Below are 286,470 nucleotides of genomic sequence, written 5' to 3' on the forward strand. Positions count from 1 at the left end.
GTGGGGCAGCCACAGCTTCTCTGGGCAGCCTGTGCCAGCGTGTCAGCACTCTCACAGGGAGGAATTTCTTCCTCCCTTCTTTTAGTATCAAACTATTCTCTCTTGTCCTATCGCTGTCTGCCTGTGTAAAAAGTCACTCTCCATCTCTTTATAAGCTGCCTTTAGGCACTGGAAGGGGCTTTAAAGTCTTTCTGGAGCCTTCTCTTCTCCAGGTGAACACCCGCAGCTCTCCCAGCCTGGCTCCAGAGCAGAGGGGCTCCAGCCCTTGGAGCATCTCCATGGCCCCCTCTGGACCGGCGGCTCCAAAACCAAACCCCAGCCGGTCGGGCCGTTCCCAAGCTGCACGGGCTCCTGTTCTCTGCTGGTGCCGAGCCCCACAGCGCTGGGCTGTGCCCCCGGCAGTTCCCCTCCCGTTCTCCGGGCTCCGCTCCCGGCAATTCCCGGCGGATCCCGGGCGCTCCGCTGCAGTCCCAGCTCCCGCCGCAGGAGGGCGCTGTCCCCGGCGGGCCGTGCCCTGCGCGGCGCTCTGGCCCCACGGCTCCTCTCGGTGTCCTTCCGGCCGCGCTTCCGGGCTCCACTTCCGGCTTCCGCTGCCGGGCCGCGCTTCCGGCCGCGTGGCGGGCGGGGGGTGCTGAGGGAGGGTCGGGGACGGGGCCGTGATGGGGCTTGGGGGGATTTAGGGTGGGGACAGAGGGGTGCTAGGGGCGGGGAGGTGGCTGGGGTAGCCTGGAGTCCTGGGGGGCAGAGTGTGGGGTACAGGAGGGGCTGCACTGGGGGCTCCGGGGAAGCGGGGGTCGGCGTGGGGAGGCCAGGGGAGACAGGGTTGGGGGCTGGAGTGCTGGGGGATGTGGGGAGGGCGTTTGGGATGCAGTGGAGGTGGGTAGCGAGGGTCTGGGGAGCAGCGTGTGGGGCTCTGTGGGGCTGGGGGAGGCGGCTGTGGGGGCTGGAGCTGTGTGGGGGTGCAGGGGGGTGTTGGGGTGTCGAGGGGGAATTGAGGGCCTGGGAGTCCGAGTTCCCCGGGGGGTTTCAGGGGGGGCTGGGGGAGGCAGGGTTTGGGGTCTGTGTGGGGGCTTTGGGGCAGTGTAGGGGGTCGGTAGGAGCACTGGGGCGCTGTGCAAGGACAACCCGGGGTGTGGCTCCTTCCTAGGGGACGTGTTGGGCCCACAGCAGGCTCGGGGAGCCGGGGGAGAGCTGAGTGGGGCCCGTGGGGTGTAAGGAGTGAGCCATGGGGTGGGGAAGGGGCTGCAGGGCCAGGCCAGGGTGTGCCCCAGGGCCAGCAGCCAGACCAGGACTCTGTTTTTGCTGTGACTGTCCCAGAACTTTGTGTGTCACAGGATTTCCTGCCGGGGCTCAGCCCCAGAGAAGCCACAGCCGTGGATGGTCACAGGGATGGGACTCAGTGCTTCCATCCCTGAGGTGAGGAAGGACCAGGTGAGTTGTGGGAGCCCCACGTGTCCCTCCTGGGCAGGGGTTCGGGGTCTGTGGGCTGGGGAAGGGCTGCTGGGTGGTACCAGCCAGCCTCACCCGTGCCCGAGAGCAGCTCCCAGGTGGGCTCCGTGCTGGGCCTCACCTGTGCAGTAACAGGTGTGAACATTCATGAAGCATTTTGATGGTCATGTATGATACTGCAAACAACAGCTGTGCCCCCAACCCAAGGAAAGAGAGGGGTTAGATTGGGGTTTTTAATGTATACTGAGCCTTCTTCTGAAAATGATTTGCAAAATCAAACTCTCTCAGGTATGGAAATCAGAACCTGGGTACTTGCTTTGTCACTAGATGCTGTTTGAGTTGCAACTTTGTTCCCCACGTAGGAGGGAATAGTGATAAGGTGGTTTCTGCACTCGAGCAAGTGTAAAGCTTTGTTGGAAGTTGTGTACTCTGCTCTCTTGTTCTGTGTTTGGTTTCTCTCCTGCAGCAGGGGGTTCACCTGGGGACAGCTCAGGGGACTGTGTGCCCTGGCAAGCGTGGGAAGGGAGAGGGAGAGGGGAGGGCCCGTGCAGGGAACCTGGCACCACAGTGATCCCAGCTTCTGGCAAAAGTTCCTTGCCAAAAGAAGAAGTCCTTTTCCTGTTTGTTGTTGCTGTGGGATGGGTGATCTGGCTCTGGTGTGCTTTGGGAAGTGCTCGTGGTAGAGATGCTTTTGGGAAGGGCTTTAGGGAGAGCTGGGGGTGGGATGATGCTTCAGTTAGCACTGCTCCAGAGGAGATGGGTCTGTGTCGGACAGGGGACTCTGGTTTTAGCTGCATTCCTGGGTGAACATCTTGGTTATTTCTTTTCAGGTAGCTGGACCAAGAGGTGGTTGTGCAGGATGGTGAGAGCTGCTCTTACTGTTTGGTTATACCTGTGTGGTTTTTTGGGTTATCACAGAATCATAGAAGGGTTTGGGCTGGAAGGGACCATAAAGACCATCTCCTTCCACCCCTGCCATGGGCAGGGACACCTTCCACTGTCCCAGGTTGCCCCAAGCCCTGTCCAGCCTGGCCTTGAACATATCCATGGATGGGGCACCCACAGCTCCTCTGGCAACCTGTGCCAAGGCCTTGCCCATCTAATTCCCTAATACCCCTTCTGCCTGTTGAAACCATTCCCTCTTGTCCTGGCACTACATGCTCTTGTGAAGAGTCCCCCTCCAGCTCTCCTGTAAGTTATAGAAGGCAGTTTTGCCTAATTGGATGGTGAACATGAATAAAATCCATTTCTCAAAGTTGACTTTCTTTCTTTCTTTCTTTGTATTTGATACTCTTGTGCCTGAACAAGGTTGGGAGGTGTTTAACTGCTGCAGGTGGCTGTGCAGGCAGGCAGAGAACTGACCCCTGCACTGACCCCTGCACTGTCACACCCTGCAGGTGTCACACCCGGTCCTGCTTGGGGAGCTGCAGGGCAGTCAGATGCTGAACTGAGCTCCTCGGCAGTGCTGTGGGATTTGGGAGCATCTCGGTGTGCCAAGCTCCCACCTCCACTAGAGGGTGTGAAGCTCCACAGAATCCTTTTGTTTTCACGGAAACGGGAAAACTGGGAGTCCTTCTGTAATCGGATGCACAGGCAGCCAGGCCATGGTGGGATTATATCCTCGGGAGATTCCTGCTCTGTGCCCTGGCAGCAGCCCAGGCTGCTCGTGCATTACACAACTGCCAGCCGGGCTCGGAGCATTCCAGGGGGTGTCCCTGGCCAGCCTGCAGCCAGGAAGAGCAGCTGGAGTGTGCAGGGGAGGCAGCTCTGCTGTGGGTTTGATCAGGTACTGCCCACCTCCTGGATGAGGTTGCTTGGAGGGTAACTTCCCCGTGCCAAATTTTCCCTCTCCTTCTGCTTGGGGAGCAAAATGTAACAGCTGACAAATGTCTCACTTGCACAAGAGCCTGGCTCCTGGGTTTCCCTTCCTAGAGGGAATTTCCACTGGGTGTGCAACATTCCCCAGCCAAGCCCAAGACCAGTGTGCTGTGAAATTCCATGAGCCCGTGCTGCTTGCTGGGCTGTGTGTGCTCCCTGTGCTTGTAGGATGTGCTGTAGAGGCTGCTCAGCTCGTGGTGGCCACGTTGGCTCCTTGGCCAGGTACAGGATTTCCTCCTTGCTAAATTCTGCCTCCAAGTGTCTCGTTAAGAATGAATTCCTGAGCAGAACTGGAGCCAGCAGTGCTGCCTTTGCTCCAGCACTCAGTGCTTGGGGGAGCACCCAGAGCAGGTGGCTGGGGATGTGGAGGAACACAGGCTCCTCTCCAGCTGCTGGTCCCGTCTGGGTGTGCAGACATTTAGGAGTTGGATCTGTCTGGGAGGGAAGCAGCTCCACAGGTGGGTGGGATGTGCAGCTCTGCGGGGTCAGGAGGGCTCCATGTCCTGCCAGGGTTGTCCAGTCAGAGCCCTGGTCATGGGGAGGGTGAACTGGCCTCTCCAGGGACCTTCCTGAAAGAATCCCATGGGAATGTGCCCTAGAGGAAAGAGGGATCCCAGAACTGGGTAATATTCAAGGAACACTTCTTCCAGACTCAATAACATCCCTGTGGGCAAGGAATGGAGCAAAAGGGGCAGGAGAGCTGTAGGAATGGACATGGAACTCTGTCAGGAGAGAGAATGAGGTGGAAGAAGGGACAGGCCATCAGGATGAATATAGGGATGATGTCAGTGTGCTGTGCTCATCCACGGCCAGGAGTGCTGATGAGAGGGAGGTCAGAGACTGTGTCCCCCAGTTCCAGATCCTGGTCCAGAGCCAGCTGTGGAGCAGCAGCCAGGATCATAACCCAGCCAAACAAATCCTCCATCAGCTGAGCATGAAATGGATATTTATGTGTATAATGAGGAAGCAGGCAGAGGTGTTTGCACAGGCACCCATGTTTTACCTCAACTGCAGCCAGGCCAAATCCTGAGCACTGGGGCTGGGCTGGGATCCTGTGTGGGAGATGCTCAGGCTGTGGGGAACAGAAGCTGGGGGCAGCTGCCAAGGTGGGGCAGGTTGGTGAGCAACGAGGAAACCTCTTTGTCCTCCAAAGCACAGCCCAGGCTGAGGGCCTGGCTGTGCCTGTGGTGTCTCCCCTCACACTAAGCCCAGCTCTGTTCCAAGGCTGCCTTCTGCTCTCCCCTGCTCTGCTCCTGGTTTGTGCTGAGGCTGGAAGAGCTCTGAGCTCTGTGCCTGGCTGGACCTTGAGCTGGGGCAGCAATCAGCTCACGCTGTCTGTGTTATGTAAGGGTTTGACCTTTGCCTTGTTGGAAGCGGAAATGTCTGGACTGCTCTGATCTCTGCAGGAACTGCGAGGGGCTGTGGCCACTTCTGCTGGGTAAACAGCCAGAGAACTGCCTGTTTTCCACCTTTCCTCTCCCTCCACCACCCACTGAAACTGCTCTGGCAGCTCTCTTGGAGTGTGACACCTGGGAATAGTGCTGGCAGCCAGCAGTGCAGCCCAGACCCTTCCACTCGGCATCGCTCAGCCTTGGTGAAGACTCACCTCTGCTAAGAGGCTGCTTTTAGCTGTTCCCTCGAGAGCTGGTTTTAGGTCTGGCTGTAGCACTGCTCTTCCTTCAGCAGCAGCTGAAGTCCTTTGGGCACAGGCTGCAGGAAGGACACGTCTGGTGTCTCACTGCCCTGACCCTGGGGAAGGACGAGGCTGGGGCTGGGCACAGCTGAGCATCCTTGGAGCTCACAGCTCCCACCAGAGCCAGGATTGCGCGGCAAGAGATGATGCCAGTCATTCTGCTGTGATGGTGAAGGGAGCAGGCAATCAAAAAGGCTTTAAAAAAAAATTATTTTTAAGCTATAGCTAAGAAATCTGCCATGGCTCCAAGTTGGACCTTGCAGCCAGAGGTGAGCAGGCTTAATTTGACAGCTATTTCTTAAATATTTCAAAAGCTGCCTGGAATAAACGGAATGCTTCCGAGTAGTGACCTAAATTCCACTTGCTGTAAATTTCATTAGAAAGTGGATTTGTGTGCCTGCCAGGCTGCTTTGCAGCTTCATTGATCTGCCCAAACCATGTGCTGTGCAAGTGCCTTCCTCAGCAGATTTTTAAAGAGCTCACTGCTGTGTGCTGCCAGCCCAGAATGTGACTTGTTTTCTTCCTTTTCTCTCCTCTTCCTCTTTTTTTTTTTGTTTCCTGGTGCAAATGCATCATTTGTTTACTAATCATGTCACATCATTAGCTGCATGGAGTCATCCCACCAGCTGTGTGGGCACGGAGGGAGCAGCTGGGAAGGAAAATGTCACTCTCTTCAGCTTGCTTGATGTGCTTTGCTCCCAAATCCCCATCCCACGCCATGAAGGCCAAAGACTTTTGCAACCCCGGGAGCTGCCAGCAGCTCTCTGCTCTCCAGCACTGTCACCTGTGGTTCTGACATCCCCCAGAAAAAGCCTCCTCTCCTCCTGCTGTCCCCAAAGTGCTGTCTATCCCTGTGCAACCACAGCTTTAGATCTTGTGGAGAGGTGTGATGGTAGCACAGATGGCACAGGCTGAGCCTTACCAGGGAAAGTAGCCTGAGGAGATGTGGGACTGCCACACCTGTGGATGCAGGAGCAGCCTGCACCTCGTCAGGCCTGAGCAGGGTCACAGAGGTGCTGCCGAGTTCCCTTCCTGTAGCAGTGTGTTTGCAGCCCACCTGCTGGGGTTAAAGGGAGTGGAGAGGGGCTCTGTGCAACACCACAGCTGTCTCTGTTTGGTTTCTCTCCTGCAGGGGGGGAGTTCACCTCCTGTGTTGTCAGACTTGGAGCAATTGCCTGGTTGGGCTGAATTACTGGGTGAGGGGAAGGTGTGTTCCAGTAGCCCTGAGGTTGGGTACCCAGCCCTGCCTGCCCCATGGGAACCCTATTCTGGGGCTGTCCCTGTGCCCCTGGCACTGCTGTTCCTGTGGGGACCCCCAGCCCGGGGAAAGGCTACATGGCAGTACGAAACCCAAGTTTGGGAAGCCCCATGGCCTTGCTGTGGTTCGGGGGCATAGGACACCCTGGGCACTGTGTGTGGAGCAGGCAGACTGTGCTGGAAATAAAGGCCTAGCCCACAACCCCATCCTTCAGGAATGAAGTGCTGGCACCTGGCAGGAGCTCTGACAGCTCTTCCCAGTTCACAGCACAAGGCAGAGCTGGCTTTTGAAGAGGAGCTTTCCTACCCGAGGACAGTCCCAGCACTGCCAGGCTGGCATGGAGAACAGCCCTGGCAGCAAGCCCAGGGGTGGGTTTGGGCCAGGAGGGCATGCTCATGTTGAAGGGATGTCTAAGGGGATTAGTAATCATAGAAATGGTCTCCAAAGGGTGAGATTACAAAACATGGGTTTCCCTCATCTCTCTCCAGACACAGAGCCTGTGCAGCTGGGAATATGGGAGGGACTGGAAATACCCCAAACCCACCCAGAGAGGTGTTTAGTGTCAAGGATGGAGGTTGGAGAGAAATATCCCACTCTTCTAACCACTCTCTATGAGTGAACATTGTGAAGAGACATCTGGAAGGGGGGTTTGGTGCTCCTCTTGCTGTGTGGGTGATGAAAGTGGGAAGAAATCCCTGTCTTGGAGCTGTGGAACATGGGACTGTCCTGCCTCCTGATGAGGAGGGGGCTTTCTTGGGCTGAGTTGTGGCATCCGAACAGCAGCAGCCTTTCCACTGCCTTCCCTTCCCCTTTGGCTGCCAGCACAGGGGATGCCGAGTGCCGGGATCCTGGCTGTCCTCTGCTCTGGGAGAGGCGCTGCTTCAACTCTGCTGTACAACCATGACTTATTTTTGGAAGTTAAACCTGAAGTCTGACAAAGACCCCACAGCTTGGGCCAGCAATATGGGCTGTCCTAGAGGCAGGGCCTTGCTGGCCAAACTAATTTCCCATAAATCTGAAATGCTCTGCCAGTTTCCCAGGTTCTCAGCATCCCTGCTGGAATTGCCTGTTTATTTATTTCCCTGAGTCTTCGATGTACAGTAGGTTTTGTAGAGGTGATGACCCACGTCCCATCCCCTCCTGCTGTCAGCACCCACAGCCTTTCCTTATTCTGGCTCTTGATGAGGGGTTTCTCTTGTGGCCCCAGGTGGCTTCAGATGTCCCCAAGCCTCATCTGTCCCCAGCTGCAGGAAAGGCAGGGAGGAAGGAGAGTTGGAGGCAAGAAGTCTCCTGGCTCTGTCCTGCTTTGTTTTGGGGCAGGGTGAGTGTGAGTGGTTCAGCCCCTTTGAGGGGAGGGCTCTGCAAGCTCACCCATCCATGCGTGGCAGAGAGGCACTGGGACTGTGCCAGCCTGGCTATGACTGGGCACTGGGATGGCACTGGGAGCTTCCCTGCCTCGGTTCCCTGCCCAGTGCAGTGAGGTTGAAGCAAGTGCAGCTGCACTTGTGAATGCTGAGCAAAGGGCTGGTCAGGGTGGAGCTGCCAGGGACAGCTGGATTTAAGAGTTGGGAGTGTCACCAAAGCAGCAGTTTCTCTCTGCAACCCATGGGGGCTTAAGTGAAAAATGAAACTTCTGTCTATCCCCTTCCTTGTGCTTTCTCATCTCCGCCAACGGAGCTGAAGATGGCAGAGGATTTTTTCCCCTATATTTAGCTTTGGAGAAATTGCTATAACTAATCGGCTTTAGGATTCTGTGTTCTCTTTTTTATTTTATCTTTTCCTGTCACTAAGACCTTGTCATGTGGCTGTGGACTGCAATTCGCTGGCTCTCTGTTTGCTGGGCTTTCATGGAGTCAATTAATAACCCGTAAAAATAACACCTCCAGCTGTTCCACTTGCAGCTGCCAGGCTGGAGTCTAATTACGGGGCCTTGGATCCCAAATCCTGCTTTGCATGTAAAAGTGCCAGTGAATAGGAAGAGCAGAGGAGATGGCAATGCAAAAAAGGAATGTGGTTTGGGGTCTATTTTTAGCCTTTTCAAGCCAAATGTAAAAAGACCCTTAGGCTGCTTGTGTCCTGCTGAATGTGATCACATGCACAATATTGTTCCCATGGCACAGCGCAGCAGCCAGGGTGGGTTGGGGGTTATTTTTGGCAGTTAGCTTGCCTACACTACAAACCTCCTTCTGGGTTAGTTTGCACAGTGCTGTGTTGTGGCTCACATCCATGTGCTAATGGGTTTATTGCAATCAGCTCCAGTTCTCTCTATGTTCCTGAGTGTGTCAGTGCAGTGGTGGGGAGAGGAGGCACACAGCTGCTCACCCAGTGCATCACACAGAGTGGTTGGTGGTAAAGGGGTGCTCAGCCTCCCTCCAAAAGTCTTTTCCTGCTGACTGTGATACAAAATTAATTTAGCTGGGGCTCTGGTGGATAGGTGATGGTCTCCCTTCCATGTCATCCTGTCTGTTGTGCACCCTCATCTGCTCTCCAAGCTGGATGTCGTCTCTGGGTGAACTGCTGGGCAGATTTGTCCTCTGCTTCTCTGGAGACTCTGCTGGGCTGGTTCTGCCTCAACTCCCACCACTGCCATATTCACCTGCCTCTTGCCTCCTCCTGCGTGCTCAAGACCACTCTCTTTTCTTGCTCCCCACAGAAGTGGGCAGTGAAGGCCCATGAGTGCCCAGGTGCATGGGTGGTGTTGGGGATGGGGAACAAAGAAAGCACTGGGCTCATTTCCAGTCTCTGTCCAGGGAGTTGCCCATGGCATGTCAGTCCTTTCCATCACTGGGCTCTTGTTTAATTCAGACTCAGCCTGGTTGTGACCAGAAGTCACATTAGTTCATTAGTTAATTTAAATACTTGGTGGTCACACATTAGTCTGTAGCCACCAGCTTGAGACCATGACTGCAAGTAGGCTTCTTTTGCTGGAGACCATCCCCTTTGTCAAAACAAGTTACTTGGAGACTGATATTGGAACCTGCCCTCAGAAAAAACTTGACACATCCCACTTGCACAGGGGTTGCAGAGACACCCCTATGGCAATTCCACCTCTTCCTTGTCTGCTCATGCTCCCCCTGACAACCCCCAAAGCCAGGAGGTGTTAAACATCTCTCTCATCCCTTGGGCGATGGAGCCACACTCTCAGAGGGTGTCCCTTCAGTGGAGCTCTGCTACCAGTTCACTCATCCAGGGACAGAGTATGCTATCAATCCATCCAGTCTTGCCTGGCAAAGAGATTGCAAACGTGGCTTTCCATCACGTGCTACATTAGCCAAATTAATTCCAGGACTGACAGCCAGCAGTGCTCGAGGTCGAGACAGATTAATGCTGCATCCGTGTCAGAGTCAGCAGAGCTGCTGCTTGCACTGTGCCAGCTCCCCGGCTGCAGCCAGCCCTCTGCTCAGCCGTGCCCTCTGCCTCACACCTCTCCGGAGCACTGAACTCTGCAATCACTGACACAGACAATTCAATTGGAAGGAACATCTGTCTCGGAATTGTGTTCCCATTCAGACTGCCGCCGCGGCGACAGGGTGACATTTTTCATGCGTCTTGCCTGCTTTCTTTAATCTCCTAAATACAGGCATGGCTGTGGAACACAGGAAGGTTCCTCCCCCGTGAGAAGGAGAAAGAAATTAGCCAGCAGATCGAGCGTGTATAGCAAATAATGAGATTGCCTTGGATACAGAACCGGAATTCATGTAAAGAATGATGCTGATCGGAGACGATAAGCGGCATTTCTGGGGTCCGCAAACAGCGTCATGAAACTTGCATTTCTCAAGTTCTGAGACACGCGTGGATGAAGGCTGCCAGCACAGGCCTGATCCACAGACTGTGAGTTAAAAAATAAACCCTGAAATAGCAATACTGGTAGTTATTTTGGTGTGCAAGTGCCTCATAATGCCTCATTTTCCTCCAGGCACAGGAATAAGCTGTACAGACACAGGCACTGTGATGCTGGCAGAGCAGCAGCCACAAAGGCAACTTGTCCTGACAGAGCTCCACTGAGACGTGCTGTGTTTGCCCAAGGGTGCAGACCCAGCTCTAGTGGAGTCAGTGTGTCCTTTAAAAGGAGATGGATTTGTCCAATACTTTCAATAGTAAGTGTTTCTTTTTACTCCTCTCGTATTAAAAAAACCAATAATTATCAACGTGTTAGAGGCAAATAGGGACAAAGTCTCTACCCAGTGAGTGACCCAGCAGCTTGATTCAGTGCTTGTGGAAGCAGCTGAGAGTATTTATACTGTCAGGCTCATTAAAAGGAGGGATGGTAAACAGCCTTTGTTTTTATTTTTATAGGAAATTTACTCATTGTTTCTGCTGAGCCTTTGGCTGGGACTCCTATTTTTCTAAGGATTGAGTGATCAGATCCTGGCAGTTCTTTAAGTCATTTAAAGAGACAACTGGAAACAGGCTGCTCCCTCTGAGGCAGGTACCAGGCAGCTCCCAGGCAGTGGCACAAGCACACAAGGGCTGTTTCCAAAGGCAAGTAGAAAAGTTGGGCGTTCCCAACAGCCCAGCGAACCCTTCCTCGCTCACAACTCCAGCTCCCTGTGTCATGAGCTTGACATCTTCAGCAACAATGAAACACCTCAGCAAATCTGCTATTATCCAAGTGTTTTTCCCTTTATTCCCTTGACCTTTATTTCCTTTACTGGAAGAAAGCTCATGGGGGTGAGTTCTCTTTAGCCTGTGCCGTCTCCTGATGTCTGGGGGATAAAATAACCTGGTGGGAGCCCCAGAGGGGGTCCCCTGCTCCTCACAGTCCCCCCAAAAAACAGTGCTATCAGGCTTCTAGGTGTTACAAACATCCAACACAGGTATTGGAATGAATGTTGGATCTGATGCTTCATCCAGAATATCCACTCCACCAGCTCCTCACATTCAATTATCTCTGTACGAGCAGTCCCCCCTGCACCACCTGCTCACTTCTGTTTTAGCATCGCACGGCTCCTGAGCAGCGACACGGAACTCGAGGCAGGGAGCCTTGGATGGATACAGGCTTTGCAGGGAGAGCATGGGAATAAGGGCTGGGATGTGTGCCACACGCTCATCCCCACTCATCTATTTTATGAATCAGGACTCAGTCCTATTTGCTAATGTTTGTCTGTGTAACCTTTGCTGTCAATGGCGCTGGTGCTCTGATGTCAGCTGCTGGACTCCGAGCGCTGGCAGCTGGTGTCCCTGGCCAGCTCCCAGCCTACAATTCAATTTTCCTACCAGTCACTTGAGAAGACAGGAAAAAACATGTTTCTGCCTGTTTGTGGCATCAAGACATAAAGGGCTCCAGTCTACAAGGTCATTTATGGCTTTTCTACAGGAAAGTTCAGATAAATCGAATAGCGGTATAAAGTTAATACACCCTCACTTATGGTACAATAAACTACAGTAAGCTAAGGCTGGTTTAATCCTGAGTAAAAATCTCATCACAGAGTTTAACACCTTCTAGATATCGTACATTAACATTCCCTCTCTGAACACAGACCAGTCTGGAGATATTTTACCCTTATCCCAATCTTGTGAATAGTGGAAAATTACTGCAGAGCTAAAAGTCGGGAGTGCCTGGGAATAAGGGAACCACCCAGGAAGTGAGGAGCTCTGGTCTCCTTTCTCATGCTGACTTACTGTGTGACTTTTCCTGTGGCATTTTGTGAACCTCAGTATTTATACCTGCATATTGGGATTATTAGTGTCTTCCCTGCCATTATGAAGGGCTTTAAGATCTCCAGAGATACATGGAGAAATGTTTCCTCCTGTTCACTGTTTACCCAGTATGGGCTATCCAGGGAGCTTACAAAAATATGTACAGCTGTAATGGATGGGCACATTCAGGTCTGTGTCTGGAGGGCTGAACTTGGGGGTCACAGTTACTTTTAAGAGAAAAGGGGTGAAGGAGTTCACACATCCTCACATCCAGCTTTACCAGTTTGTCTCTCCCTAAACTGACAAGGGAAAGGAAAAACGGTGACACCTGGTGAAATACCTGTGATGGATTAAATAAAAACCCTCTGTAAACCAGAATCAGTGTCCCCAGGGCACAACTCTGTTCCATTAACTGTTTGTCACTCATCATGCTTATTATTATTTCCATCATGCTGGCAGTGTTATCATTTGGGACCATTTCCATGCTTTTAAAGGTTTAGGAAGCAGGTATTTATTTCAATGCAGCCAGTAGTACATAAAAAATTCCACTGTTGCAGACGGGACTGATTTGTTAGGGAACAGCTCTTGAAGCACTTCAGTGTGTCTGAACTCAAACTCTCATTCCTTTTCCACATATTTTAATAAATGTATGGCTTAGCAGCAAGACTTCGAGTGACCATGTTCTCTCTTGTTACAAACTGCTGACAAACTCCTCTCTTTGGTACAACAGCTCTGAAGATGAGACTTGCTGGACAGTAAGGAGGCAGAATCACTTCACTTTTCTTCACTGCCTGGGATGCAAACAAAAGAAGCCAGAGCAAGTTCCTGCCTGCTGAAATTCCAGGAGCTTGAGCTGCATTCCAGCACGGCTGAGGGGTGTTTTGAATCTTTTCTCATATGCATCAGCCTTGCACGGCTCCCAAGCAACTGCACTTTCAGTTAGTTACTATTAATAGTAAAGGATTGACTACCAATAGTTCTCATTAATTTCCATGGCAATATTGCCCGAATCAAGATAACAATTGCCTCGAGTTGTGTAACCAAAGCTCATAACGTGAAGGAATGCAATCCAGGGAAAGTGCTCAGATGGAGGGAAGTGACCGACCTTCCATAACCTCCCTAAGGCCAAACTTCCCTTCATATCTAGCAGGCTGCATTCCTAATTTTCTGAAAATATGGAACGGTTTGCACTTTCAGGCTGTGTCCTCTGGGCTTCAGTCTCTAGCATGCCTCACAGCTTTCCTGAAACATTGCACCCACACATTTATTCCTTTATATTCCTCCTAACGATGCATGTCTGGAGCTTCCATAAGAGAAGATGTAACAAGAAAATAAACACTAGAAAAATTTAAAACCGTATTGCTTTCCTCTTCTTTGTCTATCTTGCTAAGATTGTTGTTTCTGCAGAAAACAGCCGAGACTACAATTGATTTAGATATTAAATTATGGATATTCACTCTATCAATAAACTCCAAATACCTTTAAAAGTCCAAATAAAGCATTTCTGATTTCCTGGCCATTTGGTTAGGTAGAATAGTGGTGGTCAGTAAGAATTAAAACATTTCCCAGAATCTAAAGAGGGAAATGTTATGAACAAAGAGGAATCTGAGTGGGCATAAATTCCTCCCTGTGCTATGCTGGTAGGATTATATCTCAGGCTTTCAGAGCAGGAAAAGGATGTTGCAGGCATAATGGCATGGAATATCAATCAGATAACTAAATCTAATTACAGTTAGCTAGTTAACTTCAGCTACATGAAGGCAACTGGCCAAGTGCCACAACAGAAATGAGATTCAGAGGAACAATTTCTCAACACATTAAACAACTTCTTGTAAGGACTAGTTCAGATCAGACAACAGGCTATGCTTGATTAACTTCAAAAGATACAAGGTTTGTGTAAGAAAGAATGGTAGCATAATCCCTCATTAGTGGTAACCACAAATTCAGCTTTCCCGGAGGAAGAATTGCATCAAAATGTCAGGATATGACTCTGAATTTTAGTAGATTTATATTCTGAGGGAGCAAGCCATTAATAAAAGATATTGTGGGTAAACAAAATGTCTCAATAGTGCTGATGAAGGGAGCAGAGTCATGAGCTCCTAACTTTAAGTCCTTATTTTAACACAGTTTGTGATACTCTGATACTGTAAAAAACACCATTGTATTTATTTCTTGCTTTTAGTACATCACAGTAAACCATGCATGGTGTGAGACAGAGCTCTTTGAGGCATCCTAAACTGCAATACCCTGGGCTGGGTAAGTGCTGGCTGATTATGGACACGGAGGAGAGGCAGAAAGATGCTCCTGCGGTGACAGAGGCAGGTCCCTGTGCTCCCACAGCACCACGGCCCTGGAGCACTGAGTGACTCTGGCACGGCTGTGCTGACTCCGGGCTGTTCCATTGCCCTGAGCTGACCTCACCCCTGATGGTGCCTGAAACCCACCCAGAGCCCCCCAGAACCCTGTGCCGAGGGAGCCACGGGGGGTGTGGGACCACAGGATGCTCAGGAGGCTGAGGGGAGCTACCTGCAGAAGGTGCCATGTCCCGCTGTCCGTGTCCTCCTGCCCCTGGGGGGTGCGTACATAACTTGGTGTGTGCACATGGCTGTGTGTGTACATGGCTGCGTGTGTGTGCATGGCTCTGTGTGTGCATGGCTCTGTGTGTGCATGGCTGTGTGTGTGCATGGCTGTGTGTGTACATGGCTGCATGTGTGCATGGCTGTGTGTGTACATGGCTGCGTGTGTGCATGGCTGTGTGTGTACATGGCTGTGTGTGTGCATGGCTGTGTGTGTACATGGCTGTGTGTGTGTACATGGCTGTGTGTGTACATGGCTGTGTGTGTACATGGCTGCATGTGTGCATGGCTGTGTGTGTGCATGGCTGCATGTGTGCATGGCTGTGTGTGTACATGGCTCTGTGTGTACATGGCTGTGTGTGTGTGCATGGCTGTGTGTGTACATGGCTGTGTGTGTACATGGCTGTGTGTGTGTACATGGCTGTGTGTGTACATGGCTGTGTGTGTGCATGGCTGTGTGTGTGCATGGCTGTGTGTGTGCATGGCTGTGTGTGTGTACATGGCTGTGTGTGTACATGGCTGTGTGTGTGTGCATGGCTGTGTGTGTGCATGGCTGTGTGTGTACATGGCTGTGTGTGTGTACATGGCTGTGTGTGTACATGGCTGTGTGTGTGCATGGCTCTGTGTGTACATGGCTGTGTGTGTGTACATGGCTGTGTGTGTACATGGCTGTGTGTGTGCATGGCTGTGTGTGTACATGGCTGCATGTGTGCATGGCTGTGTGTGTACATGGCTGTGTGTGTACATGGCTGCATGTGTGCATGGCTGTGTGTGTACATGGCTGTGTGTGTGTGCATGGCTGTGTGTGTACATGGCTGTGTGTGTGCATGGCTGTGTGTGTACATGGCTGCATGTGTGCATGGCTGTGTGTGTACATGGCTGTGTGTGTACATGGCTGCATGTGTGCATGGCTGTGTGTGTGTGCATGGCTGTGTGTGTGCATGGCTGTGTGTACATGGCTGTGTGTGTGCATGGCTGTGTGTGTGCATGGCTGTGTGTGTGTACATGGCTGTGTGTGTACATGGCTGTGTGTGTGCATGGCTGTGTGTGTACATGGCTGCATGTGTGCATGGCTGTGTGTGTACATGGCTGTGTGTGTACATGGCTGCATGTGTGCATGGCTGTGTGTGTACATGGCTGTGTGTGTACCTGGCTGCATGTGTACCTGGCTGCATGTGTGCATGGCTGTGTGTGTACATGGCAGTGTGTGTGCATGGCTGTGTGTGTGTACATGGCTGTGTGTGTACATGGCTGTGTGTGTGTGCATGGCTGTATGTGCATGGCTGTGTGTGTGTACATGGCTGTGTGTGTACATGGCTGTGTGTGTACCTGGCTGCATGTGTACACGGCTGTGTGTGTGCATGGCTGTGTGTGTCCATAACTCAGTGTGTGCACATGGTTCTGTGTGTGTTCATGGCTGTGTGTGTGTACATGGCTGCATGTGTGCACATGGCTGTGTGTGTGTCCATAACTCGGTGTGTGCACATGGGGGTGTGTGTGTGTACATGGCTGTGTGTGTGTACATGACTGTGTGTGTCTGTAACTCAGTGTGTGTGTGTACATGGCTGCATGTGTGCACATGGCTGTGTGTGTGTCCATGACTCGGTGTGTGCACATGGGTGTGTGTGTGTGTACATGGCTGTGTTTGACAGGGACGCTGCCTCTCTGCCCCGCTCAGGTGAGACCCCACCTGGAACACCGTATTCAGCTCTGAGGCTCCTGCACAGGACATGGACATGTTGGAGTGAGTCCAGAGGAGGCACCAAGATGATTGGAGGGTTAGAGCAGTTCTGATATGAGGAAAGGCTGAGAGAATTAGAATTGTTCAGGCTGGAGAAGACTTCGGGGTGACCTAATTGCAGCCTTCCAGTACAGAATCACAGAATCACAGAGTGTGCTGAGTTGGAAGGGACGCACCAGGATCATCGAGTCCAAGTCCTGGCCCCGCACAGGACACCCCAAGGATCCCACCATGTGTCTGAGAGCATTGTCCAAACGCTCCTCGAACTCCAACAGGCTTGGCACTGTCACCACCTCCCTCGGGAGCCTGTTCCAGTGCTCAACCACCCTCTGGATGAAAAACTTTTTCCTCATATCCAACCTAAACCTCCCCTGACTCAGCTTCATGCTGTTCATGAAGGGAGCCTACAAGAAAGATGAGGGGAGGGTATTTACCAGGGCATGTAGTGGCAGGACAAGGGGGAACGGCTTCACACTGACAGAGAGTAGGCTTAGATTAGTTTAGTCATCATTCCTGGAGGTGTTTAAGAAAAGACTGGATGCGGCACTTAGTGCCATGGTCTAATTGGCAAGGTGGTGTTAGTTCGTAAATTGGACTTGGTGATCTCAAAGGTCTTCTCCAACCTAACCGATCCTGTGATTCTGCGATTACAGATTTGGAAGAAATCCTTCCTTGTGAGGGTGGTGAGGTAGTGGAACAGAGCAGCTGCGGCTGCCCCATCTCTGCAAGCGTTCAAGGCCAAGCTGGACAGTGCTCGAAGCAATCTGCTCTGTTGCAAGCTGTCCCCGCCCGCGGCAGGGGGTGAAGCTGGATGACCTTTACGATTCTTTCCCACGCAGACAACTCCACCACCCCACAACTCACTCTCCCCTCACGCCCGCCGCGCGCCCCGCGCCGCCCACCGCGCATGCGCCCGGCCCGGCCCCGCCCCCTCAGCACCGCGCAGGCGCCGGGCCCGCCCCCGCCCGGCACCGCGAACGACGGGCGGCGGCGGCGGCGGCGCGCCCCTCCCGCGCAGGACGGCGCTGCCCCGGCGGCATGAGGGGAGAGCGCGGCCGGCTCGGAGCGGTAAGGACGGCGCGGAGCCTCCCGGGCCCCCCGCCCGCGCCCCGCGTCCCCCAGCCCCGCCGCCGTGCCCCGCGGCAACTTTCCCATTGTCCGCTCTCTCCCCGCCGGCTCCTCTCAGCGCTGGCCGCGGGGAGCCCCGAGGAGCGGTCGGTGCTGCCCGTGATGGACGGGGGGTGCCGTAGTAATGATGGTGGTGGTACTGGTGATGGTGGGGCGGGGGTCGCGGTCCTCGGGCTGGTCACGGGCGCCCCGGGCAGGCGGCTCTGGCCGGGTCCCTCCAGGCAGCGCGGGGCTGGCACAGGTGTCCCGTCCCCTCTCGGAGTGTCCCGGAACCCACTGGGGCAGTGCGGGGCTGTCAGCGGTGTCCCTCCATCCCGTCCCCTCCCGGGGTGTCCTGGATCCCTCCAGACAGCGCGGGGCTGGCACGGGTGTCCCGTCCCCTCCCGGAGTGTCCCGGAACCCACTGGGGCAGTGCGGGGCTGTCACGGGTGTCCCTCCATCCCGTCCGCTCCCGGGGTGTCCCGGATCCCTCCGGAGCAGCGCGGAGCTGTCACAGGTGTCCCTTCCCCGCCCGGGATTGTCCCGGTGGCTGCGGGGCTGTCACAGGTGTCCCGTCCCGCCGTGGGCTGTCCCGGATCCCTCCGGGAGACCTCAGGGCTGACACAGGTGTCCCCCCCATCCCGTCCCTTCCCGGGCTGTCCGGTTCCGGCGCGGCGGGAGGAACGCGGAGTTTCTTTGTTGTGTAACTCTTTTTGTCCGGGGATTAGAGAGCGTTTGCGGCTGTTTGTGCTGATTCAGGTGTTTTGGGTTTTTTTTTAAAAAAATGCGGGGTAATCATGGGTAAATTCTTCTCGGGGCTGGGAGGCCGGAGAACTTTCCTGTGGCTCGGGGGGTTGTTGTTGGCTCCGGCCGGGGAGCCGCCGAGCCCCGCTGCCCCAGCCCCGGGGCCGGGAGCGCTCCCGCAGCGCTGCGGGGACGTGGGAGCGCCTTACGGACAGAAAAGTGAAGCGAACTTGCTGTAGCGAACCCATTTCTCGCTAAAATGAGGGTGACTCGCAGCCCGCGACTCATCTGCGAGTGCTACTGCCAGAATTTTTCAGTAAACGTAATTGCAGTCGAGAGAGTTCGGGTCAAGCACTTTGCCGGGTAGAGCAGGCACGAAGCCTTCGGAGTAATTCCTCTCCGTGTTGCCAGTGAATTTTTTCTGGTCGCATAGTGGATTTTTTCTCGAAGTTTTTTTTGCCGGCTATCTCATAAATTTCTCTCTCACAAGTTTCAGTTTTTTTGAAGATGATCAAGGAATGCCCTTGATCATCAGTGTGCTTTAATAATCCGGTTTTTTTTCCTTCTTTCTGAAAACAAGCATTTTTAACACTTATTTTTTTAACCTCTTTTTGTGCTTTCTGTATTTCTTTCTTGTTTTGCTTTTGTTTTTTTGGGTTTTTTTTCCCCAGTCCCTGTTCTGAGCAGGGCAGCCCACATACTGTGCTGGGGTACTGGGAAATGCTTCTCTGCCTGTCGCTGGGATGTGTCAGTGTTTGGTTCTCAGCAGCAGCACAGGAAGTCTCACCACCCTGACAAAGAGTCATAAAATATGTTGAAGATTTGTTACTAAAAATGTGCTAATTTTATGTTGTCTTTGGGAGAAATGATAAGTCATTTCTGACAGAAATATATATATAGCTTTTCAGGGCCCTGTTGAGTCTTAAAAAAGATTGTCAGGGAATTGTGAAGGATTTCCTGTGGAATTGCTGGCATGGTACCACGCACAGACTAATTGCAAGAGAAAATTGAAAATGGCTTCCTACGTCTGACAGATGGTTTTAAAAATTTCTTTTTCAGGTTTGAGTTGATCTCACTAAACTGCAGCCATGGTGCAGAAGTACCAGTCCCCTGTACGGGTGTATAAACACCCTTTTGAGTTAATTATGGCTGTAAGTATTAATTTTTGCTGTAATTTTCTTCTTGCTGGTTCCTTGTGTTGCTGAGTACTTGCTGAGCTTTGATAGATACTGTAGAACATACAAAGCTGAAAACAGTATGCAAAACATGAGAGCTATGTGTTTCAGTGTTTCTTTTCTTTCAGCGTTTCTTTTTGAGAGTATTTTCTTAACATAACGTGCTCTCCTTTTCTGTCAAAGCTTAGATACAGTTTCCAGATGTATTTGAAAGTTAGAGCAGAAGTAGGATTGAAGTGTACTGGAAGTTGCTTACTGGGGGCAGACACTTCTAGAATGGGAGGAAATGTCATGTACGCTGATTAAAACATTGTTATGGTTTTGTCTTCATCGGTGTAGAGTGTACAGGATTAGAGAGCACAGAGAAGGCCATGAAAGCAAGGATATGCCTGAATGAAAAGGGAGAAAGGACTCTGGTAACATTTTGAGGGAAGGGAAAAAAAAACTTGGTAGGGAGGCCAGAGAGATGAACAAAAAGCCTTTTGGGTGCATGCTGCTAATTTGTGTGATAGTGTTACAAATAGTAAAGAAAAGAAAGAAATCTAATTAGGTTCCCTTTTTTTTCCTCTCCCTCCTTCTCTCCCTCCCTTTTTTTTTTCCTTTTCAAAAACGGAGTGGAAGTAGGTATTTGACATTTTAAAGTATATTCAGTTGAAACCACAGCTGTGGGGCTCTTGTGAGTTACAAAGAGCAATTAGGGAGCTTTTCCATGATAAAACCAGTTAAAAGTGAACTGTAATCGAAAAAATAATTGTTTAATTTCGCTTGCTGAAAATACTATGTTTAATGGCTTCAGAGGAGAGTTTTAATAGTGCTCACAGTGTAAATATTTAGATAGATCACATGGTTTGGAGTGCAGAGTTCCTTACAGAAGTGTTCCTTTGCAGTCACAGGGCAAAAAAGGATTCGATCACCCTACAGGGAATACTGGCATTTCTTTTTATCTTGTTCCTAAGGCTGCCTCCGCTGTTACACATGTAGGTCTTGCTCTTGCAAACACTTCAAGGCAGAGAGAGTGGTTATTTTGCTGAGCAGTGAAGAATCCAACTATGATATGTGTCAGGTCTTTTATGACTTCAGTAACTCTGACAGCTGGGCTTCAGGTGGTCTCTCAGTGAAATTTGATGGTGTCTGTAACTTAAGCCTTCAGTGAAGTTGTACTGGCTCTTAGATCAATCAGCCAAAATTAGGTTCTTAAATGAAATTCCCTTGCTGTTTGCTAAACTGATGAGTCTTTCCCTTGCTGCTGAATTGAAGGCAAAAATTCTTCCCTTGGGTTATTTCTTCAAGGATATTTTGAGTCAAAATGCTGACGTCAGGATTGTCCACAACGCTTTGCTGGGTGTAATTAGAAACACTTCTGACTATTAGTATTTAACAGAGTTCTCAAACGGTTCTGTGTCTTGGGGATAATATCTGAAGAAGAATATTTAACAAATATAAAACCTTCCCTTACATTAAAGCTTTTCTTTAGAAGGCAAGAGGCTATCCTAGGTATGCACCTAGGATAAAATAAAAGTTAAAAATTAAAAGTGAACTAAGAGGAGAAGAATGCTCATAAAAAGAAACAGCCCGACAGGATCCTTTCTGAGACTGGAAGTTTAGCTGAGCAATAATACATCTGATTTATTTAGTGTGTGTCAGAACAGTGGGTTATCACTTGTACTTGTTCAGAATGTGAGCACTGGATGAACATCTTCCCCCTGCCATTTCGCTGCTGTTACTGATTTTTAAAACTTGTTAAATTCCTGCTGGTGATCCATCAAAACTGTCCCTGCATTTTCTGAGGTGTGTAGAGGAGTGCCTCCATGAGCCAAATTCTGTAAGGAATAGAAACAGTATATGCTGGCTTGATGCTTTTTGGTACTGCTTTGTTACTGTTTCCCCTTGGTTGAATAGCGATTGCATAAGTTGATGAAGTATTTCTGGAAGGAATACTTGTGTCAAATTTTGGGCTCACTAAAGTGGAAGCACTACGTTGCACATTCTCAACAAAAAAAGTGCTGTAATGTTATTTTAGCAGTGCCAGCAGCTCTTCTGAAATGAGGAACAGCCTGGCATACACCAAGCTTGAATTTAAAGCACCCAAGAAATGACTGATGTGTTTGATTTTCCTTTGTCCCTCTCTTTATATTTGCATGCAGCCCTTGAGAGAATGTGTCCTCAAACAGAGGTTTAAACCCACACCCCAGAGATACTCATCTGTCAGTAAAAAAATCTCTTGAGAACACTTTGGTCAGTGTGGCAGCAGGGTTCTGTGTGCTGAGTTGTGTAACAAAAATCCCTGTCTCTAGCCTGGGTCTTGGGTGGGATCTCATCTTTGTCTTCAGGTGCTGAGTACTTTTAAAAATTTTGTTTGGCCAATTGTCCTCCCTTCCTTGGGCGTTCTCTGGAACTCCAGAGGTAATTCTTTCTGTAGAGTAGTAATGAAGCTCACCAGTGTCAGTGAAGCCTGTGTGCACTGGGAAGATTCCCTGGATGATACTTGTGGCAATTGCAAATTGGAACTCATTAAGTCAAACTAATATTTAGCCTTCAGATACAGAAATCAGCATTAATTATTCTTTTCTAGAAGCCACTGAGTGAATGCCACTTGCAGAGTGGGTCATTTACAGTGCAAACTTCCGATTTGCCCACTTTCCCCTTCCTGGGTTTCCAAGAGGTACTTGAGGGAGAATGGAGCACAATCAGCATTCCATTCATGCAGCTCTACTGTGTTCCCAGGGAACATTGTTCTCTGGGAAGGGTGACTGCAGCTCTATATTAAGACAAAAAACGGAATTTAATTCCACTTTGATCTAAGCCAAGATTGACAAGACAAAAGTGTTTTGCAGGCAATTACGATATAAAGACTTCTAAAATAGACAAGAGTCAAAATTCTTTTCCTAAGTTGAATTGGTGTTGAAAATTAGTTTCTCTGTTATGCATCCTCCACTGAAATCTAAAACTCATCTGTTGAACCCTAATGTGTCTCTATGACACTATCCTTAAGGCATGACCTCTTATCTCCCAACTGGGAGTTGGTGGGGTGCTGAGGCTGGGAGAGAGTCGGGACATCCATCACTTCCAACTTCCTACATTCCCTCATCAATAAAGTCCAGCTATGTAAAATCTAATATAAGCTACTTCCCTTGAAGATTTCTTTCTACTGGCAAATTGTGTGGTTCCAGATAATGTTTAAGATGCAAGTCTTTTCATGAAACTACTTCCTGAACTTGAAAAGATTCTAGAATCATAGGCTGTAAATTGCCACACTTTAGTCTGACACACCTAACACAGGCAAGATGATTTCACCAAATAGTTTCCGAAGCTGACATGATGATTTTTGGCCGCTCTGTGGAATATCTGTCATAATGAACTTCTTGGAATCTCTGTGTGTCAGTGGATATGTATTTTAAAAAGCACCCAGGGCAGCAGCTTGCACAGCTGTTCAGGAGACTGAATAGAATCTCGCTTCTCCTCCTGTTCAGAGTTTACGTAATGCTGGAAGCAGCTGAAATGTGGAAAAATGGCTGTTTACTTAGACTCACTTGTCAAGTTACCAAGGTTAAATATACTGGAGAAAAACTGAGAAGCTGCTTTTGTAAAACTTCTAAAAGATTACAGTTTCAAATTTTTTATATTGGCTTAAAAAGGTTTACATTTAAAGTAATACAGGGACTTTGCTGAATAAGTAGTTCTTAATATTAAAAGGCAGTTAAGAACTTGAATCTTCCTTAACACACATGAGGCTAAAATTAACTTTGGAGATTTGCAGCTCATTTTCAGTCTGACATACTTTAGATAATTCCCCTTGAGTTTAATTTCCAAAGTAAATTTAAATAATGAATAATCACTTGCAATGGCATTCCAAGGGTGGAATTTATGTAAATGGAAGATAAATAAGATTTTTGAAAAAGCACACATTGGATTGAACCATTGACCAGCGGGGTTTTTCCTTTTTCTTCTAAGTTTCTGAAAGCTCTGTGGAAAATGTATTGGTCTTCAGCCCATTTAGAAAATATCCTATTTACAGTCACAAATTACTTAGTTTCAGAAATAATGTGAATTTTAAAAAATCGATCTCACATTTTCCTATTGTTCTGATGGAATACCTGAAGTATCTCAAGCATGAATCTCTCCTAATAACTATAATGTATAATGCCTTTGATTATATTATCATTTTTATGGTTCAAATTTGCTGCTTTTGGACAACAGGCTGACTCTCTTTGGCTTTATAGATCTAAAAAATAGTTCTTAAGGTATATCTCATGAATTAAAGTATTCCTAAATTACAGGTAAGTAATAAGACTGTAAATGGGATAAACACACTTCAGTGATAGAGTAGATTAGAAAAAAATTTATCTGTTTTTTCCGATTGACAAATCAAAGTATAATCCCTTGATCTAGATTGTAATGGCCTTCCTGATCAGGCAGTACATTGTTATTTCATTATAAAAGTTATTACTTTAAAAAGCCATTTAAAAAAATTCAAACTGTATCAAGCTAAATGCCATACCTGCTCATAAATCCTTGCCATTTTTTTATTCCTTCTAGTCTCTTTTTTTTTGTTTTTTCCTGGAAAAAATGCATTTCACACGTCATGTGAAGAGGAGCTGAGAGGCTGGTGAGAAAAAGGAAGCTCTTCTGCAAGTGCTTTTGAAAGCACAAAGCAGGCTTTAAATATATGGAGAAGTACTTTATTCCCCTGATGCAGTGCACTTTCCTGAGAATTTGTCTTGGATACTTAAATCCTGGAGAAGGGAATAAACTGAGTGTCTGCTCCCAAAACCGCTGAGCTGTTTTCCCTTTTGTTGTAGAACTCCCGGAGTCTCATCTGCTTTGCTTCTTGTCTTTGTTGAAAACTCAGCCTTATTTGCTGTTGGAAATGTGTTGGTGAAGCTGTGGTGGAGCAGAGCCTTGTGTGGAATTTCTGAATTTATATGAAGTGCCTGCAGTTTCACTGGTGGTTGATAGTGGTGGTGGTTCCTGTGTTACCACACGGTGTAAGAACAAATGATTGTTTGGCCACTTGTTTGGAATGAGCTGTGGGTAACAAATGTGAGAGTTCACTTGAGCGAGAGGGAAAAATATTGACTTAGCAGCCTGCTAATGGTGCAGTTTGTGTTATTTTGTGTTATTTTGTGACGTGCTTAGCTATTTCCATGCTTGGTTTCCTGTTGGTGTTATTTTTGTTGGTTTTTTTTTTTTTTTTTCTGGGCAAACACATGACCTGACTGTAGCTGACAGCTGCAGTTCTCTTGTTCACCAAAAGCTTTGAGTCAGTTTTTAACAAGTCCTTTACACTTTAAAAGCTAAGACACCACTGCTGTCACACTCTGAAAGGTGTCAGAAGAAAGAAAATATGTATCAAAACAGTTCTTGTGTTGTGTTCTGAAAGCACTCCAAGCTTTTCACCCTTTGCAGGTGATTTAGCTCTGGTGTGACGTGCTGCTCCAGGATCTGTTGATGCAGCCAAGTGATGTTGGCTTTGAGTTAAAACTCTTAAACAGGTGGGGATCTGTCAGAAAAGAAGTGGTTACACATCCTGCAGAGTCCTGGACACTCAGGGTTCTACAGTTAGAATCTGGAGAAGGTATAACTCCATGCTCATGGTCTAAGGTGTGATTAGACAGTAAGAAGTATATGTAAAAGTCTTCAAAATCATGTGGGAAAGAGATAATGGTGAATTCTTTTGGGATTGATTAAAAAAACATACCCAGTGAAAAGCCAGAGGTTGCTTAGAGGTCAGAATGACGTGTTTCCATATGGCTTGGGCAGTCCGTGCTACCTGAGGACTTCCCAAAAAGCACCTTCAGTGGGAGTCCAGAATCTGGAACCCAGAATTGAGGGGATATTTGTCGTAGCCAGGACCACTTTTGCTTTGAGCTCAGTTTGGAGTCAGTACATTCCTGGAGGGAGGCCGGCGATGGAATCTTCAGGCTGTTGCATTCTGAATGTGGAATGAATCTTCCGAGAATATGCAAGGAAAGCTGTTAATTAGCTCAAGTTGAAATTAATTACAGGTTAGTCTTAAATGGTCTATTTCATTTTCTCCCAAGTGAATTTGTCTTCCAATTTTTTCATGGAGTTTAAAAATGCTGTGCATATATTCTAAATTAAGAACTAGGATGTTAAGCTGAATTATTTAACTCTTTCTTTAATTTTTGTGATACAGTTAAGACAGGTCAGGTTAGCAGCTCATGTAAAATGTTAAATAAGGCCTATTACAGGTAATTCAATAATTTGACTTTCTCACAGTCAAATTGCAGCTGGTTTCAGCCGTCCCCAGTCAGTCAGTGGTGTTTGAGGTCAGAGCCCTGCCAAGGACCTACGCTGGTGGCACAGCCGATGGCAGCATGGCTAGGAGGGGAATGCCTGGCATCATCTGCACTCCACTGCAGTGTGGGCCAGCACTGCCAAAAGAATACAAGCCAGCAGTGAGCCATCACGAGTTGAGATCAGCTCTCAAGTTCTTGGCTTTTCTCTGCATAGCTTTTGTTCAAGTCACGCTGGTTTCAGCCCAGTCCACAAAGGTTTTCAGCTTGTGGTTCATGGACTCTGTCTAAGGGTCAGAGAAATATCACCAATATGTGGTTTCCCACTGTAGCTAAGCTGGTGCACCAGGCTGCTGCTCTTGCTTTCTTGCAAAGATGTGTTCGTCAGCAAGCCAGCTTAGGAACACAGGCTGGTCCAGAGCTGTCTTAGAGAAAAAGAAGATAAATTCCTTGTCAACTCAATTTTCTCACTGGGTTCCCTTAAGGCTGCTGAGCATCCCTGTGGGAGCAGGTGCTTGTCCCCCCCATGCTGTGGGTGAGCTGATGGCAGCTGGCTGCAAGAAAGAGGAGTCAGCAGGGCATCTGTCACTAAGGTTGCACTCTGGGAGCCCTCCATTCCATTGGGAAATAATTAGGGATGTCCAGTTTGAAAAATGCAGAAGCTGCTTGCTGTAACAGTAAATGAAGGGGCCATTAGAAACCTGATTCAGCAGTCTTCAGGTATTATTTAGCAGTGCAAAGTACTTGCAAATCGCACTTAATGGCTTGGAGTTGTGGATTCTGTGAGTTGCTTTGGCATAAAGGGTGTTCTGTCCCTGCTTCAGAAAAATGAAAATTGGAAATGTCTGTGTTGTGTGCTGGAACATGGTCACGTGTGAATGGAATGGCTGCCTGTCTTGCTTTGTATTCGTGTTTAAAACTTCATATTTGAGCATTTTCTATCTTGGACTCCTCTTGCATTTTACTTTATTATAATTAGTTTTGGGTTCTATATATCAGCAAATTTGAAAATAAAAATATCACTGAGCTGTTAGAACCTACCAGCTTTAACTCTGGCAACAGCAGAGGGATCGTGGGAGGGAGCAAAGAGAAGCTATTTTTTTGCATTAGAAATGAATTTTTGTTTGAACTGTTTTAATTGTTAGTTATATATGTTTGGGTTCTCTTGAATTACTGTTTCAATATTGTGTCATGGTCAGATTGATTAGGTTAAATATCTAAAGCTGTGGGGTTATGTATTACTTACTGGATAATTACAACTGTTTTCATTTTGTTGGTATTTATGTTCTCATAACTTAAGTATGGATGCTTCTTGGAATATATGCAGATCAATTTGTGCAGGAGTTGAAAGCTACACTGCAAACCTCACCATCTCAGCCTGTCTGATAACTTTCTGCCTTGCCTGCTGCTGCTGTAATATTAGATCATATCACTTTGACAATAATAGATCTCATTTTGTGAAAAAGAGTATTTCCCTGGTGATGGTCAGGGTGGCAATGTGCAATTTAGAGTTGTTTATGCCAGAACAGATGGGAACAGCTTCCTGATGAGAGCACTTCCTTTCTTGAGTGCATTGTGTCCTTTCATTTAGTGTAAAATTCAAATGCCATAGACATTCAGTCCAGTTCAGGCACATCAGGCAGCAGAAGCCTTTCCAGAGGATGGCTTCTTCTGGCTATTTCATTCAGTGTGTAAATTATACTGTATAATTTGCAAAACTCTCTTTGCTGTGCAATTCATTGGCTTGTAGATAAGTTCTGCATTACTGAATTCAAGGTTCTATGAAATCACTTATTTCTATTGAAGTGTTTCATGGTCTGCGTGGTGGAGCTACTGAAGTTGTAATGAACAGGATTTAAAGCAATTTCACTTGAACTTGTTTGTTCTGTGTTGACTAAACTGATTCATGCTTTTGTTTGCCTTTCTTTGCTGTAAAGGAGGGTGAAGAACAAAGAACTGCTTGTCTATAATCTATGAGTTTAACTGCCTTTTAGAAAAGAAGCAGATGACTCTTGACTGTTCTTCTTTTATCTTTTGAAGCTAGGTGGTATCTTTGTCTGTATTTTATAGGGGAGCAGATGCAGGGGTGCAGAAGTTGTACCATCCCACTGATGGCTTTACACTGGTACTACCTGGTTGGTGAGATCTGGATGATCTTTATTCTGTCTCTTAATGAGAAGCACAGAACTGAATTGTACCATGAGGCCTCTCTAGCTAGTGCTGCCTTTCAGGCAGTGGCCAAGGGCAGTATCTGCCTCTAGGGGAGAGGACAGGAATGAGATAAACATATGGTAACACTCTCTTAGGACACTCTCTCATCCTCCAGCAATGTGTCTTGACAGCCCTTCTGGTCCAGAATGTGCCGTTGTGAGGAATAACATCTCATGTGCTTGATTTCTTGTGCTCCCAGCTCCTTTCTGGAGCCCAGTGAACTGTGTGGTGGCACCTTCCAGCAGGAGTTGGCGCTTCATGACACATTGTCAAGAGATGGATCCTTTCCCTCGAGCCTGGCAGAGCTTGCTCAGCCTCACACCTCCTGCTCCTTGTGTCAGAAGAGGCAGCACAGCCTGACTCAGGCTCTCTGTGCTGCCTGCCCTCTTAGATCTGGCAGGTACCTCCCTCAGCTCTTAAATTGCTAGTTTTCATGGTGGTGATTTTAGTTAGTTCAGTAGTTTATGATTTCACATGAGGAACTGCTCTTCTGTACTCCTGGTTTTTCACCATCAGTTTTTTACCTTTTTGAGGGTTTCCTGATACATCCATGTCTGATGTAAGGTATTTTTTTTGTTATGCTTCCTAGCTTGAGGTAAGTAGTGTGCAGGCTCCAGACCCTATCATGCTGCATTTTGATGGCACTCCATTGGCATTAGTGAATGGTCAAGATTTAAAATTACGTACTTAGGAAATTTTAATTGGTTTGCTTAACAGAGTATGGCCGCTCTCTACCTGGAAGTTGATATTTTGCTGGTCCAATAGCCAAATCAAGGCCTTGCTGTTTATCTTGAATTTTATGTTCTTCTGGTGAATCTCACTGTACTAATGATAGTCTTGGAAGAGTGAAATCAGTGGTGCAGTGCTTAGAGGCCAACTGCCTCTGGGCCAAATGAAAACCTGGTGGGTGAAGGCTGAGGCAATGAAGTCAAACCTGTTCCACTGAACTTTCATGGGGAGGGAAAGTCTGGAGACTTTTTTCCTTGTGGCAGTACAAGTCTGTTGCCTCCCAGGCAATGGTTTAATGAGGAATTCTGAGCCCATACTGTAGCAGTGCTATAGTCATCCTGTCCTCCTCCACTGATAAATTAGATTTTGTCTGCACAGTAATAATTTTATTTTAAATAGCCTAACATATTCCAGATGTTAAACATGTTGTAACAGACCTTCTTATTGAAAGTGTCTGTGATTCTAAGACCAAACAAGTGACGAATACTAATTATAGGATTCATAAAAGTGAGACTTAAGCATGGTACAATAGAGCAGCAAGGAATATTTGACTGTTCTAAAAATAGATCCTCAGTGGACACAGTGGGACTGCAGCTGAATTTTAAAAAACTGACTGCAGAGGAACCAGACATGCAATTTTGTTAACTGGAAAAGGAAAGGGGAAGCCAAGTACCAAATTCTGCTTTCAGTGTGACAATACCCCTTGCCTCTGAAATGCCTGTTGGCAACACGGAGCGTGGTTGTGATTGTTCAGCTGCTGTAAGACAAGGAATGGTAATTAGAAGAAATAGTAGGACAAGCTTAGTGATTTACAGTTGGTTTTATGTGTGTCTCTTAAAAAATTCACGGGAAGATATGTTCCTGTGTTATGTAAGGGGCCGTGTGTTGCCAGTGTTGCAGAGAAATAGGAAATGCTTGGGAATAGCTCACATTCCCCAGTAATCACATGTCGGTCTCCAGGCATTTAAGCTTTCCCTGGCCTGTCGCCAGCCTTTGCTGTGATGCTCTTTTGGAGGTCAGCTTCTTCTCCAGACTGCTTTAACCTTGAGCCAAAACAGTCGTGTCCTGTGCAATTGGGGTCAGAAGCCAAGTTTCCTCTCTTAGCAACTACTGAAGTTGACTTTAATTGCAGGGCACATCCTGTCAAACAAAGCCTTGTGCCCGGAGCTATGTGGCTCCTGGGCCAGACTGATTTCCATCTGTCTTGCTTGGAACACGGGCAGGGCAGGCATTTTTCTCTGAATATAGAATAGTTTTGCAAATGAGTTTGATGTAAGTAAGTTACGGTGAAATTGCGAGTCCATCTGGGATTGCTGTTGCCCCCTCTAGGTCAGCTAAGATCTGTGTATGTTGAAGAGCAACTTGGAGCAGCACAGCTGTAAAGTCTGTCCTCAATGTTCCACCTTCACTCTAGACCAGAGCAATGTCAGTTGTTTTCTAACCAGCAATTTGATCTTGGTCTCTCAGTCATAAGCCAGCCTAACCTGAATGATCAGGCTTTCCCAGCTTACTCCAAAGGAAAGGAAGATTAAATTTATTTTATTTGCATTCGGCGTGGTTGTTGTTGGGTTTTCTGTTCTTAACCTTTTGTTTTTCTTGTGGAAGGAGTGCTACTTGCCCAACTTCCCTATTCCAGCTTCTCCTTTTAGACATTTATGTCTCAAGATTGTGCAGAGGCTGCAGTTGAAGTTTGTCTTGCTCACTCTTTACTGGAGTGGCACTTGGGTGCTTTCAGGCTCTGTGGACTTCCCAAAGGGAGGAAGAGAATTAATGATTCTCTTGTGTGTGCCTGGAAGGCAAAGCAGGTGTAACTCAAACTCCTACACAGGCTGTCCACCAGCTCCTCTGTCCTGCCCTCATATTAAGGTGTCCTCTGAAGATGGACGTTGAGGCTCCCATACAAGAATCAATTCTTACACAATTCCACCTGTGCAAATTTATTTAAGCAAACCACAGATGACTCAGATCTGTTTTAAAGTAACCACTCTTCAAATTAAAGTCCTGTTGAGGCATGTCTGTGGTTATTGAAGATCATCTTTTACAGATAGAAGATGGAATGTTAGCCCTTGTCTTCAGGTCCCATCCTTTATCCCCAGTTTGTTCTACCTGCTGAATTGGTGTACCTTTTAGCATCAAAACTTTGAATAAAATTACGTTAAATCATTGAAGCTTTAATTTTTATCTGGAAGAAGATGGAATCTCTGTGTGTAGCAGAGTGGTTCTTAAGTGGTTGTGAGCCAGTTCCCTTCCAATGTCGTTCCATGCAACATCAGGCCACTGTAATTTTGCTGGTAAAACTTCTCTCTGAGCACTCTTCTGAAATGAAAATGCCCAGGTGTTGGACAGGAAGGAGGTACACTGAGGGGGATAAAGTAGTGATCTGTGTAGGAAGAGCCTGCATGGGTGGCTTGACTGGTGACATCCCCGATGAGAATGGAGGTTTCTGTGTCTGGCTGTTTCTTTCTGGTTCAGGAAAGAGGCTCTTTGCTTGGTGACTACAGCTGAATAACTCAACAGTGAACTACCAGTAAAATTGCACTTACCTAGGAGATTGCTTCATAACCTGTTTTGAATCTCCTGCTTTATTTATACGGCCTAAATTATTTTAATGAAATACTAAAATATTAAAGTAACTTTGTTCATGCTTGAAAACACTGAACACTGATGCTGAGATTCCTTAGCTCTGTAGCCAGCACATTTGTGCTGCCATACAGAGGAGGTTTGCTGCAGACCTTCCTGTCCCCCAGTAACTCCTTTTTTTTTGCTCCTGCCTTTTGCCTTTTCTTTTATTCCCTTCCTTGCTTTTGGTTTTGGCCTGTCTCAAGCAAATCTATGCTTTTTTTAGTATAACTCAAATTTGTCAAGAATGCTTAATGAACATATATTGTCAAGTATTTCCTTGGCTAAGCAGAGAGTTTTACTGATATTTATTTAGTTTTACTGATATTTAGTTGCAGGTGCTGTCTAAATGGAGCATTTGTGCAATAAGCTGCCTGAAAATTCCGTTTGATTTCTAGTTTGTGTGCTGGTAGAAAAACAAGCACATCTTTGCTTCACATTTACTTTGCAGAGAATGTAAACTAAAACTCTGAAATGTGTGTAAACTTTTTTAATTACTGCAAGGAAAGGTGCTTTTTTTCACCTGAAATTGTTACTCTTTTTGATAGTAGGCAGGGTTTGATGTCTTCTGTAAGCTAGCAGCAGTAAAAAATTAGTTCTAAATCCTCTTCATGAGAGTGATACTAATATTCATAATCCTATCTAGTTGATTCTTAGCCTGAATTTCTCCAAAACATTCTGTGCAATAGCTGCCAGGTGATTTTGTTGCAGTTTCCTGTGATTGGCAGCTGAGATAATGTCCCAAAGTCCACATGGTTTGGGGTCATGTTTTGGGCAGTAAGAATGTTTTGGTTTCATTAGGACTCCTGATGCTTTCTCTGCATGATGACCTCAAAGGAAAGAAGTTTAAGCACAAGCAAGACAAACAAATATAGTACCAAAGTTTGGGAAGATGGTGTGGATGCTGTGATGAGTTTCCTTGGAGATCTGTCCAGTTTCAGTGACTGCTTTTGCAATGACCTGGAGGATGCAATGAGCACTGTGGTATTTTCAGGGGTGGACTGGGCAGTGCTGGGTTCATGGTTGGACTCAATGATCTTAATAGTCTTTTTCAGCCAGAGTGAGTTTATGATTCTGAGTGCATTCCACCTCACAGGACTCAAAGCCAGGTTACAAGAACTGGCCTGCAGGGTTGCCTTCAGGGCTGTTTAGAATGCCAGGCTAGGCATTTGGTCTGGATTTGGAATGTAATTAAACCCAATAAGTGATCAACACTGTAACCATGGAAATGCTGCCTGAACTATAGAGAGGAACAGAAATGTCAGTATTTGTGTGTTGGTGCAGTTGCTTTCACTTGGAAGTGCTTTGTAGCAGTTTAACACATGAAAGGTGCTGCTGTCAGAAATCCGAGGTGGTGTGTGACGTGTTGTGTAAGCAGCACTCTGACTGTGAGCTGTCGAGCTGCAGTTTCCTTTGTAACACCATTTCAGTGGTATTTTGTGATTTTTGTGATTGGCTGTGTGTATCAACTATGGTTATGCCTGACATTTAAGATGAAACTGTTGCTTTTGCACTGCAGAAGACTTGGAAAAGATTAAATAGGTGTGAAATAGCCTGGATTGTGTCTGCAGAGCTGTGTGGAGATAAAGCTCTGTTCTGTCTCTGTTCTGAAAGGTTGTTTTGCTTCCCCAGGCGCATCCCTCGTGTTTTGGATGAGTGGTGGTAAGTGCTGTTTGAAGCCAGGAGCCAGCAAAAAATTGTCTCTAAATTTTTATGGTCTCCGAGTAACTCAGTGGAGCCAAAGCACAAGAATAACTTCTCTGCTGTTTCCTGTCTCCATAGAGATTTTTAATTTACTGAATCAAAGCCTTTCATACAAGATCACAAAGTAGTTATTGAATTTGAGTTTAGTCTGTATACTGGGTTATTTTGTAGTGGTTATGGGCAATGTCCTCATTGTTTTCAGGAATTTGCAGACTGGATGTGAAGCTGGGAGGTTTCTTGCTGTGTTTGTAGGATTTGAGCAGCAGATTGCCTGCTTGGCATGTGGCAGGGCTGTTAACCTATTTGGTAGAACAAATATGTATTGTTTGTTCAGTGGTGACATCCACTGAAGACAAGATCACTTTAACAGGTAGAGTGTATTTGAAATGTGCAAGACACTTAACTGGGTGTTTACTTAACTTGAAAGTACCGTGGGCTTCTAATACAGCTAAATGTAAAATTGGACAGAGCAGTCTTGCCTTCTTTTTGTATGAAGTAATAAAATCTGAGGCTTTATATAGTTAAGCTAGGGTGAGTTTAAGTGTGTTGGAATAAATCTGCTCATCCTTTCTTCCTCTTTCTTTATGGACATTTGTAAGGCACAAGTGGGTTATTCATAGCGATGCAGAGCCTGAAATCCTTTTCAGTGAAACCTGACTGAATCAAGAGAAGCCCTTAAACAAGTATAGGCACCGAGAGAAGACAAGGACGAGTAGGGATTATGCTCTTCTGTACACCTAATAAAGCCTTTTCTTCCATGCAGGACTCTTGAGTGACAGAGGAGCTCTCAAGGGCAAGAATTAATGGCTTTGGCAAATGCCAGGAAAGGAAAGGTTTTCTTATTGACCTCTGCTTACAGATGGCTTAATTTTCCTCAGTTCCTGGTTTCATGGAGAATTTCTCAGTAATTTCATTTCCATTCCACAGGAGAGGTGAGCTGAGGAAGCTCAATTTGCTGGCTGCTGAGCCCAGTTATGCTTTCAGATGCTTTCCCGAGACAAGGATACTGTAAAGAACAAGTCCTTGTAGCACTTGATGATTGAGCAAGGCCCAGGGAAGCCCTGGTGGTGTTAATGAAAAGGCTTCTGCAGTGATCTTCAGTGTTTGTAGGGTGTAAGGGCAGCTTAGAGCACTTAATCAGTTACTGAATATTAGTATTACTATTACTATAGTATTACTATTAGTTACTTAATAGCTGTGGGTCTTGGAAGCCCGGGGAGAGCTTAGAGACTGTGCAGGGTCCTGTAATGTGTATGAGGTCAGGATTCATTCAGTGAGGGAAGTCTCTCCTGGATCTTCTGAGTAGAAGAGGCGTAGACCTGGGCTGTAAATCTGAGCACCCCTTCAGTGCAGTATCATAAATATGGCATTTGAAGAATCTGAATATCATGCTGCAGTAAGTTTTTTGAACCACTGACAGTTTCTCTTCCCAGATACTCTACCTGAAAGCTCTGATCACTGCCTTGGAGAACATCCAAGGTTGTTTTTCAAGATTGCTTCTCTCTCTGTTTGAGAAATAATTAACCTTCAATTACAACTCATGAACAACATCTGTGCAGAGTAGATTCTTGTTAGTACTTGTCTAATTTGTATAATAACGTGTTTGTGTGGTCTATTAAAAAAAAAAAAGACAAGCCTCAGAACTTCAAAAACAAAAAAGCCATTATAATTGTAGTTCAAGGATTTAATGCATAATTATATAAAACTTTCACAGCCTCCTTTATGAAAATTTTAGACTAACTCCATTGTTTATGAACTTTAAGGCAGGAATGTACTCCTGCAAAGTAGAGGGAGTTGGGCCGTTTTGGACAATTACTTGGGAATGCTTTGCTTTGGAAGGCTGGATATGAACAGTGCTGTAAACATACACTCTTAATGCACTAAAGATCATTTAATTTGAAAGTTCCAGGTCACTTCTTATGCCTGTGTAGTAAAGAGGAGCTCTTTAGCCTCTAAAATGGAGCAGAATGTTTGTCTTACTGATATCGACTTGCCCTATTGATTTTTTTCGGTGTAACTTACAGAAGGGTTATTTATTTTATCTTGGATACACTTAATAGCCATCATTAATACTTGGATGGCCAAATTTCGTCTTGTACCAGGGAACAGATGGTGAAGACAATTTATCCTGTTATTGAATGACTTGTGCCACTACAAGGTAAAATGCTTTTGGACCGTAATGGAGGGAGGATACGAGAGGGACAAAGTGAAATAAGGTCGGCATGCAGTTGTAGGAAAGTGTGATGAGGAGAAAGGAGAATTGTGCAAATTTTTTTCCTGTAGCTTCAGATAAGGGGCCACTTGCATTTACCAGGTGAATGTCAGCTCTCATTTTGGGAGATCCTTGGGAATGCATCCCAGCACACGGTGCAGCCGTGCCCTCAGAGCCACCTGCTCTCTGCTCTTCACACCCTGCCCAAGTACGGCCCTGCTTGGAAAGGCAGGATTTTCCTCTCTCGTGCGGAATTCTGCTCTGTGTGGAGTGGAAGAGTTTCTTCCTGTTGCAAAATGAATATATTAAAACAAAGGTATATTTGAATGTGGGGCATTGTGATTTAATTTCTTTTTTAACAAACGAAGATGGAACAGAGCCTTCCTTTTTAATGAATGCTTGCTGCCTGCTTCATTTGTCTTAATTCTTAAAATCTCTGCAGTGGCTCTGTTTCAGGTGAAGAGTTACAATTTTTAATTCAAATTGCTTCCACACAAGGTATTTCCTGATGTCCTTTCAACTTGCTTAATCCAGTTCCGTGATAAATTGTTATGCAAACATTTTGTTTGTTGATCTTGCTCTGATAGCCAGCAGCTTCACCATTGGTGAGTCTTGCTGGAAAAGCTATGGAGTAGTCTCTTTGTTCTAGTTCTAATTTTGAACACTCTAAAATACTTTTTTAAAGTAGAAATTACAGTGGAAGGCTTAAACTCTTTTTTTTTTTTTCCATTTTAGAGTAAGTCATAGTGTTCTTTACACTCTGACTAGCCATATCTTGATGGCATAGACTGTGCTAGGATTTAGAGAGAAGTCAAAGGACTGTTAAACTACCTCATATTTGTCAAGAGCCAGAAATGGTACATGAAGGAAATTTTTGTTTAGATGAGACACAGCCATTCACTGTCAGGTCTGACCCTGCCCCTCCTGCTGGGTTGTCTGTAGTCCCCACAAGCCTCAGCTGTAGTCTGTGTAACAAAAGCCTTCTCCTTCTTTTCCAGAGAGAGTTCTAGAACTGAGTGGCTGCCAAGCAGCCTTTGTTTCCCAGCAATAAGAGAATAACTCCTCTCTTCGTAAATGAGAACATTAAATAAAGTGGAAACACGGCAGAGAGAATAACCACTTAAGCCTCCTCTGAGCAAGGGCTGCTGTGGAGAGCTGCTCTGAGGGGAAGGTCACTGCACGAAGCCGAGGGGAACGTGCTGCTTGGAGCAGGGGCCTGGCTGGGACTTGTCCTTGGAGGACTTGTCCTTCCAGAGCTGGCTTCACAGGAGAGTTTCTTCCCAGAGAGCTGCCTACCTGTATGTTAAAGATATTTGTGCTTCCCCAATGTGCAGTTCGCGTCACGTTCCCTCTTCCCGGTGCCTGGGAGTGTTACCTTACCAAAACCCCTATTTCTGGAGCTTTTTGAGGTGTAGCCACTGTAACCATCTGCTCTCTTGCACACACGCCCCCGAGCTGATCACTCCCATGTGAGCTAACATCCCTCAGAGACACTGGCACTGAGATCACACTGCTTTGTTCAAGTCTCACGATTTTTATACTGCTTTGAACAAGTGTCATGATTTTTATACATATGTATGAATTGCAAAGGGAGTGGTAGAGAGCTCTGAACAGCAGAATGCAGGGCATGAAAAGTTATTTGCTGCTCTCTGAGAGTTCATCCAGAATCGTTTCTTTCCAAGTTCAGCTGCCAAGAATTTGAAACCTCTTGGTTGCCCTCCCATGAGTCGCTGCTTTTCCTATTGATCTGCAGTGCAAGAGAAGGAAGGGATGCAGTGCTCTGCAGGAATGATCAGGCTGCTGGAATGCAGCCTGTTGAGCCAGGGCAGCATCCTGCTTGAGTGACCCTTCTTGTTTCTTGTGTTTATGAATAATTCAGAAATCCCCCACGGTGGGAGTGGATAGGCGAGCACAGTGAACGTTGGTATGCACTTGCACATTGGGACCCACACATGATCAGGTGCTGCAGGCAGAAATTAAAGTTAGCACCGAGTGCTGCAGATGAGATTGGACTGCCAGGATGAATCTGTTCGTGGGTTCTCTTGAGGTGCCCTTGGAGAATGTGGTGCTGCTCTTGGAATGCTGCTCTGCCAGCAATTTCAGACAGAAAACATCAGAAAGAAATAAATAAAACATCTTAACGGCTTGATTCATGCTGTTAAGCTGTTAAAGCACTCAATATGCTTAATTTTCCAAGTGGTAATTGAAATTCCTCCTTATGTCACCAGGTTAGAATTCCTGTTTGGAGGATTCACCTACTAGAACAGCACAGCATAAAATTGCTTGGAATATTTTTTTTCCTCTTTTAAATATAGAAGTTAGTTTTGAGTCATATAATGGAAATACTAAATAATCCCTATCCTTGAAGCAGGAGACTGGGAATATATTAATCTGGCCAGAGAAGCTGAGTAATTTCTTTGCATAAATGACAGGCTGTCCCCACTGACGACTGAGCACATGCTTATTATCAAGGTATTTTATTAGCCCTAGGCATGGTTTGAGAAGGAAAAAGCCAGAAGTCTTTAAAAACTGGGTTGGGGTCATACCTAAGTGCTGTTTTAAAGATGGTATTTTGAAAAGAACTCATTATTCCTGATATTAGAATTCCAAAATCTAAGGGCAGCGGCAGCAAGTACAATTCCCTTGGCTGTGAAAAACGACTGCAATGGGTTTAAAATAGTCTGACTTCTGAATTGCTTTCATGTCTTCACACTCAGCTGAAATACTAGCAAGGATAAAAGTGGAATAAATCCTGTTATTTTGACTCTACTCTGAGCATGAGTTGCTAAGGGAAGCAGTTGGAAAAGAAGCTTTATTACGGTGCTATTTTGGTTGAAATTATGCTTGTCAGTGCTCTTGCTGTTAACATGCATTAAGAAAGTTAAATTTGCAGTTCAAGCTGCTTCACCAGACTGTGTTTTTCTTGATGCACAATGCAGCTTCTAATGTATCAGAGTACACAAACGTTCCAGAGGCTGGTGGGAAATGTAAAAGTACGTTATTGAGGAACTGCAGAATTGCAGGATCAAAATCACTTTTTGAAAGATCCATACACAGGTGTCTCAGCCAAGGAGGTGGTGTGACTTCATGTCAAGCCCAGCAGCAGCTGCAGAGTTTTGAGGATGAGCACATCCGTGCTTTTGACTTGTGCTCCATGTCAGTCTCCACACACCCTGTGTGTTAAATGTGGTGGGGAAAACAGTGTCAGTGTCATGTCCTTGCAACACCGTTCATGGGTGCATTTAGTGCTATAGCAGCAGCATTTCACTCCTGCGTGGAGCCCTTCAGGATTTTCTGCAGCTGCTTCTCTTTTGAGGAACTAATTGTCTTTGATTGTATCTGTACAGTGAAATTGGAACACTAAGACAAAGGTGTGGAGTATCTGATTTTATTTGTAGAGAGACCTATCTGTCCAGGTTTAACCACGATGCTGTCAAACAAGGTAGGGGCAGCATTTTATAATGAACTCCATTTTATCAGCCTGCTGGAGGAATACTGCATAATGCAGTTCAGTTATTTCCTGTCTGCAAAGCTGGATTTTAGACAAAATTTCTGGTTCAAAACACTTCAATAACGCAGCAAAATCTCTTCAATGTTACTGGAAAATAAAGGCGGTGTTTGATCTTTCTTTAATCTTCTCATGCTCCTTTAATTGCTCCAGTCTTGACCATGCATGTGCTGCTCTGACTCACGTGGCTCTTGCTGTGTTGTACCACAAATTACAGGTTTTCTTCCTGTGCTGCGTTGGTTCGTGGTGGAAGATCTGTCAGTGTCCTGTAGCCTTCAGCAGCTTTTTCCTGCCTACTCTGCACTGTGAAAGGCAGCAGTTTGTCCCTTGTGGAAGACACAGCCATGCTTGAATCAGATTGAGTATTTTGATGTGGCCATGCTTTGCTCTAATCACCTTTTATTCAAACAGGGCTGTGCTGAGAAATGGTGCATTACAAGGACATACTGGCAGTGGGACATAAAGAAATAAAACCAGCCTAATTTAAGAGCCCAATAAAATTGACTGTGAACGGTTTTCTGTGTGTATGTTCTTGAGGGAGAAAGAATCCTGAGTCGCTCTTAATCTCTTGGAAGCCCTCAAGTACTTTGCTGTAAGCATTCAGCTTGCCAGCTTCTGGCAGATAATTATTTTGTTTTCTTCCAAATTGAACACATTCAATTCAGTCTTGCCATTTGAAACAACGCATTCTTCTTGGGCATTTTTTTGTTCACAGTTCAGCAAACACCCAGGAGCAGGGTTCACAGGGCAAGCATGAAGTGTTTGGAGGAGTAAGATGAGAAAAGCATCAGTATGTGCAATGAAGGAGACTTGCAAAGGCTTTGGCATAAAGGGGGTTGTTCAGATGGGGAAAACTTGTCATCCAATTGTAAAAAGGACTTTGAAAAAAGTGAGAAAAATGTTAGATAATTACTGTCCCTGCTCTCCTGTCTGTAAAATAATTATAACATTAGCTCCATAGATAAAAGTGTCAAATGAAGCAATCTGAAAACCAGAAATACTTTTAAATTCTGCTTCTTCTAGGAATGTTTAACAGCGTTTAACTACAGTCAGTGCAGTTAAAATAGAGATTAATTTAGAAAGAATGCTGAAACTTTTTCAGGGAAAGGACTGAGATACTCATGAGCAACTCAAATGTACAGCCTTCTGTCCAGAACAAGAGCCTCATAAAAAAAATGAGAAACTTCTTTGCTGTACCAACAGGACAAAAGAAACTTCTTATACCGTGTTAATAGGACCTATCCTCCCTTTGTCTTGGAGCTGTGAAAGGTTTTCTCCCTCACTGCTGACTATTGTGTTAAAATACTAATGCTCTGTCACTGCTATTGTGCACACATCTCTGAGCCCAGAAATTATTGCTGTTCTTCAATCAAACCCGACCAGCTGTGCACAGATGAAGTCTGAAGAAGGGAGTGTGTGTAACCCCTTCCCTGGCTGCGCTTCTGCTGCTTTACAGAGGAGCTTTATGAACTTGGGACAGTCATGCTGCAAAAATGGTTTAAAAATATGCACAAGGGGAAAAAAGCTGACACTGTTTTAGTGCCTTACACCACTGTCACCATAGTAACACTGCCTTCAAACTAGGTTTGAACGCTGGTAATAAACTGAAGTATTTTAATTGTTCTAGAGGGAGAATTCAGAGACCTTTTCTGTTCCAGCCCCACCATTGCATACTTTGTGCAGCTGCTGCTTGTTTTGTTCCACACCCTCTCCCTCTTGGTGCTGCAGCCCAGCTGTTTTCAGAGCAGTTGAAACCATCTAAAAGGACAGAGTAGATATTTTACCTCTTTTAAAGAGTTGTTTCATGATGTTCTCTCAGATTTACTTTATCTAAGCTTTCTTCTGCATTGAGACACCTTGCAAAATCCGACCTCTTCACCAAAACCAGTGAGGTTCTCATAACAGCAAAAATGAAGGAATTCACAATATGGAAAGCAGGCTAAAGAGTTAGTTGCTTAGTTAGTTGTTAGTTACTGCTACCCCATGAGGAAAAAAAAATAAGAGCTGTCTTGTATTCTTCAGCCAGAGTGGTTTTAAAATTAAAATCCAACAAGTTTACTAATGGGGATAAACACCCATTTTCGTCTTTCTTGTTTTATTGATCCCAAATCCTTGACTATCCTGTCAATGTCTGATTTAATACCATCTTCTCTGTGTGTCAAGTATTTAAGAGGTGAAGTTATTTACATGACTGTGTTCTTTAACCCAAATCAAAGCTGTTGCTAGCTCTGCATTATTGCAAGAAGTTTTACATTTTCAGAAGCGTGAAATGAGCTCATTGTCTTAGACTGACTGTTGTTGGACAGAACTGTGAACTGCTAAACTGCAGTGAAATCATTAGGAGGACTCTGTGCCCAGGGAGCTTGAGAGCTCTATTAGCTTAAGAAATAGCTTTAGAAATGTTTTATTAGACCTTGGGGAGCTGTATGAAATCCCTCTAGATAGCTTGGTGAAACACCGGTAATTAGTAAGTGGGTTTTTTAAATCCAAGGCATAATTGTTTTGTCTTGTGCTATTTTAGAAGTAGAGTGTCTGATTTTCCTGTTCCTGTTATCAAGGGGGTTGTCATGGTACAGAATGAATAACTTCCTTTTCAGAGGGAGGGGAGGAATGGGTTATTTTCTGTGGTTTAAAAATTGCCTTACTGGAAAGGAATTAATATTATTTATATTAATAAACAGATTGTTTGGAATGCTCTGTGACTCTTTCAACTGTAATGTGGATTCAGGAAGGTTCAGCCCCTTCCATGGAAGCTCTGAAGGAGCCTCCAAATGGTGATGCTGACGAAGGAGCTCTGCACAGCCTCAGGAATCAACGGTGATGATTGTTTGTTCTCTTTCCATCGTTACAGGCCTATGAAAGAAGGTTTCCTACGTGCCCTCTGATCCCCATGTTCGTAGCCAGTGACACTGTAAACGAGTACAAGAGTGAGGACGAGGCCATCCACGTGATCGAGCGGCGCTGCAAGCTGGACATCGATGCACCGCGGCTGCTGAAAAAGGTGATGAGCTTGGAAGTGCCTGCTTTGTACTTCTGGATGTCCCTTCACCTGAGTACTGTACCTTAACAGAGCCTGTGCATCTTCCCCAGATTGCAGGAGTGGACTACGTGTACTTTGTCCAGAAGAACTCTCTGAACAGGCGAGAAAGGACTCTGCATATAGAAGCCTACAATGAAACCTTCTCTAACAGAGTCATCATTAACGAGCACTGCTCCTACACAGTGAGTAACAACAGGCCCTTGCTGGGGCTGCAGATGGAGCTGAGGCAGTGTTTAGATCTCAGGACTCAGAACTGGGGTTGTTCCTGGCTTTTGCCTTGCAAGAAAAAATAACCAGTCCACCGCCCTGAGTGATAATTGTTACTGTTAAATGGAACACGCTTGCCTCAGGAACGGAGACACGTGTGGCACCCTCTTGCTTGAGCATCTTCTCAGAGAGCAGAACACAACATAATTTGCTGTGTTTGACAGCTCTGTTTAGGCAAATCTGTGCTCTGTAGCAGCAGTGTGGGACTTGGTGAGGCTGATGACACCCTGACAGAACTGCCAGAGGAAAGTTCAGCTGATTTGCCTTCTGCTCAGCTCAGACAGAAGTTCACTGAGTCAGCTACGTTTTAACCTATCTTTTTTTCATTGTTCTTGGTCTTCAGTGCAAATGTTGATGCAGAGGAGTCTGGTGGCAGGCCTGCTGCTCTGCTCTGTTCATGGTTTATTTCTGAATGGCTCAGCCCATCCTCATGGGCTCTTACAGCATGTACTGTAGCAGTAGAACTTCAAATTGATGTTAAAGGTCAGATCCGAGCTAACAAATGTAACTGATTTATCTGTATTGTAGCACTCTTTTTATGTGCAGGTCGTAACATTTTCTGTCGTGTTTAACCTGTGGTTAAAAGATCACTGCATGCCAAACCCACTTGACACTATTATCTAGTCTTTTTGTAATTATTTCTGCCCTAACTTCCAGGGCATATTTAAAAATACTCTTCCACTTACCTGCAGTTTTTATGTGAAAGCTCTGCTTAAACAGGGGAAATGCTGTACAGAAAAGTGCATGTGGTAAATACATACAAAACACAGCACTTCTCTTTGCCCGTTTGCTCTACTCAATCAAGAAGTTAGGTAAATACAAAACCAGGTTTTTAATGGAAGAAGAAGTTGTTTCTAAAAGTTCATTTTTAGTAAAGGTAACTTATAATTGAATTTATGAAAATACAGGAAGATTCTTAAGTGATGTTATGATTTGTACTTAGGCTGTACAAGCTATTCTTGTACCTCCCATTCCCTAATACAGAAACAGAAAATGAAGGGAAAAGGGTTTTTTTCTGTAGCTGTCTCCTTATAAAGTGTTGATCCTGTTCTTAGCCAAATTTAGCATGTTTTGAGGGGGAGGGGAACCCTAAGGCATCAGGCCAGTTGCATGCTCAGAAATCCAGCCTTTCGTGATGTTTTTATAATGACAAATTCAGAGCCTGGCCTAGAAATTGCTTGAACAAATCTATTTTATCCAAGAGAGTTTAAGAAACAGCTTTTTGTAACAGTATCAGCATCAATCATGAATTGTTTAGGTTGGAAAAGCCCTTTAAGATGGAGTCCAACTAAAAGTCTGTTTCAGGATCATGTCAGTAAACCAAGAGATAAGCTAAGAGGGAAGGTGTCAGCTGAGTGAGGAGTGTGCACTTCTGTCTGTGGCATTATCATAGGAGAACAGGCTAAAACAGTTTTCATTCTACAGAAGGCTAAAGTACCTCATGGGTCAGTCTGTTGGCAGTCTGTCTGTTGGAAACATGTCTGGACTGCAGTGCCTGGGGATGCTGCCCCTGTCCTTGCTGCAGGGCTCAGCCTGGCTGAGCTGGCCCTGGGCTATCAGCCACAGCAGAGAGTTCCTTGTGGAGGCTTTTACCCTGTTCCACAGACACCCTGCAGTCCCAGCCCTTATCTAGACTGAGACAGTGTATAAACGTGCAGTCCTCTGGCTCGTGGCTTGTGCACTTGTGTTTCTCCACCCTTCCCTTTCTTGTTAAGACAAAAAAAAAGCTGTGGGACCATGGAAGGACTTTTCAGCTTTTTGTCTTTTGGTGTTGCCTCTTCCCAACCGTGTTTTGCAAGTAAAGCAAGACACTGCAGATTCCACTTAAGCTTTTGACTGTGTGAACCTCTAAAATAAGAAACATTTCAAATATTTCGGGGGGGGGGGGAACCTAAATGGATAACTGAGCTGTGTGATCTTTTGACTTGCAGGTTCACCCTGACAATGAAGATTGGACCTGTTTTGAACAGTCAGCAAGTCTGGATATCAAATCTTTTTTTGGTTTTGAAAGCACAGTGGAAAAGATTGCCATGAAGCAATACACCAGCAATATTAAAAAGGTAAGCCTGCAGTTGGGAAGGATGTGCCTGGCTCCAAGTTACCAAAAGACACTGAGGCTGCTGCTAAGTAACAGGCTGCTCTGCTCAGGGAGCTGGGCTGCTTTGCTAAAAGCCTGGGGCAGTGTGTCTGTGTAGGGCTGTTTCAAGTGGAATCTTTAGAGGTCTGATCACTTAATTGGGTTTTCACCCCAATCCTTTCTGTGTCTAAATGGGTGGGTTTTTCAGTAGCTGAAGTAAATTTTCTTTTTTGAAGGGAAAAGAAATAATAGAATACTACCTGAAGCAGCTGGAGGAAGAAGGAATCACTTCTGTCCCTCGCTGGACTCCTCCTGTTGCATGTAAATCAGAGAGCAGCACATCCCACCCAAGGAGACCAGTGTCACCTGCCATTAATATCCCAGAGTCTGCCACAAAGGAGGGCTTGAACAACAAGGAGATCCTCAACAGCTCCAGCAGCCCCTCGGAGCCCACCGCAGGAACGCCCGATGGTATGAGGGTCTGATGTGTTCTACTGGGATGCTTTCTACTAGAGAGGCACTCAGCAGTGGGCAGCTTCTCCAGGGCAGCTGAGGAGCTCCACGTTGGCTCCATGGTTGGGGACATGCAGTGTTGAAGTGTGGGCTCACCAAGCAGTGACACATGGCAGAGCTCAGGGAGCTGTTCTGGGCTGAGCTCATGAGTGGAGGGCAGGTATGAGCAGAAAAACTCTTTGCTGTTCATTGGGTTGCAGATGAACAGCCTGCTGCTTGCCCTGAAATTCAGGGATGGGTATAACTATAGAAATAATGGGTTGAAAACAGCTGAAGCTCCTCTAGATACAGTCTTGTGGGAATTGGGGAAAATTCTTGCACTGGGAGATCAAAGCTTCCCTAAATATTTTTAGAAGCAGTAAGCCCGATGGTGCTGTGGATTGATGAATCTGAGTATACTGGCAAAATGCTTTTACAAGTGTCTGCTTTTGCTCCTTCCTTAGTTGCAGAAGGGTAATTTTATCTTCTTCATGAAGATGACTGTGTTTGTTGCCTTGCTCACCTTTTCATTGATTCAAAGGAGCTTTATTCAGTTCTGACTGTGCCAAAGACAGCAGCCACTTTGAGACAGCAGCAAATCAGATCACTTGGTGCTTGGCCTAGGTCAGTTCAGGACCACTCTGATCACCTGTAATCTCTTTTTAGATAAGCTGGATGCAGACTACATCAAGAGGTACCTGGGGGACCTGACCCCGATGCAGGAGAGCTGCCTCATCCGCCTGCGGCAGTGGCTCCAGGAGACGCACAAAGGCAAAGTGAGTTCCTGGGGGTGTCCAGAGTGTGTGACACACAAGGTGGGCCTGAGGAAACCTCCTGCCACACCCCCTGGAGCTTACTCTTTCTGCTAAGTGGCCCTCCGTGATCAAAACCTAAATTTAAGCAGTTGCAATAGGAGGAGTTCGTTGTGACTGTCCAGCTGACTTTGCAGCTGAGGTGCTTCAATAATTAGCATGAAAGCCTCTCAGACTGTCAGTTAAACTGCCACAGGGCAATAACATCAGTTTTATAAGTCTTCCTGGTTTCTACAATGACCTTATTTTCACATTTGTTTGTTTTGGCCAAACATCATAGTCTTAAATACTGAAACAGTGGTAGCAGTGGAGCCAGTTAAGTCACTGATAGCAAAGCTGGGGTTTTTCCAGTGCCTTGTGATTTGCATGTGTGTCTCAGCTTCCTCTACCTTAACAATAAAATACAGTCTGTGTTCTGTCCTGATTTATTTAAATTGGACTGACTTGGTATGGTCATGCAGGTGGAAATGATTACATTAGAGTTCATGAAATTTTTATATCCCTTATGAAGGTAGCTGCAGTGCCTGATAGGGCTCATGATTTTGTTTCAAACAAAGGCTGATTTCCTTGAGTAACTCCCGGTGTTACCCACCATCCTCTTGCATTGGTGCAGGGCAGCACATTTTTCAGCTTCTTTTGTTTGGGTTTCTGTTCTTGTTTCTAACCTTGAGTACAAAATTTGGTGTGGTTTTTTTAATAGATCCCAAAAGACGAGCACATTTTAAGATTCCTGCGTGCCCGGGACTTCAACATCGACAAAGCAAGAGAGATCCTTTGCCAGTCACTCACGTGGCGTAAGCAGCACCAGGTGGATTATATTCTGGACACCTGGAATCCTCCCCAAGTGCTCCAGGATTACTATGCAGGAGGCTGGCATCACCATGACAAAGGTATGGTTTCAGTACAAAATATGTATTGAACAGCCATTTTACATTTTGAATCAAAGGTGATTGTTGTCCCTCTGTTAGCTAGAGGTGGCTGGTTAGAACTTCTCAGTTGTTAAGTACTAAAGACACTTAAATTCATAGAATATTTTGGGTTGAAGGGAATTTAAAGTAATCTTGTTTCATCTCCCTGCCATGGGCAGGGACACCTTCCACTAGACCAGGTTGCTCAGAGGCCCATCCAGCCCGGCCTTGAACACTTCCAGGGGCATCCTCAGTTTCTCTGGGCAGCCTGTTCAGTGCCTTTGCCAGCCCTTAGCTGCTGATCCAGGAGGCAGACCCTTGGATCAGAGTCTTTCTGACTAATACTGACATACTTAAGTCTGCTTTGCCAGGACCTTAAAAAAATTGATTAATTGCACTTCTGTAGTGCTCTGAGATGCTTAAAAGGGTGTTAGGCAAATGCTGAGTGTGCTCTTTCAGTGATTAAAAGATGTTTGTAAATAAGTGTATCTTTGTAATCAATTTATTTCTGATGTTGTATAAGTCTGCTGATGGCATAAATTAATATTTATTTGGCATTACAATCAGCTTAATGATAAGAAGTGGAATGTTGAAAAAACATCAAATAGAGCAGGTTTGTTTAAGAAGAGAAGCAGCTTTGACTGAATTCCCTTTGTACTGTGAGCCACAGCCTGACACACTCCCCTGTCCCTCTGCTTTATCGTGCGCTGATCTTGTTGCTAATACATACATAGAAATGAAACACCTTGGAATTTGTGGTTTGAGGCAAGCTGGGCTCTTTAGATAAGGAAATGATCTCTTACTGTGAGTGATCTGTGCTCTGATTGAGTCTTTTCCCACCAGGCACCATTGTTTCTGCTCAGCTCTTCCCTTTTCAAGCAGCATATGAAACAGGGCAGGATGCTGTCAGCAGTAGTGACCAGGAGACAGGGAGGACGCAGCAGAAGTTTAATCCCAGAGCTTGAATGGCTCTTCCCTGCTGCTCTGGGTTTGACAGACCTCAAACTGAGAAAATGGAAAATGAGAGTGTGCCTGTAAGGATTGTAGGGAAAAAGACCTGTTAATAAGTTCTCCCTTTCAGCCCGTTCCTTATCTGTCCTTTGCAAAGACTTCCTCTGTCAATAGCACACAACTTGGTCCTGCCAGCGAGCAGAAAGGTGCAGAATGCATCAAAAGCTTGTTTAATGTTCTGCTGAGGAGTTCTTCAGTCTTGTGGTGAACTTCATGCCCCCTCCCTTCCCCTGCAGTTCCTTTGATCTCTCTTGCAGCATGCCCACAAGTACAGCATGGCTTTGTCAATAATGGAAACACGATTTCAGAACTATAATTTATCAGTTCTCTATAATTTAAAATTTTACAGCGGTAGGTGCTTTTTTTAAACCATCTTTTCTAGTATTGCTCCTTTCCTCCTACAGATGCTAAATGTGCCAAACTTAAGCTGGGTGAATGCTGTGTGGCTTTTAGTGCTACAGCAAAGGCAGCAGTGATAACGAAGCATGTTGTCTAGAATGAGCTATCAGTGCTAAAGAATAGAAGTTATTATTTTGGCTTGCAATTAGCACAGTTTTCTGTACATCTGCGTGGCTTTTATTTTGACAGGAATGCTTCAATCTAATGTCTTTTTAAAATCACAAAGCTCTAATGGAATATAAATTGTACAGTGATAGCACTGTCAGCTGAAACTCTCCTTCATGTGTCATTTGGGTGGACCAGGGTTACTGAGCTGTTAGTTTGGGTTTGGAGGCATCTGTGTCTGGGAGGGAGGGAGACCTGCTGTGAAGCTTAATAGCAGTTTTTGTTTAGTGTTTCAAAAGCTAAACAGTACATTCCAAGATAAGTGTGTGCCGATGTTAAAATAACATTTTCTTTTAGTCCACCTGATAAAACATAAAACACTGTGAACTTTCATGGGGGCAGTGTCTTTGCCAAATAAATAACTTGCCCTGACTCTGTAGTTTTGGTTGGTTGGTGGTTTTTTTAATAGTGTATTTTTTGCGGTTTCTCCCCTTGTATCTTAAAGGACTTAATGATAATTTGATAACCTCCTTTGCAGCTGTTGGAGGGGAGTGAAGCTGCACAGACCACAGGACTTGAGGGAGATTTTTACGTAGAAAGCTTCCTTTTTCTCTTCTTTTTATATTGTATGCTAACATATTCACTTTAATAAGCTGGTGATTATTTAGCCTGTGTATTAGAATAGATGAAGCAAAGCTTAACAAGTGCATCACAGCTTTAGGAGGAGGCTGGGAGCTGTTTTGGACAACTAAGGGCCAGAGATGCAAGCTCTGATTCTCAATTTCGGCCAACACAGTAATACAGCTTAATGCCTGAGTATCCTGCCAGTGTCAGGCTGCCCCAGTGTGCAGGCAGACTGTGGAAAGGCGGGGCTTTAATGCAGAGGGTCCAGCTGAAGCTGATCTCTGGAGCAGAGTCTGTTCTCACCAGGCTTACCCTGCATGAGCGGGGCTGTGTGCCAGTTCTGCACAGTGACAGAGCTGGAGTGTGGCTCCAGCAGGCTCCACGGAGGGCAGGCTCTGGGTTAACACTTGGTTTCATTAATTCCCACATGTCAGGATGGCTATTTTTCAGGAAAGGTTACTGTAAACTCTCCAGAGCAATTGTGCATCCCATGTGATAAAAGCCTTACAGCCTTCCTTGCAGCTCTGCAGTTACAGGAAAAGCTTCAGTTCATTGGTGTACCTGAGCTGTCCTGGAAGCTAAGAATAGTCTGTGTCATTAATTGTGTATACCAAGGTCTGGAGTGTACTGATGTACTCAAAGTCCTTTGAACTTTCCATGAAGGTCAGGGAGCTATTTTTGAATCAGGTTATCTCCATTTTGCAGCTCGCTTACAGGTAATCTGTTGGTGTGGCTGCACAGTCACTTTTATGTTGCCATCTGCTCCTGACTCTTCCTCTTGCAGGGAAGGTTTAACTGTTATGGTTTGTTTCCATCAGAATTCTTTAGAAGTAGCTCTCTCAAATGTCTCTTGCTGTGTTGGGTGAGGGTGCTGTTGGTTTGTGTCTCTGCAGACGGGCGCCCGCTGTACGTGCTGAGGCTGGGCCAGATGGACACCAAGGGCTTGGTGCGAGCGCTGGGGGAGGAGGCCTTGCTGCGCTACGTGAGTGTTCCCAACACTGGGTATTTTAGTTTAGAAATTCCCTCTGCCACAGCATCCATCACTGGCTATTCTCATGTGCTCTCTGGCCGTCAGTTTTTGGTTGGAATATGTCTGAAAGCTCCTGGTAGCCGTTCCTGGTGCTTTCTTTCCCACTGCAGGCTGATGGTGGAAAGGTGGAGTTCCTGGCAGCTCCCGTGGTTATTGATTGGCATTTGCACAGATTCTTCTGCACTTGTGGAGGGCTTCAATCTCCAGTCTCTGCTCTTGTACAGAAGAGAAAATGCCACACTCAGGTTTTTGTCAAGCCTGTACTCCAAGGATAAGAATCATTTATTTTTAAAGAAAAAGTGCTTGCCTGTAGTTCTGCCTTCTCTAAAGGCATCACTCAGACTGTTGGCTGTGGATCTGCTCAGCTTCCAAGCAGAAAGCTGGCAGAATTCCAGGTTTGCACTAACTTTTTTTGACTCCTAGTAATGACAGGAGCAGCCATAGTGACTATTAAAAGCAGGGGCTGGATTTTACTTTTCTCTCCTAGTGGCGTTTCCAAGCAGACACTAATTTTGTTTGCTTGCCCTGGTTCTGTTTCAAGGTTACTTTCTGTGATTTCAAAAGGGGTTTTAATTTCTGAGTAATTAGGGATAATTGTAGTGATTTCTAGTTCATTCTTTAGAGGAGGGAAAAGTTTATGCTGATTTGATCTTGTAGTTTTAATTAATCTTTGGATATAAACATATTTTCTTTATCCCACCTACTGAGCTTGAGGCTGTCTTTTCTAAATCCCACTCTTTCTTGTGCAGGTTCTTTCAATAAATGAAGAAGGGCTGAGGCGATGTGAGGAGAATACAAAAGTATTTGGCAGGCCAATAAGGTAAAATCTGCTCTGTGGGAATTAGCTGCTTTCATGGGGTGTGTGGGGGGAATGTCAGGCAGTGGAACAAGCAGAGGACAGGCTGTGTCTCACATGCAGGTGCAAGCACAGGTACAGTTAATTGAGAGCCTCCCCAATTAGCGCTAGAGGGACTGTGGCTGGGGAAGCCTGAGGGATGCACAACACCTGCCCCAGCAGCCTTTGTCTGGTGTTCATAATGGTTCTGTTGGGGCTGGTACTCTTCAGCTCTCTTGTACTGCTGGATATCTGCAGAGCAGTGCAGCCCAACTCCCAGATCTGTTTGGGAGGGGATTTTACAGGCATTGGTGCAAGCTGCCAAGAAAGCAGGCCACGATAATATCATGAGTAACATTTCCAGGAGTTTGAGGTGTGGCTTCCATGTCACTTGTTCATCCATAGTCCACTCCAAGGCTCATTACACTCAGTTCTGGTTTCATTCTCCATTTATTATATGTGGCTACTCAGCTCTTGATTCAAGGTGAGGTCATGAGGCTCCTGTGAAACCTGGGATCTGATTTTCCAGGTTCTGGCATGACTTCATGTGAAGTTCAGTCAAAAGTGGTTTGCTAGCCCATCTTTAAGTCATTGTAGGGGTCACTTGTGAAAGTAGCCAAATGAATTTAAGGGCATGGAACGAAGGCAGAACCAGCCTTGAAAAGATGCCATGTTTCTTGGACTCTCTCCAGTTTCTGCCTCCTTCCCCTAATCTGTAATGTCCAGGGATGTGTCTGCTTATCCTGTCCCTGTTAGAGAACTTGCTGCCCTAGCTCTCCAAGGGAGGTCAAATCCAAGGAGAGGTCTCATGTGTGTAACAATGGAATGGTGTTGCCTGCTGATCTTCATTTGTAGCCGTAATCCTAAAGGGCTGCATATTAAACATTTAAAGTGAAACAAAGAAGGGTTTGGTGTTTCATAGAAGCCTTATGCATAATGTAATGGCTGCTGGCTGGTGCAGCACAGCTGTAAATCTTGAATTCCTGCCCAGGGTGAGACCTGAACTTGGAAGGAAACTGAAACACATGCTGCAGCTCAGTAGTTAGTATTAAGAACATATCTCTTCCTATAGAAAAAGCTTCCTTCCCTGAGATCTGACAACAGAATTAGCTTTGACGTGTATTGGCACCGTTGTGCACTGTGTTAGTAGAAAATCTGCACTGTGAATGTTAAATTGCTTCAGAGCAGCAGCGTGGCCACTTAATTGATCTCGCAGTAAAAGCAGTGCTTTAATGTTTGGGCTGACTGTTGACAGGATCTTTTTTTGGCTTCATATGAACTGAACCTTTATCTGGAATCTGAAATGTCTGTGGGAGAATGTGCAGGGTGTGCAGAGTGATCATTGCACACCCCTTAAACTCCAGTGTCTACGGGCAGCACAAAGCAAGGAGGTAAAACAAGAAGCCAAAACGTGCAGAGGCTCCCCACATTTCAGTATGTTGGGCACTTGCAGAAGCAAGGAGAATTTTGATGCTATTGAGATTTTTCTTCTTGTCTTTCTCAAATTCAGCTCTTGGACCTGTCTAGTAGACCTGGAAGGCTTGAACATGAGGCATTTATGGAGACCTGGTGTCAAGGCCTTGCTGAGAATCATCGAGGTGGTTGAAGCTAATTACCCTGAGACCTTGGGTCGTCTTCTTATCCTAAGAGCACCTCGAGTATTCCCAGTTCTCTGGACACTGGTATGTGTGTAATCCAAGGTATTACTCAGTTCTCTCAGTTTGTGAAAGCACTTCAGAGATCAGGGTGTATGTGCAGCAAATGCTGCCATTTGGAAACATGTCCTTTATGTAGGATTCCTGGAGTGGGTTAAAAACCACCACCTAAGAACCTGCTTACATAGTTGGTTAATTTGGCTTCTTTGTGGTGTGAGCTTTGCATAACCAGGATGGTAACACCCAATGTGATCAAAACTGATTCTTTCAAAATTGACTTGAAAACAATGTAAATTGACTTGAGAAAAATGTGAGGGGCTGATCTGTTGTGTTTTTCTTTTGTTGTAGGTTAGTCCATTCATTGATGACAACACTAGAAAAAAATTTCTTATTTATGCTGGAAATGACTACCAGGGTCCTGGGGGACTGCTGGATTACATCGATAAAGAAATTATCCCTGATTTCCTCGGTGGAGAGTGCATGGTATGAATATAAACTATTGTGTAAAGCAACTTATTAGTGTTTTTTTTATTTTTCCTCTCCTCTAAGCAAAGAAGTCTGTAAGCACAGAGTGATTCCTGCTGTGGTTTGGAGGTGGGGGCTATGGTGTAGGATTCCAGGCTCAGTGCTGTTTTCTACATCCACTTTAATAAGAGCAGTACAATGCTTCTCTAGGATGAGTATCAAATTCCTTATCAGAACAGCCAAGCACAGCTAAAAGCCACAGTCTGTTCCCTGGAAAGTTCAGGCAAACATGGTTGCAGAGCTCTGAGCAAGAGTTGTCACCAGCAGCTGATCCAAAGAGCCTGTGTCACCTGAAAACCAATCCCATAAGGAGCCCGTGGGAACATGTGGCACATAAGAGGGCTCAACAAACAGCCCAGTCTCCTCACACAGGGTGTGCAGTGAGCCCCAGCAAACCAGAAAAACACTTTTACTGCAGGATACTGTAATTTCTCAGTCCCTTGTCACATGCCTTAATAGCTGTTTCCTGCCTGGACCTTGGGTGTCAGTTGGATCTGGCATGGTAACATCTCACTGACAATACTGTAAGGTTTGTTTCACCTGTAATGTTTTTGACAACACAGGTTCGCTGTGTTTTCAGCCCCTGTACGCTCTCTAGATTAATTTCTGTACCATTCTTGAAAATTCATCTGTGTCTGTTCCAACAGAGCCTCAAATGATAATGAAGTACAGTTAGATGTGTTGGAGTAGAGCACGTGTTTATCTCCAGTGCAGCTTTTTGCTGCAGCAGTAGCTTTCAGTGTCCTCTAATTTGGAGCTCAAAGCTGGCAAAATCCACTGCTTAAGTAAGCAAAAGTGAATGTTACCAGGAAGCAAATTGCTACAGTACTTCCTGCCAGTTACAGGCAGTGGCATTCTCTCTCTTCTTCTTTACTTCTGTGTATTTAATAAAAATGACTTCTCTGAGATCTTTTCAATTCTCTGTTGTAATTCAGTTACCAAACACTTTTACTTCCCCAGACACTTCTGTGGAACCTGTTGTCAGCTTCATTGCTGCAGGCTTCTTAGAACAGAAGTTTGCTTAGGGAAGTTGTGTAATCACTTCCAGTACTGAGTTATCAGACAGCTGTAACTTCAAAACTGTTAACTTTTCCTGGCTTCAGTGTCCTTTCACCTGCTTGGAAATTTACTGTATCTCCCACTACCCCTCATTAAGTTCAGCTACCCCAGTTCTTTCAGGTCTCTGTAGCTCTATTTTTTAGACTTAGTAACCATTGCCACTTCCCTCAGGATTCTGAACTGTCTCCCATCTTTCTTCAGTGTAAGGTGGTGTAAGTGATAATTACAGCCTTTCCACAGTCCCTTTCTGGAGTGGTGGCTGTTGTGAATGTACAAGATCTGTTCCCCTGGTGTCCAGTTCTGCAAACATCTCACCCAGATCACTGTAAAAAAGAGCTGCATGTGTATCATGTACAAGCTGTAAAACTACTTTCAGACTGTTCCCTTCTCCAGAGCATTGCTGAATGTTTGTTTCTGAAGCTGGCAGACAGTGAACATGATGGGATGGTCACAGGAGATAATTTTTAATGGGTTTCTTTTTGTTTTAGTGTGAAGTACCAGAGGGTGGGCTGGTTCCCAAGTCCCTCTACCGGACAGCAGAAGAGTTGGAAAATGAAGACATCAAGCTTTGGACTGAAACAATCTACCAGTCTGCAAGTGTCTTCAAAGGAGCTCCACATGAGGTACAGCTCCAGCTGCCCTTTGCTTTCATCTCAGCCCTCTGCTCTGAACCCTTGTCTCTTGGCCTGGGAATGGTCTACTGCTTGTTTATTTAGTTGCTGTGCTTCCACCTTCTGTAGCTGGTGCACGGTGATGCTTTAGTAGTTGAAGTTTGTAACTGGTCCTCCTGTTGTTTTGTTGCCATTTAGGGAATATCGCTGGTTTTCATTCTGTTCAAAGCTATGTTCTTCTAAGCAAAGCAAGCAATATTCTCAGAAGCTGTTGGAAAGCTTCTGAAAGTCTTGTGTTAAAAGAGACACCCCATCAGGAGGGAATTTGTATCCGTAATGCCTTTTTTTGACTATTAAAAAGCCTTTTTAATAGTAGAAACTAAGCCCAGCAACAAAAAAGCTCTGTTCTTTGTCTTTTTTTCCTGTAGGAATTTGCCTTTACTGAGCAAATTGCTGTTGTCTAATGTGTCTTTCCTGTCTCAGGTTCTCATCCAGATCGTGGACGCCTCGTCTGTGATCACATGGGATTTTGATGTGTGCAAGGGCGACATTGTTTTTAACATCTTCCATTCCAAAAGAGCCCCACAGCCTCCCAAAAAGGACTCTCTGGGAGCTCACAGTATTACATCCCCTGGTGGGAACAATGTCCAGTTGATAGACAAAGTCTGGCAGCTGGGGCGTGACTACAGCATGGTGGAGTCTCCCCTGATCTGCAAAGAAGGGGAGAGTGTGCAGGTGAGAGAGGAGAGAGGCAGATGGAGCCAAAGCTGCCTGTTCTTACTCACAGCACTGACGACTGAGTGGTGACTCAGTGCTGGGCTGGCTGCTTGCTTTTGGCCAGCATTTCAGCTGCTGTTCAGGCTGGGTGCTGCAGGGAGCAGGGATGGGATTTACGTGGGATCTGCTGTGAGGGGAAGTTGCCATCAGTCCGGTAGTGACTGAGATGGATCAGCAAGGAACCTGGGGAAGCCACCTGAAACAAAGTGCACATCCAGAAAGTAGCAAAACATGCTTAGTGCTGTAATTCTGACAGTTATTTTCTGAAGCAAACAGTCTGTTTGAGGAGTATCACAGTGCCTGCCCTCATTAATGAGAGAGGGCTGGAAATCAAGTCAGAGCTTCTGTGCGTTTGTCCCTCTAATGGGCAGCGTAAGAGCTCCTGATGGCCAAAGCTCCTGAAGGTTTTTTATGCCATTTACAACCTGTCCTTTAATTCCAAGTTCGGTATAACGTGCAGCATGTTTACAGTCACACGCTGCCACTGCTGTTCCTGTTCACTTGAAATGAGTCAGCCTCTGAAAAAGCAGCTCCTTAAGTCACCAAGATGGAAGTGTTAAACTGGAAATACGGGCAGTGACCTCTTGACTGTGAGGCAGGAGCCTTGACTGCTCTTTTCACTGTCTCAAAAGGACAGCTGTGAAGGAAAATAAATGAAAAAAATGGATATTGTTTTAAAGCAGAACTTGTTCTTTCAGTGTATTAAACCCTAACCCCTCTACACTATCAAAAAGCTGGAGGAACTGCTGGTGTTCCATCCCAGCTTTGATAAGGATGTTGTGTGGGGAGAGTCTCCCAGCACTGCCATTTGCCTTAGGAGCTGAAATATTGGCATTGGGGAAAAATTCTGGGCATGTAGGCACTTTTTCTAAGCTTGGAAAAGAAATGTCAAGCCTACAAATCTCTATTAACCAAGTTAATTTTTGATTTTTGTTGTGTCTGCTTGCAGGGCTCCCACGTGACCAGGTGGCCTGGCTTCTACATTTTACAGTGGAAATTCCACAGCATGCCTGCCTGTGCTACAACCAACCTGCCTCGTGTGGATGATGTGCTGGCGTCTCTACAGGTGTCCTCTCACAAATGTAAAGTGATGTACTATACAGAAGTGATAGGATCTGAAGATTTCAGGTATGTCTGGCCAAGGTCAGCCAATGTCAAACCTTTCCGATTATTTGGATGATCAAGTCAGTGTCAACTTCATTTAAATACAAGTAAATTGTGAGGGCCTTAAAAAGTTGCACTGAGGGCAACTGATGTATAAAAGGGGTTAATCAGTTCCCTGGTGGTAATCATCACTGGTCACTTGGCTCTGCTTTGAGAACTTGTTGGGCTTGGCAGGTTGTCCTGTAGAAGGGGGTGCAATTCAGATTCCAGTTACTGAATTTCATTTTCTGCCAGTGGATAAACTTGACTGAAATTAAATCTCTGTCTCTTTGAACAGCATCTGGTTTTTTGAAAGGGGTGCAGTGTCCTCATTATTTTATGTGGTGAGGCAGAAAAGCTTTTGAGTATCTGCACCAAAGCTGTTACTTGCTTTTTATTCAGTGTGCAAACAAATATAGATGCAGAGCAGAAATCAAAATCTTCACGTGTTCCGAAGCTTAAAACTGCTTGCTTGCTTTTTTTTCTGCAGGGGATCTATGACCAGCCTTGAATCAAGCCACAGTGGATTCTCCCAGCTCAGTGCTGCCACCACCTCCTCTAGCCAGTCCCATTCCAGCTCCATGATTTCCAGGTAGTGCCACAACAGCTGAAAAGCAAATGGATGTGATGGCTGGACCCTCGCCCATGGCAGCTGACTGCAATACAGCATATTCAACTGGCAATTGTGCAAAAAAAACCCCACCCCAAAAAGCCTTTTATAGATAGTAAAGTAGCTGTTTGAATTTTACACTTAGTGGTTTTGGTCTTTGTTAGATCCAGCAGCTTGTCTCTTAACTTTAACCCTTTTTCCTAACTCAGCCATAAATATTTTTGCAAGTGTGCTTGCACAAATCCTAACTCTGAACACAAGGGCTCTTACTGAAAAGGAAAAACAACCAGTGCATCAGTTAAGAATGAATTTTTTTTTTTTAAACTCTGTAGATGTTAAAAAGCAAAAAAGAAAAACCCTACCAAAAATGCTCCGTAGTGCATTAGAGATCAACTGCAAGTCTCCTGTCAGGACACTCCTTGCCATCCTGAGAAATCCCCTGTGATCTTCCAGTGCTGTAAACTGTTCTCCTGTTGCCACTAATGATGTCCGAGACAAAGAACAGCAGTTGCTGGATACTTGACTTTGTGAGTCCATTTTTTTCAAAGCATGCCCACAGAGCTGTGGCCAGGCTGTAACACTAAATATAACTTTTGTATGAGCACATTTCTGGGGAATTTGAGCTCTGCATCTTGCTGGGTTGAAGCAATTTGTTCTTTCCTGAGATGTGTGCGTGGAGCACTGCAGAGAGAGGCAGAGAGCAGGCTCTCCCTCACTGTGTCACACTGGGCTCATCCAGGGCTGCTCTGAGCTTTTGTTCCCAGCTCTGTGCTGGAGCTTCACTCTGCTTCCTTAGTGCATTCCAAGCAAATTGATTTTACTGAGATTTCTCTTCTTGTCAGGAATTTATGCAGAGTTGCAGCTTGCTGCTTAAACCAGTCTGAAGGAGGTGTGGCTTCCATCCTTCCTGAGCACTTCTCCCTCCTTGGGGCCTCCTGTTCTTCCCTGCACCTGGCAGAAATAGAGCACCTGAGTTCTGATCAGCCTTCCTGTGGGCAGGGAGCTCAGGGATCTTCCCTCTGAGTGATACAGGAGAAGATGCTCTAGGGATTTTCTCCTCCTTTTTCACTACTGCCACTGCCAGAGGTGACCTGCCATTTGGGATTCTGTCCCGGTTTCCCAGGCCCAAGTTGGACTCCTGCTGAACTCTGTCCAGGTGTTCTTCCCTCTCAAGCCCTCTCTCTATGCACAGCAAAAGGCTCTAAAGACTGAACTGTCAGGCAAATACCACACCTGGCAGTGGAGCAGAGAAGATTTTGGTCTGAAATGCAGCAGGATTTGCACAGTTAGACCCTGCTTGGTCTTTCCTTACCCTCACAGAGCTGAATTGTCCATGCAGGCACAAGGAGCTTTTGTGCTGGCTGCAGTCCCTGCTAGGAAGTGGGGTAGGCTCTGGCTTGGGTCAGTGGTGGAGGAGCTTATGGAGGTGTTGCACTTGGAAAGCAGAACTCACTTGAGATTCTGGATCCCGTGCCTGAGGGAAGCTGGTTCTGAACTCAGTGCAAAGCTTTTTTATGGCTGCAGAGCTCCTGAGAGGCAGGTGCCAGACCCCTGACAGCAGCTCTGCTGCAGCCCCGTTCTGCCTGTGGCACGTGGCAGAGCTGACAGGTATTTTGGTAACAGAGGGCCTCAGAGACCAGCCTCCTTAAGCTGAACCAAACTGGTCTATTCTGGAGCTTTTTTAGGGCTCAGAAGCTGAAGGTTAAGCTGTTACTTAGGCTGCCAGAGTGGGCTGTTGTGTGAGACAGGTCTCTGCTTTGGTGTCACACAGCTCCCACCCAGTGTCTGCACAGGCTGTGGCTCCAGGGCTGCTCCACCCCAGTTGCTGACACCAGGAACCAGTATTCCCAGCGCAGGGAGTGCAGCTGGAGCACAGTGAGGTTCACCTGCTGACACTCATGGCATTTCTTCCCATTCACCAGGCTGTAAGGGCTGAAGATGGACCCCTTTCTCTCTCTCTCTCTCTCTCTCTCTCTCAGATGGCGATTTTGCTGACAACTGTAAAGAATCTGCTCCATTCAACACTCCACATCTGTCCAGGTGTCTGGCTTTGTAGAACTTTTTGAGTTGCAGTCCCTTTTCAAGTCTGAAGATTTATATTTTTGTTTTTCACTTGAGCTGGCTCAAAAGTGGCACTTTGGGTTTTTCCTGCTGTTGATCTTAACACATCTTTTAGAGCTCAAAGCACATGACAGCACAAACAGCTGGGGAGATAAAATTCCAGAAAAACAATAGTTAATCTTCCTCTAAGCAAAGTGCTGTGGCAATATGACTTGATCACTGCAGTCGAACTAATTAATTTCCCATACCTTGGTCTTTCTTTGTGTGATACTGCTCTTCTTTCTCTCAGCCAATGACTCTTCTGTTGGCATCTTTCCTGTTATCAGTGTCCTTCACTTCCCTGTCCCTCCTCATGAACTGCATATCAAATTCTGTAAATGTTTTGTATACATAATACCTCATTCTTGGTAATAAAATACAGATAGTCTTTAAAAGATTTTTTTATTGTTATCAATAAATGTGAACTGTTTGGAAAAAAAAAAAGTGCGGGGCAGTCTCTTTATTTCATTCGTCTGCTGCAAAGCTTCCAGGTTATTTTATGTGCTGGATTCAGTGCTGGGTGAGGGAGGGGCTCCCTGGCTGCCCCCACCACTGACACCTCAGGCAGGAGGCCGAGACAATCACACTTGGGAAATGACGGGCTTTAATTAGTAGAAATAGACTAAGCTTCAGCTATTTTTAAAACAGGAGCCAATAAACGTCAAACTGTGGGTTTTCTAACTCCTGAAGCTGGAGCAGAGGCTGCAGCGTGTTTATGGTTGGTCTTTCAAATTTGATCCAAGCTGTGAAGCTTTTATAAATGAGAATCTTTAACTGTGGCCGTGGAGGTCTGTCAGCAAGACCAGATGGCTGCCTGACCTACTTCAAGCTTTAACATGTGGTCAGTATTTCTATGCCAGCACATAATAATGGACCAGCTTTCTGCTGCTCAGGACCTTTCTGAGTGCAGCAGCCCTAGACAAGGTGTTGTACAAGGAGGTGGCTTTGCTGGTCAGCTGGGCTGTGCCTGGAGACGTGGGGGAGCTGCCTTTGTGGCCAGTGCCCTTCTCTGAAGTGGCAATTAAATAAACCTGAGCCTCAGCCCCTGCTTGAGCTGGGCAGGTGATTTCAGTGCAGGCCAGGGCTGCTTCAAACAGCTCCTCTGGGAGAGGTGTCAGTCTGGTTGAACCCCGTGGTTTGGGTTCGTTTGTTGGTTTTTTTTAATGTGGATTTTTATGAGACGAAATAAAATTCCTGGAAGAAATTTCACCTGGTTTTTTTCCCACCTGCATCCCCTCCTCCCCACAAAGCTGAGGGCTCCCTGTTCTTCAGGTCTCTATTTGCAACCTTGGCTTGCCAGCGAGCCTGTAAACTCTCAGCCCAAGGGAAGGATCCTGAACTGCCATTCCCGAGTCTCCCCTGCTGGAGCAGGAGCTGGCTCTGCCCAAACAGCAGCACCCAGTCCCTGCAGGAGCAGCCAGGGCCGTTTGCTCTTCCATCCCTTCGCAGGGTGGGCTGATTCCGTGCTTGGTGTAGGCAGGCGAGTTAAAACGGTGATGGAAGGAAGAATTCTGTCATGCTGGGGGCACCCAGGCAGTGCAGGGTCACACAGAGCCCTCCCCTCCGTGCTGGCCGTGCCGGCCCCATCCTGCATCCCCACTGCCCTCCCACAGCTGCGGGGGAGGGTGCGAGGCCGGCGCAGCATCCCAGGAAGCTGCTTCCCAGGGTGGGGGCTGTTTAATGCTGCCGGGAGAGACAAATCCTCGGGCGGAAGCGTTAGGTTTTGGCTGGCTTTCCAAAGTCATCAGCAGCCAGCTCTATTATCCAGGCTCTTAAAAAAAAAATTGCCATCTCCTGGGTTTTCTTGGAAGGGTAGGAAAGCATTTCTTTTATTTCGCTAACTCATGCCGGTGGTAAGAGTTTGGATGCTGAAAAATAGAAGGTTGGGATTTTGCACCTTGTTTTTCCTTTTTTCCCTTTCCTATGACCACTGCTGAAGTCATCCCACTTTGTGCCGTCAGCCTTGGTTCCCTGTGGTTCTGTGGCAGCCACAAGCCAAGGGGAGCAGGGAAGGGAGCCTGGATTTGGGGCCCTTTCCCCTGTGCACAGGAGGGGAAATAGGGGCTAAGAGGGGCAGAGCTGGGCCTCCCCCAGCTCCTCCTGGCCTAACAAACACACAAATAAATAAATCTCAGGCTTTTCTCTCAGGCTTTTTTCTGCTGGTGGAGCCTTCCCTTGTGCCATGGGGTGACCTTAGTGGGGCAGTTCTCCCCAGGATGGGCAGCCCGAGGGGAGTCCTGGATCCCAACATCCCTCAGGTGGGGCTTGGGATGGTGACCCCAGCACTGCCCCTCACCCGGGGACTGTGCTTTGAACTGTTTGCAAAGAGAAGGGGAAATGAAGGAGAGGAAGGAAGAGGGGAAGAAAAAGGGAAAGAGAAAAAGGAAGAAGGAGTTAACATCACACACCCCTTCATTCTGCCACTACCCAGCAACAAAAAAGGTGCAGGGCAGCCCCAGCCCCCAGCAGTGCCCCCAGCCCCTGGTTTGTGCCCCCCTCACTTCTCCTAATGGCATTTTGTGCAGGGAACATCCACCTGGGTGTTGAAGAGCAAGTGCAGGGGGGACCCTGTATGACCCCCCCAGTCCGGGCTGTGCTGGGGAAGATCCACAGCCCAGCCCAGGGTGTGGGGTCAGTGGCTCACCCAGGTGTCACCCCACAGCCCAGTGTCCCCTGCTGACCCCTCGGACCCCCATGAGGGTTCCAAGCCCTGGGGTGAACAGGGTGAGGCCAGGGCAATACTGAGCCAGTCCAGGGGGATCCCAGCTCTGCAGGCAGCCCCTGTGCCCCCAAATCCACCGCCTGGCACCATGGGGCACGCAGGGAGGGATATCGGCCACAAACCCACCCAGCCAAGCCCGGCGTGTGGCACTGAGGGCACAGGGCTGGGGGAGACCCCCGAGGGGGAACCCGGGGCCGTGCTGGTGCCCCGGGGACAGGGCAGGGACACGGGTGGCCGCAGCACGGCCGGGCCCCGCACAAACCCCACTAGATGGTGCCAGCAGCCCGCGCACGGCCCCGGGCACCCGCCGCTGCCGGGGGGCCACTGTCCCTGCTGTCCCTGCTGCCAGGGGGAACACTGTCCCTGCTGTCCCTGCTGCCAGGGGACCACTGTCCCCACTGTTCCTGCTGCCAGGGGGACACAGTCCCTGATGTCAGGGGGGCCACTGTCCCCACTGTCCCCGCTGCCAGGGGGCCACTGTCCCTGCTGCCAGGGGGGCCACTGTCCCCACTTCCCTGCTGCCAGGGGGGACACTGTCCCTGCTACCAAGGAAGGGATACTGTCCCCTCTGCTGGGGTGGGGGGACGACGACGACGACATTGTCCCTGCTACAAGGCAGGGACACTGTTCCTTGTGCCAGGGGCTCGGCGTGGAGCTGGGGCTGCCCTGGTCCCCCCGGGTTCTGCTGCACCAGAGCACTGGTCCCCACTGGGAGCCACAAAGAGGGCAGGGGACCCCTGTGTGACCCCCCCAGCAAGGACAGCACATTGTGCATGGAGCAGCCGCCACTCCAGACCCACGGGGTGGCTGGGCTGGGACACCCCCGGCCCACCCAGACCCTGTCCCTGTGCCCTGCGCATCCGAGAGGATGCTCCACTCACCTCCAGGCTCCATCCTGCCTGTGGGTTTGCTCTCCCACTGCTGAGAATCTTCCTAAACCGTCACCATCTCCCAAGAGTCCTGAGAAACTTAATCACGGCTGGAGGAAACCCTTGAGGATGTGCTAGGAGAAACGCTGTAGAAGTGAAAAAATATCCTCCTTAATTCTTGGCTCCAGTATGGATTGGCCCACGAGCTGCAGTGGGCTGTATCCAAACACTGAATTTTAATTATGAGCAGGATTTCACCAGGGAAAGGGAGATGGGAAGAGGAGCAGCCCAGAGAAAAAGATGGAAACCAAAACCACAAATTCTCCCAAAAAAAGATCCTTGAAGTCATGGCAGAACAAAACTTACGTCAAGCCTTTTTGCCTTTGCATAGTTATTTATTATAATAACATTTATGATTATAACATACTGCCTCTTCTTGGAGGTGCCAAAACAGCAGCAGAGGGGCTGGAGGACTCTCAGGTCCAAAATGTGTGTGGCAGAGCGGGGAGGGCAGGACCTGCTCCTGTCCCTATGGCTGGCACTGGCACTGCCAGGTCCTGGCCAGGGGCTTTTCCAGCCCTGGGGAGTGATGGACAGGTCAGTGCAGCCCTCCTCGAAGTTTCTGCCATTCCCTGCAGCCTGGAGAGGCCACACAGCTCCAGCTGCTCTGGCCACATCCCTGCAGAGCCCTCACTGGGCTGTGCTTGCTCCAGCGGGTTTCCCTGGCGTCCCTTGCCAGGCACTGACGGATGTTCCGTAACAGCTCCCAGAGACTTCTCCCGCCACGGTTTGTGCCACCAGAGCCTTGCCGGGCTCACCACACCCCAGCTGTGCGTGCAGCCCCTGCCTGGCTCCAAAGCTCGCTGTCCCCAAGGGTCAGGCCTGCCCAGGGACCTGCCAGGACAAGGTTGCCAGGACAAGGTTGCCAGGACAAGGTTGCCAGGCCAGGTGTGGCGATGTCACTCGCCCACTGGCATCAAGCCCAATGCCATGTGCCCGCCCCGGGCTCAGCCCCCCCCCCCAGAGCTGGCATATCTGGGGGTGGGGGGCCCTGCAGGACCCCAGCACCCATTGTCACCCAGAGCAGCCTGAAGATTTTTCCTGCTGGGCTTCAGTCACTTGGGGGATGAAGGCTCCCAGGGCAGCTCTGACCCCACAGAGGAGCCAGCTGCAGATGGAGGCTGCCCTCCACATGGTTTCCCCTAAAAAACCCTATTTCCCGAGCAAGGGAAGGGTGCGTCTCTCCATGACCCATCCCGGCAGCCCCTCTGCAGCAGCCCTGCCTGCATCTCTCCCCCAGGAGCAGCTGGCACACACTGGCATGGTGACACTGATGGCCTGAGCCAGCCTTGGGCAGCCACGGAGCCGGCTGTTTATTCATCCTTCACAAGAACTCAACAAGAAAGGAAGCAGGGAAGGATCATGTGAGCTCCCCGCGAGGAGGGCTGGTGCTGGCCAGCACTGGCAGGGACATCACCCAGGGCAAGGTCACTGGGCCCCTCCAGTCCACCCAGTAACTCTCCCCTGCTTATCCTGATGGAGCTGCAGCTCCTGGGGCCCCACAGGACCGGCAGCATCTGAGGGGTGCAGCTGCCTGAGCAATTCTCTTTGAAGATATTTGATGCTCTGCTGTGCCTCAGAGAGGAGGAGCCGGTTCTCCACCGGCTCTGCTGGGCCCTGGATGCTGCTGAGAGGAGCTGCAATGAACTGAGGAGGAGGAGGAATGGCAAATCCCTCTGCTGGGACAAAGAGACCTCTCCAGATGCAAGCAGCAGCTTTCCCCCCCTGGAATGAGGCCGGACCTTGGCAGGCATTGTCTGGTGCTGCTGCCCAGGACTCAGCAGGAGGCTGGAGCATCCTAACCTCCAGGCAGAGCCCCGGTGGTTGCCCTGTGGCTGGCACTCGGTGAGAGCAGCAGGCACCACCAGAGCCATCCCTCACTGGGGCCAGCGGGGCACTGGTGTGAGGGCAGACGCTCCAGACTGGCCCAGCCACCCCTCCTGGCACCGTGGTGGTTGTCCTGCAGGACTTGGCAGTCACATTTCCAGGCCCTTCCCTTGGGGACACGGAGCAGTGACACTGAGCTGTGCGAGCAGATGCCCCAAACCCCACTGAACCCCGTGCCATCCCCCATGGGACACGGGGGAGAGCTGGGGAGGGATCCCAGAGTGTGCCATGGATCCCAGAGCGTGAGCATCACAGTGCTGGGGCTTTGCCTCCTAAAACAGAAGAACAAACCTGTTCAGGCTCAAGGGCTGTGCTGTTGTTCCAGGTTTGTTTTGCTTCCTCCTCTATGGGGCAGAGAGGCGCCTGTGGGTGTGAGTTAGAGCTGTGGATCTGGAATAGCATCCCTGGGAATGGTGCTGGGCCCCCCCTGGAGGAGCAGGGCTCTGCCCTGGGGGCCAGGGAAGGACTGCTGGGACTTGCACAGAGCCTGGCACAGGACCTGATGTGGAGCTGCTGGATAACGAGGAGGGGAGGGGTGTTAATTAGTGAGGGAGAGTGGGAAGGAGGGAAGTCAGGGGAAAACACACGGCACCTGGTTCTTGGAAAGCTGCTTTTGGAGGAGTTTGTGTCGTGTTGGGGGAGCTGGTGGTGCCTGCAGCCACCCCGGGGCTCTCAGTGGAGACACCATCACCCCCTCCTCCAGCCCTGCCCAATAGCAGCACTAACCCACCCCCAAGGATGAAGAGCCCGAATAAGAAACCAAGGAGCCACTGGGGATGAAGAGAAAGGCCGTGGGGACCTGGGGTGACATCTGGCACACCCAGACCAACCTCCCCCAGGAGGGCCAGGAGAGCGTGGGCATCCCAGGGCGGGCAGGGCCGCATGGGGACGGAGCAGGCAGGGCCTCGGGGCTCTGAGTCAGGCCAGGGCCGTCATGGGCTGCTGGATCCTGCAGTGCTGGCAGCACCAGAGAGCCCTCACGGCAGCCCGGAGGTGCTGCTGGGTCAGTGATCCCTGGGAGGGGCTGAGGGAAAGCTGCTGGCAAGGACCTGCAGAGTGCAGACCCAGCGAGTGAAGGCAGAGCAAGGGGGAAAGCTGCTGCCTTCATCCCACAGGGTTTGGTCTCCTGGTTCAGGGAGGGGGCAAAGTCATAAATTTCAGCTGTCTGTGGTGTGCAGCTCCGTGGGAAGTGCTTCCCAAAGAAAGTGTTTTCAGCTCGGAGATGAGGGCAGAGGGCAGTGCCAGGCTGCAGCAGGACTGATTGGGGTAAATGTAACCCCTCGGCAATGTGAGTGCTTTTCCTGCCCCTCTTTATAAGGAGTTTTGCAAGGACTTAATGCCTTCTAAAGTGCAGGCTCCCAGGGGCTCGGGCAGTGAGTTCCTGTCACCAGCACCCCTCCCTGGGCACAGCGTCCCCCCCAGCCCTGCAGCCTTCCCTGTGCTGGGTGGGGGCAGGACAGCAGCCGTGTCTCAGACACGAGCTTTACAGAGTTCCTGTATCTGCCCTGTGCATAAAAACACATTTATAGGGGAAAATGGGGAAGTGGCTTTAAACAAGGCAGCACAGAGCAGGCAGCAGTGAGAACTGGCTGGAAGCTTGCTGGGGGACATACCTGCAGCCCAGCCTCAGCAGGGTGCCCTGTCCTGCCCCGTGGCTTTGCCATCACGGTTTTATTTTGCAAACCCCGTGCACAAACACCCCCAGTGCGTGCAAACACCACCCCTCGCTCACAGGTGCGCACAGCCCCCAAACACCCCTTTATCCCAGTGCTGGAGGCAGAAGCAGGCGCCAGCCCTTGTCTGAGGCTCACCCCGCACCCGTGCCCCCCTCCCCGGCACCGGGGCACACATTCTGGGCCATCTGGAGCGTGACACGGCGGCAGCAAGTCCAATTTGTGAGCCGGAGGACTGCCAAGCACATCTGGCTGTGTCAGGTCACCCCGCACCGCTGGCGCTGTCACACGGATCCAGGACAAAGCCTCGCCTTTGTTTGCTCCTGTTCGGGCATCACGAGCGTCCTGGGCACCGGGGGGTGGCAGCTAGGGAGCATGAGCTCACCGTAGGCTTGGTTTGTCTTCATGCTAAACCCTTCCTGGAGATGTCAGCTGCCAGAACGTGTCATTTACGCTTCACGGCGCTGCCTCAGCGCCGCACGGATGTGACAGAGTGACAAACAGCAGCATCCTTGAAGGAACGGCTCAGTCTGGGTGATTCTTCTCTAACAAACAAGCGTGAGCTGAGCTGGGCTGGGCTGGGCTGAGCCAGTCACTCACGGTGACTCTGCAGGTGCCGGGCTGCCCGTGGAGGTGGCCGTGGTGGTGGGGACCTGCTGTGAGCTTTCCTGACACAGCCTCGGTCGCTGGAAGGTGATCCCGAATCCAAAAGCAAGGCTCGGGCTGTCACAGCTCGGCGTCAGACCCGGCAAGTGCGGCGGGATGCTGCCCTGCCCACCTCTACATCCCGGGGTGCTGCCTGCCCACCTCGACATCCCGGGATGCTGCCCTGCCCACCTCGACATCCCGGGATGCTGCCCTGCCCACCTCTACATCCCGGGATGCTGCCCTGCCCACCTTTACATCCCGGGGTGATGCCTGCCCACCTCTACATCCCGGGATGCTGCCCTGCCCACCTCGACATCCCGGGATGCTGCCCTGCCCACCTCTACATCCCGGGATGCTGCCCTGCCCACCTCTACATCCCGGGATGCTGCCTGCCCACCTCTACATCCCGGGGTGCTGCCTGCCCACCTCTACATCCCGGGATGCTGCCCTGCCCACCTCTACATCCCGGGGTGCTGCCTGCCCACCTCTACATCCCGGGATGCTGCCCTGCCCACCTCGACATCCCGGGATGCTGCCTGCCCACATCCCGGGCTCCAGTGACTCACAGCACATCGCCCTGGGAAATAGGATGATACTGGAGGGAACTGGGTTGCTCCTCTCCGTGCAGTGGGCTGGCTGGAATGGTAGAGTCAGCCCTGGGAAATGAAATCCTGCGGGTTTCTGCCTGTTGTAGCTGTGTTTGTTGTGCTCATGGGGCTCCTTCTCCCCATCCGTACCAGGAAAGTGCTTCAGCAGTGTGAGCCCACCCCCAGAGCCGCCACCACAGCCCTTGTTTCTGGAATCACAGGCTGGTTTGGGTGGGAAGGAACCTCAAAGCTCACCTAGTTCCAACCCTCTGCCAAGGACGGGGACGCCTTCCACAGACCAGGTTACTCAGAGGTTACTCCTGGAATTTGCCTCTCTGATCCTCCCCAAGCTGGAGCAGGTTTCCCAGAGGTGCTGCTGCCGAGTGTGGATCGGACCAGGGGACCAGTACAGAGCTGGTCCAGCGGGTCACCCCCACTCTCCCCAGCAGGTCAAGGCACTGAGGAGGGTTGGGGGGCAGTGGGGAGCATTGAGGGGCAGTGGGGGCCATTGTTGGGGGGCAGTGAGGTCCAGCCCAAGCTGGCAGCCCCTGGGGACATCTGTGCACTGCAGCCCAGGGGACAGTTGGCATTTTGCAGCTTTGCACTTTGGTGTTCACCTTCAGACAAGCTGCTCCAGGAGGGGGGAACACAGCAGTGCTTCACCCTCCTTGCCTCAGTTTACCTTGTGAAAACAAATCTCAGCTCTCCGCCCTTGCAGCAGGTCCCGCAGAGGTTTTTAGCAGCTCCCAGCCCAGCCTGCAGTGCTCCGACAGAGGGATGGAGGTGAGGAACTGGAGCTGGGGGTTGAAGGCTGGGACTTTTCCCTTCCCACATCCCTGCTGTGAGGCCAGAGGAACTTGGCCAGCACCAGCACAAGGAGCCACATCCATCAGCGCCGGGTAAATAGAGCCGATTGTTCCCAGCGCTGCAGGAGGGGAGAGGAGGGGAGCACAGCAGCACCCACACGGATCACTGCACAAGGAAAATGCAGGCAGGGGGCTTGAGAGGGCCTGGCTGACCCACGGCCCAGCTTGGGACATGGGAAGAGGTATCCAGGTCCCGGTGTTAGAGCAGCATCCCCTCCCCTCGTGGTGCCACTGGAGCCACGCTGGCCTTGACAGAAATGAGACCCGAATTTGAGCATAAAGCAGCTGCACAGGGGAGCTCACCCCTGCCAGCTCCTCTCTGCTTCACACCAGTGCTGGAGAAAGCTGATGGAAGTGAACATCATTGCCCATCTTCAGAGCCAGGGAAGAGCCACAGAGCTGTGCTCAGGCCCTTGGGAACAGCTCTGATGCCAGGAGCCACCACAGCTCAGCCATTCCCTCCAGCCCTGCAGGGAGGGGGCACTGAGCCCCCCTTTCCTGTAATGTCCCCAGCTTGGCAATGTCCCCTGCCCTCCAATCCCTGCAAATGTGACTTTGGGTTCTTCATTTTTTAATCCCAGAACATCACCTGAACACCCTGATCTGGTGGGTGGCCAGGGCAGGAGGTTGAAACGAGATGATCTGTGAGGTTCTTACCAACCCAACCCGTTCTGTGACCCCATGGTTCTATGATTCCATGGTTCTGTGACTCTGGGGTCACTCCTCCTGGCTCAGCTGGCAGCCTGTCCTGCTGGGGACAACGTCTCTGCTCACAGAGGGACACCCTTGCTCAGTTACCCGTCCCAGGAGGGGACTGGAGCAAGTTTAGAGGTGACTGGAGTGTCCTGCAAAGCTGAGACATGGCACAGCTCATCCTTTGGGGCAGGGAGAGCCCCACCACAGCAGACTCCAACCACAGGCAGCCAGGGCAAGGTGCCGCTCATGGCTCACCAACACCACTTGGATTCCTTCCAAGTAAAAACCTGGGGAAACCAAAAGCTCAAGAGCTGTGGGGACGCCAGAAGTTGTGAGCCAGCTCGGAGCCAGGCGTGTGGGGCTCAGCAGGGTGGTGCCCCTGGGCACGGCCAGGGCTGGCTGCTGCTGATGCTCCCTGACAGGAAATCTGTCACGAACATGCCATGTCCTGACAGGCGGCGGCTGCGCTGGAGCCCCCGGCAGAGGCTGTGGAGCCGCCACGGCGCTGCCCGAGTGGGGCTGTCAGGAGCTCTTAGGGTGACAGTGGCATCGGGGAGTGGGGGTGGGCAGAGGTTTCCTCCTCCGAACCCAAGAGAGGAGAGGTTTTGGGGGCAGCCAGACCAAAACGCTGAGACTCCACAGCTGAAGGATCAGTCAAGGAGCTGCCGGCCCATCCCCTGGCTCGCAGGTCATGCAGCCCACGCTGTGGGGCCTGGGGCACTCTTAGGGAACACCAAACTCCCCTGTGAATGGATGCAAACCTCATTTTATTTGAACCTTGCTTTTGGCTGGATCCGTCCTTTGCTCCCGCCCTGAAAAGGAAGGAGCAGTTTGACCATAAAAGCGTCTAGGGCAATAATCAGCTCAGATCCAGGACAGCACTGAGGTCACTTCTGCCCCATCATGTGAAGTTTATTCAGATATTTAAGGACAAGAAGTCACTGGGGAAAGAGTTGGGAACTGTGGCATGAAAGCCCAGGGAGTCAAGGCCAAGCAGAGAGCGGGGAAGGGCCCCCGTGGGCAGCGACAGGCGGCCCCGGGCAGGCAGAGCACTGGGGGATGTTTACAAAATGACATTTTCATACACTCTGGAAAGGAAAAAATAAAGCAGTTTCTCTTCAGGATGAGAGCATCTCGTCTGCCTGGCTTTGCATGACATGGAGCACTGCTCCCAGCAGGACACGGGGCAGGGGAGGCTTGGCTGCCAGCGCTGCTCCGGGTGGGAGCACAGCCCGGCTGTGGGAGCTGAGCTGAGCTGTGGTGATGGGAGCAGTGTCCCTTGACAGCCTCGGTGAGAGCCTGGCAGGGAGGGATCCTGGCTCAGTCCAGGCTGCAGGAGCACCTTGGATGGGTGAAGACTCCCTTCTGTGCTCCTGTCTCCAAATCTGGGGTCTTGGGCATCTCCTGCCAGCACCAGACCCCGCTGCACCCTGTGTTAATGCCATGGATCTGCTGAAGATCCCTTCTTCTCCCGACACTGCCATGAGAAGCCACATACCCACTCCTGGCTCCCCAAATCCCTGCAGCCATCCCCCGAGGGTACCAGGCTTTCTCCAAGCTTTGGAGTAGCTCCTCTCTTCACATTTAAATTTCCTGGACAAGAGCAGGACCCTATGGTGTATTTCAGGGTTGTTCTTACCTAATTTGCCATTTTTCTCCTGGAAATCCCTTGCCTTTAGGACTAGTAACAGTTACCCAGAGATGCACGGCCAAATGCACCCTGCAATCCTGCCCTGGTGAACGCTATTACGCTTTGTACCCTTTCTTTGCATCCCTCTTTCACATTCAGCCCCACTGATCTGTCAGCATCCCTGTTCCGCTGTCTGCTCCTGGCTCCCCACTGAAGCCAGGACAGCTTGATTTGGGGTTTTCATGCCTGCAGTAGCATCAGCCAGACAGCCCAGCGCCTCCTGTCTCTGCCTGCACTGATTTAAACTCAGTGGCCAAGGGTGAATGGAGGGATGGGCACAGCATCCTGCTCATCCCCAGCCTGTGCACCGCTGCCCTGGGCTGAAACCCCATGAGCAGGAGGCTCAGGGTTCAATCCCACATGGAGAAGGCTCAGGGTTCAATCCCACATGGAGGAGATTTAGGGTTCGATCCCACGTGGAGGAGGCTCAGTCCCGCTCGGAGCAGCGTGCAGAAAATTGGCTAAAACTGTCTGCCCCTGTACCTGCTAACACCTCACCAGTCTTTACTGGCTTTACCAGCCCTCCAAGTGGATCAGCACTAATATTTAGCCTTATCTTGTGTCTGGAGAGGTTAAGGCACGTGCCAGCGCTGAGCTTCCCTCCCACTGCAGCGGGCAAAGCCAGGCACTGGGACCACTGCAGCCACACTGGGACCTGCCTGCTGCAGAATGGGGTGGGCTGGGACTCTGCTCCCCCTCAGCACCTCAGAGCTGCAGGAGACCTCGGCATCACACATTTCATCTCCTGGTGACCTGAGAGCTCTGCCGTGTCACCCCATCTCACCCAAGGAAAAGCCATGAAGAGTGGTGAGCTCTTTGCTCCAGCCAATAATCCAGCCAGAGCAAGATAAGAGATGTTATAGAAACTCCTCTGAGCCCGAGAACAGCTACACTAAATCCCTTTAGTCCTCGGCGAGGTATTTGTTTACCGGGAGAGAGGATTTTATTACCCGAGGTGGTTCAGTACAGGCTGTCCGTGGCTCCCTGCCCTCCCCGGGGGGAACAGGGGCTGTGACAGGACACGGGCCTGGGGTCAGGGCGGGGTTTCAAACCCCAGGTGGCCTCTTTGGCATGGAAGAGGTCATCTGCAGGAGGGGAGAGCACCCATGCCAGGGCCAGCTCCCAGTGCCCCTATGCCTAAAACTGGGTGCCACAGCCGTGACCCCGGGGCTGAGCTTCCTTGCTGGTGGCAGCACAGGTGACATCGGCTTCCACGAGCCTGGCTGTGAGCTGGATCAGCAGGACGTGCCACTTAAGCTCCCCTGAAGTGATGCCAGCAGGGATCTCCTCCCATACCTCCTTCAGTGGCACTGGAGGATCCCAAAGCCAGGCCCCCTCTCCTCCCTGCCCACCGGCACCCACCGGGGCTATGGGCAAACCCCAGCGCTCCCCTCTCGCAACCAGCTCCTGCCTCTGAGCCCAGCTGGCCCTGGGGGTCACCAGGCAGGAGTTTGTGTGACCCCCAGGCACCCCCCAAGCGGGGCTGTCCCCCCTCGGAGCAGCAGGGGCCCCGCGGTGGCCCCAGGGTGCCGGGAACAGGATCCGTGCGGCGCCAGGCTGTTCCAGACAGCAGCACCACGTATGGCTGATCCATCTATGCATCCTGCGGCCCCCTCCGGACTGAGGGTTGGAGATGTAGGGTTCGGATTTCTCCTCTCACCTGTCGCTACATCAAAGGCCATTTGGATTTAATCTCCGGGAGAGGCAGGTTTAACCCTCTCGGGTGCAGCTTGTCCCCACGCCGGGGGGGGAGGACCTGCCTCGCTGACCCTGTCGCTTCCTCTGTCTCACACAGCCCAGGCTGGCCCTTTGCTCTGCCCACAGCAGGCAGCAGCTTCTCCTCCCCTCTCCTGTTTTCACCTGCTGTCCCATCCAGGGCTCATTCCAGGTGGCAGAAGCGACGATGCACCCCACGAGGCTGTTGCCCGGCCACTGCCCGAGGTAAGGGCCAGCGGCTGGGGACACCCGGCAGTGCAGATGGAGTCACTGGGGTTCCTCATGGCTGCCCACTTCCTTCTCAGCACCTCGGCTGGGGACACCGGGAAACCCAGCTGGAAACGCAGCCAGCCTCGTGTCCCCCATGAATTCATCCATGGGCAGAAACAGAGGCAGGGGCACGAGCGGGTGGTGTGGGGCGGAATCACCCCCCAGGCTGTGCTCCCTGCCCCTGTGTGCTGTGGTGGGGTGCAAAGGCGCAGGGTGCTGAGGCACTGGGTGCCCATCGCAGGGCTCAGCACTGCAGCAGCTCCCAGAAGCTGGCTCGGGCTCCCGGGAAGGCGTCACGGTGCTGCAGACTGCTCACCACCACCACATTCACAGCGATGCTTCACTGCCTGTGAGCAATGGGCCAGGCCCAGGGCTCTGTCACCCCACGCGTGACCAGCGGTGCTGATCTGGGACGCCGTGTCCGGGACTGGAGCAGTGCCCAGCACCAGCAGCTCCAGAGCTGAGAACATCGGAGCTGCCGTTCCCTCGGAGCCGTGGCAGCCGAGCACTGGGACGGGAGCTCCCCAAAGCACATCCAGGCACAGCACAGGCTGTTCCTGAAGGTGCAAATTGTCCTTCTCCCATCTGGGAGCAGCAGCAGAGCTGGAGAGCGCTTGGTCAGTGGGAAGGGGTCCTGTGTTCTTTTGGCTTCCCCCTCACTCAACCACTTTCAGGCAGCAAACATAAGCTTAAAAGCAAAATAAAAATGAATGTTTGTAAAAGACGTTGCAAACCTTGTCAGGACATCAGGATGTTTCTGAGGGGAGCTTCACTCACGCCCCTCCAGCAGTGGAGCTCTGTGGGCTGGTTCAGAGACAGAAGAGGCACCACAGAGTCCCACACACCCGGCTGCAAACAGCCCTGTGAGGGGAGCAGATCCCAGGGTTTCTCCTGTACTGAGGGCTGTTGGCTTTTCCGAGGAGCAGGGCTCCAGCCCCCTCCTCTGCCCTTGCCCCTGTGCTCCCTGTCCCTGCCCCAGCTCTCCCCCAGCAGCACATGGTGGAAGCAGCAGCCCACACATCATTTTCCAGCATTTTGACCCAAACTGCCCTCTCCTGACTGCCAAAGGCTGCCCGTGGGGGCTTTGCTCAGGCAGCAACCATGCAGCATTCCAGGCTTGGCTGATGGCTCTGCCTGAGCCCTACACTGACTGGGACCCTGGGGACCATCCCTCACCTCCCCGGGGTGCCCCACTGCTCCACGGCTGTTGGCTCTGCAGAGGGTTGGCTGTGGGGTAAGGATGACCACAAACATCTCCAAGCACCCCTGGCTCCAGACCGGCTTGTGAACGTTGGGTGTGTGACTCCACCTGCCCCAAACCCTCCCCACAACTCACTCCTGTTCCATCCCAGCCCCAAACCCTCCCCACAACTCACTCCTGCTCCATCCCAGACCCAAACCCTCCCCACAACTCGCTCCTGCTCCATCCCAGACCCAAACCCTCCCCACAACTCGCTCCTGCTCCATCCCAGACCCAAACCCTCCCCACAATTCGCTCCTGCTCCATCCCAGCCCCAAACCCTCCCCACAATTCGCTCCTGCTCCATCCCAGCCCCAAACCCTCCTCACAACTCGCTCCTGCTCCATCCCAGCCCCAAACCCTCCCCACAACTCGCTCCTGCTCCATCCCAGCCCCAAACCCTCCCCACAATTCACTCCTGCTCCATCCCAGACCCAAACCCTCCCCACAACTCACTTCTGCTCCATCCCAGACCCAAACCCTCCCCACAACTCGCTCCTGCTCCATCCCAGCTGCTGCCCAACACTGCTGTTGTCCCTTCATCCTTCTCCTGCTGCCTGCCCTCCTCCCTGCCCTGCTCAGGGCTCTTTTCCCTCCCTGCTCCCTTGCAGGCAGGTCGCTGCCTCCCTCCCTCATTCCCTCTGTCCCTGGGGCGTCACGGTCCCCTCTCCTGTGGGGACAGCCCAGGCCACGCTCTGGTTCAGCACTGGCAGACGCTTTGCCCCTGTCATGCTCCAGTTCCTGTGGGTGCAGGATCCAAACTCCACCCGAATTATGAAATCCCACAGGATCCTGGTCACTCCCACGAGCCATCTCAGCTCTACTCACCACCCCAGTGGGTCCCTGCAGATGGATGCTCAGTTCATGGGATGCAGGGCTTTTCTGTAGGGCTCATCCACCACTGTCCCCATCTCCAAGTGCCCATAAAGGCCCTGTGAGTCTTTCCCTCAGGGAAACACAGACTGAAGTAATTTTTTTATAATACCTGACTCAAGCTGGCCAGCCTTGAAAAATTCAGTATTTAGGGATATTACTCTGAGCACAAAGGGCTGCAGTGGAAAACAAGTCACTGTGTTCATCCTCCCGTCTCTTCCCTTCCCTGCTCAGTCCCCCTGTGCTTTGCTTTCCCCGCTGTCAGGGGCCATAAGCTCCTAGTGAACGAGCTATCCATGCAAAAGGCCTTTGGAAATATTCATTGCTCATCTCCTAACAAGATTACCCTGAAATCCTCCATTGCTCTGAGGGAGATTTAAAACCTTTCAGGCTCTCGGTAACCATAGCAGCACAGATGTGAGAACCGAGGGGAGACAAGTGATGTGAAAAATCATTGGGGATGCAGAGCCTGGCTGTGTGTGATGTGTGTGATGTGTGTGATGTGTGTGCCCACAGTGCCACAGCTCTTTGTCTCCCAGCCCAGGCTGCCCCTTCACCCTGCCCACACCAGGCAGGACACTTCCACCTCTGCAGAAATGACCCAGACCGAGGACAGTGGCCGTGATGTGACCCAGTCCTGGCTCCCACAGCACCAGGATCCCCTTCCCAAGCACAGCTTTGGGATGGCATTGCTGCTTGGCATTTGCCAGCAGGTCCATGCTGGCTCCTTCCCTGGGTGCCAGCAATAAAGGGGATGGTTTAGATCCAGGATGGGGTGCTTGGAGCCTGGGGTTCCCATTCCCTCCTGCCATGGGCTCCTCCTTCACCCTGGGCATCAATTCTGCACCTGTGAGAGAGACGCTGGGTGTTGTGAGGTTGAACAGATCCATGTTTTGAGGCCCTTTGGAATGAAATGCTGGGAAAACGAGCAGCAGCAGGGGCATCACAGTCCCCCAGCACATCCTGAGAGCCTGCAGAGTTTTGCTGTAGCAGCTGGGAGGGACTGTGGGAAAACCTTTTCATCTCTTGAAAACCAAACACAAAGAAGAATGAACCAAATTCTTTCCCACTAAAAAATAGGGGGCTGGCTTTAAACATCTTCCAAAGGCTGGCTGGAGGTTACTTGTCCTGCCCTGCTGCCTCGCTCTCTTCAGCTCCTCATCTCCACTGGTGCTGATGTCACACCAGGCACCAAAACCCCGTCACTGCTTCCTTCATGAGCCCTCTGCTCATCCCCCCCTTCTCCTGGTTTTCAGCCTGTCAAGGTCCTACAGCTCTGCCATCAAATCTTCTGCATCCCCAGCTCCTTCCAGCTCCCACAGCTCAGTCCTTGGCATTGCCTTTGGGATCTCCTCGTGGCTCAGGAAGTGTCCCCAGGAACAGCTTCATGCTGGTGAGTGAAGGTGGATCACTTCACTTCATGCTGTGGGTCACTGGACACCAATCCCACTGTCAGTCCTGCTGTAGACCCAACCTTTCCCTTCTCCCAGGGCAGGCTGACACCAGGACAGGACTCTGCTCATCCTGATATAATCTCTTGGCTCTCCTGATAACGAGATTAGCTGGGAAAGCTCCTAACATGGCTAAAATGTAACAATAAGTGGAGAATTAAAAGGCAGGAATAATTCCAGTGAAAAGGGTTTTGGAATCAACAGAACAAATTCATCCAGAACTAATGCTGGAAGTGGTACTTGGCTATGGAAAGAAAACCAACTGCATTAAAGCTCCAGAAAACCCAGATCCACAAATTTAGGATAGAAACTTATTTGAACTTCTGAGCAAGTTCCCTTTGTATTTGCACTTGGCATAAATCAGCTTCTCAGACAGCTCCAGCATGGCATGGAAGGTGAGTGCTGAGCAAACACACCTGGACAGGGCAGCCTGCACCTCTAGAGCAACCTCACTGCTGGGTCACAGCCGGTTCCTCCCCAAGGCTCCCGGCATCTGCTCCAGAGAGCGCCGTGCATCGTCTGCATGGAGATTTTATTTCCCCCTCTGGTTAAATATTTCACAAGAATCACCGGATAACTGACAGCTGAATGAGGAGATTATGACAGACAGGAAAGCTTATTCTCCCCCTCCAGCCAAATATTTCATCGCTTCACTGAAGACTTGGGCACATTCGCAGCAACCCCGTCTGCAAGCGAGTCCCCAGCCCCGGGAACGCCGCAGGTGCCGCTGTCCAGCCGCTGGCCACGAGCCACCCCATGGGTGGGGATCGCCACTGAGTGTCCCCGCTGCCAGCGAGCCCACGCCAAGCAGCTCCCGGTAATCCGTGAGGAGCTGGCGGTGCTGGGCAGCCCCGGTGCCGCCGGCTCCCCGTGCTACCGGCAGCGATGCAGCGCTGCTGCGCTCCAGGGCTGGAGTGGCTTTCCAGTGCTGAACTCTGCGGATTGGCCCGGAGCACCCCGCTCTCCTCCCTCCCTGCCCCCCCTCCTCCAGCACCCACAACCCACGGAGATTGGACAGCTTGGTGCCACATGGCAGAGAGGGACCAGGATAAAAAAATGAGCTGGACTTGGGGATTGTAGAGTCCGCGGCAAAGCAGGAGGGAGAAGTTTGCGGAGCGGTGGCATCAACATTCCTGGGCTGCGCTGAGTCAGTGCGGGGAGGACGGACAGACGGACACACCGGGGCTGCAGCCACCCAGGGACACCTGTGGGGTGAGCACCAGCTGCGGAGCATCCTGTCCCCTCTGTGCCAGCCATGTCCCTGGTGGTGAAGGAGAAGAACCACGTCCGGTTGGTCTTCCTGGGAGCCGCCGGCGTGGGCAAGACATCGCTCATCCGCCGCTTCCTGATGGACACCTTCGAGCCCAAGCACCGGCGCACGGTGGAGGAGCTGCACAGCAAGGAGTACGAGGTGTGTGGGGCCACGGTCAAGGTGGAAATCCTGGACACCAGCGGCAGCTACTCCTTCCCGGCCATGAGGAAGCTCTCGATCCAGAACAGCGATGCCTTCGCCCTGGTCTACGCCGTGGATGACGCCGAGTCCTTCGAGAGCATCAAGAGCCTGCGGGAGGAGATCCTGGAGGTGAAGGAGGACAAGTTCCCTCCCATCGTGGTGGTCGGCAACAAGGCGGAGAGCGGCGGCGAGCGGCAGGTGCCGGTGGAGGACGCGCTGTCGCTGGTGGAGCTGGACTGGAACAGCCGCTTCGTGGAGACGTCGGCCAAGGACAACGAGAACGTCCTGGAGGTGTTCAGGGAGCTGCTGCAGCAGCTGAACCTGCCCAGCAGGCTCAGCCCCGCGCTCTGCAAGAGGAGGGAGACGCTGCCCAAGGAGCAGGCGCTCAGGCCGCCCATGAACAAGACCAACAGCTGCTCCGTGTGCTGAGCCGGCCGCCCGGGCCCCAGGGAAGGCACCGGCTGGAAACTCAGGTGGGCTGGGTGGGGACAGGCACTGCCTCAGCCAAAACTACCCCTGCTGCCTCCCAGCCCTTCCCTCCTCTTCCCCACCCAGCCCACGGGTGCGGAGAGGGTTGGAGGTGACAAGGAGGAGGGAGCTGGAAGGGATGCTGGTTGCTGGAAGGGTGTGGGGAGAGGGGGAATTCCCAAAAAAGTAGGAGGCTTACCTGGGGAACAGCCGTGGGTCAGCCAGGGCGCTGTGTGGGGGCTGGCAGGCACGGGGGACAAATGCCAGGGCTCTGGCAGATGTGGGCACCCTGCCAGTGCCACTGTCCTGGGGCACATTCGGGTCCGGTGTCACCTCGTCCTCAGCACCCACAACTTCCCAGCACAGCTCCGGCACCCACGGCACTTCCAGTGTCCGAGCAGTCCTGAGTTTGACCTGGTGTAGAGCATGTGATAGGGTGGTCTGTACATCAGTCTGGTTTTCTCTATTCCCTTTTTGTTTGGTTTTTTTTTAAGCATTCCCAATAAATAAACTGCTGCAAAGTGGAGCTGGAAAATGTCTCGGTTTCTTTCTCCTGCGTTTCAGGTGCTGCAGTGCCCGATATCAGTGTTTTATGCTCTTATCACTGCATTTTGCTTTCCCTCTGCCATGCTCCAGCCTTATGTGGAATGTCCTGGCACTGGGGGAGCCTCCCCAGCTCTCCAGCCTCCCCTGGCAGTGTCAGGACATTCAGAGTTATGATTTTTCTAATAATATAACCGCACTGAAGTTTTTACCAAGCAGCAGAGACCAACAATAAAACACCCTCTTACCTCTGAGTGCAGGAAATAACAAGCAGCCATTAAAAGACAGCTGATCCACTGAAATAAAAACACAAACATGCTAAAAGGGGTAATAAACGGCACAGGGGGAGGCACAGAAGGGCTGTGTTTGCTGTGCTGAGCGTGCCCTGTACTGATTTACTCTCTCCTCACACAGCCCATCCTGGCTGTAATGAGCACTTAACCTTCTCAGCAGCCACACACACACACACACACGAAGAGATATTAAAGCCTGATGGATTAAAGAGTCACCCCCCAGATCCAGACCCAAAGGAGATGGGCAATTTGGGGTCTGCAGCTTTCAGAAGCCCAGCCCTACAGGATGGTGGGCCCCTGATCCGCTGGGGAGGCACCTGGGGGTTCCAGCCCCTTCCCAGAGGAGCAGGTGCCAGCAGGGAGAGCTCAGCCTTGCCATGGGCATCACTTGCTGGGGCACCCTGCTGCCACCTCTCCCGTGGGCACTGGAGCCACGACAGTGACCTCCAGGCAGGCAAAATCCTCCTCCTGGAGTCTGGTGTGGGATAAGGCTGGGGACAGGCAGTGGAGGGGGGGACAGGCAGCAGAGGGGACAGGCAGGTGCCACCAGGACCTGCTGTGGTGGCCCAGGTTGCCCTCACCTCTGTCTCACAGCCGTGTACCTCGTGCTGCCACCACGACGCTCTGCCAGGGTGTGTGGCTGTCCCTTGCCAGCGCCTCGGTGACACACAGAGCTGCTCAGGATGGAGCCCTGCCTGGGGAAAAAGAGAAGAAAACAGGTGAAATGGCTTTTCCTTCCCTCCTGCCTGCAGGGAATGGAATATGAACAGCTCACTTTGGGCAGCAGCGGGGCTGGGTGTGATGGGTGCAGCCACAGGGATGTGCCCACCAGGCTGGCTGTGCCTGCCAGCCCTGCCCACACTCAGCCCTGGCCAGGGTAGCCCCAGCCACGCAGTGCCTCCATGACCCCACCTCTCACTGACCAGCTGGCCCTGAAGGAGCCCCACACCGTCCAGGGAGGGTTTGTGTTCGGTTTGGGTGATGCAGGATCAGGAGCACCAGGCCCTTTGGTTCACAGCCTTGTGCTGAAAGCAGAAGGAAATCCCTCTGCAGGGTAGAAGGAGGAAGCTGGGATGGGCAAGGCTGGCTGCCAGCCCCCTCCTGTGAGACCCCTGGTAGGGCCTGGAAACAGCCCCTGCTGAGGGGTCCCAGCGGCCTCCCCAGGCTCAGGCTGGCAGAGCCCCACGAGCTTCCACGGGGAGAGGCTCCCCTGTGTCCCATCTCTGCCTTCCCTGGGCAGAGCAGGAACCCTCGGGGGCTCCAGGACCCCAACTCCCGGCCAGCCCCAGCCCAAGACCTGCGGGGTACAGCAGCCACTGCTCTGTGGATGAGATGCTGACCGAGATGCTGCAGGTGCAGAGACCGAGATGCTGGAGGCGCAGGAGCTGCAGAGGGAGGTGCGGGAGCTTCGGACACAGGTCCTGGACCCTTTCCCCGGGCTCACCTCCTGCCCCGGCAGCGCCGGGCTCCAGCAAAGAACAGAGCCATTGGCGGAGCTCTCCAGCACCAATTGCCCCTCGCCCAATGCCTGCCAGCCTTGTACAGCCCCTCCCGCCCGCTCCCGGCCCCCCCGGGGCCGCCCCCAGCCCCGCTTCCCCCAGCCAGGCGGGGCAGGGGCTCGGGGCAGCGGACGGGGGTGGCGTAAGGATGCAGGGCAGGGATGCTGTGGGAAGGAGGTGCAGCGGACGGGGGTGGCGTAAGGATGCAGGGCAGGGATGCTGTGGGAAGGGGGTGCAGCGGACGGGGGTGGCGTAAGGATGCAGGGCAGGGATGCTGTGGGAAGGGGGTGCAGCGGACGGGGGTGGCGTAAGGATGCAGGGCAGGGATGCTGTGGGAAGGGGGTGCAGCGCTCCCCAGCCCTTCAGCCCCCACCTGCACAGCCCTCTCTGGGCATTGGGGATTTGGGGGGTTTGCGTCGCTCCCATGAAACGCTGTGGCAGGGGCGGCTCTGCTGGGGTTGCGGTCACCTCGCTCGGACCTTGGGGTCAGGCAGCTCTGGCCGTGCAGGGCCGTGGTGTGGGGCTGGGGTTGGCCGTGCAGGGGCTGTGGCAGGACAAGAGGTATGGGATGCCACCGTGCTGGGCTGCAGGGGGGTTGGAGAGCAGCTCCAATGTCCCAATGCACCCAAAGCAGTGCCCGGGGCCTGTCCCACAGGATCTGTGCCAGGCACAGCGAGTGTGAGCCCTGTCCCAGCCTCTGCCTGTGCCCATCGCCGTGCTGGGCCTCCAGCAGTGCTTCTCTTGGCCAGAGCTGGGCAAGATTCTGCTGAGTGGGGTTAAAAATAGGCAGGTCTGATGTCTCCTGGCCTGAGGGGTCTGTGTGTGACCTGTGCTCAGGCTCAGCTTTAGCAGGAAAGTGCGGATCAGGGAGGGTCAAGCCCCTCTGGGGTCTGGAGCCAGCTGTGCCTCTGTGTGCACCTGCAGCTCCTTTTCTTTCAACAAATGGCAACAGGTGAAGTGGCTTTTCCTGCCCAGCACAGAGCACAGGTGCAGAACCCAGCACAGTGCAGCCCAGGCCAGGGCATGGAGGGGTAGCTGAGCCTGCGCTCACGGCTGCTACAGCGGTCCCTGCAGACGTCACACAGCCACAGGCCTAGGAGAGGAGCAACATTTGCCCTTCTGCTTGCCCTGCCAGGAGGAGAGGGCAGCTGGGGTTTCAGGGGAAAGCCTGGGCAGAGCAGGATCCATTCAAACATCCCCCAGACTCCCCCTGGCTCAGCCCTGAAGCACTCGGTTGTGCAGAGGAATTATCTGTAACCCTGGGCACTTACAGCTCCTGTGGGTCGGGGGAGCAGTAGGTGGAGGAGCTCTGGCAGCCTCCAGAGCAGCTGCTTGAGGCCTCTGGCACACAGGAGATGCAGCGTGTGGAGGGGAGCACTCCATGGATATGGCCTGGGGCAGTTGGCTGCTGGGGGCTGCTGCAATGTCCAGGGGCACAGGATCCAGGGAAAACCTGTCTCCAGTGAGCCACGCACGGGCACTGCCTGGCTGTCCTGGCACGGCAGCCCAGGGAGCAGTGGCTGCTGTCCCGATGCCACCTCTGGGGCTGGAGGGGTTTCTCTGCCTGGGCTCTCGGTGGTCAGCTGAGGTTGGAGCTGCTTTTCCGTAGGTGGGCTGCTGTTATGTCCATGTGTGGAGAGGGGGGCCTGGTACCTGGGATGGGAGATGTTCTGCAGGGGGATAAAGGCACAGTGGGACAAAAGCTCTGCCTCTGCAGGGTGACCGTGGGTGTTGTTCTCCCTGCACAGGGATGCTCTGGAAATCCCAGCCCCACGGAAAGCTGTGAGGGCTGGGCCGGGACACACCCGGCTCCCAGTGCTGCTCTGGCTGGTGCTGAGGTCCCTGGTGCTGTTTTCTCTACAAAAAACATCGCAGCGAACGCTCAGAACCGAGGGCTGCTCCTCCCATTCTCAAAACACCAGAAAGATCTGGAACATCTTCCCATCGTAACTCTTCTTCCCCTTCCCCCAGCTGCACCGCTTCGCTCCAGACTCGCCTCCAGCGCCGACGCCAGCGCTGTCCCCACGCTCACCCCGGGAGAAGAGCTCCGTGTGATCCCCCCTGTTCTGTTCCACATCATGTAGCACATCCCATCAGACCGCCGCGAGATGCTCGCGCTTAATTTGTGTGCACAAACAATCGGGGGAACCGGGCTGGCGGCCGGGAGCCGCACCAGGGCCAGCGGCGGGCAGGGAGCAGCTGCCGCCCGGGCTGCCCCTAATTGGAGCTGCAGTTTGCTCAGGCCCTGATTGATGCGCGGCCGCGGCACGAACACCCACGCCAAGGACACTCGGCGGGAGAGCAAAAAAAACGTTTTGAACCCAAAAGCGGCACTTACTCGTTGAGGGGGTAATTAAGGGTGTTTGTCTTTAGGAGCTTTGGCCGAGTGAGGCGCAGCGCCGGGGAAACGCTGAGTGCTCTGGAGAGAGCAAACCGCATCACATGAGCCCCATTAGGGCTCTCCCGGCGGGCTGGGATTCGGAGAATCGTGGAGCTGTTTAGGTTGGAAAAGACCTGGAAGGTCGCCGAGTTCCCCGCGCTGGGGAGGGCAGCGGGAGCATCCTCAGGGCTGCACCCTGGACATGCAGCTCCCACCCGGCTTCAGGCTGAGAAATGCCGCAGTGGAGGCTGGAGCCGGGGGGAATCGGCCTCTTCTCCCAGGTAACAAGTGACAGAATGAGAGGGAACAGCCTCAAGTTGCTCCAAGGGAGGTTTAGATGGGATATTGGGGAAAATTTCTTCTCCAAAAGGTTTGTCCAGCCCTGGCACAGCTGCCCAGGGCAGTGGTGGAGTCACCATCGCTGGGGGGATTTAAAAGACGCGTGGCTGTGGCACTTGAGGACATGGGTTAGTGGTGGGCTTGGCAGTGCTGGGTCAATGGTTGGACTCCATGGCCTTAGGGGTCTTTCCCTGCCTTGGTGATTCCATGACTGAGTCCACGCACAGGCCCTGGTCCCGGCTTGCCCCACTCTCCTGCAGCTCAGCCACGGAGCCAGCCCCGTGCAGCGCGGCCCCAGCACCCCCTGCTCTGCACCCCTGCGGCAGAGCCGCCGCCAGCACACGGAACTCCTCCGACACCAGCCCGGGACGCAAAATCCGCCTGGAATTGTGGCCAAGCAAAGAATTGGGCGCCGGAGCAGCCCGGGGCTCGGAGCGGCTCCCTGGCGCCACCCTGTGGGGACACCGCGAACTGCAGCGGGGACAGGGGCGGGGACGGGGCTGCGCGCGGGGCTCGGTGACCCCCGTGACCACTGACCCCTGTGACCACTGACCGCCGTGACCACTGACCCCCGTGACCACTGACCCCTGTGACCACTGACCGCCGTGACCACTGACCCCCGTGACCACTGACCCCCGTGACCACTGACCCCTCTGACCACCGGCCCCTCTCACCAACGACCCCTGCCACCACTGACCATGGGACCATCAGTCCCTTGCCAACACCGACCCGTGTGACCACCGGCCCCTCTGACCACTGACCCCTGCGGCCACCGACCCTTGTGACCGCCGACCCCTGTGGCCACTGTTCCCTGTGACCACTGATCCCTGCAAACACCAGCCCTTCTGACTGACCCCTGTGACTGCCAGCCCCTCTGACCACCAACCCCTCTGGCCACCAGCCGCTGGTGACCGCTGACCCCTGTGACCGCCAGCCCACACTGCTGCAGGCACGGGGCCACCGCAGATTTCTTCCCCGGACAGAACAGATTGCAGGAGCTCAGGGAACCACCCACTGCAGGGCTCGAAGCGTTTGCAAAGAGGATTTACAGTCCTTTGCCTTTTAATTGACAGCTCAAAGCTCTGCGTGCTGAGCTTTGCTTGATAAAAAGGCTTTTCAAAATCCAGAGGCTCCAGTGAGGAGCCCCAGCTGCTCTGTAAACACCTGAGTTCGTGCCCTGCATCCTTCGGAGCTGAGGCTCCAGGCAGCCCTCAGGAAAGCTGCGACCCCGTAGGCTCATGGTCGTGCTTTCACAGAACAGGGGTGCTGCAGAGGAAGAGAGGAAAAGCGGGGTTTGTTCCCCTGACACAAAGCTGTGCCTCGAGCCGTGGAAGGGCAGTGCCTCCCCTGAGCCTCGCAGGGCAGACTGGGGCCAAAGGAGCCAGGCAACGCCTCCAAAACCACAGGAATCTCCACTCTGAGCAGTGACTTCCCAGCTTTTCACTACAGAGCTGATCATCCCCATTCTGGCTCTGGCATTAATCCCAGGGCAGCAGAATCCAGCGTTGTTTGTGCTGTAGAAACCCCGACGTCCCTTATGCTGCAGTCTTGTAACCTACGGGGAGATGCCAAGGTGCTGGTAACCATTTCTTGTTTTGCAGACCATGAACTTTCAGAGGTTTCTGTGATAAATATGTAAAAGAAAAAAAAAAAGGTAAAAGACTTGATAAATCCTCTGATTTGGTATTTCTGCTCTCAGGTCCCACAGCAGCTGGACACAAGACTGATCCCTCTGTGGTCCCACTGACAGTGAAACCAGCAGAGCACTTTTAAGAACGCATCGATTCTTGCTATGCCAAGGGAATTCTGCACTTTAAATGTCTTGTATTGACAAGAACTCTAAGAATAAACCCCTTTGAAAAATGTGATATTTAACCTCCTAACTTTGTTAAAGGTTCAAGTAGAAAAGGAGACTTCAACCAATTCCCTTTAAACTCACTTCAGAAAGTTTCCCTTTCTCATCTAAAGACGGTGCCCGCTGTGGGTTCCAATGTCCTAGAATACCTGGATTCTCTAAAAGAGATCAAAAAATCAGTGTTTGAGCTGTAAGGGCATAAAGATCACTGTCTCTACCGTGAGATGTCTGTACTAGATAACACAATCTCCCACCTTGTACTGGGTCCTGCTATTTTTTGATACTTTGCTTTTCCTTCTGTTCCCCCCAATTAAGGACAGAGGCAGAAATTACCGACATTGTCTCTTAAATTTCATATTATGAGGGTTTAGCGTTTTGTGCTTAGCTTCCACTAAATAACAAACAAATAGTTTTGTGCTGCTGACAGAGTTTTAAAGCTTTATTCTCCATCAAGCCCAGTTGGAGTCTCTGAATGTCTGTGCTCAAAAGCAGCACCAAGGGGTGTCCAAAGACTTGTCCTAGGCTGGAGTCACTGGGTTCCTTTGCTGGTCCCAAGTGTCTTGTGTTGTGTTTCTGAAAAGCCCCCAGAAAAAGGATTTTTCCAAGAAAGGTGCTGAAGCACCCTGGGGAAATGAGTTTGAAACTACTTCCAGCTGTGCTCCCAGCCAGGCTGCTGTGGAACCTGTAACTCCCAAACCAAGAGCAGAGAAAGCTGATGAGCAGGAAACAAAGGATATGAGTCCAACACTGAGTTGGACACAGCTCCAGAACCAGCTCACTGCATGCTCATATTTACACAGTGATGCTGTAGAGAAATGCATCACTGAGCCAGCAGGGAAACCAAGTTTTTGTTGTTGTGGGTTTTGTTTTGTTTTTTTTTTTATTTGAGCCATTTTTAGCTCTTTCAGAAATGAGACTCCCCTACAAATCACACAGATCCCTGTGCAATTCCTTCCAGCCCTGTCCCTGGGCTCTCCACCCTCCTCCTTCCATGCTGCAGGCTCAGGCAGCTGGGGAAGTGTGCTGGGAAACACCATCCCAGCAGTTTTTGGGAAAACACTCAGCAATTAAGGCATCACAGGGTAATCAGAGCTATTTGCAGCCTTTTCCTTCGGGAATTTGTGGTTATCCCAGCAAAGAGGCAAGGGCTGCTTAGCTGTGGGGACTGATGTGCATCCCCTCCTATGTCTTTCAGGTGTTTTATGCTTCTGCTCAATGTCCCACTGGGATTACAGTTCTAATTAGGCAGTTTACAGACTTCACAAATGGAGAAGCTGCCATTCTTTACCTGCGGAAAAATCACCTCCTCTGCCTTAATCAGAAGTTCCCTGTTATCTGTAGGGAGGGAAGAGACGGGAAGGAGAGAGACAAGTGACAGGAAAAGGCAGAAAAAGTGGGTCCTGCTTGAAATCGTACAAAATGATGAAAAAATGCGAGTTTTTCCCAGTCCAGTGAGGTACTCCTGTGAGTAAAATGTAATTGTAAAGCCTGAATATTGCAACCCAAACAAGGAGGCCTATTGCAGAAATGGAAAGAGAATCTGGTGCTTTCCAACACTATCAGTCACACAAGTCTGCAGCCTGCAGTATAAACGAGGAATAACTTCAGATAAATTAAGAAGTGGGTGAAGGATCCAGGAGGTGGAACAACAGAAAAATTATGGAGGAATCTGCCACAGTTGTGAATATTATCAAGACCATCCCTTGAACAGAATGAACATTTAAAATCATGAAGTGTTAACTTGGGACAGACAGATGGGGGACACACACACCTCTCCCAGCAGTCAGCAGCCCCACAGGCGGGTCAAGGCCAACCCCCTTTACCAACAACCACATTTATTGAAAGCAAAGCAACGTCCCAGCTCATCGTGTTTTACAACATTTTAATAACCCTGAAATCATGACTGCACCGGGACCACGTTTTCATCAGAGTAAAATTTACAAGCGACTCATTTGCAATGCATCGGACAGTAAAAAACAAACACGGGGGGCACACACAGGACAAAAAAGTGTCATCTCCATGTCAATGGAACATCCTCCTGGGACAGCAGGGGCGGTGGGGACAGTGGTGACCGCGGGACTGTCCGTGCAGGGCCGGCCGGCGCTGCGGATGGAGCTGGCAGAGTAACCTGAGCGATCGGGTGGAGATGCCGGGAGCCCACTAGAACATGGGCGTGAGTCCGTCCTCCCTGGGAAAGCTACGGTGGGGTGAGTGCTGGGGGGCCTCTCCCGAGTTCCAGGGCACACGGAGGGTGCTCCTGGCAGAGGCGGCCCGGGAAGGAGGGGAGCTGAGGGCACAGCACGGCCGGCTGCCCCGCAGTTAAGGTTTCACGGGTGCGCTGCCGCCGCCGAGGCGACACAAGGACGTGGGTGAGACAGTCCCGGGACCCGCAGGGACCTCCCGATCCCGCTGGAGCCGAGGGCACTTCCAGCCCTGCCGGAGCCGCGATTCCCCCCGGGCAGGGCACGCCAGGCATCCGTGCGGGTGGCACCGAGAGTTCCTTGAGCTCCGTGTCCCGTTCTCCAGCGCTCCCCCGGCCGGGAGCGGCTCGGCGGGACGCGGGGTTGTACATTCAGAGCAGCAGTTCGGGTGCGACATCAGGGGATGCTCAGCTCACCTCGGGTCCGCTGGCACAGGAGAGCTCCACGCTGTAGCTGCCCACAACCCAAATCCTAAAGGGTTTTCCAATTCCATTTCCAGACTCTTCCAACTCCAGTAATTCTTAACACATACAGATAGCCATATACAATTTTTTTTGTTTTTAATTAAAAAGCTCCTTCACATACACAATCATATATTGAATTAGCAAGAACAATAATATATTTCTCGGAGAATAGCAAAACATCTGCTCTGCCAGTGCCACCCACAAACTAGACAAAGAACTAAGAAATTTGACAATTTCAGACCACTTGGGAAAGAGAAATTCTCTTGGCCTAAAGGCAGGGAGCCATGCAGTGAAGGTGCCATGGAGGGTACAGCAAACGCAATATACAGAAAAACACAAAGTGTTAAAAATGTTTTCTTGTAAAGATTCTGCAGCCAGAGGGTGAATCCTGATCATCAGGAGTTTTCTTTACAATTTAAGAAATACTGGATAGCATCGAAGCAGAAGAATGACACTGAAAAAAATAAAGAGCTACAAAAATGCTAAAAGGTTGGTTTTGGCCAAAAGCTGAAATTTCCTTTAATATATTGGGGGGGGGGGCTGTTTCTAAATTTTAAGAGTGGATCTGATTTACAAAAAGTCATTGCTGCCAACCTCATGGAAGAATAAAACACCTGACCCCGTAAGGGGCCTCAATGTCTTGGCAACAAAACCCAGAGACACCAAAACTGAAAGCCCTCCTTGCCAAGGACAAAATGCCCAACAAAACACAAACCAAAGAAAGAATCACAGAAGGAAAAGGCAACTCTCTTTTAAGTTCCACGACAAACTCTTGGAAGAGAAAAATATACAGGAGGTGGGAGGGGAGGCAACTTCCAGTAAAAACCAGCTGTGTGACTTTGGGGCCAGATCAATAAAATTGGCAGAACAGGCTTCAGACTGGGGATTTTTGCTGTTTCCATAACAGAAGTTATCCCAAAGCTGGATTTGAGTATTTTGAACTGTATCATATCTGCCAACACAACTCAGACCCCCTGCCCCACTGGGTCTTTCTTCTGGAATTGTGGCTCATGGACAATCCCAGTGAGAGCATGGGTGGTGGCTCAGGGCTGGGAACATTCTCGATAATCCAGCTGCTCATGGCAATGTTTTCCTTCCCAAAAGGATTGGGGGAATGAGCTCCACTGGACAAACTCAGACCCCTGAGACCTGGGGCCAGCCCTGCTGAGCATCACACTCAGCACCAGTGGCCCCAGTGCCAGTGAGGGGCCAGGGACTGGTTTGGGGGAGGCAGGAGGAGAACACCCAGTCGTGCTCAGCCAGGGAAGGGAGCAAGGCTGGGGTCTCGCCATGAACCCTCAGCCCTGCATCTCCTGTGCCTCAGGTTGGCATCTTTGGGTAAGAGAACCTTCAGGTGGTTAACATCTTCCTAAACTCAAACCCTGCAAGGCCAAACATGAAAATATTTTGTTGTTTCTCCCCCTTTTTAGGGGCTATTTGCTCACCTCCAAAACATCAGTGGAACTGGCACTTTATATATAGAGACATCCAGCCCAGAAACTGGGGTGGAGCCAGGGGAGCCCCCAGCCTGGCTGGAGGGGGTTACAAACTCACCTACTGTGGTACTAAAGACATGGATAAATGAGAAGAACAGAACTGGAACACAAAAATGGGTACTGCTGCTCTTGGATGAGACGTGCAAAGCGTTGATGGAAAAGCTCATGAGTGTCACCAGCAGAGAGCAGAGGGGTGAGCACACGCACAGGAGGGGTTTGTCTGGCTGTACACTGCATTCTCATTCAAAATTAAACTTCTTCCTTGAAATACCTTCACAGATTTAACAATATATATATATATTTAGTATCCCCTGCATAAAAGAAAAATACACATTATTTCAACAGCCAAGAAAAAACTGCAATTTATTAAGTTTCAAAGAATCTTCGTACTCTTGAAAGCAACTTTCGGTGCATGTTCTTTTAACAATCACATTCTATGAGGAGAATAAACATTAAAAGCCACAATTGTTGGTTTTCTTTTTAATCTCAGAGTTACAGACATCTTTAATTCAAAAGGAAAGGCAAAAAAAAAAAAAAAAAAAAAAAGCCCCCCCCAAGAAACAAAACCCACCCAGCTCCCCCCTCCCCAACCCCTCCAACAGAAATTTTCATTCCCAATTTGAAAATATCAGGAGTTTTTCTACAACTCAATGCTAAACTTCAGCATGGAAAAATTGTATGTAAACACGCACATACACACATACATATTTTATATAAGTGTGTGTGTGTATATATATATATAAAATATATATGTAGGAGGCGTGTAATGGCAATGAGATGCAATTACTCTGAGGAAAGGTTATTCAGCTAAATACACTACTAAAACTTGAGGAACAAAAAAAAAAAACCAAAACAAGTCTTGAACCCAGTTTGTGCATAGTTCATGATCCTCTATAAAACCAGCTTTTGTTAATTTGCAATCTTGCAGGACCCTTTAAATCTGATAAAACCATTAAAAAGCTAATCTTCCAAAAAAAAAAAAAAAAATGTAATGCACAAGTTTCCTGATCCAAGCAGGCAGGGAGCACAATGTTCATATAATTTTTAAAACATACTTGAAGTGTATGTTATTCCATTGTCTTTCTTCCTTTCAAAACAATCAAAAACATTGATCTTTTTTTAAACATAAAGCGATTTTTTAATATATAAAGCACTCTTCAAACATCTATTTCTTTTGAGTCCATTATTTGGTAAATATGTAACTGCTACACATTAGATTAGGTATTTTCTTCTTTCTTACTGTCTTTTTTTTTTATTTTATTTTGTTTTTTAATAATATCTTCAGTGCTAGGAGTTGGGTTTTAAAAATACATGAAATGGTGTGGAGTTGCTCCTCGGGAAACCCGGCTTTCCTGAGACATCTTCCACCATGTGCAAGATAGTGATCACAAAGTTTTCGCCACTTTGACGAAGAGGAGGAAAACAACAACAAAAATAGTACACAGCAATGGCCAAAGAAAAGGATAATACAACAACACTGTTCAATCCCAGAGCTCTGAAGTAGCATATCTTCATTCTGAAAATAGTTTTCTTTACGATGGAAGTCTTTTTTTTTGTTTTTGTTTTTTTTTCTCTCTTTTTTTTTTTTTTTTTTTTAAATTCCTTTTTTTATTTTAAAGTTTGAAGGAGAAAAAAAGGTCTGTAAACAGGTGGGAGCCAAAACTCCTGGCTCCTCCAAAAGCAGTCAAAACTTATGTCCAAGTGCTTGTTTCTGTTCCTGCTTGCAAGGGAACTATCAACTCTTTACAATTATCTATGGCCACAGTTCAACAAGAGTATTTTTTCTTTTTTTTAAACTTTATATTCCGAATGGAAAAATGGTGCAATACTCCGGTAATAATTTTCTTGCATTAGTCCACAATAAAAAGCCGCTAAAGGTAGATATACATATTATTCTCCAGAGATACACACTGTAATTTTTAAAATGCAGTAAGAGTCCTTGAGTAAACATTTACACGTGAATTGTCGCCGGCCCCTTCTATCAGTTTCTTTCCTTTTTTTTTTTTTTTTACCTTTTTTTTTCTTTTTTTTTTGTTTTTTTTTTTTTTTTTGTGTGTTTTTACCATTACAGGATTAGCTACAAGAAGGGCTGCGGACACTCAGTGCAAAGTTAGAAGCTAATAACAATTAAACATTTGACCAATGAGCAAATAAAAAGCATATACTGAACCAAAGGAGAAAACTTCACACGTTGAGTTAAACCACACGTGGGCACACGCACACACAGGCACACACACACACACACACACACACACTCACATCTGTCCCAACAAAAACATAGAGTCTGAACTTTAAACAAAAAAAAAAAATTCTTAGAGCCTGTTTTTTGTGTACTGATGCTGACCTGGAAGTGTAATAATTCAACTCAGAAAGCGTTCACATTTTGTTATTGGCCTGCTGGATTCAAGTATTTGCATGTTGATATGGTTTGTTGCTTTTTTTTTTTTAATTTTTTTTTTGTTTCTTTGTTGATTTTTTTTTATTCTTTTTTTACTTTTTATATTTTTTGGGATTTAAAAAAATGACATGAAAAAGTAATGAAACAAGGGTAATGTGCATAGGCAGATCCATGGGAGTAGTGGACACAGAGATACCCCAACCCTGCCCTCCCTCCCCCCCCTTCAACCTGTACAGTCCAGAGTTGCCACTCGGATTCATCACTTTTCTGTACCAATGGTAAATATCACACTTCACCCTTTCTGATTATTGGGTCCGCCTCTGTAATGTGCATAATAGTCACAGGCTCATTTAAATAGGCTTTCATTTCCCCCTTCCCAACCCCCCCCCAGTTGATAAAATAACCCTTTCCAGCCCAAATTCTGAAAAGTGCCCTTCATGATAGACCTATTCTAAGCAGCTTTTATACTTGGTTTTGAAAAATCACCATACAAACATAAAAAGACGACGTAAAACAAAAAAAAGCCATGAAAAAAAAATAAAACCTGTCATTAGCATGTGACACTGACCAAAGGAGCCCATACTGTTTCAGGAACAGTTCACAAGGACTTCTGCAGTTTCGGATTCGATATTGGACAGAGGTACTAAGGAGGGCTGCCAGTCTCATGGGTTAAAGCTGGATTCTTCATCAAGCCCGGGACTGGAAAGGGTTACCTTTCTCTCTCTTTTTTTTTTTTTTTCCTTTTTTTATTATTTTTTTTTTTTTAATTTTTTTTTGTTTTCCTTTAGTGCTGATGATTGTTATTTCCATTTTGTTTTCTCTCCTCTCCTAGATGGATTCCCCGCTGAGCAGATCCCCCGGCAGGAGGGTGTTGAGGGGCGTGGGGCTCCCGATGACTCTGCCGTCGTCGGCGCTGGGGGGGCCCCAAAGGCTGCTGGAGTACTGGGGCACCCCCCCCCAGAGCAGGTCGCTGCTGCCCTTGCCCCCCAGGCACGGGGGGTTCCAGTGGCCGGCGTCGGGGCGCACCAGCCCGTGGGAGCTGCCCGAGGAGCCCAGGCGGCTCGGGGTGGATCCAGTGTTGGACTGCCAGCTGGAGGTGGGCGGCAGCGCCTGCCCCTGCGCCAGGAAACGGTTCACTTCTTCCTCACCAGCAAACTCCGCCAGGATGGTAGTGTTGCCCAGGACACACCTGAGGGCACGAGCAAGATGTGAGGTGTGGGGTGGCAAAGAGTGCTTTTGGTGGATATTCTGTCGGGAAAGGCTGTGAGAATTGGGATTGTTCAGCCTGACCTAACTGCTTGAAGGAGCTTACAGGGGAATGTGGAGAGAGGCTATGGACAAGGGGGAATGGCTTCAGACTGACAGAGAGTAGGGTTAGATGGGATATTGGGAAAATACTCTCCACTGTGAGGGTGGTAAAGCCCTGGCACCTGGAAGTGTCCCAAGGCCAGGTTGGATGGGGCTTGGAGAAACCTCGGACAGTGGAAGGTGTCCCTGCCCATGGCAAGGGGTGGGACTGGATAAACTTTAATGTCCCTCCCAATCCAAGCAATTCTGTGATTCTGTGATAGGGATCCATCTTCCCCCAAGCTGAAATCGAGGTGAAGATTTCCACCACAGCCACTCACTTTGAGCAATTCCTGTGTCTTTGACAAAGCCTTCTCTGTCCTGTTTTCTATCCACCTTTCTACACCCATCGACACCCAAATCCACACATGTGGAGACCACCTCCTCTAACTGACACATCCTGGAGCCTCAATTCTCTTCAGGAGTAAGGACAGAAGCTCACCAGCCAAGTGATGCTCCCACTACCTCAGTGCTTTCATTATGCTCAAGCTATAACCTGCTGATAAAGGGAATTGCTTTCCAACCCTAAACACCCAAATATTCTTTCCAAACATCACTCTCTGTATTCTTTATCCTCCCAAATGGCACGGATTTTGTCACTCCAATTCTCCAGCCCTTATGCCAACTGGAGTGCCAATTTGTCACTCCAATTCTCCAGCCCTTATGCCCATGGATTTTAGAACTCCTAAAAAGCACATTTTGTTGTCATACCCTTCTCTCATAACTCCTTTTAAAAAAGGTGACCACCATGAACACATTCCTTATTTAGCATTTTTTTACCCTCTCTGTTTCTCTCTAAAGCTAAGACCGTGTTCCTGTGCTCTCCCTGAGCTTCCTTGGGAATCCTTATCACGTCTTACAAATTCTTTGTGGCCTTACAGGTGACAAGTCCTAACTGAGGATATTATAAACAAAGTTTCGTCATGTCCTCTTATTCAGCACTACATGAGTATCTACCCCCAGTTAACTTTTCTGTTTCTCTCATTAGGTAATCTTGAAAATCAAGATTAAAGTAACTAGTAACTAGGAAAATATTTTCTGAGCTAGAACTGACTTTGTAACAGAAGAAAGAGGGCGCAGAAACATACATGTGCAGAGACTTCTGGGCCTTGGCTGCTTCCTCCTTGGAACTGTATCGGACCACAGCATTCCCTTGGGTCAGGTTCAAGTGGAATGTGATGAGAGGGCCGTGCTGCAAACACAGTGTCCGCAGTGTGGAACCATCGATCTGGGAAGAGAGGCAAGGGCAGGAAAGGTTACCTGTGGTATTGTGATCTTACCTTAAATGCTTGTTAAACAAGTGTTTAAAAGCTAAAGAGTGAGTTCAAGTGAAAGGAAAAAAGAAGTACTTAATTACACACTTATTGCTCTCTGCATTGAGGGAGACATCCTGTCTTTTTAAGAATTCCCTACAGTCCAGGGCACAAATTTTCCCACTTTAGGTTATACAAATTGTCTTTATCATTAGAAGTCCATAGAAATCCAGAAATAAGTCAAAGGAAAAACACACTTCATAAATGTAATTAAGTTTTCCCCAAGATTAATTTGGATGTCTGCATCCAAGGCTTTGTGGCTTATGTTCTTCCTTTGGAATGACACTGTGAAGGACAAGTAGAGGATTTGACAGACATATGAGAAAAACCCAAAAAACCCATAGGAAAAGCAGATTTTACATCTCTCTATGTGCTTTACGTCATCATTCACCTCCAAACTTACACAGCAATGGTGCCCACTGAATGACTAATTACAGGCTAGAAAGTTCATACTTGATTTGACAGCACTTTGGAAACTTAACAAATTCCCTGTACAAGACAGATACTTGTCATAAATGCAGAATAATTATTCTTCTTTCAAATAAATCAAATAGCCAAGGCTGCTAAATGTTGTTCTCATCATCTCTTAAATGTTGTTCTCATCATCTCTTAAACCCAAGTGTCTTTTCCTGCCCAGCTCTGTACAATTCCAGTTACCTGGGGGGTGAGGTTCCTAAGAACCAGCCAGCTGCTTGTTCTCCCTGAGCTGTCAGTACTCCATGCAGAACCTGCAACACAAATTCCACAACAAAACATTTGATCACGGTCTCTGGAGAGCATCTCACAGGCAAATTTATCTGGAATCACAACACACTAACAAGCCTCAGTGCTGCTGAAAATAAATCCTACAGCAGTTGCCTCACACCTTGATTTACTGTCTCCCTTGGAATGAAAGGTTGCTGAATGAAAAGCTGCTCTTGTTACATTTCAAAGATCTGTGGCATTTTTCATACTCCCACAGTAACTATTAGGGAGCTAACAGATGCAGGTATGGCAACAAACTGGATCCTCAGGATGCATTAGAATTAATCTGGAAGACACATTTTAAAAGCAATTCTGATGTCCAAGCTCAGATTGCTGCTGCTAATAACGATTTTTATGGCACTGCAGCACTCTGCTCTCTTGCCAGTGACAGATTAATGTGTATGACTTATTCAAAACAGGTATTTCTGCACTGACAAAGTCCTGACTGAAGATACAAGGGCATAACCAACAGAACCTCTCTGCCAACCTCAGCCTGGTGCTTTACAGCTTAGCAGTTTACAGTAAGAAGCTGTACAAGCTTGATAGTTATGAGAGGGATTTGAGAATCACAGTGGATCCTGTGGGTGCCCCAGAGAGAATCCTGGCAACAGCTTTATCTGCCCTTCCAGGTGGGGTTTTGGTGAAGAAACATCCAAAAGAAATGGCAGGAAGATGGAAGAATATTTAATTCTCAATTTAGTGTAAGTAGATTATTAAAACAGTCAGCTTTATAAAAAAGGAGTAACACCTGCATATATATCTATTATTTATACAGATAGAGATATCTAAATATAGATATATATACAGCCAGATCCATGGTTTCTCATATTTGTATTAAAGCAAAACAATGGCATCTAAAAAAAAGGCTCTGTATGAAAAAATTCAGGTATTCCCTGAGGGCCCTGCAATGCCATCAGGTCCTAAATGCTTCACATCCATGTGTTCCATATTAAATTTCATGGGCTCCTCTTGAAGCCTTGTGGACAGTCTTACATCACACCACAAGACAGGACACATGTTTAAAAGACAGTTTTAGAAATTAAGGAACTGGGGAAAAAAAAAACCTAGTTGGGAGCTAAATACATTGGGCAGTTCCTATGTAAAATTACCAATATGACCAGCTGAAAGATGCTTCATTTACAATTTATCCAAACTGAAATAAAGAGACAGGACATGCATCCCCAGAACAGACCCACTCTAGCTGTGCTGAAGCTCTGGTTTCTGGAGCCTCACACGCAGAGTGAAAAGCAAACAGTGCCAAAGAAGAGGCAGAAGAGAGAGCTGTGAGTACCAGAGGAGTAAGAGCTGGTCCAGCCCAGGGGACTGGCACCCCACGTGGAGGATGGCTTGGTGTTGGTTAAGCCTGGAGGAGGTCTTGTCGGAGCTGTAGTGTTTCTGGGTACCTTCCAGAGTTCGTGGGACAGAGAGGCTTGGGTGTGAGAGATCGGGCCAGAGGACCACGTGGACTTGATGTCTGACAGTTTACCTGCAATAGAAAACCAATGCATTTGTGTATTCTTCATTCATGGGTATCATGGGCTACATTCTTCCAACTTCTCAGGAGGAAAAGAACAACTTCTTGTACCATCCAGTGCTATAAATCCTGTATTCTTTGAACCTACTTACACCTGTGTTCACAATTTCAAGTACTTTTGTGTTTAGTGAACTTCACACTGTCTGCTACATACACAGCTCCCTTTGGAAAATCTATTGTTTTGCTTTCTATAAAAGATGATACATGGAAAAAAGTTCAGAAAATGGACATAGCTGTTTGAAATCTGATTTCACCAGAATTATAATGAAACACTTCAAGATTGTCTCTCTCAAAGGTTTAACAGGACTTAAACACTTTTTCTTGCACAACTCATTTTATCTAACATTAAGAATTCAGTATGGTCCATATGTTCTTCTGATGCATTATTAAAATTCTTAAGATCAAAGGCCAACAAAAACTTTATTTCTGAATATTTGAAGTAACCTATACTCTTTTTTCCAAGTATCTTTGAGAAAAACTAAGTCTCCAGAAGATCAGACCATATCACAACCTGTCAGTCTTTATAACTTTCTGCTGTTGCTTGTTCTTTCCCTGATCAGTTTTCAAACTCTTACTGCTGTTCCTGCCAAATCAAAGTTTTATAAAATAACACAAACCCAAGAACAGCAAACACAAAAGCACCCAGAGGGGCAGACAGAATTGGTTTAAATAATGATTAACAAAACAAGTCTTTATTCACCTTTAGACTTACACATCCCTGCCTTTCCTCCTCATACCAACACGTGCTGTGCAATTAGAGCCCAATTTCCTTGTCACAGCACAGTTACCAACACTGGCAGCACATGTAGGGCTGGAATGGACTGAAAGGGACACAGTCCTGCACCTTCTGCCCCAGCAAATGATGCTGTGACTGCGCTGCCCTAATGCTTTAATGCTGATTGCAGAGAATAAGAAAAAACTTGGTCTGACAAAGCCCAAGATGCAAAGATCTTGTGAATTTTTATAAAACTAGAACTGGCAGATATAAGTTTACACTGGATCAGTACTTTAAGGCATCAGGCAGCCACTGAGTAATTTTATGAGTCCTAAAGCCAAATTTACCAGTTGCAAAATCACAGACTCAGTTACATACACACACACTCCCCAAATTGCCTCAAATTTATCTAAATCATTTAACTCAATTATTTCATATTGAATCATAACAATTTAAGTGAAAGGGCAACCACTCTCCCATCTTCTGACAAATTGTAGCAGCAAAAATAATTTGACAATGACAATGAGGACATCAATGAGTGTTAAATGGTGGGAGGAGAGGAGCAAGTCTGAGTTTGAGAGCTCAGAGCAGCCCAGCCTGTGATGGGGCACCCGATACAGGCACAGCACCACAGGTCAGATGTTGCTATGTCACTCTTTCTCATGGGGGTAACACAAACATTAGATGACACTGCAAAAACAAAAACAAAAAGGCAGCAAATAAAGCAGAAATGCATGGCAGATAAAGAAAAGCGAGCCACTCCTTTCTTTTCCTTTCACTGGAGGAAAACATCCCAAACAAGCCCTTTTTGTTTTGCATTCTGCAGCATGACCCAGAGGCTGCACCTTCAGAGAAGTGGAGGGTTTTCAGTGGATCAGCATTTTCTTTTCTAATCCATCTATACAGCCCAACACATTTTTATAATGGGAAAAACTGGATTATTGAGGTAGCTAGCTTGCAAGCAAAATTTCCGTGTTTTGCAAAAAGAAGATCCAGAATTTAGAGCTCATTAAAGAAAATGGGGTAATTAGTTAGCTCACCTATGAGCTCAGCCATATAGGGGTGCATCAAGCTTTGGCTTGACTATTAAAAGACACTGAAGAGCCCCAAACCCAACCCCTCCAGAGCCATGCAAAAAGTACCTCCTGGAGGCACTTCTAAAGCTTTTCCTAAGTTGAAGATGTTTCACTTTTAACAGTGAGTTCAGTAACACAAATTCAACATCAGCTCTTCCTGGAAGGGTCTGTTCCTGCTGAGGCCCTGGGCAGTGTTCCTCCCCCCCAAAGATCTCGATGCCGGCATTGAGTGGCACCAAGTGGAATAAATCCATTTCTCCTCAGCACAATTCCAGGCACACCATCCACCACTCCCCACCTCAGAGCTGACAGGAGAGCTGCCACCTAGCACAGGGCTACAAACACACTTCTGCCTGGGGGAGCGCTCCTGGAAGCACTGGGAGAGCACTCTCTAGGGCCTTTTCCTGGGAATGCAGAAGCTGTGGAAGCAGAAAGGCCGTACCTGCAATGCTAGGTGCAGATGCAATGCTGCTGAAAGAGCTACTGTAGCCGGAGGCACTAAGCGGCCAGGCACTCGATGAAGGCAGCGTGGCATTCTGAGATGATGTTGGGGATGACCCTGCAGAACCAGCAGAGAAGCAACTAAGAAAGATGGGCATAATGATGTTTGGTGTGACATAAGCAAATCTCTTATGTGCAAATACAAACCATGCAAGGCATTCTCTTTCATCAGCCCGGTCTCTGAAGTCTAGGAATGAAATGTTACTGGAAGCGTGATAAAGTGGGGCAGAAGTCTTTAGAAGGAAAGAGAAGAAAGCTGGCCCAGGAACAATTGTAGTGCAGAAGGTAAATTCTGCATTTTCTTTAAGATACTCAAAAAATGAGTGTTAAAGTGTTTAGTCTCAAAGGAACAGGCTTCATTTTTAAAGGTCCTCTGCCAGCTGACTTAGGCAATGGCAACTGTAGATGAGCAGAGATGTGTATGATAAACTAACCTCTTACCACGGGTGATCTGTCCTAAATTACTCAAGGTAAACACTTCCCCTACATCCTAATGCCCACAAATATCTTTAAATTTTTGCAGACTTTCAGTAAAAGCAAGGATATATTTAAGCAATCTCATCTCAAACTGATAACATAATTGAAACAGCACGAAACCACCTCAGTCAATCACTTACAATCTGAGCAGCTATCTAAGCCTATGTACGATTTCCTTACTGGCAGCAAATGAAAGAAACTGAACATAAAATAAAAAGTCTTCATTGCAAAGACCAGGAGAGCTGGAAGTATTCTCTCTAGCCACCAACAAAATCAAGTGTGTATCCTGGGTGACTTATCATTCCTGACACACAGAGATGGGCTGTGATACTGAAACATCTTTAACTGACTAATAAAAACAGGTGAGCTCTGTAGCAAAGAGCACTGTGTTGAGGTAGAAAGGAGGAATTAAAAGGACAATCTCATCCTTCACAGCTCAATAAAAAACACAGGCTTTGTTTTCAACTGGAACAGCAACCAACCAAACTTTACCTTAACCAGACTCCCTGTGCTCCAAGGGACACCAATACAGGCATCAGTTTCAAGCAACAGAACTCTGTATCAGGCCTTCTCTGGAAATAATCTATTCCCCAGGCAGGAACTATGGAATTTTAGCAGATTCAAAGGCCCACAGAACTGAAACTGGTCCTGATTCCTCACGGCTACAACTCTCAGCTCATAGGAGCTGACCCTCCAAAGCTTCATTAGCAAACAGGGCAAAGAAAAATCAACGAAAACCCTTAAGTTTTGCCTGTTTTTAGGTGCACAGGGCAAGGACAGCACACCCCACAGCCTGACCCTCTACCTGGGGAGCAGCTCAGTCAGCACAAGCTCTGTTCTTCAGGCTGCAGTTATACAAGCATAAAGAAACAGATTCTGCAACTACAGCTTGTATTAAAATTCTATTATTACCAAGCTAAAAAGCTAATGAGGAAAGGCAGCACATGCTAACCCCCCCCACCCCAGGCACTGCTTTTCAGAAGGTCTGAGCTCTTGAGGGCCTGTTTACTTCTGTAAAGGCCATCTCTGCTGACCCTCTTTAAGAAGAGGAGTTATTTCTTCGTTCCACAGGCAGATTATGCACCAACAGAGCTCATGTTCCTTCTCAGCAAGACCTGTAGTGGGTATCATCTGATTTACAGGTACAGCTCTGTAGGTTTAGGCTTCTGGCCTGAAGGGTATTTCTTGGGTGCACTGTATCTGAAGTGTCACTGAATTACATCTTTATGCTTTTCTTTTTATAACTTCAAACCTGCCTGCCCCCTTGAAGCACTTTGGAGTCATTAGAAGTTAATTCAACCTTACTCATTACTCAAATACTCCATGTTTCAGCTGAAAGAAAGGCTGCTTCCTGCTAAGAGGCAACTAAAAATCACTGCAGGCAATCAACACTCTGGATTCCCTGCCCTCATGTCTCACATCCCTTGCCTGAGGTAACAAGCCCAGAGCTGGACACCCACTTCAAGGACAGTCCTGATTTACAATCTGTGCTGGTACCACACATGTAACTGGTAGAACAAACCCCACATTTTTAATCCTGACAGGCTCTTCTGGACAGCCTGATGATGCTATTCCTGTGCCTACTGCAGTGCTCTGACAGAGTGCAGATAACCCGGCTATTTTGGCACTCAGATCACAACCAAGCCACCTTTCCCCTGATCAACTTCCAGCACATGTAGCTAACAAGTAGCACAGTCACAATGCTTTATCATTTTAGAGAATTCCCTTTTTATTCTGAACTAAGCACTGCCAGAACAAAAGGAATGGAAATAGCACTGGGAAATACTAGTTTACCACTCAATTCCCTTTTTTTCTTTTACGGCTTTGGAGATAAAACAGTTCTAATTTGTTTTGTTTATTGATCTTCTAACAAAGCTACAATTAATTAGTGTACCAGAAGCCTCCTGCCTCAGCAACAACTGTGGAACTTTTGTATTGTGTCTTCTGAGAATTTCACAAAGTGTATGCAGGAGGGTGGGCAGTGTGGAGAGCAAAATCTTGTTCAAAACCATGTGATACAGGTTAGAAAAACTTCCAGTGACCACAGAAGTTTAAATTACGTCTGACAGCCTTTTCCAACATAAAAATATTTACATTCCCATGGAAAACACGAAACTTCTTAATCCCTCCTTTAAAACAATTATTTCTGGATATTCAGTGACAGTTCAGAGCAGAAGCATTATTAGGTTAGGAGCACATGCAAAAATACGCTGTATCTGCACCAAATGAGGTCAACTTTTTGGGAAGGGAAAAGAAAGTATGCACAGATGTGGAAGCAATTTGTGTGTTTACCTCCACTCTTGAGCAGATAGCGATTCACATCCTGTATCGTGGTGTTTATGGTAGGCCCAGTTGGAACACTGCCAGGAGTAACATCGGGGTCATTTTCAGGATCAATATTCTGCAGTCCTTTCCATGGCACTCCTGGGTGAAACTCTGTGTCAAACACAATAAAAAGAGAAGTGTGTGAAGTCGTAATTCTCCAAAGCTCCTGTGCATCAGAAGGACTCAACAAACCCACCCAGCAACGCGTTTTAGGGACATCAGCTCAACACCAAGGCTTTGGGTTGTGTTACCTGGTGGCCAGTTTATGCTGGAGCCATTGGAAATCTTATCACTATCGGATTTGGCACGTGACCAGCTGTGAGGAACAGCTACAGGTGGGCTGGCAGGAGACTCACTGTTCTGGATCAGATCATAGCGGCCGTAGGAGTCATCGAGGGAGGACTTTCCTGGAGGACCAATACTCAAACCTCCAGGGATAGCACCTGCAAGGAGTGAAACGGGGATTTTGGGTATGGAATTGCATCAGGATACATTTTGTTATTATTTTCTTTCTTTTTTTTTTTTTCTTTTCTGTATTACAAAGATAAAAAGAAAACTAAAATGCAAACACAGTAAGCCAAGCTTAACAGCATCTGAAGCCTTAGCAGGGATTACAGCTGAGAGACACACTGCTGGTACAATCTAGACACTCAAGTTAAAGAGTTCTGCATTAAATTCCTGCCAACAAGAGACTGAGTAATTCAAACCATCACACTGATGGTAAATAGGAACTTGCTGAGACGGCATACCAAGGAATATCCCTCATCTCATCCTTCCCTAGGCATTCAGCGCTGACAGGATGGATGATTTGAAATGGCTGTTCTCATGTTCCTACAAACTATCAAACAACAATTTGGCATCAGCAGTGCAGCTACTTGCAGAATAAAAAACTGCTGTAAAGAAATAATTTATGCTGCTCATAATAAAATCCAGGATATAATAAAGTTAACAGAGCCCCATGTTCTAACAGAATACATTTGGTACAGGAAATAAAGGAATAACTGGCTCAGGATACTGGAGGCGTTAGGGATAAAGGTGTTCAAACAGATTAGCAATCACTTCTGGAAAAATAAGAAGTTTGTGCCCCTAACTCTAGGCTGGGTAACTATGTAATCCATCATTCCCTTGTGCAGGGAAAGGCTGATGATACTGGAAAAATTGTGGGAGAAAGCCAATGTAAAGTTTTTTTGGATTGAAGGTATTCAGGTCTGGAATAAGGAGAAGACTGTAGGACTTGTTTTGCCAACACTAAAGGCTTGTTTGACTTGAACTCCATGTTCTCAGCAACAAAATTCAACAAATGAAAAAACCATTCCTACATTGTATGCAGGGAGTGACAGCTGCAAGCCCCTCACTGCAGAAACCATCTATAAAATCTCACGGGCTCAAAGGCGCTCGGTACCAACCATTTGTGAGCGCTTACACAAGAAAGGAACATGAGAGAAATAATTCCAACTGCACTGTGGGTGGAATCACCAAAAGCCAGGCTGGCAGGGGGTCCCCAGGGGACATTACCGTGCTTGCTGGAGTTCTGGTCAAGCGAAGAAGCAGCACTAGACAGATTATCCATTGAGTTGGGGTGTGTCCACTGAGGAAGGCGAGACTGGGACTGAGAAGTGTCCTTCACTGACAAACCACCAGTAATGTCCATGTTATTTACATTCATGTTCGGGTTCAGTCCAGCTGGGGGGGAAAGAGATCCTTAGATATCCATAATATAACCGAGGGATTGAAAAGCTGTGTTTGAAAATCCAGCTGCAGGAATTACTGAACATTGATTTTCAGACAGCTGTATGCATGTGGAGCATTTACAATGCACATTTTCAAGAACTTTTGCTTTTATAGAACACCAATAGAAGTCCCATGAATTCAGAAAATGTTAAAACCTTGCTAAAAAGGGGAGAAAAAAACATGCAGGGATAATATTTTGAAGCTGTAAGTGTTTCTACTTGCAGTCTCTTGTCTTGGAAGAATGCACTGGAATTTTGTGTTTAAACCAGTTTGCAGCATTCCATGGCTAAGCCAAAATATTCCTAATGTCTCCCCAGCACCCCCCCATGATGTCTGCCACTTCATTTTGCTAATAATGTTTTAAAAATCCCCGAAAAAGCAACTAATTAAAGGTCAGACAAAGAGCTGCTGTTCATCAGAGCAGGTTCTGCACTAACTGGGCTTCTATTTTGTATACACAGAGCAAAATCACTCAGACTGTTATTTAGGGAATAATTTTGACATGCTTCTGTGACACGAATCTGGGTCTTTTCTGATATATAATCCTGAATGTTAGCAGATCACAGAAAGCTGAAATATCCTAAGAACCTCTTAGACTTAGGCCTTTAATTCACAAATTCTTTTGCCTTCTGATGCTCCCAGCCATAACAGCTCACCACAGCAGTCAGAATTACCTTCTTAACTGCTCCATGGCAGATAAAGCTTGGCAATACTATTGTACCCAGCATAAAGAGAATCACAAAGAGATTAAATTAATTCCTTTATGTCATAAAGGAAGTCTGTAGCATACATCAAACAATCACACAGCAAACAGGTCTGAAAGGTTGCTCTGTTCACTCTGTCTCCAGGCCCAACAATTTATTTTGACTTCAATCATATTTGACAGATCTATGTCTAACCTACCACAAAATGCTGGGGCAGATTTCAGGAACTTCCCAGATAATTTATACCAGTACTCTACTCTGCTTAAACCATGTGATCCTTACTGTCTAACTAGATCTCCTTCTATGCAACTCAAGTTTATTACCTCTTGCATTAGGAAATGAAAGAAAACTTCTTCCTAGCTCTCCTTTACATTTTTGAAGATTCTTGCACGTCTCTTAAATCTTCTCTTTAGACCAGTGAGCAGAGGATTTCATTTTTTCCTTAAGTTGTGTTTTCGATTTGTTTAATCACCTCCACTAGAATATTCCTGCATTTCTTCACACTGATCCACATATTTCTTGAAATACACTGACTAAAACTGATGCCTCACCAGTGCTGATTACAGCAGAAAGATGACTTTGCACAACTTTCCCAGATGATGCTCCTGTTTATCAATATGACATTTGTGTATTTTACAACATAATGCTGTTAATTTATATTTAGTTCATAAATAGCAACATATGTAAGCAGTTAATTAGGCAAATTTTCTGCTCTGATATTTTGTAGGCAGAACACAAGTGAGCAGATACAGCCCACCTGAACAGCTACCACATAGGTACGGTGTTGTTTTGGCATTTCAGTGCTATTTAATAAACATATATAATACTTATATCTGTATTTGTTACACTGTGGAGCAAACTACTGAGATGTGAATTAAGGAGATGGACCCCTGTGTGGAGCTGCTGCAGGAGGGCACTCACCAAGAGGGTAAGGAGCAAAGGTGTTCGGTGAAGACTGTTGCTCTTTGGTCTGCAGGTCAGGTAGGCCGGGAGCCTGGGGATGGGGTGAAAAGCTATCCATGGCTGATTTGCCTGCAGAGGGGTGCAAAGATAGATGTGGAGGGGGAGGCTGCTGCTTCATAAGCAGGGCCTGGGCCAGCTGGCGCTGGTGCTGCTGGATCTGCTGCTGCATGTTATTGATTGTACGTGCAACCTGCCGAGAGAGAGCCAACAAACAACTGTCAGTTGTCATCCACCAAAACACAACGCATTTCTATGCTTTTCTCTACAGTGAAATAACACACTGGACCTCCTTACAAATAAAAACTCCACTAAGGGGTGAAGAGCTTTCCTCCAGCAAGGCCTGGAGTAGCTTTATCACTCAGCACCTTCCCTGTCCAGCGCTCAAGCCATGCACTGCATTCCTGATTAAAGGATGCTTTAGCTGCTTTGGTAAATGTCACTCAGCCTCTCTAAGCTACTGAAACCAAACTCTAAAGCAGAGATTGAGCTGGCAGGGACACCTACTTGCTGCTCCTGTTGTCTCATGGGTCCGGAAACGTTACGCTGAGCCTGTAACATCTGCTGCTGGATTTGTAAACGTTGGTACGCCTGCGGGGACAGGGACAGGTCAGACACAGCACACACAGCAAGCTCAGCTCCCTTCAGCTGCTCTGCTGCACCACAACGCAGAAAAGGCAAACTCTGCAATGTTCTGAAAACACTCCATGAAGCAACAGTAATAATCCTGTCACAAATGTATTTTATAATACGTTTATTTAAGTCCCATGTTCATTTTTCGTGGTTTTAAAAAAAAAAAAAATTTAGTAAGTCCACATGGCAAAAAGTGGTCATTAAAGATAGGAACCTACCTTTTTTCTGAAAAAACTGTAACACAAGGCAAAAATTAAACAGGATAAATACCAATCATTATTTTTGATTTGGTCATTTTAAGTTCTGACAGCACTTTGGAGTTAAATCACTTGTGCTGCTTTAGTCCTGAAAAAAATCCACAATTTTCAAGTGGTTGGTTTGGCAGCAAATTTTTTTACAAGGTAAGTTTTTCTGAAACACATGAATTCAAAATCCAAAGGAATTCTATACAGGTATTTTTCAGGTAGATGGGTACTGTTCAATTATTATGAGAATAATGCTGTGCTCCTCAAAACTAGGGAAAATAATCAGAAATGAGTTTGAGTAGCACACTGAGACCAGCACCTGAACTAGTCTGTCATCTGTAATTTTATGTTTAACCCTGGTCAATACTGAGTTCACATTACCTCTTTATAAAATATTCTTTAAATTCAATTAAGTATTTTCATATGCATAAAAAATAGAGATGTAAAATTTGCAAACACACCAAAAGCACACAGAAGTAAGTCGCTCTTATCACATGATGTGTTTAATATACGCTCCATTAATTAAAGGAAATTTACCCTACACTTGCTTTTTTTAGTGAGGCAAGTGGAGAAGTTCTGTAGGTAACTCAGGTGACCAGCACTGCCAAGATTTCTCTCGTTATGTTGTGACACACGTGTCCAGTTTAAACAGTTCTTCCTACTGCCATGTAACACACAGACCAGTGCTGTTTGAGTACACTGTTATTATACCAGTAGGAACACAACTGACTTTTAGTTCCGCTGATCAGCTGTAAAGGATAATTATTCTGCAAATTACTATTTATAAAGCCCAAGGCAAAAAATACAAATTTCTGTCTTTAAAAAGAAACTTCACCGAAGAAATCAGCAGCTGATTGTTTTGAGGATCAGTCATGTCATTTAAAAACTTAGTTAGTCATTCTCCTATTTTATCTTCATGCCTTCAATTCTGATTTAGAGCTTATCTGCCACATCTTTTAACTTACCAGCTGCAGCTGATAGAGCTGGTTCAACATCGTCATATGCTGAGGATTATTAATTGGCGAGGTTAACTGTGCAGGGCTGAGACCAATGTTTTTTGCTGCAAACTGCAAAAGCTGTGCTTGAACCTAAAGAAGAGAAGAGTATTAAACATTGTACATTTACTTTTAACAGTGGCAACTGTGTGAGCCATTAATCAGAGTGACATCAGCTGGAAAATGTTACTATGACCAGAAGTAATACTGTGAACTATCCAAAAATTAACAAGAGGCTCTAACAGAACCTTAATAACCGTGCTCGAGTGCTCATTTATAAAAAAAGAGATGAGAACAAACTCCTCAGAAACACCACTGTGCAAAAAGGAGCATGGGAACGTGCTCTCAGAGGTAATTACAGGACACACATGTGAGAACATCTCAGCCATGCCACATCTCCCTGCCTAGGAAAGAAATAAATAACACGGACACAGCCAGGCAGCAGTGGCTGCAAAGCCTCAGGAGCATGACAGAGCACCTGGGAAGAGTTCCAGGGATAGGGAAAACATATGAGTGAGGTGTTGTCTGACCTGAGGGGATAGAAACTGAGGCACTTGAGCACGAAGACTAGGCTGGGATGAATTAAGAGGTTGCACTGGCGGTTGCTGCGGCTGTTGCATGGTCCTGGCTTGTGCTGCTCCGCTATTGCCAAACATACCCAGATTGCCACTCGGTATCTGCAGCAGGACAACAGTGACACAGGCACTTAATGACATCACTCAGCACATCACCTGGATGTTACTTGTTTGTGCAGGCTTTATTCTTAGTGATTACGACAGGCACGAATCAAGAGACCAGCACATAAGAGACTGTACTGAAAAACAGGTTTAGAATGAGGCAGGGCAAAGATTGCCATGTACTCAACATCCCAAACCTCCAGAACTTTGTACAGATGCCTGAACAAAAGGCAGCAGAAGTTGAAGATGGCTTTTATAAGGATGCAGAACCCTGGAGGGTCACAAGATGAACAACAAAAAGTACTTGCCAAAAATGCTTGTATTTGTATAGCAAGGGACAGGAGAATTGAGGCATTAAACTCACAGCAACCCCATCCTCCAGCTGGCTAAGCAGTTTTTTTACTTAGTCATTTTACAAAGCTACTGATAATGGACATGTTATTAGTGGAGACTGCTTGGAAAGATGTGCTTAATGGGCTGGAAGTGCTGGACAAGTATTGCCTTAAGAAAACTAACTTTGAAACAATATACATAATAAAGAGCCACAAGAGAATGATGAAGTTTTTCTGTGTTATTTTGTATCTTTGCTGGAACTTCAGTTTGGTGGCAAAAATAACCTGGTCACAATCAACAGTACTTTATGGCTTCTCACTCTCATGGTGGTTATCAGTTTCCCCCTGCTTCATCTCCTTTCCTTTTCTTTCCCTCTTAGCCTGTTCTACTCAGGGGCCAAAACACTCCCCTTAACTCGATGCTCTACCTGAGCCAGATGCTGGAAGCCCAGTTTCTTCTTGCCACCTTTTAAAACTATGAGCTGCCTTGACACTTGGAGCAGGAATAAAAAATCATTTCTCCCCCATCTCATCACAGAATAATTATATCAGGCAGGAAAGATGACTTAGAGCAATCTCACTGCCTTACAGTCTGTGACAATTAGCAACGCCTCAAAAAAAGAGATTTCCCACCAATGAAGGCAGAGCCACACCAGTGTTCAGGGCTATAAATCCATAACACTACAGTCTCTTCTTGATGGATATGGGTCATCAGCAGGCTAATTACAACTAAGCAGTTGTTTTCTGTCTGTAAGGTGAAATGTTTACACAGCAGGTAGCTCCTCCTCAGATAATTCACGTGAACAAAGCTGTTGCACTTCCAGTTTAAACCCGTTTTCCCTGGGCAAGTGGCTGACGGGCACTAGTGGCTACTCCAATTCCCCTTGGGATCTCCCCCAACAGCCTTACCTGTCTAGAAGAATTCAAGTTTTGCATGCCCAGCCCTGAGGCAATCCCGCCCAGGGTCTGATTAGGGAGTGCACTGTTTGAAAGGGGGAGCTTCAGGCTTGGTGAAGGCAAAAATGGTGAAGTAGTGGGCTCTTCCACTAGGCCGCCATCCTGATTGGAGAAAGAAAGGGTGAGCTGTGTGCGGTGCCAGGAGCCCACAGCGCACAAAGCAGTGTCCCATGGAGACAGAAAAGGGCGTGGATGAATAAAAAGAGATATATAAAAAAAGGTATGAACAACAGGGAATGAAAAGCATGGAGTGAAGGGAGAAGAAAGAGAGAAACAGGATTAAGGTACTGTTTTTTGTAACTTTGTTGCACTTCATCCCCAAATGCACAATCACCCTCGCCCACCTTTCCAGAGGAAAGGAGAGATTTTAGCAGCTGATTGCAGAGCTATCATGTGCCCATTGCCTCCTCCCCACTTAAGTTTTCTCCATTCTTCTCCACCACGCTGAGAGGCGGAAAGGGGAGAGGCCCAGCACTTTTCAGGGAAGCCCTCTGTCTGTCTGGAAAACTCCAGCAGCAGAGCACACACATAAAACAGCGCTTTAGCAAACCCAAAACTTGGGAAAGGCCACATCAGCTTATTTGACACCAGTCTGGATTTGGTTCCACATCATAGCTCTGCTCTTAAAAAAGCATTTTTGCATTAACCCTCTTCCCTAGCTGAGACACACGAGCCTCTTTTAATACTCACATAGCGCTGAGTTATTAATACCCACTCTGAAACATTACACTGTGAGTGAGGCACCCAATGAACACAAACCAGCAAAGCCAGTAATGACAGCATTGGCTGGGCAGCCTTCCTGAACATCCCCAGGAGGAGGCAGATTTTAGCAAGGCAGGAGGAGCCCCCTCTGCTAACTGTGCTGTGAGGAACCACGGCTGAGCGTGGATCCGATGCACAGGAGGCAGCCCCCACAGGGGGCAGACAGCAAGGCAGAAAATAAAATAAATTTAGAGAAGCCCCAAACAAACAGGTAGATCTCTGCTCGTGTTTCAGAAGGGCACCGAGTTCTATCTCAAACTGTGCTTTGATGTCTGGGAAGCCTGCGGCAAGCATGATCAAATAACACTGTGTACAAAGTAGGGCTCCAAAAAAACAGGCAGAGAGAAAAAGCTTTAATTTGCAATGTGCTGGGCTGGTGTTTTTCAGGCAGTATGTTCATTGCAAGGAATGGCTTTTTAAAAGAGGTGAGGAGCTAGCTTATTTCAACCAATAAATTCAATGCCCCAGAAGATTGTGAGACACTGGTGAACCTCCTTTGTTCAAAAAGCAGCCCAGTCTGCTTACCACATACCCAAACAGATGACCTAATGCAGCAAGCATGCTCAGTGAACGATATGTTTTAAGTTAATCCTGAAAAATGCATTTTCTACAGCTCTCCTTTGATGCAAAGGAAAAGTTTCTTTACTATCAGGCAAAGTGACACTTGACATGCTATCTGGCTATCCTGAGGGGGACACTGACATTTTCTAATGATATCCCCAAGGCCTTTCAGCTCGAGATATTTTACATTCTACTGGACATCAGTCACACTCCACAAACAACTGCAGCTTGCATGACAGTAACAGGTTCAAGGATTTCTCTTTAGATCACAGACATATGTTTACAATTCTACCCTTCCCCCTTCAAAGAGAAAATAATTTCAAGCTTGGTGCTCGCTCTCCCCTTCAGATGCCATTGTTTCCTATGTGAACAGACCTACTGACCATGAAAGACCCTCCCTGCCTCCCAAATTTATTCAAGTCTTGTCTTCCTGACATTATTTTTTCTCAATTTAGAAACAGGCAGTGCCAAGGATGGTGGAGAAGCCACACTGGAGACTCAGGCATTTCATTTCCAGACTCCTTCACAAGTGTGTTCCTTGGCTGAACTGCAGCAAATGGCTTTTGTGTAAGTTGTTTATAACACTCGGTTCATATTCATTTGGTTCTATTTTATTTAATTTGAACTTGTTGCATTGCACTGCACAAATCTGTGCTCTATAACTGAACTAAAATCAATTCATTTAACATGAAGTATTTTAGCTGGTCAAATTAAAGCACCCTTTAGCCATTTTAAAGCCAGACTAGAGGACGCTTTTACTGCTCACAGTGGTTTCTGACCTGTTATTTCTCAGGATCCTTTATGTAATGATTATTTCCTGAAGAACAATCTTTTCTACCTCATCTTTCCTCTTCGGTGATTTTCTTACAGACTTTTGTTATACTTCTTCCTCAGGCTACTCAATTAAAAACTGAATCATCACATTAATGCTCAATCCAGCACTGCTTTTCAATTTTTTGAAGGGACTTGGCACACCCATAAAATCCTACTGGTAGCAGTGTTTCCTACTACAGTTATCTAACACAAAGCACCACAGTGGTGTTTTTTAGGACTTTGAGAAATCTCTCACTATAGTCTCAAGTACCAAATGTGACAGAATGCAAGTAGAATTACTCAAAGATTTTTAGCCCTGTGAGATATGGACAATTTAGCAGAGGATGCCTGGACACTCTGGCAGTCACCCGCCAACAACTGCCACTTCATGAATCAAAATGTCTCAACAGACAGATGAGAGGCTGATGAATCTGTCAGAGGTCTTTATACAAATTCAGTTACAGAAGTAGCTGGCAGAAAATACACACTGACTTCTTAAAAAAAAGATTGAAAAAAAAAAATTCCTTCCTAAAAGCGGAAGTTAAAGTAATAAAATCTCATCTAGAAATAAGTTCTCTTCAAATCAAACAGGAATTAGGCAAAAGAAACCTGGAGGAAATGCAATACTCAAAGAAGTGCTCATCATACAAGGGATGATGAAAATGATTTCAGTCACTGGATCACAGGTAACATAGATGGAGGAAAGAAGAATTTAGAAGTTAACCTTAAAATCCTAGTGATCATTATCAAATTGTGACGGGTGCAGAAGAGTTTCTCCACGATAATACAATATCCTGCTTGTTGTTCCAAAGACAAAAACCAATCGCAGTCACCAGAGATTACCAGGCTCAGAACATGAAGGATGAGGATGAGAAAACCCAACAAACACTATGTTCAAATCAGAAACAAAGAAAAGGTCTAGTCAGAAGATTTTTGGAAGAACAGGATTGCAGCTAAGAGGCATCAAGGCTTGTAGACCTGGATTTTGCAGTAGTAGAGAAGAGGAGCTGATCACTGACTGGGAGGGTAGGGAAAAGGAGACTTCATTTGCAAGGTGAGAATTTCAGAGTCCCAAGCCAAACTCTATGCTCGGAAAAAGATCCCTTCTCTAGGCTTATTTCTGGTATTTTAAGGATGCTTCCAGGAAAATCTCACCTGTTTTTCTTACAAATCTGATGGCTCCAGAAGACACCAGGTAACATCTTCAGGCAAATCTGACACCTAAGCACAGCATGTCTGCCACCAAGTGTAAGATAATGTGGTTGAGATCACGTATCAGGGCTGGATCTTTATTCCCTCAAGGCCACTGGATTTTCTCCCTTCGCCTTTCATGGTGCTAGACGTCAAGATAACACCCTGAGAAATAATAAATTAACAAAGCACCGAGTGCTGAAGATTGACTCGGTGTGACATGGAATAAAGAGCACCTGCAGCAAGCAGAGAAAGCAAACACTCAAAGGTGATGTTGAATCACAGACCACTCCTGATCCAGAGAGAACAGGGAGTTCAGTGGGTCCAGAAGCAAATGTCAGGGTTGGAAATTTTCCCTCCTCAAATGTATAAAGTTAAAAAAAATAGTAAGTGCTGGCTTTAGATGTTTAGAGAAAAATGATGGGAGTCTCAATGCAGGTGAGCTGAGAGAGTGGTAACAACGAGCACACCAACCCAAAGTACAACTTCATGAAGAAGAACCTTGCAGAACTTATTGAAGACTCAGCAAAGCCAACAAAAGGATAACAACTTGATAAGGCAGTAAGTAAAACAAGGGATATTAGCTGGAGTGCTCTGTCCATCTGTGTGGAGAGCTTGTTCCTCACCAAGGATGATCTAAGCAGAAACACAGCAGCTCCAGACTCACGCTCTGGAACAGCACCTCAAAGGGCAAAAAGGTTTTGGAGGACTTGCTCTACTAGCATGAGCTGTAAATCTGGAAAGAACTTCTTTGGGGGGGAAAAAAATTCTGTTCTTAGAGTAGAAACTATATTTATTTAATTCACTTAGCAAGTTGCTCAACACTGTGATAGCTAACAAATACAGTGTGGGATTATTTCCTTTGTTAGAGCAAAGTCACTGTGACAGACTATGCCTAGACTGATAGATTTTACTTGCTGTATGAATATTAATGATTTTAGTACTCCCTTCTCAATAGTTGTGTTTAACATATGTTTCCAGAATTATGCATCATGCTGCACATAATGCACCTCTCTCTCTGGCAAGGATTTTACTGCTGAAGATACTGTTATCCAAGAAAAGGAAAGGCTAACTGGCATGCATGCATCTTTTGTGGCCTTCAATTAACATACTCATTAAAGTCTGCCATGGCTAAGAATGAACTTTAGCTGAGTGGATATTATTACTGCCTCACACCCTGTACACAGCTCATGTGAAAAATGAATTGGTTTCAGCACAGTTTGTAAAAAGCACTGATTTCTGTGTTTAGAATCCTCCACCACCCATCTATATGAACCTTTAAACAACCTGTGAAATACAGAATGACATCTGAGATTCTTCTTTCCTTATCAATAATTTTCAGGGGGATTCTTAGGTGATTTGCTGAGTTTCTGCAGGACTTTCTGTCAGGCTGTAAATCTCATTTTCTACTGAAGACCTGGCTGCACTTTTCCATATATTCTTTTCTTTAGTCACTTTGAATCCTGGACACCGCAAACTCCTGGAGCCTTTTCCTCAGTCATTAAATAGTGCTGGAAAATCTGTCATATATGATGACAGAAAGAGCAGCTCATTGGAGAAGCTATTTATGACTGTGTATGTCTGCTCTGAGACTTAACAAAAATACCTGAGTTCCTCATTCCTCTTTAGGTACTGAACTTGCACTGAAATCTCTAAGAAGCTCAAAACTAGAAGAAGAGAAATTAAGAGCCTAATTTTTGAAGATTTTGGCTTTGGTCCTGCCTGATTGTGAATTTGGGCAAGGGTCACTGACTGGACTCTCTCACAGAGTGACAAGACTTCTGTGCTTCATTTTTTTGCTCTTTTTTTTCCCATTTCTAGTTCCACTGTGTTACTGACTCCTTAGCAAGTTTTGAAGTGTAAAACTGGGGATGACCATTCTTTATTTCTATGTGAAAATCAAATCATTCATCTTTTCCACAAGAACTGAATTCCCCACAAGATTGAAAAAAACCAAGAAGTAAAGCCATATCTACCACATTTCTTTCTGTGCTTTCTAATCAGACAGTGGAAATCATCATTATTTCTACACTGTGCACATTCTGGCTCGTGCAGATTTCTGAACTTACCTTGTCAAGGAAGGTGGGGCGGTCCATGGAAGACTCTTTGGAGATTGGTGGTGGGCGGCAGCCAAGGGGTTTGGTGACCATTCCATTATAGTCGGTCACTCCCATTCCACGCTTGTCCATTTCCACCTTCTTTTCCAGCAGAGCACCTGCACAGAAAGGGGAAATATATTGGAAAAGGTGAGGCAGTGAGAGTCAAGCTGCCAACAGCAGTTCAGAGAAATACCTCTTGCTTACAAAAGCAAAGTAAGAAAATAAATATTATCCAATTGGTCTGGACATAATCAAATGCTCTGAATCATGTTTCATCAAATTCCTGTGTTGCTTTAAAGACAAAAAAATTACTTACACAGATACTTACTCATGGCCTGATCGAGATTCATACTGTTGCTCTTCAAGGCCTCTTCTGCTGGCTCTCTCTGTGAAAAACAGGAATTATGTTAAGAGGAAAAGTAATCACGTTCACATGATTTCAAAGTAACCTGAGAAAACAGACACATCTCTTAAATACTGGGTTTAATATTTACTCAGCAGCCTAAATAACGTCTTTGTGGGGTTTTTTCTGCTTTCAGCAATTTCCATAATTCAGGTATTTCAGTTTGTCAAGGAAGGACCAGCTCTACAAGGTGAAACACACTGTTGTGTTTAAACGTCCTCCTGTTCTCCATGAACTACTCAAATATCACAATGATACGACCTTCTCTAAGAAACAACCCAACTGTACTCTCATTTCACCTGTTTAATAAAAAAAAGAGGGAACGGGAGGGAATTATTACTGCAGTTCAAAGCAACACCTGTTGTTATAAAACTATGAACTTCAAAACATTATAAATGTCCTCATGGAAAGTATATCCCCAGCTTATCTCAGAGCATTCTAGAGACTTAGAGCAGATTTCTGAAACTCCAGTATGTGTTTAAATGCAGGTCAGAGCTACTTCTTGGCCCGGAAACTGAAGATCTTGGTGTAGCTACAGTCTGAAACAGCCACAGTCAGAACTACAAGCTAAAAGCTAAGGCACAGTGTGCTGGCTGAGCACTACTCACAGGGAAGCCCATGTCTGTGAGCTGTTTTATCAGACGGTTCATGATCCAGGCCTCATCCTGCTTGCTAGATGTCTTCATGCCCTTAGTAAATAAATGGGAGATTCCATTAATGGGCTGGTTTCCATGTTCATTGTGGTGAGATGTACACAAAAGAAATGGTAAGTGGTTTTTATTAATAACACATGCTACTGAAAGACGTATTAGTACATTAATTCAGAAAGTATTGAAGAACCCTCCGAGCAACGCGACTACGATTCTCTTCCCCCAAAAGTGTAAAATTTTATCTCAGCTGAATAGGTGTTCAGTGTACTATTTAGTATTTGATTTGCTGGCCACTGAATTAAAGCCACCTTTGAATTTACATATTTCATTTTAATCCTTGGCAGAAAAATATAATGAAATAAAGCTGAAATAGTACAACACTTCCTGAAAAACATTCCCAAAAACAAGTTTGCAACCTTGAAGTTAAGAATGTTACTCAGTGTATTTTCTTAAAAACAAACAAGAGCGTCTAGATAAACACCTTTAAAAGATCTCTGTGCAGCTTTTCTATCACAAAATCCTTAAGAAGTCTCTTCCTTTCAGTTCTCCAGAAAGTACCAAGGGACAAGCGCGGATTTGTTTTGGGCTGCGGACAGTACAAGAAACAACCATACTTGATCAAATCACCGGCCTAACTGTTGGCTAATGGAATAACAAACAAAGTGGCTAAATGCATTCCCAATTCCTTTAAGTTACAGCCTGGCCTTGTCCTGAAATAAAGACTGTGCAATGGAAAATTTCCTCACACAATTGTCTATGTTGTTGGTTGAGTGCAGCATTAACACAAGTTCGCTTTGTTCTCACACACACACACACCGTCCTCACAAATAGAAAACAGCTCTTTTTGTTAAACAGCTCCATCACAAACTACTGTTTGCTTTTCCACCACCATGGCAAGTGTCTGAAAGCCCCCTTAACACCTTTTCCTCCTTCTGTTAATACATTATCATTTCTTTAGAATACATGGAAGCTTACAAAACTTAAAGAAAACAAAGGCAACAACAACAAAACTCCCGAAGCATCTGACATGCCTAAATTCAAAGATCTCCCATTTTCCCCTGCAAACAAGGTAGGCTGTACTTGAACCACTGTAGTGGCAAGCTGTGCTTGTGTTCAGGTGTCAGAGGTCTAATTTCAGGTGTAATGCACCAGCAAATTTGTGACAACTTATTCTACAAATGTTATACTAATTCCACTCTTGCCAGAGAGTGTCTTTATTTTTGTCTTACCTTTTGAAGTCCTTTCTTCGGGGCATTCCCCCAGGAATTACAGGAGGAGCTGCTCTCTTGTGAAGCAGTGTTATTCCACATATCTCCTTCTTCATCTTCCCACTGACTAGTACTGAGATTCACTTCATCCCCACCACTGCCCCAGCCTTCTTGCATAGATTTTGAAGCTGGAGGGAAAGAGGGAGAAGAAAAATGTTATTCTGTTTCTAGAAAATTTTACAGAAATATCTTTTCGTGTCATATCCAGTGTGCTATTTTCAAGAGAAAAAGAGGTGCATCAAATAGCTTAATTGGCATTAAAATTATAAGAATGCCTTCTTTGAAGCTAGCAAAAAAAAGGAAAGTTCTCTAAATACTTTGAGAAGAAAAAATCCAGGAACTGCAAGTCCTGCTTTTCCCAGAACCAGTAAGATCTGTGGTCATGGCCATTCCACTCAACAAGGAAGCAAAGTATGAGCACACACTTGTTAAGTGTTATTTTGCTTTCAGTGAATCTCACCATTTTACCTGACACATTCTTCCAAGAACAAACCCAAATTTCGAAGTCATTAACTTTCAGAAAGTCATTCCCACCTCAAAGAACGGAATCTGAAAGGAGCTCGTGGGCTGCAGGGAACATTTTACATTCAGTGACAAGGTCGTGTCACCTTAGTCTGTTTTATTCTGTTTACTCTGTTTAAAGCTGGGATTACTCATCTTAAGAGCTCTCATTCCTCCTTTTATGTTTTTTGGGACTTCTAACTACATCTCACTACGGTATTTTGCAGGAGTGAAACTCTAGGCAACCTCCACAGCCAAAACAGGAGTCTAAAGCAATTACTGTGGCCCTCTGGACATTCAGAGATGGAGGATATTGATCAAATACCATGAGTTAGGAATCACGAAGCAGGAAGTGGTTCAGGATGTTCCTGAACCTGGCAACTGTTTTAATGGCTGACGAAAACACCCACTCACTCAGTTTAACCCAACATGAGGTTGTTTTGATTAGTTGTTCTCAGGTGTTGCTTTTCCTACCAAAATCAATTCTATCTTGACTGTTCTCCACTGCTTCTCATCCCAATACAGGTTTCTTTTAGACACCAAGGGTTTAAGTCCTAGTCACGTTCTTCTGCAGTTTCAGTTTCCTGCACCTCTATTATGCTGCTTTCCAAACACACAAAACTGCTCTCCTTTAAATGTACAGATTGATGCACTATGTTCGTATTTTTTAATTCACTGAGTATTTGGAATAACGTTGTCTTGTGACAGCTAACGCGGTTTTGAGAATGAAATCATGAAGGCAGCCTGTGACTGAAATGCACAGAAAAGCAGAAGTGGCAGAAGCAAACCCCCTGCCCTGCCAGGACAGTGATACCCCCGTGTGTACCTGGTTTGCACAGTGCTGGGGCAGCAGCTGGAGCGTTTGTTCTTCCATAGGTCCCTGCCGGCTCAGCAGGATTCTCTCCCCACCCGGTCCCACTGCTGGGGGGCTTCCCCCACGCCGAAGTGCCATTATCAACTGCAGCAGAAGGGGAGGAGGGCTCTCCCCAGGAAGCTTCGCTCTTGGTGTGGACAGCAGGCATCTCTCCCCAGCCTGCTGGAGCAAGGCAAGCAGAACAGTGATGAGAGGAAAGGTTTCTTCAGCCAGTAATTCCAAAGAACTTTTAATTTTATTCAAGTGTTTCTCTGGAAAGAGCATGAACCAGTAAGTACACACAGTGATTCTAGTTAAGTGTGTTAAAAAAAAAAAATCCCTTAAATTTGGTCTCAAGAGTTTTTTCTTAATTCAATACTAATGCCAAGTTGTCACACAGAAAGAGGGTTTTTCTCCACAGCCAGAAGCAACCAGGCTGCCAAGTGAGCACCACACCTGGTCCCGAGGAGGAGCTGCTCACAAGTGCCCAGGGCTGGCATTCCGGAGACCAGGACCCCAGTGTGAGTTGGGCCTTGCTTCATGGAAAGATTTTAACCTATTTTAATTCATTTTCACTATTTACAAACTATAAAATCCCTTTTCTCATGCCCTGGCAGTAAGATGCTGTTTGACTGTTCCCACTTTCTATGAAGATTATTTTTGCTGAATGTATTCCTTAAAGCTCATGGTTACCTACCTATCCCTCATCACTGACCCTCTACATTATAATAAATATTATTTTAAGGGGAATTAATCAAGACTGCAATTAGGATCCATAATCAAACCATGGGGAACAGCAGGTAGAAGCCATTGTTTTCCTACAGAGTATTGCATTAACTCACTGAAAGACGTAAGCTACTCCAAAGAAACAGCCTTAGTCTGCCTCGGCTTGAATGTAATGCGCTTAAATCCATCTGACACGATTTTAGCCCTGCAGCTGAACGTGGCAGGAGCAGCCACAGGGCTCCTGAGCCTCCAGAGCAACACTGACCAACGCAGCAAAAGGTAAATTGAATTTACAACCATTGTTACCAGAGATTTTCCAGAGAGAGGACTTGGATCACAGATGGAGTTCAAAGTACTTTTTAAACATGCACAAAAAACAGAGGCACGACAAGCAAGAAAACAAAGTTCTTACAGACCCCTGACACTAACCTATTTTTCTATAATTGTAAAAAAAATTACATCCCATGACATGACAGCTGAGATCTCAACAAATATTGTAGAATTTAGCTGGCTTAAAACTTCCACTGGTAATGAGGCTGTTAAACCAGGAACTTGTTCTCTTTTCATTGGAGATGAATGTTATTAAGATGAGTATTCTGTAAGTAAATGAGCAGATGCTGCTTTGCCACAGCAGTATTTCCTTCTTTTGCTCCACAATGGTATCTGTAAAAATACTCTGGAAAGGTTTCAAAAAGCAGGAACAACATTTTCTCCACAAACTGACACCCAGAATAGGTAGGCAATGGCAAGGGAGCTGTGTCTAACAGTACCTTGAAATACACTGCAATAACCAAGCAATAATTCTGCACTGAGCAACAAGTCCTTGCAGAACTCACTGATTTCCACAGAATTCCCGTTACCAGAAACTGCAGCAACATCCATTGCCAGTAATTACTCAAACATTGCCTGGCTGAGAAAAAAATTCAAATAGATGGGCCCAGAGCTGTCCATCGTTCCAGTGTTCCTGCATTACACATTTATTTTAGATTCTATTCCTTACAGCCACTGCAGCTCTCTCAGACACTGATCCAAGTGCAGATGGCACAAGCCAGGGCCAAACTCTCCACTGGCATATTGCAGCTTCATAAAACTCCTTCTCTACCAGCAAGAGGCACTGAGTTTAAAAGCAAGCTCCTGAAACCACCCAAAACGTCACTGTTTCATTCAAGTGATTTCCATTTGGAACAAAAATCCCATGGTTTAGGCTCGATCAACATACCTTACATTTCTGGTTATTTTAAGGTGTGTAAAGAAGATAAACTGGCAGATCCACAGATGTACCTAAATGAACCTGTACTTAACATGACAGCTTCCTTGGTGTTGCACCTGACATGCTTATTTCAAGGTTCCTGCTTGTATCTTCAAGCCAACTTTATTTAAAGGCGGCTTTATTTGAATTTCTGCCTCACTACTCAGGAGGCAACTGGCAGACAACTGCGTGTATTTAATCATATTGGCAGCTGAGAAAGATTAACTGCAGGCAAATGAAACAGAAAACAAAACATCTCCACAGCACCAACCAGACTACAGAGACAGTGCAGAGCACTAACATCTCCCTGACTTCATGCAACCTCTGCTGGAAACTCTACCTAATTCAATTTATGAAATCATCCTTAAAACACAATTCATATATTAAAAAGCCAAAGTGTGCTGTGTTATAGAATAAAAACCTCAAAAAATCTGGTTCTTCTGTTGCTCTTCGCTATAAATTCAACAACTTTGACTAAAGGCCACAGATGTGGCATGTCCAAATTATTTTAAGTGCTTTCAAATGCACCGAGCAGGAAATAATATGGGATTATAAATAATGGGGGAATCAGCCTTTACTAATAGAAAATAATACAAGTACATAAAAGCCAACAAAATAAATCAACAAAAAGTTTTCCAAACTATCTTAACGGATAAAATTAAGCGCAGGAAATAAGTAAAAAAAACCTAAGGGTTTCTGGAGAAATGACCTGTGCACTGCAAAAACTAACCTGTCTGTAAATTCTGGAGCACTTCTCAATTGCAGACCTGTTTCCCTCTATGTAAATACTGCTGTCTCAATGCTACTGTCTCTGTGCTACCTTTCTATGATTCTGTTTTCGGAAGTTTAAAGGTGAATAAAGTTACATTTTTGAATGAATGATGCAAACTCTACACAGCTGTTGGGAAGGCAAACCAAAGCCTTTGAGCGGTCTCAAAACCTGAACCTGCCAAACGTTTACAAAAATTCTGCTTGGAGAAAACTTAAGTGTTTTCTGATGAAAATAATACAGATTTAGGCTCTCCTGGTAAAAAGATCCTTAAAACCTGCCCAGATCTGCATGGATCTTGTTTCGCAACAGAACATGCTCCACTTAAAGGCTCCTTTGGCAAGAAAGTGAGGTTTTAGTACTGAAGTTTTTAAACACTGTTAGAATTGCAAGAAATGAAAAGATCACAGTGAGTAATAAACACGGACACATTGGCAGAGCTTTGTTTTATAGAAATAAAAACATAATTAACATTGGGCCACGGCCAACAGGAAATCCTCAAGGGAAAGTGAAATGTTAACTAAGCCGTGGCAGGATGCAGTTGTTTTCCCTCAAAATAACCCTACAGCCATTTGGATGGCAGAAATTGTTTTCCTTCAAGTTGTTGGTCCGTGATAAATACCAGAGCACATGAATACAATACAGGGAAAGCAAAATATTAGAACCTTATATAGATAAAAAAAGAAATTAGGTAGAAAAGAAGTTGTTTACTAACTACACACTAGTTATTCTGGGTTTTATATATACATTCAAGAGCCACCTCCAACTCTTAACCTTTCAAATCCTGATTTTCTGAAAAGGATTCCAGTTCATCACTGAGCATTCATCTAATTTGGGTTTCAGCAGTGAGATTGCCCTTGTGTGAAAATCGAGGGCAGCTCTCTCAGCATCACTTGGCTGCCCCCCAAAACCTGGCTGTTCATGGGCTGAGCACCCACCACAGGGTTTTAGGTTTTCACATGAGCATCCTAAAGGAGCCCAAAGCTGAGCTGCTTTCAAATCCATTCTGACGGAAGTTCAAAGTAAGAAAAACACTGTCACGTGAGCTGCCACTCAGTGGCACAGGATTATAAAAGGAACAGAGATGTTTGCAGCTTTCAGAACTTCGACCCAGTTCAGGTTTTTAAAACTTAAACTCCTTGCTCCCTAGTAACCACAAAGATCTTAATTTGTGCCCTACAACCCCCACAGGGAAGCCTGTGTTATCTTCTGTTGTTTCTTTCCTCAGCTGGAGGATGGTGGCTGGAACCCTGCCAGGCTCTCCTGACCTAATGAGAACAGGAAAGCATCAAGCTCACTCCTCAGCACTTGGAGGGAGGATATGATGCTGTTTCGGGATCCAAAAATCTCTTTTCATCATTTTGGTTTGCAAAACCTCTTCTTGCTTCTTACTCCCCTTGTATCAAAGCTGCATGAGTTAGAAGTGCCAGGAAGAATCATGCCCAAGTAAGTTATTAAACCCCGATCTAACTCAAACCCACCAGCTTTCTGCTCGTCTTTCTAAGTAACTCACCACTGCCTTGGTGCTTGGGAACAAGCTCCTATAACCAGAAAGGACCGTATCTATCACATTATCTATCCCTTTTCCCCCTCTTTTTTCCCCCTCTTCTTTTCCAATAGAAAATGAAACTCCTTAGAGAGTTTTTCATTTTCATCATGTACCAACATCTGCTTCCCATCAATAGCTTTTAAGTTCTGCCTTCAAAGGATCTGGAGAACTTCTGGGGACGGGTGACAACTCGAATAACAAGACTGTAACTTGGCCTCAATTTCCAAACTAATAAAGCATAAACTTCAACCCCAAAAGGGACTGTTAATCCTTCGTGAACCCCTAACTAGGTGCTGTGCAGCAAAATTAAAATCCACTTCTTTGCTTCCAGTACGTGTGACTGCGACAACTTCCATCTGCACCAACACTTCCCTACTTACACAGAAACAGAATCCATGATTCCTTATTCATTATATTCCCTGAATGTGACAGGCAGAGCACGTCATGACCCATGCAGATGACAAAGTGCCCGTGGTAACCACGTAATTCAAGAGGTGTAGGATTTTAGATGAGCACTTAACTGTGCCCTATGGCACAAGCTCTAACGACACAATCATGCTTTGCATGGAAATGCTGTACATGGAAAAGAACTGCTGCTGGATGAACTTGTGGATTGCAGAAGTCTCCTGGTTACAGGATTCTTGTCTCCCTTACTGCAGAGGCTGGAAATGCACAGCCAAGTGGGAGAGAGAATTGGAGTAGGAAAAAGAGTTAAACAGCACAACTCCAAAGTGCAGGTCCTTGTCTGCGTGGGAGGGAAGACATTCACCACTTGCTTCCCATCTTCTGGCTGTCCCAGATGGGAGGTGATTTGTAGATGTTTCAGGACTGTGTATATTTCCACACAGACCACGAGGATGTTGCTCTGCAGCTGCCATGTGCTGCCTGCACTGGGAAAATGGGGCCTCCTGCACTCCGAAGGGAAGTCACTGGGATCACCTGGAATTGTGCTGCTGCTCTCTGTGTGTGAGATAAGCACAGGAAAGGTCCCTCTCTGGCACGGTCCCAAGTAAACATGAGCAGAGCTCAAGACACAAGGGACTGCTCTTTGCTTCCATTTAGACAAAAATCCTTCAAAGTATTTCCATGTTTGGCCTTTATACTTGTACCTCTGTATTAAGTTTATGGAGCAAAAATACTTAACATAAGGCTTAATTTATGCCTGCTACAACTCGATCTAAATTTTAGTATCAGAACCGTATTTTAAATTGTCTTCACAACTACTCATTTCGTATTTTCTTGCATGCTGACTTAAGTATATTCTGAGAGCTGGCTTTGCTTATCTTGGAAATGTTTTTTAAAAAGAGAAGATAAAAGATTTGCTTATCTTAAAAGATCTTAGAATCTTTCTAACTCACATTTTTCAAGAAGCCCAGCACTCACCTTAACCTGGTCAAGGGGCAGCTTGAGCAGGTTGGTTACATGTTCATAGGCAGTTTCCTGAGCCTATGAACATATTGCTCCAAAGAAACCCTTCTTTTGCTACTGTCCATTCTCCAAAGGAATCACTGCAGATTAACACCAGCTTTTAAATTCCATTTTCAAAATCTGAAGGGCTCAGGACCATAAGTTTGCTTTAAATAAGGCGTTAATTATTAGAATAACACTACCAACACATTGCTGCATATGAGCAGTTTTACAAGCACCAATGTAATCCTCCAAAAATCACTTTCATGAAAAACAAAACTTCACCCAAACTCAACCAAAAATCCACTTTCATGAGACTTCCATTACAATTCAGGAATCTGAATTCTTGTTTCATGGGTAAAGTTTTAAATATGGATGAAGTAAGTTAGTCACATATGTTGGGCTGACCAAGTACTAAGCCATTTAAAGATTTCTCCTTCTGGAGCACGTGTTATTTTATTAAAATAGGTACCTTCTACTGTTAAAATATTTGACCAGAGTAGGGAACATAAGACTATATTCACACAGACATTACAGCAAATTTAAATCATTCTAAAATATCAAAGCGAAATATGATAGAAATGGGAAAACAAATCCCACTTGGACAAAAACGTGGTTAAAAAGTCAGTACTTAGCCATGACCACGACAAAACAAAAACTTGGAAACAAAACTCAGATGGAGAATTTGAAAGAGTTCTGCATGATTAGATTTATTTTGGAGAGGTCTGTGGTTATGATAGAGATACGGGCTGCTAGTGTAACTTTTATTTAAATACCTCTCTTTTAAGAGGTATTTAATTTTTCATGCATTTTTATTTCTTGCTGCTTGTTTACAACAGCACCTTCCCTTTGACTAGAAAAATTCCTAAATGCCTAAAAACTTATCTTTGAAACACAGCTGAAGTTAGGAAAACCTAACTGCAGCCACCCTGAATATTAACATCTTGAACCAGTCCTGCTTTTTGAGAACCACAAAAAATCCAGGATGCCGCCCGTGCCTGAGCCCTGAGGTACGGAAGAGAACAATTTCTTCATAGAAGACAACAAACTGGACAGAGAAACAGCAACAGCCTAAATTCATGCAACTGTTAACAAACATCTGTTGCCAAGAGATGTTTTGCAGAAAAGAAACAGATGCAGACTGTCTAAACACACCGAGCCTGCGCAGTGGGGACAGCAGACAAATAACCGAGAAAACGTTTGCCAAAACCCCTCAACCTCTCAAAGGGTTGAATTAAAAGGTGTTAAGTAACTGTGGAAGAGATGTTAAAATAAATATGGATCCACAATCTAAGAACCTACCACGCTATTGAACAAATACTGTTTCAAGCCTTTCTTACATTCCCTTGGGAATTTGTGTCGGCTTCCATGGATTCCGTCCTCAAGATAAGACTGCTTCAGAGTAAAGGAATAATCCTATTCTGTGATATAAATACAGGATTTCTACCGTAACACAGTTGGTACTGGTATCAAGTATCTCATAAACCTATTTAATGAAATATTTCACAAAACTGTTGTCATACCTGGGCCAAGCAGCGGGGACCGGTTCGGCTGGGCACTTGACTGGTGCGATGGCTGAGGTTCAACCATGTTGGTGTTGATAATGGTGCTAGTGGTGGTGGTGTTGGTTGTGGTACTGCTCTGAATTATAGGATTATTTCTATCCCACATGTTTACAGTCTTGTTGTTGTTGTAATTTGGGTCGCCCCAAGCTGAGGTACCATCATCAATTTCCATCTTGCGGCGAATGGACGGTGGAGATGGCTCTTCCCAGCCAGTAGCCTCACAGTTCTCTTTTTGTTTGGCTGGAACTGGCCCACCAACCCACCCTGACCCCGTCTGTTTTACAGAAGCAGCTCCTCCCCAGTTACTCACATTGTTGTCCTGGGGTTTATTAGCCCAATTTTGTTGGGGGCCTGGCTTTAAAGATTCCCCCCAACTTGTACCTGTATTAGCCTTGCTGTTTGTGCCATTTCCCCACCCACTGGTCCCAGACCTTGTGGAATCATTCCAGCCAGACCCCGATCTATTGTCAGAATCCCATCCAGATCCATTCTTCTTCCCATCACCCAAGTGTCCAGGAACAGATGATGAATCTGTCCAGTCTCCACCTCCTGAAGTCCAGCTTGGATTTGATTTCTGTCCATCTCCCCAGTTTTGAGATTTGGGTTTCTGAGGTTCACCCCAGGTAGGTGATTTGTCCTCCTGATTTGCGGTCCCACTCCAAGCGTGGCCGCTTTTGGCAGCAGCAGCATTATTAACAGTAGTAGAGCTTGCTGACTCTCCCCACCCCCCCGGGCCATTTGGTGCTTTGTTGTTATTGTCTCCCCAACCTGTATTTGTTGGAACAGCTGCCGGTGGAGAGTTGACCCACCCAGATACTGAAGAGGTATTTGTACTGTTCATGATGGACCCATCGTTCTTCCCCCCTGAGTTTGAAGATTGAGTAGCTGCACAACCCCAGGCCTCTGTTCCATTGTCATTCTTCCGTTCAGACCGTGGGGACTCTTCAAATTCCCAGGCAGTGTTTTGCTTTACAGGGGTCTGTCCCCACCCCGTATTGGACAGGACCCTGGGGTCAAGGTCATTTCTTGGCAACTGAACTTGCCCTTGGTCTATCATCCCTTTGTCTCTCCTCCTGCCCTCTCCAGCCCCCTCCCTCCCAGTACTGCCTTCATTTTGACTCCCACCGCTGTCGTTGCTTCCTTCACTAGCCGTGGTGCCAGATGCTGCAGCTTTGGCCCAAGAGTTCATTTGTTCATTGCCCTGCTGCATGGCAGGATTCGGACTGGTAACACTCGAGCTATCCCACCCTGTTGATCCTTTCCCATTGATGTCGCTATTGGAATGCTGGTTTGGGGGCTTGCCCCACTCCCCGTTGACACCGTTGCTGGTGCTGCGGTTGGGGTGGCCCCACGCTCCAGAATGCACACTGCCAACCCCGCCGCCGCCACCGCCCCTGCCCCACGCCAGGACCCCGGGGCCAGAGGGAGGCCCCGAGTCCCACGCGTTCGCTCCGTTTCCTTCCTTTTGCACAGCACTGCTGGATCCGTTTTGTTTAGCACTTAATGCTGAGTTCACAGTGTCTCCATTCCCCTGACTGAACCCAGAATTGCTGTTTCCTGTGGCAGGATTACCTGGGGACATCCCCCACACTGAACTGCCCATTCCTTCACCACTGCCCCCGCTGACTTGAGAAACCGCTGTTCCATTAGCACCAGGAAGGCCTTGCAGGTGGGGCGGGATGATGGCCCCCATGCCCACGGCCATCCCCCAGTTCGGCAGTCCGTTTGTCTGCATTGCATTGATAGGGTTTGGTGAAGAGTTCATGGGGTTAGTGTTATTTGGTCCATCAGTGTTAAGGTTCTGAGGTTGTACGCTGAAAGACACATTCTGAGAAGTGGACGTTTGTGGTTCTGTGCTCTCTTGCGGCAGCAAGTTTCCCCAGGCACCTAAAGTGCCTGTTGGGTTCCCATTCTGGTTGCCCATGTTCTGACCTATGGCACTGACTGGACTGCAAATACTGGAAGGGTTGCCTGCTCCCACAGTTCCTTCATGTCCAAGTACAGGCCAGGCAGCTGGATTGGCATTAGGGTTAAGGTTAAGATTAATGCCAGCATTCGAGTTGGAAGCACCCCAGCAGTTCTGACTTCTACCGTCTCCCATCATGTTGTCCATCTTTCCATCCCCACCACTGGCAGAGCAGTGAGCTAGGCCAGAGCTGGAGCCTGCAGCCACCCCCCACACCCTGGCCGAGCTGCCGTTGCCGTTTGCTCCACCAGCTCCAAGGGCACTCTGGTTAGAAGTGCTTTGGACGAGTGCTCCGTTGGCGCCATTATTGCCATTAGTTTTCTTTGTATGTCCAGTGAAGTTGCCTTGGGCACTCCCTGTAGCCATGCTACTGTTCTCTGAGCCACAGTTGGAGGCAGAGTCAGTGTCTGTAGTACATTCTGAGGCAGACTCAGTCTCAGCTCCGGTAATGGAAGGCCACGCTTCCTTGTCAGTCCTGTCTATTATCACTTTATCCCAGCTGCAGTTGCCTTCACTCCTGAAAGCGGGCTGCTGTCCCCAGTGGGAATTCTCATAATGGTCTCCCAATCCACTGTGGCTGAGATCTGAAAGGATCCAAGGTTAAAAATGAGTCCATGGTTCAAGCACTGCAAAAGCCCTCTATTAAGCACTGCTTTACATCACTAGTTGCAACACTACATTCTGCTAAAATTTAGAGTACATTCTCTAACATAATACAGCAGTTTACCTCACTACAATGGAGCACGAGACTCATATTAATTTGTTTGGGGTTTTTTTTTTTTAATCTGGCAAAACTCACAATTAAAATAACTAAACAACTTCATTTTAGAACAGAGCAAGTGTTTTGTAGCCCCCAGTGTACCAGTAAAAATAATAAGCAGGCAATAAATAAGACCAAATACACTAATCTATGTGAAAAGTCTGAAAAGCAAATTTGGAAAAAAACCAGAAGTATCTAGCAGACTCTTACCATTTCTTTTGACTCAATTCTCATTCTTCAGAGAAACACAAAGAAAGAGCATCCAATAAAAAATGTAAAATGTCTGCCTGCCCTGAGATATTACATACACACCCACATACAACACACTAAATTCATACTTCATCAAGGTTTTCAACCCTTCCTGTAAATAAAGAAACAAATATAGACAACAACTTTTACTCTTAGGTGCCAATTATAAACACCACTAATGTATATTTTAGCAGAGAACTTGGGATTCTCGAAATAGCTGAATTTTGTCAAGAAACTTACCTCTCACAGGCTTTACTTGAGGTGTAAACATCATTTTGCATTTGTACACACAATCCCCTGTGTCCCCAGGCCAATGAAAAGTGATGCTGTGCCTTTTCAGCACTACTGCATCCTCCAACACAGACACTAACCCAAAAAATTAATCAAAAGCTCTTGAGCACCTGCTTGCTCGCCAGGGTATGGCGTTAAACTGGAAGGCACAACACGTCTCATGTAAAGAGCTCAAGCTCTGGTCAAGATCTTGCATTTACTTTCCATGCCAACTGCTCTGTACAAGATTACTTCTCTTAGTTTCTTTTGATAGGAATTTGATAACAAGTATTTCAGTGTGATCCAAGGCATCTGTACAGGAGACAACCTGCAGAAGAGCTCCTCTTAACTGCTTGCACATATCAAAGCAACAAATTTTGGATGTCAGTTATTTTTACCTGCTTTAAATCTGGCTTCTACTCTTTGTGATTTGTGAATAAAAGGAATCTTTTTGTGGGGAAGATGGATGCAATAAATCTCCCAAACAAGTTGTTAACAACAAATGCCTAATATGAATTAATTTAAATCAAAAATCTGTTGGTGTGATTAGCTCCTTCAATTAGAGGTGTTCTGATACTGCAAAAATTACTCCCAAGATCAGAAAAGGCTCTCTCTCTTCAGCAAAGTCTTGTTCACACATTTCACCTATTGCTTTTTAAGGTGATTACTTGATTTCCTTATGAAGATTTTGCAAGATGAAGAAGTAAAGTGATAAACCAACCCAGATTGCTTTTTTTTTTTTTTTTTTTTAGTTTAAATTAATTGAAGCAGAAGAAAGAATTGTAGAGAAAGGAAGGGAAAACATTCTTAATTCATCACCTGTCTTCTCATGATACCAGGAAAAGACCTAAATCACAGAAAGACCTAAATAATCAGAGAAAACTGAATGGTTTGGGTTTGAAGGGACCTTAAAAATCATCTCATTCCACCCCCTGCCACGGGCAGGGACACCTTCCACTATCCCAGGTTGCTCCAAGCCCTGCCCAACATGGCCTTGGACACTTCCAGGGATGGGGCAGCCACAGCTTCTCTGGGCACCCTGTGCCAGGGCCTGCCCACCCTCACAGGGAAGAATTCCTTCCACAGTAATTGATAAGTGCATGACAAATCTGAAAGAATGTGAACGGAGCCACTTGGAATTACCTGGATTCCTTCTTCTACATGCAATGGCTGGAAAGGAAGAAAGCATCCTGTTATTCCTCTATACAGCCAACTGCTCCAGCACAGAGCTAACGAAGCATGTTGAACATTTACCTGGTGATCTAGATTTGCTACACAGGTGTTAAACAGAGACCAGAATCCCAGATAAGAGAGGGAAGGGGAAGGCAGGCTGTGAAATGACTTAAAAAGGGTCAGCAGGGTCAGAGAAATGAGCCGAGGCACATTCTTAGCAGAGTAGGAACAAACAAAGGGAAAAAAGCAGTGGCAGGCCAGGCCAGAAGATAAGAAGTTCAGGCAACCAAGGAATCAGATAAGAGGAGTTATACGAGATTTTTTTCAACCCTGTGGGTGGTGCGACTCAGAGCTGCGTTTGAGCCTTGACAGAAGGATTTGAAAGTGGCTGGAAATACATTGTTCCAATGAAAGGCCTTGTCAGAGCCCAAAGCTCAGCTCTGTGTGCGGGTGCTGGGAGAGAGACAGCGCTGCCCGAGCAGAGCTGTGCAGGGCAGGCTGGGGAAGGAGGATCGAGAGAGCGCCCAGGACGTCTCCGTACTCACAGAAACAGCACCGTGGCCGACAAGATGAGACGAAAGGGAGCTGCTTGTTTAATCATTTCCTTTCTCCTCTCCCCCAAAGATGGTGGTTAAAGCAGTGCTCAAATTTAGGAGCGCTTAGGAGACAGAAAATAAAGGGAAGGGGTGGGATTGAAGATGACAACACGGCTTAGAATGACTGCTGAGAGGAGGGAGCAAAACAATTCGTTAGGTAAGAGACCAGATTTGGAGGAGCAGTAAGAGAAACAAGAAGAAAAGAAAATTATGAGGGAGAAGAACTATAAAACTCAAGAGATGGCCATATTAAGAGTAGAAAATGGCCAAGTGCCTGGGCTTGGCCAAACACAGCTACTCCAGGCAGGATCCCACCAGGAATGCGGGGCTGGGAAGTGCCACACGTGCAGCTCCAAAACCCCTGGGCTTCCCAAGGCTTTGCAAATCCAGGTGCTCCCTTTCCTGTACCATTGGCGCAGTCGCTCTTCCTGAGGTTCAGATGATTCCCTCAACAATAACTACGGACTAATCTGAAAGTGGTGACTTTGGTGGGGATTACAATAATTCCGTGTAGGGGACATGAAATCAGCAATCCCCCTCTGGAGTAGCGGGTCCCTGTGCTGCGCCTTCCCTGCTCCGGAGGCAGCGGGATCCCGCCGGTGCCTTCCACAAGTCATGGATTCAAAAACCAGAGAAAGAATCATGCAATAACCTCATCGTATCCAACACCCACTGGAACAATCGGTTCTAACACCAAAGGCTGCTGCCATAAAGCTCGTAAGCAACAGGACAGATGAAGAGAATGGAAAAAAAATTCACAAAATGAACAGAAACCTGCATAAACTGGGACTTTGCTGTCAGACAAACCAGGAGTTTGAGTACAGATCCTGAAGAGAGTAAGTTTTATATTCTTGTCTCTAGAAGCAAATAACAAAAAGACATTTTTCCATTTTAACTAAAAGGGGTTTGCGCCTATGAAATAAATAATGAATAGCACAGTCTTACTTACTCTGTAAAGACCTTAAATATTTGGGAAAAATAATGAAAGCAAAATATTTTATATGATTACATCTAGAGAACTTTTCTGTTTGTTTGGGGATTTTTTTTGAAAATGCCGACTTCCTCCGACTTTCTAGGAAACTAACTCTTCACAAAAATTCCTAGTATTTTCTTTTCAAAGTTGTTAAGATTGAAATGGAAAACCCAGTTTAAAAATTCTTAAGAATCGGTTCCTCCTTATTTGTGCAAAGAGGTGAAATTAAAGTACTGAGTCCACCAGAAGCATTTCTATCCCTCCTCTGTGAGCTGAGCGAAGACTGTAAACAAGGCACAAGGAACAGGAACCACAGGTATTCCGTGTTAGCAAATCCTGGTGCTGGGACACCACAGAGTGAAAATGATTCTTAAATTAATGCTTTTGTGTTTCAAAATCTTAATTATGCATCTTTTATAAAATACAGTTCCCCTGATCAACAACATTTCTTCGGCCACCAGGAAGGAAATATTAATTGGACAACAATGGCTCAAATTTGTTTTTAACAAGCACAGAACTTCTGTCCAACTGCAACCGTACACATGACCTGAAAAATGCACAGCTCTGATCAGTATAACCAATAGCATAAGGGGTTGTTTTGTTTTGTGTTGCTGGTTTTTTTTTAAATAATATCCTTAATGGAGTGGGAGGAGATTGCTGGTGTTATCACATACTGTAGCCAACATACTTGACCAGCTTCAATTCAGTACTTATTAAAAACAGAAAACATTTTTGGCTGTGTTGGGTAATGAATAATTAGTTACTAAATCAGTTTAGTGTTTACATAGATTGCAAATGCAAAGTATGAGTAGAGTGAAATGGGAGAAGCTGTTGCATGCATTTCTTAGAAAAGCAAAATACTTCGCCTGCACAAGCAGCTGACCCCAAACTTCTATCCTCCTCTGAAAATGTCATTTACAATCATATTTAATTTCTTTTTTTATTCAACTGAGTTAAAAGTAACTGTATCTTCATAGCTTCCATTGCAGTGATTAGTTCAAATGCTACACAGTAAAACCCTGTTTCCCCAACTGTAACACAACATTCAGCTGGCTTTGGAACCAAAGGACGGACAGGGTACGAAACGGCAAAGTCTGGGATAAACTTTTTATGGAACATTATTAATAAATTGTGCTCACCCCATTTTAAATCAGATCTAACAGTGACTCCTCTCTTATTACTTGTTTTATTTTTCAGTCCATGTTCGTCACGTAACAACAACCAGACCCCCTGGCTCGCCCTGTGCTGCCCAAAGGACAGATGACAGACGGTGCTCTCTGCTCTGACATGCAGAACACAGAAAAATCCCAAGGGCCACTGACAGTCCCACTGGGGATTTTCCTTGGCACACAAAGGTTAGTGATCCTGAGTAGGAAGATGAGAAAAAAAGGGCAAATTACTTTCTCCCCACTCCCCCCCCCCCCAAATATCATTTTCAATTCAACATGAGCAGATCTTTCCAATACTATAAATGAGTTTTTCCAAATCTAAATTAAATAGGAATTGCCAGGAACATTTTAAGTGCTAAATCAAATGTAGCCTAATTTCATAAAGAAAACATGACATAAGCATCTATTCTGAAGCACAAAATATCATAAAGCAGAAAATTTGGGCATTGTAGTGCTAATATTTCAGGTTACCTGCTGCATCCAGCTCTAGGCATAGAGACAAATTTGAAAACTGGCATCTATCTGAAGCCCCTACAAAGCTCACTCACAACAAGTCTCATGGATTGAGGAAGCTGAAATCTTGCACAGCACACATAATGTGGAAAGGCAGAAAAGAGATGGAAGCTTTGAATAAAGCAGCTTTATTTATTTTAAAACTAAACCATAGCTAAGCCCACACGGGGGAAAGCCTGTTATCCCCTTTTCATTTTCTGCACTACGACATTCAAACGTAGTTCCTTTCCTCTGATGCTGAAAGCTTTCAAATGCATTCAGAAAACAAGCAAAAATAAACATGATTTTTCATTATTAGTAGAGATTCCACTAAATGCTACCTCTCCAACACAAAAGCAGCAGTAGAAAACACCAAATCATTGCATTTTTCTGCTCAGTGCAACATATCTTTACAAGCAGCTCGCTGCGAAGACGCCATTTTATCAAACCTGAAACGCAGCCAAAAGCTCAGGACGCTGTGCTGCTGCTCTCTCGCTGAAATGTTATGTAATAAATTGATTTAACAGAAGCAGATGCTATTTTCTCAGGGTTAGGGTTACTTTCTCTCTTTCTTTGGCTCTAAAAAGGGCTGATGGGTAATAAAATACCTGAAGAAAGGAGCCGCCCAACCATCCTAGGAGACGCTACATTGTGTGCAGAGCTGTTTCTACTCCTGCCTCTACGTTCTCCAGGGCTCCCGGCTTCAATATGTCGGCTGTGTACAGTGTAAGCCTCATCCTGTAGAGCTGCCAAGAAAATCTCTCAGTGCGAGCGCGCGCCCAGACAACCTGCGAGCTCGGCCGGGCCTCGGCTGCACTGGCTATGGAAATGCCCTTTCCACGCACAGCCCTCCTCCCCCTTCCCCTCGCTCCGCTCCTCGGCTCTAGGTGAAGGTATCAACAGAGCAGGATTTTTAAGCTTTGATTATCTAATTGCAGCTGACACTAAACTGATCTTCCTTCCTCTTTAAATTCTTTCAACTGTCACAAAACATTTTCACTTCAGGACCCAGCTACAATTAGCGCCCGTAGCTGCTTTTCTGCCGCTTTTGAAAGTCAGCCAAGAGAAGACGCGGGCGCTGCCGAACGCCTGCCCCAGCTCCTGCCTCCTGCCCGGAGTCCTCCTTCCTCCTGCCCCAGCTCCTGCCCCGTGTCCTCCTCCCCTTCCCAGCCCCATCTCCTGCCTCCTGCCCGGTGCCCTCCTCCCTTCCCCAGCCCCATCTCCTGCCCATCGCCCTCCTCCCTGCTCCAATGCCAGCTCCTGCCTCGTCGTTCTCCTCCCTGCCCCAGCTCCTTCCTTTGCCAAGCGTCCTCTCCCCTGCCCCAGGCTCCTGCCTGCCGCCCTCCTCCTGCCCCAGTGGCAGCTCCCAAGTCCCAGATGTACTCTGGACTTCTGCCAAGCCCTTAATGACTTCCCTGCCTCTATCTAAACCAGCTCTAAGTGGCAAACGCGAGCGCATTAATCAGCGGCGCAGTTGTTTATAGAGGCAGGGAAGAGCTGCCCGAACAATGCGGCAGGAGCGGGCGCTGGCTGCGCCTGCACAGCGGGACCAACCATCTTGGAACACCCTGGGCCGGGAGCCTCGGCTCCCTCCGAGGCACAGGAACATTCAGAGTGAGCAGAACAGGGTCAGCTTTGCATTTTTAGGACCTAAAAGATCATCACCAATTCCAAGATCGCACACAGAGGGCTTTTATCAGTGCACCATGCAAACCTTGAAGGTTAATTCACACTAACTTCCAGCATGTCCAACACACTCCTTTACAATTATTTCCCCTCCTACCTGCCCCAAATACATATTAATGACGTGGTAAATGGGGCACATTTCAAATTTGCTGTTTCAGTTCCTGTCAGTGGCTCATCAGGGCGGTTTGGCCCCTCTGTGCTGGATCTCACACCGATGGCTCTTTACAGCTTCGGCCACACTCTCAGGGTCGCTGCTACTCCACACCGAGGCACAATCACTGCTGCTATTCTTGGCTCGAGAACTGCTCCACTGAAGGACTCCTGAAAATAGTTGGTTTCCTCTTGACAACATTTATTCTCTGTTTCTCTGCAAGAGTCTCTGAATACTGGTCGGGTTCAACCTCATTTCAGAAACAACAGATAAATGAAAATCAAATCTGTTTGGTTTTGTTTCTATTCAGAAAATTATTTCAAATGCACCCAGGAACTAGGCTTGAGAGACAATTTTGTAGTAACAGCTTTAAGTGAAACTATTGTTGTGGTACATTAGATTCCTTTAAAACTAACCATACATGATTGAAATTTCCATTAGTTAAAATAGGTCAAAACTGGACTCCTTGTATTTTTCCTATAAATAACACAAACTTCCTATAATCAACTTCCATTTATGAAGGTAAGTACTTACACAGGGCACCTATCGAAGGGGACTGTTTTGACCAGTGGGGGTACACAGAAAGGCAAAGAAGAATCCCAAGAAATGAGTCAGAGCCCACTAAAGAGCCTGGGAGCAAAATGAAGTGCAGCTTCCAACCAACTGTGCTGGCAGAGCACATCTGTTCCCTTCCCATCTTGGGCCAACTTCGATGGGGAATGTGCCTCATAAACTTGAAATTCGTAATTATTAATACCTGAAGACTAAAAATGGCGATTTGAGAGGCGATGCAGCCCACTCACCTGGTCTAAGGAACTATTCCTGACACACACCAGGTGACATTATCCCATTGCCTCCAGCAACGGAGCTTGCACATTCCCAAGTGCTCTATCTCACACTTCTCAAGACAGCTTTCATATCGGCACAGTTTTCCTAATGTCCACCCTTAATCTTCCTTGTTGAAATTTAAGCCCATTATTTCTTATCTGATCCATCACAGGCACACAGAACATATCGTTTCCTTCCCTGCAGCAGCCATTTAAGCATCTCAGCATTTATAATTCCAATCTTCCTTTGACTCAGGAGCTTCAATTCCTTCCTTCTTTGCAAGGCTTTTTTCCAAGACCTCTACCCATTCCTGTTGCATTCCTCTGCTTCTTCCAAGTGGTTCCTTCTGAAGGCACAGTACCTCCCACTGGAATGTTATCCCACATGTCCCATGGGAAGCAGTGCTGCCTCTATCCCTCAGTGACTGCTCTCTTTTCAACACATTAATTAAATTTACCCTGTGACCACATCCCTTTTTGCAGCATGAGACCCACACACCTGTACTTGGGTATAGAGCTGCTCTGGCCAAAATGAAGAAACTTTCCAATTTCTTTATTTCTTATCCAATTACACAGGTGTGTCACCACTATTCCATACTGTAATTCTGCCTTTCTGTTGCCTTGCACTCTTCTCCAGTTGGTCTCGATCAAAAATTTATTGAAGGCTGTTGTTTATAGTTGAAAGCTTGACTGAAATATCAGAGTACAGATCTGCACTCTCACTCAAAACGTTCTCATCACTGTGCCAGGAAGGACAGCTACTCCCTCCCTGTCTGCACCTTCCCGAGCAGCTGTGACACTTCTTACAATAGCTCCATCTTGTACTTCCCACTTATTTACACCACCACACATCCAGCACGGGAAAGTCTTCTGAGCCACTAGGAAGGGCTGCACAAAGTTGATTTCTAGGACATTCCAGAGTGCCTGTCCCACTGCTGACAGGGAACCACCCCCTTTGGTATAACCTGCTCTCCACAAACCCTGGTGACTCCGCATTTCTCTCCTGAAAAGTTCAACATGCACAGAAATGGCTGCTTTGGGTTTTTTCCCTAGGATCATTCTAACAGCTACTCTGTCTGATTTACACTTCCTCAGTTCCAACTTTCTCACCTCTTAACATTGGTTGGCTTTTTTCTCTTTTGTAGTTTTCATACTCTTAAAGTGACCACATTTCTCCAATCCATCCTCTACTTAGTTTCCTATGAACGTCATCATTTCCAGACAACTGGAAACTCTATTTCCTGGAGTATTTGCTGTAGCTTTTGTTCTAAGTTTACAGATGAAGGGGAAACGTATTTAAAGTATTCCTGATGCCATCCATCAGTAGTTCCCTGTGCCCCCCTGACCTTGCTTCTACTACTGAGTGACTTATGAAAGAGTTAGCTTTTTGTTCTTTGGGGCTTTTTTTCCTCCAAACTACTACAAATGTCTTTATTTCTTTCTAGTAGCACTATATGTAATTCCTGTTGCTGTCGACCTTTTACTTCTCCACCGCCAGGACAGGTCCTGCTACTTGGGTCTCTTCACATGCTTTGTCAGAAAACGGCCACCTGCACATTTGATGACCTTGTCAGACTGTTTCCTAACCTTTCCTTCCCCACAGACACCTGGGCAGTTCCTGTCCCTGGCAGCACAGCCATCCACAGTGAAGCTGGAGGAGATGCAGCTCTGCAGCTCCTGAAGCAAAAGCAGCCACCTGTGAGCCATCAAGTTTTTGCACAGCCCTACTCTTTGAAAGTGAGGACAGCAAAACTACAAAAGCACCTCAGTTATTTATCCTTCCACAGATTTTTATTTTTCTTTCTCCCTGTGAAAAATTCTAATCACTGTCAAAGAGATTTGAAGCAGCAGATTTATTTTTCATGCTCTGCTGCCTGATGTCAGATAACGTACACAATACAGAAAAATTTGTTCCAAATATTAGTTTACTGATGCGGTTTTTTACCATAATTTTTCATTCCTAATGCCTGTATTTAGGCTACACCGAGCTTGCCACCTCCCTGTATTCAAAGCATTATATGGAATTTTTGAAAATTTAGATGGGAGACAAAACTCTCCATTAACTGAGACTCACTTCCCACAACTTTTCTATCACTGCAGTTCAGAAAATGTTCATCATCCTGGAGACAGCACCATGGGTTAGATCCCTTCTGTGTGTTACCTGCTACATTTTTGTCCTTGTGTGATGTTTTAACTTCCTTTTGTCTAAATATACACCTGGCACCAGTGACCTTTGGCAACACTCCCTGATTTCCAGGGCCACACATCATACACCGAAGTGCTACCAGATAATAAACAGAGCCCTGAGAAACACTACAAGAAGACAGAAACACTTATCACCTCTTACACCTGAACATCCCCTTAGAGTGCTAATTCAGTGAGACTACTGGCAAAAAAAGTAATCGAGCCTAATTCTGGTAATTTTTCCATGGTTTGATCCCACTAGCAGGAAGACTTTTCCACAGCCACATTACAGAAGTGTGTGTACAGTGATGAGCTGTACAGTGAATTGCTCTGCAAATCGTGGCCAACACCAGTGTGTAAGGATTGGAGCTGTCAGGAGTTTTTGGCAGGATAGAATTGTGTGTTTGTCATATACAGTCACCTTCCACTGAAGTAGCATAAAGAGCCAATTCCTGTGTTTCTAAAGAAACATCACCATGCTGCTTTCTTCATTCAAGATCAACAGCCATGACATTATGAAGCACATCATCCAGGAATTATGCAGAATACTTTTTTTAAAAAGTGTATTTTCTATATAAAGTGTGAAATTATATACATAGAAAGTGTGCAAACAGAATGAACAAATATTACCTAATTTCTCCTTTATAGCTTTTAGTGTTTTAACTATTACATATGAAAAACTCTGCTCTGGGAGATCCAGAATGAATCCATTTCTAAAGTTTCTGGTTTTAATTGTGTAACTTTCCAACTAAAAGCAAAAACACAGTAATGTTTTGCCAGCAAAGATATGCTGCTAATGAAATTGCAGAATATGGGCCCAAAGAGGTGAAGTTCAGCAAATCATTTCCATAAAAGCACTTTTCACATGTGCTTTGTTTGTCAAAGCTCAGCCTGTTTGCAGTGCCTCCAGGAGATCAAGCTAAATCTTTTTTCAGACTTTTGAAATTAAACTTTATTAATGTATTTCAGAACTGCTTTGGCATGTGCATGCCTCACCTACAGCCATCACAAATCACAATGAGCTGAACTGCTCAAGCTGAATTCCTCAAGCATGACTTTTGCAGAAAGGTCTCTATTACTTTGCTGGATCTCATGAAAAAACTGTGTGTCAAAGCTTATCAGTGTTTTCCAACTATATTGACTGGCTTTAGAAGGCATGATGTCTCTCCCTAAAACTTTTCTCCAAATTTGACTTTACAACCATATAGAATTGCCCAGTTAGAAGGAATTCTGAAGTAACATCAGTTAAAGGGTTGGATGTTTGGAATGAATATTGTCAGACATGATTTTAACGGTAACCAGCATATTTTAATCTTGCTTCCTAAAAAATTATCAAATCTAAGGTTAATGCAAAGAGATTATAAGAAGAGTTAACCTGTCACACAACAGCACTCAGCAACTTGCAGCTGCCCACTTCAAGGTGCACACCATACCATGCATGAATCCAGGAGCATGAATCTTGAAACTGCAGCTAAAGAAATCTTCAAACACAAAATAAACCTTCCAGCTCCAGGAAAAAGAAGAATAAAGTTCAGCACAAAATCTAGAATCAGCCCACACGAGGAAAATAAATCAGTGTCTGTAACTGCTGTCAAATTCTCACTCCACAGCAAACAACAGATAGAACAAATTAAGAATGTAACTCGAGTTTCCACAAGGCTGGTGTGTTTACTCATTCAGATTACTGCAGGAGTTACTTGCTCTCATTTCTTTCTGGACTTTGGAAACAGATGATAGGGATCTGTTCTGCAAAACACTCTACTTGCCAATAAAAAGATGGGTACAAGTTCCACCCTGACTCCTGAAGGACATGGTAGGTTGCTTTTGAGCTGACAGATGGTTTCACATTGCTGAATTTCAGGCAAGTCAAAGGCATCTTGGAGGAGAACTGATTACTTCTTTTGATCTCTGTTCTTATAATCATCAAACACACTGGTTGCCTGGAGACTCCTATATAAAATTCATCATTCGTAATAAACTAAGAAATCAACATTACTTGGTATTTTTAATCTCCCATGGTACCTTCCAGAAATTATCCTAATTCTTTTAGATCACGCGGCAAAGGACCATTCCATTAATTCAGTTAATGCCTCACACCTTAATGAGGGAAGTTAACTATTCACCTGTTTAGTGGAGTGAGTTGACAAAGAAGGGAGAGAGGGAAGAGATAAAAAGTCCCATCTTTAAGTAAAAATAACAAACTAGACTAGATAATAGAATACTGCTCATAAATCAGAGATACAGCTTTCCTTCAGTGTAACCCTGGAAAGGATTACAGAGGGGGCAGGTCAAGAACAAGCTCTGTAGCTCAAGACAGAAGTTCCAGACAAATAACTATTCCACTCTAAAGCACTTCAGAAATTTCATAACTTCAAAAGTTTCATAATAGTTAACAACGAATAAAAGACTGTTTTCAAGGGGTAAGATTTCTAAAATATTCTATGCAATTTGAAATATTTAAATTCTATTACAGTTTGTCTGGTTAATGTTTTAGAGATTACCTTAAGAAAGAAACAAAGAAGTCCCTACTCTCACCCACTTCACTGATATTTCCAGGTGATAAACCTGACAAAGAATATATTAGTGGCCATTAATTCCCACTTGCCTAACATTGGCAGAACATCCCTTTTAATTCACGACATTGCAGTTAAGTTCTGATAAGTGTTTTGGATAGGCCAAGGCAGTAGATAACAGGGGCTGCTGATAAGAGAATAGAGAGATAAAATAGTGGGATTTTTAGAGTGGAGAGACTGGCAGTGACTCTCTAACAGCATTCCTTGTATCCAGATATTATAAGTAAGGCCTGAAAGGAGCGTGGATGCATAATTACAAATTAACTCTGAAGGGATATGAAGGTATAAGAAGAAATGCTACAGACATGAACTCACATGAAGCTTCTTCTGGATACAAGATGCTCATGTAAGACACGACCAGTCTCAGTAAGATTTCAGGGGAAATTCTTATGTTTACAGGATATAGAACTCCCTATTTTTTTCTCAATCTAACAGTCACTCAGATCCCAACAGCTGAGATGAAAAGGCTTTGGCCTTCCCTACGTACTCTTCCTACTTCTTTGCTCTTTATGTTCAAAAGATGCAAACAAAGCCTGGATCAGAGACTGAGTAACAGTGTGAACATGTACAATTCGTGGCTGCAAAGGTCTCTCAGGAGAGAGGTACTCCTCCCTTGGCCTCCCAGGGCAGCCAGGCACAGAGCTGCTGTCGTTACAAGCCGAGCTGGACTTTTTTTTTTCCCTCCTGCGTCTGCAGTCAGTAAATGAGCTGATGCTCCACCTGCTGGAAAGAATGATGTGAGAGCTCCAGAATTCAGCAAGTCCTTTCTGTGTGGAAAAGGCCATCACTGAAATCTCAAAACACCACCTCGTGTCAGCAGACAAAAAGGTAGCCAAGATGTTGCTTGTTTAAGACCCTGTCCCAAGGGGTCTGTTCAGTGTGCAGATCTTGTGGTGCCTTTGAAACCTTTTGTGTTGACTTTACAGAGTAAACAGCAACAGGACAATTGTGAATCTATGGACAAACTGCTATTGAGTAATTAAAATTGCAGGTTTAGAACTGAAGTGAGAACGAAATTATTTACTCAGAGGGTAGTAAGGCCAGAGGAGACCATGGAAATGCTCCAAGGGCTGGAGCTCCTCTGCTCTGGAGCCAGGCTGGGAGAGCTGGGAGTGTTCACCTGGAGAAGAGAAGGCTCCAGGGAGAGCTCAGAGCCCCTTCCAGGGCGTAAAGGGGCTCCAGGAGAGCTGCAGAGGGACTTTGGACAAGGGATGGAGGGACAGCACACAGGGAATGTCTGTAAGCTGAAGAAGGGCAGGTTTAAATGAAATACTAGGAAAGAATTCTCCACTGCAAAGGTGGTGAGACACTGGTGCCAGGCTGGACGGGGCTTGGAACAACCCAGTCTGGTGGGAAGGTGTCCCTGCCCATGGCAGAGGACTGGAATCAGAGGAGCTTTAAGGTTACTTGAGCTCAAACCACTCCATGACTATGATGGCAAGAATTACTTTTGCTGAGAGTTTGATCTGGGTTTAACTTGTTTGGGGCAATATTAAGCTGAAAAGCTGCTGCACTGTTTCTTTTCCTCTCATTTCTACTAGCTTTTACTGTACTCTGAATTTTTCCAGTGGTAACATGAAAGAAGGAAAAAAATAAAAAGCCCCAAACTAATTCCAACAGTGTAAAACATCTGCTGAGGGTCACCAGGCTGACAAACTACACATACAGCAAGTTAAAATAGGAATGGGGGAAAAAATAAAGCCTGAAGGTAAAAATGCATCTGGCAAGATCAAAGTCAGACAGCTCCTGCTAAACTCTTACAAGCAAAGTTCTTTTATGAGTTATGTTATGATTTACAGTGGACTTTGTTTCATTAAACTCAAACACAGATGCTTCAGAAACACCTATAACGATGCCTGGAAGAAACCTCATCCTCACCCTCAGGCAGCCTGAGCCACTTCAGTTGGCTGCTCTGTGTGTCCCACATAAATAATGATGAGAGGGGCAGCTCCGATCTCTGCTCCCCGGCACCTGAGGGAACTGCTGGAGCTGGGCCAGGAAGGTTTGGGCTGGATATTAGGGAAAGGTTCTTCCCCCAGAGGGTGCTGGGCACTGCCCAGGCTCCCCAGGGAATGGGCACGGCCCCGAGGCTGCCAGAGCTCCAGGAGCGTTGGGACAGCGCTGCCAGGGATGCCCAGGGTGGGAGTGTTGGGGTGTCTGGGCAGGGCCAGGGGTTGGACTGTGATGATCCTTGTGGGGTCCTTCCAGCTCAGGATATGCTACAATTCTATGATTCCAGAATTCTGAAAATAAAATAATAAACATATCTCCAACACAGAACATTAGTCTGACAGTTAACAAACATTTCCCAATCCAGAAGAAGCCAAGAATGTCAGAACCATCCCTGATGAATTGGGATTTGCAAGAAAGATGAGAATGCTGTTAGAAAAGTTAAAGAACTGCTGGGAAATGATTACTTTCCATCTCACTAAAGCCAAATACTTGAGAATACAGAAGCAGAACCTCTTCCCTCCCTAAAAGAACCATTTTAATAAATAATCAATTGCTTCATTTTGCCTATCCAGTTTTGGGTTTCCAGGGAGTAGCTGAATGATATTTTCAAATTTCGAGAACTACAGAAGCTGTCATTTCAGAGAGAGATTATTCTCTTATCTAACTAAAACTTCTAAGGACATCACCAAAGAATTTTCTCTGTTGTAGTTCTGCTCAGCAGCAAAAATAGTGGAAGATTTGCTAATGCCCAAAGGGAAAAGCTGCAGACAATTCAGATCCAAATTTTGTGATGTTTGACAGTGCTAATGAGTGCTAATGAGCAACTCTTGAGATCATACAGAAATGACTAATATTCAAGATATCAAACTCCTCCTTTATGATTTAGTCCAGATCACTTTTTTAAGCCATGGATAACTGTATGCCAGAACAGTCCCTGCTTTGCCTGGCACCCACACAGAACAGAGATGGAAAAGGAGATGTGCACCACCGAGCTCATCTCCACTGCAAAGCTCACACGATCTCTAGCACAGAAGGGCAAATAAGAAGAAAGCTGCTAATTTCCCATCAGCAGCTTCAGGAAAATAAAGTTAGGTAAGAGACTTATTCCTCAACATCCAATTTCAACCAAAGGAAGGCCTTTGTGTCTATCTGAGACCCCACTTCCAGTGCTGCATCCAGCTCTGGGGCTCCCAACATCAGAAGGATGGAGAGCAGGAGAGAGTCCTGAGGAGGCCACAGAGATGCTCCAAGGGCTGGAGCCCCCCTGCTCTGGAGCCAGGCTGGGAGAGCTGGGAGTGTTCACCTGGAGAGGAGAAGGCTCCAGGGAGAGCTCAGAGCCCCTTGCAGGGCCTAAAGGGGCTCCAGGAGAGCTGGAGAGGGACTTTGAACAAGGGCCTGGGGTCATAGGACACAGGGAATGGCTTCCCACTGGCACAGGGCAGGATTAAATGGGATATTGGGATTAAATTCTTCCCTGTGAGGGTGGTGGGGCCCTGGCACAGTGTGCCCAGAGAAGCTGTGGCTGCTCCTGGATCCTTGGAAGTGTCCAGGGCCAGGCTGGATGGAGCTTGGAGCAATCTGGGCTAGTGGAAGGTGTCTCTGCCCATGGCAGGGGGCTGGAAATAGATGTTTCCTAACGTTCCTTCCAACTCAAACCATTCTGTGACCTGCAAAGGACAGAATGAAGTGGTAGAAGTGCCTAAGACACTCTGCTACTTTTCCCAAAGCATTATTTTCCTAAGGTGAAAATAACACTGGAGACCATAAGCAAGCAAAGGCACAAAAAATATCACAACAGAACATAGGCAAAGTTCCTATTCCTTACTTACAAACATGCAAAACACTCTTTAAGGAGCATTCAAATTACCAAAATGATAGGTCAAAACTTGTAAATACCCAAAATTACAATGCTTCTGTAAGAATCATCACTAAATATTTACATTTCCTGAAGATCCATTATAACTATCAAAGAAACATGGAGGAAAAAAACCAAACTGGAGGAAGACCCCACAGGCCTGAGCACGTGAACAAACAATAAGATCTCTTACAAGTGGATGCTAGAAACGGCATACTCTGTCAGAATGTGGGTAACAGCACAGGAGTGGAATTTTCTAACAATCTTAACATCCCGCTGTTGACAAGAGAGGATGCAGCTCCACGCCGAAGCAGCTGCTCCCCGCAGGGTCCCGCTCTTACCTGGCTGGGCCTTGCCGGGATGCTGCTGTCCCGCTGCTCCCTGCGGAGGAGGAGGAGGAGGAGGAGGAGGAGGGCTGGCTCCCGCTGCTGCCGTGCCCGGGGCCGGGCCGGGGGCGCTCAGAGCCCCGGTGGGCAGTGGCTGCCCCCGCTTTAGGAGCTGCTTCTGTTCCTGCTGGCGGAAGCGGGGAGGCACCTCTCGGGGCAGGTATCGGGACGCCGCAGGCTGCTGCCCGTTAGCAGACGCGCGCTTGCCATTGCTGCTGTTGGTGAGAGTGCTGGTGGAAGTACTGGTACCGGTACCGGCAGGTTGGGGCTGGCTTAAACTGGTCTTAATAGGTTCTGGCACTAGGGCAAAAGAAAATAATAATCATTGGTTTAGGATCTGAAAAGCTGCGGGGTGGTTTTTGTTTTACTGTAACTGACCAAACCTAGAAGTTGGCAGTGTGTTACTTTTTGCGTAGGTTTACTTTTTGTGTTGGTATCAGAAGCTTTTATGCCCTACTGAAACAAAACATCTGCATGGTTTAAAACAGGAGGGAGGACAAGAGAGAACTGTAACAATTCAGTATTGGAGAGAATGCTCATTTAAAGGGAGTGGCACACTGCTGCACCCACCTTGAGCCCCCACTGCCTTTTCAGTTCAGCAGTTTTCGGGGCAACCTTGCCAACATTAACATGAAATCCCACAGCCTACAGCCATGAAAACAAACATTTTCAGGCTTCTAATAAGCTCCCAAAAAAACAAACTAAAAGACCTGAGACACCAGCTTCTTCAGCAGTCACATAAACTGGGTTTCTTGTGGTCTTTATCCAAACCTTTGCATCAAACACGTAGGACATCCCAGTCACCAACATCTGCACTCCAGGCGTACATCTGACACCCCCCACACTAACCCAGCCTGCAATGAGCCAGCCAGGCCAGCAGTGCCAGGTCCCTTTGGGACAGGCAGGAGGGAGCGGGGCATGGCACTGAGGGATGGCAGCCCAGGCTCGGCTCACCTGGCAGCAGCTGCCAGAGCTGTTTGGCCACCCAGAGAAACTCTTTGGGCTTCTGGGATGAACAGAATCAAGCACTGCTCCAGCTCATCACAAGCCACATCCAACAAGTGTAAAATTCCAGCTCATTCACAGAGTCACAGAATAGACTGAGTGGAAGGGACACACAAGGATCATCACCCAGGTGCTGGCCCCACACAGGACCATCCCCAAGAGTCACACCTCGTGCCCAAGAACGCTGTCCAAATATTGCTTGAACTCTGTCACGGACACTATAAACCCACACTCAGCCTCTCTCCAGGCTCTGACACACCTGGAAAACTGAACAACTTCCACAGCCACAGCAGTGAACAGGCACCAAGGGAATGCTGAGGGCTGGTCCAAAGCAAGCAGGGACCTGACCAAGCAAAAATATCCCAAAAAGTCTGACAGAACCATCAGCATTTCACTTCTCCAAGATGTTTGCTCTGGAAGCCTACACAATTTCACCTGTGACTCTGTCTGTAACAAAAAAGGAACTCTGAGTATTTAAAAAAAAAAAAAATTGAAGTACCACTAATACCTGAAGAGCAGAGAACAAAGCTTACTTAGCTTTTCAAAACACACAATCAGCTTTGGAAACAAACAGTTTATCCTCACTCTGACAATTTAAAAAGTAGATTTAAAGTGTCATGGAATGCAGAATAATTATTTTCAAATACCAAATCTGCATCTTCAACATGTATGTGAAAACTGTATTGTTTCCACAATACAAATAGATCTGTCGTTCACATGATAGAAAGTAAGTCTGACTTAATTTTAATGGGTTTGTTTTAGCTCCTATTGCTTCTGCTGCTACTGTTACAGCAATGTGAGCATTTACCTCTACTACCACCACCATCACAGAGATGCAAACATTTACAAACGGTGAGATCTGAAGGACTCAGGATTTCTGCAAAGTCATTTACCACAAGGTTCATCCAGAGCACTGCAGACACAGGCTGATCAACCAAAAATAACCCACCATTCCAGCCAGGGAGCTTCTCCAGCTCAGCTGACAGACCAGGCACACACATCCTGGTGCCAGCAGATGAGAGGGAATGCCAGGCAAGAGGAGGAAAAGGACAAGAGAATGGAAACCACTCGCTGGCACGATGCCAGCAGAGCTGGGATTTGTCTGGCCCCAAGATTTTCACGAGGAATATTAATTAATTGGAAACATATTTTAGAGAACAAGACAGGCTGCTTTTAAAAAAGCATTATATTCTCAGTATTGTGTATGTATAAATCACATCTGATACTCCCAAAGTGCTGTGCATGTAGATATATTTATTTTTAAAAAATCACTAATGCAAGTTATAGAATAGACAACACTTTTCACTTTAATGTGAACTAACAAAGGTGTTTCATCACAAAGGTGAAGCTAGAGAAACCCAATTTCAGTGTTAGAGACAACGTTTCCCTCTACATATCTGAATCACAGATGAGAGAAAAGAACAAAGAATATCAAAATATCATTGTACTTTAGAATTAAAATATTTCTGCATATTAATGCTACTGGTCTTTCTTTAACCAACACAGCAAAGTAATTTTTATTTTGTACATCAAAATGTCTTTAAAGAGTACTTAAATGGAAGCTCTTGCAAGAATACTATGTCTACAAATCATAGTAGCTGGAAAAGAACTGTTTAATTACACCAATGACAGGGAATAAAGCGAGAAGAGTGAACAATATCACACAAATGGGCTTGAGCCCTAAATTCCAGCTTCATACCAGGCTGGAATTTAGACTTCAAACACAGCAACAATATTTAGAGAATATATATTACAAAGACAATACCACTGTGTTCTAAAGTCATCCTCAGCAATGTTTAACCAGCAATTTTCACTTGATATGGCACTGTGAGAAATACCAAATGTTCCAAGTGTCTACCCTGCATCTCCTAATTATTAATTGCTGTGTAATACTGGCAATAACAGCATCTTTGTAAACCCTTTAGCCATTCCCCTTGCTGCAGGGCTGCACCCTGAGACGATGGGTACCGCTGGCAGAACACACAGGGTACAAACCACGGGGTTTTCCCCACTGCAGGGCACAAAGGCAGAGCAGCCGGGCCACCGGGAGCTCTGCCTTTAATCAGCCCCAAGGGCTGAGCTGCCAATCCGTGGAGAGCCCTGGCAGCCCCGAGGAGCAGCCTGTCCACCCTTTCACCTGCAAGGAATCCACTGTCACGGCTAATGGCATGTGGGCAGCTGCTGGAAAGCCGGGAATTAAAACACAGCTTTTATGGTTAAATTTGCCTGAATGCAAAAAAGGTTGTTTAAATCGTGTGGGGGAAAGGATTTAACACCCAGTGATTTTCATAACCAGCACGTGATTAAAGAGCTAAAGCAAGAACATTTAAGTGGAAAGCCTCTTGCAAAAATACAATTAAAGGCGTAAAATGAAAGCCTTGAGATGGCTTGCTCTTAAGATGTTTGTGATGGGTATCTGCTTACTCTCCATTCCGAGCTGTACATACACTAAACAATGAGCTTGCTTGTAATAATTATCAGTACTTAATGGTATCTAAACTTCTTAATCCAATTTTACCCAAACAAATCCAATAATTACTCCATATGCTTTTTGATGATTACAATCTCGGGAATCCCAACTGCATAAAAAAGTGTTACGAGCAATTGTAGGTGGATTTTATTAATATAATGAATAGGATCAGTCTAACAGATTTCAATTACAACAATAGCTTTTAAGTACATTTCTACGACATAAGGAAAGAACATGCATAAATGAAAGAAACTGGTTAAGCCACATAATACTGATTTATGGCAGCTTTTTCCTTTCTTTCACCTCATTAACATTTCTCTATATTTCAGAATCCCCCACTCCAGCTCTATAAAACTTGCATTTCTAAAGCCTTCGAGGACCAGACATTCCAGAAGAGAAACAGTTAAAACCCAGAAATGCATTCTTGGCTGCTACTGTGACAGGATTTATTTACAGCTTCTATTAAACACAGCAGCTCCATTACAAAGTGCTGGATGTGAGGAGAATTTTTGATTATACAATGCCAATGCCTCACTGCGTTAAACATATCATGCCAGTGTATTATTTTTTTCCTTCAGCAATTCGTTCAGGTCATTGTTTGATGGGTTTATGAATTCATTACAGGAAACAGATGGATCCCATAATTCAGAGCTATTCTCCCAGCCAATCATATGGGCAATTTTTTTCCTCATCTTGCTCCCCCCTCCAAATCAACCTTAATGAAGCCACTTCCTCCATGGCCAGTTCCCTGCGCACAGACACTGCAGCAGCTCCACTGCTGCTTGAAGCTCCCTCCAAACACTAAAGGCTTTCCAAATGAAGCTGAGCAGGAGCACAATCCCACAGACAGCCCCTCCGAGGTCACACAGAGCGCCAGCAACTTACCCAAGTCGGGTGAAGACAGCCACAAAACACAGCATTAGAGCGGGCAAAGCCACATGTCCTCATTAGTGGGAAACCCATTTTTATTTGCTCACAAAAGTCTGTTACGGGGAAAAATTCTTGCCCCCCGCCCCCCCCCCAATCTACTTTCAAAGGCTGAATTTTCATTTAGCAAATTACCTCCTTTGTCTCCTAAGTGCTGGGATTTGTTATCCACAGTGACATCTGCTGGCAACAGCAAAGGTGCTCAGAACTATTGCATAAAACCCACTTCTAATGTTTTTACACAACAAAATGTCATTTTTTCTGCCTGGATCATCCCTTCCCCCAAAATCATAAACTTCTGGGGAAAAAAAACCTGTAGAAAAGTTACATTCTAAAGACAAGATAATCCCAAAACTTATTTTCCACAGTTCTTATAATGGCTTTAATAATGCAACCAGAAGCTGCTGTTTGACATCAAAGCCCACACTGAGTGTTATTGTGGCTTTAGAACTTTATCACCATTTATTTAAAGAAATGCCTTGACTTTGGGCCAATTCCTGATGGTATCATTTATCTAATATTCAGAACAAATAACGTCTTTTCCTGGTTTAACTTCATTTCCCCCCTCCATGTGACCTCCCAACTGACACGGTGCAGATTCTTCTGCTTCCTCTCCACTTTCTTCTCTTGTCTTTTACAACATTTCCTTCCTCAGTCTTTCACCATCCCAGTTCTAAAATCTCTTCTGTAACACACTTCTCCTGACAGACTTCTCACTTCTACCAACTTGGGACATTCTACACAGGTTTTGTTTTTTTTGTTTTTTTTTTTTTGGTTTTTTTTTTTTTGCCAGGCAACTGGAAAATCAGAGCAGGAATTAACAGGAAGCTGCAAAGTTCATGGGAAACCTCTAAACCAGTTATTAGGATTTCTCAGCAATAGAAGGTCTTACCTTCTTATCTGCTGGCTTAATGCAAAGGTACGAAATAGAGAAGCGCTGAGGACTTCATTCCCCACCCACCTCCACTCTGACTCTAAAGCAACATATCCACAAACCCAGCTGACCCCTGACTCCTATCCTGACACTCATTTGTTCCTCCCTCCCCTCAGACCCAGGTATTCACCTCAGTTCAAACAACTTCTGTCTGTTTGCTCACATTTCCCACCCGTGTCCCACCAGCCAAAGCTTTCTCTCTATATCTTAACCACGTAATGGCTGCTGAAATGACATTCTTACTTGATATTGTCATAAGCAAAGTGGGGAAATGTGAGCAAAATGTAAAATTGGTTGAAATGTTCTCTGGGAGAATCAATGGCTTGCTGTCAAAACAGAGTATGTTTCAGAAGAGATTCCACGGGGACTTGATCCAAGCCTACGCTGTTCAATATTTCGTTAACAGCTGGATGATGGACTAGAGAATATCCTTATTAAATCTGCAAATGACACCATGATGGGAGAAGGAAGATGGGGGTGGTCAGATCGCTGTGTGACAGGATCAGAGCTCAGCAATGATGAACTGGAGAAGCGATGTGACAAAACTACTACAATTCAATAAGGAAAGTCACATCATGTAATTAAATGCAGAACAGCAAACAACTCGCCCCACAGCAGTTCTGCAGAAAAAGAAGCAATTTTTTAGCAGCTCACAAACCAAAGAGGAGGAAAAGATAATCAAGATTGTAAAAAGCCAGGTGGTATAATGGGATAAACACCCAGCAACCCATCTACTCAAGCTTGGCATCACAAAACCTTCTCTGTCTGTACCCACAGCTGATCATCTCTCTTCCAGATGGAGCTGGACCACCTGGAAAGGGTACAAAGGAAATGGGAATCTGAGAACGGGAACTACCACAGCAGACCGAGGCAAGGGAGCAGTCAGTCTACAAGACACTGTGTACACAAATTTTTAAAAAGATACAAAGGAAGAGGATGAAATAATTTGCTCCACCCCACAGTGAATAAGACAAGACTTGCTGGGTTTAAATAGCAGTCAGGGAGATTTAGATTTACATTTCCAACAATAAGGATGATTAAGGATTATCTGCAGACATGATACAGGTTTGGTGATCTTGTCTCAGGGCAAGAGGATGGAATAAATGACCTCTCAAGAACCTTTAGAGCACATTTTCTACCACTCTACGTGTAAAACAGAGCTCCAAATCCATCTTACTCAGTTCTCCCACTTCCCTCAGCCATGACAAAGAAATCACTTTTCTCTCAGGCTGATAGTCACAGCACTCCTCCCAGCTTCTGCTGATTTTTAAATAAGTTTCAGATGTGGCCTTTCTTCACCAGCCCTACTTGCAGATCCTCTCCATTTTGTTCTTCGTTAATGCAATGTAAATTTGAAATTGTATCAATCCTGAGTGACATTTTATCCCTTCACCACCATGGTGAATCCTCTGTGTAAGCCCAGCACAGCCCACCCTGAGGCAGAACTTCTGTGCAGCCAAGGGTCAGAGCCCAACTCTATTCACAAATTGAACTTTTTTCCTAAAAACCGGAGAAGTTCCTAACAAAAACATAGATCCTTGAGTACTTCAGAGCTCAGACACAAGATTTTGTTTCCCTTTCTGGAACAGCATCTACATTTTTTTTTCTTGCAGATCTGTCAGCAGAGAGGGTGACAAATACTTTTGACAGAAAGACACAAAACCTGTTTTTGGTGACTCAACACGTATTTTTAAGTTTTTTTTCAATCCTATTCTACATTATTCAGGTTGGTTTCACATGCAGCAGTCTTGTGAGGAATACTTATACTTTTAACAGTTTTAATATTTTCCTCACTGCTTTCCTCCATGTTAGCACTGATTATAATTTTAATTTTAAATTCACAATTAATTAGCTGTGCCATTAAAAACCGTACAGCTAATTAGGTTGATAGGTTGTCATCAACAATAGATTGATAATCCAAAGCAAATATGATGCTCTCCCACTGCAAGCCAAACTCTCTCATGTTTATTGAAGGCTCTGAGTGCACACACATGGGGTTTGCCATCAGCTAATTGATGAGCAGAAATTGGACTGTACACATCAGGCCTCAAACTCAGCAGTCCAAGCTAGGAATCAGGACAGTGGGCAATGGAACAGTTAAACTCACTGAGCTGCATTCCTGCAGGACGTGAACTGATAACAGATGGTAACTTTCAAGACTTAACAATTCATCTGTTTCCTTTCAAGCGAGAGCTCTCCAACGGGCAGGCGCTGGCAACTCAAATACCAGTATTAATCACGTACATCTCTCTACACACAGACCTGGCCAAATGCTACTCCTTGTAAAGCAACAGATGAATAAATGAATTCACCTAACTAGAAGCTGCTCTCTGTCCTGAAGCCGCTGATATCTCAGCACAGGTGTATTTCCTTTAACACGTCGTCCTACATTTAACTTGGAATTCAGACCCCTGCAAACCCAATTCCCACCTCCAGAGCAGGGCAATACACTGGCATTAGAAAGAGAACTTGGCTATTCTAAACGAAAATAATGAAGCTATTCGAACTTTTTAATCACTCATATTAATAATGTTAAGAAACAACAGCATTAACAACTGTCTGAAAAGGACAGGAGGGAGATAAGAGTCATTGCTGAGATGAAATAGCTGGTGCAGGAAATTACTACAGTAAAATTTAAGTGAGAGGGCAGCTCTGAATGAAGAGAGGGACTCTCAGCAAGTGTTTAGAAATGTCGGCAGAGTATTTTCAGGTTTCTGATGTAAGACTTTCCTTAGAGTGTTCAGAACTCTTCACAGACAGAGAATTCACATCTTGTATCCCTTCCAGAGTATTTAGGAACTGAACTCCCCCACTAATTTTATAAAGACCCACTAGGGAAACATAGTAAGTTCTATGCCACCAACAGTTCACGCGAGCATCACAAACACAATCTCAGCAATTCAGGAACACAGCAAAGGATCATACCACTGACATGTCAGGAGCCAGCCATGGGCTCCCCCTTTCACCCCCATCTCACCCTGCAAACCCTCCTCAGTGTTGCTCCAGGCAATGTACCCCCAAGCAGGAACTACACAATAAAAGAGTCAGAGAAGACAGGAAACAGCTTAAAGTTAAATTGCACAAAACCAACACTATCATCACCACAAGTACCAGTGGGAAAATTCAAGCATGTAATAACAGATTAAATAACTTCATGCAGAGCCACGTAAGAAGTCTGGGCAGACCCAGGAAGTGAATCCTTCAATTTTAAGCTGACTGTGTACATTTAATCTCATTAGATAATGCTTTACACACAGTTTTCATACGCAAAAGAATTTTTTAAAAACAAATTTACAAATGGCACAGCCATCACACCAGACGTGGTGTTCTTCTTCCTTTCCACAGACCACTTCCAGGCACAGACTGAGGACTAAAATATTCTTTACAGCAGAAACCCAATCGTTAAACCACACACACACAAACAGATAAATATGCAAATTCCCAGTAAATAGTACATTCATAGGAAACTGAAAATGAGGATAGCCTCAGTATCCACTGATTTACTGTATACAAAAGCCTGAAATTTCCTTCACCTTGAACAGTGATGGATCTACAGGTACAGCCCACTCTTCAGCTGGGGCTTGAAGAGTTAATCACAGTGTAAATGCTTCCAGTTTCACACATAAGTGGTTGAGTACTGTAAAGATACCTCATATCCCCATCATTTCTGTCTTGGGTTGCCTCTACAGAAATCCACTCAGCTCTGGTACACAGAGCACAGAGGGTATCACACTTGGAATGTGCGCTGTACCCACGGTCTGTCCATGCCAGGTGGATGTTCCTGGAGTTTCAGGGTGTCTCAGGGTACAGTCAGTCTGGCATCCCACCCAGGACAACTGGGAATACTACACAGTCATGTTACAGCAGGTACAAGCTCTTTTTCCACTTTGATATTTGAGCTGGAAAGAAGGTAAGGACTCACTCTGGCTATTTTCTGGAATGCCTGGAAATTGCAAGTGTGCATTTACAGATCAATATCCCAACATGAGGATAGAGAGATCAGTGTGTGCAGGACACCTCTGAGCTGCTGGGTGTGCAAGCAGCCTGTGTGATTTTGTGTGCCCAAAATCAGTGTCCAGGGAGCCCCAGGCCTGGAAAGTGTGGATACACCCTGGGCCCAACAGCCTGGACACATCACATCACTACACATAGGCACATTTTTCTCCTGGAAACCAGAAATACAGCTCCTCCAGATACTTCATTTTCGTTTTAGGCGAGCAGGCTGCACTGCTATTTAATTCCCTTCAGACCTGCCCATGGAAGCACGCTGTGACTGCCTGCAGATGACAGGGCTACTGCTCAGATATTTAGTGTAATGTTGCCTGACACTGCCTGTGCTGCTGGAATCATGGGACTGGGCACACATGTCACACTGACTAAAGGCCTGTGGAAACACAAAGCCTTGGCCCTCCTGTCATGGAATATTTCATGTGCAACACTAAAACAGCAAGAATTTTGTGAGCAACCAGTAACAGCCCTCTGTAATTTTGGCATAACCCTTCCAGTTCACATTCTATCTCAAAAGAAGACTTAATATGTCTATACTACAGCTCTGAAGATAGTGTAGACTTATCTGAGCTATCATTTTATATCAGTCTGCAGGAAAACCTGAAGCAGAGCCAACAGAGTGTCCAGCATGGACCAGCTTCCCCCACTCCTGGGCAGTGTGGATTTATTCCAAGTTTCAGGTAGCATCACCCTGAGAAACTGTGCATGGAGCCAACTCAATGAAAGGTAAACTTGAAATATTTTGGCCTTAGATGTCAAAATCTTGTGTCCTTATTAGGATAACTGAAGATGTGTTCATTTATACTTCACAAAATTATTTTGAAAATTGTTGCTTTGAGCAAGTAGGTTTTTAACATACAGAACCCACAGGGACACCGTTACCACTTCAGGAGACTATACTGATAAAATTTCACAGATTTTCTATCATAGAAACCTGTTTGGGATTCTACATCCTACTCTGGATGCAGTTCTTAGCATTTGAAAGACATGAAAATGTCTTTCAGAAAGGAGCAGCTGAGAAGAACTTGGAAGTCCAAAATGAAGAGTGATCCCTTACTCAGCTAAACCCAGTTTAAGTCGTGCTCTAGAGATAAAACAAACAAACGAGTGTTTAAGTCTGCATACAGCTCTGCAGTGGGGGAGAGGAAGAAAATACATTGACCTGAAAAATTATATTTCAGTTTTTTAATACTTTCTTTTAAATCTAAACATGACATTTCATATGCAATAGTGGTTTTTCCAAATGAGCTTCTCAATGCTGGCCTCTTTCCTGGAAGGTTTTTGTTTGGAACTAGGAGTTCATCTACCTGACAGCCAAGCCTGGAGAGTCTGAAACAAACTTCATTTCTGATTCAACACTGAATCTGAAGCAAACTCGTCATTAATTCAGTTTAAGCTGAACAGATTTTTTACATCTCCAGTGCCATCGTGCATTAATGCCACATATGAAAAACAGGATTTAAATTACTCAGAAACATGAAGAAAGCAATTCCAGCAGTTTACAGACCTTCTCCTATTCAGGTCCTTCAGGAAAATTTCCTAAAGGAAAGCAGACTAAAACCTGATGGGGATTCAGCGATCATTTCCCTGCAGGTAAGGTGGAACCAAAGAAAAACCTAAGAACAAAGCGAGTTCATTTGCTGAGCACATTTTGCCAGGACACCCCTTCAGTGAGCAGTGCCCAGGGAAGCTCTTCCTGAGATTCCAGCACCACACTGAGCAGGAAGAGCAGGCCCAGAGGAAGCACTGTGGATCCATCCCGTGTTTCCAGCGGGGTTGTTGTCCCAGTGACAGCCCTGGGTGATCGGGCTGTCACCATAGCAACTTTCACCAAGAACTCACAATGCACCCAAACGAACTCCGAGCTAAATTAACTTATTGCATGTCACCAGTGAGAAATGACTGTTCAGAGGTAATTTTCTGTACTAATATGTAATAGAGTTAACTCTCTAAATTGAATTAAATTAATTAAATGCCACTCCCAGTAAATCAGATTCTATTACATGAATGTTAAAAGAAATTAAAGATGTTTTAATAAAGATTACTAATAATAACTTAATATTATTACTTCATTTTAATTCAAAAATTCTGCTCAGTTTATTTTAGACACATGTCTTCCCCTCACTAGGAAGGAATACCTAATTACTGCACATGCATTACACACAGTTACTTCATAGAAATGGGCTTAGACTTAGCTAAAAGAAGCAACACCAGAATTTTAAGAAGAAATACAGCTTGGTTTAATAAGTGGCATCCTAGGATTCTTTCTACCCTCACACTTTGGGTAAATGCCACACTTTCAATGAGTGTGTCCAGGTTCCAGAGTTTCATTTCTGCTTTTTGCAGAAAAAAAATAAAAATGTCTTGCAGTAAGGTCAATTGCAAAGGAAGAGGAAAACGCCATGTCTGGCTAGGGAGGGTACAAAAATAACAGCTCTTTAACGGCTTTGCAGATCTATCTAACAGTGCATTATTATGCTTGTTTTTTAAAGCAGATTCTTGCACTTTGGAGTAGGACAGACAGCTGGGAGGCAAATCTAAGATGTTCCCAGTTGCTCACGTAAATAAAAAGTTAAAATTGCCAGCTGATGGTGTTTGTGCTGTCCCCACGACCCTGACTTTAACTCGTAGCACACTCACCAAGACACTCTGGGCAAAAACGGGGGCTATTTAACAATAATCACTTCTCAGAATTCCAAACCACATTATTCAGTTTTATCCATTATTGAGTTTTCAGAAAGAAGCTGTGTTTGTGCTGAGAAGGCAGCTGGTGACAGCAGAGGGAGCACACGGAGCTGCCACATCTGCCACTGGCCACAGGATGACAATGACGTCAGCCCGAGCACCAGCTCAGCTCAACACTGGAGGAAAGGCAGCATTGCCACTAAAAGAATATGGTAAATAAGGATTAAAACGTTCCCTGAATCTCCAGCAAATGTGGAAAGCAATGGTGAGTTAAGGCTGTGACAACCCCATGCGGTGGAACAAGATGAGTTTTAACATCTCACCTACATCCCAGGTATCAGTAAAATGGGATTATGGATTTAAGTGTTCAGTGTTACAATGCATCTAAGTTATTATCCACAGATTTTAAGTTAGATTTTTTTTTTTTAAAGTCTTGGTATCCATAATAAGGCACCAAATCACAAAGTCTTCCATGGATTTTTTTTTCTGGGAAGAAGAGCTGAACAACTGAGGAGGCTGAATGCGACCTCTCATTTGATTTCCCACTGTGATCACCGGACAAGGTTAGAGATAACTATACAACAAAGACAAAAAAATTAAATTATTACTCCTGGAAACTGGCAGCAAGATATGAATTATGACGGAGCCTATGTCAGAAAGTTGGCACTGAACACATTATTTTCTTCTGTTTCCCCCTGAAGACTTTCTCCTGTTGAGAAAGGAGATGCCAGGTGCTCACATGTATGGCAGGAAAGAACGGCCAGTGCAGGACAGGAGAGCCTGAAATCCCCAGCACCTGCAAGAAGGGTTCTCATGGTTTGTCAGTCAAGTCTAAACAAGTGCAGTGGGAACTGTGGGGAAATTAAAGCAAGGAATATATTTAAATCTATACTTCAGGGGACTACCTGCAGAGGGAAAATGGGTAGTGATTAAGCAGGAGAAATGGGGAGTGAAGAAGAAACTGCAGATAATCAAACTGAGGTCTTCACAGAATCAAAGAAGGCATCTGAAACTTGGGAGCTTCTCAAAGCAAGCTGAGTTTACAGACAGAAAAGTGAAAGAGAAGGATCAGCACTGCTGTGGAACAGCCTGGATTACAGAGGGAGCAAAGGGGGAGCCTGAAAGGCACAGAAAAGAAATCAGCCTTAGGTTTTACTTGTAAACAGCAGCAGGTTACTGTTCCACAGATTAACTCAAAGGCTACTTAATAATTCTCCAATCACACTGTGCTGGTTTTGGCTGGGACAGAGTTAATTTTTTTACAGTAGCTGGTGTGGGGCTGTGGTTTGGATTTGTGCTGATAACCCAGGGTGTTTTCATTACTGCTGAGCAGTGCTCACAGAGAGCCAAGGCCTGTTCTGCTCCTCACCCCACGCTGCCAGCGAGGGGGCTGGGGGGACACAAGGAGCTGGGAGGGGACACAGCCAGGACAGCTGACTCCAGGGAATATTCCACACCAGATGGTGTCACCATATAAAGCTGGGGGAGAAAGAGAAAGATGGGGATGTTTGGAGTGATGGTGTTTGTCTTCCCCACTCGCTGTTCCCTGTGATGCAGCCCTGCTGTCAGGGATGGCTGAACACCTGCCTGCCATGGCAAGGGGGAATGGACCCCTTGTTTTGCTTTGCCTCTGTGTGTGTGACTTTTGCTTTACTTATTAAACTGTTTTTATCTCAACCCACGAGTTTTCTCACTTTTACTCCTCATACTCTCTCCGCATCCTGCCGGGGGGAGTGAGCAAGGCGCTGAGCTCCCGCCTGGGGTTAAACCACGACATACAGATACTGCATTTAAAAAATAATTCTGCACTAACTGGAAGGACTTCTGAAGAAGAAAAACAAATTATTGTGGTTTGAAAAACAGCCTGAAAACACTAGCACAAGGAAAAACTGGATGGGCTGTTAAGTAAAAAACAGGAGACACAAAGCCTCTGCAGTGGAGGGGAAGATCAGCTCTCCACAAACTGGGCAAAGCAGCCAACAAAGAAAGGGCTTAAGTTACAGGAAAGACTGTTCAGGCTGAATTTGAAGATGACTTTCCAACAATAATCAAAATATCTTTCAAGAACATCTGTTTGGCCTGTCTGAGAAAGGAGAGAGGGTTAGAATCATCCTTTTTTGCTCATCGAAAGGGATATATCTAGTCCTGTGACAAGAGACCTCAATGTGGCATTTGAATTTATGGAGTTGAAGAATCACCAGTTCTCTAGCTTACTAACTGATGTGCTTCACAGCAAAAGCTCACGAGAGCCTGTCTGGCCTCCTAACAGTGAAAAGTCTGGCTGGCTCCATAAAAACTGATGAAAAAAAAAGACAGCCACAGCAGCCAAATCAGAAATTATGCCTGAAACATTAAGAGCATCCTGAAAACGGGAGGACAGATCTTCAGGAGACTATGATAAGACAGAGAACTATTTCTGCTAACATGGGAAGAGGCCACCAGGAGCCTGAGTCACACCAAGTTCAGCTGTTCCTATTGGGCAAACAATAATAACAGTGGCTGCCACACCCGGGGCAGCTGAGGAGCCTCTGAAGCATTCGGTTGTGCTGTTAAACACAGGCCCCACAAGACAGCTTAGCATGAGCCACTGCTGCCACCCCACACGGGCAGGATGCCTGCAGGGAAAATCACCTCCTCTCGGGATGCTAATGCACACTGCACTGCCTGAACCAGTTCAGGAATAACCTGAAGGATCAGGTGCACAATGCACACCTGAGCAGAAGCTTTGGAGCATTTACCAGAGTGTCAGCTGGTTAAACAGACATTTTAAGTAGTCCTGTAGGATTTGTAAAGTATGGGCTACCACCTTAACAACTCAGGAAAAACATTAAAATAATCTAGCAAAACACAGGGAAGCCAAGGGTTCTCAGAGTAACCTTACAGAGGAATGTCAACACCGCATAGTCAACAGGAGAACACAAAGTCCCTCAGGCCAAATGCTTCACACACAGTGTAAAAGAATCAAAACCACGTTTTCATTCCCTTCCTCTTCCCAAGATAACCCTCTCCAGAATCTGTACAGTAACTATTCTAGGAGCATGTACTAGCGTTAAGAGTTCAAAGTGGATTTCATCCTTCCCAAGGAAGGGATCAGGTAACCTTAGAAACCCGGCATGTATCTCAAAACAATCATTACCAAAGTGAGCTAATACATCTCCTGATGAACCTCTCTTCAGCTCACAGTTTGCAGATCTTATCAACATTATATTTATATGCCTTACAAGCCTCCTCCAGGTAGCAAGATGATAATCTAATAATGGAAAGTGGTCAGCACACTGCAGATAAATCAAAGCTGATAGGTCTTTTTTTTCATGGGAAACTCTTAGCTGCCTTCTCCATGAAAACCTGCGTGAGCCAGGCCTCAAGGCAGAGAAGAAACTGCCTTTGTGGACATGTTTCTTTAAAAGAAGAATAAAAGTGAACAACAGACTTTAGTTCAGAAAGTAAAGGGAGGAGCAGCACACTGATGAACAGGTGAGTTGTGCTGTAAAGTCACTTCCAAGGAAACAAATCTCAGACCCTGCTGGATGGGGAAGAGGTGTGGGATGGGTGTCTGCTGCTATCAGTCCATACAAAAGTGGCACCTTACAAAGGAAATACTGGGGCATTATATGCTCTGAGGGATGGCAAATATCAGACAACATTCTATTTATAATTGGAAATCAGTTATTTTACAAGCAGACTGACAGAAGAAGAGAGCATTTGCCAATGCCTGAGCTGCTGCAATGCCTAAAATGCAGCAGTTTGACCATTTCACAACCCACATGCTCCACACACTGCACTGGGGAACAGCAGCAGGAAGGAAAGCAGCCACTGTGGGCAGATAAATACCCATAACCCAGCGTGCAGTTTGATCATAACCAACATCATTATCAGTGTGCAGCTGTGTTACAATTTATCTTCTAGAATATCCAGTTGTCAACAACTTTATTGGCAGTTCTGTTGTTGAGAAAGCAAACTGGGATTTATCTGAGAGCACTTCCCACCAAGGGGCACCCTGACAATTAGGCCTAGAGTAAAAAAGCCAGGCTGCTGTTACCTAATCTGTGCTTACTCTCTCTTCAAAGGGTATTCTTGGAGAGATAATGTCCTAGGCCAGAAATGTATTTGACAATGTGAAGAGAAATCTGATGATGCACATGTCGTCCTGCTGCCTTCAGGCAGGGTGTCAACCTTTGCAACACCTAGAGCATTTGAAAAGTGCTTTTAACCAACTGTGTCTAATATTGGAAAGCTCCCATTTTTATCTAGCTCTAAAACTATTTACAGGTCAGGCTGTTGCCATCCTCAATCTGATAAATCCCGATCATTCCTAACTGAGGAAACTGAGAAAAAGCAAAGCAAGAGGAAGACCAGAGCAATATTCTGCCTGTATTTATGTTATGAGCACATGCCTAAATTTGCATAACAACAAACAACAACAGACCATCTCTAAGGGGAATAAAAACTACCTGAGGAGCACTAGGAGTATTTACTTGAGCCCTTACCTACTTTTCTATTCCCAGATGAGGAATCTGCAAAGCTCACAAGGTAAGCACTGACCAGGACTGGAGGTGCTTTACTGGAGCAAAGCAGCAGCAACTCCAGGCAAAGACATTGAAGCACTTCTTAGGGGACAGCTGTCCTGTAAATCCACCTCAGGCTCAGAGTTTTATGTTTGTTTTTCTTTAAGAGATAAATGTTTTTCCCAAAAACCTATTCTAATTGCTTTGGTGTCCTGCTGTTTGAAAAGAGCATTTCTTTGAAAGCTAAGGAGTCTACAGCTTCCTAGGAGCTACAGAAGATTTAAACCTTCAGAACTGTCAGTCCTTGCTCGCAGGGCTCAGGGTGTCCAGCCCTGACAAACCCTCTTTCCTGCAGAAAGACACCAATTCTCAATGCAAAACCCTCCTTGGGCACCTTTGACTTGCAAAGCAGCAAGACCAACACAGAAAGAGCTACAAACCCAAATAAAGTTTACCAAAGATTATTCATGCATTTACTGTTTACCTTAATTTTTTCTCCTTCACTTCACAATGGCAATGTTGAAGGTACTCATAATTCTTGCACTTGTGAGAGCAAAAAGCCTATTAGATACCACTGAACTACTGCCTGTCACAGTCATAAAGAAAAGTAGGTAGGAAATCAAAGTTTTTTTCTCTACTATTTAACTCCAACCCTCCCAGCTCATCCTTCTTGCTTTGTCTCCTTGACTACGCAAATTGTTCCTCCTGTCTGCTCCAATCTTTTTGCATTTTCTACTCCTCTTCACCCAGTACTGGACTCACAAATTACTTCCATCCTCTATTCTATGCAGGCTGTAAAATGGTAATTACTCCTCTATCAGAGAAGTGATATCTCAGTGGGTTTTATGAACAAATTCATGTTTGTTTAAAGATACTTATAATAGCAAAACACCCCCATGATAACGTTTATCAAAAAGAAAACATTTTTGTGTTACAAAGCCTTAACGTATGGCCACAGGTTATCATTAAGTTATCAAGTGACTGCATATTAAGATCTAATTGAAGAACTTATTGCAGTGCTCCCCCTCCTTCTGCAATGATGATTTATGGCACATTTTGTCACTACAATGTGCAGCAGTTCAGTACAAACACAGCACTTAACTAACAAGATGACAGAGGCAGATACTCAAGCATAAGCTATAAATACTCAAATGAGTCAGAGGCTGTAAATCTGTTGTAAATCATACCTGATTTGTAGGCTGGAACACATTTTCTAATCTTATGGAAAAAGGCTCTGCTGGTTCCTACAATAATATGACACGAACCATAAAAACTCAAGACTTTGCTTTTTCAAAAAGACTGATTGTGTTACACGCTGTTGTAATTCTACTTAAAATATTGATGGGATTCTCTAAAAAGTTTCATTTTCCCTTATTTCCTATGGAACCACCACTAAACACCAGTAACATCTACCACAGCCAAAAGGAGCACATTATCAATATACATAAACTGCATTCCTGTATGAGCAGAATGGAGGTTACAGGAAGGTGATTCACACACACAAGCACAAGCAGAGAACATTCTAACAGCCCATTTTGGGCAGAGTAAGTAAAAAAATCAATTTAAAAATACGTAACAATCTACATGGCTGACTTGGAAATGAAAATAACCTGGCTTTGAAAACAGGTATGCTGCTACTTCAGTCATCCCAAAAGAAATGCCAGAGCAGAGGATGGGATCTCAGATATTTTCATCCATTCTTTTTTTCCTTTTAACTCCCCTTTCTAATACAGTGCACCATGTTCCTCCAGGTAAAATACACAGCACTGCTTGTGGGATAACAGATAACCTGAAGGAAGTATGCCAACATTTGTGACACCACAACGGTTTACCGAGCAACCACACGCTGCTAAATGTTTTCTGTTCAGTCCCCCAAAATAAAATGTATCAAAGTGTAAACCTTGGCAGAATAATCTCCCAGTCTGCAGACAACCTCCCTGACTCTGCGAGTTGCATATTAAAATCATCACACACCGAGGAGTCCCAAGGCACACAGCCCAGACAGCCTGGGGGAGGGGACAGCTCCGCAACAGACCACAGATGGAAGGGAATGATGCTCAGCTCAGCATCCACTGCACCACTGGAACAGAGGACGGGCAGTGCTGGACAGGCTGCTGAATCCCAGGATCGCTGCAGCCACTCTGGCTTCTGCAGTCCTGCTTCATCATTCCCCAGCAGTGAGCTCAAGGTCCCACTTTCCCCTTGGAAAGCCCACCTCTCCCTTCCTGGTCCCACGCCATGAACATGCCAGACAGACCTACAAGGATCATGGAGGTCCAAGAGGTGGAGAGTCACCATCTCTGCTTTACAGTAGAGGAATAAAAATATTTTCCAGCTAACATTTCTAATCAAAATATTTACCAAAATACTTTCTACGCTGGACTATTTGTGGTATAGACAATTACTTCTCTGTTTGCAGATTTAACACTTACCTTTATTGCAGATAATGCTGGAGGGTTGGATGCATACTTTGCCCTTCAATTACCAGGGTGGATGTTTAAGTAATGAAACACTTAAGCTATTTTATATCAGCTTTAGGCAAATGCATTCAGCTGACGTGGGAGTGAAACAGGCAAGACACTGATCACCTGTGCTGACTAAACCTGCGGGAGGATGGCTAGAAGAGAAGCAGGCAGCAAAACACACCCTGAGATAGTATTTATGACAAGCACAGCTCCCTTAAAGTCCCTGTAGTTATTAAATAACAGCCATTCCCATACTAGTGACCCTTTACCATACAGAACAGAACTTGTAGTTACAGCTGGATGTTTTCATTAGAAAAGCCTTTATACACAAAGTTTCTTGATCAAGTGCATATAAAGTGGCAAGAGTTTACACATGTAAAATAAACACTAATAGCCTGTGCTCAATAGTCCTGCTCTCAAAAAAATTACCATAAAAGAACAGCAACTTGAATGTGCAATAAAAACCTGCTCATTTCCCACCTCATCTAATTCTGCAGTGCTTCTCTCCAGCTGAACAGGAAGACTACTTCCATTTGTTTTCAAGTAATTGAGAAACATTTCAGGTCTTTATCAGCTCTCCAATCTTTCTTCCTTTCACACATTCCCTAGAATTGTTGCCAACAGCGTATTTATAAAAGATCCAGCCTCACAAAAATACTCAGGCAAACAATGTTGCAGGAAAAAAAACCAGAAACTGAAGGAGCCGTTATGTAGGGAAGACTTAAAGGGTTGGATCACTATTTGAACAGAAAAAATAATTTGTTTCAGTGGACAGAAGAGCTGTGTGAGGGAGCACTTCCTAGGGCTGCACTCCAGCAGCAGCCACATACCTTTCCCCTAAGGGTGGAAATGCGTGTTTATTTTGGAAGGGGTTTGTGCTCCACATCACAAATGGAAACATTCAGCTGGGGCTGAGGCCTCAGAGCAAGACTGAACTGACAACACACCACAAACACACCCCCACAGGAAACCTCCTTCCTCTTACTTCGTTTCTCTTTCCTGAGGCCTCACCAGTGACTGAACCTGCAGCAGCCCAGATCAGCTCAGAGCTACACGTACGAAACACATGAGTTCATTATTGGCCAGGACGGCAACTTCACACCTCTGTGACAGACAAATCAAAACTTACTATTAATTAAAAAGAATTAGACCTTGATCACAGGCTTCTAGCACAGAAGAAGCCAACCCAAAGGGCAAACCCTCCCTCCCCCTCAAGCCCCACCACCTGGCCCTGCCCACCCACTTCAGCAAAGTGCCTTCTCCTGCACAAACACTGCTGAGAGCAAACAAGGAGCTGCACAAACACCCTGCCCCAGGCAGCTGAAAAACAAACTGAAAAACCCTTCCAGATCCCATCTGCACTTGTATGATTTCTTTTTCTCCACTAGGGCCCAACTGGTGCAAGCACCTCGCACTGCCATGGCAACCCAGTTGCAGAACTCACACACACATAAAATGAAGCAATTTTTTTTAAGCTACCACAAACAGCTCCGTTAAATCATATTTATAAAGATCTCACCTACCAAAACCTACATTTTGCAAAACACCCAGTTCCAGTCCAGTTTTAATCTCTGATTTAATACATCCTGCCATTGGCATGCATTACCTGCAGCAGTCCATTCACTCAGTTTTACTGTGCCATCCTGTCTTCACAACTAATTTAATTGCTGTGTCCCACATAGGAAATAAATTAACTGAAGACAATGATAATCCCTGTGCTGCCTTTTAGTTCTAGTAGCATTTGTCACTCAACCTTTTGAAAATGTATCCAAATAAAGCACTTGGTGCAGCACTGCAATAAAGTTTACAGTCAACTCTGAATATTCTAAGAAAAAAGTTCAGTCAAATTTTCCCTCTTACTTAATTTTGTATTAATATTTTCTATATTTTAAGAAATTCCTGCTACCTCTCATAAGCTCATACACATCACTCCTTAAAGATAAGGAACTGGACTATAAAGTGGAAATAAAGCATTTCCAAAGAGCAACCTGAAAAGCAACGAGTAGTTGCCAGACAAAGGAAATTCAAAGAAGGGTCACTTACAGGATTGTAAATAACCCCTGGCCCTTCCCCTGAGCATGACCAGGAGGTTCTCTGTAGGACAGGTCCCCCCCTTCTAACAATGCTGAACTACAGAAAGATGCATCACTGCTTTTAACAGGTGAAACAATAAATGCCAAAGCTGCTTCATTTCTAACATAACTATGCTTATTCACTGCTGTCTTCTTCCTGATTCATATTTTCTAGCAATAGAAGTTGCTGAAATACATGGATGGTGAACCAAAAAAATCGAACAGATGGAGAAATGCAGTCCCCAAATTTGAAAGAAACAAACTCACAAGCATACCTGAAAAACTGACGTTATTAACTAGAAACTTAAATGTGGCAGTTTCAAGCAATTAAAAGCAAAGCTGTCACAACAAAGACAGAAATAGTAACATCCCACAGAGGGAAAGCAGAAGGCTCTGTGTCTCACTAGTAACAGAAATGAAGAGCCACTGCATTAACACGTGAAAATGAATTTAGTTACTCTGACAGCAAAAACATCTGCTGCTGAATTGTGATATTAAAAAGTCATTATAATCCATTACAGAACAATGAAGCCTTTTCACACAGAAACGAGCTGATACAGAGAACAAAACAGGCAATGCTGTGAAAACAGAAATATTCCATTTAGATAGAAACTTCTCTCATGTATCTTAATTCCAAAGTTTTTTTATGTAACTAAGATTTGATGGGACTCATATACTTCTGCTCCCTTCTGAAAGTAAAATCCACTATTATGAACTACATGAGATCTCACAGGGCAGATGCAACCGAATTCAAACTAAAACTTTCTGACCTCTCACTTTCTACATAGGAAAAACTTGGAAAGAAAAGGACAGAGCTTCAATAAATTCCTGTTACAGTGTCTTCATCATGCAGTTATCACTTCATTTTTCTGAATTCATATTATTGAAGTAATACTTAATTTCTGCTGTATGAATCATAAGAAGTGTTTGAAACCTACGTTGTTTTGTCCACCCCTTACGTTAGGCTTGGCTCCTCTCTAATTCTCAGCCTTTGGGAATCTGGGAAGATCCACTTGCCTGTCACCTAATTACCCACCAATAAATTACAACACATTTGAACTGGTTCAGAACTGTTCAAATCAAAGGACAGACAACACAAAAAGATCTGTAAGCCATCAGCTGCAGAAGAGAGACATTACCTTGCCTTTTTTCCTCGCCTTTCTGAAAGCCACAGCTTCATTAACTTTTCTCCTAGGGAACCTGGCAGTCCACTGCCCCCAAAGGGAAGGCATTCCTTACCTCTGCTGCTTCCTGACCATGCTGCAAACCAGCTCCACTCACTTCCCAAGCAGAAAACCCACACAGAAAGAAAAACAGGCAGTGATGGCAGCAGGGGAAGTAGTTTCTCCTAAGCTCCGTGAACTGAGTTTACACATTAAATTGAGTTGAATTGTGCAAGGGGAGAGGGGCAATTACTTGTCTTTGAAACAGATAAATAACTACTAACAACTAAATGGGAAACTACATCTGTCTTGACAAAAGAGACGACATATGCTGTGTTATGGTTCACAGAAAATTAATCCATATATTCTTGTCAAGAGGCTGGTGTAGAATACCCAGCAAGATAAGCCAAAGCTTACGCTGAGAATCCCAACAAACTTCAGGAACATAACAATCCTAGTAAGATACACTCCCCTCATTAAACAGATACAAAGAATAAAAAGTACAAGCACACTTCTAAAACAAGCTTATAAAAATATCAAACATTTCACAAAGAATAAACATGAACTTACCTTTGGTTTTTTGTTCAGCAGCCTGAAAGAAGAGAAGAACAAAACAAATCAACTACTTGTCAATACTGCAAATTATACCTAATAATTATAGGGCTGCAGGCCTAACTTTTTTGCAGAAACTGTACACATAAATCAGGCATTCATTTCATTTAAGGACTAGAGAATGTTAGTTTAACTCCATGTGCTAGGAATGTGAGAATGGCAACCTCTGTCTGACTGAAGCCAAAAGCAGATGCCCAAGAGGCAGTGCAACGCACAACAAGAGATGACAGCAGCCCCATCTACCCACGCAGCCTTCCCTCTCCTGAGGGTTGGAGGCTTTCTGGACCCACACTATATCTGTGAACCCTTTAGCACTCAGCAGAACTAACTTCTGTGGTTTTGTCCAGCATCCCTTTGAATCCACCCACACTACCAGCTTACACAGAAGACCTGTTTATTTTTTAATCTGTTTGGAATCTACCCATTTTTTTTAATGATGCCTGATTTTTATACCAGAAAAGATGGTGATCAATTCTTATTTAAAATTAAAACTAACTGTGCAATCCAGAAAATGAGGGAGGAGAATGCACAGCAGTTAAAATGAGCCTGGGATCCCAGAGTCCCTTCAGCACTGCTGGGACTGACCCAGGTACCTCTGGCTGAGGAATGGCCACGGGAGCCAGGAGTGCGAGCAGCCCCTTCCCACCAGGGCACAGGGAGCCCTGGCACAACTGCTTGGGCAGGGATTCTGTGACCACAGCCTTTCCACAAGCCAGTGGCAATGATCACTTGTGCCAGGCTCACTCCCAGAAGTGAAGCTGCAGCATCAGTACCCACACTCCCATTTAAAAGTGAAGGGATCATTTACAACGAACAAACCTTTTTCTGAGCACCTTCCTTCTTTTTCTTTTCTTCCTGCTTTTTCTTTTTCTTTTCTTCCATCAAATGTTCCTCTTCTTGTGTTTCTTGTTCTTTCTCCCTGATAAAAACAAAGGTTAGGAAGAGCTTTTCAATAAGATGAAGTTTCTCTAGGAAGGTGAATAATCCATATTTGCATTGCTAACTTTCTACATCTCATGTCTAAAAAAGGCTGCTTCTAATGCTGCAATGAAAGCACTAAAAAAAAGCTGTTCCAAAACTGAAACTCACAACAAATAAAATAGCAGGCAGTGAGAATTAAGAAAGGGTAAATTTTATTTCGAACCTCTTTCCACAATCACTCATAAGTACTACTTAATATTAGCATATTCTAGGGAAAGGAAGTTTAAAACTGGGAAAAAAAGGAACAAACCCAAGTAATTAATTCAAGTTCTGCTGGCTTTCAGCAGCTGTGATTCACAATATACCTTGAAGATCATGAGCAAGTACATTATTTTGCAGCTATTTTTCTCTTTTTGATCAAACACATGCTGCATTAATTTTCCATACGCATCAATTTTGTTCTCAAGAGTTGTAAACCAAGGCCCAGATGAATTCCAATAATCATATTTTGTGTTCCTCCTATAAATTCTAGCTGAAGAATTTGCATTAATGCAAAACAAGACTGTTCTGGTACCATCTTGATTAAAAATTAACCTGAATTGTTCCAAATCAAGAAGAAAATCTATTTGAAACCTTCCGATCTCTGCTTTCTATGTCCATCACTGTAATAAATGGTTATAGCAATGACCCTCCCCAACATCCTTTTCAATAAATACCAATGCAAATAATTCATTTACTTCTCTGTAACTCCTTTATCTTCCTCGACAGCTCTTCAGGTCCTGATCATTTATCAACCTTACAGATCTTCTGAGAAGGCTGTTTCTGATGGGCTGAAGCCATTTACTATCACTATTATTAGATTCAATGTCTTCCAATTACTCCTCAAGACCACTTTTAGCCTAATTTACTTTTGCTTTACATTTAACTTGCCAAAGCCTGCAGCCCTCCCTCTCTTTTCTTCGTTTGGATTTTTGCTGTTGTTTAAAAAGAGTTTTTTAGTTACAAAACTCTTTTTTTGGTCACAAGGTGTGAGACTGCTTTTTACCTAAGAGAAAACAACCACTCTTCAGATTTTGCACATTGTGTCTTCAACGTTCCCCATGGAACATTTTGCGTCTTAGCAAGTTTGCATTTTCCTACATAGTTTCCCTTTGTTATAAAAAAGGAACATTGTAGCCTTTTGATATTTTGATTGCTGAAGGATGTTCCCAGATTTGGCTTTTTCACTTGCCTGAAAATACTGATCCTGGCCACTGCAGATGCTTTAACGCTTACACAGATCCTGTATGGAGCTCCAGACCAAATTAAAAGCAGATTCCCTTTCCTTGTGTCACCCCAAACTATAAACACTGCAGCAAGCAATTTACAGGTCTAAACTTAGGTGTTAGTGCCTTTTAAAGACACTTTACAGCACTCAGACTATTTACAGAAGTGAGAGATATGGCAAGAGCCAGGGTCTGGAATAGCAGCCAGAGGTTGGGCACATCTGGAAGCTCCTGGTGCACCACTGGAGGTCCAGACAGCTGAAATGGCATTAGGTGTCTGTATTTTAGATACTGAACCTTCTGTCACGACCAAAAATCCACCACCTGCACGACTGCTCAGTTTATGCCAGTTCCAAAGGGCCACCTTTTAAACACTGTACTGTAAATTGAGGTTTGGAAAACACTCACCCTTAGGAAATGCAGGTGAGTATTTGCATTAGGAGTTAAATTGCACTTAAGACAAAGGTACTTGAAACTGTACTTTTAAATGGCTTCTTCTAGGACTTTGCAAAAAAAGCAATGACTTAGGTTGCCAAAAGAAACTGAGTTGAAACTCAGTCATAGATTTGCCTTTATTCCTGTTAGCTCGGAGGAGAACTGAAGTTCCCAGGATCTCAGTAACTACAAAGAAACAACATCCAGTCCCTTCATTTTCAGTGCTCCCTACCCAAGTCACAGCAGACTCTACAAAGGCCCTGTTCCAGTGAACTCTCCCAAGCTGTCAGACTATTGCCAGAGGAAGTTCAGCCTTTTCGGTTTTTGAAAGCAGGTGAATGAAACAAGCCCATGTAAAATGAGAAACTTGTTGGTTTCCTCTTGCTAGTACTTAAGAAACCCCACGACATTACAGCAATTCCAAACACCACAGTTACATTTAAATCCCCTTCAATACTCAGAGCAGTATTTAAAAACAAAAACAAAAAACCACACACAAAAAAACAACAAACCACCACCACCATCACTTTCCTTAACATGCAGAGTTTTCTTTACGCTATGAAAATACATATTATCCAAGTTTCTTGTTAGGCCTCTTTTTTTTTAACATCTTTCCCTAAAATACCAGATTGAAAGGGATCTTAAGGATCATCTGGTCCAACCTTTCTTGGTCCAGCCAAGCCTTAGAAGTGTCCAGCCCTGGGGATCAACTTTCACCACTGCCAAAAATCATTCCTCACACTGGACTTCACCATGAACTTTTGTTTCCAGGCAATGCACCCTCTCAGTAGATTTTCCAAATCAAAGAAGAGCAAACATTTTGCTCCACTAAGAATACAACATATTTTATTACAGTATTATCACAGCAATTACAACATCAGAGGTAGAAGTGCCACTCCTCACAAAAACCTGGAGTTTGGTTGTGGGGTTATTTTTTCATTTCTGAGATTAAAATAGCCTCAGATTAGCTCAGAAAATGATACTGTAATTTTTAATGGAGTTCAATTTTCAAAACTGATTTACATAATGACACTTCTGAATACATGTGCTTTAAATATGCTTAAAATAGAAATTAAGCTCCAAGCGGCCTCTTAGATGGCAACTCTTGCTGTCACTTTTAGGCAGAAATGAGTCATCGAAGAGCAAAACAAAAGGAAAACAATAAAAACATGGCTATATAAAGTTTGATTACATTGTCAAAGGCATGTGTTGTAGCTTTACTTCCTGAGCGACAATTTAATCTTTATTGCAGGAAACACGCTAAAACATTTATGAATACAAAGCTCATGTTCTAAAGCAGGAGTGTCTCAGAATATCCCTGTAGGAGTTTGCCTTGTTCTTACATATGGATCTGAATTGTGAAGGATTTTTATGAGCAAGGAGTTTTACTACAGAATGAAGTAGTGTTTTTACAGATTGCCTAACCCAAGGTTATCTTTAAAGTGCATGTGCTTGAAAGCTCTCGGAACAGGAAAGCAAGAGGAGCTGCAGGTCATGGCCAGAACAACTGGAGCACTGTGGCTCTGGCCTGTCAGTGCCTGTTGCAGAAATTTTTATTAATCCCTTTAAAAAATTAACAAATTTAGGCTGATTTATTTTTTTACACTAAGTAAGGACTTGAGTTTTCTAGTTGGTATCAGGCATTGGATGGCTTCCACAGCTGAAGGCACAGCTGGTGTTGTGGATCAGCACTGCTGGGACATTCTGACAGCACTCTGCAATTTTCCTTTTGGGAAAGGAAAATTTGTGTTCTTCAACAACCTTCAGGCAGAGTCTATTTGTATTATTGCCCAGTGTTTTAGAGTTCAGAAGTTCCTGCAGTAACTGAGGGCTAAACAGAGACCTGTCTCTCTTGTCATTCTATGTCGCACTGCTCCAAACCTCAACAACCTCATTAATTTTGTTGTACATGCAAGATGCTGAAGGTTTATTTAGTAACATAAGAAAACTGCCTTTTCAACATAGCATTCCTAACCTTTGTCTACAAATGCCTTTGTCTGGTTTAGTGACCATAATTTAATTCCTCTTGTACCTTAAATCCTACTTCATGCTGGAAAAACCTCCCGTGACAGTTGTGGAAGTTGCTCCTATTGACAGAAATCCTACACCTTGCACACAACTGCTCACGTACTGCTCTGGTTTTGACTTCCCTCACCGTACAAGAGGCCATTGTGCATTCCTGCACAGGCATTTTTCCTAACAGTGATGATGGGAGGGGAAAAAACTGGGAAAAAAGAAAATCTTTAAACTAGAATTGTAAGGAACAGGCAAACAATCATCCAAATGCAGGCTGGGGAGGCTTTTTGGAAGGAATTAATACATCCATGCATTGTTATAGGTGATAACAGATAACAGAGGGTCTGGACAGCACAGAGACAAGCTCTCACAGACAAGTTCTCTGAATCTGGTATCATAGAGTTTCAAACAGAAAGGAAGAAAATTACTACTTAGGAAGTTCTTCAAGATCTGACTGTATGAAAAAAGTGACTGAAATCATGAAGGCAGAAAACAGCCTGAAGGATAGCCAGGAAATGGGATGAAATATTAACATTAAAAGAAGAACATCTAACTCCAGAAAGGCAGGCTTTGATTCCTTCAGGACAACTAAAATACTGTCCCACAGGAAGCAGCAGGTGTTGTTGCTTAGAAATCACCAGGAATCTAAATAACAATGCAGATATCCACACGCATGGGACAAATCCTACATAAAGCAAGAGGTCACCAGAGCATCAGCAATCCTTGTTTTCACAAGTGCTGGAACAGATAAACTAAAATTCTGTATTTGTCTAATTTTGTTTCCTGCTTCATCTCTGCACAGCCCAGCTCTGTGACCTTTCCAGAGTAAATATGGGTGAAGGGAAGGAGCTGGTGTGACTGTTAAAGTGCCAGCTTTGTTCCCTTGATATCCAGGCTCAGTCATTAATCAAGAAGAGTCAAGCTGGTCCCTAATTACAAGCTCTCCAATCACCTCAAAAAAGAAAGCAGCACGCAAAACTAGGTCAAATAAATAAGAAGGAAATATTAAAAAACCAGCACAAACACACAGGGACAAATTGAGAAAGGCCAGAAAAAATATGAGCACTGTGCATGTAAAAAGCAACAACAAATCAACCTTTAAGTGCTTCATTAATATGCAAGAGGAAATATTAGTTTTGATTCTCGGTGGGAAAGGGGGAGCAGTGACAGATGACCCTGTGAGGGCTAAAGTGACAGTACTTTTCTTTCTGCTTGAGCCCTCCCTAAAGAGGTCAGCGGGGAACAGATGGCCAACAACCGCCTGCGCTGGTGCGGAGCCCGCAGATGACGACACTTCTCCCAGGGATTTCTCCCAGGGATTTTGTGGGGCTCTGTCCAAGCTGGTGCCAAGGGCAGCAAAGCACCGACAGCCAGGCTGCTCCTGCCCCAGGATCTCCACCTCCACCGCTGCAATGGTCCATTCTGGCTTCCTTCCCAAAAGGGCTGCTGAATACAGCTCCAAGCAAGAAGCTCGAGATGTGTTTTAAAGTCCCTTTTCCCAAAATTTGGGAAGAAAGGAATGATCTGGCTTCTCAGAAAAACTCACATGACCTGGCAGGGAAGAAAACGAGATGGAGCTAAACATTTTACTACTACTCCAAAGAGGAAATCAGGCCAACAAAGGCAAGAACAACTTTAAAATTCCCAAGAGTAATGGGATGTTTCTCCACTGGCTGGGCCTGCTGTCATTTACCACGGGAACAACTGCATCTAAGTCATTGCAGGTAACCTTAAAGCATGAGCAGGTGGATGGATGGCACTCTGGAAGAGCAGCAGATGGCAAAGACTGTGCATAAAACTTACAAGGGAAGAGAGAAAAACATCAGCAAGACCTAACAAGGATTTGTGGAGCTGAAAAAAAGCCTGATTTTTTTTCCTACAGCATAGTACCAGGCATTTTTAGAAAAGGACGAAAGAGAGCAAACCAAACTACATAACTGACTTTTCAATCCACGTGGATTAGTAAGAATATGATTGCTTTATTATTTAATAGTTTTAAGGTACATAACAAAATTACAATAAAAACTCACAAAACCCCTCCCACAAGGCAGAGACCTGATGAATTTTTGTTGCAGTATGCCACATGTCCAGCAGCAAAATTTTTATTAACCACTTTGCTGCTGGAAAAATGGGTACACTTATTTAGCTTCCAGAATATGTCACGTCATGGGGCTGCAAAACAATTAAGGAGGGACAATATTCAGAACACCCTGATGAACTCAAAATGCAGAAAAAAGGGAGAGCGTTATTCAGTGATAAAAAGTGCAGGGTACCATGTTTGGCAGGAAAAATCCTATATAAATATAGCATAGGGAACAAGTGGCCGAACACCAGCTTTGGGGAGGAGAAAAAGCAGGTGGCTACAGCGGATTTCACTCCAAAGGCAAAGCAACAATGTCACAGACGGTCAGAAATTCATCAGCTGCTGCGCTGTGTCCAGTTTGGGACTATCTACAGCAATAGAGACACAGGTCAGCTGGAGAGAGCCCAGAAAACAGCACCACGTAAATCAAAAAAGCACAGGCCCTTGGAAAAAACTTCAGACTTGGATTCACTTAATCTAAAGAGATGGAAACCCCATTATTCAAAAAGGTGTTAAAGACAGAGGTAGAGAAGCATGGAGTAAAATCTTTCTCCTTTAGCTGCGGTAAGTAGCACTGAATTTAAATTGCAACAAAGATGATTTGGATTAGGCATAAAGAAAAATCCTCCACACTGAAGTATTTTTAAAACCCCAACATTAAAATGTATACCAAGTCTTTATAAATATACATTTGAAGAAGAAGAAAAACACGAAAAGAAAATAAGATTTTTTTTTTTTATGAGGCAACACTGATACAAGACCACACTGACTCCTAGACACAAAAAACAATTAGACAGAGAACTGGAGGCCTCTACCCATCCACAAAGTGAAATCCTACAATCTCCTTTCCAGGGAATTAGTGGGGGAAAAGCGCTCAGTCACACCACTGTGGACAAGATAAGTCTATGGAGGAGTTCCGTGCACAGGTGTGATCACACAGCTTGAAACGACACCCTGCAACTTGAAAGTCTGGGTGCAACATTTGTTCCTGTCATAAAGGAATTTCAATGAGAGTTTTTGTTTGATCTCAATTTATGATTTCTTAATCCCATGTTTTCAGGTTTCTCGCTGTCCAGTTATGTCCCTGTCCTGCACTTAACCCTCCTTAACAGATTATTTGCCTTGACAGGGGATTCCTGCCTCTGAAACATCAAGCTATCATCCACTGCTAACAGATGTGGGCTGGGACTTTGATACCTCCAGTTTCTCGTGAACTTATCTTGAAGTGCGTAACAGAAAACTTATCTCCTGAACAGGGACAGCAGCCTGATTCCTGCACTCACTTAGAAATTCCACCAAATTTGAAGTCTCTGCAGGACCACAGTGTAGCTGCCATTCAATTCACCCAAGAACATCACAGCATTAGTTGAGAATATGGTGTGAAAAGCAACACATTCAATTAAAATTGGTGAAACCAGAGGCAGGTTTTAGGTTGTCCAAAAGACTAAATTAATAATCCTGTTCCTACAACCTGTAAAACAGAAATTCCGGGATCAGAAAGAGCTTCTGTGTTCCATACTCTGTCTCAAGGCTGCATTTCCAGCAGTAGCACACAGTGTTTCCAAAAGGCCATTTTGGACTATTGGTTGAAGAGCAATAAAATCCTGGCAGGACCCCAAGGCAAGAAAAGGAGAATGCCAGCTGGTGTGTGCTGCAGGACCTGGACTCCCACTGGAAGTTTCCAGTTCACCCAGTGTTAACTTATTGTGACCCTCCTTTATGTACACGTAAGGTAAATAACCACTCAAGCAGATTAGATTAGAAGAAAAATATAGCAGAATAGGTAGTTACTACCATTCAATTCAAGGTATTTTTCAAAAGCGCACCGACCTGGCCTTGTTTCAGCTTCTACTGGTTATTACCAATGACTAGAAGAGGGGGGAAATTCCAGAGAAGAAAATGTTTCACAAACTAAGGATGCAGATGAACTATGACTGGTAAGCCAGAACTTTGAAGAGCCCGTATTTGAGCACTGCCAAGTCGCAGAGAATGTTTGCAGGACTTGGGAGTTTTTGTGTTTCATTTAGAGATTTCCTTTTGGGTTTGTTTACACTCCAGTTTCTCCTGGTGTGTTTAGCTGAGAGGGATGGGTACTGATTAGAGTACTGGAGTACAAATGGGAATGTTTCAGATGTTTGTTACCCCTTCATTACTAGGTAGTGCACACCAGAGTGCATCTGCAGAGCAAAACTGTCACTGCAGAGGATTTCCTACTCACACCATCCCTGTTTCAGGTGGAGCCTGGCTCCAGCCTGCTCCCATGCAGAAAGCATTAACTGCACCCTTGGAACTCATCATCCAGCGAGGTTTTATTTAAAAGGAATCTGATAACTGCACTCCAAGACACATGACGCCAATCAAAGCACAGCAAGTGAGGACAATCACTTGATCAGTCATGGAAGTTCCAATTCAAATGAAGAGATTCATGTAGATAATCCCATAGGGATGCCACCACACAGGCACATCCCCTCTCCTGTGGAGGTGTTGCTCTCCACAGTGCAGGGCTATTAGTGTACACACAAGCTCCAACATGCTTAAGGAGTCAGTGGGTAAATCCGGGCATGGGCTAGAATACTGTACACCAAACTTCACCCATTTATGCATTTCAGGCACGAACCATACCAGAATTTGCTCCCTCAATCTGCTGACAACACCCCAGCAGACCTTAAGTACCCCATCATGGGCACCACTCAGGCTGTGCAAAGACCAAGAGAAAAAAAGCCCCACATCCCCAAAAAAAAGCTTGCATTAAATTCACCACTCAAAGCAGGCTACAAACAGCAAGAAACATGCTACGAAAAACAACCCTCCTCCCCCAGCAAACACGGACTGATGGAAAAATTAAGCTACACACTGTGAAGAGTGCAGATAACCAGATTTACTCTCCCAGCACTGCCTCCCTCCCAGGCCTGATGATAGCTACCAGCAGTTGATCTGGCATCTGCTCCACAGCTCGTCCCCAGTCTTCCTGGGACATAATGCACAAAGGAAAACAGCTTTGGAATCCAGCAGCTCAGCAAGGGCACAGCATGTTTGTCTCTCCAGATACTGTTGGCTATTTTGGTTTCTGCAAATACTTCAGAAGATGAGAGCTCTGTGCCAGCAGAGGAGAAGCCCCCCTCACTGACCAAGCGTCACTCTTTAGCTGACCCAGGAGCAGAAGCAATCCACGGACAAGCTGCTGGCTCTGTTTAGCTGAACTCCAAGAACTCTTTAGAGGAGCACTGCTTCCTGGGGCAGCTGCACAGGGATACTGTAATGTAGGCGGCCAGGAAACTGGAAGAGAAGCAGCAGCTCCACGGGATGTTTTGCCACGCAGGCTCAGAGCTGACCACTCCCAGGGATGGAGCCTGATGGAGTCAGTCAGTCAGTCAGTCAGTCACCTGTCTGGCAGTACCAGGGTCAGGAGGGACAGGCCACAGCTGGGAGCACTGTACAGCAAACCTTCAGAGCCCTCCAGCAAGCACAGCTAAGCCTTTATGCTCCTCTGTTGAAAAGACTGAAAAGCAAGTTTGCGTAACTATAATGATGCACCGTTTTGCCTGTAGGGATTTCCAGCACACCTAATCCTCCTTTCCCCATTCCATCACAGTTAGGTGCCAGTACTCAATTATTTCTGAGCCAAATCACTTTGTCAGCAGCAGGTGAAAGCACACTGAACTTATTTATTGCCAGAGCTGAAGATCAGATTGGTGCTCTCACATAGGTGGAGCTGGACAACACAACCTACAGCATCAAAAAGTAGGAAACAGAATTTACCCTGAAGACAGATGTGTTTATGGTGCTGCTCTTGTGCTTACTCTGGGAAGAAGGTGATGCTGACATCTTCAGCAAAAAACACCCAGCTTAGAGCAGGCAGAGGCACACAGGTCCACCACTGGGTGTCCATGTTCATGAGTGGTTCCAGTGCAATTAAAACAGGCCCAGGAAGGTGAGCAATACCTACCCTTAGGCAGACTTCCGGCCACAGGCACAGTGGAAAAATGCACACACACTTCCTTCATTCCTACCCACAGGCAGGGAAACTGTACCAGGCATGTCTAAGAAGAACACCACACACCAGCAAGACAGTGAGGAGCAGCACTGACCAGACACACATGTGTCACTCAACCTAAACACTCATCTGCCCATCTGAGATGACCTACGGTCCCCTCCAGGCCAGGATTTCCTGTGATATTAAAATCATACCCCAACTGTGTGGCAGAAGCTGTAGAAGCCAATCTCCAGGAAGCCAGGGGCTGAGCCTCTGCTACCACACCACTGAGATCTCCAGGTGTCACCTCAGAAGGCACAAATGGTGGGAGATACAGGACACTGCTGCAGCCCTGACTCCAGGAAGCTCATGGGGAGACCTGGATGGGGGAGTCAAAGGACAGCGGCCTCACAGGGAAGGGGTGTCTCAAGATCTACGATCAGAAAGAAGTACGGACACTGTTCCTCATGCTGTAGAGCCCAGCATGGGAAGGACGAGGTGCTCTCTCTCCACACCACAACACACACACTGCCTTGGGAAGCTGAAGTCCCTCTGTACTGTGTCACCTCACCATAGCTGTCCCACATGGACAGGTGAGGTGAACGCACAGCTCCTGACACAACAAGGCAAAACAAGATGCAAAAGGGAAAAGAGATGTCAAAAGAACTCCTTGTCTCAGAAACCAAAAGGGAAATACACTTAAAGCAAATACGATGATGGAGATTTAAGTTTTTGTAAAATGTTTATTCTTTTAGAAGATTTCAGAATACACAAACCCATAATTTCCTTCTTCTGCATTTTTAAATTTGCTGAGTGAGCTCATTGAACATTCAAGCTGTTGTCTTCAAGTTTTCCAAATACCATTCTATTTAAAGGCACTGTGAATAGGGAATTCAATTTATCAAATGAGTGAAAGAAGAATTCTTAGCAGGAACCCTGGTGAGCTAATCAAGAGTCACAATAAAATGTCAGGGGTCCTGGAATTCTCGGCAGGAGGTTAACACCAAATTTGATCCAAGTCAAGGAAGACAAAACATACTATAGACTAATAGAACTGTACTAAAAGTTGTGCACTGCAAATACATGAAAATTTAAACGCAAATGAAGAAAATCTACTTGGTTTGTGCACTTTATACACTCCTAGTATTTAACTACAAAAATCAAAACATGTTGTTCACCATGATCATGTCATTTAACTTAAAGACAACACTTTTTGAAGATTTTAATACATTTTGAAGCTAGTAAGTTTTTGTTCCACTGTATCTTCAGCTGCAATGCTGTTTTAAATTTGAAAATTAAGACAGTAACATAATTTGAATAAGATAAGAAACAGTTACTCTGTACCTATCTTTAGGCTGGAAACTGGATTCAGTAAAAGATTTATCCTATCATCCAAAATTAAGGAAACAGCATAATCCACGCTAGCACCTTTCCTTCCACAAACCTACCAGAGTTTAAAAGATCAGCTCTGCAGTGCTGAAAGGGTAATCCTTAAAACTTGATGAACTTAATGGAAATAAACTTCTCTGTTCCTCTACTTCACTTTCCATAGTAAAAGCATAAATTAGAGTATCAGACCCAGCATCAGAATGGGCCATCATCCATTTTTCAACTTAGCAAATGAATAGCAGCTCCGTGGGGGAGGAGAGACAGGGTGGGAGAGAGATCGGGAAAGGAAATAGCCATAAATGATCTTCCAGGACAGGAAAACTAGTTGCAGTAAATACCACTTTGGAAATCAATTTATGGTCAATTATGATCTTAGTAACAACTATTTCATGCCTTCATTTACTGCATGGAACACCCAGGGGAGCAAATATTCTCAGAAGTATATCCAATATGTCTCCAAGTACGTTATCTGACCAGTAGATGCAGACAGAATTCTAGAAAGAGCAGCTCTTGCTTGTCTGGATGCTGACTGAGGGATTGGGATGGGGGAGGATGGAAGCACAATTTCAGAGCAGTTGGACTATCATCACCCCGATAAAACAGATTACATCTATCAGTCTGGGTTGTTGGCTTCGAAAGCAATGAGTTTTGTCATCACTGCAGTATTTCACCTAAAAATTTATGAAGCAAGTTTCATTCTCACAAATGTAAGAAAAAATTAACGTTGAGGGTCTTTTTTTAAGCAAATCATTATGTAAATATCCATCCACTAAGCCAACCATTGCTTTATTCGATTATTACATGTAAATGCAGTAGCAGAGTATAAAGACTGACATCTCTAATGTACTGTTGGTGTAGTGAGACTTACTCGGACCATTCTTTTCCAGAGCGAAGGAGTTGAGTTCTATGACATTGATTAGAAGAATAGAAATAGTAAAAATTACACATTCACCAAGCTCCACCAAGTCCCAGATAATAAATCTTTCACCCAAAACAGTGCTATTTATACAGAGACTCCGCTCCTTAACAGCAGCAGTTCTATTACTGTGAGAGACCAAATTTAGCTCCACACCTGGATCAGACAGATGTATTTTATTATGATCGTACTCGAAAACATTAAATAGCATTTAGTTTGCTACCATGAGGCTCTCCTCCTTCCCTATCAGAGGATGTTACATCTTCCATATTAATTTATTTTTGAAAGACTTAAGGTAAACATATACTTCATTATAGTTTACATCAGCAAAGAGAAACCAACAGGCAGAAAGATGTGAACAGCACACGTATGCCAACAGGTTATTTTTAACTAAAAGCAATTTTTTCTGCATCATGAAACAGGAATGAGGTATAGTACTGGGCACTTCCAGCATTCCAGCCACGACAACATAAGGAGATAAGGATGATTAGATTTGCAGAGATGGGGCATCTTTTGTAAAAGAAAAAATTTCAAGTGCAGCACCCATTTCAAAGCTGACACTGTAGTAAAAATTCAGACAACACAAACACTGGAAGCAATTCTCTCTCCTCTGTTAAGTAAGCTTGTGCACTTGGTAAGTGCAAGTAAAAACACTGAGAGAAAAGGAAAGTTGAGATCTGCAGATCGACAGAATGATGTTAGCAGAGGGATAATGAGGAATCCTGCTCCAGACTGCCTTTGGTAAAACACTTGTGTAAAGAGACTTACTTGATTTACACACATCCCCCCCCCATTAGGTTATGCCTGCAGTGCCATTAAAGTTTTTAACTTCATATTTCATGTGCAGTATCATCCTCAAGGCTACTGTGAACATACACTGAGTTCAAGCAAAAACATTACAAACACCACCCAAGACCACCTTCTATGGCCCATTAATGACCTTGTAGGAACACAGGAAAATGGCAGTCGGCACATTATGCATCTGTACAGCTGATTTTTTTTTTCCCTTGGCATTCTCCCTGAACTGCTCCTTTTTTCTAGAATGGTTTGTGTTAAAGCACTGGGCTGATGCTCTTTTGTTTACCAGTAACCAGCTACTGTTTAAAAACAAGGATCTCCATTGTCAGCACCAATGAATGACGGGAGCATCAGCCATGAAAACACTTTGGAATTCTGAAGAACTAAAAGACCTGAGAGTCGGAGGCTAGAGCAGGACTGAAATCAGACTGACACAACACAGATATCTGGCTGAGCTTAAAATAGACTTGGCAGAAGTCAGCCTGGACTAATAATCGATCTGTGGATGTACTGACCACCCAGAACGTATCCAAGCCACAGCAAGTGCTCCCTATCCCTCCATCAAAACAAAAAGCTCTCCCACTTCCCATCAGGAAGCTTTGGAAATGCAGGATGAGAGAGAAAACTGTAAACTTTGAGCATACAGAACACAGGAAGGGAGGAAAGGGACAGGAAGGAAAGCAGCACATCTCAGAAAAATCAGGTAATGCCATTCTAAGAGACTCCTCTTGGGCAAGACCATAACAAAGGGAGCACCACCAACCCTTCAGAAAGTCAGCACGGGAAAACATGCACAGACCCCACAAAAAAGAAGCTGGGGGGAGAGAATTGGAGGGAAGAACAGATCTGCCTCCGGAAAACACCCATGGGCAGCCACTAAACATAGCCCAGGGTGGTTGTTTTCCTTGAGGTGGAAGGGAGACGGGTGTTATCTTTTCCTAAATGAGCCTATAGCTGGTAGCTGCATGAAAACTATTTTGAGATATATAAACATATTTTTCTCTGGGGCTTAATTACCACAAAGGATGCCGACCGATTTGACAAGTCAATTTTTCTCTCAAATAAAAAAAAAAAAAAAAAAAAAAAAAAACAAAAAAAAAAACAAAAAAAAAACCAACCAAAAAACCAAGCCAACCTGAAAAACCTCATTGTCTAGCAATGCAGAGCTTAAAAAGCAGCCCAAACATCCAAGGGATAAATATTAGGTATTTTCAATACAAAGCAATAAGCAATTGTTACCATTTCTCCTAATCGAGCTCCTAAAACATAGAAGTTCTGGACTGAAATCTAAGTGAATGTACATCTAGCTTACAATTTTTTAAATGGCTGTACATTTCAAACCCCAGAAAAAGCAGGCTGCAGATAGCTGTTTATTACAAATGACTTCCACCTCCTCCACAGCCCTCAAAGGCAAACTATAAAGCTGTGTGCAAAGCCAGACAATCTGGGCACCCAGCCATAAAGCATCACTGCTGCAGCACAGATAACTGTTCTCGCTCTCAGCCATCCTTGGCTGCAAACCCACGGGGAAGAGCTCCAGAAACCAGACCTCAGGACTGTCAGGGCTCCTAATATTTTATGAACTTGAATTACAACTACGTTCAAGACCTCAGTGCTGAAAAATTACAGTGCTGATTCACACCCAGGGTTGAGACCAAAACTCACTCAGATTTGCCTGGTACCCTGAACCTTGAGATGCACGAACAGCCAGTCATTTTACAGCTGCCTCCAGCGACAGAAGCCTTTTTATTGGGAGGAAGAGAGAGACATGCCACACTTCAAAAAAAAGACAAAAGAATCAGATGCATATTTTAAGGTAGTGCTGCATTTTCCACCATCTTTGACATGACCTCAAAGAGCACAGTGACTATTTGTGCAGGAACAGGCAGTTTGTTTAGGATGAAATCCAGAATTTTTTATCTTGGGTGGGAGATTTTCGTGAGGTATTCCTACAAGGTAGGAAGGTGCACAAATGAAGTTTCAGAAAACACAGTTGTAACTGTGTTTGGGAATCCACAGTGAAGTTAACCATGATTAAGTAATGATAAAATAAGCATAAGTACATCTCCTTCTGACACTTAAGATGTACAACTTAGCCATGCTTTCAGTTGACAATTTTCCTAAATAGCACAGATTCCTAAAGGGAGATCAAATAATACTTTGATTCCTCTGCTTTCATACATTAAGAATAACCATCTTTCATTTTACCAATAGCATTTGCCAGTGAAGAGATGGTGCAGAGCACATAGATCATTTAGTAATGCAATTTAATGTCACTTCTAGATCATCTCTCCATTCAATAAAGTATACTTCTCTTCTAAACACTATTTGCCCTGGCTGATATCTTCATAATACAGCTGAAAACCTCAAGCCATTATCACTAGAAGGCATCAGCTGATCCTAAATTGGCTAGACTGCAGCGTCACAGGCATTTAAGAGGTTTCCTTATCATTCATCTTTAATACTGAGGGATCGACACACTCCTACCTGCAGCTCCTAGGCCAAGGGGAAACCTTCTAATGGTATTACCATTATCTTGTAATCTGAATTTTAAACAATTAAAACAATAGCACTTCTGTGTTGCAGGTCTCTACTGCAACCAAAGATGATACATTTTTCATCAGTTCTCGTGTTCAAAGTCTTACATAAAGCACTGATTTTTTTAAAAAGCAGCAATATGCAATCTGCATTGAAGCAGCTGAACCTTCAAAGAGAAGCAGCACTGTAACAAGACACTTAAATTTAAGTAATCAAGAGAGACCATTTGGTTTACTCAGGAAAGGTTTGGTCATTTTATTTTAAATCTGCAGTTCTTGTAGTCAATAAGATCTGGCAATTCTTTCCAAATGAAAGCCTCTTTTTACTGAAGCAGGGGATGGCTCCACCCCTGACCTCCTCCTTCAGCTTGTTTTGGAAAGGGGCCAGATGACAGCATTTGGAAAAGCGCATGTTTATCTCGGCGAGGCCAGCTGCTAAGTTAACATATTACCCGTTCCCACATCCCCCGCTCTTGGTTAAGTCTTCACAGCTAAAACTGAAAGTAAACGCTGCCATTGGGCTTTTAATAAATGTAACACGAAAGAGAAAAGGAGTCTCCATCGCATGGAGCATCTGAACTGTCTGGAGAAGTGCAGGTCAATTTGAGTGAACAGCAGGCAGTAACTCTGTCAATAAAATTCTCTGCCTTTCTGAATGAAGTGAATGAAAAACGGAAAAACAAGTGGTTTTATTTCTAGACTAATTTAAAGCTATGCTTTCTACAAGGCTGCCGCTCAGCAACAGTTGGCTCCAATACACAAGGAGATTATAAGCCCCTGCCTGACAAAACCTTAAACTTTACCTTGTTTTATTGTTAGTCCATACTTGGCAAGGTATGGAACATGGGAGCTTTGAGAACTTCAACATAGAATCTTTAGATTAAAAGTAGTCTTATGCCCAATTATGTTTTTCTCATTTTAAGGAACTTTCATCCCATTATTTTCAAAGTCTTAAAAACCTCTTTCAAGCAAAAAGAGTACAGAATTACCTTACTTCCCTCAAACATCAGTGAAAGGTCTCAACTAATCAAAAGCACAGTGTGTTATCTTATTAGAAAAGACAAATCCTGGAAAAGAAACCAGAAATTAGGCCGGAGAGGTGGGGTTTTCACTGATCCCAGCCAGGTCCAGCAGGCTTTGCAGTGGGCAAACCCATCCACCCACAGGTGATCAGATACAGATTTTGGAAGAAGCCAAGATGCCAGGGCTGAGGGTGAACCTCCAAGTCCCCAAAATGGTTTTTAGCCCAAGGGCAGTGTCCCAGAGCAAACTCCACTCTGCTGTGGCCAGTGGGGAAATGGCACAGCCCAAGGCTGCTCACAAGGACATTCCCAGGCACTGGGACTGACACCCTGCACCAAAATAATCCATGTGCTGTAAAGCTGATGTACAGCACACACAAACCACCCGTGTGTAACACAACAGCTCTTAGTCTGATGGATACCCAGACTTAGATCTATCAATATGGGAATCCACACATAGAACAGGAACATGAATACACCCTAAATCTATCCTGCTGCAATCCAGAGGAGCTCTCAATAAAAAGGTTTGTCTGCCCTGTTTCTTTCATTGCTACAAACAAAACCTTTAAACAAAAGTATAAAATATTGCCTAAAATACAGCCTCTACTAATACCCATCCCTCTTGCCCTGGAGCGAGTCCTGGCTCCAGCAGCTTCCCCTATGGCAGCACCTGTTCTCCGGGGGCTGGACTGAAATGAACCTTCCTCATCTCAGGAAGCCAGGCAGATCACTTCCAGTCAGAAATGATCCGTTCCCCTTTGAAGATAAGGACAAAGCCACACAAGGCTTTATTGCTCTACTGCTGGTGCCCTTAAGCACTCATTTTCCCTAAAAAAAAAAGTTCAAATTAATCTGATTTACTACAGCCTTTTTCACAGGCTGAGTCCCGGGCTCGGAAGCAGCCAGGTTAGGTTACCCACCAGCCGGCATTCTGCAATCTCACCCAAAAAGCACCACCAGGGCTACCCAGGGCAGACCGAGCCTCCACAGGCTGCAGCAGTTTCCTCACTGGGGTATCCACGGCTAACACTGATGCTTTCACGTTCTGGAAAGAATTCCAGAAGCCAGAGCAGGGACGCCAGCGCATCCGGGGGCTGTTCCTCAGCACACCATTTTGAGCTCACAAATAACACACAGGAGCAACCAGCCAGACATCCCAGGGATTCCTGAACCCGAGGAACCGCGGTTGTGGAAAACTCTTGTGATGTGCTAAGCACAGGTTGCACCCACTGCCAAGTCACCTCCTATTTCCTTGGAAAACACCAGGGGAAGCAGTGAGAATCTGTGTGTACCTTCCCACTACTTTCTCTAAATTATTATTTTAAAAAATGTAACATCCGAGAGGAAACTGCATTTAAATTCTCAGTCGTCGGGGAATCCAAAAAAACCCAGCCACCGCACGGAATGAGGGCAGGATTTGGAAGCCATGCCTCGCTCTCCCAGTGCATCCAGCAGCAGTGCAGATGTTCTCCTGCTCCTCCGCTCTGGCATTGTCCTCAGGTCCACAGCACCACCGACACCCACCTGATTTAAAGCTCTGCACCACCGACCAGCCCACTAACAGCGGGATTTATTGGAATTTTAATTACCTTAACCGGCCTAATGTCCACAGCAAATTTCTGTATATAAATTAGCATAATTCACCAGATACATACATATGCAAACGAGAGGGAAAAATATGCAACAGACACGGGTATGACGTCCCAAAGATTATTTCTAAATTTAAACTGGCTGTTAGAATAATTGAATAAATCTCTTCTCGCAGATACACTCGAGTTGTAGCAGAAAATAAACTAGCCACAAAGACCTGCAGTATTATTTTTAATGGGAAAACAGGGAGGAAAACCCAACTGAGTTCAATAAATCCCATAATTGAACCTCCAACTAATTACATATTAAGAAGATTAACCTTTGACACAAACTTGTGATACAAACAAAGAAGCCTAGAACAATTAATAAACTTCCAGTGTTTCAAGATTTCTCAGGTTAACAACTGAGCCCTCCCCATTTTCCTCCCCTTCTGTGTCGCAGTTAAAAGGATAAACTCTGTTTAATACTCTTTCTCCCCCTGGACATTCCAGGTTTAGACGAAGATCTCTCTGTGAATACTCAGGAGAAAATTACTGCAGATCCCCACAACCTCATTACGTGGCGGGAAAGAGGAAAAATAACCCAAATCTAGATATTTAACTTTTAAGAGAAAGCAGCCATGAAGGACAAAGCTGGAGCTCATGTGCTCGCCCACAGGACAGCACCGCTGGCCATGCCAGTTTTCCAGCCCTGGGATCATCTCCAACCCGCTCTGCGATAATTTTCACACGTCTAAGTTCTAAAGCAAGAGCACACGCTCATGCCTTGCAGCAGAAGCTGCCTTCATGTCGTGTCTGAGTAGCACAACATGTTCACAAATGGCACTTTCTGCTCGCTGTTCAGGGAGAAACAGCGATTCCGGACAGAGAAAAATTACGGAATTAATTCTAGCAATAAAAAAAAAAAAAAAAAAAATCCGGAGGTTGATCACATTTTAAAGAATTGTATAAAAATAAAATGGATTTTGAAATGTTTTGGGGGTAGTTCTTGCTTCGCTGACTAATAAGCAGTCTAAAAATAATAATAATCTAGTTTAGACTTGTGAAAAAGGAGGAATGCACCGGCTTTGCAGGTCTCTTCCCCTGCTAACTTCCACCGTGCCCGGATCAAGAGAGGCTCTTACCCCTTCTTACCTTTTAGTCTTTTCTTTATGGGGCTCTTTGGCAGCTTTCGATTCAGTCTTGCTGTAAGGAAACAAGTGAGTATTTTGTCTACCGTGTAGGGGTCTTTCTGACGTGTTCCTTTCTTATTTTTAACGCTTTTTTTTTTTAATTTTTTTGTAAGTGTACCCGTAATTTCACGAATATGAATACGAAAAAAAATCTCACACGGCCAAAAAAATTAAGTTTTTTGTTGTTGTCGTCGTCGTTTGTTTACCCCCCTCAGGGAAAAAAAAAGTCTGCCACACAGGAGATGAAAAAAAACCCAACAGATCAACAGGAAAACACTATCCAAGTAGAAAAGCAAAGAGCTTCAGTGTTATCCAGCCCAGAAGAGAAGCGCAGCAAAAGCAGGTCCAATTCCAAAACAAGCTTTCGATTTCCAGTGAAGCAAAAAAAAAAAAAAAAGAAAAAAAAAAGAAAAAGAAAAAAAAGACAACAAAAAAATAACCAAGACCAAGAAACCAAGACAAAATACACGTTCAAGTCCCCAGCTAAATTTTTGCACGAGTGTGTTTTAAATACAAGTTTGCTTTTATGTGTTGCAGCAAAACCCACGAAAAGCCAGGATTTGGAGTTGATCGGGATGAGTTCTCGTGTGTGTGTCTTGATGGGTTCTCAGTCCACATGGAGGAGCATCTGAGGGCTTTTCAAAAAGTGCAAATCAAAAAGAGAAACTGGGATCCAGAAAAGAGTTTTAAGATGGATCCCCCCTTCAAAATAAAAGGAGGAGGGGAAAAAAAAAAATAAAACACCACCTCGGAGGCACGGGGGAGATGCGGAGTCTCACATGGGGCTGCGGGCAGGAGGAGGATCCCGCCGGGAGGTCCGGGGGGGGCGGAGGATCCAGCGGTGTCTCTGCGAGGGGAGGAGGGTCCGCGGCTCCGCAGGGACCCCGCGGGCGATCCGGGGCGGGAGGAGGATCCTGCAGCCGCTCCCGCAGGAAGGAGCGAGCGCGGGGAGGGGATCCGGGGAGGAGGATCCAGCAAAGTCTTTCACGGAGGGAGGAGGGAGCGGGGAAACCCGACAGTCTGTGTGCCTGGCTCGCAGCGGGATCCGCGGGCAGGCGGGGGTGGGGAGGGGGGGGAGATCCCGCGGCTCTCTCCGTGTCCTCCGCAGAGATCCGGCAGGGACCCGGGTGGGCGGCGGGGGGAGCTGGGACCCGGGGGTCGGCGGGGAGCGGGGCAGCCGAGGCGGCGGCGTGTCCCCGGGGAGCCGCAGCAGCGCCTCGGGCAGGGTCGGTCGGTCCGCCGGGCTGCTGAGGGGGAGGGGGGGGGGGGGACGCAGCGCCTCTCGCCGTCTCTCCCGCTCGCTCTCGCCTCGTCCGCTCGCAGGGCAGGCGGTGCCGGGCTCAGTGCTGCCGGGCCGGTCCCCCGCTCCTCCGCGCCGCCGCCGCTGCCGCCGGTGCCGCCCTGGGGAGCAGAGGAGCCGCTGCCGCCGCTGCCGCCGCCGCGGCCATTTTGTCGCTGACTGACAGAGCCCCGCCAGGCAGCGCGAGACCGCGGGGCGGCTCCGCGCGCGCCCCCTCCCGCGCTGGCCGCGAACAGGAAGTGCCGCGCTCCCCCCTCCCCCCCCCCCCCCGACCCGGCCCTCCGAGCACGTGACGCAGGCGGGGAGGGGGGAGCACCCGCCGATATGCAAATGAGCGCGGCCGCCGCAGCCAAACAGCGACGAGGCCGCGCGCGCGCGCCGCGGGCCACGCCCCCTACTCCGCCCCCCCGCGCCCCCCCCCCCCCCCCGCGAAGGCGCGCGCCCTCCCGCCACCGCCGCGCGCGCAGCCCGCGCCTCGGGGGGGGGGGGGGGAGGAGAGCTGTGCCCACCCCACCCCCACCCCACCCCTAAAGGGGTGCAGGGGGGTCACCCCCCCCGCCAGCCGGGCAGATGGGTGTCGGTGCATTCACACACACACACACAACCTCCCCGTGCAAACGGCAGGTGCGAACGGCAATTCACTAATTCACTAATTCACCCCTCCCCCGCACAAACCCCCGCCGTGGGGGGGTGAGAGAAGGCGAGAGAGATGTGTCCCTCCAAAGGGGTGTAGAGAGGCTGTGCCCCCCCCCCCCCGAAAGGGGTGCAGGAGGGCTTCATGCGCACACACCCCCATGCAGATGGGCGTCGGAGCACCCACCCCTCCGTCGCGCACCCCCGCGGGAGGTTGGGGGGAAGGGACGGGGGAGCTGTGCCCGACCCCCCCCAAGCGGTACAGAGGGGCTTCATCCCCACTGCCGTGCAAATGGGTGTCGGTGCGTTCACACACACGCACACCCCGGGCGAGCAGCATTAGGCGCATTCACCCTTGGGGACGGGGGTGGCAGGAGAGCTGTACCCCCCCAAAGGGGTATAAAGGGGCTGCCTCCCCAAAAGGGTGCCTTCCCCCCCACCCCTTGCAAATGGGTGTCGGTGCCTTCACCCCTCCTCACACGCCCCCGCAGGTTGGGGCTCTGTTGGGGTGGAAGGGGGGATTAAACACGGTCCTGCTGCACCCCGAGTTTCCAGCAGCCCCCTCTCTGACAGCATCCCTTGCCTTAAAGATCCATCCCTCTGGATATATCCGTGCCCTGGCATGAGCAGTGTGCACGGTGTGTCCGAGCGCATCCACCCAGCTGTAGGTGTGCACAGAGCTGTGAGCACACGCGTGCAGGGACACCCCTGGGTGACACTCTCGGGGTATCCCTGGACACCGCCCAGCCCTCCAGGACACCCTCCTGCACAGCCCTGCTGGGCTCTTGGCCATCGGAGGGGATCCCCGTCCTACCCAGGTACCTCCAAAAAGAATTCTGGTGTTTAAAATGCGCTCGTGGCTGAGAGCAAGCCGGCGGAGCCGCCGGGAATTGTGCACCTCGGGGAGGGGAGATGGAAATGTCACATTTCAGAGTGGTAGCGTTGACTTGTCCCCCACAATAACCACATTAACTGCTTCTGTCAGGAGAAAGTCAGGATCTGGTCTCAAAATACCATGGGAAGAGTGGAATGCAAAAAAAAATGAGTCATTTTAGCTAAAAATTGTTGTGTCTGGGTCTTTCAGCAGATCTTCGCCGGTTCTCTCTCCTCTCCTGCCTCCTCTCCCCCTTCTGCAGCGAACGTCTTGGGAACTGCAAGGAAATCCAGAGCCCGAATCTTTATTTGCTCAGGCCGTTCCACTTAAATCTGAATGGAGCACGGGTTACAGAGCAGGGCTGTTACTGCGGCCGGTGGGACGGCACCCACAGCAGAGGATTTGGGGTGAAAGAAGCACACCCCCAGCATGATGCCTGTTGGCATTTGTGATGCCAGCCCCTGGGCAAATGACACCAGGAGCCCGGATCCCCTTGACCACTGGAGGGAGCCCATATTGTGCCAGAATGCAACAGAAACGCTATGGGGAAGACGAAAAAAACCACTAAAATATGAAATACCAGATCATTGTAGTCAGAACAAAGTGTCTTCTCCAGGTCAGACCGTGATCTATAGCGATGCAAAATGTTATAAAAATCAGATTTAAATGTCCCATTGTACTTCATCAGCACAAAGAAAGGAAAGAATTATTAAGAACAAGGCTCTTTTTTTTCCCCCCCACGTTTTGAATGTCAGTCTGGCACCTTTCACCGGGAGTGAATTCATCCGCCAGGATGGTGGCAGACCTGGCTTGGAGGGAAAATGCCTTTGTGTCATCCCAAGGACCAGCTCAGCTTCCCCTCACTCTCCTTGCTTAAATGTAGGTCAGCACCTATAGACTCCTTCCCAACCCGCCCCGGAGCAGCAGCAGCTCATCACTGCTGCTCTCCAAGGAGCTTTTGCTCTCCTGATAAGCCATCCACTCCAGAGAGGCAGAACAGAAGAGGCCACATGCCCTGCTTATGGCACAGCATCCTCATCGTGCACCTACAGAAGGCTGCCCCGCACCAAAAACTCTGCTTGGCAATTGCGCCGAGGAATGTTCCTGGTTCCCTAAATTATGTGTTGTGAACGTTGAAATATTTGTAATTCAAAACACACTTTTAACATACAAATATTTCTGGCTTCGCAGAGTGGTGCCAAGTTGCTGGAGACCCTGAAATGTCAAAATGGAATAAAACTGAAAGTGATTTGTGTACTAATCTTTTTTTCTTGGCCCTGGCAAAATTACCATCAAAAGCATGATGTAACCACAGCCCCACAGACACAGAGAGCCCGTTGTATTTGACACCCGTGTTCTAAAATACAGGTAAAAACACATTCTAGTAAACCTTTCCTATCTTACCTGAGCTCTTTTACCATTGATATGAATACAGGGCTTTATCCAACGTAATTTTGATTTTTTTCCCCCTACTTTGCTCTCCTGCTGGTGTTTTGCCCTCCCACTCCCCTGGTTGTTCTCCTTGGGAGCTTACATAGATCTGGGCACGTTTGCCCCCCCAGCACCATGAGCTGAGGCTCTGTACCAGCTGGTGGCTGCTGTCACCACGGATGGTACATCTGTCCCCTAATTGCCCCTCAGCCTGAGCTGACAGGACCCTGGTAGGGCACAGTCTTCTCCTTGAGCTGTGCTTTTCCAGAGCTGCTCCAGCACAGGAGCCGCTGCTGCCTTTGAAGCCTCTCCTACCCCCAGCGCTCAGGTAGTGGCTTTTTGTCACACGTGAGTAAGAACAGATGTGAGCTGGTGCGAAGGGGAGGAAAAGGGATAGATGATGCCAGCGGTTCAGTGCTCGCAGAGCAGGAGGAATTCCGCTGCTGCCTTGTAAACCTCCACTTCCCCAGTCTGCTTGTGTCTCGGGGAAAGGGCTGTGACCAAAGTGTCCCCACGTTGGGTGGGTGGCTCTGAGCACAAAGAGCCAGGCACTCACACAGATGCAGAGTTTTCTCTGCTGAGAGTGACAAAGCCGAGCTAAGCAAAGGTCTTCACACATTCAGGGCTGTGTTGGGGTGGCTCAATCACACCGAGGCAAAATATTCCTCCACTGCAGGCTTTACACCTCTTGCTTGGTTTTGTATCATCCAACCGAGCACAAAATCATCACCAAGCACTTCTTCCACTTCTTACCCAGCAATAATGAGCGCACACAAAATTAGTGTCAAAGCCTGACTCGAGCACTGGCCATGCTCCAATGGCATAACCTCATTCCTTAAGGACAATCCTGTCTCTGATGCTGAACAGCATTTCCCAGAGCCCACACAAAGTGAAGCTACACCTCCAAGGCTCTCCCTTGTCTGAGCTGATGCTCAGAGGCTGAGTGGGCAAGATTGCACTGGGCAGCCAGGATCCAGGATACCATGGGCTCTTGCCGAGTTTTCCAAGGAGAGTAAGAAAGTCAAAGACATTTGTACAGAGTCCCTCTGAAGGATGCGAGCACATCCCTCCTGGCCACCCTACCACAAATTGTGTCTTTGGGGTGAACACTTAAACAGAATCATAGAATCACGGAATCATAGAATTGTTAAATTGGAAAAGACCTCAAAGATCTTTGATTCAACCATTAATGAACTGTACTGAACTTATACATCAGTTTTTATTGGAAAAACTCACTTTCATAACTTATGTTTCTTTCCCCACACTTTCCTCCCACTTGCTGGGACCATGCCCTGCTGTGAAACCTCCACATCAGCGTGGTTGTACCTAGCTGTGAAATATCCTCTCCATGGCACTGGCCCGAAGCAGAAAGGGCTCCTGAAACCCTGGTACCCGGGTTCCTCCTGTTGTCTGGCCCACACATTTCACATCAGCAAACCCACTGTGGCGAGCATCATCACAGGAGTCTGACAGTTCACCTCTTACCCCTGCCTTGGATGAGCCAGGTTCCCCTTTTTTTGTGTAACAACGAAATGCTTGAAACATTTTCCCAGAAAACACAACATCTGGATTCAATCCCTCCCCAAGCTGAGAGTCTCTAACCTGTATTTCCCATGAGAGAGATGTAGCACGATGCTAAACAGCAATCTGGCAGGGGGGAAAACAAGGTATTTTTCATTCTTGCTCTCCAAGCAGAGCTATTGTACAAACAGGAACACAAGTGTCCTGAGGCCAAAAAGCGAGCGAGAAGCACATGACTCCCTACCCCGCCTGCCGCAGCAGCAGTGATAACACGTTCTGCTTATTATCAATAGCTGTTTTACAATAAATACATAATCCTGAGGGCTCAGAGCCCAGGGTTTGCTTACCCTATAGCTCACCCCATAATTTACCCTATAGGTTGTTTTGGGGGAGAGGAAGCAATGGTTTAGAGGTTGGAAGCTGTGAATGTGGCACCTCGAGTTAAGTCTATAGGCTGGAGGAATGTGCAGGGATGCAAATTTCCCGTTGTGCTTCTGAGAATAAAAGTACTGCCATTAATCAGCCTCTCTTCCTCTGTTTTTTAGGTCATCACTTATTGGTACAAGGGGGCTGGAACAAGCAGAGGGAAGACACAGAGTGTTCCAGTGGCACAGACAGTGCTCATCATCCAGGCACGGCTGCGGATGTTACAGAAAACCCTGGTTTTGTACAGAAAACCCTTGCTGAGCATGCAAACCCCCAGTGAAACACTGGAGTTGTCACCTCTGGTGCTGACAGGGGCACCAAGCCAAGTGTCTGTAATAAAAATCCTGCAGCAGAAAGGGAAAAAGCCCTGATTACCCAGCATTTCAATGAACTGGGAGGAAGCTGCCAATGCTTCTTTGCTGAAAAGAAGCCATTCCAAAAAGGTTTTTCCAAGCTAAAATTCAGCTTGTAGATTTTTATCTTCACCCCACCCAGAGCCTCCTGCACATGTGGGAAGCACTGGAGCTGTTTTCATGATGTGCTCAAATGTCAAGGTGCTTTTGGTTTTCCTACCTGTTTGCAAGTCTCTCATCCTAATGGAAATAAAGCAGAGTTGGGGGCAGGCCACAAAAAGGTTCATTTGCTGCGTATACCAGTCTGATCTTCTTTGGCAGCTCAAACAGCTGCACCCAAGAAACACCTAAGGGATGAAAATTCTTCTGAAACCAGTGGTCAGGAGAATTCCTTCTAGCACCCCACCAGCTATCAAAGCAGTGGTGAAACAATTTGGAAATACTTAATTTAAAAAATAAGCCCCAGTCGTCAGGCCAGGCATTGCTCCCACACTGGTTCTGCAGTGCCTGTGGCAGCCCAACACCATTTCCTTAGGACAAACCAGCCTTTGGTGGGGTTTTGCAGCAGGACTTTTATGACATATGTCAGTCATCTAATGCTGGCAGTGGAACAAGGCAACAGAACAGATTTCAGCCTCCAACATTTCTGCTGGAGGATTTCTTTGTATCACAGGCGCTAAGTGTGGGCATCACCCTCACTCCATCACCTCCTAATCCTGGGAGCTTTGCAGAGTAAAGGATGGCAGAATGGCAAATGCCTACAGCTGCAGCTCCTTTCCAAGCAGTTGCTGGGCCAGCAACTTCAATGTTCAAGGTAAAAATGAGTTATGATAGCCCATATAGATGAGACAAAAATGAGATTCTTGGGCAGTTTTTGTGAGACCAGGTGATGGATCCAGTGGTAAAAGAGCTTTTCCCAATGTCCTGACTGATACACATGGGAATAATTTGACCTCTCTAAAACCTTCCCATATTTTCAGAGGGCTGTAACATCCACTTCTTTCTTTCTTTGATTAAGCTGGGCATCCTGGCTGCTGCCTTCCTTCTCTGTCAGGGGCAGAGAACATTTTGAAAGGGATTGATGCCAGTATAATGTACATTTATTGCCTGCCTTGGGAACTTTGGGTGAATGTCTCTGATGTCATGACTGTTACTCTGCACAGACTCACCAGGTATCAACACTTCGGGTTGGATTGTACCTAGGGCAGCTTCTGTATTCCTGACAGAGCTGATATGACTTATCCCTGGGGTGAGGAGGTGGGAGAGAAAGAATTACTTGTGACAGATACTAGTCATGCTGCTTAATGAAGTTTTGCAAGGTGTTCAGAAACAGCAGGACAGGGTCAAATCAGGGAAGGTCACGCCGCTGGAAGCTGCAATCCTGACTCAAGACCTGGCTTCTCCCCAGAGCCTGTCACTCTGCTCCCTACCCGGCTGGCAGAGCTGCTCAGATTGCAAAGAATTTATTGACACCCACCCACCATCCCTAAAGTTTTATGGCAATATAGATCCATTAGAAATCCATTTTACAGAGGTATTAAAATAATGAAGGTGAGAATTAAGAGAACAGCACACTCCTTGGAAAACCCGCTGATCATAATATACTGCTTTAAAGAAAGTTATCGTGCAGTCCCCTTAAAGAAAGTTATCAATTAGTCACTGTATTAGACATGGGAGAATTGTTCCCTGAAGAGGATTTTAGGAGGAAAGCCAGTGAGTAAGTGATGAATTTATCACCGGGGGTTGCATGGCTCCATGGATTAAGATGACGTGGCACAGAGGGCTCGGAGAGCAGACCGAGATCCTGGTGGCCCTGGGGAGGTTCAGGCAGGAGCACCGGTGTGGGGTGAGATGTGACACGGCTCCCAGACAGGGTGACAGCAAGTTGAGGAGGAGATGTGACACCAGGGGGGTGGATCAGAGCTCCCACATGTCCAGCGAGCTCAGGCCACTGGGCAAACACTCCCACAGCTGCCTGTACCTGCTGCAGTGCTGGCTTGGGGATTCTGCCCCATGCTCTTCTTCCCCACAGCCTTCCAGACCACCACAATGTGCTGGGTAGAATCAAAACACAATGGGTTTTCTGGTACAGATGCCCCACTGAAACCAGGGACATCAGGGCTGATATGAAACAGGCCCTGGTCAGGGGCTGGGTAGGGGAGATTTGTCTGTCCCTGCAGCTGAGCTGTGAAATGCCCTGGGGTGAGCCAGGACAGCAAAAGCTGAAGTCAAAGTACAAAGGACAAAACCTACTTGGCTCCTGCAGCTCAGATAACTGAACATGGAGAGAGGAAGGAGCCACAGGGACATGGCTTTCCTCTGTGGACAAACATTACCTGGTAACATCTAGACAGGATGAGCACACGTGAGCCTGTTCCATCCCAGCAGTCTGGGGGAGACAACACAAAAGAGAGAGGCTTGTCGAATGACAAGGTTGTGAATGTTGCCTAGAATTGGGAGAAATCACAGTATTTCCATGGAATTGGAATAAACTTGCAAAATATTTTGTTTTGATCCAAACCATCCCTGGAAGTATTTAAAAGATGTGTAGCTGTGGTGCTGAGGGACATGGTTTGGTGGTAGTTTTGGCAGTGCTGGGTTAATGCTTGGACTTGATCTTAAAGGTTCTTTCCAACCTAAACAATTCTGTGATTCCATAAATCTACATTTCTCAATGCAAAGGCGTTTTGTGAGCCCAAAGCTGCCCTCCTCTATTGCTGCATGGCTGAAAGGGCTCCTGCAGTGACCACGGCAGTCGCCCGCTGCCCACACCTCGCCCGGCTCAGCCGAGAAGCTCAGCAAAGTCCTGACAAATTGCCAAGCTCTCCTGAGATAAATAATCACAAACAAAAATATTTGTGTTTACTGTGGGGATTTGTCTGTGCATAATTATGCATTAGTCATTACGAGGACTACAGGAGAGTTTTACACATGTAAATATGTTCAGTTAATTAGACAGGACTGCTTTTGGTTTGTTTCTTCTCTGCAGTCTGATCCTGAAGTCATCAAACACTCCTGGATCACGAGGCGGGTTGAACGATGTATGTGAGGAAAACAGGTCTCTCCCTGCTCGTAACGCAGCTCTGGGTATCAATATATACTCCTTTAAAATACTTCTTGTAGCTTCTCTGTTACAGCCTCAAGGTACTGCACACGATGCAGCACAACCTTCACACTGTTCTCTCATGTTCGTGTTTCAAGGGGAGATCAGATGGATTTCTCAGGTGATACAATATAAGACATTATTTTCTTCTGAAACATTTTTAAGTGCAGCAGCTTTTAGTAATCTTCTAGCATCTTCTCCTATGTATGACAGAGTCTATTAATGTCATTTGCATGAGAAGTACACAATAAATCATTCATGCACAGTTTAGTACAGGTTAAGTGTAACAGCCTAACTGTGATTTTCTGTAAGAAAATCAGAGCAGCTCATCAGCTGGTGTAAATCAGCAGTGCTCCATCAAAGCCACTGAGTCACACCAACTAATTGCTTGGCCCAGGGGAAAGATTAGGCAAAAAAGCAGCAGGGAAGAGCACGATTCAGGACCTTCTCCTGAGAGCTTCTCTCCTAAAATCCTTTCCAAAGAAAATCCGTAGGCTGTGGGGCTGGCACAACCTGGTTGGTCCAAGGTCATTGCTGTCCTGCTGACAGCCCTGGGCTCTGCTGTGGCCTCACTCCTGGAGGGTGAGGAGTGTTCAGGGGACCCAGCCTGGAGCAAGGCCAGGAGCTCAGTGGGAAGCCTTGGGCTTGTCCCGGCCCTGAGGGTGGGAGGAAGATCAAATTCCCCAAGAACCTGCAGCTGTCATTTAGGCAAGAGCCTGGAACAACAGCAAAAGTAGTTCCAACGCCTCCAGGTGTGGGGTTGAACTAGATGACCTTTAAGGTCCCTTCCAACCCAAACCATTCTGTGACTCCGTGGTTTAGGACAGTGTGGTGTCCATGTATCGATCTCCATTTCACTGCTGGATATCCTCCATGTTTGGAGCACTGACTCCATTTGCTCATGGGAGGAGGAGGAGGAGGAGGAGAAGGAGGAGGAGGAGAAGGATGCATTCCCTGCCCCCGGGGCAGCACAGCAAACCCCCCTCAGGAGATGCCGATAGGGAAGGGGCCACCCTGCTGCACCCAGCCTGGTCCAATATCTCTGGAAGTGAAAGCAAATTCCTTTGCAGTGATGTGGAATTTGTCACCCCTCTGGAAAGGGGCCATGTGGGCATGAGAGGAGCAAGGGGTCCCTGGAGGGAGGTGGTTAAGGCAAAAATCCATATTGTCCCTCAGCAGCACTGAGAACTGATTGCGTGGCTCAGCTTCGCCCAGGCAGGAGGCGAACATGGGCACAGCTTCACTCAGAAATGAAGATCTTTCTCCTCCCCTCCTCCTGTTTTTTCTCTCTGTTTTTCGGCCTGGTTCTTGTTCTCACTGTGGCAGCGTGTGGGACAGAGGCTCATTGTTCCTGCTGCTCAGGGAACACGCCGCAGGACTGATCTTATTAGAGCTGGGGCCATGCCCGGGCCAGCCTGGGAGGAGCCAGCAGCCAGCAGCACATCCTGGGGGGCACACCCTCGGGGGACATGCTGGGGGTACATCCTCAGGGGCTCATCTTGGGGACACATCCTTGGGGGTACATCCTGGGATAAGTTCCTCAGGGCGCATCCTGTGGACACATCCCTGGGGGCACATCCTCGGGGACACATCATCAAGGGCACATCCTGGGAATACATCCTGGGGGGCACATCCTCAGAGGGACATCCTGGGGGCTCACCGTGGGGTGCAGAGGCAGCCCGTGTCCCCCACCACCTTGGGTCAGTGCGGCCACTCGGCATCACTCACCCAGGGCTTGATTTTGGCTGAGGTTTCAGGGCTTCACTTGTGCTTGGTGCCTTTGAATCAAGCACTGGGTAGCTCCAGTCTAACAGTGAAAATGAAGGTGAAAGTGGAGCGTGCTGCATCCAGGACCTCGGGGGCTCTACCAGGTTGCCATGGCAAGGGCATCAACAATGAGGTTGTTTTTAACCTCCTTGGCCGAGTACATCACACCGGTGCAGTCGTGCTCACGCCTGTTTCTCCCCGCTGCTCCCCGCTCATTTGGGAACACAACGCTCTACAGAGAAGCCAGGAAAAAGTTTAAATCCTACAAATACAGAGGAGAAAAACTAAAGGAGGGTCTCCATGAAGTGCACAGCAACTCAGTGGCTGTGCTCCTGGTGCAACTGAGAGCCAGCCAGGCTGATCGAGATGCATCTTCTAAATGCCCAAACACCAGAAGGAAGTTGCACAATCTCAGGCTATTTATTTGTTACTTATAAAGAGCATCATTTTGAATGCACCGGCTAAATAAGGATTAATTGTGTTAAAAATTCAGGTTAACAAACGCTGTAAGGAGTTGTCTTAGGGGAAATAAAAGGGAACAACAAAAAAATCTCGGGCACTAATGATTAGAACAAAACCCTGATGTTAAGAGGACTTTGTCTCAGTGGAAGCAAGTTATTCATCTTTTCCAGAAGATACATGCATGCATTGCAAAATGTTTATTTTGTACTCTCTGAAGTGGTTAATCTACATGCAAAGCAATGAAAAGGTGCCTTATTAGGCTAATTGCTAATAAAAAAAAAGAGAGAGAGAAAAAAACCCCCAGAACTACTGTGAGCAAATATTTAAAAACAGATGCAGAAGGCTGTGAAAACAAACACAATCTCGTTTTTCCATGAAGTTTTCCCACCAGAAATCAGACAGTTCAAAGAGACGTCCGGTTAATGCGGTACCTCCAGGCTCCTGGCGCTGGAGCTGTTCATTAGCCGCTGCGTAATTCTGTGATGCAGAACTGGATTAATGGAAAGGTGACTGGGAGCCACCGAGGGACCTGCTAATGATACTGCTTCGTCCTTAGAGAAGTCCTCTCTAGCCTTGCCCACGTGCGGCAAAACACACACACCATCAGGATACAATGCCACATTATCACAAGAAAACACTTTGGAGAGGGGAAGAAGATGTCATCACCGAGTGGTGCTGGGAACTGGTGAAACCCAAGATGGAAAAATAATTGCATGCATGTTTTTTAATACAACAGGATTCCCCCAAGCTCATTAAAGCAGATGGAAGTTTTAAAACCTGTATTACTTTAAAAATTAATTTACAGCTGTGGGGCTTGGTGGCCCAGAGAACATTAAAATGATAAATCCGGAAAGGTGATGTGAGCAGAAAGGAGGATTGCTTTGGTCACAACATGGCCTCATGCAGCTGGGAAGGGGAGATGGCACCGTTTTGTTGCTGTCTGACATTTACCTCTGCTGTGCCATTCCTGGGCTTAACCCAGATTTTAAAATACTGTAACAAACCATTACAATTCCCTCCCAAGCGATGTGTCAGCCAGAAACGATCTTGGTGCCTCTCTGCTTCATTAGATACTGGCTGGCCTGGCGAGGGAGCTGATAATGGACATCTGCACTTTGGACCACAGGAGAGCCCTGTCAGGGCTGGATGGTTGCACTGGGTCGTGGCACTGGGTCGTGGCGCTGGCTCACAGCCTGGACATCCACACCAATGCCTGGCACTGGCTCACAGCCTGGACATCCACACCAGTCCCTGGCACCGGGTCACAGCCTGGACATCCACACCAATGCCTGGCACTGGCTCACAGCCTGGACATCCACACCAGTCCCTGGCACCGGGTCACAGCCTGGACATCCACACCAATGCCTGGCACTGGCTCACAGCCTGGACATCCACACCAGTCCCTGGCACCGGGTCACAGCCTGGACATCCACACCAGTGCATGGCACCGGGTCACAGCCTGGACATCCACACCAGTCCCTGGCACCGGGTCACAGCCTGGACATCCACACCAGTGCATGGCACTGGCTCACAGCCTGGACATCCACACCAGTCCCTGGCACTGGCTCTTGGCCCCAGCTTTTCCACCTCGGAGGGCTGAGCGGTGCCGCTGCCGCGCTCCCCCACTGCAGCCCCGGCCTCCAGCCGGACAGCCCCGGCAATGCCCTAATTCCCCGTCTCAGCAGCCGCCTCCCAAGACAAGCCGTGCCTGTCTGAAAGCACAGCAGCGTGGCGGCGTGCCCGGGGCCAGGACGGGGGGGCAGGAGCTTGGGGGCACGGCTGCCGGCACACCAAGCCAGTGCCAGGCGGGGAGTCCTTCACCTTGCACAGCCACCACGCTCAGCTGGGACGTCCCCGGCTCTGGGAAGGGCCAGGGATGAAGTGGTGGGACAAAGCCAGGCAGCTTCTCCGAGCTCCGTGGGGAATGGACCATCTCTCTCCTGCTGTATATTTGTCCGATGCCTAGCACCAAGTGCTGGGATGGGCGAGGTAGCATGGAACAAAGGCTGGAGGAAGGTTGTATTCAGCTCACACCAGCTACCTCTGGCTGCTGGGAAGAAAGGAGCCCTTTGTTTGGAAACAGCAGCTACTCCCACCAAACCACGCTCAGGGCTCTGCACTGCAGAACCCCATGTTACGGACAGGAGGGGTTTGGCACAAAATGGTCCCTGTTCCGCCCTCCCCGTGCTATCTTCACCCTCACGGACCTGTGCAGGGAGCGCTTCCCGGTTCTCCAAAGGTTTGAGTGTGTGGCCAGGCATGCGGACGAAATCACAGCCTGGGAATGCACCCCTCTGCGCAGCCCCCCAGAGCCCACCCCGTGGGCAAACCACAGCTGCTGTGACCGAAGGTGCTGCCCGCCCCTGCCTGCGCTGCAGCCACCGAAACACGCGCCGGGCTCGCAGCCAGCTCGGGCTGACACGGATCTGGGGCTCCGGTGCCAGCCTCAGGGGTGTCCCCAAGGAAGCGCAGCCGTGGATGTGGCTGGGCTCATGCACATCCCTTCACTGGCATCACGCCGCTGCTGTACCAGGGAGCTCCTGTGTTAAGGTGGTTTCTCCCTGCAGAGTGTTCCTGGGATCCCTGGGCTGTGCCCTGGAGCAGCGTGAGACCCAAAGCCACAAGGGACCCCGTTATCCGGGCACAAGGGACAGCCCTCGCACAAACGCTCTTCCCGCAGCCTCTCCGCTGCTGCATTTATTATAACGTGCTTCTCGTTTCCTTTCTCTCACCCAACAAATTAGCTTTAACAGTAAATTAACTTTATTCTGTCGCTGGTCAGCCTGTCGGATGGGAGCGAGGCGGATTTTCCCCCTGGCCGCTCGGGAGGCCCCACGCCCGGGCAGCAGCGCCATGACTCACCGGCTTTCAGGCTGCCTATTGAAGGGACCAGAGCCCGAACAAAGCCCCCATTCACTCCCAGGGCTCGTCTAGTTTTCCTTTGAGCCCTCACTGCTTTATTTTTATTCTTTCCCAAACATTGTTGGCTAATTTCATTGACAAAATTCATAACTCGGGGTTGGAGAGCTCGCTCCTATTCAGCTGCGAGCGCTGGGGGGTTTTGTTTTTCTTTTCCATGCTGCCCATCTTGCCTCATTCTCCTCATCGTCCTGAAGCCAGTTTCCAGCCTGTGCCATGCTGGAAGGAGGGACACGGCTGAGGGACATAGCCCTGCACAGAGAGTTTAGGTGCTCCTCAGTGTTTGGGCAAAGAAGAAAAAGCACCATGGCAAGATCTGAACCTGGAGCACAAGGATGGTTCTGGGGGCAGCATGGACAGGACTGAAATTGTGCACTACAGAACTGAGTGAACCCTGGAAGTACACAGCAAACATTTAAAATCAAAAGCCTGTTAAACTTTTATATTTGCAGTACTCTGCATCCAGTCCAGTTAATTACAGCCCTTTAAAAACATCTGCATTTCATAAAGGACTAAGTTTCCTTCCCCTCATGCTGCCCCTCCTGAGACATCCCTCTCCAGGCTGCTGGGTTACACAGTAATTACAATCCACAAGTACCTGACATCACCACCAAGTGCAGTGCATTATGGTTTCGAAAACAAGAGAAACAATATTGCTCAAGATGGGTCTGAGCAAAAACCCCAGCTCCAAACACCATCATTTTTTTCTGGCAGAGTTGAGAGCCAGAGCCCTGCGTGGCAGCCAGGGCCCCCCTGGAAATGTCACAGGCAGAGAATGGAGGAGTCACTTGGAGCTTTGGTAAGGCAGAGGACATTTCTCCTGCCTGCTGACTGCAGGGGGTTAAATACATGCAGGGCATCACTGGGAGACATGCAGTCCCTCTGCCACCCCTGCCCTGGAGCCAGATCCCCCTCGTCCCATCCAGCCCAGTGTACACAAGGGTGCTGGAATTTGCTGGACCATCATTTTGGGAAGGGATATGGGCTGGACTCAAAGCAGCTCCAGGATGGGAGCAGGCAGCACCACCTGCCTAAGCTGTCAGCACCAGCCCCACACCAGCACAGGCAAACAGCCCAGGGAGGCTGGGGAAGGCACTGGTGCCAGTGCAAGATGCTGTGGGTTTGTTCCCTCCCTTCCAGCTGGGAGGAGGCAGAGTCTGCCTTGAGAGAACCTGCAACAAGCTTATCTCTGTTCTGTACATACATACAAACACACACACAAAACAGATGCACATCATCTGGCTTATGGTCACCAAAGCGCACTCAGCTGGGACAGAAAGCAAAGTCCTTAGTGGTGTTTTATGTGGTAAATCCCTTCTCTCCTCCTCTCCAGAGACAGAGGCAGGTTCTAGGGTGAGAGCAGGGCAGGAGCATCAGCCCCACTAACCTGCAGGAACAGCCCCCATGACCTGCCACCTTCTAGCTTTGCTGAGCTCTCAAGGCCAGGTCTCTTTCCTTGTTCATTTATCAGCTTGTTTCCCTGCAGAGTGGAGCTGGTTAGAGGAGAAAGAGTGTGATTTTCAGTCCACAGAGCAATCAATTTACTTTTTAAGGTTGTTTGCCAAAACCACATTCCTGCTTCAGCTCCCAGTCCAAACAGAGGGGAGGCTGAGATCAGAAACGAGAGTCGGGGACTGGTTTTGCTCAGTCGCTTGTGCTCTCTATGCCTTGTGTGAGAGCTGAGCTCACTCAAGGGTTGAGGCATCCTCTGTACCTTCACATCTGAACAACAAGCAGGGAAAGCAAAAACCACAGGATTTCCTCTGCTGTCAGCAATACCCAATAAATTCACAGCAAGAGCAAGCCTTTAAAAGAAAAAAATAAAACTAAAAATCCCCCAAACCAAACATTTTATCATTTCCTGGTCTAATTGGGGAATAAACTTAATATCTAATTTTAAGGATGGAGTGAAAAGGAAAGGGATGAAAGCAAGTCAAGGTAAGCACTGCACCCAGCCGTGATCACAGGCAGCAGGCTGGGGCTGCATCTCCAGAGGAAGCAGCAGCTCTGCCTTGATGTGCTGCGAGTCAGTGGGGCTGTGGCAGGAGCCAGGCCCTTCTCTGCCCCACACAGCCGGTGGGAGCCAGTGCCTGCCACCACCAGAACCTGGGGAACCATGGAAAATGATGAGCAGCCTCAGCTGGGAACCGCTGGGTGCTGGGAGGAGCTGGAGCACGGTGGGTGCTGGGTGCAGGGGACTGAGCTCAGTCTCCCTTACCTTGGGTGCAGCCCCACTCAGCTTAGTGGGGCCATGCTGGGTGATAATTCATACGCTGTCCCTCGGTCCCAAAGTAGCCTTAAAAGCACCTTGGATGGGCATGAGATGATTTTACACCAGTTAAAGGATGCTCTGGTGATGCAGGGACATCATAAGTGCTGCTGCCTTGCACCTGTAGGGAGCCAGGCTGGGGGTGGGAAGCCTGGCTTGGGATGTAGGGCCTGACCCCTCTTCTCTCACTCCACACTCTGGCTGCCCCCTCGGCTGCCTCTGCTCTCCTGCTGGCTCAGGACCATCTCTCCACCTGGATGTGCCCAGCTGGTGATCCAGGAGTGCCCCTCCCCATGGCTGCTTGGCACAGCCATAAAGCCTGGAAGCTGGGTTACTGCACACTCGGCTTTCCCTCAGCGTCCTCACTGCTTCCCAAAGCCCCACCAGGTCTCTGAGTGTCACAGAGCTCTCTCAGCCAAAGCAGGCTGGGAAATACCTGGTGCCCATGACAGACAGTGTGGTCAAGGGGGTGCTCCTGGGAAGCCCTGAAGAGGTCACCCGAGGTGCTCCCAGGGCTGTGCAGGTGTCCTGTTGTGTTCCCCAGGTTCCATGGGTTTGGTGCCACTGGAGCAGGCCCCAGGGAGAAGTGGCACAGCCACAGAACGTGGGGACCTTGCTGACAGCCCCTTGCAGCTCTCCCTCTGCTTCGAAGTCCTCCCAAAGACATCTGCAGTTCCCCAAATGGGAGCGATTCCTTGAGGAAAGAGAAGTCTGTGCTTGCTTGTCTTTAAAGAGCAGTTTACCAAAATAACACCTGCTTTTTGAGACATGTGCCTTCTTTCCTCGCTTTCTCTTCCACAAACCAGCCCCCCACCTCTGCTGCCTCCAGAGCTGCCAGACCACGTGCCAGAGAAGTGCTCCCATCCCGGGTGCTGGCTCTTGTTTTTGGGTGTCACATCACATCAAGGACAATTAAAGGTACATTGGATGCTGCTCCTTGAAGGGTTTTCCATGTGCATGAAGCTCTGGGTCCTGTAGGGAGGTGCTGTGAAGACTCATGGGTGGGATGAACAGAGTCCTGGCACTCTGGTCCATGCTCTGAAAGAGCTGGTGGCCCCTTCCACCTCTTTGCTAATTATTTTCTCTCCCCATTGCCTTTCCCTTCTCCTGTCTCTAACCCTTCCATCCTGTGTGTTTGGTTTGGTGCTCCAGCCTCTCCCCCTGCACAGGGTGCAGAAACACCGATGGGTTGCACCAGCTTTTGTCCAACCAGGAGCATCCCAGAGAAGCCTGGAGATGCAGGGGGAAAGCCATGGTGCTGCTCAGTCCCTCTCAGAAAGCCAAAATGCCACCCAAGGGCACTAAAGCACCACTGGGCTCGTGCTTCCCCCTTAACACAGCTTCTTAATACTCAAAGAGAAGGTTCCCCCTCCATTTCCACAGTGACACAGGGACAGGGGCCAGAGCCCAGCTTGGCAGGTTGGCGTGTCTTTAGGGCAAATACTTCCTTCAGTGGGAAGGAAAAGGATTTGTCGGTAAAGGATTTGTCTTTCTACATGCAGAGAAGGGATATTTATATTTAAAAAAAGGCTTGTAATATACCAGAATACCTTCCTCCCTCACCAAAGGTCAAACTTAGATCCAATTTCAGTCAGGAGGGAGACGTCTGTCAGACAAGCACTAATCACTATTTAGTATTCATATTCACCTATTAGAAGCTCCATGCTGTAAACATGTCTATGAATTAACAAGGCATCTGGCCTCTCTTATACAATATGAGCAGCTTGGATCATAAAGTGTCTGCAGAAAATAAAAAGTGCCTTCCATCTGTCTCTCCCAAATATCATTGCTATCACCAAAGCAAACAGACCGGCTCTTCCAAAGCAGCGCCGGCCCCCTCCCCCAGAACGTGTTAGTCAAACAAAAACAAGCGTTTCACCGAGAGCACTTGACAGATCTGAAACGGCTCCGAGGAGCCAGGCGCAAATTAAGAACTGGGGAAAAATTAGCTGAAAGATAATCGGGGGGGAAAAAAGCTTCCTAATAACGAGGTCTTTTCTTAGCCCTCTGAGTAATTATCCACAGTGCTGGTGCTGCTGAAGCCGTGGGAAGGTCAGCGATGCCCGGCAGAAGATGCATGGGCACGCCAGGACCTGTGCCAGGGCAGTGCCACCACGGGAATTGCTGTCCCCAGCTTTGGCACCTTTTCAGTGGAGAAAGATGCTGTGGGATCGTGGTGACCTTTGGAAGGGCCAGAGACCTGCCTCAGCCCTGCAGCATGGAAAAGGCAAACCCCAGGTAGCCCTGAGCCATCGGGGAAAGGCCTCGTGCCTGGCTGCCCAGGGCATGGCTCAGCTCCAGCAATGCCACCACAGCAGCCTGGCTGCAAGTCCCATCCCAGCTCCATGGGCTGTGTTTTCCCTCTAATCCAGAGCTCTTCAGCTCCTCGCTCTGTTCCCCAGGTGTCTGCGTGAAATACATGAGAGCTAAGGGTGGGTAATTTGTGCCAGAGGGAGATGGGGCAATTCCAGAGGAGCTGTGCCAGTGCAGGATATCGAAGTGAGCTGCTGGCATCAGCGAGGAGTTGGAGCTGCCCTGCTGGCTGTGTCAGTGAAGGGCTGGGGCAGCCCCCGTGGTGGTCCCTGCTGGGTTAGCAAGGTCAGGGGGGGTAGCCAGAGGCTGGTGGGACAGCAGGAGCAGCCTCAGAGGTGGGGCAGGAGACCTCCCATCCCCACAATATCCAGCCATTCCCCTTGTCTCCGTATTCCCTGCCTCACTGCCTTTCCTTGTCTGCTTTCCCAGCCCACTCCAGATTCCAGCTCTGGTGCTTCCCAGGGAAACCCACTGCTGGCAAACGGGATGGCTTTCTGCTGGCTGAGCTCCTGCCAAGGACTGGATGGGCCTCAGGGAGAAGGCAGGACCTGGAGCAGGGAGATCATCACTTGTGGGGGCAGCTGCTCACCCAAGAGGCTCCAGGTCCCCAGGACACCACTCATACCCTGGTTAAAGCTGGTGGCCTTAAACCAACTCGGGCTCCTCCGTCTCGAGGGAAGGGAGGGTCTGCTCTAAACCCCGGCTTTGTTTTCCGAAGATAAATTTAAACCAAGGGGAAGGAAGAATGAGGTTCATAAATCAGGCAGGCCTGAAAATGAGGCATGAAAAATGAATGAGCAGAGTGCATGTGCGAGTGCTGCCGCCCCGACCTGCCCCGCTGGCACAGCCCACCCTGGCTGGCAGCCCCCAGCCCAGCCCTCCCATGGCCCCCAGCCCTCCACCACTGCCCCAGGCAGGCCTGGCAGCTCCCTGTCATTGCTGCCTCTTCCCCAGCTCATATCCACACAGAAAACACCTCACTGGCCTTTAAACTCGAGCTGCCCGGGCTGTGATGGGCTGGGTGAGCTCCAACCCATGTGCTCAGGCTCTGCCTCACTCCTCTTCCCTTTCCAGGTTTAAACAATGTTTTTAAGCTCTTTGGATTGCATGAGATGTTTAAACTTCAAACCGAGGGAGCAGAGGGAAGACATGGCTTTCTGGAAGTGGTTCTCACATCCCCCACACGCGTGGATGACAGAAAGAAGAAAACCAGGAGGCTTCCAGACCTCCCAGCTGCAGACATCTGAGGCGCTGGCTGTATCAGAGGAGCCTCTCTCAGCTCCCTGCCTGGCCAACAAGTTCTTCCTACAATAGCAATGCAGAGTCTGTCTCCTCCAAATCATCTCCCAGGACAGCATCTCCCTGGGAATGGGGCTGGAGCAGCCTGGCTCTCAGACAGTGGGAGGGGGATCTGCACCTCTGCCCTAAAGCTTTGGTGTGTGAGGTCCTCAACATGCACACCTGGCTCGGATCGCTGAGAAACGCTCACAGTTTGCAGCTCCAAGTGCATCAGGGGTTGTGGCCACAAATATTTGCATTTTGCAAAGGAAAAAGGCCCCAACCAAACCAGCCCGAGGTGGCTGCAGCTGCCGTGCTGGGATGTGACAAGGCAGGTTCTGAAAATATCCACCTGTGTCGTTTGCCATGCAAATAATTCAAATAAGTAATTCAACCCAGGGCTTAGGAAGAAATGGTGAGAGAGTGGCCAGTGGCTGAGGCAGCCCAGAGCAGCCAGTATGGAGCTGGAAAAGGTGGGAAGGAGGGAGAAGGAAGAAGAATGATGGGGAAATCTGGTTTTGGCTGGATGACCTTAAGTGGCCCCATCTGAGGGACCTCTGGCTGGGAAAAGGTCTTATTGAGCATCACCATTCAGAACATCACCGGAACCCTTCATTACATCCTTCCACTGGGGAAAAGCCTCTGAAATATGAGTGTTTTCCTTCCCATAAGGGTTCACCTGCCTCTGTTATACCACGTTAACCACTTGCACTGCTGCAAAAATCTGACACAGAAGATTCCCAGCCGGCTCCAGGGTCGGGCACCACCTACCCAGTCCCACAGGACCCCAGGACAGGAGCAGCTGCTTTTCCCAGCTCAGGGATGGCAGCAAGACCCAGGGCTGCCCTCAGCCACGCTGCTGCCTGACCCCAGTCCTGGGCCACCAAAATCAATAGGGAATTTGTCACCAGCCCCAGTGGGGACAGGATCAGGCTCTGCATGCACAAGGAAACCCCTCGAGCATGAAAGCTAATTTAAGAGGAGCTCATCTCCTGGTGTTCAGAGACGTGGAGCAAGGAAAAAGCATGACAGATTTTGGTATATTTTAACTGAATTATTGTCCACTGGGGATTGAGCCAAGACCACAAACATTATTTCACTTTCTGGAGAGGCTGCAGTGATGAATATGGCTTTCAAAGAAGAAAAGCTGGGTGGTTCTTGTTTCTAATCTTGAGTCATTCCTCCTCCTTTGGAGGCTAAACACCACAGCACAGGGATGCTGAAACAAAGACTCCCATTCCTTAGCAAGGCATAAGGGTCTGCAGGTGAATGCAGCAAGGCTTAAAACACACATATCGAAATGCAACAGAATTTTGCACTAGGCTCTGTTAAAAATATTCTGTTTAATTGATTTTTTTAAAAAATCTATTATGCTGCTCTAGGCATGGCTATTGATCTGCAGTGCTGGAGAAGTAATGAAGAAGCCTTCAAATCAATAAGGCCAAAGTATATCTCAAACTATATCTGCTCCACCAGCACAACAGGGATGTGGCCAGTGAAATTCCCCAGTCAGGACCGGGAGTGTGAACAAACCTGTTCTGATGACTGCAGAGATTTATTTCTATTGGCATAAACATAACTAATGAAACCTCGGCGACTCTTCACTTCCGTGAAAGCTGATAATATATTGTGGTGCTCACAATGAAATGAGCAAGAACACATTTGCAAAGGAAGAAAAAAACCCAACTCCCTCAACCGTGAGCTGTATTTTCTTCTTGGTGCCCTTGATTCTCCTCCACCCCCTTCCCCCAGACAGGGTAATATTTCTTCTCGGAGCTCTCATTCGGGCTTTAACAAGGCTTTTGTAAGTCTCCAAGGCTGGAGTTTTAGGTTGTCTTTTATCCCTCGCTGTCAGGATGGAGTAGGTAGGCAGCTAAAATCACAGGCTGATAATATTGTTTGGGGCTAACAGCCTTATCTTATCTTGTTCCTATTATTCATATTACCTTAGATAAGCCACCTGGGGCCGAACACAAGCAAGATCCAGGGAAGTGACCTCATTACAGTTCAGGTGCCTATTTACTGTAATAAGAACAGCTGGACTAACACAGCCACACTTTGAACTTGGCTGGCACTTTCCATCTGAGGCTTTGACTCGATCCCTTTCACACTTCACAGCACAGAGGAACGGAGGAGCAGGAGTTAATCAGCACCGCCACTTTTCCTCCAAAAGGTCTGGGATTACGGGAGGGTTTTGCCCGCTGGACATGGAAGGGCTGTGGAAGGGTGAGTGCTCAGCATGGGCTGCACCCCCGGAGCTGGGGGGGCTTTTGCCCAGCACCCACGTTGATGGAGAGGAGCTGCTCAGAACACAATCAGCACTTTATTCCCCAGCTAAAGCTGATATGGGAGAGGTCAGTTGGTTCTGCATTTCTGACCCAAACAGATCCAGCACAGCTTTGCCCCTGCACGACGATTTGTCCAGGAATTCAGGCAGGTTTCCATGGGCAGAGCCGTGCCCAGGGTGAGAGATCCTGCAGCCTGAATCGCCCAGGAGGGACAGCAGAGGTGGCACCTCCGGGGGCAGCCCCAGCAGCCACACACTGCTGGGTGCCACGCTGGTTCCACTGAACACTTCAGTCGCTTTCAGCCAGCAAATTAATCTAATTTTTTTTTTTTAAAGGAATCTCCTAAGTTTAAAAATATGGTAATGCAATTAGTGGCTTTGGCAGGCTAATGAAGCCACTTTAAACCCTTGCAAAAATACCATTAAAAGAGAATGCTTAAGAGCCTCTTCAAACTTTCCAAAATGAGAAGTACGTTCGTATTCAGAAGATGCCAATCTAGTCTCCTTTCTCCAAGGTTCAAGATTAATTAGGGACTTGTTTAGTGCATGAATGAGGAAACAAATGAACCCTTGGATCACAGAGCACTGGAACCAATTTTTTAATCATTTTTTTCTTTACAATTACATTCCTATCAAGAAAGTCTTCATTAGACTTTCTGTCACGGGGCCACATCATGCCAGGTAACTGTTACAAGTGCTTGGCTTCCAACCAAAGACTGAACAATATGAGTTTTCTGAGAAATAAATACACATGAAATATATTTAACGCTGTATTTTCTCATTAAAATGTTCTTGCATTTTCATAATAAATACGTATAACCTTTCCTCCAAGACTCCCTCAAAACAAATGGTTTAGAAAAGACCAAAAATATCTTCCCCTTTATGAAATCAGCCTGGGTATTTAAAGATTACCTTTGAGAAATACATTAATGTCTGATCTAAGAAGCTCCACACAATAGGTGGAGATTACTCAGGTAAGGAATAGTAGATGGGAAGAGAAAAAATATGTTTGAGACTAGTTGTTGAAAGCATGGGGTTTGCATGTTTGGTGAAGGATAAAGGAAAAAGTAACTGCTCCTTTTTTTCTTTTTTCAATGAGTTACAATCTGCCCTGGAGGTTTGAGGGGCTGGTTTGGTTCATCCCATCCAAAATGAGATGCATATTTGGATCAAAACTGTACCAAAATTCAGGCATTTTCTGCTCACGGCAAGGATCAGCTGAGAGAACTCACTCCTCATCACTCCCTTACCCCCACACCAGGGTTGTTTTGATGCTGAGAATTTCTCCAGCAAAAATAAAGCGCTAAAACAGATTAATTTGCAGAAAGATACTGCTGTAGTCATGCAGAGAAAGGGAACCAGAACTCCATCAAGGCTGAGCTGCAAGGCACAGACACACAGAGCACGGCGCGAGCAAATGCCAACGACGTGTTTCTTCACTGCTGGTAATGAGCTTTCACTAATTAAAAAGTTTAATTGCGGTTAGGTGAGCTGCATCCAAAACCCAGGTCGCAAAATCCACAGTGTCAGGAACTCCCTGGGAACGAGAGGAGGCCTTGTGCATGCCCAGGTGTGCCTCTCATTTTCCTTACCCAGGTGATGAAGAGGACGAAGGCTCCCTGCACAGCTCGCACCCAGTGCTGGGGAAGGGATGGGTAACACCTACCACGACTGGCAGATCTACTCCCTCCCTCCCATTAGCACCCATTTATCATTAGCCAGACCTCCACCAGGGTGCACAGATAATGTTTTCCTAAGTGGAAAGGCAAGGGTATAATTTTCATAGCTGATTTGTTCATCTCTACCTCGCTGCTGTCCTTGGAGCAATTGCAGAGCGGAGCAGCGCTGCCCAGGACACTCTTCCGTGGGCATTAATAAATGAAAGAGCTTGTCACCTCCTGACCCACCTCCCCGACCCCACTGCTGCCCGACAGCCTAATCAAATCCACGCAATGGATACTCCTGATGCAGGGGCCAGGCTGCAGCATGGATCACACTCATTACCTCCTTAGCATGAGCAGAATTTGAAGATATATGGGATGGGGGGGATTTTGCTCCAAGGGCCTCCGGTCTCTTTGCAGAGTAACCCTGGACAAGCACTGAAATCTAGACTTGTTTTGCTTAGAGAGTCCACAGCACATCTCTAAGAAACCAACAGCAGGTGAATCCACAGGCACCTGAGCAGTGGGGAAGGTGCCCCTCTGCACGGCTCCTGCCACCACCAAACCTCCAGCTGGGACCCTTTGCTGAAAGACCAGGAGTGTTTGTTTCAAAACCTCTCCTTCCAGGATTGTTACATTAATCCAAGTGATTAGATGGGTCCAGTTGCTGATGTGTTACATTGAATGAACAGGTCCTGGGTGCTGCAGCAGCTGTCTGGAGTCTGCTGTCTGCAGCTGGGCACTTCAGTCACGTCTGTGACAGGTAGAGGTGGTAATTCACAGCTCCATAATCCACAGTCCCAGGATGCCAATAACCTAAGGGTACAAATCTCTGAGTGTTCTGATAGGAATGCAGAATAACATCCTGCTTGCCTGAATCTTGTCTTTGCCAAGAACTTGGCATCCCAGGCAGGCCTGAAGCAGCTGTGGGATTCCAGAGACCTCACAGACTTCTGCATGTTTGGGTTGTTTTTGTCTCTCTTCTCTCATACTTTTTACTGCTATGACACTCATTTCATGTAGTGACTCGCATTTCATGTAGTGACACTCATTTCATGAAGCAGGGAGGTGTTTTTGTCAGATTCCCATCTTTCCTGTCATCTGCTCTATCCTTACCAGGGAGGTGGTGGAGTTGCCATCCCTAGAGGTATTAAAATAACATATAGACGTGGCACTTGGGGACATGGGACAGTGGTGGCCTTGGCCTTAGGTTAATGGTCAGACTTGATGACCTTAAAGGTCTTTTCTGACCTAAATGATTCCATTGTCATCTCTGGAGGGCCACACCCCAATGGATCTTAGGTCACTAGAGGATCTCGTTTGTTGGACTTAAAACAATTCCTGGTGGTTGGACTGTCTCTGTGGTAAAATTTGGCAGGTTGCAGCCTCTGCCCAGGAAATTTTAGGCATCAGGATCTATTCCTTTCCAGAACTGACTCACAGAGGCTGTATGAGGAATATCCTCTCTGCCACCCTTAGCCAATATTATCAGGCTGTGATGAGGACCTCAGATTCAGATTTGCATGACTGACCTGCTGGGTAGTTGCTCTGTCTCTCTTTTAAGGTAGAGGTTCTGCATTTCCACTTGTGTTCCAACCTGTCTAAAACTAACAGAGGGCACAGAGGGGGGAAATTCACCCCAAATTGCCAGTGTGCCCAACATCTCCTCAAAAGGGAAACCCCAGCTTTCACCTTTCACATGACTGCTGAGTCTGGTCCCACCAAGGGATGCTGATGCTAGAGCAGAGCCATTTAATTAGGAGGAGAGCCAAAGTTTTCAAAGGAAGAGAAGAAAAGGGTGTGGAATGTTGGTGCAAGGGTTGTGGGATAATGAAGAACTCTGCCAGCTGCCAGGGAGATGCACAGAGCCCTTGCACAGATCTCAGCAAGTCGGTCACAGATCTCTTATTTGCATCAAAATGATGAAATACTTGATTGAAGGAGAAGAAGGGCCATGCAAATCTGCCATTCTTCTTGTCCCACTATAACCCCAGGAGCCTTGAATCAAATTCAGTGCAGCTCTGGGGATGTTTTGCTTTCTTGCAGGTCTAAATTTTGCATCTCAGATCCCTCCTTGCCATAAAATATCTGTTTGCATTAAGTAACTGTTTACCCTGTCCCAACAATAACACTGTAAATCGGAAAAGGATCTAAGAAAAGCTGATATTCCCAATGAGGATGGGACTGTGTTAGCAGCAGTTTGAAGATCAGGATAACGTGAAAGGCCAAGCAAAGGTGTTTTACAGATGCTCTTTCCTTGGTGCTTTATTCTAAGCTGCCTGGATGGGCAAAGTCTGTGCTCACCTCACTGAGAGTGGAGGGGCTGCACTGTCAAAAACCAGACCCAGCGAAGAGAAACTTTGCATTGAAAGTGTCAGACATCAGTCACCAGAGGGCTTGTGCCCAGAACAACCCTAAAGGAGACATCTCTGTTCTGTGCACAGCACCTATTGTCAGCCTCCTGGCATCTTCCAGTGAGGCTTTTTCTGGAGCAAAACCTGGGCTGCCTGGCTTTGTCTTTAAAATGTTGGCTCTTGTCTGCTTCGGTGGGAATCTTGCATCTGTGCTGTGATGTTTTGCTGGGTCTGGCAGTGTTTGATCACAGCAGGTACCGGCAGACCTGCCCTGGGTGTCAGGAGCAGGTTCCTGAGCAATGGGCAGAGAGCACCAAGTCCTGGAAGTGGGGCGTGGAAGGAGGATTTGCAAACTGCTGAGGCTTTTACTCTTTGCAGTTCAGGAATAGGGAGGAACATCTACAGCTGGACTCTAAATAACCAGGTTAACTACCCTCTGCAAATAGACCAAACCTGCTGCCCTGATCCCTGCTGCTCTCATAGTGTTTTAATAGCTCCTGCAATAAAAAACAGTGAGTCCCAAAGGAGAGCTCTCCATTTATTCAGAAAGATGTTGCTAAATTCCTACACACAACACATTCCACTGCTGGAATAAGAGCCTCTTCCCTGGCAGCTCTTCTTCCTGCCAGCCAGGTAAAGGCAAGGCACAGAATTATCTGTGTAATCTGATTTGGAAGGTTAACTTCCCTGGATCATAAATAAGCAGGGATTTATGACCATAAAGGTGCGTTACCTACGGCTTCAAGGGAAAAGCGGCACGCTCACGCCTCCCTTCTCTCCCACTTCTAAAAAAGGGAGAGAAGGATGTGGAGATCCAGAAATTACCATGGCGTAATGGAAGATCCTCAGATAGGCTTGGTTTAATTACACACTTCTATCATTTCCTGAGCGCTCCCCGTCCCATTAGGAAATTACAGCAGTAACTCAGCTAATAGAATCTCACTGTGCAAACAGCCACTGGGCTGCAGGCTCCTGCTCCCAGCTCCTGAACCCCAGCTCCTGCTCCCAGTTCCTGAACCCCAGCTCCCAGCTCCTGCCTCCTGGCACAGCATGTGTGCAGCAACACCTGAGCACGTGGCTCTGTGTGTGGGGACTGGGGGTTCTTACTGCCACAGAGAAAGGGTTTTCTCTCTCAAAGGAACATCCAGATTCCCTGGAGGGAGATGCAAGACCCTTTTCCACATGCAAACAAAACCGGAGGGAGCCCTGAGGTCTGGGGTCTGCACTGGGAAACACCTGGAGGCTCCGGAGGTCGAGGGCAGGTCTGAGCTGGGCACAAGATTTGTTGCACAAGGACAGGAGATAAAGGCTATTAAAGGGAAATGTCACTCACCCCCCCACAAAAAGAAAAAAAATCCTTTTTTGCATATTTCTTTCCTGCTGAAGGTACAAATGTGCCGGCTGGAGCACAGCCTCTGCTCCAGGGCCCATCGTGTGCGATACAATAGCACAGGAACTACAGAGGGAAGGAAGGCGTTAAATCAGGCACCAAATCTCTTCAAACACCGCGTTTTCTGTTCAGCCTTTCAGCACTTCACTCATCCTTGGCAGTGGAGCTGACCTGGTCATTTTTCCCTTTTTACTTCTCACTGCCACTTTCCATGGCATTTTCATGAATTAACTCAGCGGTGTGGTTTTGTGCCTTACAGATGGAAAAAAACCCCCTTTCCCTATTTAAATAGAGACATGTGGCAGCTGACATTTCTTGAAAACACTTTGACTCATATTAAGCTTTGTAAGTCCTTTCATTATCTTTAAAGACTCGTTAAAGGCAGGCCTATGGCAGCAGGAAAAATGGAGGCAGGCAGCCTACCTGGGGGAGGTGGAGGGGCACGGAGATGTTTCTGGCTCCAGGCTCCATCCCCAGCCAGCTCCAGAGCTACTTCTGGGACACCCATCACCTCCTCTTGCCCCAAGCAAGGAGAAGTGTTGGTGGGCACAGCAGCTGAAAAAAGTGACAAAGTGTCACCATCCCCTTTGTCTTGGACTATGGAGGGAGCTGGGGAGGGAAGCACAACCAGGGGAACGAGGGTGGAAGTGGAGGCAGTTTGCTGTGTGGGGGATTTCTGTTTTCCTGCTGGGTTTTAGAACACTCTTCCCTCCACTCCAGGCTGCCAGCTGTGACCCCGAGCAGCACCATCACCCCCTTGCTCCACAGCTGGGGTGGTGCATGTGGGGCCAGCACCTTCCCTCGGTGGGTTCCTGCTTCCCGGCGCTGCTGAGAGGTGCTGAGGGTGCTCTGCTCCCTGGTGCTGCCTCTCCAGGCCTGTCCCTGGTCACAGCAGCTGGTGCTGAGCTCCCCTGGGTTTGACCCCAGTTGAATTCCTGAGCTCTGAGCAGCATCCCTGGACACACTGATGGATCTGGCACTGCTGTGACCCACCAAAACATCCCCTGTGCTGAAAAACATTTGCAGCTTCTCTAAATGGTCACTGGACTCCAAAAAGCCACAAACCAAATTATTTTGAGAAATCAGTGAGGAGTATAAAACTGTTTTCAAAGGTGGTGACAACACCGGTGCCCAAGCAGAGGTCAGGGTGAAGGTCTGTGGCCCCAGCCCATCACATGGGCAGTGCTGAGCTCACAGAAGGAGATGAAACACCCCTGGCCTGGCACAGCCTCACACCCACCTCCTCTCTGAAGCTGAGCAGGGTGTGGGACACCAGCTCTGCTCTTGTGCGTGGGCAGCGCTGCCCAGTTCTCTCCACTGGTCCACTCCTGACTGCAGCAATATTTTATTACATCTATGAAGACACAGGGTGCCCAGAGAAGCTGTGGCTGCCCCCTCCCTGGAAGTGTTCAAGGCCAGGTTGGATGAGGCCCTGAACAATCTGGTCTGGTGGAAGGAGTCTCTGCCCACGGCAGGGGGGTGGAACAAGATGTTCAATTCCCTTCCAACCCAAACCCTTCTGAGATTTCTGTGATTCTGTTCCAAAAACCCCAACGCTTCCCTTCACATCTGCCCCTTATGGCTGTGCTCCACAGGACAAGGCTGCACTGAACCCTTTGGCCCAGGAAATGTGAAGCTCAAAGGGCGGGAGGTTAAATACGAGGAGAACTCTTAGGAGCAAGAAACAAGCAAAGGGGAAGCAGTGAGAGAAGGGGATGAGGAAAGCACTGCCCAGATGGGCTTCTCAGCTCATGGAAAGGCAAAAGTGGCAGTGCTGGTGTGTGGGTGGTGCCTCATTGCATCTACTCAGGCAATGGAAACATCGCTGCTGAGCCACACATGGCGCTGACCTGGCCTCAAGTGAAGGAAATCAGGCACTTTGCATATCATTGCTTTGTAAAAGTAGTTAAAAAAAAAAGTTTCTATCTCCTTGTATTTTTTTTCCCTCCCTCCTTCTGCGCCAGGCTCCTGAAGCTCTCATGGGTGACCCTCCTGCCTGGCAGGGGACAGGAGCCCGTACACTGTGGCCCTGAGGCCACAGCTAAGGTTGGTGGGGATGGTGGTGGGTCCCGGACCGGGGCTGTTGTGGTGGCAGCCAGGACTGTGGCAGTGCTCAGGTGTCACCCCATGGCTGAGAGGATGGTGCACGTAGGGGACTTCCCAAAGGAGCCAGGGTGGAGCCCAGGAGTAACAAGACCCAGTGACACAATCCCCAAATGCTGCTCAAAGGCTTTCCCTGGGCTGGAGGGTCCTGCCTGGGGGTGGTGGGTGCAAGGTGCTGCTGTCCCAGCTCCAGCCCCATTTAACCCCAGCACGAGGCTGGCAGTTCTGCCTTTCCCCTTCCCCACCACACAGCAGACCCACACAGTCATTCCAGGTCGGGTTTTGGTCCCGGGGAATGGCTGCAGACACCCATGACCCCAAAGCACCTCCCCCAGACGCAGAGGACGCTGCTCAGGGCAAGGAAAACCTTTCCATGGCTTTCCCTCAAACCAAACCTCCCCAGAACCACCCCCACTGGCTTTGCACTGGGATGGCAGCACCAGCTAAAATCCCTTTGTCAAACGCTGACCTAGTTTATGGGCAGGATGTTTGAGGCGACCCCAGCCCCTCGCACGTCCCGCGCGGTTCTGAGCACACTGCTGGCATCAACGGCGGCACAAAATGATGAAAGAACACAGATTCCGGCACGAGTTTTCCAAGGGGAACCAATTAAAAATAAAAGAATCAGCAAAACTGTTCAAAGCCTTGTGAAAAATCACTGGGCAACGTCCTTTTAAGAAAAGATCGTCTCACCTTCCTTGTGTGCTGGATCCTGGGGCAGCCTGCCCAGCCTATTGAAGTGGGCATCAGAGGGATATGGACAATTAAAATTTACCTTGGACCAGGCTGCTGATAAACTGAGTGGCGCTGGGGCTGCCACAAGGGAAGGCAGCATGGCAGGGCTGGCTGGTGATGTCCATCTCCACCCTGGGCACTGTGCAGCTCCTTTCTCCCAGGAAGGAACACCTGAGGAAAAAGGTCTGAGCCTCAGCATCTCGTCCCTGCATTATGTGCATGAGGCTTAGTGCAAATCCATGGCCAGCAGAGTTTATTCCAGCAAGGGCTTTGACCCTGCCTGTGCATGGCTTTGGGGCTCCTGTTACCCTTCCTCCAGCTCTGGTTGTGGCTCTGCAGTGTTAAACACACAGGGAACATGGTGTCACTCCCACACAGCCACAGAGGAGTTCGTATCAAAGAGGAGTTCGTATCAGGATCGAGCAGTGCAGGGCTTTTCCCAGTGAGAACATCCGTGCACAGCACTGGCACCCTGCATTTGGGGAGAGGCTCCTCCCAGTCCCTCACGCTGCGCCCCCCGACAGGGCAGCTCAGACCTGGGGTAGAGGGCCAGCCCCCTCCACAGCCTGGGAAAGACGAGGTGGGACTTACCCAAGGAAGGAGCCCAGCCTCCCCCCTGGACTAACAACACACCCAGAGCCCAGCAGCCGCTGAGCTGTCCCCCAGTGCCAGCTCCCAGGAGGGCTCATCGAGGCTGTGACATCGCCCCCAGCACCCCCTGGTACTTCAGTGAGCCGTGACCTGGGCTGTGTCACCTGCAGTGTCACCCTGAGCACTCCAGCAGCGCTTCCCGAGCTGCTGGGAAGCAGCAAATGGAGCTCCCAGCCCTGCAGGGCATCCCATGAGCCAGGATTCCCCCCCTCCCTCTAATTACCAACCTCTGTGATCGCTAAATTCACCACCGGGACATGCCTTGGGATTTTTTTTTTTGGTGGCAAACCCCTTCTAATCTCCATCTGGCTCGGTCCAGGAGGCTGGGATTTGAGGGATGGTTTTTAAATTGCTGCAGAGCTGCGTGTGCCCCGTCAGAGCTGCGGCAGGGCCGTGCCAGCCTGCGGTGCTGTGCCCTGGGCAGTGGCTTCATGTCCCAGCAGGAGCCCAGGAGAGCCTGGCCTGAGGAGACCAAAGCAAATATCTGCAGGGGAGCTGCAATTAGAGCCTGTCCCAGCAGCAGCCCCGTCCTGAGAGCTCCTGGCTGCCGGCAGCTCCCCCTGCCTTGGCTTTGCAGAGGGTGGAGGCATGTCCTGCCTGCCCTCCGGGGAAAGACCAGCCTGCAAAGCTGCCAGAACCTGTGCCTGAGGAGCTGTGCCAGGCAACTGCCATGAGAAAAGGCCAGGCAGGAAAATTAGAGCTTGTCTTTTATGCCCTTGTAAAGCATTTGCCATGGGCAAAGGGCTTAAGAAATTGTTTTATGTGGCCGTTTTGGTTAAAAATTGAAAGCACGATGATGATGATGTTGATTGGTATACATGAAGCTGGAAAAGGGGGCAGCCAACCACTATTACTATTACTATTTTGCGGAGCTGGAAGAGGGGCCCCCATCCTGTGGTGACCTTGGGGACTGAGGCTGCACCATTCTTAGGGACCACCCTTCACCCATCAAGGCCTGGGAGTTCCTCATGGACCAGCACAAGGTTGGCTCAGGACCCATCTGGACTGGGCAGGGCTGGGAGCAGGATCCATGTGGGCTCCTGGAGCTGAGCTGGTGCTGCCAGCCCCTGGAGTCTGACTGCAGTGCCCAGGGACTGTGGCTTGTCCTCACAGCCATCGGTGTGTCCTGTTCCCCCAAACTGTCACAGCAGGGAAAAATCAGCGAGGGTGAGCCCAGGAACCACAGGGAATGACGGAAGATTTGCTGCCCTGAGCTCGTGACATCCCCTCTCTCTGGAAAAGTTGGTGTCCAGCAGCTTTCAGGGCACAGATTTATACCTCGACCTCAACACCCCACCAACAGCTGATGCAGGAGCCTGGCGGGCTGTGAGCTGAAGCCATGGGGACACGGCTGGGCCTGCCTGAGGCTCCAGCAGGACATAAATCCCCCCAAACCTTCCCCTTGCTCCACCACGAACACCTCCTGCAGCGGGGGAGCTGCCAAGCCTCGGGAGCGGGGTGAAGCTGAGGGGGTTGCAGCCTGTTGCTTCGAGGTGAACACCAGAAGTCAAAGGCTTTTGTTGGAAATCTCAGTTTTTGGTTAGTTCAGCAAAGCTGACAGTTCCTGATGGTTCCTGATCTTGGTTTCTGCCTTAGGGGGTGGGATTTGTTTTGAAATTCGGAGCAAAAATAGCACAACAGCTCTCAAGAAGGCACATGGTGAAGAAGAGGTCATTTTAACAACGTGAAAATACTTCCAGGCATTTAAAACCAAATGTTTCTTGCATTTTTGTGGCTTGGAGGAGCAACAGGCAGCTGTGCAGGCACCTCTGCACAGCACAGGCGGTGCAGACCAGTCCCCCCCTGCATCTTCTGTGCAAAATCAGATCTGACAAACCTAAAGCAAGAGCAAATCAAGACATGACTATGAAGGACAATATCAGGCCAAGCCTGTTAAATTATCTCCCCCCTTTCTGTCATGTCTCGTTTGCTCCTGAGCTGTCCAGTTCCCACCCCCATCAGCCAGCTCCCATCACCCTCCCATTTCATTTTCCATCCTCTGGTTTCTCTCTAAGCCAAACCAGAAGGACTCTCCTTAAATGCCTGGAGAGTCACCCTGTCTCTTCTCTTTAAACACCTTAAATTCCTCTTGCTCAGGACACCTGCAAAGATGTGATCCAGGTTGTTTCTCACCCTTCCCAAGCTGCTGATCTGGCAGGGGGGGAGAGAGCACCCCCCTTTGTCCTGCCCCAGCCAGATGCTGCCCTGGCCGTGCCCGCACTGCTCCCCAAATGCTAATTGCAGCAGCCCTCCAGATCCATCTCTGCCACCCCCCTCCCAGGCTGAGGACACCAGCAATGCCATCCCACGCCTCGCCGGGCATTAATCAAAGGGCACAAGAAGCTTTTGATTTATGGCGTGTCCCGGCCTCCAGCAGCGAACAGCAGCACGAGCCGGGAGCTGGGACAGAGCCGGGACAGAGCCGGGACAGAGCCAGCGCTGGGATGCTGCTGTGCCAGGCACCTCCTCCTCACCTGAGCACCCCAGGACCTGACGGAGACCCCACAGTGATTCCCTCACTCCCCTTCTCTCTCCTGCCGCAGCACAAGAACAGAGCTGGTGGCAGCTACAGAGGAGCAGAGATGAGGGGAGGGAAGAAACAACACAAGGAAAAATAACCCAAAGCACCCTCGGGTCGCACAGGAGCAGGGATGGCTCTTCCATCAGGGACCTCCGCTGCTGCTCCCCAGCAGGAAAAATGAAATAAAAGCCTTGCGCAGCTCCGCTTTAATTTGCCCTGAGCAGGATCACAAGCACACAACGTCTGCACATCCCCTCCATCCTCCTGCCCCTCTTCCCGTGTCCCGTTGGAGCCTCAAGGTCGGCATCACAGCAGCTTTCCTACGTGCAGGGATAAGGCAATTCTCAGCCAAGCAGAGCCCCGGGGGGTTTTTACACCCTGCAGCTTCGAATCAGCAAGAGCTGTAGCTTGTTGGAAATGTAAATGTGCTGGAAGACAAGCTTCAGGTGGGGTTCAGCAGCAAAACCTCTGCGCACGATAGCGATCACGTTCCTTAATGTTAATTTCTTATCTCACCTCTCCAAAGTCCTTTGCAAGGATTTTATCCTGTTGGAGGAAATCCATCCCCCTGATTTTCCCAGGCTTATAGAAAAGCAAAGAAAAGTATTGATCCTAATAAGATAACACTGACAAGAAAATGGCAAGAGCCAGTTCTATCTATTTAAAACTAACTCTGGTTTTGACTGGTGGGAAAAATACATGATTATCAATTATCCATGCAGATGGGAGATGTCCAGCCTAGATATCCAGTCTGCTTTTCATGGTAGCCTCCAAATTCCAGCTACCTCTGCAAGTTTTGAATGTTTTTCTTGGTATGTTTTGTTCTTTAAAAAAAATAAAATTAAATTTAAAGAATCCCAAACTGACAGCAGTCCCTTATACCAACCAAATCCCGGAACCACCAGCGCTTTCATATTAAAAGACCATTTGGTGGCATTTTAATCTCTGAAGGTAATGTAGATATTTGTCATTTCTGATCTCCCCTTTCTGCAACTGTCCACAGATGACGAGATCCGTGAAATTGCTACTGCCAGGGAGTGAAATGAGAATTAACCTCGTGCCCATCAGCTGCCTCGGCACCACCCTTTCCACGCCAGCCTTGACCACAGCCATCGCAGAGGTGGCTCTTGGGGCCACGCTGCCGCTCACCCCGCACACCACGGTGCCATCCTTGCAGATAACAAACACCCCCGTGCTCACAGATTGCTCTAAATCCAGCACTTTCTTCCCCGTTCTCATTTGCTTTGCCTTTCATGCTGCTTTCTCATGTATAAAAGGGGAACCGGGGAAAAAAGAAAGAAAAGACACATGAGCACCTGAAAATCCTTTTCATATACCTGCTGCTGCTACCACTCGGTGCTGAATCTGAATAGAAACGGATGGGAGGGAGATGGGGAAGGATGAATAACATTTCATGCCCTGTAGTCAAACATAATTTCAGGCAGGAGACGAGCAGGGACTGGTACGATGCCTCATCCCGGCAGAGAGCTAATGTGCACTTCAGAGCCCGCTCTTTGAAGGCTGGGGTCTAATTTCCAGCCTGCAATTACGGCACTGGAAATAATTTCCCAGAAAACGGGGTCACTTTTTGGGGGTGGGGTAGGGTTGGCTAAAGGAGGGGTCAGTCCCAAGTGCGGGCAGGTTGGCAGGGCTTGGAGTTGGTGGACGTGGCAGTGTGGGCATCCCCCGGGCTGCTGGGCACTGCTGCTGATCTCCTGAGGTTTCAGCACACAGGATTTCTGAGTCCTTCTTCTCATGCTGTCAGCGGGAGCATCTCCCTCTGTTCCCACAGATCGGGATTGTCCTTGCTGTCCTACAGCCAAGGGTTTCCTATAGGTCTGTGTTTCAGACTCAAAACCTGTGGCCTGATTTTCCAAAACTCTGAAGAGTCCATGTTTCTCCTTCCATCAGAGGTGTTGGCCAAGAGCTCAGTGCTTTGTGCAGTCAGTTTCTGATTTTCAGCAGCCCTGCAAGGACAGAAGCGTTGCTGTTCCACGAAGAGCTGCTCCAATTTCAACCAGGCACTGCTCTCATTTGGAATCTTTGCCTTTGCTCCTCCTGGCCTGGAGCTTTAGTCACACACAGCAATGCTCATTATGGGCCAGATTTGCCAAAAACCCCACAGCACAGGGAGTGTTTTGACAGCAGAGTCTCTTTTTGTGGTACCTGACAGAGCCGATGCTCTCCGGGCAGGGCCCACGGGGAAGGCTCTGCCTTGCTGCCTTACCCATGATAAATCTGCCAAAAGTAGAATAAAGCAAAATGACGAAGGACATATGGTGTCCCTCAGCAGGGCTGGGGACCCTGCTGGTTGCCCAGCTCAGATTTAAGCCCAAATAACCGTCTCCAGATGGGATTTGCTGCAATTCTGCTCTGACCCAAACTGACCACACTCCACAGCTCAGACTCACAAAGGTTTTAGAGTACCTAAACATGCAAACAGGCACCTGGCAAAGATTTTCAAAAGCAGCTAAGAAGATTAGATGTCCAAGTCCCATTGGACTCGGAGAATTAGGCACGTAACCTGCTTAGGCGCTTTTGGAAATTCTTTCAGGGATTTAATTGTTTGGGTTGAAACTTTCTGCAGCAAGTGTGTGCCTCTCCAAATGTCCCAGCACCATCTCCAGCCTCTGCAGCCCAGCTGGTTTTGTGGGGAGGATGGGGAGAGTTGTGTTGGCAGGAAATTTTTGGCCAATTTTTCCCGCTTTGGAGGAGGAACTTGAAATGCAGAGTGTGATGGCCGAGGCCTTACCTTTGCCATGTGCTTTTCACTGTGCTGCACAAAGGTGAGGAGGGAGGTAGGGCTGTCCCCTGGGTGCTGGAGACTGCCTTGGTGCAGAGATGGGGTTGGAAAAGAGCCAGAGAAGGGAGGATCTGGGCTGAGATGCCCAAGGGGCAACAACTGGGATGGGACTGGAGATGCAGTGACTGGGACAAACTGGGGAGGTGAAAAATTTGTACCAGACTGACGGGGTCAATATGAAAAGGGCCAAGAGAGCAGGGAAGTGGCACTGTAGCTTATGCCTGCTAAATCCTGTAAGCTCTCCTTGGCCTGGAAGGGAGCCCAGGGCTCCTGCCTGGAGCCAGCACTCCCTGCCAGCAGGGCTGTGCAGCAGAGCCCGCGGGCAGCCCCCAGCACTGCCCCTCGCCAGCCTGTGCCCCCTCTTCATCCCAGCTCCCCACCTCTGCCCCCCATGGGAGCCCTGAGGATGGGGGACATGACAGCCCAGACAATTTTAAATTATAAAGCGCTGCAAAACCCAAAAAGAGCTTGTCATTACAAATAAGCAACCTGCAAAACAAATTGCTCTGCTCTCCCCTCATGCTTCAGCAGCTGCCAGCAGGCAGCGAGTGTGTGCCAGGAGCTGGGGCACCAGTTCAGGTCTGGGTTGAGTCCCTGTTAATTCACAGACTCTCTCCATGCTTTGGACAAGGTGCTTGGCCCCTCTCTGCCTGTCAGAAGGATAAATTCCTCTCCCCACCCGAGAGATGTGCTGCAAGTTAGATCCGCTCGTAGGTGTGCATAGGAAGAGCAATATCTCCAGTGCTTTATCACAGTCAGAGAAGGCTGGAGCCAGCAGGAGAGGGCAGTGGCAGAGCCTGTGTGCAGCTCCCAGGGCTCTGGAGTGGTGCACAGGTCGGAGCCAAACCAGAAGTGCCAGAGTTTGGGCGGCATCAGCCTGCAGCAGGGGCTCCCCTGGGATGCATCGCCCCAGCCTAACAATGGCTAAAAGGGTGGAGTTTTACAGCTGCCACTTTGGAGCACTGCGGGCAGTGAGGAATTTGCCTCAGCCTGGGATAACACCTTGGCTTCACCTCCCTTTTCCGGTCTGCTTCAGAAAGCGGCGAACAGCAAACAGGGGTGGGCTCAGCTGGGCCTGCCTGCTGTGAACCAGGGGCAGGTGATGGTGTGCCTCTCTCAGAGGTGCACTACAGGCAGGTGATGGTGTCACCTTCATGGCGACAACACCTTTGCAATATTGCTGGCACAGGGCAGCACGGGTGGGAGCCACCTGCACATCTCTGTTTGCCCACGGAGTGCCCCGAGGAGAGGGAACCACACTCTCCTGCTTTTCTTATCTCCCTTCTTGTCCTTGCCATTTGGACAGGGCATGCCCTCAGCTCTCCTTGCCCTCCAGCCCAAATAAACCCAGCCCTTTCCTCCTGCCTCTCTGCAGAGCCTCCCTTCACTGTCTCACCCGCAGCGAATTTATCCTTCTCCACTCCGAGGGCTGCTTGTAGTTCATTAAATATATTAAAGGTGTTAATGACTTTTTAAAAGAAGACCCAAACTGTCTGATGTTTTTCCAGCTCATTTCCTGCTGCTATCTCCCCAAATCCGGTGGGCAGTAATGACACGTCTGAGGCAGAAAATGGGATTACGATGAACAGAGTGAACTCTGCTGATATGTGGACAACATTAAACATTTCCAGATCCTTTTCTGTACCTTTCCCTTCAGCAGGTATCTGTATAAGCACATCCTCCTTGCACTGAGCTGAGCTGTGGCCTCCTGAAGGAAGCCAGAGGAGAGATGAGGCAAAGCTTTATGCAAGCAGGAATTTTACCAGGAAATCACTGTTTATCTCACCAGAAGCAACACGTTGGATAAAGCCACATTTTCTCCCCCTGTAAAATGCTGCTTGGGTGCTTCTGGCTTGTCCTTCCACAGACAGATGTTGCAAATACAATATAAGAGAGAGGGACCATCCAGGACTGCATCTTCCAGACCCAAAATATTTTGAATTTTAACAGGCAAAAGCAGGAAGTTGTGGAAAAAAAGGCAAAGTCCTAGCTCTGTTTGGCCAGGGAAAGGCCAAGAGCTTGGGTGACTCACCCAAAGTTCCCCAGCACAAAGGGAGATTCAGCTTGGATCTTCCAAACTGCTGGAATTAAATTTCAAGCTCTCTTAAGTTTTGCTCCGAAGATCCTTCAGAAAGAATCTCAGTCCTTTCCAGAGGGGGAAAACAGGCAAACCCCCTCATTTTGAGAGCCTATATTGGTGTGTATTTTCCAAAGCCTGGAAGTGAGCACCTTCCTGCTGACTATGGCACTGAGGGAAGAGGAGGATTTTTCTGGAGTTGTGTTTTCCCCTGTGAAATGTGTGTCTGGATGAGGGAGAGAATTATAGAAAACAGCTGGGAGTTGAGGAGAAAAATGTATTGGCTATGGTAAGCGTATGATTATCGAAGGTTTGTAACTCAGATGAATCAAATCCAATTTTTGCAGAACAACGAGAAGCAGTTCTCAACAGCAGCTCTTCCCGGGCCAAATTTCATCTTTGGAAACGACACCCTGCAAGTACTTCTCATGTACCAATAAAAAAAAGGGTTTCTTACACTGCCTTGCCTGCTGCAGCCAACCGAACTGCCCTTGCCCAAATATTCCAACTATTCAGCTTTGTAGAGACACCCAAACCTGCAAAACTTCAGCTTGCCCAGGAGATAAATGTGTGAGAAAAGTTATGTGGAAATTCAGAGCAGGGCTTGGAGGGAGCTGGTCCCAGCTCTCTGCAGGCTCCTGCACTCGTTCCAAACTCGTGCTTGTGACTTCCAGCTCCTTAGAGAGGCAACCATTAAGCCCCAAACATCAACCAGTTTGGCACTGGGCGTGTTTGAATCCTGGCCCATTTGCCTTCCAGGTACAGCAGGACAAACAGCAGCAAAGGGGAAAAAAAGGTAATAAATAGACAAGTGGTGGTGCTGCACTGTGGGACAGCAGGAATCCAGCTCTGCCATCCAGCTTCTCCAGGGCAAGGAAAAGGGCTTGGAAAATTGGCACAGAAACCCCTCCCTGGGGCCAGCCTTCCCCACCACCACAGCCCCACGCTGCCCATCTGCATTGTTTTCCCTGCCCACTCCATATCCTTTGGTTTTACTGGAGTTCAGAGGGACACCAGGGAAACTGGGCCAGCCCCGGGCAGAGCTGGACGCTGCGCCACTGGCCAAGAGCAAGGCGGCTTCGCCCCATTTTTAATGGTGACTCCCAGCTCATGTCAAAGCTCAGGGATCACAGGCAAGGACCTAAAACTGCCTCAGTGCTGGTGCAAACACCAGTTCCATTCCCAGCAAGGAGAGACCACCAGATTTGGCGCTCCAGCAGCCCTTTTCCATGCACTGACCAGTGTGCAAAGGTGCACTGTGCCAACGTGCCCTGAACATCATCCCTGTGCTCCCACAGGGACCACGGAGGGAAATAAAGGCTGGGAGAGCTCGGCTGAACCACCCAAAGGTGGGAACACAGGTGATGCTGCTGCTTCCCATCCTGTGCTGAGAACCAGGCTGCTCTCAGCCTCAACACATTCCTTCAGCCAAGCCATTCCTGGGAGAGAAATTAAGCAAATACTCCAAGGCTTGCCACATCAGGCAAATAAATGACTTGCTGAAGTTAAACAAAAAGAAGAGATGTTTCTCCGTGCTTTCTTCATCTCGCCTTCTCCCCCTCCCCGTGAATCCGACCAAGATTACGGTTTTAAAAAGCACTTTCTCTTAAATGTGGGAGGAAGATTGCCTGAGCTCTCATGCGTTCACTGCTATATTGTATTGTTGCTGCTTTTAACATGTTTCGCTCAGTTAAATAGTAACTGATGACAGCTACACACTTAAATCCTTTGGTGTTTTTATCATGGATTTTATATATATCTCTTATAAAGAACAGCACACTGCAAGGCCTCTTACCATATCAAAAACAACAAAAAAGCACCCTATTTTTGTGTAAGGTATCAAAGCAATAACGCGTGCCCGTGCAGCAGAGCCAGCCTATCAGAGGTTTATCGGGTTTTATTGGCCTTGGGCAACTCTGCACATGACGGTCTTTAGAGTGACATGGAATTTATTAAACTTTTCCACAGCCTGACAGTCTTCTCCCATCTCATCCCCACCCCCAAGCTCTTTTCTTTTGAAAAATGATTTCTGCCAATCTTATGCTTTTAACATTTTTTCCCCTCTTTTTTTTTCCTTTCTCCTCTTTTTTTTTTCTTTCTCCTATTTTTTTTATTCTCTCTTTTTTTCTTCTTTTTTGTTTTGTTTTGGTTTTTTTTTGTTTTCGTTTTTGTTTTTGTTTTAATCGCAGCTCGCTGGAGTACGACTCCTCAAGCATCTGTTTAAAGAACACCATTAAGGTCCCGCTGCAACAACAACAACAACACCACCACAGAGAGAGAGGGAGGCAGAGCAGCAGCCACACAGCCCATTTCTGCCTGGTTCAGCCCTATTGCACCACATTACTCGGTATGACAAGCTCTGCACACGTATCACACACACCAAGGGTTTGGGGTTTTTTTTGCCTGTTCCTGGGTAGCCTAATTTAGGCTTTGTGCGGTGCCCTGTAATAAATTTCCTCTCTCAGACAATAGCCCTTCGCCTTCAGCTGCCTGCCCCTTCCATAACCCAGCGCCGATAAAGCATCTCCTTCTCTTGCCACTTCCCATCAGCGCGGCGGGTGATGCCAGGCTGTGCTGACGGGGTTAAGGTGCTGTCGGGGCTTCCATCAGGCTGCAGTGCCCTCCCTCTTTTCCCTGTCTCCCCAAATTCCCGTCTGTTCAGCTCTTCGCAGACATTCCCAGCAGCCCGGGGCTGTGGCTGTGCCGGCGTTGCGGGGGCGATGCAGGGCTGCAGCAAGCGTGCAGCGGGCGGGGCTGTCTGCACACACACACCCCCCTTTATTTGCAAGCTTCTGCCTTCCCATCCCGGGGCAGGCACCCGGAGAAGGAAGGGAGCACATCCAGAGCTTGGCTGCGGGTTGGAAGCAGCCGCAGAGGGTTTGCAGGCTCTGCTCAGCTGCTGGGTTGGTGCTTCTGCTCTCCTGTGCCCAGGAGTGAGGACTTCTGCTTCTGACCTCCCACCTGGAGCTGCTTCCAGCTCTGGAGTCTCCAACATCAGAAGGATGTGGAGCTGATGGAACGAGTCCAGAGGAGGCCATGGAAGTGCTCCAAGGGCTGGAACCCCTCTGCTCTGGAGCCAGGCCGGGAGAGCTGGGGATGATCACCTGGAGAAGAGAAGGCTCCAGGGAGACCTCAGAGCCTCTTCCAGTGCCTAAAGGGGCTCCTGGAGAGCTGGAGAGGGGCTTGGGACAAGGGCCTGGAGTGACAGGACAGGGGGGAATGACTCTAAACTGAACACGCTGCTTACCTCCTCTTAGGTCTTACACTCAGTCTCTGCCATTATCACCTCCCTGTGCTCGTTGTTGCCCCTCCCGAGCGGCAATACGGAACAGCTGCACAGCTCTCTGTGCTTCCTGCCCCGATCTGATGGCAATCTCATTTCTAAATATTAAAACTGAGTACATTCCCTAAGCAGAGTGCACTGCTTGCACCTCACACCTCTAGCTGCTGGGAAGGGGCCGCTCAGGCTGGATCTGGGAGCTGACATTTCCCCTAAAAGAGGCTTCCCCAGCCCTCCTCTCTCAAGGAGGCTCTTTAGCACTGCCCCTGCAGCCAGCCTGATTGTTGGCAAGGGTGAGCAGGGCACAAGGTGATGTCTTCTCTGAAAGACATTGAGAAAAGAGTTTGCTGCTCCAGGAGGGAAGCAGGAGATGCTCAGGCACCAGGACCAGGCTGCTCCCACTGCTGCCCTGTGCAGGAATGACTGTGAACAGTTTCTCTGCAGTTTGCCATCAGTCCCCAAGCTCAGGGATGGCAGGAACTGCACCCTGGCAGCTCAGTGTGCTCAGGATACCTGACAATGGTTTGGGGCTTGGCACTGAGCCCTGAGACAACTCTGGGTGTGGGAGACTGATGCTACCTGGGGAAAACAGGAGTGATATCAGCATCCTTTCCCACACAACAATGCCTCTGGTTCCCCAGGGTGGCTGCTGCCCCCACTCCAGACATGCAGGAGGATCTGCATCTGTGCTTGTCAGCACAACCGCCTTTAGGAAAATGAGCACATTTAAAGCACAATCCATCTGACCTATTTTCTGACATGCACCTTAGGAGGAGCTGAGTTGTGCACTAGCACTGCCTAGCAGCTGCACAGGGAATCTGGAGGGACAGCTCAGCTGAGGATCCGGGTGTCCTAACCCAGGGATCCATCCCAGCTTCCACACAGAAGCAACTGCCAAAATTATATTTATTGCGTTTGTGCTCTTCTGCTAAAATCCAGCTGTCTCACCTTGCACCACTTCACTCGCCTGCTTCTCATGTGAGATGAAGGCGATGCTTAAAGACAAAGCACACCTCGAGGGTGGCTGGCCAAGATGAAAGAGAGAGCTGAGAAGGGGGATGGATGATGGAGTCCCAGCCTGGAGCAACATCACCTCATATGATGTCATCCCTGTGCTGGTGCTGCCAGCCCAGGACATGAATCCAAAGAGCAGTGCAATCCTTTAGCAGTTATCCTGACCTAAAGCAGTTATTCCCAAATAAATGCTCCAGGCAGGAGGACCACAGCCCCTTTTGATTCAAAAAGCAAATGCAGAAGTGACAGTAAGTGACAGCCCAGAGCTGCAGAATCTGCATGAAGCCATAAAGCAGAAGATGCTCCCGAGAGCTCGTCTTCCTGCAGAAGGAAACATACGATGCTTGGCTGGGTAGCTGAGCAAAAAGGAAAATAAATAAAGCAGCAGCATCATTAGGGTGTAAAAAAGTCCGAGGAGCCAGCACATCGCTGTCTGGCAGCAGCTTCAAATGAAGATCTCACTTTTTTCACTGAGCTTCAAAACAAAATTGATAAGATAGAAAATAACCCCCAGTATTTGTGCCATTTCCATGGATTCATGAGTCTGATAGCTGCAAGCAGAGAAACAGCCCTTCCTGGCAGGAAAATGAGTGCTGCTCCCCAGCAGGCCATAATGACACTTTGCTGTGACCATGTCACATGGACGCTTTCCTGCCCGGGCCAGTCCCTGTCTGTGAAGTGCTGTGATTTTTCTCACAGTGTTACATTTCTGTGATTAAAATAGGCACTAATGGAACAGCCACACATTTGGTACAGCAGGTTTGTGTCTGAAATGCTTTCATCGAACAGAAAGGAGCTGAGGCTGCTGCTGGGTGAGATCTGTGGCTGCTTTGGGTGCCCTGAGGTCCCTGAGATTGGGAGCACAGCCTGGCACAGCCTCTCCAGCACTGCAAAAAGCACTTCTGCTCATGTACAGAGCATCCTGACTGAATGCAGTCCTCATGCAAGGCTGCTGGTGAACCCCAGACCAGTGTTTGCTGCATGTTGGGATCTTCCCAACAAGCCCTGAGCCCATTCTCCCTCCCCAGAGGGGTTTGGCAGCAACACCACTCAAGTACAGGGGTGACACCAGCCAGCCTGGACAGGGAGCCGCTGGGAAGGGTGCAGATCCTGCAGGCAAGGACAGATTTACCTGGGGAGGGGCTGTTTGAGGTCTCTTTCTCTACTGAGGGGTTTCAAATGAACCTTGCAAATGGCACTGGAGAAGCACCAGAAGGGGCTGGTCCCACCTGCACCAGGTGGTTCTGTTTGGGAGCCTTTTGCCCAAAGATGCTTCAAGTGCTGGGACATTGCACAGGAGATCACACATTTGTCCCATTTTTAGGGGAGACAGGATGTTTACTGAGACCTGGACACACGAAGAGGAGTTTGGGTGGATGAAGGAGGAGGGGAATAACAGCTACAGTGCAATCACCTAGAGCAGGCAGTGAGCAGGAAAGGGGCTGGGCCTGACTCATCAGTGGATCCCAAGGAAATGGGGGATCCCCAAAACATCCTCAAGGAAGTCTCAGCCCAAACCACAGATGAGATGTCCTACCCCAGCTTTTCCCACCTCCTGCCCTCAGCTGTGCCTCTGGAGGTGGGAGTTCCTTGCTCCTGCCAATGTCCCCTCTGCAGTGTCCCCTCCCAGCCCCTGCCAGAGCAGGAGTATCAGAGACTGAACTGCCTTGATATTTAACAGATCTCCCTCCACTATGCATTTCCTTTATTAAATAAAGAAATAAACCAGCATCTCTTTGCCCTGGAGAAGCTTTCAGTAAGATGGATAAATATATATAATTAGCCAAGGAGAGAGCAAACTCCAGTGAATACAATACACCCTGTGAGACAACCCTCCATTAAAAGCCTCCTTGTTTAAACTTCAATATTTTAGCGATAGTGACAGAGAAACATAGAGAAAAGCATTTATTTTTCACTTTTTATTTAATCCCATCAAAGGGGTTGATCAGATAATTCCCTGCCAATTTCTCATGCCTTGGATATGCCATCCCCTCTCCAAAAATTCAGGTTTTCTCAGTTTTCCTCTCTAAGCTGGAGACCAAAAATCTCTAATAGAGATTTCCTGCTTCTGCAGTCTGCAAAGTCTCTTCCTGACCTCCTCATTTTCACTGGGCTGCCCTGGAGGATGCAGAATAGAGGAGACCATGGGGCTGTATCCTACCAAGGGCCATGACACAGGGATGGTGCCATTAACACTGGCGTGGCAGAAGGGACCTGGCCAATGCCTGCACAGGCTGACAAAGTCCATATATATAGAGAGATATATATTTATTTATTTATGTACCCCTTTTACAGATCTGCTTTCCCAGCTTGGCCAGCTGCCACCGAAACAGCCATGTTCAGCAAAATAGGGGAAAAAATCTTCCCTCAAGAAGAGGGAATCACATCCTGGTGCTGTGCTTGGCTCGTGTGTGCCTGAGCCACGGCGGCACAGGAGCGTGTCCGACGAGGAGCTGGGGCACTGCTGCTCCACACGCTCCTCAAATGCTCTATTTTCCGACCTAGAAAATGGGAAGAGCCCACTGCAAGACAGAAACCAAGGGGTGAGAGCTGGAGAGAGGTTTGGCTTTTGCATTGTTTCCTTGGGAGATGAGATCTGGAGTGACTGCAAACATCTCTGCCTGCTCCCGGGGGAACGCACAGGGCTTGTTCCCCCTGCCCTGGCAAACACCTCCAGCTCCCTGTGCTGCAGAGGCCCCAGCCAAGGCTGTGTCATTACCAGCAGCAGCCCCCTTTTCAGGGCTGCTGTACTGAGCAGGTCCAGAATATTTCCCCAGGGAAGAGCCAGTCATTCATTTGCACTGTCTGCTAATTTAAAAATGTGAATCTCCTCTCAATTCTGCACGCCAGAACTCAGCCTCTGACATTTAGACCAGTGTGAAATTCAAACACAGGCAATGGCAGGGTTCTCAGGGCACAGCAAGGGGAGCAGTTGGTGGAAATGATGCTGCGAAGCCCAAGCTAAAAGAAAGGGATTAGAGAAGTATTCACTCAGTCCAAATAAAACATGGTGATATCTGTGGCCCAAGCCTTGGGATGCACGAGGTCCAAATCAGATAGAAAGAACCTGGACTCTTCTAGAGAAAAAGAGGGATGAAAACCAGTGATTCAAAGCATCAAGGACTCTAGATTTTTTTTTTTTAAAGTGTGGGGTTTTGAGTATAAAATGGCAGCACTGCCACTATTTTAGAGAGAAAACCACAGGTGCAGCTCATGTCTGTGAAGTCACAATGCACACAGTCCTCATCAACCCTTTCGTGCTCTGTTTGGGCTCTGCTGTACATAGGAAAAGGCAATTCCTGACGTTTTAAGATCTCTATATAATCTCTAAGTGGATTACAATCACCTTAATGAAACAGAAGGTTAAGAGCAAATACTCACGTTTTGTCCAAGTTCAAATACTGTATCAGCCACGACCCAGGCTCAGTGCCCCTCCTCTTTTATCTCAGCCTTTATTGAGTAAAAAGTGAACAAAACATGGCATAAAACATTAAGTCCATTATTAGCTGGATTTCTGGTTTAATTTAGTTTACATTCTGAAGGATTTTCACGAAGTTGCACTGAACATACTGCCATTTCCACAACGGTTTATCATTGTTATACTATTGCTACAATTACCTGTCATTACAATCAAATTTATATCAGGACAAGAAAATGATTCCTCAGAAATTAAACAGCACTCCCTGGTGGGATAATTCCTTCTCCTGAACTTTGCAATAATGAAAACTGTAAGTAAATTTGCTGTAATTCAGACCACAAAAGACCCTCCACCGTTAAACCAAATGCTAACGTTTTTACCAGGACAATAACTTGACGTTCAGCAGAAAATCCCCAAAGGTACCTAGAGCTGTAAGAGGGTTCCTACACAAGGTTACAATGTCCCTAAGGAATTCAGGCTCCAAAATCAAACAGCTGAGGTATTTTTTGTGAATTCCTCCAAAGCTTGTACAATGAATGGTCTTTTGCAACTTCGGGCAAATAAATACCTTTGAAAATCTGCTTGTGCGTGGAACTGGAATCACAGGTGTGGGGTTTTCCTGGACGCACCTCCAGGGCTGACTCTCAGGTGCAGATGGACACATGGACAGCCTGGCCTGAGGCTGGTCATGACCACTATGGGTGCCCAGCACTGTCAGGTCACTCTTGGTCAAATAAGACCCAGCCACTGACACCCAGAACATCCCTCTTAGCCTTGATAGCAGCTTATGATCTCCAGAATTTCCCCCTAATGAAATGAATCCAGTGTCTGATCCTCTGAAGGCCATTTTCCCCCAGGGATTGTGCAGTGGACTGCACACTGGGTAAACACCTAAGTGGTGTTCAGCTTCACAGGGAGACTCATGTCATGAGTTTCAAAAGTTGGATGCTTAATTTAAACCTGGACTTGAAAGCTCCACCCCAAATCAGGAGAAATAAGGATCCCTCCAGAGTAATCACTTTGATTTATCCCAGGCTGGGATGAATTGCCCTGTTATTCCCAATGACTAAAGGCAGTCTACACAACCAGCTCACCTTAATGGCCACGTTGCTAAGTCAGGGCAGGTGGATTCAGACTAAGGAGTCAAAAAGGGCCATTAGCCCAGCCTGGAATGAGTCTGCAAAGAGTGGTTTTAGTGCAGACAGCCCCCAGACCAGGAGCCTGTGTGGGCCTCCACTTAGGAGCCTGGATTTTTTGTTCTTTGAGTGCACCAATGATGCTCTGCTGTGCTATTCTACCTCAAAAACCTGCATCCCAGAGGTGTGACAGGTTTTCACAGCCTTCCCATGGTGCTTTATGAAATGTCATTTATCAGATGCCTGGATTTGCAGCACCTCTGGCCAGGGGCAGATCCCTGCTTTGTACCTCTGACCTTCTCCTGGCACTGGGATCACTGGAGGGCAACGGGTCAGGCAAAAATGCAGGGACAGGCAGTGCTCCCACAGGATCACAGCGCTGCTGCCCAAGTATCCGCGTGAGCTGGGCGTGGAGAATGAGGGGACTGACCTCCAGCAGGACAGAGGGAACTGTTCTCAGCTCTGAGCACCGGGGTATTTCCAAGGATGGAAGGTCGCACCCGGCTCAGGGCTCTGGAGTGCCCTGAGGACTTTGCTGACACTCATTTTCAGGGAGCATTGCCCTCTGATAGCCTCTCCTGTCGCCCCAGGGCTGGGTGTTCTCACTTCAAACCCTGCCCGTGGTTGTGGTTGCCAAGGCTTTGCACATCTTTACCCCACAGCACTGGGTGTGCACTCCCACCTGCCTGGCCCCACATCCAGCCCCCTCCAGTAGCCCTGCCCTCCCTGCAGCCCTGCTCCCCTCGGTGTCACTGGGGAGAGCTGTGACACGAGCCCAGCTGTGCTCCCAAGGGAAGAAAACTCAGACTACTCAGCATTTCACAATTTTTGTTTTTTCCTCTGAAACAGAAATTCCCACACCGAAAGCAGAGATTCTCTGTAGGGGAAACAATTTGGGGGAGTCCAAACCTAGAGCAAACCAGAAAGTGAGACTCACTGCCAAACCCACCACTTCTGCTTCAGAGGCTCAAACACAGCCCTGCCCCGGCTTTCTCTGAGAGAAACACACAACAACCTAGGTATTTAACAAAAAAAATACCAAACCCCTGACTTGTACCCAAACAGGACACTCCCCTGCACACACTTCTCCCCCTGGGGAGATGGTAGAGGACAAAATGAACCCGTGTGAGCGCTGCTGGTTGCAGTGCTCAGGGTGCTGCTGCAGGAAGGGGCTGTGCTGGGCTGTGGTGAGCGACCCCACAGCTCCCACACTGAGCCAACACACCGGGATTTGTCCATTTGTGGAGGCACACACAGCCACACACAGCCTGTTTAGGGTTTAGGGCGCATCATTCAGCCACTGTGATTGCAGGAGCCGGATCCCCCTGGCAGAGGGACAGGGCACCCGGGCAGGGATGCACTCACTCAGCATCCCGCTGACTCCTTGGGGCTCCACCTGCACTTCGGGGCAGGAGCAGACCCTTATCTGAGCAAACCTCGTCATCCCCAGCACAGCAAAGGAGGTCACACCAAGCGTTTGGGTGCAGAGCAGTTACACCCGGCCTTTGAAGCTCCCCGCAGCTGGGTGGGGTGGCAGCGTGGGTGGGTGGGTGCATGGCTTTGGCACACCAGCGGCCCCAGGGCAGCCCCAAAGCACTGGGGAGAGCTGGCAGGGCAGAGAGGAGATCAGATAACCTCAGCAAGAGCTCCACCAGCCTCTTAACCCTCCTGCCTTTCATCCCTCATCGGGAGCGTGCAGCTGCCTGCCATCGCACCGGCACCGAGCCTCCATCCCGAGCCTCCCCCCCTCCTCATCCTCAAGCAGAGACCACCTCGGTGTGTCTCCCAGCCCCAGCCTTTCCCAACACCCTGCTGCCGGTGGTTTCAGGCCTGCTGGAGATGCAGCACCTCGAGGTACCTGTACCCCCACGCCCTGCATCCCCGCTGAGCTCCTGCAGCATCACTGCACCACCCAAAACAACACCAGCAACCACCAGGCAGGTGCCCCTGGCCCCAGAGAGATGCAGATGCCCTGGGGAGAGGGGAGGATGTCTTTGTGCCCCCCTCTGTTTAATGTAGCTCTGGGGTGCCAGGGAAATGCCAAAACCCCACTGAGGGAGAGGGTCCGAGGTGTTTGTGTCCTTGATTGTATCTCCTCGCCGCTTGTGGAGCTGGAGGTTCTGGGGCCCCAGGTGCCCTTTCAGGCCTCCCTGAGTGCTGTTAACCCCCCCAGCAGTCTGCAGATGTCCCATGGACGACATTCAAATCCCTCCTGTTCAGTCCCCTCCGGTGCTCCCTGGTTTGTGTCTCACAAGGAAGGGTGACTTCCAGCCCCTGATTTACCTTCTCTGTGCCACTTACTGCCTCCTTTTTCATGCGCATGGATCATATCCCCGCATATTTATCTCATCTTCAAAATAAATGTTCCCCCTCATCCTTCAGTCTCTGCTCATCTGCAAGTCTTGCAGTGTCTCCAATAATTTTTGCTGCCTATCTCTTGACCCCTTCTATTCCTGCTGTATCTTTTTGAGATGGATTGACTAGAAACGAACACGCCATCCCAGGCAGGACCACTGCACTGATTTATGTGCTGGCATTAGAATACTCTCAGCAATCTTTTTAACCCCATTCTTCCTCAGATTTCCTTGGCTTGTCTGGTGGTGGCTGTACACAGAGAGCAGAGATTTGCACGAAGATGTCTCTGCTGATGCTTCTCTCCTCTTCCCAAACATTTACAGCTAATTTAGACCTCATCACGCTCCCGGTGCTCCTTCTCACCTGCAGCAAGCTTTGCATTTGCCTCTCTGCCCATCAGCGCACTGCCCAGCCCTCCAGCTTTATCAGGGAAAACCCTCGGGAGGTTTTCCACCTCTCCTCTTGACAAACCAAAGGCATTTGCAAGTTTTGCTTTTCGCCCATTCACCTTTTATTTTTCCCCAGCTCATAAACAACTGCATTGCATAGCGCCATGTCCCAAGCACATCTCTGTGGTAAACCTGCCGCAAAATTCTTTTTCCCGTTGCCTTTCAGATGGTTTCTCCCCTCATCAGCGACCTCCCCTTCTCCCAGTGCTCCCATTTTCCCATTTTCAGCCCAGGCGGCACAAAGGGCACTGACAATTCCCCTGGTGAGGCCACAAAGGGGAGGCTGAAAGGTTTTCCTTCCTCCCTGGCATTAGAGATTTGAGACAGAACAAAGACAAAGGATGGAGAAGAGGGTGGGGAACGCTAATCTGAGACTCTGGATTTGGGCTCCGGGTTCCCTGGAGAACAGAACCGCAGCACTAAAGCACAGGGGGAAGGATCACAACCATCTGGGGCAGAATAAAGCCACTCTCCAAGGAAAGTCCTTCCATGCACCCACCCATCCCTTGTCTGCATCCAAGCCCGGGCAGCAGATGCCTGTCCACACTTCCACCACAGTCCTGGCCAGCATGGGGGTCCCCGTTCCTGCTGGGCAAAGCTGGGAGCAGAACTGGCTGCTGGAGACACATCTCCGTGTTTTTCCAAGAATTGGAAATGTGTTTCCCCCCTCGCCAGACATGTTTCTATTCAAATCAGCATCAGCCATTCTGCGAGATATTTGCCTTCCTGCATTTATTTCCCAGTAACAAAGCTGTCCTCAGCTTTTTAGAGCTGGTATTTTTATTTTATTTAGTTAATATTTTTAAACATTACTACTGCTATAATAAATGTTAACTATTTGTGCAGAGCTCTCATTGCCTTGGCAGGGGCCTTTATGTGTGCAAAATAACAGCAAATCATAATAAATAATAATAATAAATTATTATGGTTGATTACAAGGGAATGTGCTACATTTTTATAAGCTCTAGACCACCTACAGCTCACAAAATATAATGGGAAACATTAAGCCTTTAACTGGTTTTATACATTCCCTTCCCCCTCTTTCACTCCCCATGTTCTGTAATAGATTTACAAACAGTGTAAGGGGGGAAAAAAAATCTTCCCTTATAAGAATAGCATCAAAATTCTCCTCAGCTTTCCAGCTGCTGAGTGTTTCTGAAGCCTTCAGTGAAATGCAATTAGTATCTTTTACCGCCTGCCTTCTGGGGATACTGACATTATTATCTTATTGCAGTTTCACCTTGACATGCAGATCACAAGGCAGCGAGCTGGATTCCGTCTCCAGACGCCTTGAATTGTGGCATTGCCCCAGCTGGCTCAGAGAGTCGAGAAAGGAGAAGGAGGAAAAAAGGAGAGAAGAGCCATTTTCTCATCCTGTGGATCTCAGCTTTAAAAAAAAAAAAAAAAAAGCACAAATAAATAAAAAGAAAGGGGAGCTGTGGGGGAAAAAAGCGTGTTCTTGCTCAGCCCCAAGGAGGATGGGGATGGCCAAGGGGGGATCTGCTCTGTGCCAGCCCCAGGCTGCCAGCACAGGCCTGGGCTTCCAGCAGGACCTGCTCCCCTCCCCTCCAGCTCCCAGCAGGCTTCAATTCCATATGGACGCAGTCCCAGATCTCTGTGTTTCACTGCAAAGGGGAAGGGAAAAAAGAAGGAAGAGAGAGGACGAGAGAAGGAAAATCCCACCGTCAGAACTGCTTTACACGTGAGGAATGAGCAGAGGGACCCACGTGTCCCTCCCTACCTGTGCTGGTGAGTTTGGCCCTGTCAGTGCCGAGCCATCCAACGGGGAATGGCTGCAGCCACACCTGCCTCTCCTCTGAGGTTTTTCTGATCAGCAGAACGTGACATTAACCTTCAGAATATCCCCCTGAAAGAGTTGGCTTTCCTCTTTCTTCCAGGCAGCATTTCTCCAGCCCTCAGAGCAGTTTTGGGGAAGCCCTGAGTCTGTGCCTCCCCATCCCTGCAGCATTTTGGGTGGGAGCACCAGCCTGAAACTTGCCCTGGAGACCATGAGATGGGTGAGGATTGGAGCCCACCTGCCTGTTCATGGTCTCCTCTAAAGCAACCCAAACCTTGGAAGCTAAAGCTTCCAATATCCTTGAGTTTAAACCAATAACTGTTTAAAAACCCGCTGTTAATCTTACTGAACCCTGATGGATCCATTACCACAGCTGGGAAGCAATATTTACTTGGAATGCACAAAGTGGATGGAGGGAACCTGGGTGGCTTCACCTTCCACAGGTCTGACCCTGGGCAGATGTGGTGACCCCTGTGTAGGTCAGAGGTGCCACAGCTGGAGATGTGGTGCAGGTGCAAGGCCTGGAGCTGCAGGAATTGTGTTCCAAATTACAGATGGAATCAGCTGAAAATCCAGCCTGTTCCCTGCTTTCCTTCAGCCCATTCCTATTACTCTTAATTAACGCTAATTCTCTGCACACAGCTCCAATGGTCTCAAACCTCTGAGAAAGCACCAAGTTCAAGTATTGAGGTCTCTGTACCCCCACGAGGGCTGAGACAGGAAGCCTCGAAGGATTCACACCCAGGGATATCTCTCCAGAACTGCCTTTCTCACTTCAAGTTCAAGTCCTTTTCATTCCAGTAGGAAATTTTTAATCATCCCAACAGCCTCCTCTAGAGTGCCAGTGAGGGCTGGAACCAGCTGAGCTTTAAGGCCCCTTCCAACCCAAACCATTCTGGGATTCTGTGAAAAGGGAAGAGAAAGTTTCCAGGTACTTGGTTACTTCCAGTTCCCTTCCCATCCAAACCCAGAGAGGTGCAAAAGAAATCTCCAGCCTCCCAGTGCCCCTGATGCCCCTCCCCTGTACCTGGCCAGCCTGCTGGCATTGGGTTGACACTCCAAAACCCAGCTCACAGCTCTGTCTGCTCAAGGCAGCAGCATCACACCCGCCTCAAAGCTGCACCTCTTTGCCAGGTTAACTGATTATAAACATAAAATCCAAGTCATATAAATGTGATCTGGACCAAAAGAGAGCTCTCAGCTACTGGCAGAGTCCACAGTGCCTCTCTGGAGAGGACCAGGCAGGATATTTGGTGTTCTAATGCACCAAGAGCACTAACAGAGCAGGCTTGGAAGAACCCAAGCATCACCCCAGCTGCCTTGCCTTGCCCCGTGGTGGTTTCTGATGAACAATCACAATAGCCCAGCCTGTAACACTCTCATTTTTCTGTCCAAATGGGGTTGGTGTTGTAAAAGAGGCACCATGCAAGGAATCCCTCTGTCTCATGGAACGTCTGTACATTTTTTTTCATTTCAAAATATTTGGAAAGAAGGGACGGTTAAACAAAAAAACAAATACTAAATAAACCTCCTTGTTTTTCCGATGCTAGACTGGCACGGGAAGCTTGTAAGAATTAGTGATTCCAGGGAGCAACTGGCTAATTTCCAAGGGAATATGGAGAGAGAGAAGAGAGGAACAGCAGTAATTTACAGCTTAACCCATTTGTATTTCCTCTTTACAGCTCTCATCTGGATTACCAAATGCAAATTATTTATGGTATTTTATTGGCAAACCCTTTTAGTGTGCTGGTATGTGAAATTCCTTCCAAAATCCCAGCTTTGCAGCTAAGGGGCTGCACCCCTCTTGGTCTTACTTCAAAAGGTGAGGATCCCTCCAAGATTTGGGTGGGCACCATCACCTTTACCCCGTCACAGGACACAGCCACCAGCACCACAGCACAGAGCCCATCTCTCTTTGGCATCATCACAAAGACGTCCTGAACTATTGTTTTCTCCTCTTCTTGTGATCATCATGTGGATGCAACATGAATGCAAAAGAACACAGCTGGTATTGAGACTGTTGCTTTCAAGATTCTGGGAGAGGATCAAATGAAGGAGAAAATTAAATTAAAAAAGCAGCACTTAATTATGTAGGCTGCTTTTGTGCTCTCTCCTTCCTCTATGTAGTAGTTTCCACCTGAAAATCTTTGAGCACTTTAGAGCTGGTAATTAAATCTCGGAACTACTGCAGGGAAGGATGCAAGGAAAGCATATGCAGCTCACTTGATTTGTGGGTTTGATTATACATTAACTTTGCATCTCTCCAGCCCTCTGCTCTGCCAGGACACTCCTTGAGTTAACCCCAGGTCTGCACAGATGCTTGCAATGCTGTCCCTCAGCGAGGGGCTCTGCTAACAGGGGAGTTGCACATGGGATTGGGTGGGAGCAGGGATGTATGGATGGTCCTCCTGGGCACCCAGCCCCACGTGCTGGGTATGGGGAAAGTGTTCTGGGGCAACCACAGCGCCAGGAGCCTCCCAGCTCTGGGCACCCCACCTGCACCAGCAGAAAAGTGCTGCTCCCCCAGCATTTCCTCTGTTCCTCTGTGGACCCACCCACTGTGGTGGCAAAACCTGACATGAGGGTGTTGGCTTGGAAAGCTGTGTCACCTCCCTTCCTCCACTGGGGATGTTTGAAACCAGCAGCTAGGTCAGGGTACAACATGAGGGCCACCAAGAGCCGAGTTTATCCCCCATCAAAGCAATCCACAGGATGATACTCAGAAATGCCCAAAAATCCTGTGGACACAGGGCTTGGTAACTCCCAGTTCCAGGGCACAAACCCCCAGCTGCTCTCACCTGAGCTGAGCACCTTGAGCTGAGCTCCTCATGGGCCAAACACTTCTCAGCAGGGAGGGCTCCTCTATCAGGGTGGATCTTTCCCCTGTCAGCAGCCCTGGAGCTGGGATCCACCCTGCCAGGACAGCCTTTTTGGGGATCCACCCTGCCAGGACAGCCTTTTGGCACAACAGCAGCCTCTGTGTCATCACCATGTTGCTTCAGAGAGGACTGGCCCGGTGGCATTTGAGAGAAGCTGTTGAAGAGCGGCTTCAGCAAATGTGGCTGTTGAAGATGTTATTTTCAGAGAGCAGCGAAAGCTCATCTGGCAATCCAAAGCATTAGCAGGAGTCCTGGCAGTGGATCCCAGAGATGACGAAAATTAAAATGTCCTTGAAAGCATAATCAGAGCTGTGGCTGGCACAGATGCTGTTGCAACACCCAGACAGCTCCAAAGAGAGGGATCTTCTGGAAAAGTGCAGTTTCATGGCATGACAAAGCCCAGCTCATGTTTTCAGCCTCCTGATATGAAACCATGTCTGCTTCTCCTGGCTTGCTGCTCGTGCAGAAGCCTCTAGGGAGGCTGAGATGGAGAGGACACCAAAGTGCCTCTCATGTTGGCCCAGGGGCTGCTCTGCAGCTGCCTGGGAGCTGTGGAATCAGCAGGGCTGCTGCCTGAGCTCACAGAAGACACAGCACAAAGTGGAAGGGGACAAGATGCCAGTGAGGGACCCACTGCTCAGTGTGGATGTGACATCAGCCCTCACTGCAGGGTCCCTGCCCACAGGAATCAGCAGCTGAAAGGATCCATTACAGTAGCCCCAGTGTGCTCTAACAGTGAGGAAATACCTTAGGAGTCAAGAGATACTTGACTTTTTAATAGTCCAGGAAGGTTCTATGGTTTTACATTTTGTTTTGGATACCAAAGGCCTGATTTTTTTCCTTATTTGTTCCAAGAAAAGCAGGACTAACCCAGCAACACCAGCTGGTCTGGTCAGGAAGGTGCTTCTCTGTGCCACCAAAAATGCTCAAATGGAGACAAAAGCCAAAGCTTCAGTTTTGTGTTTAAAACAAAATTTAAAAATGGAGAGGATGGCAAACAGCAATTAGTATTGCTAATGAGAGTCTTTGAAAGCTTTTTAAACGTAACTATAACATATTTAAAATCTGACTGTAAAGAAAAAAAATCTAGAGTGGGCTAAGAACGTCAGAACAGATGTTGCTCCTCCTCCCTTCAGAGAAAATTTTGCCAACCGTTTTGAAATGAGATTTCGCTGAGCTCAGAGTAATTCTATGAAAAACTCCAGGTGAATTGAAACAACCTTTTCCCCTGGAAGCTGTTCCAACAGCTGAGCTCCCTGAAGGACCAGCTGCAGCTCTGGAGCCTGGCCACAGGCAGAGGGGCAGAGGGGCAGCGCTTCTCTGCTCGCAACACCTTGGCCAGTCCTTGCAGGAACATTTTTCTCAGACCCACCTTGGCAACCTTGGGCTTGGGGTTTTTAGGTTGGGTTTTTTTGGTTGGTTGTTTTTCCCCCCGCCACTGGCTTCCTGCCCTCAAACATAATTTTCATGCACAGGATCAGTGGAAGGGACAGATCCATCTCCTGGTGCGTTACAGGCAGAGGGACTCGTTCCATGCCTGGGGAACAAGATCAGGAGACCAAGCCTGGTCTCCAGCAGCCCTGTAGGGATCACACATGGTGTGCTCTGTCCTCTTCCTCCACACAACCCCTCAGATCCTTCCCACTCCCTCCTGGGACTGGACTCCCATGGAAAGAATCGGGAGAAGAGTCAACTCAGCCCCACCAGCGCCAGCAAGGAGGGTCTCAAAGAGCAAGAGCCCGTCAGGGTGAAGCTTTGCAGTTTTTGGCCTGCAACTGAGAAGAAGAGGAGTAAGGATGCATCTAACACAGAGAATGAACTCCAGAGTGGGCGCTGAGTTCAATTCCACCTTCACCCTGCCAGCACAGGGTACAGGGAAGCTGCCCACACACTGATTACAGAGCAGGTGGATGGCCCTGGCTGCAACTTTCCAAAGGCAGCTCATCCGTCCTCCTTCCCGGGAGAGCTTTCTGCTGGAGGCTCTGGAGCTGGCGGTGTTGGCCTCCAGCCCAGCCAGATGTGGCTCAGAGAAACCAGATTTCAGTGTGACCAGGGGTGTCCTGTTTCCTGAAAAGGGGGTCCTGCAGTAATTTCTGGTCCAGGCAGCTCAGGCAGGTCTCCTGTGTCTTCGTGATAACATTTGCACAGTTTGAGTTTGAGCTGATAAAGAATCCATGATTTTAAGCGCTCAGGACTGCCGGCAAATATAGGAAATAGGTAGGGCTTATTTGCCAGAGCATTCAGCATTTGCTGCAGAGGTTTCACTCTTTCTCCACCCAAGATACCCGGGAAGAAAAACATTGATAGCGAAGATTTAATCGTTCCCATGCTTAAAGACAATATGCCTTTTAATGCCCAGCAGTACCACCTTGGGAGGCATTTTAATACCAATTACAGCTTTCATTCCGCAGCACTGCCCCAAAACCCCCCTTTTCCCACCACAAACCCTGACGCAATGAGCCCATCTGAGCAGGGCCAGCCCTGAAATTTCCACTTCTCCAGCGAGACCGGCCCCGATTGTGCTCCCAGACTCTCTTGTGATGTTAAGGGCGGTAGATAAAAATAACTCCGACTCCATTGTTCTGCTATTTATACACTGAAAAGTCAACAGCATAAAGGCGAGCAGCCCTTGGGCAGTGCGGGAGTTGATGACCCTGTTCCGCCCGCTTGTCCTTGGAGGTGCCGTGGGGGGAGGACCGCAGGGCAGAGGAAATCAGGATGTTTGAAGATAAAGAGGCTTTTCAAAAGCCCAAAGGGCAGCTCAGCCTGCAGCTCGCAGGGTAAAGAGCCCCATCGGGGCCATTGTGTTCCCAGTGCCAAGCAAGCCCATGACAAAGGCTGGGGGCAGCCCGAGGTGGGGGCTGTGGTCGGGGTATCAGCCCCAAGAGCACGGGGCTTCAGGGCGGCGATGAATAGAAAATCTCCCTCCAAAGAAACAGATGGGTCTGAATACAGATGCAAAGCGACCCTCATCCCAAGGCCATCAAAGAAAACCAGTCTCTCCAGACTTAAAGTCTGGGAGATAATAGGGGCTTTTCAGGCACGTAAAAACGGAATTTCCTCCTGGTCAGGCATTACCCACAGGAAACAAAACTCCTCTGCCAAATCCAGCTTCGCAAAATGCCCCTGATTTACTAAGCAACAGCTTTATATTGTCATTTTGGTAGGGAAACCACCGAATTCCGTGGGTTTAGTGCGGGAAAAGGGACGGGCATGGGGCAAACTGAGCCTGGTGGGAGTCACCCAGTGCGTGGTTCTGCAAAACAACACAACACAACACAACACAACACAAGAGTGTCCAGAGAGACCAAGTGACCAGCCAGGTACATCCGCGGGGTTCTCTGGGGAGAACGCATCACCAAAGTGAGAATTAGGCAGCAAAATTAATTTTCAGAGACAGAAAATACGTTCAGCTGACACAAACACCGTTCAGAATGGAGGGATGAGCTCTGCTCATTTACTTTGAAATTCTCCATTAACTACTGCACGCTAATTATCTCCCTTTCCGGGTTTGGGCTCTTATTTATTTATTTATTTTCCACTGGAAAATTTTGTTCATCTTGAAGCCAAATAAGTGCCAAGAAAATCCTGCCACCCACTACATTTATGATCAAAATAACCATTTCTTTTGATAAGTTCCTGCAGTTACAGTGGCCCAGCGAAAATGTATTCAGTGATTCAGTGAAGATCACTCACTGCTGAATACTTTCCTCACTTCTTCCCTCAAACCGGTGATGTCTTTTTTTTTTCCTTGTATAAACAGGGTACTTTTTAATGGGGTAATTTGTACTACAAACTCCTGAAAACATGTTCTGATTTTATTTTTTTTTTTTTTGTGATTCCTAAAGCCCTGGTTTTGAAACACACACAGATAAAAGTGCTTTGAGGATTTTATTTCTGTGCCTCCAGATTGCTCACTAGAGAGCCAAAAGTCACTCCTCGCCTCTCAATCAAGGCCTGAGCAAAATTTAGACCCTTGCACAGATAATCAGACTTGTCAGGTTACTCTGAAAGGCAGGAAGACCTGGGCCAACATTTTCCAAGATGCTGACATTACACGCTCCAGGTTCTGCAGAACTTTAGGGAGGGTTTAAACACAAATTTGTCTGTGGAAGAGGAAAGTTTTACTCCTATTTCTAAGCAGGGCAGAGTGAGATAAAGGAATGATTTGTTGCTCTAGGAAGGTACCCACCAAAAAGGTGTGAAACTGAGTTATGTAGGGCTGGGCCGAAAGTGTCACCCCGTTGTCACTTCACTCCTCTCATCCTACCAATCTTCATTTGCCCTCCTCACCCATCTGCTCCCTCCCGACACGGAGCAGGATGGATGGCACAGACAGGGGCTCTCTGGCGGTGTTCTGCTCCTGCCATTTGTTTAAGACATCTCATTTGGGATCCTTGCCCACTGCAAACAGCCACACAAAGCCACCCTGAGCTTCCAAAAGAGCAGGACTTGGGGGAAACACTTGAGATTTGGATGGCTGAAACATCAGGATCCCAAGCATGTGCCTGGAAGGTGCTATTGGATCGCCATTTCCATAGCTAAACCCTGGATTTTGACTACTTCCACTTGGAGTCATCCCAGGAGAAAAGGAGTTGGGTATTTGGAGATGCAGAGTGACCACCACCCCACTGATGGGAGCATCGTGGGCTCCTGCAGCCCAGGCCACCAATGTCCCAGCTAGAGGAGCCCTGTGCTGGGCACTGGTCCTGCCCAGCAGACAGAAATGAGGAGAGCTCTTGTTCTCATGGCAGGCCAAATGGATCAAGGATGAAATCAGCTGAGCTGAGGGAAATCAACCATTAGTGGCCCCAAACACCAGAAACTTCCACCCTCTGCAGGTAACCTGGAATTAGAGACCCGAAATGGACGTGAAGAGGCAGAAATACGGATTTTGTATCTGAAACAACGCCAGTCCTGTCTCCCACCATCACGTGAACACCCCAGTTCTGTCACTAAGCACCTCAAATTTCTGCAGGTTTTTAACTTCACTTCCTGTGGACATCCTCTGTCCTTTGGGAATAACCAAACCAGATCAAAGAAAATGCCTCCCCGGTTAATCTTAAAATGTGTTCTCTTCCTATTTCCCCAGGGATCCCTTCACCTCTGTCATGCCCCAATCATCACCCATTGCATGTGGCCGTTGGGAAAGTTACTCCCAAAACATTAATAGGCTTCTGGAAACACAAAATGCGGTATCTGAACCTTGTTGGAAATGATGTAACTTTCCTAATTAATTTTAATTTGTTGTATTTAATTGCAGGCGGTGCCCACCTTAAGCCAGCACTAGTGAAGTTCCCTCACAGGCTCTTATCATTATTTTAATGATTAAATCACCAAAACCTTATGTTTGTTAAAACTAACCCTGACAAGCTTCAGTAAACAAAGCCAAAGTGAGTTGAAGATTGCATCTGAGATCTTAAATTTATGGCCATTCAAGGAGGTTGGAGTAACCAGAAGATACAGAGAAGATGAAGGCCTGGAAAGCTGGAGATTCCTCACCCAAGAAAAAGATGCTAATAGGCCAAAAGAATGTGGAGCAAAGTAGCATGAAGAGTGAGAAATCAATAACCAGGAGAGGATAGAATGCTAATTAATGAAGATAATTATGCAACTTTGAACCAAAGAACATGAATTTCTTTGTTTGTTAAAAATGTATGAATGAGTGAAAGAATTTTGTACCATCATCTGTGTGGAAGCCAGAACTTTGTCAGCCACACACACCCCTCTTGGCCAAGAATAAAGTAGTGCCCTACTCTCTAACATCAAAAAGATGGTTTAGGGAGTCTTATTTACCCCAATGATTTCTGAGGAACTGGGTAACAACCTCAGCCTGACATTCACCTCACCTGATACCTGATATCCACCATTGAGGGTGATGCTGGAGTGGGACCTAGGGCTCCTGACTGGAGGGTAGAGGAGAAATAATTGGACAAACAGTTTAGTAAAAGGTTGTAAAAAACCATCCCAACTGGCCCCAGTACTTTCCAAAGCCCAAAATGGGTCTTTCCCCCTTATTAGGCACCCATCTGTGTCCCCCAGCTCTAATTAAGCATCTGCTCTGCAAGAAGCTAACAAGTTCTTTTGCTGATAATCCCGACCAGCTTGGCAGCATTATTTATAACACAGCCAGGGCGAGCCTCTGCTCCGGCCGAGCCGCTTCGTTGTTGCAGTGAGATGTAGCTATATCATTATTTTAGGAGACATATAAAATATAATCCAATTATGTGGCGGATACATGGAATTCCCAATGATTTCAGAGCACGCTGCTTTATTCAGGAGCGGGGAAAAGATTTAAAGAGACAGGTTGTCACTGGGCATCAAAGGATTTGGGATGATATTTAGGATAACAGTTTATAGACATGGAGCAAATCCTATTATAATGCCACATGGCCATCAGGCTGTCACAGTGGCTGGTACAGTGTGTGTCTGGGCAAAGATGCCAGCCAGGAGCGTGGTCACCTCAGAGGTGTGTCCTGTGTCCTGTGAGAGCTGGCAGGTTTTGTGTGTAGCACCTCGACAGCCTCTGCGTCACCCTCTGCTCTGTGGTGTCCTCCTTGCCTGCTGGATCCAGGGGTATGGAGCACCCTGAGCCTAAAAGGGATAAGTTTGGGTTTACCCTGCGATCCCTCAAGGACATGGCAGGGAAAGAACGGGACCAGAGGAGTGAAAATGGGCATTTACCAAGGCTCAGGGTCTGCGACCATGGAAAGGACCACGGTGACAGCTGTGATGTCTCAAGTTTGGTCCAGAGCTCTCTTTCCAAGGGGTTGAGTCAAATTCTGTGGACAAGCAGCCTCTCCATGTGCTTCACCCAGCTTTGGTTTGGGCCTGGCAACCATGGGAGAAATGGAGAGGAGAGCTGGGAGCTCAGAGAGCCACTCAGAGCACAAGCACTGTTTGGGGCTGTTTTGCACGTGACTCACGATCAACACAACTCCAAGGCCTGTGAAAGCACAAAGGCTGATCCCTCGCCCAGGGAACTCTCAGGTGCCGTGGGGATGAGCTCAGGAAACAGCCTGGATGGCTGGCCACGCCACACCCGTGTGTCAGACCCCACCAGGAGCTGCTGGTGGCACTGCAAAATTCCATCCCGAGCTGCTGTGGCTGAGCAGGGACCCTCAGCCCAAGCTGCTGCACCCGAGGTGCTGGGGGGAACATGAACCATCTTCACCACCCCCTCAGCCTCCAGTCAATCAACAAAAGCCATCCCTGCTGCCCTTTGCTTTTTTCTCTTTGTTTCCTCTTTCCCCTCAGCAGCACTCACAAGTTTCACACTCCTCTGGTGACAGCTGTCCCTCCACAGCAGCTCCCATCTCTGCTCACCAGCCAGCCCTCACACCTGTATTTTGGATCCCTGGTCCTTGGTGGCACATGGGACCCTGCCATGGTGGCACCTGGGTCCCAGCAAGGTGATGCACACCGAGATGCCACTCCACTGTGATGGACGAGGATTAAAGGAATAAAAAAAAAGTTTGTTGAACAGGAGATACTTCCCTTTGTGTGCCATCCCTGGGGAGCTGGGAGGACCAGCAGCAGGAGTACAAGAAGTCCTGGATAGTTTATAAAACTAAAGAGATTCATTAGGGTCTGAGACATCCAGCACAGCAAAATGAAACCCCAGCCCGCTTGTATGGAGAGTGAGGATATCTGCGATTTACAGCAATGACAAGGGTTTTTTTTCCCTTTTCTTTTTTAAATACATGTTAATCCAGCTGGTGCAGTGACAGTAACACCCCAGCATCCTTCCCTGGGGAAGCCCTGGCAGATTTTCCACCTCCCAGCTCAGTCCCCTGTGAGGAGCCCCACAAAGGGAGACAGAGCCCCATGCCCAGGTCATACAGACTCCGAGCTCCAGAGGGTTTTGGGGCCCTGCAGGACCGTGCTGGGGTAAATGAGGTGCAGTGATGTGGCAGCAAGGAGCAGCTCCAGCAGCAGTGACAGGGACATCCCCGCAGCTGCCAGATGGGTGCAATAAAAGGCTCATTAATGGGGATCGTTGGACCTCAATTTCAGAATGCTGGATGAAACCTCCTCAGTAAGTATCATTATTATGGCACTCTCAATCAAGTCAAGCAGCTTTATGACAAAATCAAAAGTTGTGATCCCAGCAGCAGAGGGATGGGGGAAGCAGCCCATTTATTCCTATTTATTTTACTTTGGGTTCACAGCGAGGACCCAGCAGCTGCCAGGACACAAGAATGATGGTCACATCCCCCAGGCAGCTGGGGACAGCTTTAAATGTCATCACAGGCCTCTGCCCTCTCAACCCCAAACTGCTCCACAGTGGGATTATGCAGATACCTCTATGCTGGCCTGTGGCTCCGGAAAAACCTCATGGAATCATTAAGGTTGGAATAGATCTCTAAAATCACCGATTCCAACTGTTAACCCAGCGCTGACAAGCCTGCCACCGTGTCTCTAAGCACCACATCTACACATCTGTTAAATCTCTCCAGGGATGGGGACTCCACCACTTGCCTGGGCAGCTGTGCCGGGGCCAGACCACCCTTTGTAGATACAAAAATGCTGCTATCAAGGATTTTCTTGCTATTTTCTAAGTCTGTGAGAGACTTTTCTCTCTCACAGAAGAGGTAGCAGAGTATATAAACAACCAAACACCTGCACCCTTGAAAGTCTTGTTTATGATACAGTAGAAAAATATTTTGACAACGGATGTTTTAGGATTTTAGCCAATCACCCCAAGGGGTGGCTGATCCTTTGTCCAATTAGACTATGAAGAAAAAAGTCTATAAAAGCGTTTGTAAAATAATTAAATAAATCAATCCTGCTGCACAATTCCTGCCTGCTGGATCTTCTCTCCTCCTCCTCCCTACAGCTGCGGGACATGGTGATATATCCTAGGGCCTAGGCCAGCAGTAATAACCCTTCTTGTGAAGAAATTTTTCCTGCTGTCCAACCTAAACCTCCCCTGCTCTGTCCCTTTCCCTTGGAGAAGAGATCAACTCCCATTTGTCTACAGCCTCCTGGCAGGGAGCTGTCAAAGTGAGAAGGTCCCCCCTGAACCTCTCTTTCTTCCAGCTCCCCCAGCTCCCTCAGCTCAGAGGCCAAACCCAGCCAGACCCATCCAGGGACATGAACAGCAACATCCCAACTTCCTACAGGGCACTTCATGCTGCAGTTACTCCCTAAAACTTCTTCCAGACACCTTTTCCCATCAAACCCCTTTTCATTGATTTGCACTCTCCTGTCTCCATAATCTTCTGCCATTTTCTTGTTCCTCATGTTGCAGTTTTGCTCCACTGAACTCCACAGAGCTGAGATGCCACCAGAGAGAGCCGGTGCACACAGCAGGAACTCCCAGTGCCCATCCCAGTCCCAGCCACTCATTCCTTGGCCGAAGGTCTGATCTGTCTGCTTGTCCTTGGTCACCTCCAAAAGAAGGAGGAGCAGGATGGGTGATCACCAGGCTGGTGGAGGGGGGTAACCCAGCCAGGCTGGTGCCCTGCTGGGATGGCAAAACCCACCATCCACCACCTCCCGCTCACGGCTGTGGGCCACCGACACTGCATGGCACACGAGCACCATTGGGTTTGGGAACGTGACTCTCATTCCTGATGTGCATCTCAAACCATGGGTTTCTCAGCTCCCCTGGCAGCCCAGCTCAGCTGTCATCTCCACTCGAGGCAGGAGGCTGAGATTTGGGGCTGCAGAGCCGCTGCTGACTGGCAGGGAGGGAAGGAGATCAGAAGATCACTCTCTGAAGAATTAAGATCCTAATCTGCCTTAAGCTGCTCAGCACTGCCACGGGCCCTCCTGAGGCAGCAGCTCCTCTCATCCCATCGGCAAGGACAAGCAGACGAGGCAGAGCAAGGTGGAGCCTGGCATGGGGCTCACAGCCACAAAACAGAGGCTGGCAAAGTAAAGATCAAGCCTCAATTAGACTTTGCCCTTCATTATGTAGTTTGCTGTCGCCTGGGCTCATTAAAAGCCAGCTGCAGGTAGGAGGAAGCATCAGAGGGATTATCCAAACCGCAGCTGTGTGAGGAGATCTGATCTCTCTCGGCAGCAGCAGGCACAAGAGCCAAAGTCTCTTCCTGCTCCTTGGAAAAGCCGCCCATCCTGGCACTCTGCAAGGACACGGTGATCCTGCTGCCCTTGCAGCATCACCTGGGGGCAGGAGCAGCCACAGCCTCTTCCCAAATGTGCTTCTCTTCTCTTTTAATGGCATTTATGGCACCAAGGAGATACCACAGCCCAGAGCAAAGCTTTTGAAAATCCCAAGGCACAGGCACACAAGGAGAAAGTGAGTCTGCCCTTGAGCCTCTGGCTGAGCACCCTGAGGCTGACAAAGGTGAGGAATGGGGATGGTATTTCCATGCTGACCCCAGGGAAACAGGGAAGCCTTGCAGGGAGTCACTGGTGCCACCACACTGGACCTCCCTGCCTGGTGGGCACCGACTGTGTGGGGTTTGTGCTTCCTCCAGGGCACTTTCATCCCAACCAGGTTCCATCAGACACCACATGCCCAATCCCTCAGCTGTCACTGCAGAGACCTGGCACTGGGCAGGAAAGGAGCATCTACAGCCTGGGCCAGAGGGGGTGAGAAGGGGCAGCTCTACGTGCCTGCCATGAGCTCCTCACACAGCGAGTGGCCCATTTGGAGGCTCAGAGCTTTAAAACTCAGACATATTTTCCTTCATTACTTCTTCCACCTGGGAGCAATCTCCTGCCACTGCAGCCTGGCTGCTCAGGGGGACCTTTCCAGCCGAGTGCAGCCGTTTCTCCTCCAGCACTGCGAGTTTAGCTCCGTGCCACAGAGCTGTTTGGCTGTTCACAACCTCTCAGCATTGGGATGCTGCTGCGGGGTGCCAGTGGGAAAGGCAGGTTCCCAAAATACACTGAAATCCACACCACACAGTCCCTGCTGTGCAGCGAAGAGGAGGAAGGGAGTCGGTGAACAAATATTTGCCTGGCTACCCTGCTTTCTAGCACAGAGAGTCTGAAGAAACAGAAGCCCAGCTTTCCAGTAAAACTCAGCCCACTGGTGCTGCCCACACTCCAAGATTGTGGCAGCTTGGTACCTTCCCAGTGTTTGGTGTCGTTTTCTATTGAAGAAGCCAACAGAATAAGGGGAAGGAGGTGGTTTCAGAGCACACAAAGCCAAACTGCTGAGTAATAAATCAGCCAACGCCTCCCTTGCTGCTCCAGGACACTGGAAGTTGTGCCAGCTGCTTTTTCTCTCAGCACTGTTGGCTTTATGCCCCCTCCAGAAGTCCCAGGACTGTTCTCACCGTGTGTCTTGAGGCACATCTGGATCACAGGGCAGAGGGTTACACTTGCAGACCAGCCAAGATGGGCCCCAAGGTGGTGGTCACCCGCTGACCTCACAGTGTCCCCTGGCTCAGGAAAGTAATTCCTCCAGCAGGAGCACTGATGAAGCCTGCTCTCCTCTGCGTCATGTCTCACTGCTTGGCATTTTATCCAAGGCAGTCTGTGGGTTCAGCCTTGTAGCAGACACTAAAGAATCCAGAAAGGAGACAGATGTGAATGTCCTGACCGCAGGAGAAGCTTGTGAGATCATCCTGTTCCAGACATCAGTCACTGCACTTAGAGAAACCTTGGTCAGGAGGAGATTCTCTGGTGCCCAATATTTTAAAATGTGGCTGTATTTTCACTTGGGTTTGAGATCCCGTTCCTTAGGTGGGTGCTCTGATGCTTCACACTGCCAGAATCCACTCTGGAGCCCTGCTCAGTGGGGTCTTTCACTGCTCAGGTCTCTTTCCTTTACCTGCTCTGCAGCCTTTATGAAATGTGTAGTTAAAATCACTGAGATCTGACTCTTTCAATCACATCCCAGTGGAGCAAAGCCCTGAGCTGAGCAGGGAATAGGGAAGGCTTGACAGCCACTCTCAGCTGAGCACAAGGAGTGCAATCACCTAAGCCATGCTTCTTTAGGAGCCAGTCTAAAAATAACACAGGAAAGCTGTAGAAGTAGCTCTCGTATTTTTTGGGGTGAAACAAGTGTGGAGTTCTGATATGAATCCTTGCTCTTGCTCTCCTGACATGCTGATATTCCTCTCCCAGCCATGACCACTCTGCTTTGCCAGGTGCTGGCACCAACCAAGGAAATTCCAATGCCTGTGGCAAACTCCAGCTCAAGGCACAGCTTGTTTTCCACTGCCCAGAGCCTGCAAGTTTAAATATGGCCCCAAGTTTGAAAAGAGAGCCCTTGTTTTTCGTGGAAAGCCTCATCCATCTTAACAAATTCCGCTCCATCCAGGCTGTGTCACAGCGTGATGCTTCCTACGACCTGCCCTGCACTGCCCAGGTGCAAAATAAAAATGAGAAAAGGAGCATTGTAAGAGGAAGGCAGCATCACTGGGCTTTTCCTTCACTTCTTTCATGTCCTAGGCAGGGAGATGGAAATATTCCCAAGATTTTGACCTACCCCTACCCTTAGAAATGTGAGGCTGGTTACAAAAGCAGCGACTCGGTCAGCGATGGCTGATGCAGATGAATCCTCCACAGCAAGAGAGAAGAGCAAAACCCCAGCTCCCTGCCCAGAGCAGCACTCTGGGACAACTCTGGAAGTCTGCTGACAGCCACCAGGCTCACCTGGGCTTCAGGAGAGGGAAGGAGACCGGCTGGAGGCATTCTGTGCGTCATGCCGTGATAAACAAGGGGAAAATGATAAATAGGGAAAGACTTGCAGAGCCTTCCTCCTGTACCAAAGCCCTCGCAGCAGCAATTGCCTCTGCTCTCCTGTCACAGCACCGGCAGCTGGGAGAGGAAACGAAGCAGCAGGAGTGGGAATGATGCAGGCACACAGCCCCTGAGCTGGTGCTGTGCTCCGGGCACCCACTGGCACTCGGGAGCTGGCAGAAGGGCACTGCAACCCCAGCCACCGCTGCAGGACAGCCTGGTGCTTCTCCTGGCAGCAGCAGCAGGCACGGCTGCATCCGCCCAGCGCAGAGATGCTAATTGGGTATAAGAGAAGGGGGGAGGGAGAGAAGTGAAGAAAGGAACGGGGGGGGGGGGGGGGGGGGGGGGAAATACTGAAGCTCCGAGTCAATGGGAAAACACTACAATCCAACGCGGGCAGGATGAAACCAGCCCAGTACAACATTGTCCGGTTAAACTCGCAGCCCTGTATTATTCCCAGCTCGCATTAAGTAGCTCTGTAGTGTTAGTGCTGTTCTTGAAAGATAACTTCACCTTTGACCCCTTAAGCTCCGAGACACTCCTAAAAGTACCAGCATGTTATTATGAACAGAAGAGCAGTGTTAATGCTGAAATGCTCTATCCCCTTCTCCTCCCTCCTTGTCACCGCTGGATTTTAAAGCACAACATTATTAAAAAAGGAAATATATGCTGGGGATGCAGCATCCCCTTCCAGCAGCAATCCCTGCGTGTGGAGGAACCCCTTGGGTCTGCACAGCGAGCGCTGAGGGGAGGCTCCTCCTGTTTCCAGCTGTCACTCCTGGGCATTTCTGTTTCTCCTGTTTCTGCTGTCTCCTCCCCGGGGCAGGACAGGATGCAGGGCAAGGGCGATGCCACAGCGGGGACCAAAGAAAGATCCCCTTCCCACACTTGAAAATATCCAAATAATTAAAAATGCCTCGAACCCAAAGCGCTCTGAAGCTGCTGAGGCACAGCTGGGGTGAGGTGCTGGTGCTGAGGGAGCCAGTATTTCTCACCCTGCACAGACTGGGCTGGCGTGGGCTCCATCCAGGCCTTTCCCAAACGCCAGGAGGAACCTCTCCTCTCCCTTTCCACCCTCTCTCCTTCATCATCATCAGCTGCCTCCGTTCTTCCTCCCAGGATCTGCTGTTTTATGTTTCTGTTGCCTTCCTCAGCCTGTAAAGTCTTTTGGGGGCAGGAACAGGCTGTAATCTGTGTTTGTCAAGTGCCGTGTAAACGGCTGGCTAAATGTGTTTGTTTTCAAGCGCTTATTTGTTTTTCGAAGGGGTAGTTACAGGAAAGTACACAGCGGAATAAGTAATTGGTGCAGAGCTGGGAGAGCATGGGAGAAGCGCTGTGTCCCTGTGGAGAGAGGCAGATGGCACCAGTGTGGTTTCCCTCCTCCTTTCTTTCCCCGTCTTCACAGCCAGGGAGGGCTGGGGACAACCCCAAAGACACAAAAGATGTGTCAAAGGGCCTTGGACGGGAGCTGAGGATGCCAGGGCAGGTCACCAAGGAGTGCCCCAGGCCAGCCTCCCCCTGGGCTTTATTCCTGCGGATTCCCCTCTCCGCACTGCTCTGAATCCATGAGGATTTGCACGTCGAGGGCACATATTTTACTGTGTTCTCCTTGACAGCCATACCCCGTGTCCTTGCCGGAGCTGATTCCAGCCCCTCCTGCCCGGCTGGTACAACTAATGAAACTAATCGCTTCCACCGCAGCATCTGCGGGGCTTTGAGGGTGGAACTGAGAGCAGACCATCAGGAAACAGCCTGATTAAAAAGTACTTTGGGGAGGGGGCACTTTGCCTGAGGGTGACAACGTCTCTTACACTTGAAATGAAATATATCCTTGTAGAAGAGTGGGAAAGAAAAGAGAAAAACTTTGGCCCCTGCGGAGGTTCAGAAGCCCTTAGGCTGTTGGCCACTGGATTCATGTACACCGTGCTTTAGTGCTTTAAAAAGCGCCTAAAAAAGCAAGATACCACGAGCCGGTGGACTGTAAAATATCCTATCACCAGCCAGCCATACACAGCGAGGATGTCATGCCACGGGGTTAGCAGCAGTATCATAGGCAAGGTAAAGATGCTTCATTGCATATATTAAAGGCAGCCCGAGCCCTAAATGCACCCTAAAGAAGATGGATCTCCTCGGGAAGCTGAGATCTATTCATCACAATCTGATTCCTAAGTGTCAATTAATCTTACAGCTTGTGTGTTGTTGCCCAGCCCTGACACATCTCTCACTGTCTCTGACTTGGAAGAGTAATGGGAGACAGTGTTTGAGTATATAAAAGATAATTAATAGAAAACATCCTCCCTTTAAAAAACAACCACCAAACCAACCTTTTAGTGCAATACGTCTTTCCACCACCATCCATTTCCACAGATCCAACCCGCGGCTTCTGTCATTTGGGGAATGTTAATTGCTCGGCAGGAAACTAAGTGTTTTAAAAGGGTGAGAAGGACCCTGCTAAAGTATGCGGCCAACACAAAAGGAATGGTGATTTTTTTTAAACGCTCATTGTTCCCCTCTCAGCACCGAGCCCGTCCCCGGCTCTTGCTCTGACATTACAGAAAAGCCCCGGAGCCCCCGGCGCGGTGAGATGCAATGCAATGAGATAATGTTATTTTACTCCTAACGGAACTTGGAGGGAAATAAAGCACGGGGATGGAGCCTGTTGCTCTCAGGGAGCCATCCCGGGGTCCTGATACAGCAGCAGGGCCAGAGGATGGAGCTGCGTTTGCTGCGTGCCACTGATGGGGGCAAAGCAGGAAGGGGGCCCCCAGGGCAAGATTGGAGCACGGCAGGGAAAAGGCCCGGGAATGGGGAAAAAAAATATTCATTTCCTGTGTTAGAGAGCGGAGAGGCTCCCCAGGGGGAAGGGGTTTAGTGAAAGGTATTTCCTGGTGAACAGTAAGGACTGGGTGGAGCTGGGGTGACTGGGATTCCTGCGTGGGTTTTTCAAAAGCACCCAACGTGGAGTTGGACAGGATTCCTCTTGCTCCAGGAAAAACCGCTGGGAAAGCCAGGGAGGGGGTACCTGGATGGGTCAGAGCTCAGCTGAATGTGGATGTGGCTTTGCAGGAACCGGTTTCCTGGGAAGAAGGGTGGAGGAGCTGCGTTGCCACTCAAGGCAGTAACCACAAGCATAAACGTCTCTGCTCTGCCCCCACGGGAATTGCAAAATATCCAAGTTTGGCAGCATCAGCCGGGGTGGATTCTGTCCCTTTCTCCCCAAACAGATCTGTTTGGGCTGGAATATTGCAGGAGCACGGTCCTGGTTCTGGAGGCTGCAGGGATGGAACTCCAGCTCTCGGCTGTGTCCTGACATCTGGAAGTCTTCAAACACCAAATCTAGTCAAAATCTCGGCAGAGAGCCCTGGCAGCTGCGGTGCTGTGGGCCATGGAGGATGGGGTTAGCAGAAAAGAGAAGCTTTCTTAGTCCCTTTTATAATTTTTATAATGGACTGGAGGGTCAGCGAGAGTTCCTAAGGGTTTGTCCTTCCTGCTTTGTCTCCCGACACAATAAAACCTTAGCATAGAGTCAAGGCTTAAGAACACCTGAAACAAACCCAAGAGGCCCATGGAAAGACACTTTTCTGGGAATGCCCATCGAGTCTCTTGGGATCCTTTGACCTCTCTTGGCTCTGGCTGGTTTTGCTGAGTGTTTCTGGGGTGCTGATTCCCAAACTCTCACTGGGGGTTATGGGAATGACACACATGGTCAGGGAGACATCAGAGCTCTGAATCCTCTGAACCTGCCAGCACACTCTCCCAATCCAGTCTTCAAACAAAATCTGAGATTTTTTAATCAAAATTCTGTTTAAAATCAACATTTCCCTCTTGCTTAAATACCCGTTTGCTGAGAGTAAGGATTTTAATATCAACAGTTTTGACTCTAAGTTCTTCACCTTGGTTTCTAGAAGCCACTTCTCAAGTTCCTTTCCACAATTTTTGAGTAGAGACTAATAAACAAACAAGCCTCTCCCACTTTTAGTTCCTGTGAACAGCTTTCCAGACAACACACACAAAGGAGAGCAAGTGAAGCACCCCATCACTGGGACAGCAAAGAAAGGTGCCCCTTTCCTACCCTCACCAAGAGGAAAAAACACCCACAGGGACTGTCCTGCAGAGCAAACCACTCCAGCATCACCCTGCCATGAGCAGCAGATCAAACTCCCTGATCTCCAAGGATGGGAGATACAGTTGTAAGTTTGGAAGTGAAGGCAGGAGCTGTCAGAGCCAGTCAGGTTTCATCAGCCTGAATAAACAGGCTGTGAATCTCATAATTACAGGTTCCCCCTTAGGATTTTGGCACATCTACTCCTAACCCAACCCTGGAAAGTGCAGAAGGTACAGAAATGAAACCTAATAAAGCCTAAATATTATCTCCCATATTCTGAGGCTCAGCAAAGGTTTGATTTACATTCCCAGCAAAAGGTTCTTGCATCTGGAGCAATGGCTTGTATATTGTATTTGTCTAAGATTATAGGTGCTTTATGGCATTTACTGGACCTTGTAAATATTCTGTAAAGCACAATCGACAGAACAATTATGGGAGAGGAATAACAGTTTTGAATCAACTCCTCTTGGAAGAAAAAAAATGGATTTTACCCTTTGCTGCTGCAAATGATCTGCAACTCAGTAATGCTTAACAGCACATATGAGAAGAATACTGTCAAATTTAAACCCCCTGGCTGGTTTTTCCAAAATCTGGCCTCCCAGTTATGCTCCTGGGAAAGAGAACAGGGTCTGGGAGACTCCAGGTTATGGCAGCATGTTGGAAGAATGGGCTGTCCTGCAGATGAGAGCAGCAAACCTCACCCTCCCTGTTCATAACCAAATCTGCAGGCTGGCACCACAGATAAGACCTCTGGCTACACCCCTGGAAATGATCTCACACTCCACCTTCACTTGTGGCCTTTCCCTGTTACTTTTCCAACACAAGCAGCCGGGACAGAGCTGTGGGGCAGCTTGGTGTGAGTCAGTGCCACGTGGAAAGCCCAGCTCTGCCCCGGCTCCTGGGAGAAGCTCTTTCCTCCTGGAAGGACCATCCTCCTCTCCGGTGTGTCTGGAGCTCTCAGCAGCCTGGGAGCCGAGAGAAGAGGCAGCGTCCCCGTGTACTGTGCCACTGGTTGGGTGCTGGTGCTGGAGGGGTGATGCTCACATCCTGTTTTTAGCACAGCCTGCAGCAGGTTCCTGAGCGCAGCTGGCTGTGGGAGCAATGCCACGGTGGACAGGGATGGTAAAACCCCGCACTCAACACCGAGGTAAACAGCAGCTTGCTGGAAAAAAACACCTTCCTGCCTTTGGGAAGCCTCCCCAAACCTCTGCAGGCAGGCAGAAAGGGTGTGAGGGCTCACAGAGGTTTAGGAGTCTCCCATGCCCAGCTTCTCCTGCCCAAAGCAGCTCCCAGCCTCCATCCCAGCTCCCTGCAGGCTGACAGAGGCTCCCTCGGGACCAGCCTGGTGTCAGAGGAGTGCAGAGAGCAGCGAGCAGGGCACAGACACATCCCAGAGACAAACACAGCTGCTCTGGTGCCTCCCCAGGATGAGGGGTCAGCACAGCCAGCTCAGGGATCCCTGGAACAGCTCTGCCGTGTGTCTGTGCGGGCAGAGATCCAGCACACGGGGCCGGAATTGCCAGCAGACCCTGGCTGCCAGCCTGGCCCCAAATCTGTGCTCTGTAGGCACTGAGGTGTCTCCATCCCCACGTGCCAGCCCTGCAGGCAGCAGGAACCTCTGCCAGGCGTCCCTTCTCAGACCCAGAGGGGCTGGATGGTGCTTGGAGGGTGGAAATGTGACCTTCCCTTGCCATGTGTTCCTCATTCTGTGAAATACCTGAATTCCAGTGCTTTCCCACTCCATAAAATCTGAAGGTCTGAGCTCCAGTGCTCCTGCAGAAGAGGTAGGAGGCAGCTTGAGGAGCCCTTTGAGAGGACAGGGCAAAGTCAGTCTCGTGTGCAGTCCATGGAGAATGAAGGTGGCTCTGGGCACGTGGGATTACCTGGCCCATCCCTGCAGCTCTGCATGCAGCACGATCAGAAAGCACAGGCACCTCTGGCCTCAGCTCAGTGACCCTGGGACCCTCACCTGCCTCCCCCTGGACACTGTGCAGCTCTCAGCAGACCCTCAGTGATGCCCAGACGCTGGTGCTGTGCAAAGCATCTGCCTTGTAGTGGGCAGGGACTCAGGGGACGGCCCCACCACCGAAGGGGTCTCTGCCCCAGCCCTGGCTCTTGCCCTGCCTGATTTGAGGCATTAAATTCACCTGATGTTTCCTCTCTGGGGCAGGCAGTGGAGGTGCTTCTAAAGGAATCCAAATGGAGTCACAGAAAACAGGAGGAAAATCTCTCTGCAGGCAACTGGAGTGCAACCCTTTTGGAAAAGTCCCACATGTGTCAGTGGTGTTGGTCCTGACACAACCTGCCTGAGACAAAAACAAACTGGGGAGGGTGGAAGCCCCATGGGCGGCTTTTGGGGCATCACTGGGCCAGAAATGCACCCTCTGAAAACCTTTCCCACCATCAGAGCCACATGCATGGGGACCCCCAACAGCTGCAGCTCTACAGCCCCAGAGGGGACGGCTGCACCCAGGAGAGGACATCTGTCCGTGGCCTGAAGCTGGAGAGGAAGTGCTTCACCATCACTCCCGGCCAAACAAAATCCCAAGTGAACCTTTCTAACAATCTGAAGCTGGGAAACGTTCCCTTGTTTTACAGGGTCGTGTTTTGTTCTGAGTTTCTCCATCTTCCCAGTTTGTCTCCAGGCTCCCTGGTTTCAGGCCAGGTCTGTCCAGTTTTCCAAGGCACACACGGATTGGGGGGTGAGTTTGAGCCAAGTGAGAGCTAATGAATCGTTTTCTGCCTGCATTGTGCAGTGTGAAGGGCCAAGCAGTGATGTGGCTGGGTCCCAGCCTGCTGCCCCTCACCCAGCAGCCCCAGCAGGAGCAGCTCCAGTGGCATCCCATGGACTTGTGTCCGGAGGCACCAGGGCTGGTGGGAGCAGGGCTGGAGCAGGAAGCAAAAGCAGCAGCTGTGGGGTGTCCTGCAGAGCTCTGCTCAGCTCTGTCCTTCACCAGCACCAAAGGGAACACTTCTCCTTCAGTATCAGCAGCAGGGATGCTGATCCCACTTCAGATGAGCTGTGAGCGTGGTGACACCATGGGTTGGCCATATAAACCCTCACAAAGGCCTGGGGGAAGCAGAACAATCTGTTCACTCTCCTGACCTTACCCATGGGCCTTGAGGCACCCCAGTCCGTGTCCTCCCAGTGCAGAAGTGGTCAGACAGTGGTGAACAGACCCTGGGACTGAGTTCCTGTGGGGTTGTCATGTCTGGGCTGATGCAAAAGGACACGTTGCAGTTTCCTCTCCTGCTCCCTTTCAGACAGCAGCCAGGATGGTAAGAGCAGCTTGAGTTTAGAGAGTAAACACCACCGTGAGAACGCCCCCCCCAAATGTCCCAAGGATTATTCAATTATCCATTTCACTGTGGGATCTTGCTGCCTGGAGGTCTCCCCTCTAACCAGAGGATCTCCAAGATGTGAGGAGGCACCTGGAGAACTCTGCTGGGGGCTGGAGACAAGCAGGGCTGTGTCCAACCCCTGTGCTGTCGGGGTTCAGCCTGCCTCTGAGATGCACCCATGGAAAGCAGGCTCCAGTTGTGCACTGGGGAGCTCATCCCTCCCAGGATACCAAACCCACACAAGTCACACCCACAGAAGCACTGAAAGCAATAATATTTTACCACCTAATCCCACTGAGCTCTTGGCTCACCTTTTGTTCTGCCCTTCTCACACAGCAGGAGATTCTGTGTATCCTGTGAGTAGTTTGGGCAATCGGTTGTTCCTTGTGATGCTGGCAGCAGGGAGATATGAGCACCTGGGAAGTTTTATGACATTTAAACCAATGTAAATAGCAAACACCTCCTCTCGAGTCAGGGATTAACTCCAGACTCCTCTGCTTTAATGATAAATATTTTGACTTAATGAGAACAAACTAGTGTTCTTTTTTGACTTAGCACTTCTACACTGGGGACACAATGCCTGCATCTGGCAGTGGCCAGAGGATGAAGTTTAGAGACATGAATCTGCCTGTTCCTCTTATTAATTCAATTTAAATGGATGAAAAAAAGAACCTCCAATAGTTTAGACCACAACAGAGATGCACATTAATGTAAAGACCCAAGAGTCCTGTTAAATTTGAGGTTGTACTGGGCCTTGAACTCGATGATCCTTGGATTCAATGACCCTGATGTGCCTTCCAACTCAGGATATTCTGCAATTCCATGAAAATCCACTTGTAAGATACAGCAGATTCTCAAGGGTTTGGATATTTTCCACTGAGGTGTTTTGTAGCTTGAGCAGAAGCTGTGAGCTTGGCAGAGGAGTTAATGGATGGCATTCTTGGGGGTAAGGTCTGAGTCAGGGTGGGTGAGTCCAGACCATGCAACAACCCATATGCATTATAGGCCTGTCCACACATTTACTGCACCCAGAACTGGGCAGAAATCCCTGAAGATGAGCAATAACTGAGATCATCTCCCACTGCATTCCACTGAGCCCTGGTGCAAAGCTGCTCAAGGAAAAGGCTCTGCTCTACTGCACCAAGAGGAGAAGAGGGATGTTTCAGCAGTAAAACAGAAATTTAAGAAGCAGGATAATTTTGGTTACTTTTTTTTTAAAAAAGGAAAACATAGGAGAAGTGAAAATCCAGTGGGTTCTGTCACCCATTGCTGGTGACATTTCAGAGTGAGGGTAAAACCAGGGGAAAGCACCAACGGAAGGAGAACTCAGCCTCTCCAGGGAAGCCCCACAAAACACAGCACTGAAGTGGAAACAGAGCCAAGACATGAAATACTCACTGAATTCCCAGCTTATCAGGCTTCCAGCATCTCCCCTTTAAAACAGATTAGAAAATCCTGCCACATCAATTTAAAATCCGTCAGAGCTTTCTCCCCTCTCGGGCACAACCAGGTTTGTCACAGCATTTGGGACACCAGCACCACCAGAATTTCCACAGGACACCCCCCATGTCAAAATCACCACGGACTGCTGTGTCCTAGGATATTTATGCAAACCAGGAGGCACGGCAGGATTTCACAGCAGGAGGACAAATTCATTTTGTAAAAGGTATTTATATAGTTCAATAGGTGTGTGCAGTGCTTTAGAGGTATAAAACATGAGATCCCTGCCCTGAGGGGCTTATAATCTAATAACATATACTAGGTAAATTAAAACATACATCACGATGGCGATGAATGCCCAGCCCAGCCGAGACGGGAGGGCATTTGAGCCATATGACAAGGCAGAACTCAATTTTCATTTTAGATTTGTAGTTTGCCTTTAAACAGCCGGCGTTCCCTAACCCCCAAGCGAGGGAGAAATTTATCAGCATTACATCTGGGGGGAGGGAGTGCTCCGACACAGGATCATTTATTAATTGTTATTTATTATCTGTTAAACAAGGACAGTGTGTTCAGCAATAGCATTCCTTTTTCTGGATTAATTGTTGCCGTGTAATTCCTAGGTTTTGTATTTTTAGCAGCCCTGTTCTAGCCTAGCCCACTGAAAAGGGGGGAAAATGGAACAGGCACTCACACAATTAATGTAATGAGAGTAATTAATTTGAAAATAATACCCAGGGGGTGGGAGGGTTAAGGCTTTCTTTTTAAAGAAATAAAAGTCGAACCAAAGCTCCCAAGTCCCTCAGGACTCGGTGCTACACTGACTGCACTCGTTATGTTCGCATTTGAATACTCATTCGAGCACATTTCTCATGCTGTTATTTCACCACTTCCTCAGCCTTGCATAATAGATGCAGTCATTGCCACTAAAGAGCCGGCGTTTACCCGCAGAGGTGAGGAAGGAGACCAGAAAGCAGGCAGGGGGCAGAAATAAAGCTCTCCACACCAGCTCTCTCCTTGGGGCTCGCTCAATCCCCGCAAAAGAAAAATAAATAAAATCAGAACCAAAGCACCAAAACGCCGAGCAATCAGTGTCTGGGGTCCCTTTTCTCCAGGGAGGTGGATGGAGCTCAACGCTCTCCATCCCTCCTCTTCCTCCTGCACATCACCCCAGCAGCCCTGCAGCTGCCAGGACCTGCCTAGCTTGCTCAGGAATGTTTGATTCCATTTCATGTGGCCATTTCTTGCTCTAAAGTCAGGGGAACACAGCCCCGAGGTAGCTGTGGACACAGCACTGACAACGCCCAAGTGGCTCCGCAGTCCCAAGGCCAGCACGGGGCTCACCCTACAAGGAGGTGTCTCATGGTGGTGAAAATATGGAGAAAACCTCACAACGAACCTTTCTGCTCCCTCCAGTGCCACAGAGCCTCGCTGAGATGCTGTGCCCATCCTGAAGAAGCTGAGAGAGGGTTTTGTTTCTTGAGTACCCGCAACAGGTAGCACCCAGACACGTGGGAGAGGCGGGAAACATGGATGGGGTGACGGTGACAAGAAATTACACCATGCTGGTGGCACCATCTCTGGCTTCTCAGCACCCACCACAAACCCTGGGTTAGCTCTGAGGTGCTGCCTTCAGCCAGAGCCTCCCAAATGAATCCTCAGCTCACTGCTGGAATGGGCAAAGAGCCCTAAAAATACCTCTGGTTCATAGCGCTCTACTGCCACACATTTGGCAAAGGGAAATTCAGGACTGAAACCCTTCTCTTGACATTTCTGACAGGTTTTAGAAATAAAGAGGGGCAGGTCTGGTGCCTGTCTGTGCTTTTCTGTGCTCTCCACAAAGTGCCACGAGCAAAGAAGGACAAAACCCGACATGACAAAGAGTAACCCGCCAGAAACCAGAAATTCAAACTTTTTAGAGGTCATCTAAACCTCCAAGTAATTCAAGTTTTCCTTGAAAATTAAAATTTGGCAAAGATACGCTTCTTGGTCCCAACCATGACAAAGCACAGTCTCACCCAAACCAGACCTGGTTTTAACGAATATTTGAAATCATTATTTCGTGGTTGTGCACTGGGTTATGTCAAGTAATAAAGCAAAAGTCCCTGAAGGCTTTGCTGGATGTGAGCAATTCCACAGCAAAAGAAACACATTTTCATGGAATCTACAGTAATCGCATTGGTCACGCAGGCTGGGTAGGATAGAGAAGGATTTCTGTCTTCATTTGGAGCAGCTTGTGGAGGACAGCCTGGAGGGTGTGTGGAGCTGGAAGTGTCTCCAAGGAGCTGGGTCTCCTTCAGTTTGGTATCTTGATGACTGAGCAAAGAATTACGGCAGCATAGAAGATGTTCCAAAATGGAAATTTCAGCTTTCTCGCCACCTCCACGGTAGATTTCACGTGGGGTTTCCAACAAGCTGCTGGATCACGTTGGATCTGGTTTTTTAGTTACTAGAATATTGGCATTTCTCTGAATTAGAGGGGAAGGGAATGAATAGAACATGATGAGGGAATAGAAGTTTCCAAACAGAAGAAGAAGGAACACCCCAGGACTTTATGAAGTCAGCAGCAAACTCCAACTCCCACATGACTCAGGAACACGTATGTGACGTGATGCAGAACCACCGTGGTTTGGTCAGTGGGTGTTTGATTTTTGTTAACTTAATTCCACAGGGAATTGTAAGGACTGCCACAGCCCCTGCCCTCACCATCACATCGGGGAGGGGTGAAGGGCAACAGTCTGGTTTTTAATAAAAACCTCTTCAATGAAGTTAAAATTACAACACGGCAGCGGGAGGGAGGAACGAGCAGCGGAGGAGGCTGCTCGTGCCCCTCAGTCCCTGCCCTGGGTGGGATATACACTGCAGGAGGGCAGCTGGGCCTTTGCTACCTCCATTTGGGGGGCCAGAAGCCTCCACGGGCACCCTCTCTGCCCTTCCCTGTGGCTGGGGATAGCCCGTGGGCACCGGGAGGACCCGTCATCCCCATGTTTTGCAGGGGCAAAGGTGGAGCAGGCAAAGGATGCTGCGTGGATCCCCATCGGGGTGGGGACATGCCGTTTCTGCATGGGGAGGCGAGGCAGGGCCGTTCCACCATCCCTTTCTTTAGCAGCTCGGTGCTGCGTTTTGTTTGGGAGTTTAACTTTTTTCTATTTTTTTTTTCTTTTTTTTTTTTTAATTTTTTTTTCCCCCTCCGGTGTTCGTTAGCAGAAGTGACATTTCTGCGGACGGGCAGGCGATGACGGCAGCTAATGGCTCCCGGGCCCTCTCTCCGGTTTCCTTAGCAACTGCGGGAAGGGAAAACAGAACTTGTCAGATGGAAAATGTCAATTATAGCGGATGCGGAGGGGAGAGATGCTGCGAGCAGAGGAGGCGTGCGGCAGCGGGGGGAGCGGGGCTGCGGCGGGGGGGGGGGGTACCCGGCAGCGCCCGGCCGGCAGCAGGAGAGTGACAATGCTCGGCAGCAGACGGGGCTGTCGGATGCGGGGCTGAGGGCTTTGGGATGTAGGGATGCAGGGCTGGAGGCTGTGGGGTGCAGGGCTGCGAGCTGTAGGATGCAGGGCTGCGGGATGCGCGGCTGCGCTGCTTCACCCGCAGTTTTGTCAGACACAGCCCATCCCCGTGGCCCAGTGGCTGAGTGACCACCCCCCAGCCGGAGCAGAGAGCCTTGAGGTAGAGATGAAAGCAGCGGGAAGGATATAAATCAGATTAGCTAATAAATAAAGAAGAGGGAGGAATAAATAAAGGCGCGGGCGAGCTACGCCCGCATTCCGCCCGTGGAATCCTCACCCCCTCGGTGGATGCGGGGCGGATCGATGCTGAAGGAGAAGTCATCTGCTAAAACGACGGGGAAGGAGCCGCTGACGCAGTGTTAATATTAATCAAAGCGAGTCGTCCCCTGCGCTGCCAGAGAGACAAAAGCAGGCGGTGCCGGCAGCTCGGGGTGGGCAGTGATGCCCGGGCGGGGATGCCCGGCCTGGGGAAGGGGCTCCAAGAGGGATGTGGGTGCCCAGGGCTGCACACCCACCCTGCTGCTGTTCGCCCAGCCCAGCTGGCCCCAGGCGCGGGGACGTGGCACGGTGCTGCACTGCCAGCCAAAACGGCGGCAGGAGGCTGGAAGGAGGCTGAGGCTGAAATCCGGGCTCCCCTCTGCAGTGAAAGCCGGGGTGGCACAAAGTCAGCCCAGCCCTATCCTCGCAGCATCACCAGCAGCGCTGGGAGCTTGAGCCTCAGCACATCCTTCTGCCTCAGGCACCTCCCAGCACTGTTTGGGTGTTTTATCTTAATGGAGCTTCCCATCTCCACCTTGGCGACTATGCCAAAACGCACTTGGTTTTAAAACTAAAAGGGAAAAAGCCAAAGCAGCAGCGACCCCAGCATCTCTGTGGGATGGCTGGCGCTTCCAGCCAGCCCTTTGCACACCAGCAGCTCCTGCTGCAGCACTAAGTGCACCCTAAGGACACCGGGGTTGTTGCTCGGTCACCTTGCGCTGACACCTCCCTGCCCGTTCAAAGCCTTCTTAGCAGGGAGAGTGCTAAATCAGCCTTTACTCTCTTCACTTAACCACGTCCAGGCCTCCTTGTCATGCTGTGACATGGGGGATTCGGACTTTCCTTGTCTTGACTGACATTGATATCCTGCCGGGAGGGAGCCAGCCGGCGGCTCCTGTGCCATGAATGCTAAAGCAAGTGGAATAAAAGAGGAGAACAGCTACCTTGGGAAAGTGGTCACCTGCAGTTGGCTGAAAGAATGAGTTTTATTCTGTTTTAGTCTGTATTTTTTGTTGTTGTTGTTTACTTGGATGGGTCAGGAAGCCTGTGGGTCAGGAGAGATATTTTCTCTTGCCTTGATAAACAAATGCCTCACCTTGCTGGTCACTTAACCTGCTCCATTTCCGAGATCTCCCTTTATCAGACAGCACTTGCCCATCTCTGCAAAGCCCTGCAACATCCTGAGGTGAAAGGAAATAACAGACCCCGCTTAGTTTTCCTCATCCCTTCCCCTAAGTTCTCTCTCTGAACGGGAAAAGCAGCAGATGTGAGGCACAAACCAGAGGTACCCCGAGCTGGTGCTCTGATGAGTCTTATCCTAATTCTGCAACCCAAAAACCCATCCGGACCCTGGTTTGCAGAGCTGGCCCTCTTATCCTCCAAAGACCTGGCACCAAGGTCCATCATCTCCCTTCTCTGTCTCTGGGCCCAAAACCGTTTCAGAGCAGATATTTTTTGATGCTCAGCATGACAAGGCGGTTTCACCTCTCTATTCCCTCTGTTCCTGTCTGTTTCCTGCTCTTTCTAAGTGTTTAATTGCAACCACAGCCTTCTGTAGGCTGAAATAATCACTCCACAAGAGCTGTCCAACTGAGGAGAGGGAGCATCTTTGCTGGAGCCAGGACAGCTCCAGGAACTGTCACTCAGGTTCACTTCTCCTGCACTTTCCCTTCTCACGCTCACAGGTTATTTTTACATTTTCTCTTATGTAACCAGGTCAGGGTCTGCTCTGGTTTCCACTTTGTCTGAAGCCAAAGGGAAAAAACCCACAATGAATTCAAGTAATGGACTTCCAGCTGATTGCTTCTCAAAGTGTCACCCGGGGTCTTTGCTATGGCACCTGGGTGGGAATAGCTCCAGCTTCTGGGGAGCCCTGGGGAATAACAAGCATGGTGTGAGCAGGGCAGCACAAAACCTCCAGACTGAGTCCAAAACGGCTTTAACCAGTCTCTAGTTACACCATTTCTGGGGTTGCTGGGTTTCTGGCCCTTTTCTGTGCCTTCCCTAAAATCACCTACAAACCAAAGCTCCCTGGGCGTGTTACAATCACAGCTCTACCAAACCCCTTGGTCAGGCAGGGCACTGGGCACTGCTGGCGTGTGCCCAGCACCTCTCCTGTCCATCCCAGCACAGGATGCACCTGGAAATGCCATCCCATGCACCCCATATGGGAGCAGGGCTCAGAGCCCAGGCCAGGGGCACGTTTGTACCTCAGGGAGAAGATTTCCCCGCCTGCCAAACCGTGCCACAGCTTCCCACAATGGCACTTCCAAAAGACTTTGTTTGAAAAATTTGGTGCTGTCGATAAATCTTAAAGCAGCAACACTCACCCCATCCATCCATCCATCCATCCATCCATCCATCCATCCATCCATCCATCTTCTCCCCCTCATCTCACACACCTCCCTGAGCTGGTGTGGGACCCCTGGTGCTGCAGGGCTGTAAATATCAATTGTTCTAACCCCGTTAGAGCCTAATAGGCTCAGCAATATGTACTGAGGAAAGGGCCTGACCCCGCTCGTCAGCAGTCATGACATGGAACAGCTATAGCATGTTCAGGGTATGCAAAAGGCTTAAATGCACATTTAATGGTTGTCAGGCAGCAGTTCCTATTAATATAAGGACAGTCACATCCCAGGGCTATGGAAAAAGAGCTGAAAAGCACGGAAGAAAAATGAATTTATTTCAATGGATGTTCGCGTGATCAAGAAACGACTCAAACAGCTAAAGCTGCTCTGCTCCTGACACGCTGAGAGATTGAAACTTGGATAATTAGTACAAAAGTTTCCCTGCCCATGTGACTCAGATCTTCAATTATTGACATTTGAGTTCATTATCATTTATGCACTTTCTTTATTTGTGTTTTGCCCAGGAAAAAGCAGCGCAACTCAGGCAGATAATTTGTTGTTGCTTTGCATATCTGCTTTCCAGCATTAAATTTTTATATCTTCTCCATCAAAACCAACTGAACTACCAGCCCTCTCTGCACCCTAATACCGTAATACAAATAACTGCAACCTCCTCCCACAAAAGATTAACCCCTCACTGTGTCCATAACTCCCCCTCCCCTTAGATTTAAAATGAAAAATCTGAAAATATTTACCACCATTTCAAGACTTGGGTAGAAATCTCCTTCATTCCATTGTGTAAAACACAAATTTTAGGCAAAGCCAAAGCTGACATAATTTTTTAGCACTAAACTGCTTTGTCCAGGAGTGGCAGTTCATCCTCTCTCCTATCATGGTTAGGACAGACCTTTTGTAAAGCTTTGTAATGCCCTAATTTGCCTCTCCTTGCAGGCTGTACAATATTACTAATCTCAAAATTGATAAATTACATACATGAAGGCAGAGCAAAACCCTTTGCATGGACACGAGAAATTATTTCCCTGTCACACGGAGTTCCTTTTCCCCCCCTTTCTTTTTCTTTCATGTTGTCATCTTCATTTGAACAACCTTCCCAAGACTTGAAAAGGTCAGTGCCCTCGTATTTGGGCCACAGGATTAGAGGTGACGAGCTGTGTTGAAAGACATAATTGAGCCTGGGCAGCTGGGGAGATTTCAGCCTGCCCGGGGTTCGGACAGCCCTGGCCCTTTTTGAAGGATCTAAAAGGTGTTCATGGAGGGAATGATGCTGGAATTTCAAAAAGCTTCAGGCGAGCTCAAAAGGTAATTAATAGAGACTAATTGGTCTCAAGGCCCTGGATAGTGGCTCTGTGTGCAGTTCTCAGTGCTGGCACTTTCCCTTTGTCCTGCCAAGGATCCTGCTCAGCTGCTGTGCTCGGGGGGCTGCAGGGAGAGAACAGGCAGGGACAGAACAGGCAGGGACAGGAGGGAGAGGGACAGGCAGGGACAGGAGGGACAGGAAGGGACAGAAAGGGACAGGCAGAGAACAGGCAGGGACAGGCAGGGACAGGAGAGACAGGAAGGGACAGAAAGGGACAGGCAGAGAACAGGCAGGGACAGGCAGGGAACAGGGAGGTGCAGACAGGGACAGGCAGGGACAGGAGAGACAGGAAGGGACAGAAAAGGACAGGCAGAGAACAGGCAGGGACAGGCAGGGAGCAGGCAGGTGCAGACAGGGACAGGAGAGACAGGGACAGAAAAGGACAGGCAGAGAACAGGCAGGGACAGGAGGAACAGGCAGGGACAGGCAGGGACAGGAGAGACAGGGACAGAAAAAGACAGGCAGAGAACAGGCAGGGACAGGCAGGGACAGAAGAGACAGGGACAGAAAAGGACAGGCAGAGAACAGGCAAGGACAGGCAGGGACAGGAGGAACAGGCAGGGACAGAAAAGGCAGAGACAAGCAGGTGCTGTCACTGCAGCCGGTGCTGGAGACAAAAGGCCACAAATCTGTATGTGTGCCTAGTGGGGAGCCTTTGCTAGCAGCCAAAATGCAAAAAAACAAAACCCCAGCCCAATTTAATCAAGAGTGTCCTGACTGAATCCCACCACCACCCTTGGGAGGAGTTGGTGGCCCCAGCTGGGGTTCCCCAGTGCCTGCCCCTGCCAGCAGGAGGTACAGCCTCTCTTTGCTCTTGGCTGAGTACAGGAACAGGTTTTTAAAGTCTCTTAGGAATAAACTTGGCTGATTTCTGTGTTAATTGGACACTTCTGTCCCTGGAAGTGTCAAAGGCCAGCTTGGATGGAGCTTGGAGCAACCTGGTCCACTGGAAGGTGTGCCTGCCCATGGCACGGGGGGTGGAAGTGGATGAGCTTTAAAATCCCTTCCATCGCAACCCATTCTGTGATTCCAACGCTGCAAAGTGGACATGTTGCATTCCCCACACCAATGTTGCCCTTTTTCCCTTATTTCTGCTGCATTAAGGTCCATTTTGGGCATGAGCAACCAGGGACCCTGCCTAGAGCAGCATCTGTCAGCTGGGGTCTGCAAGCCCTCAGAAAGCAACCCAAGACAAAACTGCAAAGAACAAGCAGAGATTCACAACCCAGGTGTGGCCTTTCTCATGCTTGAGGCTCAGGAGCAAATAAAGTGAGGGGAAACCACAACAATAAATTGGTGTTGTGGTTTAGCTTGCTATTCGTTTCAGCAGAGGAAAATCCCTGCAGCAGCACAGCTCAAGCTGACTGACGCCAGGGGTTTTGTTGGATGGGCATTAGGTAAAGGAAAATCAGAAGCATCAACCTTCAAAATTCAGTTGTTAAAGTCTCTGAGAGCAAAGCAGCAGCTGACTTCGGTGGAAGAAGACCGCGAAAAAAGATCCATTATTTCCTTTTACACACCACGGTCAGTGGGTCCTGCTCACCAGTCAAAAGTGGGAAGAGGGAGAGGAAGAAAAGGAGTTTTCCACATGTGGCTGAAGCTGCCCCTTCCCTCACTCAACCCATCAGCAGAGAAGACCCTGAGATACCGAACACAGCCTGAGGAATACGCCCCCTGAAAACAGACCACACAGTTGGGTGGATTTCCCTTCATTTTTTTAATTATCCCTTTTTCCACAGTGCCCAGCCCTCCCTCTTTTCTCATCACACTCTTCACTACACTCTGTCTACTTAGCAGAATAAATGGCTGCACTGCCAGCACCGAGGGATGGGACGGCTGCTGCCTTTCCTAATGGGCTCTGCTTGCCACGCAGCAGCCACGGGGTTAAACAGATCCTGGCAGCTCCAGGAGCTGAGCCCAACAAAGACCGGGTACAGGCAGAGCAGCAAGGGTGTCTCCAGCCTGGACAACTTCCATGGCAATGATCTTTTGGTGCCCTGGGCTACCCACAAGGTACTCAAAGGGCCAGTTCATGTCCTGGCGGTGTTTGCCCTCTGAATTCTCACCCTTGGAGTAAAAGCAGGACCACAAACACTCCTTGTATGTCTTACATTCCTTACCACTGAGTAAAACACGAGGCTGAACAGCTCGTGAATCCATGGCCAGTGCCACAGCTGCTGTATGTCCGTGGCTACCTGGGATGGGAAGAGACACCTTCTGTGGCTGGAAAACCAGGGAGAAGCAGTGAGGTTCCCCAGATGCAGCAGCTGTGAGTGGGGCACAGTGGAGTGCAGGGGAAACCTGGGTCTTTGGTGCCTGCAAGCTCTGCCCCAGTGCCTGCTCCTGCTCTGCACCCAGACTGTGGGAGAAGGAACCCTCAGCAGCCCCTGGGTGCGCACATCTGTCCAGCCTGAGCGAGGGAGGCTGTGACAGCTGGGCAAAATTAAAACACAAAATCTGCAGAGAGTGTTCCTGGGTTATGTCTATAATGATGACAGTGTGCCCTCCTCAACTGAACACTCACTCCCTGTCCACTCCAGGGATTTGGCTTTCCTACCTCTCCCTGTGTCACCACATTTCCTTATAAAGCACAGTTGCTTATTGTAACACTTCTATTTCATTTTCATTTTTATTTTTCTATGACTGCAATGTGCCTTACATAGATTTTCTGGAAGCCAGACTACCCTAATTTGTCTGTTGGAATGACAGCTTTGGGAAGCAGTGTCTGATAGCAAGGATGCTGTCCGGGGGCTGGAGAAAGGCTGTCCTCTTCCCAGTCCTGGCACTGCCCTGCTGGGTGACCCTGGGCAGAGTCCTGCTACCTCCTGTATCGGCCAACAAGGTAAGAGTGACAGCTCTGTGAGTGCAGAGTGAGGCTTAATTAAAGTGGAAAAGCACTCCAAGCTCCTCAGCACAAGCAGTTTTAAATAAAAACCACGACAATAACAAGCTGGTTACAGCATGAAGGAGTCTGGAGGAGGCACAGTGACACACAGCAGTGGCAAGATGGCTTAGAGAGCTCCCTGGGACCACCCACACCTCAGCCTGGCTTCACCAAGGATCCATCTCCAGGTGAGACCTGTTCTCCTTCTGTTGTTGGGGGAAACCTTCCCTTCCTAACAGGGACTACCTGAGCCCAGCATGCAGCTGCTTGGAAAGAAAGGTTTTCCAAGCAGCACTGTGGGGGGAAAAAAGACCTGAAAGCAGCTGAAAACATTTCCTTGTCACTCCCGTGGTCTGTGAGGTCTCTTGTCCTTTTTGTTTTGATGATAAAAATACCCTCCTGGGTCGTGGGGGTGACAACACTCCTGCACAGGTGGCTGCCCTGGTGCCCTGGTGTGATCTGCCGTGGCTGCAGGCATGGGGGGGCAGGGATGCCATCCCATTCCATGCATTAGTGTGCCCCAGGACGAGCCCTCAGGGCTGCTCTGCCCCAGGGCCAGTCTCCAGCAGCGCTGTTGTGCCAAGCTCCTCGATTACAGATGTTCCATATCTGTGTTCTTCTCCCGTATCCTTAAGATAAACATGTCCTTCACTGTAGTCACCTACTCCATCATAGACTCCTATCAAATGAGCCTTGCTAGCTCGTAAATTACTGCGCAAACCATTCCAAACAATAAAGGCAATTTTACTTACTGAACCATTAAATTTACATACTTAAATTAGACTCAACCAGACGTTGAGAGGGGACGTCTCGCGGCCAGACAAACAATGAATTTAGGGAAAGAGCTGCCGTGTACTTCCCCACCTCTCACATGAAATTAATGAGGTGCTTCAATTTAATCATCATTAAAATTACATCTTTATTTAGTTACTTAGCAGAGTTTGACTCACTGCGTGGCGTGGAACATGAGGTAATGCCTGCAACATCAACTCTTCCACAGAAGGAGGCAGGGGGGAGGCCCATCTTCCCAAAATGCCTATACACCTGCTGCAGCCAGAGTGGGCACGTCTGCCATGATCCCAAACCATTCTCCACGGCTTATCATTAAGGTTAGACAATGAGGGAAGAGGAACAGCAAGGCAGAGTAAATTGAGAAAATCAGGATTAGTTTAGGGTGGGTTTGAGACAGGCAAACACAGTCATGTTATTCTTTAGACAACACCAACAAACAGAAGGTTCTTGCAGCATAATCAGCCTCAGAGTTCAGTGCATGTGACAAGGAGAAACTCCTCAGAAAAGCAAGAGTTTGGAACAACAGCAGAGAGAAATGGAAACAAAGAGACAAGACACTTGCTCTCGTGTGCACGTGCTATTTGTTTTGCACTTGCTCCCACACACAGTTGACTCATCTCAGGATGCTCCCAGGCACTCGCAGGGGAGGCTGCAGCCGAGGGCTCAGGGACAGGGTGGGCAGCACTTGTGGCAGTGCCAGGGTGTTGCAGACCAGATCCGGTTGTCACCTTTCCCTGTTGGTCCTAGGGGGACAGCATTCAGCCCTGTGCTGTCCTGAGAGAGGTGAGAGCTCACAGCCCATAAACCCTGCTCAGGGAGGGCTCCTACAGCCACAGGCACTCACTTTGCCACCAGAAAGTTATCAAGAAGTGACAGGGATTTCTGGGGACAGCAGCAAAGCCTGTGAGGGTCTGTGGGGACAAAGGAGGGATCAGACAGTGGGGACAGGCTGCACATTTGGGGAGGTTCAGTGCCTGGGGACCTGCTGCCTCTGCAGTATTGAAGAGTCATGTAAGAAAGCAGAATAAAGAGATTACAGAGCCCTGTGGAAGTGCTGCAAAGGAAACCTGTCCCCATGGTTCTGGAGATAGCACACGGATGGAGTACGAGATGGAAAGCTTCCAAAGGAGAGAGCTCTGCATGAAAGTAGGAGCCCAGAGACAAAGGCTGTTGCTCTCCCAAGGTCACTCAGGATGTCAGAGGCTTGGTGAGGTCTTCCTCAAAAACAGCAATGGGCTACAACAGCACAGCACTTTTCATTACCTGAAAATATTTCCATCCCAACAGAATAATTCTCTGCTCCTCACTTGGGCTGTGGAGCTCAGTGATCTCAGTGACCTCACTCTGGTTTGGTGCTGATGAGAACGAGCAAGATTAGACCTTACTGAGTTCCCTCTGAAGACGTGAAACACCGGGAATCCCTCTTTCCCTGTGGATACCCACAGCTCTGCATGGATGCAGCGTGCCCACGTTATTTCCATCAGAAAGTATTTGCTTGTCTTTGACTCTTTTGATCACTCTTGTTCCAGCAGCAAAGGGAGATGAGCTCCCAACTAGCCCAGACTATGGATGATGCTAACTGGGCAAATGGCAGAAACCATTTGTTAGGGTTGCAAACAGTGTCTGTGTATTCAGCTGCTTCCTGCCAGCTCTGTTTTCCCTTTGATCCCTGCACAAGTCCTGCACTGGCAGGTGTTATGTGCCACCCTGCACCACGGTGAGCAGTTAGAGCAGCTCAGACACTCCCCAAAACCACAGCTCAGGCAGGGTGTGAGGGGCTTTGTCTGGCATCCCTTTTGGGCAGCATCTTTCCTCAGACAGGGAAGATAAATATCAGCCATGTATAGAGGAAGCAGCACTTGCACCTGAAAGCTCGCTGCATTAAAAAAGAGAAAAAAAAAAAAAAAACAAGCCCACAAAAGAGTAAACATCAAACTGCCAACTGCTTTTTACCTTCTGTAAATCAAAACACACTCTGGAAGTAAAACCTCCCAAATTACACCAGGCGAGATGAAACATTAACCCGCCAAGAGTGGGGATGGCAGTGGCAGGGATGCACAGACTGGAGCCAGAGCTACAGTTTGTCTACATTAAAAATGCAACATCAGCAGAGGTGTCTGAAAGAGTCATTTATCAACTCCTGGATTAGAGAGACATCTTAAAGTAAGTGCACCATTTAAACACACATATGCACAAATTGTCTGCCGGGGAAGGAGAGCAGCACTGTGCTCTTTGTGCCTTGGAAAGTTCTCTCCAGTCCTCTGGGTAAATGTAGGGCCACAATGACATTAGGCATGGAAAATAGGAACCTTGCTCATGGTAACAGGGGGTACAATTCATGTGAGCAGCCGGGATGGAAAGTAATCTAATGCTGCAATTTCAGAGAAACAATATAGAGTCGCTCACATACATCATGATTAATGGCTGGATACCATAGTGTGAAAACCATTTAAAAAATGGCATTTTTGTCACTGACAATGTTACACATATAGTAAAGGTCATACATGATAAGAGCATTATCCATATTTCTTCTGCAAACATGCTTAACCTTGTAGAGCACAATTCCCTGGAAGATTGGTGATCCATCTCCAGCTGCAAACTGCGCTCTTCAGAACCTGAGAAGGCCAATTTTACATTTATATCATTCCCATCCACGCACACGCAGGCGCTGTGAAGCCTGCACGAGCCTTTCCAAGCAGAAAGGGATGGAAATGTTTTACAGCAGCACCTGCTCGAGGCTCTCCTCCCTCCACCTTGTCTCCTGCTGTCGCCTCCCACCAGTGCTGATGCTGGGCCCTTGCTGAAGCTGCCCTGCAAACACAGTTTCCTGTAAATCCCCTCTCCAAAGTCTACTTGAGGAGCCCCTTTGGCACCCTGTGGCCACAGGGAGGTCCCAGCAGTGGGTCCACACTCCCAGTGGGGCTTTCTCTGCTACCTGGCAGTGCTCAGCACAGTAGGAAAGGGGCAACTGGCGACCGGCTGTGCCTGTAGGGAAATCTCATCCCGTTCAAGGATGACCAGCTTGGAGGAAATCTGAGTCTACAGACCACACATTTACCTTTTTGAGAGCTGCATTTAAAACACACAGGTCCTGCCAAAGGGTTGGCTCAGCCCATGGAAGAGAGTGGGATTTACCAGGTGAGTCATTTTGGGTAAAACCCAGTCTGACTCAGCCCCCACACACCGTGTGGAGCCCACAGGGCTTGTCAGAATTGTTACAGCTGCAGCTGCAACTCACATTGTCCCCCAGACTCAACCAAACCCCTCGGCACCGATGCCTGTGAGCCTCACTGCAACCCTGCCTTGCAGCTCTGGGAGCTTGGGCATCCTGGCTGGAACTTGGAGGAGCAACAAGCTTCACAATACATTTTGCAGCAGATGGCGTGACCCTCTGGAAAATCCCCAGAAAGTGGCACTAAGCTGGCTAAGTGCCACTGTCTGCTGGCTGGCACACAGTGGCAAGGGGAATTTTTCAATATGTGGTCATGTAGCTGGAATTATGGAACCATGGAATCATAGAGTCATGGAGTCATAGAAGGACAGAACCATAGAATCACAGAATCATAGAGTCATAGAGTCATAGAATCATGGAATCATAGTGTCATAGAGTCACAGAGCCATAGAATCACAGAATCATGAAATCACAGAGTCGGTATCATAGATTCATAGAATCACAGTGTCATAGAATCACAGAATCAGAGTCACAGAGTCATAGAATCATAGAATCACAGAATCATAGAATCACAGAATCATAGAATCACAGAATCATAGAATCATGGAATCACAGAGTCATAGAATCACAGAATGACAGAATCATAGGATCACAGAATCACAGGATCATAAAATCACAGGATCACAGAATCACAGGATCACAGAATCACAGATTCATATTGATAGAATGGTTTGGTTTGGAAGGGATTTTAAAGCTCATCTCGTTCCGATCCCCACTACCATGGGCAGACACCTCCCGCTAAACCAGGTTGCCCAATGCCCCATCCAACCCAGCCTGAGCAATCCAACCCACCCATGTTTGTGTGAGCTCCCACTGCTGGGTCACATCTTTCCCTGTCCCTCTGCCTGCCAGGGTCCTTTCCCTGCTGGTACTGAGCTCTCCTGATTAACCTCGGCTCCAGCTGCAATTCAGAGTTGTGCTCTGCGCTAACAAGATCTTAAAGGCATTGTATGAAAATTTCATTATTTCTACAGCAAATAAACCCCTGCCTGAAACAAATATTTGAGTAGTGAGCTGCAGTGTAAAGCTTGTTGCACCAGGTTAGGCTCTACTTTCAACACCTCTGCGATGCCTCAGCTGGGGCAGGGGCTGGGCACCAGGACAGGGGCTGTGCTCCCTGGTGCCGTTGCCCTTCAGCAGGGCACAAACTCGGAAATGTGCCACAGCAACCCCTGGGATGGGCTAAGCAGCACTGCAGCTCCGAGCCTCTGCACGCTGCATCTCTGCTAACAAATAATCGTCACTATAAAAAGTGCAGAGATGCTATTAAACCTTGCTGGAGCAGGGTGAGTGCGAGTTCAGAGGATGCAGGCAGCATCTCCCCCCATCCCCAGCTCCCTGCTCCCCAGCAGATCTGCCCTCCTTTGGAGAGGAGAGCATGATCTCACTCCAGAGGAATTTCCTCTGTGGGAAACACTGGAAAACGCTCTGGTGCCTTGTGACCACCTCCTGGAGCAGAGCCTTCCCCCCAGCCGGCTGCCAGATGGGGCTGGAGCACCCCGAGGCAGTCAGGGGGTAACCACATCAGTGGGAGTCACTGCCAGCCCAGGGATTTGTGCTTCGCTTGGAAAAGTGTGACCCCAGATCTCCCGCCCGTGTGTCCGCAGCAGCTGGCAGGGCTCAGCCCCTCACACAGCCCAGGGAAGGTCTGTGGCAGGGAGGGATGGAGGGGATGGAGGGAACCGAGGGGACATTTCCATGCTGGCATTTGCAGCTTGTCAGATCGGCTTGTGCTTTCTTATGTGAACAGCACAGCGAAGGCTTCTCACTGCGCCCAGGGTGGGAAAGCTTTTCCGCAGAGTAGTTTGCAAAGGCTGGCTGGACCAAATTATTCTTCTCATCATGAATGCCTCTCTCTGAGCCACCTTACCCATGCAGATACTCCAATGTTATTAATATGAATGAATGCATCTTGTCTCGGGGTGTCTCATGGTAGAAGCCATTTCAGAAACACTGGGAGGGTGGAGGGAAGGAGGGAATACAATCGAACAGCCCTGGTTGCATGTGTCCTATTCCTCAGATGACAATTTCCCTCTCCCAAGAGCACCACAGACTAGAGGCACTCACAGATTATACATCACTCAGTCTTCTGCTTTGCAAAATTAGCTTTCTTAGCAAGGAAACAAAGGATTTGCTGTATTGGATCAGGCTACCGACATTGCTGCTGCGGCATCCAAGCTCTGGCACTTAAGAAACACGGCAGCTCTCCCTCCTCTGGCTGTGCTGGCCAAGTCCCTGCCTGGGGAGCTGCATGCGCAGCCAGAGATTGCTTCCAGATTGCCACAAAAATTCATCTGATGCTCAGTAGCAGGTAGTTTAACTTCCCTCCTAATTTTGTCATCTTACAAACCCACAAATGGCCAACATTATTTAGTCCTTTTAAAAACTCAGCCAGAACGTTTATCTCAATAAGTGCCTTCGGCACTGCCCTCCATAAAGCCGACTGCATACCACATAAAAGGAGAGTTTCTTTTCACTCGTTCGGAATTTACTGCCCTGCATGGTTTACTTTACAGCTGTTAACACAATGAAAGCTTTTGTAAGGAGAGGACGGTGCTGGGGAATGGGGCAGGAGCTCGCCGAGGAGAAAGATAACAGTCTGTGGCTAATGCAGGGCTCCACATGCCCGGCCCGACGGGACGACCATAACTCATAACACATTTAATGGCACAGGCGAGGAGAGGGACTGCCGAGCATCCCCCAGAGGGTCACACGGAGCCATTCCCACCAGCTCTGGCAGCGGGTGATGGAGCGAGGAGGGTTCTGTGGGGCTGCACCCGGCAGGGAAGGCAGCAGGGGCTTTTAATCCTTCCCTCTTATGCAAAGGAGGGGTGGAGGGGGCTCTTGCCCGGGCAGAGCCTGCAGTTCCCTGCGGAGCCAAGGAGAAGAGTTCACAGCCAGGGAGAAATATTAAAGGTGATGCAGAGCGTTGTGTCTGCAAACACGGGCTGAGCGACCTGGGAAATGCCAGTGTCTGACACGCCAGCAACAGCCTCTTTTCTCCTGACCTTTAACTCCTCCCGGCCCAAACCAGAGCACACCAGGCGCGTCGCTGTGTTTTACAAAGCCTCGGATCAAACACGCAGCCCAAGGCGTGGAGAAGAGGTTTCTTTGGGGATGAGCAGACGTGGGCTGTGCAGCAGCAGCTCTGCCTCATCTCATCCTGGAAACACTGGCACTGAGGTGGCACCGAGAAACCTTCCTCCTCCTCCTCCACAGACCTGCTCCAGGGGCTCCCTGCCTGCAGCACTTGGAGTAAGGGAAGAAAACCTTCCCAGCTGCACGCAGACGGGAAAACTTGGTGTCTCCAAAAGGCACAAATCCAATCTCTAAAGCAAAATCAGCGCCCTGGCTCTGCGGGAGTGCCGCCCATCCCTGTGCAAAAGGCAGGGCAGCTGTTTGGAACAGGGTGAGAGCCCATGTGCCCACACAACACCGAATCACACAACTGCACATGGACAGCAGCGACTGCATATGGACACACGGGGGGATGTGCAGGGAAAATCCCGGAGCCCTTGGATGTCTGTGCTCGGGTGTGTGGTGACACACACGCTGTGTGAGCCTGCCCGGGTCTCCACGGGTATTTTCCAGCAGCTCCATCCTCCCCACAAACCCAGAGTTAACTGCTGAGAGTGCTCTCTGCCATCTTTTGTGAGCCGGGAACCAGGAACGCTGCATAAATCATTATTCTTGCTAATTACCAGGAAACATCAAACAAGACAAGCATTTTACTCCTCATCACTGAATTTTGTTATGCTAATTAGAGTTGTATAAGCTGTTGCTATTAAACCTGGAGAGTCAGAAAAACATTTGCATTAATACCCACAAAGCTGCATCAAAACCTAGTTATTAGTATTTCAATGAGGTTCAGGTTACAGAGAAGCTGCTGCCATTTCAGGGGCTGGTTTGTTGTTTCTAAATCCTGCTGTGAGAGAAAATATAAATAAATGCAGGTGAGGCCTCACGCAGACAATACTCCTTTTATATGGGAAATTAAAAAAATATGGAAACTTTGATCAGGAGGAGATAGAGAAGCGAGGGGGAGATGGAAGGCAGAGCAGTGCAGAGATTTTGAGAGATTTTGGTGCACTCACATGGAGCTGTTCAGCCAGGGGCTGCACTGACTGTGGATGCCAGGCCAGGAATTGCTTTTTGGATTTCTGAGTTGCTGCTGCTCACAGGCACTCTGCTTGATCTGGGTGGTTTGGAAGGCAGCTGGGAAGAGGAGCTGGCTCCTGCCTGCCTCCATGAAAATCCCCCGAGTTTGCCTTCATCTACACCTTGGGCATCCCAGTGACACCGGGAGGATGGGGGACAGGATTTTTGGGTCCCAAAATGCACGCACCGAGCCACACGTCTAAACCTTGTGGCGAACCAACTCTGTAACAGGAATTGACAATTCCTTCTTTTTAGTGCCAATCACAGCAGCCCAGTGTTTCATCTGAAGGTCTCACAGCGCTTCAGAAAGGCAAATTATTCCCCCACGTGCCCCTTTAATACAACAATTATCACCATTTGATGCATCAAATACATCTGAAAAAATTAGGGGAGTCCAAACAGGCGGCTTGTGAGCAAGGGCAGGGTACTTTAACCCCTGAGGACCGAATGCTGGAGTTTCAGTTTGCTAAGCTGTTCACAAAGGCACGCTCACATGGAAGATTTCCATCGTGTGGAGGTGCTGGTGTTGAGCCCACATGACATTGCAGCAAACCTTGTCCTGAGCTGGGAGGCTGTGACAGGTTCATACACAGCAGAGGGAACCCGTGGGGGAGAGAGCTGGGGTGTAATTCAGGTTGGGAGCATCCTTATCCCAGAAAACACCATGGATGTTAGACCTGGGTAAGAGGCACTGTCCTCCTCTCCAGACACTCGGAGTGGGCTCCATCCACTTGCAGGTTCCCCAGGCTCTTGGCTCAAACCACACAGCTCCCTTTGCCTGGGGTTTATTCCTCAGTAAGGAGCAGAACCTATTGACAGCTGGGTGCAGCTTAAAGAACACATCTGAGCTGTCTCTGTGACCCAAGCGCCGTTCTACTGACGGGGGGACAAGTTATCTGTTTGTAGTGTCCATTTGTCAGATCCCTGGAGAGGGAGAGCCATTCACTCTCTCACTGTGTATTTCTATCAAAGAAGGAAAAAAAAAAGAAGGAAAGAAGAGTATGTGCTGCCTTTTCCCTTGCTGGTGGGAAGTGCAGGTGGATTGAGCAGTGGTGTGCAGGAAGCGGCGTCCCGGTGATGATGAATCGTGGTGGCAGCGCCTGTGCTCCATCATTTTGCTGATGTGGAGGAATGTGGATGCACAGCACAGCCCATCCAACACCTCCCTGTGCTGGCCCTGAGCTGTGGGATGCTCCAGGTGGGGTACCCAGCCCAGGGCCACGTCCTCTCCCCCAGCACAAACCTCATCACACGCTCGCTATGCACCCTCAGCATCCTTTCCAACTTTGGGGAGCATCAGGTGCTTCTCTCCAGCCTGATTTCCTGCCGCATCCAGGGAAATAACCCCCAACTCTTTGGCCTCCAAAAGGTGAGGTGAAGGTCTCTATCTCTATCTATCTCTATCAGGATCCCTGTTTGAAGAAGAACCAAACACAAGGCAGGTGCCAGCACCCCCCAGTCCCACTCTAACACTGCATCCTCCCTAACCACAGGCAGATTAAAAAAGAATCCACGTCAGCCTCTCTGCAGAAAGGAGAACTCTAAGAAGGATGAGGAAAATGAAGACACTGTGAAATGCAATAGATGTCAACTTCTACTTATTTTTTAATTTCATCTCTTACAAGCTTTTTGGAAGCTAACATGATTAAGTTCTTCACACAATTTATTAGCATCGTGTTGGAAATCCAGCAGTATATTACACTGTCTGAGTAATCCAATTAGTAAAATGTATTTATTTAACCAGAATATTAGCTGCACACAATCCCAAATGAAGTAAAGTCCCTGATCCTGGGGTTCCTCTCACTTCCTGGAATTCATTTACTGGCTACAGGAAGGCTTAGTCTAATGAAATAAATATCAGCCCTATGTTTTTGGAATAATACAAGAAAACCAATCTTGCTGCTCAGCTAACTGCTGCTTTTTTTATCCCCCAGCAGATACCGAGGGCACACAGATTTCACAGCAGCATAAAGCTTTTTCTGGCTCTTCCACCTTCCCCTCACCCCAAACCCAAGAACTTCCCCAAATCCCCCAAGCCCTCCTGGCTTCCCATTTCTTACAACTACCAAACCATTCCCAAAATTAAGAACACATATCTTTTCTTTTTTCCATTCAGCAACCCATGTGCAAAAGCGAGCCTCGTACCTCTTTACCCTGATTTGAAAGAGCTTTGAAATAAAACCACTGTAGGAAGCGAGGGCTCTCCAGCACTTTTTTCCCTCCTAATGAAGGAGCTGAGTGACAGCCCCCGAGGCAGGAGGTCTGAGGTGCCTCAGCAGCATCCCTGCCACACTCCTGTGCTGGCCTGACTCAGTGCCAAGCTGCAGGGACTGTGCTGGGAGTGTACAGTGTGACAGTTTGGGGGGTATTTTAGTGATTACTTCCAATTTTTTATCTCCCGCCACTTCCCGCTTTAATTTTGTCACTACCTGGGGCGCTCCCAGCTCCTGACACCACAGCATCCCCACCCAGAGCCCCTGGCCACAGCACTGGCGTGGCTGTCCCAGCCTGTGGTGATGTCTTTTCCTGGTCTTAAAATCAAGAGTCATACATGGTTAGAAGGGGAAAGGGGATTTTACCTCGGTATTTATTTTCAGGATCCTTAGGTGCACACGTCCAGGTCATATGCATCGAGATGCACCCTGCCAAGTATGTGTGTGTGTCTCCCCCCAACACTGGGTATAACATTATAGATTTTACTAATTAGCAGATCTATCAAAGATTCCCCAATGAGAGGCTCAAGTGAGCCCCCCTCCCCAAGGAGCCTTCCCCTGGATGGTTCTATCTTGGTTTACAGAATGTGTTCTGGAGAGGACCTTGGGCTCTGGGGCACACTGATCCCTAACTACGAAGCTTCTAAAATGTTGAGTCTCTCAGCTTGACAAACAAGTCCAAGAATGTAGGCAAAAAGCACAAAGAATACAGAAGTTATAGAAGGTATAACAGGGGTATAAAAGAAAAGGCAAAAATCTTCATGGCATCAGTGGCATCTCCTGGAGGGGAGGTGAGCAGTGCCAGGCAGCTGCCAGCGAGAGGAGGGGCAGGGCTCAGCCCAGGGAGCAGCCTGCTGCTGACCGATGGTATTTTTCCAAAGCTGCTACTCCAGTTTATCTTCATTAACTGGCTTAATTAATTATTTTCTCCCTGTGAGCAGCAGTGGGAGGTGCAGTCAGGAGCAGCAGCACAGGGATGGTGCAGGGAGCCAAGGGCTCCGCTCTGCCCGGGGCACTGCCTGGTGACCCCGGTGCTGGGGGCAGCTTTTGGCACTTCCCCTGGCTTTGGGTTTGGGCCTGAGGGGAGCTGCAGATGGAGTTGGGGAGCTGCAGATACCCTCATCTCCTCCCACCCAGACAGAGTATGGAAATAAAAACCTCAGGGCAATGCAGCATCCCTGGATGTGCATCACAGGCACCCCAAATCTGGGATTTTGGGAGTCTGTACATGCCAGATGCCAGCAGGAAAAGGCACAGAGGGGATGGATTTGCTTTACTTGCTCATCATCCCTTTTACTCACACCTCATGGAGCAGGACCATGCCCTCCATCTCCAGCAGCACCTGTGAGATACCTCTGAAAGCCTCAATGGCAGAGCTGGATGGAGAAGGAAGGGACTAATGGCCAGAGTTAATAATAGACAAAAAAATGAACGTCCCCAGGCAAAGGAGCTAATTTTGTGTTTCCTCTCAGATCCTGCCTGAGTGCAGGGGAAGTGTCTGCACTGGAGA

General features: G+C 47.7%; 3 protein-coding genes, 5 long non-coding RNA genes and 1 other non-coding gene across 27 annotated transcripts; 7 read left to right on the plus strand and 2 right to left on the minus strand.

Annotated features, from left to right (window-relative positions):
• The first annotated feature begins 1,088 nt into the window (after positions 1-1,088).
• LOC116453671 lies at positions 1,089-2,709 on the plus strand. The gene is made up of 2 exons (XR_004243893.1): positions 1,089-1,431; positions 2,280-2,709. It is a non-coding gene; the product is annotated as an uncharacterized LOC116453671 (long non-coding RNA).
• Positions 1,482-1,637, plus strand: LOC116453738. The gene has a single exon (XR_004243920.1).
• Positions 2,710-9,505: 6,796 nt separating the features above from the next.
• Positions 9,506-13,254, plus strand: LOC116453733. 2 transcript variants are annotated; one of them, XR_004243913.1, is made up of 3 exons: positions 9,506-10,109; positions 10,195-10,375; positions 12,649-13,254. It is a non-coding gene; the product is annotated as an uncharacterized LOC116453733 (long non-coding RNA). The 2 variants fall into 2 exon arrangements; XR_004243914.1 differs by lacking the exon at positions 12,649-13,254 and adding an exon at positions 10,575-12,625.
• A 3,957-nt stretch (positions 13,255-17,211) lies between these two features.
• SEC14L1 (SEC14 like lipid binding 1) lies at positions 17,212-56,619 on the plus strand. Its single transcript, XM_032128954.1, has 16 exons — positions 17,212-17,303; positions 19,146-19,237; positions 41,353-41,502; positions 41,592-41,723; positions 43,740-43,868; positions 44,122-44,356; positions 45,044-45,153; positions 45,890-46,079; positions 49,130-49,218; positions 50,016-50,086; positions 51,612-51,783; positions 52,105-52,239; positions 53,829-53,963; positions 54,435-54,686; positions 55,678-55,856; positions 56,362-56,619. Exons 2-16 carry the CDS (start codon positions 19,175-19,177, stop codon positions 56,465-56,467), a joined length of 2,148 nt encoding a protein of 715 aa, XP_031984845.1. The 5' UTR covers positions 17,212-17,303; positions 19,146-19,174; the 3' UTR covers positions 56,468-56,619.
• Positions 56,620-58,063: 1,444 nt separating this feature from the next.
• On the minus strand, positions 58,064-62,313 carry LOC116453472. Its single transcript, XR_004243829.1, has 2 exons — positions 62,185-62,313; positions 58,064-60,896 (listed from the first exon to the last, which is right to left on the minus strand). It is a non-coding gene; the product is annotated as an uncharacterized LOC116453472 (long non-coding RNA).
• Positions 62,314-76,547: 14,234 nt separating this feature from the next.
• Positions 76,548-78,285, plus strand: LOC116453686 (GTP-binding protein Rhes-like). Its single transcript, XM_032129391.1, has one exon. It carries the CDS (start codon positions 77,085-77,087, stop codon positions 77,709-77,711), a length of 627 nt encoding a protein of 208 aa, XP_031985282.1. The 5' UTR covers positions 76,548-77,084; the 3' UTR covers positions 77,712-78,285.
• Positions 78,286-81,974: 3,689 nt separating this feature from the next.
• On the plus strand, positions 81,975-84,672 carry LOC116453574. Its single transcript, XR_004243853.1, has 2 exons — positions 81,975-82,746; positions 84,504-84,672. It is a non-coding gene; the product is annotated as an uncharacterized LOC116453574 (long non-coding RNA).
• A 5,724-nt stretch (positions 84,673-90,396) lies between these two features.
• On the minus strand, positions 90,397-188,106 carry TNRC6C (trinucleotide repeat containing adaptor 6C). Of its 18 annotated transcripts, none has more exons than XM_032129373.1 (24): positions 187,038-188,105; positions 167,779-167,878; positions 166,918-166,939; positions 144,069-144,413; positions 124,809-127,400; positions 117,559-117,765; positions 116,193-116,359; positions 115,445-115,549; positions 114,922-115,002; positions 114,227-114,296; positions 113,881-114,026; positions 108,437-108,610; positions 107,049-107,195; positions 106,489-106,611; positions 105,153-105,236; positions 104,607-104,838; positions 102,766-102,933; positions 101,502-101,693; positions 101,218-101,361; positions 98,390-98,506; positions 95,914-96,108; positions 94,536-94,606; positions 93,654-93,793; positions 90,397-92,407 (listed from the first exon to the last, which is right to left on the minus strand). In XM_032129373.1, exons 2-24 carry the CDS (start codon positions 167,839-167,841, stop codon positions 92,047-92,049), a joined length of 5,946 nt encoding a protein of 1,981 aa, XP_031985264.1. In that variant the 5' UTR covers positions 167,842-167,878; positions 187,038-188,105; the 3' UTR covers positions 90,397-92,046. The 18 variants fall into 18 exon arrangements, with proteins under 18 accessions (XP_031985264.1, XP_031985267.1, XP_031985263.1 ...); XM_032129376.1 differs by having other exon boundaries at positions 108,437-108,586; positions 117,559-117,768; positions 187,038-188,104; XM_032129372.1 differs by having other exon boundaries at positions 117,559-117,768; positions 187,038-188,104.
• Positions 130,410-141,920, plus strand: LOC116453685. The gene is made up of 3 exons (XR_004243900.1): positions 130,410-130,700; positions 132,035-132,192; positions 136,766-141,920. It is a non-coding gene; the product is annotated as an uncharacterized LOC116453685 (long non-coding RNA).
• Positions 188,107-286,470: the final 98,364 nt, after the last annotated feature.

Source organism: Corvus moneduloides, chromosome 19 (assembly GCF_009650955.1).
Source record: "Corvus moneduloides isolate bCorMon1 chromosome 19, bCorMon1.pri, whole genome shotgun sequence".
Classification (NCBI taxonomy): Eukaryota; Metazoa; Chordata; class Aves; order Passeriformes; family Corvidae; genus Corvus; species Corvus moneduloides.

Coding starts and splice junctions, on each gene's coding strand:
- SEC14L1 (XM_032128954.1), top strand. CDS start 19,175: ATGGTGCAGAAGTACCAGTCCCCTGTACGGGTGTATAAACACCCTTTT. Junction 43,869..44,121: donor ACACCAGCAATATTAAAAAG/GTAAGCCTGCAG, acceptor TCTTTTTTGAAG/GGAAAAGAAATAATAGAATA. Junction 55,857..56,361: donor ATAGGATCTGAAGATTTCAG/GTATGTCTGGCC, acceptor TTTTTTCTGCAG/GGGATCTATGACCAGCCTTG.
- LOC116453686 (XM_032129391.1), top strand. CDS start 77,085: ATGTCCCTGGTGGTGAAGGAGAAGAACCACGTCCGGTTGGTCTTCCTG.
- TNRC6C (XM_032129372.1), bottom strand. CDS start 167,841: ATGGAAGAAAAGAAAAAGAAAAAGCAGGAAGAAAAGAAAAAGAAGGAA. Junction 115,550..116,192: donor CGAAGAAAGGACTTCAAAAG/GTAAGACAAAAA, acceptor TACTGTCCGCAG/CCCAAAACAAATCCGCGCTT. Junction 92,408..93,653: donor GCCCAGAAGTCTCTGCACAT/GTATGTTTCTGC, acceptor TCGTGCCCTCAG/GTGTGTCCTGGGCAACACTA.